This window comes from Chamaea fasciata, unplaced genomic scaffold, assembly GCF_029207755.1.
Source record: "Chamaea fasciata isolate MVZ Bird 193981 ecotype frontalis unplaced genomic scaffold, bChaFas1.0.hap1 SCAF_4, whole genome shotgun sequence".
Lineage (NCBI taxonomy): Eukaryota > Metazoa > Chordata > Aves > Passeriformes > Sylviidae > Chamaea > Chamaea fasciata.
Window position 1 is genome coordinate 1267880 of NW_027094089.1, and position 286405 is coordinate 1554284.

At 44.5% G+C, this 286405-nt stretch overlaps 4 protein-coding genes and 2 non-coding genes across 8 annotated transcripts; all 6 read left to right on the plus strand.

Annotated features, from left to right (window-relative positions):
- The first annotated feature begins 10589 nt into the window (after positions 1 to 10589).
- RPL17 (ribosomal protein L17) lies at positions 10590 to 14935 on the plus strand. Its single transcript, XM_066180698.1, has 7 exons — positions 10590 to 10614; positions 10958 to 11010; positions 11118 to 11158; positions 12365 to 12499; positions 13359 to 13457; positions 14185 to 14376; positions 14844 to 14935. The coding sequence occupies exons 2-7, from the start codon at positions 10971 to 10973 to the stop codon at positions 14889 to 14891; spliced, it is 555 nt and encodes a 184-aa protein (XP_066036795.1). The 5' UTR covers positions 10590 to 10614; positions 10958 to 10970; the 3' UTR covers positions 14892 to 14935.
- On the plus strand, positions 10811 to 10879 carry LOC136289083 (small nucleolar RNA SNORD58). Its single transcript, XR_010720707.1, has one exon. It is a non-coding gene; the product is annotated as a small nucleolar RNA SNORD58 (small nucleolar RNA).
- LOC136289077 (small nucleolar RNA SNORD58) lies at positions 14447 to 14519 on the plus strand. The gene has a single exon (XR_010720702.1). It is a non-coding gene; the product is annotated as a small nucleolar RNA SNORD58 (small nucleolar RNA).
- A 442-nt stretch (positions 14936 to 15377) lies between the features above and the next one.
- On the plus strand, positions 15378 to 19402 carry CUNH18orf32 (chromosome unknown C18orf32 homolog). Its single transcript, XM_066180699.1, has 4 exons — positions 15378 to 15419; positions 15982 to 16070; positions 17676 to 17900; positions 18560 to 19402. Exons 3-4 carry the CDS (start codon positions 17685 to 17687, stop codon positions 18632 to 18634), a joined length of 291 nt encoding a protein of 96 aa, XP_066036796.1. The 5' UTR covers positions 15378 to 15419; positions 15982 to 16070; positions 17676 to 17684; the 3' UTR covers positions 18635 to 19402.
- A 4506-nt stretch (positions 19403 to 23908) lies between these two features.
- Positions 23909 to 234705, plus strand: DYM (dymeclin). 3 transcript variants are annotated; one of them, XM_066180700.1, is made up of 18 exons: positions 23909 to 24006; positions 34971 to 35148; positions 44960 to 45012; positions 45669 to 45762; positions 47042 to 47178; positions 53374 to 53446; positions 53707 to 53811; positions 65201 to 65326; positions 67699 to 67841; positions 100966 to 101148; positions 104626 to 104804; positions 111056 to 111181; positions 118607 to 118720; positions 119987 to 120081; positions 168139 to 168241; positions 190520 to 190702; positions 200563 to 200676; positions 232146 to 234705. In XM_066180700.1, the coding sequence occupies exons 2-18, from the start codon at positions 35009 to 35011 to the stop codon at positions 232293 to 232295; spliced, it is 2118 nt and encodes a 705-aa protein (XP_066036797.1). In that variant the 5' UTR covers positions 23909 to 24006; positions 34971 to 35008; the 3' UTR covers positions 232296 to 234705. The 3 variants fall into 3 exon arrangements, with proteins under 3 accessions (XP_066036797.1, XP_066036800.1, XP_066036801.1); XM_066180703.1 differs by having other exon boundaries at positions 53707 to 53799; XM_066180704.1 differs by lacking the exon at positions 53707 to 53811 and having other exon boundaries at positions 232146 to 234704.
- Positions 234706 to 276031: 41326 nt separating this feature from the next.
- On the plus strand, positions 276032 to 283114 carry SMAD7 (SMAD family member 7). The gene is given in 4 exon segments (XM_066182244.1): positions 276032 to 276261; positions 276263 to 276627; positions 277550 to 277603; positions 282669 to 283114. Coding segments are annotated over 4 exon segments (1011 nt in total). The 5' UTR covers positions 276032 to 276115.
- Positions 283115 to 286405: the final 3291 nt, after the last annotated feature.

Sequence of the window (286405 nt, forward strand, 5' to 3'; positions counted from 1 at the left end):
ACCCTGCCAGCAGTCTGCAAACCTGCAATGGGCCTCCTGTCCCACATTAAATCCGCTGGCATCTGTTCCTGGGTTCTTATCAAACACATGCTCTGTTGGTGCAGTGTTTGGTCTGTAGCGCTCGCGGATACGGTGGGCCTTGAAGAATAAATCCCCGCATTCCTGAGAAATGCTAATTCTTGTGAACGTTGTCACACAGGGTTACAGTTTGTACCTGTCTCCAGGCATCGCCATCCACCGGGAGGTTTCCAGGAGGCTTTGATCCCTGCTGGCTGCCCCCTCCCCACGGCAGGACCCCAGTCCTGCCTCTGGACCACCCTTCACCACAGACAGAATTCTTCTTCCTTCTTCAAACTTCTGCCATTTTCCTGGACATGTATGAGCAACAGGAATGATTTTTATGATGGTTTTAATCTCTCTTCGCCCCTGCCCATGTCTTGCATGAGTGCCTGGGTTGCTGCGAGACCTTCAAGTGTTCTTGCCCTCCTTTAGCCCCAGCAGGGCTGCGCAGGAGCTCAGGCTGGAAGCCAGAGAGAGCTCTGTGTGCCCTGACGCCTGTGCACTGTGTCCAAGCAGACAAGTGGAATTCAGCTTGTCATTCCCAGCATGTCTCGTGCTCCATGAGACGGATCCAGGCTGCTCGGCCGCTTTGTGTCAGACAGAAGGCCCGGTGGTGTGTGGTGGGCATGCTCCATCCACTCCGCAGACAAGGATGCCTTTAGGTCTGTGCCGAAGAATTACGTGTATTTTCACTCTTCTTACGCTTTAACGCAAAATTCACAGTTTTACATCCAAGCTGGATGAATGCTGAGCGTGTCTGGGCTTGAACACGGACTTGGAGCCAAGACCATTGGCAGTGCAGAGGTGTTGTGGGTGGCCAGAGGGATATTTGCTTCTGCTCCTTTCTGAGCTCCTGTTCTGGTGGGATTGGAGAAACATCTCAGAAGTTTGTGTTTGCTTGGTCCTTCAGCTGGTGGACAGTGAGGCCTCAACAGAGCTTCTGCTTTAAGTCTCCTGCACCCAGCAAAGAAAAAATGCGAAAATAAGAGGAGCCTGGGACTGCTAGAGAGTCAAGAGAGGAGTTGGTAGGGCAGCTGTTTGCTTTAGGGATTGCTTTAGAGTGCATATCCTTATCCAAATGCTTTTTCTTCAGATCTGCAGGAAATGTTCGGCCCAAGTGTGGAGTGGATGTGGTAGGACCACCAGTGAGGTGAACCCAACGCTCATCTGGGCTGCAGTGCCAGCAGAGACTGTGACAACTGGCAGAGCAAGCAGTTGCTCTCCTGCCCACTGAGATGGGTCTGTTGGACTGGCCAGAGCTCTGGCTTTGGGATTATTTCTGGCAATTAGCAGGTAAAAAAAATCTTGGAGTTCAGCATTTTGGCAGAATAATGAGTAAGTTGACATCTCCTTCTTTTCTGAAAACTCTCCAGTATTATGCCCAAACCAGTTGTCTGGAGGCAGGTTGGAAAGGGCTTGGAGCAACCTCATCTAGTGGAAGGTGTCCCTGCTCATGGCAAGGGCTTTGGAAACAGATGGATCTCTAACCTACCCATTCTATCATTCTATTACTAATTTTCAACACTCCTAAATCCACTTTAAATCTGCCTCAGGCTTTAAAAACTGATCTTGTAATTCTGGATGGGCACCAAACCTATGAAACTCTGAGCACACCACTCCATTTCCAGTGTCTGCTGGAAAGAAAACAAGTTTTTTATTAAAATCAATTAATTCGTCGCTTACTTTAGCAAAGCCCTGTAAAAACATAGGTTAGTTCTCACCATTATTGTTAATTTGTATCCAAGCTTTATGATTGCAAATCTCGGTTAATTGTTTTGTTTTGTTTTGTTTTGTTTTGTTTTGTTTTGTTTTGTTTTGTTTTGTTTTGTTTTGTTTAGTTTTTTCCTGGGCGGTTATTGTGCCAGCTCACACAAGTTCTTCATCTATTTCTGGTCCTGATTGCTGATTCAGCTGGTGTTTCGGAGACCCTGTGGCAGTATTTCACTGTGATTCACACACTGAAGAGCAATCGTATTTTAAACCACAAACACAGACTTCACGCAGTAGCCTTTGTGTGAAGGAAAAGGGTGACAAACAGCTTGAGGACAGGAATAAGCTGCACAAGACGCGGCTGTGTATCATCAAGGCCAGCGTCATTTGTTCCCCCGCACCTTGTTCTTCCTTTGCCCTCCCCTTTGAATCATTTGTCTTCCCCAATCCATAAAGCGCAGAGATAGGATCTGCATGAGATAGGGGAAAGCCTCAAATCACGTTGGAAATACAGGGAGTCTCCTGCTTTTCTCAGAAGTCGGCTTTACTTACACCAACAGTATTTCTCATTTCTGTTTTAACCAGGTTACACATTTTACTTTGATAACTCATCCCTGAATCCATTCTTATCACTCAAGGTCTCAATGAAAAGGACACCTACCACATCTGTTTGCAGAGTCTGCAACGGGATGATGGGACGCTGATCCTCATCAGGTACTGTTTCACCTTCTGGCCATTTATTCCTAATTGCCTAACTTCTCCCATTTGTAGTGTTTATTGAGTGTGTGGAGCTTATTAGGAAGAGTCGAAGGCTCTGTAATTAATTAGGAAGAGTTTGAAGCATTTCTTAGTGCCTTGAACTTATGTTCCTCTCTGTTGTGTACAGATGCTGTTCACTTTCATCCAAGACTTACCAATCCAAGGCCAGATGTGCAGAAGGACTGCAGTGGTGGCATAGGGAAAAAAAAAAAACGGGCATCCCAGTAGAGGTCAGGGCTGCATTACCAGGAGTGTGACAGCCAGGTCAAGGTGAGGCATTCTGCCCCTCTGCCCCTGTGCTCAGGTGAGAGCCCACCTGCAGAGCTGCCCCAGCCCTGGCTCCAACAGCACAAGGACGTGGAGCTGCTGCAGCCAGTGCAGAGGAGGCCACGGAGATGCTGCCAGGGCTGGAGCCCCTCTGCTCTGGAGCCAGCCTGGGACACCTGGGGCTCTTCAGCTGCACAAGAGAAGGCTCCAGGGAGAGCTCCCAGCCCCTGCCAGGGCCTCAAGGGGCTCCAGGAGAGCTGCACAGGGACTGGGGACAAGGCCTGCAGGGACAGGACACAGGCAATGGCTTCCCAGTGCCAGAGGGCAGGGCCAGATGGGATCTGGGGAAGGAATTGGTGGGTGTGAGGGTGGGGAGGCCCTGGCACAGGGTGCCCAGAGCAGCTGTGGCTGCCCCTGGATCCCTGGCAGTGTCCAAGGCCAGGTTGGAGCAAGCTGGTCTACTGGAAGGTATCCCTGCCCACAGCAGGGGGTTGAAATTAGAAGATTTTTAAGATCCCTTCCAACCCAAATCATTCTGGAACTCTGTTCTATGATATCCTTTACAGAGCAAAGGTGGCATCTTCTTAGCAGAGGCCTCTGGGCCGGCAGGACAGGGGAGCAGTAGCAGCACAGGTCCCCAGTCTGGGATATGGGTGCAGGACCCATCCCACTAATCAGCTCCCTGAAGGGAACTCCCCTTGTGCCACTCCTTGTGTCTCTCCTCCCGTGCCTGTGCAGGATGCAGGTCCAGCACCTGAGTGAGTCACAGAGCAGCTGACGGTGAGGGCTGTGGGCGAGCTGGAGGTGTGCTGCCTCAGGGGGCCCCCTGCCACAGCCTTGCCCGGCAGTCCCTACCCATCATATGACCTTCCCAAGCGCTGCATGTGACTGGGCCATGCACGCTGGAAAAGACCAGGCAGAGCAGAGGGGAGAGGCTGGAGAGGGGGAGGGCGGCGCAGCTAGAGAGGATTAATAAGTTGGACAGATAGGGAAAGCCTTCAAACGGGGGGGGGGGGGGCTTGTGTCAGAGTTGTTGCAACAGCAAAGAGGGAAGTAGATGGATGACTGGAAGACAGGCATGGAGCAAGCTGGGAAGCAGGGATGACCTCAGAGGTGACATTTGGAACCAAAGTATTTCGCGTCCTGTGGAGAGGAATCAAAGTGGTTTGCGTCTTGTGGAGAGGAACACGCTGCAGTCGTCAGAGCTGGAGGGATCAGAAACCCAGGAAGAATCTCTGACCATAAGAATAGTAAGCAGTGACCACAAAAACCACGCACTGAGATGAAAAATGAAGATGCTGCAAAGATTGCTATGGACACAGAGTTTAGATGTTCAGGGTTGTTGCTTCTTGCTGTGCCCTGAACAGAAAGCTGTCCGTTGGCTGAAACTTTGGCACAGGTTGTGTTAATAGGCATCATCCAAGCTCATCTCCCAGCTCTGAGCAGAACTCTGCAAAGCCAGGTCCTGTCTGTAAGGACGGTCCTGTCCCACGTCCTTGCAAGCTTTGTCTGCCAGCAGGGAGGTGGAGAAGCCCCTGGAAGAGAAAAGTGAGTTTGGTTGTGGTGTTTCAGCTGGTCCAGAGGAGCAGGGCAGCTGCAAAAACAGCCGCCAGAGTTACAGAATCATGGAATCATTTAAGGGTGGAAAATATCTCTAAGGTGATTGACTCCAATGCCAGCCCAGCACAGCCACACTAATAATCACGACTGTAACAGAGGAGAGGAGGAGGAGGAGGAGGAGGATTCTTTGATCCATTTTGTTTAGGAGGTGCAGTGCAACAAAGGGAGTTGGAGGCTCTGTTTCACAGTACAGGGCACACTCAGCTTTAGAAATGTTGACAGGATTCACAGATCAAGAGAAGCTGAGGCTGGGAAGGGCCAGTGAAGGCTTCCCAGACCAACCCCCCCCCTCCCCGCAACTCAGGGCAGAGTCAGCCAGAGCTGATTGCCCAGGATATTGTCTCTGGCCCACCTGCTTCAGGGCTCAACCATTCTCTGTTGTTCCAACAGAATTCCCCATAGTTTAATTTGTGACTAAACTGTGGGCAATACCCCTGATATCCCTGATTCTGGGGATAATTTAGGTTTCATTAATCAAAAGCACATTTAAAGCACTACTTCTTGGCTATGAGTTAGACAGTTTAGGGCAAATACAACCCCAGGATGTAATTTATCCCAGAAAGTGTTTGTGATCAGGCACTTACATGATGCCTTTATTCATTCATCACAGAGATTGTCTCCACTCCTGGCCACTAAAGCGAGGAACGGGCAGTCATAGACCTCCAATCTGCGTAAATGCGTTTGCTGTCAAAAACTGCACTGAATAAACACAAACTTCAGCTACAAGGTTACTTAATCACACAGGAGGTTTGTTTTACCAGTGATTCCCTCCTAGCTGGGTGTGTAGGGGGTGGATGAACCCGTAGCTCTGGAAAATATGCCGAAAAAGGTTGAGCATTGAGACAACATCACTGATTGCTGTGTTTTTTCGTTTTTTTTTTCTTTTTGTTTTGACTATGATCCTGGCAGGCAGGTCACCAGCAGCGTGGGGAAGGTGCTGTGGCTGCTGCGTCACCTTCAGCGGTGGTGATGGTGAGGACTGATATTCAGCCCTCCTGACGCTCCCCAGCTCTTTCCTCACCCTTGCTCTGGGTACAGCACACAGACGACCAAAAATTATTTAAATAGGATGTGCAGGTACTCTCTCCTTGTAAAGAACTGCCTGGGTTTTAGGAGGACTCACTGGGAACCAAAAGCGTTTTGGTTGTTCACGTGTTTTAGATGATACACTTAGGATGAGTTATACATGGACATGTGTGGACAGATATATGCACATAAATATATGCATATAAATAACTTATATGCTTAAGGAGGGATCTTCTGGCTCCCTACGGAAGCATCTCTTCCTGAGAGTCACAGGGTGGAATACGTAACGTAATTGAGCTCTCCACGTGAGCAAGACAGAATTGCTGAAGCAGAGCAAATCTCTGAGGAAGGTCAGTCCATCTTCCGGAGGTGCATTTTCCCCTTTTCCATGGAGTGACAGGAGAAAGGGCAATGGCTTCCCACTGCCAGAGAGCAGGGATAGAGAGGATACTGAGAAGGAATTCTTCCCTGTGAGGGCGGGGAGGCCCTGGCACAGATTCCCAGGGAAGCTGTGGCTGCCCCTGGATCCCTGGCAGTGTCCAAGTCCAGGTTGGACAGGGCTTGGAGCAACCTGGGACAGTGGAAGGTGTCCTTGCCCATGGCAGTGGGTGGGACTGGATGATCTTCCAAGCCCCTTGCATCCCAAACTATTCCACGACTCTGATTCTATGATCTTGCTGCTGTGACTCACTGCCTGGGTCAGTAGATTGTTTTAAGATGCTTGTGGAGAGCCCTTTAGCTGGGGAACTTGCCTACCATGTGTCCAAGTGCCCCTGTTTTGCTGACTGTGGGAGGAAAAGGCAAACAGTGTGGGTGAGCTGTACCTCTGGGGGAGCCCTGCATCCAGGACGAGGAGGGCAGGAGACCATAGCCTGGTCAGCAGAGAGGGTTTCACACAAAGAAGGTGCAGGCAGCTGTCTGATGGTTGGAAAGCCTCGGTGTTTGCAGCATTCAAGCTGGTTTCAATTTAAAATGTCTTTGTCTTCAAGATTTTCTGCTTAAACATTAGGACAAGGAAACATTTGTGTGCAATTTCATGAATGACAGTTTAATATCCCCACATAACCCTTGGACTCCAAAAGCTGGGTCTCTAAGAGAAATGCCAAGATATCTCCAAAAAGATTTGAGGAGTTGGCTTCCATTCCTGTGCAAGGAACAGGCCAGGCCCTCTCCTGTAGAAGAGCAGATACGGGGTGTGTTTTAGCGAGCTGGAGTTAAGCTGGGTCAGCCAGCCCCGGTGTTTCTGTGTCACAGGGGGTTCAGCACAGCCCCTCCTGTGGCTGTTAGAAGACCCTCTGTCAGAAATTACTCCCCCAAGCCAGGTGTGTGCTTGAGTTCTTTATAAACCAGGCCTGGAAGGTGAACAGGAAGGTCCCCTGGTTGGAAATGAACTCCATGTGGTTTTAGAGCTGCCACAAAGACATAACCCCAGACAGTGAAAACTTAACTCGAGCCAGTCTTGGAGCTCACCTCTGCTCAGCAGGGGTGATGACTGTCAGGGACGGTTGGCACATTGTCACATTTGGCTCCCAGTAGCACTGATAAGGCTGCTTGTTTACCCACAGCTAAAGACACAAAAGCACTTATGTGAGGTAAGACTCCTGTACCTGAACACTCCCCACTGCCTGCTGGGCCTTTCCACTGCAGGACAAGGGGTGCAGCCCCATTCCAGCCCCAGGAGAACAGCCAGAGGAGAGAATCATGGGATCAATGAATGGCTGGGGTTGGAAGGGACCTTAGAGCTCATCCAGTTTCACCCCCTGCCATGGACAGGGACATCTTCCACTATCACAGGCTGCTCCAAGCCCCATCCAGCCTGGCCTTGGACGCTGCCAGGGATGCAGGGGCAGCCACAGCTGCTCTGGGCACCCTGTGCCAGGGCCTCCCCACCCTCACAGCCACCAATTCCTTCCCATCTATCCCTGCTCACTGCGTGGGGGAAGCCATTCCCTGTGTCCTGTCCCTCCACCCTTTGCCCCAAGTCTCTCTCCAGCTCTCCTGGAGCTCCTCCAGAAGGCTCTGCTTGGAGTCTTCTCTTGTCCAGGTGAACATGAGCCCCCAGCTCTCCCAGCCTGGCTGCAGAGCAGAGGAGATGGCAGAAAGCTCTGCTGCCGTTGTAATCAACCCTTCACAGGAGGACGTTCCCAGCAGCAGCCCCCAGAGCGCAAGGCAGAGGCTCTGCTCAGGCCCAAGCACAGCTGGGTGTTTGTTGTCCATACCTGCTGGGGATGGCAGCAGCGGAGTCTGAGGTAAAGTCCTCTGGATTTGAGCTCCCAGTACAATTAGCAGGCAGCTCCTTCCAACGCAGGAGTTTTCAAGAACACAGTTTTGAATTTACCTGCTTGAGTTTTCTGCTTAGGATCCAAAAGCTCCCTTGAAGTCAGCTCATACAACCCAAACATCCCAGGCAGGTGGTGCAGTGGGGGAACAACACGGTAGAATCCCAACCAGGGCACAAGCTCAGCTGCCTCAGTCCTGATCCCAGCACCAGGCACGTGCCGGGCTGCCCACAAGAGCTCTTGTCAAGCTTCCAGCAAAGCTGAAAACATGCAAGTCAGGGAATGGGCACGGCCCCGAGGCTGCCAGAGCTCCAGGAACGTTTGGACAATGCTCTCAGGGATGCACAGGCTGGGATTGTTGGGGTGCCTGTGTAGGGCCAACAGCTGGACTCCACGGCCCTGGTGAGCATTTTCCATCTCAGGATACTCTGTGATTCTGTGCTAACCTCCCACCACTCCAAACCCTGAGCAGCTGAGCAAAACAGTTCCACCTGTAGGGAAACAGAAAATACATTTATTTTGCGTTTGATTCATGAACACAGGTGATAATCCCCATCACGTGTCAAGTACTTGTGTTTCACACCTCCCCTCCAGCTTTCCTTGAATGTCTCCTTGCTTCTGTGCTCTGCTGCCAAGAGGCAGCCGTGTGTAAAAGGTGCTTCCCATGGAAAGACTGGGTTCCTGCCCCAGAAGAAGACAGAGGAAGGTGCAGAGGGAAGGGCAGGCAGGATGAAGAAGAGTTGCATTCAGGAGAGGGGATTCCTCTTCCTCTGCGGAAGTGTTTGAGGACCTCAGCATCAGCCAGTTCTAATTTATTGTACCCAGAAACTTAGGGCTATTTACTCTTCCCCACAGAAGTGGTGGGGCTGCCCCTGGATCCCTGGGAGTGTCCAAGGCCAGGCTGGATGGGGCTTGGAGCAACCTGGGACAGTGGAAGGTGTCCCTGCCATGGGCAGGGATAAAGATAAGAAATAAAGAGATGTGATAAAGAGAAGAAATAACATTTGCCCACACCCCGGTATTTGAGATCAGTGCTTGAAAGTTGCTTGGAGACTTTGCAGAGAGCTTCCCCAAAACCAAAGAAAAAGGCACATTTTAAGGCAGGTAAAAGGAGAGCAGCAGTAACAGCTAGACCTCTTACGGTTTTTAACCATGTAAATATTTGTGATAGCTCAAATATTTTCCTCTTCCCATCTGGGTGAAATCCTAGCTGCAGAGCTTTGGGGCTTTTTAGTCCTGAACAAGAGATCCAAAAACAACCTCCTGCTCATGGCATTTACATCGGCAGCAAGCTCTTCCTCTGCTTATTTCTAAACCCAGAGTTAAACCCAGACCCTCATGCTGGGGAGGTGCCTGCACACCAGATTACTGCCCTCTCAGGAGTGTGTCTCTTCTTTTTTTCCCCCGCATTCTGTCTTTTTCTTTTTTTCTCAATGAGACTTCTGCTGCAGCTGGGCACCACTTTCAGGAAACGTTTTGTTTTTATTGACTTGCTTCCCAAGCAGTTCTAGTCGCCAATGCCGCCTCAAACGGGAAAGAAAAATCTTTTATTTCAGTGAGTCAGTCTGTGATTATTTTATAATGGTGCAGAAAATGCCAGTTGAGGTTTATAAATATAAATTTGAACGAATCTCTTGGTGCTGGTCTCCTGGACAGCTCTGTGAGCAATGTGCTGCTCTATCCGCGTCCTGAGCTGCCATCTAATGGTGAACACGGCGGTGGGTGCTGGGAGGAGAGTTAGACGCGATTACCTCAAAGGTTTTTCCAAACGTAAGAATTTTATGCTCTCTCAGGTGGAGGATCGGGTTCTGCTCCCTCACAACGAGGGAGCAGAACAAGAGGAAACGGCCTCAGGGGAGGTTCAGGTTGAATATCAGGAGGAATTTCCTCATGGAAAGGACTTGGAAGGGGCTGCCCAGGGAGGTGTTGGAGTCTCCATCTCCAGAGGTGTCCAAGGAACGCTTGGACATGGCACTGAGTGCTCTGGGCTGGTGACAAGGTGGGGATGGGTCACAGGCTGCACTCGACGGTCTCGGAAGTCTTTTCCACCCCGAGTGACTGAATCACAGAACCACAGAATATCCTGAGTGGGAAAACACTCACAGGGACCACTGAGTCCAGCTCCTCACCAATCCCACCCTGGGCATCCCTGGTAGAGCTGTCCAAGCTCTCCTGGAGCTCTGGGGCCGTGCCCATTCCCTGGGGAGCCTGGGCAGTGCCTGAACCCTCTGGGGGAAGAACCTTTCCTGGTATCCCACCTAAACCTCCCTGGCACAGCTCCAGCTGTTCGCTGGGTGCTGTCAGTGGTCACCAGAGAGAAGAGATCAATGCCTGACCTTCCTCTTCCCTCACGGTAAAGTTTTAAACTGCGCCGACTCTCCCCTTCCTCCAGCAGCACAGGCCAAGCGCCCCCCGCGGCCCCTCATACAGCTCCCCCTCAAGGCCCTTCACCATTCCCGCAGCCATCCTTTTGGCGCTAACAGTTTCACATCTTTTATGGCAGCGACCAACACTGCCCACAGCGTTCAAGGCGAGGCCGCACCGGCGCGGGGCGGGGCAACCCCCTCCCTCGGGCGGCTGGTGGTGCCGTGCCAGACGCACGCCGATTTCCTCACTACAAGCACCTGCACCATGAGCTGAGGGTGAATACCGCGCTGTCTTCCCCCATAGCAGCATGAATACCGCGGCGTCTTCCCCCACAGCAGGATTTATTCACAGGGACAGCGAGGAAACGGCTCTATTCGCACCACGCCCTCACGGCGAGCCCCCGCCGCCATCTTGGGGGCGGAGCGGCCCCGCGGCCGTCCCTCCCCGCGCGAAATCTCGCGAGACGCGCGCGCGCGCTGGCGGCGCGCCCCGCCCTTTCCTCTTCCTCTTCGGCCGCCGCCCCGAGGTGAGGAGACATGGTCGGCCCGGTCCCCGCGCCATCCACCGCCATCCGCCCCCATCCCGCCCCATCCCCGCCGGCAGCGGCGTCCCGGGCACCGGGATGGCTGCGACAATGCCCCGTGTCCGCGGTATTCCCTGGGATGGCGCGCGGGAGGGCGGGCGCGGGTGCGGGGAAGGGACAGGCCTGAGAGATTTCGTGGCTGCGATGATGACTCTCTTAGGACACCTTTGGATGTAACTGTGAAAAGAACGCGTTATTTCTGAGCAGCTGCGGCGGTAAGGGGAGCAGTCCGGGTCCTGCGTGCCGGTGTTGGGAGGTTTAAAATGTTTTAATCGGTGTTTTTCAGTTGAGCTCTCAAGATGGTGCGCTACTCACTGGATCCGGAGAACCCCACGAAATGTGAGTTGCTGTTTTAGGAGAGTTCGTGTGGGAGTTCCGTGTTTTAGGAGTTTCATGGGACCAGTGAGGTTTTGACTTTAAAACGTGGTCTTTTTTCTTTCCTGCAGCATGCAAGTCGCGGGGATCTAACCTGCGTGTGCACTTCAAGGTAAGGGGTGTGAGGTTAGCAGGACTTGCAAGTTATTTTGCTGTTTTACGTGGGGGTTTTTTTGTTAGTTTTTGTTGTTATTTTTTAAAAGAGGCCCAGGCTGCTTTGGATTGAAACGGATTGTAGGGATAATCTCTTTTCACTGTGCCGTGTTTAGGGATTGAGCTCCCATCTAGCGTGGCCCTGGAAACTTCCAGGGATGCAGGGGCAGCCACAGCTGCTCTGGGCACCCTGTGCCAGGGCCTGCCCACCCTCACAGCCACCAATTCCTTCCCAATGTCCCGTCTTTCTTTTTAAGGAAGTGTCTTCTACTCTTCAGTCGTTAAAGGATTGCTGTTAGCTGCTCGGCAATGGTCTCCATCCACATAAAAATAAGAGTCTGGATTCTAAAATTGCACTTGTCTAATTCATGTAACAAAACACGGGAGCAAAACAGCTGGGGGGTGAATTTATCAGACATTAGGCTAGTGCTTAGTGTGAAATTTGTCTCGTTTCTCCTGCTCTCTTTGGTTGTGTGGCGTTTGGCACAAGGACCTCAGTGTAGACAAGGCTTAGGTGCAGAAAAGAATTCCAAGGTGTTATTGAATCACAAAACCGGAACTTAGCAGATCATTTACTGCTTAATATAATACAAAGTTTTCACTTTGGTTTATTTTTTAATGAATAGCTATAATTATAGCTAGAGCGGGCTTACAAAATTAGTAAATGCTGTTAAGAAGACTGGTTTTTTATCCTTAATTTTTATTTCTGATCCTTTTCTTATGATTCCTTTAGAGAAAATAACATTGTTAACAGTTGTCTCAGTGTTTCTTCCTCGACTGAGATGCTATATTTGACATTTTAGTAGGGATTTATCCATCCTTTGCTTTTTTTTTTTGATTACTGGCCAGAGAGGAGCTGTGAGAAGTACAAGTACTTACATTACAATTTTATTAAGAGTTACAAATTTCCTTGCTGGATTTAGCCACTAGGTTAAAAAAAAAAAAGGTGTGCTGGAACCACAAATTCAGCAGTGGTTAGGGTTAGAAAAATGGGTAATGAAGGAAAAAAAATATTTTTCTTTCTTTGATTTGGGTCTTCTATGGTGAGTGCTTTCTTTGCAGCAGAAAGAATTGTATCCTGGGAGGGGAGAGGAGTGGTTGTGCTGGTGCTGTCCCTTGGAAAGGTTTGATCAGGGGATCTTTTCTCTGTGCTCTTTGCTGGCAGAACACTCGAGAGACGGCGCAGGCCATCAAGGGCATGCACATCCGCAAGGCCACCAAGTACCTGAAGGATGTCACCCTGAAGAAGCAGTGTGTCCCCTTCCGGCGCTACAACGGCGGCGTCGGGCGCTGCGCCCAGGTGAGCCCCTGGAAACGTGGCCAAGGAGCCTCGGGATGGGGGTGCCAGGGACACAGAGGGGATGTGGGGATGATGTGGGCATCGCCTATCGCTGCTGGTGGTAAAACTGGCCTTGGAACACGGAATCATGGCGTGGTTTGGGGTGGCGGGGACCCCAGAGCTCATCTCACTCCGCTAACCTGGCATGGTCTTCCACCAGAGCAGGTTGCTCAAGAGGGAAAAAAAGAGGGGATATTCATTCCAGAAGATGCGTCTGCTTGTAGTGTCTGTGTTTAGTTGGCAGCATCAAGTCAAGGGAATAAATTTTGTTGGGATTGCTGCACGGCAGAATAGAATAGATTATAATCTGTAAAGTGTGAGGTCCTTAGCACGGGAAGGACAAAGATTTGTTGGAGCCAGTCCAGGGGAGGCCTCGGAGATGCTGCCAGCGCTGGAGCCCCTCTGCTCTGGAGCCAGCCTGGGACACCTGGGGCTCTTCAGCTGCACAAGAGAAGGCTCCAGGGAGAGCTCCCAGCCCCTGCCAGGGCCTCAAGGGGCTCCAGGAGAGCTGCACAGGGACTGGGGACAAGGCCTGCAGGGACAGGACACGGGCAATGGCTTCCCAGTGCCAGAGGGCAGGGCCAGATGGGATCTGGGGAAGGAATTGGTGGGTGTGAGGGTGGGGAGGCCCTGGCACAGGGTGCCCAGAGCAGCTGTGGCTGCCCCTGCATCCCTGGCAGTGGAATGTGTCCCTGCCCATGGCAGGGGTGGCACTGGATGGGCTTTAGGGTCTCCTCCAGCCCAGGCCGTTCTGTGATAATGGCAAGTTAAAGGTGTATAAAAGGTAAATTGGAGTCTGATTGCTGTCCTCTCTTTGCAGGCCAAGCAGTGGGGCTGGACACAGGGCCGCTGGCCCAAGAAGAGTGCAGAGTTCCTGCTGCACATGCTGAAGAATGCAGAGAGCAATGCTGAGCTCAAGGTGGGTGTTGCTGAGCAAAGAAGGGTGGTGCCGTGCTGTCAGCGCCCCTGGCCTGGGTGTCACTGACCTGGACAGCTACTTGCCACCTTTTTTGTCCAAAAAAATGAATTGTCTGGAGGCTTTGGTGGAGCTCCCTGTTTAAAGCAGGTTATGTGTGGTCTTAAGTTGAAATGGCAGCAACCATTTTTCACAGGGAAAAACTAAATTTAAATTTTTTTTCACACAAAAGGGCTGCTCAGATCTCTCAAAATCTGCAAAACTGAAATCTGCAGACTCTTGGTCAGTTGCTGTCTTCATTATAGTGCTGAATTTGGTAGCTTTGTTGGCAGCGTTGGAATAATTTGTGACACCTTTGAGTAACCATGAAATATCCATTAGACAATGAGCCATCAGCACAATTTTAAATTGTTTGTGAGGGGTGGCCTTTGTGATTTTAAATGGCACTGCCAAGCTCAGCCGTTCTGTTGGCAGATCCTTGGACACCCCTAAGCTCCATGGCATCGCTCAACTTGGCTGTGTCAGTGGGGAATCCTTGGAAAACCCTCAGTGCTATGGCACCACCAAGCCTGGGTGTGTTAGTGGTAAATCCTTGGAAAACCTTGAGCTCCGTGACACCACCAAGCGTGGCTGTTCCACTGCCCAGCAGTGGTGTCTGGGGCGATCCCTCACGTTTTTGCTGCCGAGATAAATTATTTAAAGCTGAAAACGGGATTTTCTCCCTTGGCAGGGTCTGGATGTGGACTCCCTGGTCATCGAGCACATCCAGGTGAACAAGGCTCCCAAGATGCGCCGGCGCACGTACCGGGCTCACGGCAGGATCAACCCCTACATGAGCTCCCCGTGCCACATCGAGATGATCCTCACCGAGAAGGAGCAGATCGTGCCCAAGCCAGAGGAGGAAGTTGCCCAGAAGAAAAAGGTAGAGTGTGTTGTTCATGTGTTACTCTGTCACTGTAACTCTGTCGGGAGAGATCCCGCAGACAGAGGGGTTGCTGTGATGACTATCTTAGGACACCTTTGGAATGCCCATGAAAAAAAAAAACCAAGTTCTTTCTGAGCAACCCCGCTTGTTAATTTTCAACAAAAGTGTTAAGTACTTGAAAACCCTAAGAACAGTTTTAATTCCACAGAGGTTTATCTTCATTCCCTCAAAGCAGCTACAGCATTCCCGGACTGTGTGTGAGCCCTGGGTGTGTGCAGTAAACTAAGTTGAATTTAAAGCCAGCAAGCAGTGTGCTGCTGGTAGGGATTCCTGTTCACCTGCAGGTGTGATGAGTGTATCATTTTGTGAGGGAATTCCAAACAGTTCTTAGCACTCCTAAAAGAGAACTTTGGGATGTTTTGGAAAGTCTCATTTCACCGTTTCCTTCTTTATTTGTTTCCCAGATATCTCAGAAGAAGCTGAAGAAGCAAAAGCTAATGGCTCGGGAGTAAATCTGCCTGGACAGATGTACATAAATAAAATTCTGAAATTTGGATTGCTTGTGTTTTGCTTCAAATTCTGACCTGGTGCTGGGTATTTCTCTGGGGCAGGGCCAGTGAATGTTACGGAGCCATAGAGAGGTTTGGCTGGGAAGGGATTTGGAAAGGCATCCAGCTCCAGTCCCTGCCATGGGCAGGGACACCTTCCACTATCCCAGGCTGCTCCAAGCCCCGTCCAACCTGGCCTTGGACACTGCCAGGGACGCAGGGGCAGCCACAGCTGCTCTGGGCACCCTGTGCCAGGGCCTCCCCACCTTCACAGCCACCAATTCCTTCCCAAGATCCGACCTTCAAGCCGGCCTGCGGGGTCCATCCCACAATTCCCCCCTGTCCCAAATCCGGGATATTCGGGAATCCTGTCCGTGTCCCTATTCTCGCGGCTGTGGGCGGGGCCTGGCGCGTCACGTGGTGTGCGCCGTCGCATGCCATTGGCCGGAAGCGCCGCCCCGGAAGCGCGGGGCCGTTCCGGTGCGGGCGCAGGTGGGTGCGGAGCGCCGGGAGCACCGGGAACAGGGAATAGTCCCTTCCCCGCATCCCACCTACCCTGGCACCCACATCCCGCCTCACCCTACCCCACACGGCCCGCGTGTGCCCGGCGGCGCCCGGGGCTGACGGGCTGCGCCGGCCCCAGCCGCCCTCGGAGAGCGGAACGGTAGCGCCTGACATTATCCGGCCTCCTCAGGCTGGCTCGTCCTTTATGGAAAACGGGGGAAACCCGGCGGTTTGGCGCTCGTAGCGGTTTTCGGCCGGCGGGGACGAAGGCGTGCCGTGCCGAGGATTGCCGGCCCCGCCGCGGGGCTGGCGGAGGGCGCAGCACCGCCCGTCACAGCGGACACCCGGCCCGGCACCGTCCCACCGCCTTCCCTTCCCTTCCCTTCCCTTCCCTTCCCTTCCCTTCCCTTCCCTTCCCTTCCCTTCCCTTCCCTTCCCTTCCCTTCCCTTCCCTTCCCTTCCCTTCCCTTCCCTTCCCTTCCCTTCCCTTCCCTTCCCTTCCCTTCCCTTCCCTTCCCTTCTTTATTGTTCTTTTCTCCCTGCTGACCAGGTGGCGGAGCATCGCCGAAGTCACCGAGGGGATTCCTCAGGGCGCTGTTCCACCCTGATCCCAGGGGATCGCTGGTGCATCGGGAGGAGGTACGGAGGGTGTTTTGGTCGGGAATCTCGACAGGAAGCGGCTGCAGAGGCAGCACAACGCGTGCTGTCTCCCTAGGAGGGAGCCTGGAGGGACAGGACACAGGGAATGGCAGGAAGATGGGATCTGGGGAAGGAATTGGTGGCTGTGAGGGTGGGGAGGCCCTGGCACAGGGTGCCCAGAGCAGCTGTGGCTGCCCCTGGATCCCTGGAAGTTTCCAAGGCCAGGTTGGATGGGGCTTGGAGCAGCCTGGGACAGTGGAAGGTGTCCCTGCCCATGGCAGGGGATAAAACGCAATTATTTTTAAGCTCTCTTCCTACCAAAATAATTCCGTAATTCTGTAATGATTCTACAGCCTGAGGTGTTCCCTCCAGCCACTTTATTCCGCTGCTGGATGAATCCACGTTTTGCTGGGAATTTAATATTTAGGAAGTTCTGGTGGAGACACTTATCTGAAATTTTTTTTTTTAATAATTGTAAAGAATTAACCCATTTTTGTTGTCTCGATATAAGATTCTTCTCAGACTTCAGAGGGTACATTTAAGCTGTATTTGAAGCAGCCAGAACAGAACCTGGAAGCAGTCAGCTGGGAACTGATACTCTGTTTTTCCACAGGGCTAAAAATCTTCGGGATAGCTAAAAAAAAAAAAAAAGGAAAAAAAAAGGCAAAACTGACCCCTAGTGATGTATGCACATCTGTTTCTCCATTCTCCATCTTGGAAAGCTTTTGTTTTGCTTCTTGCTGTGGGAACTGAGATGTCAGCAGCCTAGAGAGGGGGACTGTGAAGGGCAAAGTTTGTGGCAGCAGACTGTGTCTAATATATTGCTCGTCAGCACTGGCAGAGACAGGTCCAGCCCTAATTAACTGTTTCCTCTCCCAGCTGATCCTCTGTGCCTCCTTGCTTTCCTTTTCTGCCTTTTCCTTTTTTTTTTTTTTTTTCTTTTGGCATAGACTCCAAGGTGTGAATTTTGAAGACTTGTGGGGTTTTGGTGAGAGGGCATGGTTCATTTTCTCATAGTTATCTGTATGGGGTTGGTGTGGGATCAAGTGAGGGCAGGAGGAGGAAAGTAACCCATATTCTAATTCTCTCAAATCCTGACTGGAATTTTTTTTCCCCGTTTCCCACTGTCCCGCCCTTCAGTGGTAGCGACCCATTTGGATGGATTTGCTCTCTGCTGTCTAATTTCAAATAAAAATGGGTTGAGCAAAATAAAACCTTTGGGCTCTTAATAGAGCAGGAACTGGGCTAAACTTTGTGCGGTTTAAGTAAAAACTCTTGTTTCCTGAATTTGTTTTTCTTAGCTGCCCCTGTAGGACTGATGGATTAATAGCAAATCGGTTTGCATTTGTTTTGTTTCTTTTTTTTTTTTTTTTTTTTTTTGTTTAAAATGGCAAGAGCGTCCCCTTTGTTGGGGGCTTTATAACATTGGAACGCGCAGCCTTTTTGAAACTTTAGCAGCTGACCTATCATTAGAGAATAACCTGTGCTCGAATATCAAACGCGTTCTTTATTTACTGCGTAAATACTGTTTCCCCAGCGAACGCCGCCACCCTAAGCTGTTTGGTTTTTTCTTTTCCCCCCCTCACCATCTCCGTGCCAGAGCAGGAGGAGGCCATGGTGTGCATCCCCTGCATCGTGATCCCCGTCCTGCTGTGGGTCTACAAGAAGTTTGTGGAGCCCTACATCTACCCCGTGATTGCGCCCTTCATCAAGCGCGTCTGGCCCAAGAGGGCCGTGCAGGAGCCGCCAGACACCAGGCAGGGCACAGGGGACCTGCAGGGACCCGCAGCCACCAAGGGAGGCCAGGAGGATGGATCTGAGAGCCACAAAGTAAGGTTGATTCCCCCAGCTGAGCCGAATGAGCCACCCAGTGGCACCTCGGGGCAGCTGCCGGTAGCCGGGTGTTTACGGATGATCTTATTTACAGATATTTCGGTGGCTGTTTAATTAAAAACAACACTAACATGCCAGCTAGAAGGTTGCTTCAAGACACCTTCTGGTCTCGGAGGAGTGGGGGTTGTGCCCGTACCCTGAAACAGCTTAATTAATTAAATTTTTTGTAACAGCTGGCTGTTCTTTCAGAGGGGGGAAAAAAAAAAAAAAAAAAAAAACAAAAGGCGAAGTATTTGGTAAATTGCAACAGGTGTACGAAGCGGAGATTAAAAACAGCCCCTCTCTTCAGCCAGCTCTGCCACCCGTAATGGGGGAGGATGCTTAGTGCATATAAATTTATGCTTTTATTATTTATTGTCCGTCACGACACAAGGAGTTGTAAGTGTTGTCGTTGCCCTCATTCCTCCTTTCCCCCTGAGGCAGTAATAATTTGTAAATCTGCACAGACACCACCACTTTTGGTTCTTGCCCCGTATGTCTTCACAGATCTTTACTGGCCTTGCTTCTAAAAGCCATTTTTGTCACCAGCTGTTCCTGTTTTAGGTGTGAAGTTCTAATCTGACATCTCATTAATGAAAATGTGTTTTTATTTGCAGTCTGAAAGCAATGGCATTGCAAATGGAAGTGCTGCGAGAAGATCCATGGGAGTTTATGACAAGAAAACGGCTTAGAGGATTTAATTCCTAAAGGATTTTATTCCTTCATGTCCAGTATGAACTGCTGATATTCCTCTCACTTTGAGACTTTTTCCTTTGCACATTTTAGTGGAATAAAAAAAAATCATTGCTTGCAGAAGAGAGTCTCTTTTGCCACTAAAATGGCAACTGGCTTCTTTGTTTGTTTAAAATATTTGAAAGCTGAAGTTCTTGTACTTTTCTCGCTGGAACTACTTTGCATCTACCATCTGTTTGGTGTGGTTAGAGTTTAGGTTAAATAACTTAAGAATAAATCTGTCTGTGGAAGGTAATTGTATCTTAGCATCTTGATGTCACTAAGTGCTAGTGCAGTACTTGAGGCTTTCACCTTAAAGGCTTTATCTGTTCTTGGTGAGGAACTGTGGACTGCATTGTGACAGCAAAAGCTCATCATTTATCTATGAAGAATTTAGAATTTTCATGTCAAATCTACGGATGGGCTAAAGGAGTTACGCTACATACAAAATTTACTTAGCTTACTAAAAGCAGAAAGTCTTGATGTGATACTTTCCTTTAATTATTTTCCTTGAAATGTTATGCCTTTTTTTTTTTTTTCTTTTCCCTGAAGAGGAGCAGCAGAGGCATGATGCAAGACAATGTTGCTTTATGTTCTGTTGTAGTGATTTAAAATGGTGCAGTTCTGGCTTTAAAAAAAAAAAACCAAACCCAACGTCCAACTAAACCCTCTTCAACATGCTTGTGGAATTTTCATTGTAATAAACTAGGATTTTACTTAAAAAATAAGTCGCTTCATGCAATTATTACAAAGAGTCACAGAATTCTTAGTGTTCAGAGCTATAAACACTTCAAGTGGTGACAAAATCTTTGAAAACCTGGAGACAGGCCCCAGGCAGAAGGAGGTCCTAAAATAACTGGGTTTATGACAAAGTGAACTGGGCAAGCTTTGCCTCCTCCTGGGAAGACGGATTCTGCTGCTGACTTGCATCCCAACTGTGAAGGGTTTTAAATATCCCTGTGCTTAGTAAGGAATAAAAGTGTTAATCCCTGCTTTTTCCTGTCTGCCAAACCAGACAGCTCTTTAAAAGATTCAAAATGAAACCATTCTAGCAGTTTTGGATTGTCCTTCAGGATTTAATTTCCCTAAAATCCTCCCTCAGGCAGGCCTTAAAATGCACCTTTTTATACAGGCAGTCCCAGAGCTGTTACTGTGGTCCAGTCTTATTCTTGTGACTGTGACTTCTCTCACCAGTTAATTAATTACTCCGGTGTCTAATTCTGCCCAGTGCCGCTGGCGAGGTGCCTCATTTCCTGCCGGTGCCTGGTGTGGATTGATGTGCAGCGTTCACAGATGTGCCCCTGCAGCCGCAGACTCTGCAATGAGCTCGGGGCACAGACACCTCCGTGTGAGGCCTTGATCAATGTTGTTTGCTCCCCCTTAACGAGCGACTCTGTTCGGACCCGAGTTTGGAATTGCTGTGCAATCAGCCCTTATTTTTGGAACATAGCCCCCCATGGGACCAGTGCATCACAGCTTCCTCCTAGACCAGGGAATCCCAGGATCGTTTGGGTTGGAAAAGACCACGGAGTCCAACCTGTGACCACCTTGTCACCAGGCCAGAGCACTCAGTGCCACATCCAGTCATTCCTCAGACATCTCCAGGGATGGGGACTCCACCACCTCTGTGGGCTGCCCCTGCCAATTCCTGAGCACCCTTTCCATGGAGAAATTCCTGCTGGTGTCCAACCTGCCCCTCCCCTGGCCCAGCCTGAGGCCGTTCCCTCTCCTCCTGTCCCTGTTCCCTGGGAGCACAGCCCGACCCCCCCGGCTGTCCCCTCCTGTCAGGGAGCTGTGCAGAGCCACCAGGTCCCCCCTGAGCCTCCTTTTCTCCAGGCTCAGCCCCTTTCCCAGCTCCCTCAGCCTCTCCTGGGGCTCCAGCCCCTTCCCCAGCTCCCTTCCCTGCCCTGGACACGCTCCAGCCCCTCGGTGTCCTTCTTGTCATGAAGGGCCCAAAGCTGGACACAGGATTGGAGATACCTCAGCCATGCCCAGTCCAAGCTGCAGCTCTGCAGCTAAACAAGAATACGTGTTCTGACATCCTGAGCATTGCTGAAGAGATTGTCCTTTCCATGCTGTTTTAATATGCTTTTTATAAAAAAGCATCTCATAAATAGGCGGTAGTTTCAGAGTATATCCACCTCTGAACAGCTGTGGACACAACAAAAAGCAGAACAAAAGCTTTACTGAGGCTCCTTTAATCTGTAAATGTATTCAATTTATGAAATCTCCATAATTAATTTTTTTTAAAAAGTTATTTAGGGTATTATTACAGAAGAAAATGCATTGAACAATAAGATAGAAAATAAAGTGTGTAGTAAATTAGACTGCAGTCTGCACCAGGCTTCCAGCTGTGTGCCAGCACCGTATTTAAGCACCAGGCCTTCTGAAAAAAAACTGTGAAAACGAAAACAGGCAGATAATGCAAGTAAGATTACACATTTATGCTCTCTGGAATTGTGTTCCGCTGCTTTTATTAGCTTCAGTTAAACCCCAAAGTGAGCAATCTGCATCACAAAACTTTCTGTATGAGGCGCTTCACTGGAAGTCCTCTCAGGAGATTAGTGTTACAACTCTTCTGCCCCTATTCTTTTTTCAAGAATAGGTCAATAATCCTGTTGTGTTGTGAACAGTTAAATAAAAATCAAGTGAGAGCAAAGGCCCGAGTCTGGGCTGGAGTGAATGAGATCATCTGCTGGGATGCCAAAGAGTGCACAAAGCCTTCTTTAAGAAAAATAAGCAGGCAGAAATTAAAGGAAATCCTCATGTGAGGGACTAATATTGATCAAGCGAGTTGAATTTAACCGAGAAAACTACCTCGTGCTCGTTACTTGCTAAAAACAAGATGTAGAAAGGGTTTAGGCACCTGATGGTGGCACATGGACATCTACCAGAATTTCCTGGACCAAGAAGCAGCTTCATTTACACTGAAGACCTCTAGAAAATTTCAGAGTTGGCATCTTTAGGAGACCAAAGTACTGCAAATCTAGTCCTAAGCTCTTCAGCATTAAACCTGTCTGGCTTTATTTAAATACTATTGGCGAAAGATCAATAAATCAGTATTTGAAAAAACGTCATTCAAACGAACTAATTTCAAGTATTTTTTCTTAATGGGAAGGTCTTAATGGGATGCGGTACCTTCTGTGTGTTGGTTTGCACAAGTTGCTGGATGCCAAGAGGTTAATTGAAAAAGACATTGTAAAAAATTCAAGTATACACCAAAAATTCCTTAATAAAAACGAGCTAATTTTATGTTGCTGATAATTTTGACGGGCCTGATCCTGAAAGGAAAGGAAATTCTGGCGTGTTAAATTCCACACGATCAGCTGCTAAGCGTGTCTAAACTGAAAATAAAATGTCTGATCTAATGACAGTAACACATTATGCTGTTATTACCCAGATGTAGCAATCGTATCCCAGCTGAATTCTGGGGGCTCTTGGACGTGCTGCAGAGGTTCAGTCCTCAGAGTCATTCCTTCATAATTTCTGTACAATGGAGAACATTATTCAGAATATTATTGCTGAAAGAACAGTGGCTTCAAAGTTTGCAGGTAAAGGAAATTAAAAGAAATTTAATTTACACTTAGGTTAACTAAAATCTCCTTCAGTCAGAAATAATTCTGTTTCATCAAACTGCCTAAGACATGAAAGAAGGGATTATCTCCTTTGTGCAGTTTTCTGATTGTTAGAGCATGCTTGCTGAACCAAATCATGTTTTGGTTGTAACTGACTGCCAATTATTCCTGTGTTCAGTGAAACCTGGCCGCAGTAATTTAATTGAAAAGGTCTAGAAAGGCCACGCTTGCCAAGGCGATTCTTTCGCTTTAGAAAAGGTTTTAGGTTGTAGTGCTGTATCTTCCTTTCGCTTTTGTCTTATAATCATGGAATGTTTGCGTTGGATGGGGCTTTAAATGTCATCCTGTCACACCCTCTGCCAAGGGCAGGGACACACCATCCATGCTCCCTGGTTGCTCCAAGCCCTGCCCAACCCGGCCTCGAGATGACAACGAAAATTGACATGTTGTGAAGAGATGTGTTTACACACCCGCAGGCATAGCAACGCCTGGATTTGCCATGGGGATTGCCCTACGGAACCTGTTTTTATTTTGGCACACAGTGTTTTACGGCCAGCGCTGTGTGGACGCCAGGCCCAGCCCCACACCAGGATTGTGGCTGCAAGGTGGCAATGTTTGCTCAGGGTCACACCCCACCTGTGCTGTTTGCAGGCGTGCTGTTGGCATGCACGGCCCAGGGACGGGCAGGTGTAAGATCCCCGCCTGGGCATTTGCTGTCATGCACCACCTGGAATGTGGGAATAAACTCAGGGCTACATGGGGAAGGGTTTCCCTTTTAACGAGACAATGGGTCGCTTGGAACCTGATGTTGATGGCACAAGCCCCACTTTAGGTGTTACCCTTGGAGAAGCAATGATTTAAAGCAGCATGAGAGCAGGATGGGGCCTGGTAAATCCTCCAGCCCTCAGACATTCACTGTTGGTCCCATTGGCTGGGCTTACCTCATATCCCACTGAAAATGTGGGATGCAGAGTAGAGAATCAGAATGAATCACAGAATAATTCGGGCTGGAAGGGACCTTAAAGCTCATCTCCTTCCACCCCCTGCCACGGGCAGGGACAACTTCCACTGTCTCAGGCTGCTCCAAGACCTGTCCAGCCTGGCCTGGGACACTGCCAGGGATGCAGGGGCAGCCACAGCTGCTCTGGGCACCCTGTGCCAGGGCCTCCCCACCCTCACACCCACCAATTCCTTCCCCAGATCCCATCTTCCTGCCATTGCCCTGCAGGCCTTGTCCCCAGTCCCTGTGCAGCTCTCCTGGAGCCCCTTGAGGCCCTGGCAGGGGCTGGGAGCTCTCCCTGGAGCCTTCTCTTGTGCAGCTGAAGAGCCCCAGGTGTCCCAGGCTGGCTCCAGGGCAGAGGGGCTCCAGCCCTGGCAGCATCTCCGTGGCCTCCTCTGCACTGGCTGCAGCAGCTCCACGTCCTTGTGCTGTTGGAGCCAGGGCTGGGGCAGCTCTGCAGGTGGGCTCTCACCTGAGCACAGGGGCAGAGGGGCAGGATCCCCCTCCCCTGCTGCCCACGCTGGGGATCAGCCCCGGGCGCCGGGGGTGTCATGGCCGCCCCGCCCGTCAGGAACTACAACTCCCGTGGTGCCTCGCGCACCGCCCCGCGCGGGCCTCGCGCACGCGCAGCGGGGCCGCGCCGGCGACGTGGAGGCGGGCGGGGACCGTGAGGGGCCGTGAGGGGACCCGGGAGCGGCACCGGCCGAGGCACCCCGCCACCGACCCCGCCGCCGACCTCGGGCCCAGGGCACGGACGGTAAGCGTGGCCTCGGCGGTGCCTTCGAGGGGCACGGGCGACGGGTGGACGCGGCGGCCGGCGGCTCCGAAAGGGGCCCCCGAGATCCCCCGGTTGCCCCGACGTCACCGTCCCCTCGTGGCGCGGGCCTGTGTCGCGATAGATGGAGGGGTGCCTTGCGTCATTCGACACCGGCGTTGCGGAGTGTTGCCGGGGCACCAGCGCCCGCCGTGTCCCCACCCGGCCTGGGGCATCTCCAGGGATCCCTCACAGGGTTCCCGGGTTGAACCTGTGTCCCTTCGGGACCCGGGAATCGATCTCTCGCTGGGTTCCGTGGATGTCCTTGTGTCCCTTGGGCATCCAAAGAACCCTGCCAGGGTTCTCAGAATGTGCTTGTGTCCCTTTAGCCGGACCTTGAGTGCTCCGATCCCTCAGGGTCCGTGGGATGTCCCTGTGTCCCTTTAAATGCGCCCAGGACTGGAAAGCCAGAGTTTTATACCCGTATTTTGCTTATGTTCTCTAAATGATTGGCTAGATGATACATTGATTTGTTTTCCATCCTGTTCTTAAGAAGCAGAGGTTTCTCTGTTCCTCTGAAGCATCTCAGGTCTGCTGGGGCTCACTCTGCCTCCTCACTGCTACCACATTGTTTTCATACTTATGAATGACAGTATTTATCAAAAGTGAGGCATATTTTAGTTTAGAATTGAACTGATCTCTCACCCTAGTTGCCAGGCTTTGCATTGCCTCATACGCCTTCATGCCAACCAGTATTTGTTTATTTATTTGTTCTTTTTAATCTCCTGTGCTGGACGTGGGGAGTTCGCGGGGCCGTAATCTGATTTTCCCCCTCTCCTGTGCCGAGCGATAACGTGCTGGGCTGCAGTTCTAAACACTGTAGGTATTTTCTGGAGTCAGTGAGCTGTTGATGTTTCCATCAGGGATCACTTTGGGAGTGCAGGGGAGTGGGAAGAGGCTCCCGGGTGGTTGGGTCCAGTGTCCCAACGCGGGGTTGTGTAATTGACGCTGTGTCAATTCCCAACTGAAAAACGTTCACGGTGCTCCAGCTGGGTCGGCTAGAAAGTTGCCATTGCTCCTTAGGTTGCCAGGAGCTTGGGAAGGCCTCCTGCTGTCATTTCCATGGGCTGCTTTCTCTTCCCACTGCTGCTGCATCAGCAGAGACCCGTGGGCAGCCCGGGGAGTGAGTGATGGACCCAGCTCAGCACTGTCACCTGGCTGAAGCATCCCTCAGCTCCTCCTCGTACAGCCCCGTGCTGATGTTTCACTGGCAGAGCTTCCAATCCCTCGTATTTCCTGCTAAATCAGTGAAAGAAGTACTTACAGCAGATTACTGCTGAACTCAGGTGGAGCTGGTGCTTCCTTCCAGTGGTTTTGTCAGAGTGAGGGGGAGATTCTGAGATCGCAGAATCCCAGACTGGTTGGGATGGGAAAGGACCTTAAGGATCATCCTGTTCCAGCCCCCTGCCATGGGCAGGGACACCTTCCACTGTCCCAGGCTGCTCCAAGCCCCATCCAGCCTGGCCTTGGACACTGCCAGGGATCCAGGGGCAGCCACACTTCTTTGGGCACCCTCTGCCAGGGTCTCCCCACCCTCACAACCAGCAATTCCTTCCCAAGATCCAACCCAAACCTGCCCTCTGGCATTTCCTGACATGCTGTGTTTTTAAGATGTTTTTAACGTGCTGATGACTGACAAAAGTCACTGGAGGCAAGAAATCCTGTTTGGTGGCTGCTGAACTGATGCCACAGAAGATGATGGATGATTTTAACAGTGTTTTTCGAAGTGTATTCTCTAGAGTGGAAAGTCTGTTGCACCTTGAAGTAATCCCACACCCTGGAAAGTATAATTCAATTTGCAGTAGATCTTGGAGATAGGTGCTATAAATCATGATGTGTAATTTAATATAAAATTATTTCACATACAGAGCAGATTTGTCTTTCAGCATAACATGCTTTTTCATGCTGTGGTTAGATCTTCAGCTGTGAGAAACTCCAAAAGCAGAGACAAATAATCCTGTTGCAAAAAATGTGGTTAATACCCAAGCTGTGGAAGAGCACAGATACCAAAATAGTTATATAAGCTTTGAAATATAGCAAAACGTACCAGTATTGAAACAAATGCAGGCCTTTTGATGAACATCTGAGTATCTGTTTGAAGCTTAAATGGTGTTTGAATTATTTTTTTGAAACATTACTTTGGCCTTTGGACAAGTGTCACTTATGTCTGATAGTGACATAAGAAGGAAATATTTGTGTGTAACAATAATCTTAACATCCCTTTCATATAGAAGCTACTTGATTTATTCAATCAGGCTAGGTTTAGTCTGAGTTGTGTCATATCCAACCCAGCTCTCTATTTCAATTATGGTAGAAACAATAAATTGCCATAAATTGATTTTTTAGGCTGGTATACTGAGGTTTGTTTTTTTTTTTTAAACTAGAGGGAAGGGACAAAGTCATCAAAGCATACTCATACTGAACAAAATTTCCAGCACTATAATCGATCATAGATTATCAGGGGGTTGGTGTAAAACTGTTTTTGCAAACTGTTGCTATATTTGTGGTAATAAAAGTCTCTTTGGCCACTGGAAGAAGATAAGGTTAAACCAGCAGTGTTGGTTCTGATGTGCTGTTTGTTCCTAACCTGTGAAGGCAGGTCTCAGTATGGGTTGTGCATATTCTTGATTTGTCTTTTCTTTTCAGCCCCATAACCTTTTGATATTCTTGTTTAAAGTTCAGTTTGTTTTTCTCATTTTATAGTTCCAGCACACCTGTCCTGGCTGGCAGCAGGAATCTCGCTGGTGAGAGCAAACAAAACCTTTACAGAAATACCTACCCACTGCAGAGAGCGGAGATAGTATTTGAATTTTCACCTCTTGAAACTTTTGAAAAATGTGTTACTTAGCTGTAATAGTTTTCTAACAGGTGTAGAGCCTTTTACACTGAAATTACAAGGTGTGCTTGACCCAGCCTTCTTCCCTTCTGACAGTGTTTGCTAATTGGATTAAAGAATTTATTTCTGCATGTACTCCAAAAAACACTAGCTGTGTTTGAGTGCTGACCTTTTCTTGGGGTGTTGGAGAGTAAGAGTAAGGATAGAGGTACCTTTTTTCATGATTAAACTTCTTCATAATTGCCACTATACCACGTCTCCTCCCCTCTGTGACATGAAGGAGGTTTTTGTAAAACTGATGCTGTCATTCTGCTCCCAGGTTGGTGGCCTTGGTGCAGTACCTACTTCATAACTTACTACCTAGGAATTTCAACAGAAAAAAAATGATCTTTATAGTTTTTGTGGCTTTAAATTTTGGTAACTCTTGGTAAATTTTATCTGTGGAGAGGCTTTTGAGCCTTCAGGAAGATTTGGCCACAAGCATCACGCCCTGAAAGAACATAGTGGCTGAGGGGATAGAGGATAAAAAGCTTCATATAGATTGGTTGTGTCACTGCTGGGTGTGTGCTGATGGAAAAGCCAGTACATGTTGGGTGGAAAGATGACAATTTTGGGGTTTGGTTTGGCACGAACCTGTACTTGCTAATTTGTGTTCAGGGCCATCACATAACTTTTATTGTTTTTTTAGGGCACTCTGTAGCAGAAATTTCTGTTGTGAGGCCAAAGGTTGGAACGGCATTTTTGTGTAAATTATTTTTGATCTCTTGCAACTTTAGAGAAAAGCAGCTTGAGCAAGGTTGTTTTTGTCCTCCTGTGAGTCAGTACTTCCAGCTCAGGAACTGGAAGTTCAGGAACAGCTTCGAAAGCAACCTGTGGAGATGACTAGTATTTCACTTGAAGTAAGGTATTTTGAGATTAGTAAGTGGACATCTGCTTATCAAAATTATTGGATTTGGTGACCAGAAATTAGCAGAGTGGATCACCAGTGACCTGGAGGTTAGAGATTACAGAGCGTATGAAAATGTGTTAGTTTTCTGAGAAACACGATCAGTACATCTCAGTCTCATTTGTAGCATTTGGGTTTTCATTTTTCTGTCATCTCCTTTCAGAACACTTCATTAAAATGTGACAAACTCTGTAGGGTGAGCTGTCAAAGACAATAGCATCCCTTGGTGAGCAGTTTGGGGAAGCACCACAACATCCGGGCTCACTCACATCCAAATTCTTCTGCTTGAAATACTCTGCCTCACCATGAAGGTTTTGAAAAATCCCTCTCAGCTGTGGGCAGAACAACTGTCCCGTGGGTGGGATGCGCAGGAAGCAGACTGTGCTCTTCAGAATTAGGCTTTTATTGATGACTGACTCCCAGGAAAACGTTGTGGAAAATGAACTGGAGCAGAAAACACAGCATCGTCACTTGTTTTTTTTCAGCTGCTTGCCTTCCCCTTCCTTGCCTGCAGTAAATCTATCAAGATTAATCACTTCTGCTGTGTGCAGAGCTCTGCAGGCTTCCGTGGAACCTAGAGGGACCACGCTGATGTCACTGCACTGCTGCTCTGCTCAGGTTCTTGCTGTGGGAGGGGAAGGCACTAGTACAGAGCAGGAGAACCCAAAGAGATGCTGTGTTTGTTCATCCAGCTGAGTAAACAGTGAGCGAGCCAGATTATTTATGTTGAGAGCTACCTAAAGACCTTAAGATGGTTGGGGTTTTTTTTGGTATTGTTCTTGTTCTTAGGCACTGTGGGGACCACTTGATAATTCTGTGGCATTTCTTACTGCCGTCCGGAAGTGCTTCTGTCCCGATGTGCTGAGCTTCACAGGAAGACATTTTGGGACCTGGTGAACAGTCAGTGTGCTGGGCTTCTGCACGGATGGGTTAGAGGGTTGTATCATGGTCCCTGACAGTGCCATCAAACTCGGCAGTGTCTGAAGAATTGTGGGTGGAGGAGAAGCAGGGGATTATCTAGAAAGCTGTGAGAGATGGTATTGGCCCCCAGGCTGCAAAGATAGACCCTGTCACGGTCAACCAGGTTCTCTAAAAAAGCACCTATTTTGTGTTTTTCACAAAAGCAGCGTGCCTGTCTGCTACTTCCCACAGAACAGTGTTTTTTTTGTGGTTTTGGTGGGTTTTTTTTCTGGGGGTGAGGGGATTTGGTGTGTGTCTGAGCAGTTTCGGCTTGCAAAAGTAAAAGGAGTGGGTGAAGGGAACTGAAGAAAGGAGTGAAAGACATTTTTAGTGGCCAAAAAGGCAGTAGAAGAGGGGAGGAAAATTACAAATCAGTGTAAAGTAGAGTTAGCAGAAACAGTCTCTCCTGTGTAACTTGTTAACTTAAAAACAGTAGGAAACTTTTTTAATTGGTCGCGAAAGATGCGTTTATTCCATCCTGAAATCTCCCAGGCTGCTTGGTTGTGGCTAACTGGTGTATCAGAAAAGGTGAATTTTTAATGGTGGTTTGATAGTGTTTGAAGATTGCTAATCATTAAGTTATAGCTGGGATATTCTGACTCATTAACATGCTTTAAAAACAAAGACTATTTCAATGCACTTCTCTGATTTGAAATGGCAAAAATTCCTAAAGTCTGAGGATTGTAAAGATTTTTTTTTTCCCTGAAGGTCCCTTTTACTGGCACAAATTGTTATTGCCAGGTATTTCTGCATCATTAGTTTTGCTTAGCAAAATCTTACCAATTAAATTGGTAAAAGCAAAGTTCTTTCAGTTTTGTACCTCCTTGCATGAAGATTAGTGTGATCTCTGGGTGTAATCAAGTATTTGTGTAACTGCTTTTTGTCTTTGTAGAAAGGTGGAATCTCATTTCTTGGGTTTTATTTTTTTAAGCCTTTATAACAGCACCAAAACTTCCCCAAAACAGTTCCTCAGGCAGTGCAGGTGAATAAACACTTCATGTGCCTGGAAAGCTGCAGAGTTGCTCAGGGAAGTTGTGGCTGCCCTGTCTGTGGAAGTGTTCCAGGCCAGGTTGGATGGGGCTTGGAGCAAGCTGGGATAGTGGAAGGTATCCCTGCCCATGGAAGGGGGGAATGGGATGGCCTTAAGGGTCCCTTCCAACACAAACCATTCCATCAATCTATGGAATATTACTGTAACACGAGTGAGTAGTCAGAATTCAAATATGTTGTGTGGACAGTAAAATTCAAATATCGGAGCTGAGTAACAGATACTGTTTATCCAACTCCTGTCTTTTCTGTTGTATGGAGAATTATGTGTAAATATATTGAAGTAGTCTCATAGCTCTGTGGCAATCTTTGTGTTAGGGCTTTGTGGGATGCTTTAATGTCTCATGGGTGAAGGATGGTCTGAAACCTGCAGTTCTTGGATACAAACAGGAATCAGCCAAAAACCTCAGTGCAGTGTTTGGGTAATACTGAGTGAGCAGCATTGCATCTCATGTTCTCATCTTCGCAGTGATTGTGGCTGCTTTGCTTGGAAGGAAAACAAGGTCCATTTGCCTTAGTTCATAATGCTACGAACTATAAAGATAATCAGAGTCCTTCTATGCATAGAAATGAAATTTTTGTTAGGTTTTAAAATGTTTTCAGTGTTTTGTGAAACACCGAAAACCAGTATATATACTGGTTTTGTGAAATACTGAAAACCAGTATACTGAAAACCATTATACCAGTGTAATGTGGTTGTGTTAAAGGCTCAACCTAGTGACCAGATCTCAGGTGACATTGCAAAATCATGTGCATGACCATCTGAAATTCTTACACTTTAAAGCAGTGATTTTAAAAAAATCCCATGGCTGTATGTAATCTGTATTATTCAAGATGTCTGCAGACTCAGCCAAGATGATCATGGCAAGCATAGTTTTGGAAGGAGGCAGCTGGCTGTGCTGGACAGATAAAATTCCAGCATTAAGCCATTAAGTTGTGAGACCAGGAGGAGATATAACCCTGAAAGGAGCTTTAATTACTTGTCTAAAATTATTTAAGTAGAAGATATATAGAACATGACGAGTTTTTTCCCAAGTTCAACAGAGCACATCTGCACCTTGAGTTACACTTAGGAGCTCATACATGGCATCTGTGTACTGCTGAATGGCTTTCAACTTTCTTTCACAGGAAAAAATATTTTCTAGTAACCCTTGTTAATAATTAATACTAAAATCTTCTGGAAGAAGCAGCTGACTTGAGATTTACACCTATCCCTAGCAATTTGAGATTGGAATGAGTCCTGATGTGCTAAACAAGCTCCCTTATGTTGCTCCAAAGCCTCTACTGCTGCATCATGGAGCCGAGCTCTGGGACTAAACAGATGCTGGATTCAATAGAGAATGACACTTGCAGACCAGGCTGTGATTCTTTGGGAGTGTAATAATACTGAGTTAAACTAAATGAGTTGCTAGTAAGTTGTGTCTGTTTGGTATTTTGTTTGTTTGTTTGTTTGGTTGGTTTTTTTGGGTGGAGGGGGGGCTGGAAAATAAGTAGACTGTTTTTTTGTAAAATCTCATTTTAATGAGCCATGCATTTATCTATTTAGCGTATTTCAAGGAAAAGGAAATTAGATTTCATTGGTAATTTATTGCTAGAGTAAGGACTGACTTTCCTGGAGTGAAAGGGAATTTCCTGTGATTTGGAGTTTGTTGGGGCTGTCCCACTTCAGCATGTGAGGAGGCAGGAGCTGTTTGACCTTGTATTTTGCAGTTTCTTTGGGATCCCCTGGAGCAGCCTTTCTGTGCAGTGGGGGCTGTTATGAAATTCAAGTGTAGGAAAAATCATGGATAAATAAATAAATGTTTTAAATACTGCTTAAAGCATACTGTAGTAAGTACAACAAGTAAGTCCAAGTACTGTCATACCTTTTATATTATCTAATGACTTTAATGACTTGAACCTCTACTGTCTTAGCCAGCATACAGGCACAGAGGCAGTGCCTCTTAATCAAAACCAGTGTGGACATTTGGGTGGTTTACATGTTTTATTTGAGTGATCTTTTCAGCTAAAGGCAGCTGTTTCTAAAAGAAACATTTGATAGCATGTTTGAAAATGATTTAAGGTGGTGACTGCCATTTAATTTAATGTTATTTAGTTGCAGCTGTCTTGGAAATGTGTTTGAGATCATGACTAGCATGTAATCAGCTAAGTTAAAGCATTGGGGTTAATCTGTTACTGTTGTTGAAATGCCTGGAAATTGAATGTTGATTTTTCTTTTTTTAATTTTTTTTTTTTGTGTGTATTTAAATTATTTTTAGACGTTTTTCCTGTAGGATATTCATGAACTCTGAGGGAGATACATGTTTCCTGGGTCGCTCTGTGGCTGTAGTTCCTCAGAAGTGTCTTGGTTATGTAAAGCAGGGCCTGTGGTTCAGATTGTAGGAGCTGAAGGTGCTCGGGCTGCATCCTGAAGTCCCTGCAGAGCACTTCTCCAAGCTTTGGGATAACACGAGTTCCTGGTGGAAGGAGTTAGCTTTGTGTGTCTGGGTGTAATCATCTACGGGAAGGATCAGTAGAACTTGCTGAGATTTTTACTTCAGAGGGCTGTATTGAGTGTAAAGTACTTAAGAAAGGAAAGAAACCACCTGGGGTATAAGAGAGAGAAAAAAAGTTTGTTTGGTTGCTCCGAGATTTGTTGGCTCTTGAATGAGTGGAAGTCAAAGCTCACCAAACCCCCTTATCTGCAAACTATTATCAGGTATTTAAAGCTCAAGCTAGCAGGCGGATTATTTTGACAGGTCTGGATGGCTTGATACTTATTTCATTTAGAAAACAGTCAGGCAGTGCCTTGTTTTTCTGTGGCTTTGGGGAAGGTCTGTGGAGTGAAGCGTCTTCTCTGCAATTTGGAAGGAGCCAGCTGGGCGTCAGGGCTGGGGGGCTCACAGGGGCTCCATGACTTGTCATGCTCCTTGGGAGCGTGGCTGTGGCCGTGGAGCTGGGCACCTCCTTGGGCACTGTGATCTGACACTGGCTCTGAAAACAGACAATAAAACTGCGCTAAGACTTGATGTTAAAGCCCTCTTTGGTTTGGGTTTGGTCTTAATGGTGTTGAACCTGCTGGTGTGCCACAGGAAATCTGGGAAGCAGGCATGACTCCTTTTCAAGAATTTGCTTGAAACCTGTTCCAGCCGCTGTCGTGTTTCTGGGGAAGTGGCTTAAATGTAGGGGGGTTTTGGGAGCTGCAGCGAGTTGTAAGAGTAGCTTGTAGACAGAGAATATGGTGACTCCTCTTAGGAGAACAGATTTTTGGGCACTGTCTGCTCTGGCACGGGGAACTCAGGAGTTCCAGGTGAAGGTGGAGGGATTTGAAGGCAAGGCTCCAGCTGCTTCTTGGTTCTCTTCACCATTACTTGTTTGTCTTGGAGTGAGCAAGCTGGAAAATATGAGCAGAGAATGGGTGCTTGAAGCAGACAGACTAGACTTGTCTTTTCTCCAAGAAATAAAGGTTTAAGTGTAGGGCCTTTAAGTAATTTAAAGGCACAAGGATGGGACTTGAGTCAAAATACAGCTCCAGCGCCAGCAGCATCCTTGCTGGCTTTTGCAGTAGTTGAACACCTTGAACACATCAGGTTAGATGAGCTTGGAGCAGCCTGGTCCAGTGCAAGGTGTCCCTGCTTGTAGAGTCTCCTACAAATAAAATTTAAAAAATAATCACCTATTTCCTTTATTTTTGGAGGATTTTGCATTTTAAAGATCGCTTTATTACTTAATATATTTTACGTTCTGCTCTACGACTGTGCTGGCCCTTTGTTGTTTCTGACATATTTGGGTACTATGCAGTTGCTCTAAATCTCAAATATGAATTCTTCAGAGAACTTTCACTGTGGATGCTACTGTTTCAGCTTTTTGTTGCATCTGTTTGTTTTTTAGTAACCTTTCTTCATATTTACACAGTTCTTCATTAATATTAACTGCTATTAGAAGTCTTCTCTGGAAGTAATTGCTTGGGAGAGGCTGATGATTTTAAGAGTATCAGTAAAAGCATGATTCTTGTGTCCGATATCTTGTATCTGTTACTTCTCTCTGTATCTTTGTAGCAACCAAGGGAAAAGTTTCTGCTGGATAGTAGCTTACAAATTCTGATACAGCTATGCCTGTTCCTATGTCTTATGCCAACTCAGGAGTGCATATTTAGGTTACAGTATATGTTACACAACATTTTTGTCTTCACCTTGATGCATTTTTTTCATACAAACTTTTAAACCTATCAGTCGCAGTTATTTCATCCCAAAAGGTGGAAGTTTATTGAAGTTGATGCCCTGGAAAGTTGTGAGGTGCTTGGGATCATACCTGGCACACAGTCAGTAGCATTGTGGTGGTTCTTTTTTTTTTTTTTTTAAATTAAATTCTTTATGAAGATGAGAAGCAGCATGAAGATTTTAAAGTTTATCATTCTTGGCATGGATCAAGTACAACATACATAGTAAGAGGGTTTGGAGTGCCAGCTTCTGCAGTGTTCCATCAAAAAGCTGTTGTGTTTCTGATGAGTTCATTTTATGGCTTTTTCCCATTGAAGTAGTTGCCTGGAAGGAACCACGTTATTTTACAGAGGTCAGGAGATCCATGTATGGTCAGTAGTGCCTTCGCTGACTTGATAACAGCATGATAAGAGCTTTGCTGACTCTGGAAAAGCAGGAACATCAAAGGTGTAGATCATTGGTGGCACACATGAATTAGCTGCACCTTTACAGAAGTGGTAATTTTCCATCTGTGTATGTTCAGTTTGAAAACATATTTCTGAATAGTATGTCAGCTTGACGCCCCCATTAAAATTGTGAACTCTATGTAGTTTTCCCCACTGCTAGCAGCCCTGTTACTGATAAAGCTGTGCTGCAGTGTTCTTGCTGAGTATAATTTATTATATACCTAAAATACAAGTGAGATGAAGTAATAGCACAGGAACTTTTATCTTTCTTGACCAAAGATGTTACTGTCCAAAGTTTGTTGAAAGGAAATCTTTCTAATATATTCCTGTGTGCCTGATTCCTACATCTCAGTAATTTTTCAAGGTGGTGATCTAAAACTTTACTGGTGGCTAACTCAGAGTCTGCATATTCCTTATTTGTGCAAAAGACTTAAAAATGTTTCTTTCTCGTTCTTTTTTTTTTTTCTTCAAAGCAATGAAAATTTAGAAAGACATTTGCCAAATAAAGAAGATGGGAGCAAACAGCAGCAGCATCAGTGAGCTTCCAGAAAATGAATACTTGCAGAAACTGTCAGGATCAGAGCCCATCTCTGAGAATGACCCGTTCTGGAATCAGCTTCTGTCTTTCAGCTTCACCACTCCAACAAACAGGTAAGAGGGTGTTGTGGTGCTGGCTTTGGTAGTATGTTTATAGAAGTGACCGGTCTGAAGGCAAATGAGTGGTTATGTTAATTATTCCCGTTTTAGGTAGCAGAGGCAAAAATGCCTCTGTAAAATCAGCTGTTGTTTCTAAGTTTGGAAGCGTTTTCCACCACCTCTTCCATTCCTGTGGGTTTCTTTCTTCTTCATAATAGCTGTAATTGCTATTCATTCTCCTGGTAAAGATCGGAAATAGGGTCTGTAGTGTTGGGGGGAAACTTTTTTTCCTTGTTGTTTTAAGAAGCTTTCTTTTCCTTTGGTATAGCCTTTGGGTTGACTGGATTTGCTGAAGATTCCAACATTTGATGTTTCCTCTCAGTTTAGAGTGAATTGTACTTCTTGCATGATTTAATTGTAAGTTAGCTTTTGAGTTGCTTAGTCTGTATGGCTTTTTTTTTTTTTATCAGTCTCTTTTGCATGTTAAAAAAAAATTTGGTGTGTAATCTCCATAAAGATATTTTCTAAATACCTAAAATTCAAGCTTTGAATGCCTTTTCATTCCAGAAAGTGGTGTGGGTATAAATAAACCCAGTATTTTTTAGAGGATCCATAGCACATCTCTGGAAGTGTGGAATTTAGGTTCTTGTAACTTCTATTAACCCAACTCCATTGCTAAATTCCTTGGCCTGTGCGTGGGTTATCAGTCTTACAAGAAGAGTCTGATATTAATACCTTCAGGGCTCACTTGAAAACTATTTTTACGGTTTTCAGCATGAAACTGGTGCTTCTCTGTAAATGAAAGTTCAGGCAACTGGAATGGAGAGTGGTTGAGGTAAATAAGTGGGAGGCTTTTACTAGGTGCTATTTTTGTGAAGAGTGAGGAGGAGAAAGGAAGGAGGAGGAGGAAGAGTGAGGAGTATTTTGGCTTCTGCTTGGAGAGAATGGCCAGAGGTTAGGAAGGAGGGATGGTGTTGTGGAGGTAAAGCTGGTAAAGGGCAGTACAGAACTGGGAGTGTGCAAGCCAGAAGTTGTTGTTCCTCTGAGATCCCCGAAGACAAGAATTATTTGCAGCGTAGCCATGACTAATAAGATTGACAGTGTTCTAAGAACTTAGATAATACTCAAAACTGTTTGGGTTGTTTTAAGGGGGAATAATTACGTATGGAGCCCCACCAATTTATTTTGGTTCTTCTATTTTCCTTCGTTCCCCCATGAAAATTGAGGAGTTTTTCTTAGCTTGTTTTGCAGCTTTCTTATGCCTGTTTCACAGAATTCAGATCCAGTGCAGAGTAAATTTGCTAAAAAAAACACCCCCAAATCAACAAAGCAAAAACCTAACCAAACAAAAAAAACCTCAAGCAAGAAACATAATTAAAAAGACAAGCAGTCCGATAAAATGATCCAAACGCAGGTTGAAATCTTGAATTAGCTGAACACCAGATGGTGCTCTTGCCTGGGAGCTAGAGGAGAAATATTTTTAGAGGCATCTTTTCTGCGGCTCAGTGTTGGAAGGAAATAGAAATTTCCCATTTATTGCATCTACCTGAGACAACCACTGGCAAGTGAAATCGGAGGATGTTGGCTGCACAGCACCCTCAGCATTTGTCTCTATCAGATAACCTTGCCTGCAGGAATGGAACAATAGAGGTCAATGTCAATTTCTGAGATTGAAATCTTCCAAATTACCAAGTTAACTCTTCTTTTAATGAGGCTTAAGTGTCATTAGCAAGATGCTTGTTTGTGATTTGTGGAAAGGAGCCAGTTTTCACCTGTCATACAGGACAGAGTTTTGCAGTTTTTTTCTCTTTTTAAATTCACTTTTTCCTGTTGTCTGTTGCAAAACTAGTGGCTGTTTGCAAGTATTATTGGGGCCTGTGTAAGTGTTTTGTAATGGGTTTTTTTTGGAGGCAGTTGTTGATGCCTCAGGGTAAAAGATCTGTTTCCTGAAGTTTTTGCAGAGATGGGACTGATGTGATCCCCAGGGAGAAGAGGGCTGTCTCCTCTGAGTGCTGCTTTGGACATAATCCTGTTCTACATATGTCAGTGCCACAGGGGTGGAGGCACTGGAGAACATTAGAAGAGAAGGTGATAGAAAAACTCATGTTGGTAGGAAAAGCAATTATCCAAATTATCCAAGGAAAAACCAGCAAGGTGGGGAAGTGATGAGACTGGGGAAGATTTCCTCCTTTCAGCAACAGATGCCCAGCAAATTTACCTTGTTATCAGGTAGACTTGGCCGTAGCAAGGAAACAGTATCTTCAAGGAAGGCTTCCAAGGGAAATCTGAATCAGTGTGTGTAAGAAGGTTTGTGAAGTTTTTAGTGCTTTTCCATGTATGTTTTTTCTAGTTAGGAACTTGTGGCTAGTGCTTTGCCTTACAGAAGCTGTTCCAAGTTAGTCCAGGTGCTGTGGATCCCAGGTGCCAAACATCTCTCAAGGCAAGGCACAAAGACTGCTGTGGAACAGCAGTGCCTTGGCTTGAGAGATGGAGAATTACTGTCTTGCTGCTCTGAGATACATGAAGACATAGCACCACTTTCTGTGCTCTGCTGTCTTCATTTTCTTATGCTTTGTGTGTCTTGGCACTTTGTATTTCCTTACTTGTCCTCGTTATGCTTTTCTGTCTTGTTTGGTTGATCTCTTCCTCCTTTTATCCATGCCTCATCTTCATGGTTCTCTCTAGGGTTTTTTTCTGACCTCTACCTGACTGAATGTGTTAATGTCTCTTTTTCTGGTTCCATGTGAAATTGTTTAGCATTGCTCATTTCCTCAGCCATGTCTTCTTTACTGGGTTTTGTTTTTTCAGTCCTGTTGTCTTTTTGGTCTGTTTCTGTGAAGAACACAAGGTAGTTTGCTGTATGAAGCAAAGTTTGCCAATTACCCGTGCTGCCAACTGCAAGGTTGCTGCATCTCTGTCAGCAACACTGATGCAAGATGCTCTTGCCCTGTCACTATCTCTTCCAGTGTTTATTTTGTTCTTTTGTGGGTTTAATCAGGGACTAATCTATCTGGAAAACACAGCAGAAGTGTTTATTTTTTCAGCCAAGATAATTCCGTATGGTGATTCATAGCTTGGCACCACAAAACAATGCTGGTATGATGAGGGATTGATTTTTTAGGGCACAGCAGCCTGTTGAGCTAAAAGGTGGGATTGCTTAAACCCGCTGTGCCATCCAAAAATGAACAGGAGAGTGTGTGGTCAAAGCAGAGCTGCCTGCCAGGGTCTAATATTCTGCCTTTCTGGGCTGCTTGGTCTTCCTCTCATACTGCTGATTTTCCTAATAATTAGTCAATTATTGAGAGGAGATATCAGCTGTCAGTAGTCAGAAATGGGCTGATGGTGAATCCCTGCTCCATGCCTGTGGCTCCCGTGGCACACGTGAATAGTAACAGCCAGAGCCAGCCCGGGTATCTGGGAGGTAAAGAAAGCCACTGGGGCCTTTCACAATCTGGGAGGGGGAGCAGATAAGTGGTGCAGACATAAATGACAGTCAAAGGAACAGCTTCCAGCAGTTTAGGTTTAGGTTGCCTCATGCCTTTCACTGCAAAAGGTTTATTGAGATATCCTCTTCCATAAAGCAAATGTGCAGTAACGTGCTCAGCAGGTACTGTTGAAGTGCCTGCTGAGACATTTCTGGTTTCAGCCATTAGGAAGTGCTTGGTAGACTAATTTCACACTCCTGCATGTTCTTTTTTTTTTTTTCCCTTCATGGGTCCTTATTTGTTGCACAGAATGGATTTGTGGGAACTGAATTAAAATTGTATAGAATCTCTTAAATCTTCCACTTCTATACTTCAGGTGACTGACCTATCAATCCAATAGTGTTTGGATATTGGAAAAATTAAATACAGCTTTTCTGGATGGATTTTTTTAGTTCCTGTCAGGATTAAGAGCTATGAGGTTTGCTTTGGAGTGTTAGCTCTCAGTCTAGGCAGACTTTGTGTTTGTCTGGCTTTTTGATGATTTGCTACCAAGAATGCAACCTCCTCTTTAGTGGCGGTATTAGTTACAATTATTTTCTGATGGAAAACTTAAAGTTAACTAAAGCAGAACTTGCTGAAAATCATGTGCTTAGTATTTACTGTTCTGCTTTGTTCCTTCCCTAGAGTTATTAATGAGTTGCTGATTCAAGAATAATGTGCATGGGCCTTTAATGGAAAGGCATAAAAATGTGCAGCTTTTATGTTGCCTTAACATGGTACATTTTTTAAACAGTACAATAAATCATATGCTGCCTTACATTCTTTGATGTCTGTCCTCAAACTAGTCCGTTAAAATCAGCATTCCCACAGTATGAATTTAGTAAATGGGCTGGATCTTCTGTTTTGTGTTCAATGGAAAATAAAAACGGCCTTAATCCAAGGAAAAGAACTGTCAGGAAAGTGGCTTGATTTGGTTTTTCCCCCTCCTTTTTTAGAGGGGTACCTGTCTGCTTTGGTTTGGGTCTTTTTCTTACCATGCTAAGGACAGGTGTTGTGATGTGAGCATGTTTGTAATTGCAGCTTTTAGACAGAATGCTTTCTCTGGGGATGTGGAGATACTTTAACAGAAGCCACTGGAACTTTGAAACATACTGTGGTGCTGTTAAAAGAAAAGGGGGTAAAACCACCTTCTTCAGAGCTGGCTGCTGTCAGGAAACAACCTTCACCGTCTTAATAATTATGGTTTTGGTGAAGACTGATTGTTGTAAAGTAAGGCAGCTGAAGTCAACCATTTAAAAATAATCCTGTTTATAATGCCACTTTTTTATACACCTTTTCTTTTTTTCCCCATCCTCTTCTTTTTGGAAGTAATGTTTTTTACTATACATGCCAGATTAGCTGACTGCGGGATCCTGCTTTTTGGTCACAAGAAGCCTGAAATAAAAATCTGCAGTCAAAAAAAAGATGAAATTTTATTGACTTATAGACTATTCAATTTGCCATTCTTTCCCACCTTTACTGAAAAGAGGCTTTTTTACAGAAAACTGACTTCCTGATGAAGAAACTCTTTGGACTATCGTGAGTGCAAACACAAAGTGATTAAATCCCAACGAAGTAATGATTATCCTTGATTACTCTTTACTCTCACCACTGGTGTGTGAGAGCTGCAGTCACACAGATGCTGCCTGTGTGTATAGAATGGTTTTAGTGACAATTGGTATGCAAAATATTCAAATTACATGGTGTTAAGATGTTACAGAAAATAATCGCTGCCACTGTAAAACCTCTCCTGTTTGGATGCCTTCAAAATAAGCAAAGACAAGCCAGTTTTCTTTAAACATAGCTGTGCTGTCAAGGAAGCAAATTTCACTATTATTAATTTTAGTTTTGCTGAGGTCTGTGGACTTAGCCTCTGCATAAAAGAAAAGCAAATAAAATAATTTCTTTCTTTTATTGAGTACTTTGGAAATGCTGGCCATCAGATCACAGGATGAGGGAGGAACTCCTGCGAAGCCTGGAATTTTTTCCTAAAGTGTATGGGAAGCAAACGTGCACCTCACAAATTTGCTAGTATCCAAGTGAGCCAGTAAAGCCTATATAGTTAAGAATATTCTGCCTTGAATCTATTCTGTTTGCCCCGTATGTTCTCAGCCTGTTTGAATCCCCACATCAGGTGATACCTTTTGTTCATTTCTTGGAAAACTGAAGAACTGGTGCATATGTAAATATGTACTGCTCTCTGAGACTGAGGTGGTTCAGTGCAGGTTGTGCCAGTTGAAGTACATGTGCAAACTCACCCAGGTCACTGTGACCGTACTGTTACAGGTCTGTGGCTTGAGGCTGGTGTCACAGAAGGCCAGAACAGTTTGAGTTGGAAGGGATTTTAAAAATCATCCCATCCCACCCTCTGCCATGGGCAGGGACACCTTCCACTATCCCAGGTGGCTCCCAGCCCTGTCCAGCCTGGCCTTGGACACTTCCAGGGTTCCAGGGGCAGCCACAGCTGCTCTGGGCTCAGAGTTTGTCCCATATATGACCAGTTTCCACAGAGGTGTCTTGTCTGGGGCAGAACTTCCTGGATCTTACTGGAGTGCCTTTGTAGAGTTCCTCCCAGTGATGCTCAGCAGAGCCATCAAGCAGCAGGCAGAGTTGACTTTTCATACTTACTGCCTTTTTACTAGTAGCGGTAGATAATATGTTTTGTGTTGCAGATATACCAAATATTTCTCATAGAGCAGGGAATATTTTATACTCCGTCCTTAACAAATGTGTCCTTTACTTTTATGTGTTCTAACCCACATCCCCAAGTGCCACATCCACACGGCTTTTAAATCCCCCCAGGGATGGGGGCTTACCACTGCCCTGGGCAGCTGTGCCAGGGATTGACAGACCTTTAGGTAAAGAAATTTTCCCTAATATCCACCCTGAGGGTCCCTTGGCCCAGCCTGAGGCCGTTCCTCTCCTCCCATCCCTGTTCCCTGGGAGCACAGCCCGACCCCCCCCGGCTGTCCCCTCCTTTCAGGGAGTTGTGCAGAGCCACAGGGTCCCCCCTGAGCCTCCTTTTCTCCAGGCTCAGCCCCTTTCCCAGCTCCCTCAGCTGCTCCTCATTAGACTTGTGCTCCAGACATGTATTTGAGAGATATTTAACAACAGGTTGGTCCCTATTCCTCAGGTGAGGTTTTTCAGAGAGAATTGGAGCTTTTATTTCTGGTCAATTCAGTGAAGGAACTTCATTTTATCAGTCCTTGCTCTTGTTAGAGCTGAAATACAATTCAAGTACTTGCTAGCAGTGTTCTGTGTGGCTTAATGAGAGGACAGATGTTTCAGTGTTTTCATTCTTATATTCATTCATTAACCAGATGTCATTTCTACAGGGACTGTAGAGAAAACCCGGTGCCACAGTTGGTTGTACTGTTTCTTTTGTGCCACCTTGTGAATCTTGGCTCTGGCATCTTCTACACAAATCTTAATGTGATTTACCTTCTGTCTCTTCTCTGCACAAGAAAATACCCAGACATCTTTTCCCATGTCTCTCACTTCCCTTTCCTGCCCAATCAAAGGAAAGAAAGTCACTGCTAAGTTTGGCCCAAGGCACTTAGGAATGAACTGCTATTTTTTGTACCCCTCCACAATATTGTCTCCATGAATCCATCCTTGGGGATGTAACAGTATTGAGTATTTCACTGATGTGTGTCTATTGGGATGGTATTTCTGCTGTAATTCCCCCTCACAAGGTGTTTCTTTTGAGTGAACTGAAATTTTGCAGTGGCTGTTGCCTAGTCTTGAGTGTGGCAAAATTCGCTTTTGTGTTCTTGTTGTATGAATAAGAGGCAGTGGGCTGTAGTTAGTTTTTAAGTGCTAAACTTCTTATTAGTATGAAAAAGAATTACTCGAGTGTTAAAAGCTTTGCTGACGATCTGAAAGCCTTGCTTGCTTTGCCACTGGTTTTGATCCTGGCTACTTATAGAAATTGAACAACTCAGTGGAATTTTTTGAGGACTTTGTGTGGGTTTTAATAACTCAAAGAGAAGAAAAAGAAATCTGTAAGAATGCTGTACTTTGAAACCTAACCTTAGAAATTAGAGAGAAAATGAACCATAATTCAAAGCTGAATGTCTACATTTATGGTTTAAATCCTGGAGCAATTACAGTAACCACTCTGACTGTGTCCCCAGGATCTTTGGATAGTGGGAGGGTTCACGTTGTGTTAGATTATGATTTTTCAGTACCTGAGAACTCTCCACTGAGTTGTTGTCCATTGTAATATTTACCCTCCCTGCCTGCCAGGTCTTGGGAAGGAATAAATCCTGATGACAAGCAGCCAGCTGGGCAAATTTAGAAGTTTTTGTTTTTTTTTTAAAAAAGTATGGGGTCACACAGACCTAGAAAACTGTGTTGTCTGTAGTTGCTGGTGGCGTGTTCTTGCTCAATACCATTTGTTTTTAATTACTCTGCATGTTTGTAGTGCTGGAACAAGAGACCACCTTTGAGACCAAGCCTAATGTTTTTAAAGTATATATCAAAGTGTAAGTTTGTTCTTTCCGAATCTTGTGTTTCAAAGCAGTTTTTAAGAGAAGAATGAATGCTGGTAATTGATATCAGGACAAGCCAATCTCCTCGATCTAAAGTTGTCTTAGGATATTCAGCTGAAGGTGAAGAGCTGTCTCAGCTGTCAGCTCACTACACAGTAAATTAGTGTCATACATAAGAAAATTTGCAGGCATCTTAAAACTTAATTTGTTTGATGTCTCTATCTTGAATGGTTTCCTATTGAAGGGTTTTGAAATAATTCTTTTGACTGCTCTTTCTACAGTGTCTTCTAGTCCTCATGAGCTGGGGAACAGCTCAAACTCCACAGCTTCCGAGAGCATGGGTCCACAGGGTTTTCAGCTCTGGAGCTGGTTTAGCAACTTCCCACGCGGCACTGCTGATAATCTCAGGTTGATGCAATAGTGTGCTGTAAACTAGATTACCATGTAAATTTAAAAATACTTCGCTGGACTTCAAAAAGAGAGGAGGACTGTGTTATGACTGCAAGCATTGAACTGATTTTTTTTGACTGCCCTTTAATTTGTTGAACTTCAGAAGTCCCTGAAGGTCAGGCTATGTGTTCAGTCTGTGTAGAGGCTCTACCATCTCTTCCAAAACACTGAGCAGTAGTGCCTTCATGATATGACAAGAGGTGATAGCTTTAAGCTAGAGGAGTGTGGATTCAGACAAGATAGAAGGAAGAAATCTTAATGGTGAGACTGGTGGAACAGGGTGCCCTTTAATTATTAATATTTGTATTGCTCAGTGTGGCACTGAGCACAGTATCTGATGATTTGTCTTGTTTTCCCATCTGTTAAGGATGTTTTTGAGAGTCAGTTGCCCTGCACTGCTAGGTCAGAAGTATGAGTTTGATGCAGCTGGTGTGGTTTCAGTGGTTGCTGTCAGGTTTTGCTTTAGTGCTTTATTGTTCTTTTCAGATGATGTTTTTCTGAGGCGTATCACGAGGCAATTAATGAAGTTACAAATAATTTGCTGTATCTGATGTGATTGTTTGTAACATTAGTTAAAAGGAAAGAGCTGCTTAGCTTGAGGTTAAATGTCAGATTGAGGTTTCTTTTATTCATGTTTTTTAAAGTGCGTCATTTCATGTGAAATTTCGTGTTAAAAAAGTTCAAGTTCTTTCTGTCGGCTGCTGTTCTGTTTGTATTTTCAGTAACACCAAACTGAGCATGGCAGCACTGAAGCTGTGAAACCAGCAGTAATAAAATGCCCGTGGAATCACAGAATCATTTAGGTTGGAAAAGCCCACGAGGACCATGGAGTCCAACCACTCCCCAGCACTGCCCAGGCCACCACTGACTCATGTCCCCGACTCCCCCATCCACACAGCTTTTAAACCCCTCCAGGGATGGGGACTCACCACTGCCCTGGGCACCTCTGCCTGCCCTTTCCATGGAGGGATTTTCCTCAATATCCAACCTAAAACTCCCTTGGCACAGCTTGAGGCCGTTTTCTCTCATCCTGTCCCTTGTTCCCTGGGAGAAGACACTGACATAATTTCACTCTGATGAACAATTCGCTTTTGAATATTAGTTTCCTGTTTTATAGTTGCTGTACTTCAAAAGAACATTGCACTGCCGGATGTTAGGATGATGGAGCATTGGAATGAGTTGCTCAGAGAGTTTGTGGGGATACTCGAAAGCCATCTGGACATAGTCTGGGGCTGCTGGCCCTAGGAGGTCCTGCCTGAGCAGGGAGGTTGGACAAACTGACCTCAACAAGATAATGGATGGCTAAAATTAAGTGCTTCATAGAAAGATTTTATTATTGTTTTGGAATGAATTTTCACTTCAAGCACAGGAAACAAATTGCTTGTGTAACTATTTTTGTTTTCTTTTCCTCCTGCCTAGTGCTGATTTAAAGCTCTTGGAAGAAGCCACAATCTCAGTCTGCAAGTCTTTAGGTGAGTTGTTTTGCCATCTTTTTTTCCATGTACTTTACCAGAAAAATTGGGAAACAGCATCCCTGTGCACATTCATGCCTTTAGCATTCTATTTCTATATGTTGCCCTAGTCAGGTTAAAGCAGTGTAAAACGTGTGTTTATGTATATCCCAAACCATTATTTCCGTTGTTAACTGTTTCACAGAACTTGAAATGACTGCAAGGTTTAAAACAAATAATTCCATCTCTACTATGTCTTTTCCGCTTTGCCCTTTAAGCTTATCACTAAGGGGAAAGAATTGGAGGGTGAAAGGAAGGGATAATATAAATGTGATCAGTGGTATTGTGAGAAGGTAAAATGTAGTTGTGAAGACCTGCCCAGTTTTCTGACAGGAGACTGTTGTGCTGCAGACAAGTCTGGGAAAGGAGGCAGTATGAGTATCCCACGTTTGGGATATTGTAAGTGTAGGATTAATAGTATTTAGAGAACATTAATGGACTAGTAAACCATGTGCTGGAGAATCTTGAAAGAAGAATCCCTGTACAGAAAAACAAGACGTACTGTGCTTTATTTAGAAATATTTAATACATTGAATTTTTTTTTCTATATATTATTTGAACTAGATAGTGTCAGCTTATGCATGCTTTGTAATTTTATTTTATTTTTCCTCATCTAGTTGAGAAGAACCCTCGAACAGGAAACCTTGGATCACTGATTAAAGTCTTTCTTTCTAGAACCAAAGAGTTAAAAATTTCAGCAGAATGTCAGAAGTAAGTTCCCAGAAAGGAGCTGTGTGTGCCATTTAATTTTTTAAATGTTCCTTTTGTTGCTAGCTCTTGAATTTTTTTTTACTCTGCTAATTAACGTACTCACAAACTGTAGCATTCTCTTAAATTGTTGTTTGAAACAGAACAAATGTCTAATACTTTTCTAAACACAGAAATTAAGTGTAATAGGTAAGTAGATTACTGGGGAAAAATACATATTTGTGCATTAGATTAACACATTTTTATGTAGATGATGTGAGCTATGGGTACGACTGGGTTAGAGGTGTTTAAAAATTATCTGAACTTTTTAGCTGAACTTAATGTATGAGCCAGTATGCTATCTTGGAAATATTTTAAATATCTATAAATATGTAAATATGTATGAAAATACTGCTTTCAAGTTATATCATGCAGCTGCTGTTGTTTTTGTTTGCCCCTTTCAGCAGTAGGAGAGAACTCCAAGAGGTTACTTGTGCAGAGCTGTGGGGTTTTTTTTTTGCAGGAGGCTTTCTGTAGTTGTTCCCTCACACCCACAGATAAATGTCCCACTTTCATCAGATCTGGAGCTGGAATTCCTCCTTGTTCCCAGGACTGCCATCAAGTTTTTTGCTTGCATCAAAAATGCAAAGTTACTTGTGCCCAGGTAGCTGTTGCTGTTTTAATCCTAAGCTACCTTGACAGCACAGCTGTGGGCAATAGTTGACTCTGTGCTGTTGCATGGGCTCCCCAGCAGTTGCTTACTGGAACTCAAAAAAATTTTATGCTGCTGTATTCCCTTTCATTCAGAAGGCTTGGAAAATACTTGTGTGTGTTGCATAAGAAGATCCTGCTGTATGGTGCTCATGGAGTCCATAAATGCCTATGTCACCTGAAGGCTATTTGCTTGGGAAAAGGGCTAAGGTTCAGGGAGCCAGGGAGTTTTCAGGTTTGAACCTGCTGGAAATTTTCAGATGTCTCTGTGCCTTGAGTCCATAGGGTCTAGAGACCTCCAAAAGTTTCCTGGACTGTTTGGTGAGTTCTTCAAAGAGTTCTGTCTGCTGTGATGTTTTTAGTGGTGCAAATGTAGTTTAGGAATAAGGTTGTATTTTCTAAGCTACTTTTGAATACATTCCCCTTGTGTTTTCTGTAACATCAGCTGCAGACTCCCTGCTTAAACATTTTGGCTTTTCCTTGCTTCAGCTGTAGAACTTTGTCCACTCTGACATCTATTTTCTTGTGTTTTTTGATGCGTGTTTGCTGGTGAAGCATTACTGATTCTTGTTTTTTCCTGCTTCTTTTCTAGCCACCTCTTTATCTGGCAGGCTCACAATGCACTGTTCATTATTTGCTGTTTGCTGAAGGTATTCATCAGTCGAATGTCAGAGGAGGAGCTGCAACTTCATTTTACTTACGAAGAGAAAGCAGGACCAAGCTCATATGGTGGGTACACACAAGTGCTAGTGAAACAAGCATCCCATGAGAAACTCAAATCTCCTGATGTTTGTAGTTGTGGCGCGTAGGGACATGGCTTAGTGCTGGACTAGTGAGTTAGGTTAATGGTTGTACTTGGTCTTAAGAGTCTTTTCCCTCAGATGCTTTAGGGCCAAGTAATTCTATGAGTCTACGTTTTTTTTGACTCCGAATCCCAAACTTTGCTTCAAAACCAGAAATTAAGTATCGCAGAGTTCAGTTTAGCTTAATCTGGCTTTTTTTGAACAGTTGTTGAGATGTGGTGCTTTACACCTACCTTGGGCTTTAGTGATTTTCGTGCAGTTTGGAAGGTGGTAGTGGTCCCCTTCAGAGGAACAGAAGAGAATTGTGGTGAAGGTGACAACATATGACCATTTGAACATTGATATTGCAATTCAGTGCATCTTTTCACATATTTTTCATAAACCAACAGCAGCCACGGGGTGGAATTAATGCTATTTTTAGAGATCTAGTGAAGGAAAGTAACAGTCCTATGGTTAGAATTGTCCCCTTGAGAAAGCAACTGCTAAAACTTGATTTGGGGGCAATAGCTTATCCAAGAGTATAAGTACAAGTAACAGTCAGAGAATTTAGGCAGAATTACTAAAATGGGGTCATGTCCAGGAAATGGAGTCTGTATTACACGAGATGAGAGGTCCTCAAGGAAGAAGCTGTTGTCTTTGAATAAGAACAATACAAATGCATTCAAAATCCATTGCATTACGGCAAAAAGACAGTCTGAACACTGCAACAAGTCTTTGTGTAGCCCTGTATGAGGATGCTCTCACAAAGTACATGATGGATAATGCTGCCACATGAGCCTTGATTTCTTTGGCTTTGGTGTGAATTGTGGAATCAGTTGAGGAAAAGCCCTCTAAGATCATCACGTCAGATGGCTAACCCAGCACTGCCAAGTCTGAGTACTGTTCAGTGTGTAATTGCATGTTGTTTGTTGCATGAGGCCTAAAAAGTCTAAGAGTGGCAGGGCAGTGTGAGTGTATGGTGTGAGAACAACCCCGAGTGTCTGACTCTGGATTTCCTGCAACGAGGACACGTGTTGCGAACACCGAATGGTGCTTGCTCATCCAGCAGTGAAAACTGTTCATTAAAATCTGTTTAACTCCTTGGCGCCTGCCAGTGCTCTGGGGAAATCAGAATTGTGGTGCCAAAGGATTAAGTGCTGCATGTTGAAATGGTTTAATGTATTTAAACTGTGATGAGTGATCTCCAGGAGGGAAGTCAGCTCGTTGATGCATTGGAAAGGAATATCTGCTGGTGTGTAAGCTATCCCTGCAGACTGCCTGTGAGTTTATTCCTGGATTTAAAAAATGGCTCACCTCTTGCTTCACTGTACAACGTGCTGCAGTGGGATGGGTGGAAAAGCTGAGACTTGTGTCATCTGGAACCCCTGCAATCTTTATTCCTTGCTCTGGGAGCTCCTCACCGTGTGATATGGAAAGTGATTCTTGTCACCAGGGTAGACCCATGTTTATACCATGTCTAGTAGCACTTGACTGTAATTCACAGTGACATTTATTAGCAATAATTCTGTGCATATTGATGGCAAATGTACTTAGCAATTACCTCTGAGCAGATTGTTCATGGGATGTTGTTGATTAGGAAGGTAATTGTGTGTGGTCTGCTGGTGAGGCAGGAAATGAGCTGCTCCTCGGCTCCTCTTTGGGTTTCCAGTTTGAGATGGTTCTTGTGAACTTCCTCAGTGTGCTGAGGTTCATAACATGGTGAGGTTATGCGGCCATTGGGTTTGATTCCTAAAAATCTTACTTTTAAATATCTACAGAAGGTGGTAACAAGGCATATACTTTCCTATAGCTCTTATGCTTAGCTGTAGGAACGTGAAGTCATCAATCATGAATGAATTGTAATGAACTGTAGTTGTGTTAGGACCTATTGAAAGTGAGCAGAAGAAAATTAAGTGGGTTTTTTTTGTATTTTTATAATTATTTGTATTTTTATAATTAAGTTTCACTTTCTTGAATTGGAAAATAGAATATTCTACTTGGAAAGTAGATTGTTCCTGTTATTATTATATATTTATTATCATATTATTAATCTATTATTAAAATATTATCATTCCTATATTCCTCTTAATTTTACATAGATTTATTAGTACTTTTATGGAAATTTTCCTGTCTTTGATGAACATGCTTTTTAAAAATTAAGTTCTTAGCCATTACTGTTTTTCATTTACCAGAGTTTGGCATTATTTATAATTCTCCAGTTGAGAGCATGATAAAACGAGTCTTATAAAAGACATAATTGTATGAACTGTATGATGTAAATGAAATATCCATATTAAAAAAAGTTTTAATACAAAATCTCTGGATTTTGAAGTTTCTGTATTTCCTTACTGCCTGGTCAGTAATTATTGGAAAGAACAACACAAGCAACCTCTCTACCCTGTGGTCCGTTTTCATATGCTTTGTTCAGCCTCCTAGCCTTCTGAGAAAAGGCTATTGTTCTTTTCAGGATCGTCTCACAACTCCTTTGGAAATCACTCTGTAGTGGTGTTTGTTTCCCTGTGAGCATCACATTTTTATCCTTCTGGTGGGACAGTACCTTCTGGTGCCACGCTCTCTGATTTAGGTACAGCTCAGAGCACGTAACTGCAGTGTCGGCACGTCAGGATGCTCATACTGCAGTCAGGCACCACATCAGCACCTGCTCCAGGATATTTGGTGTGTCAGGGAGAAGTGTGTAATTGTAATCTATGAGAGTGCTGCGTATGGAGAATATCCCTGTCACTGCTCTGAAATATAAACTGTATATGACGTAGCCGTGATTTTTCAGGGAGCATTTTTTGTAGCTGCCTTATCTGGAAGAATTCTCCTCCCAGGTTTTGCAGTTCATATGCTTTCACTTTTTCTGAATGTCCAGTTTGTACATTTTACTGCTAGACTGTGCTTGAGGCTCAGAAGAAAGCTGTGCAGTTGTGCTTTGTGTCATAAAATGGGATTTTTTTTTTGAGGTTTGAACGCCTAATGAATAAATTGCCCTGGATTGAGTCCCTGCTAATAGCGCTGTTATTGATTTCCTTGAAGAGAAGGCCTACCATTAATAGAAATGTATTCTTTTTGAGAAGTTTCAGATGGTTCTTTAGCCCAAGAATTGCAGCCTTTGCTCTGCATCCATAACTGGAATTTCCTTATAATTTTGGAGAATATTGCAGAATTTTGATTGCAGGAAAATCCACAGAGAGACTAAACCCATATACTTTAAGATTCAGCTGAAAATTTCCTGATATCAATAAATCCCAGACAGGAGTCAGCATTTGCTCAGCTGAAGCTGGAGTTAGTCCCACTAACACAAACCATTCATCTTTCCACTGTCTGTGTCCCATAATTTCACATGAAGGAAATGAGGGAAGGCAATCAATTTATGTATTCATTATTATCACTCATAAGTACAAGTTGTAAGTTTTTGAGATTATTTAGAGCTGGAGATCAAACTACAAAACCTGTGAAAGCTCTAAGTCTGTTTTGCAAGGAATTATTTATTTCATTGCTTGTGTCCAGGTTCTGTATGAGCAGCAGGGCAGAAAAACAAGTAGCATCTAAGATGAGGATATACCTTGTTGTGCCTGAATATCTTACAGATACTGATATTAAGCACATCCACCAGGTCAGATCTTACCAATATAGTAGTTAGGGTCTTGGGAAGATGGAGCTGAACTCGTTTTAGAACTGCCAGGGCCTCCTGGCATCTCTACTTTCCTCTGCATTTTACCTGTGTAGCATGTGCTAATCCAGTGTCTGTACAGTGTCTGTAATGTGTGTAAGTGTGTAACTTTAAAAAAGTAAAAACAAACAAAAGATTATTAAAAAAATCAGAAATATATATATATATATATATATATCAACCAACAAACCCCACAAAAAGTCAAAATCCATCAAATTATTTGCAAAATAAAATAATCCACATTTGAGGACTTAAATGTAGCTGATGAAAAAAGGGTACTTCAACATAACCAGACATTTTAATACCAGTGTAACTGCAGTCACTTCTGCAGTGGAGTTTGGAAGATGCACCTTTGTTTCCTCTCCCTGATCTAATTTTATCTGGACAGGTTCACCCTGTACTCACTTTCCCCAAGGCTTTACAGGTCTTTGATCCAAGTATGTGATCTATTAATGTGAATGAATCTTGTGTGTATTGTCTTTATCCTGCTGTTGAAAGGGGCATTGTTTGTGAAAACACAGAGTGTTCCGTGTTTATGGCTCTCTCTCACGTTATAGATTTGGCTTGCATCCTCCTCATTGTCTTGGCAAGATGAAAATTAAACAAGAATGTGTGCGCCCCAATTGGGAAAAGGATACAATAATTACTGTAGCTGAATGACATTGATTACAGCAATTAAGCTTTTTTCTTAAAAATTTGTTTTAAATAGCATCTTTCATTCTCTGTGACTGTGCTAACCCAGTGTTTTCTCCCTTTATTTTGAGTATTGTCTGAGGGAAAAGCCTTCTTTCATGTTCAAATAACCTTATTCTCTGTTCAGATGAGTTGTGCATACAGTGTGGCAGAATAAAATGATGTTTTAAAAACCTCAGCTCACTTCACTTTTCTAACCTTTTTCTTCTCACTTTCTTCTCTTAGGAGAAAAATTAGATACCTGTTGGGAACTAGTAGCAGTATTTCTTTATAAGCATTTTCTAGGTTCAGGAAGCCGTAGGAAAATGTCACATTCAGGTTACTTTAAAATATATTATCTGTGCTCCATTATTGGCTGTGGTTTCTGTCCAGGGTTAAATACTCTGAGCAGTTCTAGGTTTTACTAACAGGAGCTGCATTGTGTTACTCATGGGGGATTCTATATAAAGGAAACCATGTTTCCGTGATAAAAAACTGATTTCCTTTAGAATGTGCAGTTCACTAGGTGACAATTTTTAATGTGTTTTTAATAAACTGATTGTGGAAAGAAATAATTTTGCTTTATAGTGAATATTCCCCCTGGTGTGCTTCTTAAAACTGAGTTCTGGATTCAAGAGCAAACTTGGGTTAGGCAGAGTAACACTGCTGTAACCTGACTATAAAGCTGTGTTTATGGCAGGACTTATTTATTTGAAAGTACAAAATAAACAGGCATTTGGGCAATTATTGTGCTGCAGTGCTGTAATGTGGGGGATCAGCTATGCCACTCTTAGGCCATTCAGCACTATGAAACCTTCCACTTCTTTATGTTGTTGTAGGTTTCTCATCAGAATTTTATTTTTGAAAGCAGAATAAATCCTGATGAGCCAAGAGGTTTATCTTCTGGAGTTTTTTAGTACTATGTGATAACTTGAAGTGGTGTAATACAAGCTTTTTTTCTCAGCGAGTCTTGGAAGTCTTTTGTTACGGTTACTTTTAAAAATTACTGATGCAAAATATTGCCAATTTTATTGCTTAGAATGGTTGCAAGTTTTTAAATAATTCTGGATCACTGCATGCATTTTATCCCATTGTATATGACTAGAGAATCATTTCTGTTCCCTTGAAATGCACCATCTTGTCATGAAATGTGTAAAACTTCCTCAATAAATAAATATGTATTCATGAAAAAATTGCATCTATATTACTCTAGAGCAGCAGTGACACGCTCTGTAGCTGCATTCTTTTGTCATTCTTTTATATTGTTGCTCAGTGTATATTAGACAGATGAAACTGTCTCTCATTATTCTTTGCTTGGGTTTAAGAAACAGGGTGGGAAAATATGTGAAGTGCAAGAATTTTGAGAGGGCATTTAACTGTTGACCAGTGAGAAGTCACCCATGATTAGTTCAGCTGTTAGTAATAACACTGTTTAATATGATCTTCTGTAAGTGGTAAAGGAAGGCTTGATGTGTTGAATATTAGCACATACCAACAGTATGTGCTAATACCAATTAGCAACAATACCAACATCTCATTTAATTTATGCAGTTCTTATTACTTGTTTTCTTTTTTTTTTCAATGTAAAAAAGAGAAGGCATCACCATTTTTGCTGTTAATAATCTCAAGTGCTTTCTATTTCTGGAAAAAAAAAATCCCATCTCCTTTAACAGCTAGAACTTCTAGTGTTTGTTCCTTAATTAAGGTATTGATCATCTGCATTTGTGTGTTTGAATCTTCACTTTGTTTTGGTATTTGAAAACCCAGAAATCCTTTGCTATGTTTCTTTTTTAGGAACAGAGTGTGAAGACCTCATAGAAGAGTTGCTGTGTTGCCTCATCCAGCTCATTGTTGAAATTCCCCTCTTGTAAGTAGGCTTTTTTATTTTCTTTTTTTTTTTTTTCTTAGTCTTCTTTTATAAACTGAGCATTTGAGAGAGTATGAAACTTGTAGTAATGGGTTTATAATGTTTAAATAGTTGCATTTGAATGTTCCATGTGATGGAGCAGTACAGATAATGATAAGCTGCTGCCAGTGCCAGCCCTGAATATTCTGTTGGAAGAAGTACATGATGAACATCTCACACCCAGTTCAAACCATCAACAGAAGTTATTCCGTTTGTTTCAGGTACCCCTGTCAGCACACAGACAGTAACTGGTGGAAATGGTTGTGCTCATGGTACAGGGGAAGGTACAGTGGAGGTGTCACTTCAGCTCTGGGGTATGCAGTAAGGTGAAAACTAAAGTTCTTCTGCAGTTCTCTGGGGGTTTAAATTGCAAAAATAAATCGTGTTATGCTGTTTAATACTGATTTCTAAAATTCCAGTGAATTGATGTCTGAAGAAGGGACGAGAGAAATGAATAAGTGGAATGTTTCTGTAGATCTCCAGATTTGTTTTTATGGCTTTTTTTTCATGCATCTGTTGTGTTTGAGAGATGATGATTCCACGTCTTGTTGGGATATGTGTCATAAAACGTGCTTCAGTGTTTCATGTTGGAGAGCATGCTTTGTTTTTTTTGGGGGGGAAAAAAAAAGTGTTCTTTCACTTTTGTGGAAGTGTTCTGACGGGTTTTGACTTTCTTCCGCATGATAAACTTTATTAAAGATAAAGTGAGCAGTGTCTTTAGGATTAAATTGCAGAGTAGTCTGTGTCTAAAATGTAGCACCCCAACTAAAGCACTGCGGCTTTGGAGGAGCTTCAGATTGTCTGCTACAGCGTAGTACAGAGCTCTGCTGTCTTGTAGCAGGGATTGTTCTTTTGGCTGGAAAGCTGACAAAGATGCAATGTTTTTTGAAACATTGCTGTCATTAAATGCAGCTCTGTCAACATTAATGCGAGGGATTTGTGTAGGTAGAGCATAATGAATTAGTGCTGTGATTCAGAGTGTCATTCCACAGAGCTTGTCAGGACTTCCTGGAACAGATACACGCTTTGTTTGGAGCAGATTAGAGGAAATACAAAGGGCCGAGAGAACTGTGATATACGGGCAAGTTCATAAATCCTGCAGGGTTTTGTTTTTCTTTCTTGGAAGTACCAGTCTGTGTGTGTAGTCCTGTATCCTTTATTCTGCCTTTCAGCAGAAGAAAATACGCCGGCATGATTGTTCCTCACCCCCTTCAACAGCTGAACCTGTCAGCATCTCTGTTTCTGTGTGAATGTGGTTCCTGAAAGTGGAGGCAGCTGCTGAAAGCACTTAGATTACTATAAAATAGAATGCTAAAATGGCTTATTTGAAAAATAAATTATAAAGCCTGTGCATAATTTAATAGTCAGCTATATCAAAAACTTATGTTTCATAAGAGAGAGATGTGGAAGATTCTTGTTTTGTGATTGTTGTGGGGTTTTTTTTGTCAGATAAGATTTTTTAGCTGAATTTCTCCTGAAACAGCATGTTGCTGATTGCTAATAAATACTAACACTCACCAAAACACATATTACTGTCTTGTTTATCATTAGAATATGTTTAACAATGTGATAGTGCCTTAACTAAGAATTTTCTTCCTATATGATTGAAAGGGAAATAGGTAGGAGAAAGAAGATATTGGAATATTTGTGTTCTCTAATACACAGTCCAACTGTGTTCTTCGTGAAAGTGTTACAAGGTACTACTTTATTATTAATTTTGTTCAAGAGAGTGATCAGGATTCATAGTTTTCATAGTGAGTTTACTTCTTGCTTACCTCCCTCTCCCTCAGGTCAGGTATCACTAGAGATTCTTCCCGTTTTGTTGCAAGGGAGCAGTCCATTTCTGTCTTTGGCTGGAATGACTTGAGAGCTCCAAGCCTAGCATGTGAATCTGGGGAAGGAATAGATTGAATGGAATGCATAAAATATTCAAACTTGTGAGTGTCAGGACTTAGGATCACCTGTGAGAGAAAAGACAGCTTTGGCAGCTTGCAGAGGCACTGTAACAGAGTGTCTGTCCGTAAAGATAGTGTTACAGGTGAATTTTTATTGTGACAGACCATTAAAATTTCCGTGCTGAGCTGTTCTTCAAAGCGTCTTTCAGAATAGCAAAGATTTTGTTAGGAGCAGTCAGTAGTCTTAACAGAGGATTGTGACAATTAGTGTGTCCCTTGGGTTCTGCGATGCGGTTTGGTGAAGGAGTGGACACAGCTGGCAGCTGCTGTCTGAATATATTGCTTGTCTGCACCCCAGTTAAAGCTTACATTTTTCTCCTTCACGGAAACTGTAACGTTATTTTTAAAGCATGGAAGGCCATCTCCCTGTTCAGAATGCAGGAACAACGGCACCTGTGCAGCTGTCTTGCATTCCTTCCTTTTGAACTTGTTCTGAATGTCTCGTCAGGTGTTTGGGATACATGTGTGTGGTATTTTGCAGGCAGGTACATAGTTGTTCCAGGCTGGTTGGAGAGCAGCCCTGAGGAGAAGGGTTTTGGTATATTCTGATTGTACCCTAGAAGGTGGGAGAGGCTGGACTTGTCCCAGCGATGTGCACTAGGACCCAGAAACCCCACACCCCCTGGGCTGATCGCCAGCGTGGGCAGCAGGGGAGGGGGATCCTGCCCCTCTGCCCCTGTGCTCAGGTGAGAGCCCACCTGCAGAGCTGCCCCAGCCCTGGCTCCAACAGCACAAGGACGTGGAGCTGCTGCAGCCAGTGCAGAGGAGGCCACGGAGATGCTGCCAGGGCTGGAGCCCCTCTGCTCTGGAGCCAGCCTGGGACACCTGGGGCTCTTCAGCTGCACAAGAGAAGGCTCCAGGGAGAGCTCCCAGCCCCTGCCAGGGCCTCAAGGGGCTCCAGGAGAGCTGCACAGGGACTGGGGACAAGGCCTGCAGGGACAGGACACGGGCAATGGCTTCCCAGTGCCAGAGGGCAGGGCCAGATGGGATCTGGGGAAGGAATTGGTGGGTGTGAGGGTGGGGAGGCCCTGGCACAGGGTGCCCAGAGCAGCTGTGGCTGCCCCTGCATCCCTGGGAGTGTCCCAGGCCAGGCTGGACATGGCTTGGAGCAACTTGGGACAGTGGAAGGTATCCCTGCCCATGGCAGGGGGTGGGAGTGAATGAGCTTGGTGGTCCCTTCCAACCCAAACCATCCTGGGATTCTAAATGTACGAAGTTTGGGCTTGGCAGGGACACTGAATTCATGAAGGCTCCAGTCCTTTTATGAGTATAGGCAGATGTCACTCACCTCTGAGCTTGCTCTAGGTATCAGTCTTGGCAGAATAAGCTCATTCCTGCCCACAAAACAACCTACAGCATGCTTGGAAATTGCAGGTGGACTGTATTTCTCAAAATTAATAAAGAAGGTCTGGGGTGTGGAAGAAGATAAATGTCAAATCTCTGTCCCTTATTATGAAATGTAACTTCTTTGTTGTTGTTGAGAAAAGCTGCAGAGTCTTTCTGGGAGGCAGAGCATTTCTGGAAGTGTCTCAGTTTTTTACAGGGATTTTAAGAAAATCTTTCTCAAAGTTAGTTTGTATTGGAAAAGGCAAATGTGCTTTAAGGCAGAAATAGGCTACAGTAGGGACTCTGGGACTCTGCAACATTGTGATACTTTCTGAGAGTTATTAAAAATATCTTGAAAAAAATACCTTTCTGAAAAACAGGCTGTGCTGCATTGTACAAAATGCCAAGGATAAAGGTTTCAGGTTTAATTTTATAGACAATACGGTTCTCAATAATTAGACTTGTGCAGTCCCTTATAACACTTGTGTTACCTTCTGTTGATGTTTGATTTATGATTCCCTTGGGTGTGCTATGGATACTCTGCTTTTTCTTTGGTTTTGCTAGTGTTAGCACTCCAGAGTGTACGCTAATGATTGGAACTGCATAGTCGGCAAAAAGATACAATGTTAGCATTTAATTGTATGACTTCTATGTAGAAACTATTGCTAACATTTTGTTGCAGGACGGAGCTCCCAAAGCTTTAAATTATAAAGGCTTCTCTCAGCAGCTTGTTAAGAGCTTGTATCCATAACTGAACATCTGGTTGTTATCAGTGCATTTTCACTTCATTAAAAACTATAAATGCATGTGGAGGAAAAATGAAATACTGTGATCTAGTTACATCACTCCTAAGTAGCACCCTGTGGTGCCAGTACAAGTTTGTTGATATTTCTATTACATTCCCTTATTTTCTCTAGTTATGGTTGTTTTAGGGTACAGTCTTAGTTGTTTGGAAATTTATATGTTGACAATGTTTTGACTAATTTAGGGATGCTCGCTGCATTTTATGGGAGCTTAAAAGTTAAATGTAGGAGGAAGAAAGGCAATACAATTGATTATAAAGCTCTACAGAATAACTGCAGTGTAGGAAGGTGCCGTGTACAGATGATGAGAAATGTTTAGGTTTTCTTTCTTGCCAGTTGTGAGCAGCAAAGAGATTAAGAAATGTTTTCTGTTCTAGCTCAGGAGTGCCATATTTTAATTATTTGTGTTACTTTCAAAAGAATAGGTCAGAATAGTGCTTTTTAAAGAGAGCCTATTGAAGGAATTTTTATCAAGATAGTAGTAGCTCCATTATTTGGAAAACATGTGACCTTTGCATTTTTGGCAACTTTGTCTTATCATCAAAGGCAAACATCCATCTGTTGCAACTGAGGTTGAAGGCAGTGAAAACATCCAAACTGAGAGAGACTTGTGTTGCTGCACTTTGAAGAGCCTCGAAGTTTAAGGCTATTGTGCTCTGTTTATGAGGGATTCATATAAAGGGAGTTTTATTTGCTGCTGTGCCTTGGGGTAGTGCAGCAAATAAAACATATTTATGTATTTGGAAGATTTTCTTAATCACTTGTGTCCTGATTTCTAGTGGTAGATATGTGGTGTCTTAGGTGTCTAAAGATCCTGAGTAGGGGAACCTTTATCTGTATCACATGCACTTACTCTGTTCTAGTTTAGTTTTTATTTTAGACTTAGATCAGTATTTCTCTACGACCTATCTGTTCACTAGGTGCACTTTAATTTGTAACAAACTTCCTCACCTCAAAGCACAGTATCAGAGGTCTGTGCAGTTTTTCATGCTATGTATCATATTCCTAATAATCTGCTTTCTGATTCGGTTTTCAACCCTGTTTTCACAAAAGATGGTGGGTGTTGAAAAACCTCTGGTTGCAGGTATCTGGGTCTCAACAGCAAAGACATAGACTGTGGAGCAGGCCTGCTTTTCACTTAGGCTGCATCACTGTAATGCAGAACATGGTTCCTGTGGTCTGGCTCTGTTTAGAACTCTCAGATGGTCTAATGTAGTTGTTTGACCATCTTCTCTTTCCTGGGGGTTGAAAGCTACACCTGGGTGTCTCTGCAGCTGTCCATTTTTATGGAAATTTGGACTGCTCTCTTGTGTTCTGTTGCTTGAAAAGTAATGTCTTTCAATTAGTTTTAGTGGGTATTGGTAACAGTCATATATCATTGGTAATATGAAAAATAAATAGAGAACAATACAGCTTCTCTGTGCAACATTTAGAAGTCCAGAATTTCTTCTAGTATTTTTAATCTGTGGAGGGAAAAAATAAATATAAGTGAGGTGAAAATATAGATAGTCACATAGTCTCAGGTGGTGTAGGAACAGGTCTGTGAAAAAAGGTTTTCGAGTCCAGGTGTCATGTTAATCCTTTAGGTACTGCGTTTAGAGTATTTCCATGTTGTTGATGCTGCCAGGGCTGGAGCCCCTCTGCTCTGGAGCCAGCCTGGGACACCTGGGGCTTTTCAGCTGCACAAGAGAAGGCTCCAGGGAGAGCTCCCAGCCTCTGCCAGGGCCTCAAGGGGCTCCAGGAGAGCTGCACAGGGACTGGGGACAAGGCCTGCAGGGACAGGACACGGGCAGTGGTTTCCCAGTGCCAGAGGGCAGGGCCAGATGGGATCTGGGGAAGGAATTGGTGGCTGTGAGGGTGGGGAGGCCCTGGCACAGGGTGCCCAGAGCAGCTGTGGCTGCCCCTGGATCCCTGGAAGTGTCCAGGACCAGGTTGAATGGGGCTTGAAGGTTTATTGGAAGGCGTCCCTGCCCATGGCGGAGTGTGGAATGAGATGATTTTTAAGGTCCCTTCCAACCAAAACCATTCTGGGATTTTTTGTTTTCTCATTCTGTTCTTCTCCCAGTTGAGAATACCCAGTGTGGGGGGATGCAGTACGAAATGTCAGAGATGCTTTCTACTTCCAGTCAGTGTTTGCTGAGTGCCCCCTTGGGACATCTCCCAAATGTTTGGAGTCAGCTGTAATGAGTGTAGAGCATTATCAGCTGCCACAGTGCATATGTGCCATCAGTGAGTGTAAAATTAGGAGTGTTTCCAAGAGGAAAGATTATGTTCTCTTTGAGTTGTTGTACTTGTATCCTGAGACTGATAGCCAGATATTGTACTTGCTTTTCAGTTTTCAAAAATGATCCTATTCTCTGTGGTGACTCCTCTTTCACCTTTCTGGTGGGCCCTCAGGAAGCAGGGAAATGAAACCTGGTTCCTGTATGATTTGAGACTTTTTGTATGAATCAGCCCTTTTGGCAACTCTCCTAAATTAGAAAATGGGTTACCTTTTAACCTTTTAATACTCGGAGTAGACAGCTCTGGCTGGGTGAAAGTTCAGGAAAATATTTGAACAGAGAGGGGGCTTGGTCTAGGGGTGGGAATTGAAATTTGAAGTTTAGTTTTGACTGTTCAGGCTGTTTGCTCTGAAGGTGTGAAATCATTTATGAGCTCTCAGCCTCTGTGTGCTGATAGAGAAATAGCTGCATTTCACTGAGTAATTAAAGTGTTTACAACAGCATGTGCCTTCAGAGTGTTAATTGGAGTTTGTAGCTGAGATTTTCCTCTATGGTGCCTCTGTACTTCACCTTGGTTCCTCTGTCACAGACCTCTCTCTCACAGGCAGGGAACAAAGCTGAATGATTGGGAGCACAGAAAGCACTTGTGAGTGGTGCTTGGCCTTGGAGAGAAGCCAGCAGCAGCAGGATGGTGACACATAGGTAGATTGTTGAAGTTCTTGGTAGGTGATGCTGATAGGAGGCAATCCACATGATTTTGAATGGATAAAGCAGATGCCAGGATACTGGGGAGCTGTGGTCTTAACAGGACCATAGTTCTTTTTTTGGGTGATTGCATCATTTGGAAACAGTATTTGGGCTAAGGTTGGACAGGGCTTGGAGCAACCTGGTCCTGTGAAAGGTGTTGCTGTCTGTGTCAGAGGGTGGAACTGGATGACCTTTAAGGTCCCTTCTGACATAAATCGGTCTCGGATTCAGTGATTCTAAGTTGCAAGTTTGCCACCAAAGTTAATAAATAAAATAAATCAACTAAAATATATGTTCTTGGTGGAAGACCAGAAGAGAAGTGATGTTCTCTCCAGTCCATATCCTGGAAGAATTAGGTACTGCATCAATTTCTTCTAAAGCAGTACTACTGTGTGTGTAAATGCAGTGCTCCTTTAAAGCAGCGCTGCATTTAGACACACAGCAGTACTGCTTTAGAAGAAATCGGTGCAGTTCCTAATTCTGACATAGCAGATTAAGATGGAACGTGGTCTGACTCAGTAGAATTTATTTCCTGGTGGTTGTGGACTCTCCATCCCTGGCAGTGTCCCAGGCCAGGCTGGATAGGGCTTGGAGCAACCTGGGATAGTGGAAGGTGTCCCTGCCCGTTTCAGGGAATGGGACTGGATGAGCTTCAAGGTGCCTCGCAGCCCAAACCATTCTGTGATTCCAATTTTTGTCTTTTGATTTACTGAGTTGTTATCTAATGATTACTGTAAATCATACAACTCCTTCGTTGTTTAATTTAAAAGTTTTTATTGAAATGATCTGGCATCTTTTGCTTTTGGAAGGAGTCCATTGATGTATCAGTTTTTCATTGAAATGCAGACAACAAACACGTGTTAAATACACACATTTGTTATGCTAGTATTGGGGAATCTTGCATTTTGGAGCTCCTCATTCTATGAAGAGTCCATAATTTAACATAATCTCAGATAGACATGGTGTGATGTGTCTTTTCTTCAGAGAGTACATGTTTATGCATAGGGTTTGCTGCCAGAAATCAGTTTTAGCTTGGGTGTCACATGGGAGAGGCTGGACCTGCTCCATCCGGTCCAAGGATGTCACTGCGGGCGAGGTGTGATGCCAGGAGGACAGCTGCCTGGGAGAAGAGGAGAGCCCAAATGCAGGGGAGAAATGATTGCCATGAATTCCAGACTTCAGTCTATCTCAGATTCTTTCCGTGTGAAATACGTGTGTTTTGAGAGACAGACCTGTAGTATCTGCCAGCAGGTCTACCTGATGTGGCAATGAATCTCCCTTTGGAAAGGAGAGGGAGGGAATAAGATGAAAAAATTGAGAATAACTGAAGAATTCCCAAAAGGGAAAATCCAAAAGAAGAGAACGACCTCTGCATGTTTTGGTACATAACTTTATGAAGTCCATTTACGCAGAACATGAGCTCTAATTGTGGATTTTTTATTTGGTTTGTAAGACACTTGAGAAGGAAAAAAATGCCACAGGACTCAAAACAACATGCAGCTATTCTGGCTTTCTGAAATAAGTAACTAAATAATTTTGACATGTAATTGATACATGAGTTCATTATTTCTAGTTTCCTTCTTATCTGCAGGCAAACAGTTTTCAGGGGAAGTTGGAGATCAGCATGAATTCCATATAAAGTCATTCTATATGACCAGTAGCTTTGAATAAAATAAAAAAAAAATCAAAACCAAGACTCCCTATTATATAGTCTCTCAGTATAAATAAACAATACGTTTTTTGAAGTTGAAGAGGTTCCTGGTTGTTCTTGTGATCCTTTAGAAATGCCCGAGTTTCAGAAAACCATACATTTGACCCTTGATGGAGAAAATAATTTTGCTCTGAAGCTTTATCCTTGTGCTGATAAATTAAGGGCGACTGAACCTGAGGGGTTACTCCAGGTATCAGGACCCTGCTTGTGTTTATGTCAGAGCAGATTTAATTTGAACAGATTCTGCAGGTTTGAGTGGAGTGTTTCTACAGTTAAATGTGCCCTGTCTGGGTTTTGAACTTAGAGAAAATGAGAATAACTCACTAAGTGGGACTGCTTGAATTTATCTTTTTTTTTTTTTTTTTCTATTAGATTTTTTGAAAGCGGGTTTTTTTTTTTTCTCATAAAATGTACTTAATACGGTACAGTAATCTCGTAGTTTATTTTTTTATGCTGATTCTTATCAAAACAGAAAATCATTTTGTAATGTTTCCTCGAATTTTCTATTCCACTTGTGTGGGTTATCATAAAAATAAATGGATGAATGATTGAAATAGAGAAAAAGTATAAAAAAATGTTTTAAAAGTACAAAAAATTTGTTACTTCTCTGAACAGTGACCCAGTGCTTGTTGTAGTATGTCATGAAGTTATTACCCTTTTGATTTATCACCCTGGGGAGACACTGTTCTTGTATCCTCAGCCTTTGTCATAATGATAAGTTTCTCAAAGTTTTTCTTACAATATCAAAAATGTATTTTCTCGAACCTTTGCTTTCATTTTGATAGAAAAACATTTCTTTGGGGTTTTTTTTGTTTTTTTTGCCGGTGGCTGAACCTTTGATAATTGATATGTGCATAAATGTCCTCTCTGCTTTGCTTGGGATGCGTGTGGGTGGCGGATTGCACAGCACCCCCGGTTTGGAGAGGGAGCAGGCACTGTTCCTAGTGCAGCCTCGCTCCTGGCTGAGATGAATTTGCAGTGGAACCAGATCAGAGCGTAACCTCTGGCCTGATCTAATTATCAGCATTTACACTGGCGAACTTCCTCGGGAGTGGGCAAAAAGTCAGGTAACTTGCAGAGAGTAAAAGTAATTCAAAAGGACGTCGTGATTCTCAGGAAAATGTTACTTAGGCAGCATGTCCTTTCCCAACCCACAAATTCAAATGTTTGGGATTCAAATACTCAAATGAGGCGAGAGAAAATAAAAAACCAGTGAATTTGCACAATCTTCACTTTTAAAAACATTTTTGTGTGAGAGGTGGTGCAGTTCTGTGGATTGTGATCCAGGAAATCGTGATTCCAGTTTGCACTTGGCTTTGTGTAAATAACTGCACCCTGCAGAAACTCTGGCCTGGAGCTGCTGCAGCAGACCTTGTCTATGCATAGCGACGCAGGAAATTCTTCTTTTCACACTTCACAGTAATGCATGTTGTTTACAGCATATCTGGCAGCACACTTGGGAATATTAAGCTATTTGATTGTTAAAAATTAGACTGATTTCTTCTAAATAAAATCCTGTGTATTTCAGTGAGGACCACACCAGCTCTGGCCCTGAGACTAGTGAAAATATAGTTTTTTGTGGGGTTAATTTGTTTTGCTTTGGGAGATTGCACTGTAGTTTTCAAGTCATTGTTTGAAAGAACATTTAGTTTAAAGCTTATATGTTTTCTAACTGTTGAGAATAAAATTTTTGCAAGGTGACGTAACAAAGAAAAATTTAGCCCCACTGATTAAACAACATCGATGCTGATTTGTTCTTTGGTGTTTTGATTTTTAAAAAATCCTAAATGGAGGTACTATTAAATATTTGCATTTGACAATAATAAACAGATTTTGAACTTCCGGTAGGTCCCAGGTCAGAAAACCTTGGTAATTGTTGGAGGGAAACCATTTTAACTTAGCAATACTGGGTTGTGAAGCATACTGTGGGAATTTAATAGTGACAGTGGAAGAAGCATTAAAAGGAGTTATGGTAATGATAACAATACTTGATAACAATATTTCAGATGGTGCTGTTGCACCAAATGAAGTACCTCCTTTTGTAGGACGTGAAAATGGTCTTTGGTTCAAAGTAAGAATAGCACTGGTTCTTATCCAAGTTAGTTCATTGTGTTTTTTAAAAGGTTTCTTGAAGTCTGCAATTTGTTACTGATTAAGGAGGCAAATGCCATTTTTCTCTCCCTTTTAAAACAAGATTTGTAACAAAGTCATTACAGGCAGAGGTGGGAACAGAAAGCACAAGATATTTTTAATAGTGTGCCCGTCATCTGTTCTGCTGTACAGCCATTCCTAATCATCCTGAGCTAAATGAACTTTGCTGAACTGTCTGGTGTCTGTATTTAAGGATTGCAGCTCATTCCTTGTGATTATCTGTAATACCGTGAAACTTCCTACTTCCCTGTCACCTCAAAAAACACCATTTAAAACTGAACAATGTATGTGGCATCCTGATACCCTGAGCGTTTTGTACACTTGAGCTGGCATTTGTATATTACGTTCCTCTCATAGGGATCCAATTTTCTTGGCAGATGGAGCTGTGTTGGGCTAGCTGGACATTTATTCTCTCACTTAGCATGATGGTTTTGCGACAATTTTGTTGAACAGTACAAAGGACACACTTCTGAGAGAGACTTATTATTTTTGGGGAGAAGTGTAGTCTATCAATTTCAACTTGAGTGCTGTGAGCAATACCTCTTTTTACATTGTTTTGTCCTTTGACATATGATAAAAGTGCTTTTTTCTAAATAAGAAATTTCTTATTTCTGAAAAAACAACCCATTTTTGGTACGAAATGATTCTGGGTTTCTGGAATTTGTTGTTTACATGTTCCCAGTTGAAACTCTCTGTGCTACACAGTGTATAGCTTCAGGTGTAGCTACCAGGTATTCTTGGAAACCAGCTTGTAAACAACCCAGTAGACTAATCTCTGTAATTTTCCCTCTATTCTGCAGAGACATTACATACAGCATTTCTTTGGAAGCCGTGACAACTCTGATCGTGTTCCTCTCCTGCCAATTATTCCACAAAGAGATTCTGCGAGAGAGCATCATTCACAGATACCTGATGCATGGTCGATGGTATGTCCTGCCCTGGGTGCTGCCTGAGGGCGAAGCAAACGCTGCTGGTTTCTTTGTGCCTGAAAACAGAAGGCAGCAAAAATGTTACTTTTGATAGAAAATTTGTCCTGCTCGAAAGAAAAGAGGACAGAAAAGCGAACATCTGTATAGGCTCCTGGAGGGATTTGGGTGGAAATCTCTCAGCCCAGACTTCAGTCAAACTAATTTGGAAATAATTTTTATATTTTGAGGGTAGTTTCATGGGCTTAAAACAGCATTTACTTTATGGGGTGGTTTCTTGATTCAGCAGTGAGCCTTGTAGCACTGCAGCCTAGGGAGCTCAGGTCCCTCAGAAATGCTAGAGCTTTCTTCCCATCCAGATAAGCAGCAGTCCTTGGAAAGAGGAAGACACGTGCTGTGCTGAGCTGAAGGGAGCACTTAGCTGTGGGTAAACTTGGTTGTGTGAGTAATACCACTTGTTCTGGCAAGCTGGTGGTTGTGTTCAACTGCTTTCAAGGTGGCTTACATGCATTTTAGTCAGGCTCCCATTCGTTCTCTTTCAACCTCAAGTTTCATGTGGGCAGATTTCTCATAAATGTATTTATTCTCTGGTTTCCTGAAGCTACTGCTAGGTGTAAGAGACTACTCTGACATGCAGGGAAAGGAGGGAGGCTCAGCTTGAAGCACAGGGCAAACTTCAGCCTGAAACAGCAGCAGGGTAGAGCCAGAACCTCAGGATGTGTGGCGTGTCTGGGTACTTCAGGAACAGAGGGTTTGGGGGAAAATGGGGAGTGTTTGGGGGAAGAGTTAGTATGTGTAAGAGGTCTGATTTGGGAGTAGGAGGTGCCTAGCCTCTGGAGAGAGACATGGGAATTTGGTGGCTGGGAATCGAGAGCAGTGTGAACAGTTGGAGGGGTACTGGTGTGACATCCCACCCTTAAGGAGAAGGAAGCACCCAGGATTTGTAGATGTTCATGATCAAAAGGAATGACAATAGTCAGAGGATCTGCCAAGTCTTGTTAGTAAATTACATACTTGGCATGGAAAACGATGTGTTTGTCCCTGATAACCCAGTGTAAGAACAGTGGGGTTTGGATAAAGGTGAGGGAGCTGTAAAGGGAGAAAGAGAGGGACACAGGGAGAGAGAGAGAATTGGATCAAAGAAGGGGAGAGAGAAAGGAAGGAAAAAAGAGATCAGCAGTCCTGGCTCCAGTGTCGATCCAGCTGATGGGATGTCCTGGGCTTTGTGGGGCACCTTCTAAGTCTTCCCCTCCCTGGAGAGAAGTTTCTCACTTTCCCTGCAAATCAGTTCTCATTCACAGTGGGTTCTTTCAGCCCTTTCTGGAAATGGTCTGGAGGCTTTGGGGTCTTGGGTGGGCTCGTTCCCCCCTGCAGTGTCTGGCCCTTCTCTGCCCCATCCCTGTGCCTGCGCTGAGCCGGGCTCTGCTTTTCTGCAGGAGCCACAGCCAGGAGGTTTGTCCCAGAAAATGCTGCCCTGCCTCCGTATGGCCCCTTCTCCAGCCACATCCTGGTCTTTCTCTTGTGTGTTTTTACCAACAGTCCTTGGTTGCTATCCCCAAAAATCCTTGGTTGGCCCAGCACCATGCAGCTGTCTGTGTTTGGGACGTGTGTATTAGCCCCTCACCTTTTGGACTTCTACATATGTTCAGAGGGTCCATTCTAATAGAGCTCCTGTCTTTTCAGCTCTAAATCAGATGGGAATGGGAGCCAGCTGTTTGCTTCTGTGGAAACGCTGCTCCGTTTTTGGAAATACTGTAACCTTTTTGTTAAACCCAACAAATTCTACAGGCATTTTTCATATTCGCTGATGAGAGGTTGGTTGTTTCATTGGTCTTTTCAAATTCATAAAATTATGGAATCCTTGAGGTATGAAAAGGTGTTTAAGATGGGTTCTGAGCTGCACACACAGACAAAAATACTGTGGGTGTGGAGACATGCTGTTGGTGCCTGTTCTGTGTTACCAGAGCATGGAGTAAAAGCTGAAAAAATACAGTGTTTCTTTCCATTGCATAAATATTTTTTCTAGTTGTGTCTTGAGGTAAGTGAAAACAGCGATTCTACAAACTAAATGGTTTATTTGAAATTAGTATTTAAGAAACAAGAACCAAAAGGCAGTTCTCATGATCCTGCTGTGGCAGATGCCACTGTAGACCCATGCTGAAGTCTGGGCAGCTTTGCATGGGCAAGACTTTGGTGTTCTTTCCCTTTCCAGTCTGGTCAGCGCTGGGACAGTTACTGACCGTCTTTAATGCCAAACACCAGCCTTTGCACCCTACCTGGACTTTGTTGTGCCAATTTTTGTGAGTTGAGAGTCAACTGAAGTTTTTCGTGGTTTTGTTTTTTTGTTTTTTTTTTTTTTTTTTCCTTTCCAGTCTCCCGTACACCAGCAGACTTGTGAAAACTTTGCTGTATAATTTTATTAGACAAGAGAGAAGCCCTCCTCCGGGGACCCACGTCTTTCAGCAGCAAACAGATGGAGGAGGACTGCTCTATGGAATTGCATCTGGGGTGGCAAGTGAGTCTGATTTTCTATAAATTGTACTTCAGACCATATGAAGTATCGCCTTCTGTGTGCCCTCTCTTGCAGACACACCTGTAGCCCATTTCTTTTTCAGCAACTGATACCAGTGTAAAAAAGCTGTCCCCGGGCCTGCATGGCCCATCTTGAGATGTGTTAGAATCTGAAGCAATTATACCTGCAGGACAGCAGATGGTGAAAGTATCACCTAGCCCCTGCTTTTTTTTTATTGACACATTAAAAAAACCCCAACCAACCAAGCAGTGCCCTATTTGATGAATCATATACTTCAAGTTACTTAAAATGTTGCAAGAAATAGTTTTATGTGCACATTTTATTCTTTACAATTACTTGGTGGATGTGGTGACCTGCTCTGTGGCTCTCCTTGAGCAAAAGGTTTGGCTAGGTGGTCCCAAGGGGTCCCTCCCAAGGAGAGTTCTTTGATGTAAAGGAGCAACCTAGATAGGAATTTTTGTAACATATTGTGCCTTCCCCAGTAAGTTAACTGATGCTTTTTCCTGATAAGGATGACTAGATTCTGACCTTTCCCGGGATGTTTACTGTAGAGAAATACTGCCTGAAGAATAGCAAAGACTTGGTGCCATTTGTTGTTCAGAAAAAGGTTTCTCATTTTTTTTATAGTATGTACTCTGTTTTGGTTGGTGGCTGCTCCCTTCCCCACGCCAGATGTGTTTTACTGGCATATAAAAATCCGTCCTAGAGGTTTTTTTTTCCTTTTCCACCAAACGAGAATAAAACATAATACAGTGCTAACAGCAAAGGTATATATAATATCCTTTCTCCCCGATAAACTAGAGAACACTTTGCAAGTCAGCTGCTGTTAAAACCGATACTATTTATTTAGCTCTTTTGTGAAATCAATTCACTGGCGGCCTCCTGGGGGAATATTAAAGTTCAGGCCGCAAGGGGTCTGCCAGGATTCTCTGTCGGAGGCAGTGGCCGCGTCTCTCCTCAGGGCGGCACTAAAAGCTCGCGGCTGCTGCGCTGGGCTCCGTCTGCTGCGGCTCCGGGCTACACCCTCCGCGGCCGCGCCTGCCTTGTGGCCCTCGCGTAAACCCAGCGCCGGGCGGTTTGCAAGTCGCTTACACACAATTAAATTGTTCCTTACTGTGTTTTATCCCGCTGTTCCGTCAGGTGTATTCCTTGCCTTTATTTCGGTTGCAAGGAGAAAGTTGCTCTTAACGTGTTTCGCTAAGGCAGTTTTGAGTTTCTGGTTTGTAGTTTTGAAGTTTTTACTGCGTATTTTGGCACGTGTTGTTACCTGAATAATTGCTGTTATTTGTGTTTTTTATTAGGTCAGATCTCTCCAGTGTCTTTCTGTTTCAGTGCTGCCACAGGCAAAACACTTCTTCCTCTCTCCTGGTTACTTGGCTGGTTTGTAAATCCATCCATATTGCCACCACTCCAGCCTCCTCCCTCTGTAACACTTCTCACATGAAGTCCCCCATGACTTTTTACTCGTTGTATATTAAGTTTCCATTTCTTAATGCAAACTCTTAAGATTTCAGCCTACATCTGTTCTTGTCTCTTCATACACTCCCACCTCCTTCACTCCTCTTGAACCATTCCCTTAGCAACTACCTTGGCGTACGCCTACGCTTGTTTTCTTGCCTCTTTCATGAGTACCTGAAGTGCCATCTCTTAGCCCGGCAAATTAAGTGTCTTCATTTAAAGCTTTAAGAAGAGGAGCCTTTTTAAGGAGCTTTTTAATTTCCTGCCTGGGAAAAGGGAAAAAAGAAGTACCACATCCTGTTAAAAACCAGAAATGTTTTTTCTATCCATGCCCAGACAGTTGGTTGAGATTTTTTTAAAATTGTTTGCCTATGTGCGGTGTTGGACTGTAGGTGATACGTGAACGTGGTTGGATTGTAGAGTAAATGGCATATTTGCCTGTCTTATCTCTGAATTAATTCCTATCAAATCAATACCTTGGTTCATGTAGCCTCAGGCACATGGGTAGAGTGCATCACAAATGGAGGCGCAGCAACATGAGTTGATAGTCTGTTAGGGAACAGAAGTGAATGTTGAGCAATGAACAGCTGGGGGAAACTTTGATGTGATTTCTGTATTGTATTACTTTTGTGTGTTTTGTAATCTTTATGTGATAGAGATTGAAAGAATAATGGAAAAATTCACTTCTGTGTTGCTCAGTGCCTTTTAAATACCATACAATGCTTAAAATAAGTTTACCGAAGTAGTCTAAATATAATCTACTTAGGATGAAAGGAGATAGGAGCCTGGTTTAAAGAAAAATATTTTATTGTGAAATTTTGAGTCCTAAAATAATTACTCTACTTGTTAATTATTTTACTTGGTACCACAGTCTACTACATGATCATGTATAATGTTATTCCTATTTTATAGTCACTTGCACTGCAGCAGGAGTTCAACAAACTCTTACAAGCACCGTATTTTAGATCCACCCTCCTTTTCCTTCCTTGTGATTCAGCCGGAGTGATAATTATACACAATATGAGCAGAATTTTACCCTTTCCCACAGTTAACCTTCTCCTGCTTCTCATCCTTCATAGCCTGTTGCTCTTCCTCTCATGAGCTTCCTTAACTCTCCTTAACTCTTAACTCTGAAACCACCAGCCGACATCCTTACACCAGTAACTTCTGGTTTTGGCCTCTGACTGGATCCATGTTACCTCCGTGCAAGGACCTTTTTCTATCCTGGATATAAAATACCTGGATTGGGTTGTCCTGCCAATTCTGTTATGCTCCAGTAATTAAAGAAACAATGGTGGTTTTGGAAGGAGGAGAAAAATAATGGTATTTATTTTTGTTACTTCATAAAGGAGATTTTTCTCTCCTGAGTCAACTTTGCTTTGTCTTTGTGGTCTTTCAGTAGGTGTGCAAAGTAATTGTAAAGTGCTGCTAGATCTGGGGCAGTGTTGTGAAGCATAAATGACATTAATATGCATGACAGTAGAGTTTAGATATTAGAAACTCATTTATTGGAAACCAGAAATTAATTATTCTTGGTTCACAAAGCACATTGAACCAACTTACCCTCAAACCCAAGTTTTTTTGTTGGCTCTAAGTTCCCTCTTCTTTTTTGTTGAGATTTATTAACTTTTGCCAATTCACAGTTTACAGTCAGCTAAGTTGAGACAACTTTTTGTGGACAAGCAATTTTTTTTTAATTAGTCATTTTATTGCTTGCGAAATAAAATCCTTGTTAGAGTGAGGAACTGCCAAGCAGATGATGTGCTAAGAGAGGGAAATGATAGTGCTACTCAAGACTATTGAAAAATAAGTAAATTTAAATGGTTTCCTTTGAAATAGTTGATCCAGTTTATACTTTGCTATTAAAAACAACTCCAGACACTAATGCATCTGGCAGAAGGAAGGAGTTACTGCAACAGTGGGATCTAATTGCCTTGGTTTGTGCTGTTAGGGTGTTTATAGATGTGAGGGGTACAATGCTGTATCTGTAAGGAACTAAAGCAGAGTCAGTAACCGGATTCAGCTTCATTAATCACCTAAGTCATCATCATAACTAGTCTGCCACACAAATGTACTGCTGTAGCATTAGTCGGAATTGCAGAATTCAGTGTGTAGTGGTCAGTGATGTCTTGTTTTCTCATGCCTGTATTCTTTGGTTGAGACTAGAGAAATATTCCTGGCCACTATTGACTTTATATCAGGCAAGTATATGCTTTATTCTGCATTATACTTCAGCATTAGGATATCTGAAGGTATCAGACCTCTGTTGTCCATCTGTGATTTATATACACTATAGCTTATTCTTTTTTTTTTTTTTTGGTGCTACTTTCTGGTTAATAGAAGCATTTACATGGTGATTTTTAACTTTACAAGAAAACTATTCATTAATATTTAGTTTTGTGTTAATATCTTTTTCCTCTTCATTTTTATGCGGCCTGATTGTAATATCTACATTAAAGTATATCAGAGTAGAGAGACACTAAAAGGTACTGTTATTACAAAAATGTGTCTGTTATTTCTTATGATTTCACCAACCTTTACTTCTGCTAACAAATGCTTCACTCTGCTTGCTTCTACCTTCCAGATCCTTTTCGTGATGTGTCACAGGTCTGGTGTCTATCTCTGGTGCTTAGTCAATGCTTAATTGCCTGTTCATGCCCACCACAATGGAAACGTACATTTGAGCTTTCTTTACCAGTTCTGTCTGTTCGTGTTCCTTCTTGCTTACAGTCTGTAAGTGTCATCCTCTTGACGCTGGGACTGTGATATTTTCCCCTGTCTGAATGCGAAGATTGAGGTAATTTCCAGATCTTTAATCTTTCACTTAGTTCCCCTGACGATGTGCCTGACACAGAGCAAAGTGTGCAGTTCAGGCACGGGTACTTTGAAAATAAATAGTTGAGTGTTCCTGGTTGTGTAGCTGTGGCAGGGGCAGTCTGCGAGAGCTGCACAGCAAAGTGGTGCCAGAGTGGCTTCATCCTGCCCAAAATCTGTGCTTGGGGGCTACAAAAACCACAGAAGCTGGTTTGAAATTGTGTTGCTGCTGCCTGAGCAGTGCCTCAGTGTTGCCAGTGAGAGTTTTCATGTTTTTATGAAAAAAACCCACCTTCTGCATTAATCACGTTAGTACAGAAATACATTGTGTCTGACAGGAATCTCTGCAGGCCAGAGATGGATTCAGTATCAAACTCTTAGCCACTTTCTTTGACGCAGGAGGTGTCATGTATGTTCTGTTTCTTGAAATCTAATTTATCTTTGTGTATTTCAATGATGTAAGAGTATAGAATGATTATACAGCAATAGCACTTCTGGTGGCATTTGGCCCCAGCTTGAATGACAGGGATCTGAAACCAGAACAATTGTAGTATAATTAAGAAATAATGATGCTCCAAGGGCTGGAGCCCTTCTGCTCTGCAGCTGGGGCTGTTCCCCTGGAGAAGAGAAGGCTCCAGGGAGAACTCCCAGCCCCTGCCAGGGCCTCAAGGGGCTCCAGGAGAGCTGCACAGGGACTGGGGACAAGGCCTGCAGGGACAGGACACGGGCAATGGCTTCCCAGTGCCAGAGGGCAGGGTTAGATCAGATATTGGGAAGGAATTCTTGGCACAGGATGCCCAGAGCAGCTGTGGCTGCCCCTGCATCCCTGGCAGTGTCCAAGGCCAGATTGGATGGGGCTTGGAGTAGCCTCGGGTAGCGGAAGGTGTCCCTGCCCATGGCAGGGGTTTGGAATGAGGTGGTTTTTAAGGTCTCATTTCAACAGAAACCATCCTGAGATTCCGTGAAATTCTTGATCAGTCCTGCTAGCTTCACCAACATTATTCTGATAGTAAACCACCATTAATCAGAAGTAGCTGCACAGGTATCATGGGCTTTGCTTTGTGAGCTCTGCTCTTTGCACGTACACCGATGGTAGTGACAGCAAAGCGTTCTTTCCCAGAACAGCAATTTGTGCTATCATTTCCTGGTCTTGATAATTCGTAGGAATCTTCCACTGACTTTGAAGAGATTCATCAGTATCTGCAGGGAGGTGTCAGATCATGGATCAGGCTCTTGTCTGTGGCACCCAGCAATGGCGCCAGGGGAAGTGATGCCCAAGAAGATCCACCTGGACATGAGGAAGAACTTTCCTGTGTCGTGACTGAGCACTGAGACAGACCAGAGAGAGTATGGAGCCTCCCTCACTGGGCATATTACAGTCCCATTTGGGCACAATCCTGTGCCATTGCTCTGGGATGACCCTGCTGCAGGAGGGAGCTGGGCCCAGATGATCCACTGTGGTCCCTTCCACCTGTGCCCATTCCAAGATTCTGTGGAACTACGTTTTCCTTCTTTCTTTTGAAGAGGCTGGTCCTCCTGGGGACCCCACTGCCACCATTCCACCCTTGTGACAGTGACAAAATTTTTCATACTTAACATTGTGGAGGCTTACGTGTTTTTAAAGTCTGTAAAGCCCCTTTTCTGTGATGTCTTCCTGATGCTGCCCAGGCTTGTGTTGTGCAGGGAGCTGTGCTGTAGCTCTCTTTAGCCTGTCAGCTGTTTGGAGCAGGGACCATCAGTGCACAGCACACCGAGGCTGTGGTTCATGACTAGAGCTTCTGATTTCTGTGGTCATACAAACCCTAATTGTAACCATATGCTTCAGCTTGTTTACTGGGAGTGCAGCAGCAAGTTTCACGAGGTGTGTTGGTGATTTATCTCCCTGACATTTATCCTGATATTCCAAAACCTGAGCGGCTTCAAATAACCCATTATAAAAGAGAAAAGAAAACCTATTGGCTCAAAATGATTTTTCTTTAATTCTTTAGGGGGAAAATTGCTTGTTAAAGGAAACCAAGAAGCAAGCTGATGTATTGTAACAAAGTTTTGAAAGTTGACGTTTTGCAAGGATTAGGGCTAGAAAAAAGGAATTTTATATGGCTGAAAAGAAGGTATTTCTTGCTTTGTTGAACTTCTTCTTAGCTCTAGAGAATTATGGAAATTGAAATTGACATAGACAATGTTTATAATTAGAAAATGTCAGTAATCAGATATGTAAAAACCAAACTTGAGCAGCAAAACCAGTCATATTTGACTTTTCCTTTAAGTCCTATAAATTTCAACTAGTGGATGGTAAGAAATCCATAATTTCTCACCTTATAATCCAGTGTCAACGAGAGTGTTCATTTCCTACCTAATCTTTATTTTAGCAATGAATGTGACAAGGCTTTAAAAAGTGCCAGTATTTTTTTGGTTCATTTTTGAGCACATTTCAAATGACAAAGATGCTTCACAATCCGTGCTAAGAAGCAGTCCAAAGTCTGTGAGTTAAGGGTTCAGTACTTTATTCTTGTAGGCTGCTGGACTTCTTGGACAGTGTTAACAGATACTGTGCTCAGGTGAGAGCCCACCTGCAGAGCTGCCCCAGCCCTGGCTCCAACAGCACAAGGACGTGGAGCTGCTGCAGCCAGTGCAGAGGAGGCCACGGAGATGCTGCCAGGGCTGGAGCCCCTCTGCTCTGGAGCCAGCCTGGGACACCTGGGGCTCTTCAGCTGCACAAGAGAAGGCTCCAGGGAGAGCTCCCAGCCCCTGCCAGGGCCTCAAGGGGCTCCAGGAGAGCTGCACAGGGACTGGGGACAAGGCCTGCAGGGACAGGACACGGGCAATGGCTTCCCAGTGCCAGAGGGCAGGGCCAGATGGGATCTGGGGAAGGAATTGGTGGGTGTGAGGGTGGGGAGGCCCTGGCACGGGGTGCCCAGAGCAGCTGTGGCTGCCCCTGCATCCCTGGCAGTGTCCAAGCCAGGCTGGATGGGGCTTGGAGCCACCTGGGATAGTGGAAGGTGTCCCTGCCCATGGCAGGGAGTTGGAACAGGATGGGCTTTAAGGTCCCTTCAACACAAACCATTCTAGGGTTTTATGATCTTGAACTTTTTGATGGTGCTCCTTCTGGATGGCAGATGCAGACTTTGTGTCTTTAATGACTGAAAAGATTCAGGTTTTTTTCAGTAATGTGGGATATTAAAATAACACCTGCAACTTACAACTCCCTATGGGCTTTATTCATAATTTTTAAAATACCTGTACTAAACTGCTCAGACCGTGGCATTTAGCTACACGATTTCTCATGAGAATGGTTGGATAGGTCAGGAAAAAGGGTGATCTGTTTGGTTCCAGATGCACTGATGCCGTGTTATCAAAGGTTTAAACTTGATGTCTGATAATTGACAGGTGCCCTGGACAGACTGGAAGGTGAATGGATAGGGGAAACTGAGTTGCATTTCAAGTCGGGATGAGGAACACTGATAAAGCACAACAAATTCTTTGGCTTTCTATTGTTCTTTCTTAAAAACTGTTTTTCAGGTCTGCTCATGGATTAAATCCATCCGAAGCTGCATTTGTTAATAAATTACACGTTACTGAATAACGCATTAACTGTTTCCCCTTCATTGTCCTGCCAGATGTCTGTGCCATGTTTTGGAGTGGGAGTATTCAGACATCAGATCACTCATTTTAACCATTGTCCATGTTCAGCAGAGCAGGGGAGTTACATTGCCTGGCGTGTGAAACTCCTTTTAATAGTTAAATTTTGTGGTTTTATTGATTGATCGTGTGTGTAAAGACTAAAGGAATGAAAAGGCAATGCTGTGCACTGCCTGTCTGGAGATATTGATTAGCTAGCTCCATTTTCTGCGTGTTCTCTTTTCTCCTGTAGGCTGCTGGATTACCACTTCTGTGAAGTTGTCTTGTTATTTTGCATTTTTCTTTAGGATTTTATATTAGTTTATTATTGATACATTACAGATAAAACAAGGGTAGAGGAAAGGGTTTCTGTAATTTCTGTTTAGTTCCCTGTTCCCTTTCGTCTTCAGCTTCCTTCTCCTTCCCTGAAATAAATGATGATAGATTATTTTTTTTAGTGCATCTGCAAGGAAAACCTGTATTTTAACCCATGCACCAAATAACTCCCGAAGTCTGGTAGACTTTTTGACATGTACAAGGTGAAAGAGAAGTTTATTCGTGTGATATATGTTCAGCTCGTAATAGGAGTGGCACATTTTATATGTGGAAGTTCTGTGTCATGATCAAATTAGTGCAAGTTCTGAAGCAGTTTTATTTGCCTTTCAGTATTTTTGTCAGGGGAGAAACCTTAGTTTGTGATTTCAGTCTGCTCAACTACAATGCTTAAATATAAAGAATAGTTTAGTTAAGGAGCCTGTGGGTGAAGTCTTTTTACCAGACAAGAATATTTCCTGCAGAAAGTGGTACCTGTCCTGCCGGTGCTAAGCACCTGTCCAGAAGAAGGTGGGTGATGAACTACCTCCATAAACAAGTCATTATTGCAAGTAGAAATTGTCATTCTGCCTTTTGAATGTGCATGGTGCAAAGGAATCCTGTGCTTTTAGATGACTGTGGTAGGTATTGCTGGATCTCTGAGGGAGATGAAGGAAAACAAAAGTGTGTTGTGAAAGAAAAACTTCGAACAGCAACAAAACTCAGAATCACATGAGCACTTGACTCTCTTTAGTCTGTAGTGAAAATATTTGTGTGCATTTCTGTGTATGTTTGCCATTCAATATTGTGCTCTTGCAGATCTGTACAGAAGCTTTGCTCCTTGACTCAGATCATAAAACTGTGCTCTTATTTTCCTAAGCAACCTTGTTTTAAATTCGGTTGTTTGCATTTTTTTATTGTGGTCAATATGCGAAGAATACACTGAATTTGCAGAATGTGAGACAAAAAATATTTTGAAGGATAAGAGAAGTCCCATCCCTGGCAGTGTTCAAGGCCAGGCTGGATGGGGCTTGCAGCAGCCTGGGACAGTGGAAGGTGTCCCTGCCCGTGGCAGGGGGCTGAAATGAGGGAAGCTTTTCCAACCCAAACTATTCTGTGATAACAGGAAATACTGTGAAAATCTTGGGTATAATTGATTTTGTAATTTTGAGGTACTACAGCCTTACTGGAGCCACACACCATCTGGATGTGGCTCAGGGTATGTTTTCCCTTGAGCCTTGTTGAGTTCTTAAGAGCGCAAACTTGCAGTATTGCCTATATGGACTGAAGTGTTTGACTCTGATTTTGAGGGTTGATTTCACAAATAATTTAATTTTGTCTGCCATAGTTTCTAATGAATAATTTTTGTTCAAGAGGGGAAAATGTTCCTCTACTTTTAAGCATAAAAAACTTGGAAGTCTTTCCATCTTTCTTTTATTTCTATGGATTATAGTTGTACTTCCTTGTTTTTGTAGACCCACGGAGGAGCTAAGCTCTGCACAGAATGATCTAAGATTTAATGAGGCCTTTGACTAAAATCTTTGTCTTAAACCAACAAAGACAAACCCTTAATGCGATTATACCATCGTTATTTTTTACCTAATGTTCTAGAAGGCCCAGTGGTAATTGAATGTGTTCTGCCAAACTGTAGTTTCCAACACAAGTATGAGATTTTTATATAACCTGATAAATGGCTATTTTTCCTTTTGAATAAGCCATCAAAAACTTTTTCCGTCTTTCTGCGAAAGACTTCCCAGCCAAAGCAGAGCAAAGCCAAACAGATCATGTGTTTAGCAGTGTATTAGTAGAAACTATTTTCACAGTTGCAGATTTAGGTTTTATTTCCTTGTCCTGAGGCCAGTTACTATTGTTGAGTAATTTGGTACTTTCGTGATTGAGGTTTAAGTTATTGGTATGTGGTAGTTGTAGCACTGAGCATGAACATTCATTTTTGTGACAGTTGGGCTTGTTTGTCAATTTTTCTCTTTTAAGTGAATGGCATTTTCCAGAGTGACTCACTTTGGGGAAAGAAAAATACTATTAACAAGAAAAGAATGTGGCACCTAGGAATAGACATCCTGGTTGAAAAGAATGGATTTCCATTATTGAAAAATAAATTTCTGCATTACATGGAAATTCAATTATTATCCTTGTAGGAAAGTGCGAATTTTTGCTTGCTTCTAAGTAATTAGATTTTTTTTTTTTTTGGATTTTGAATATACAAGAAGCTCAGAGCTGTGCTGCCAAGCTCTGTCAGTTGATGTCTGGGTGATGGTGTTTATTACAGGTGTGGGGACATGCTGCTTTTTTGCAGCCTGACTGGGTGAAGGGCTGGAGCAAGAGGGAAGAAATGTTACCAGCGCCATAGCTGGAATGCAACCTTACTCATTTTATCTTTCATCAAATATTGGAGTTTAATAAAACTAAGCATTTTAAAATTAGGTGCTGTGTAAAGTAATGGGGAGGACTAGATAGATGAGAGCCTGGAGAGGCAGGCACAGAAGCAAGTCTCTTATTGCCTGAGTGTCCCATATTGTCTCCTAGTCCTTTCCGTCTTCTGTTTCTGTCCAGTAAGACAAAGAATGGGGACGTTGTGGAGCTGGGAAGGTGGAGTAGCTGTAGGTAGGAGGGTGACTGACATCTCTAACTTGGCTGGCTGACAGGAAGGCTGTTGGTTACATGTGAATGGCTGTTGTGATGTAAACCCATTCCTGATGTGAATGTACATCCAAGAGTTAATGGTAAAAAACTTCCTTTGTTAGACTGTCGTTAGGGGCCTGCTTATGCCAAGTGGAGAGCGAGTTGGTCTGATAAGCTCTCACACATTATTTTTATTTAGCGTGGTAAGCAAATGCTTTCATTTGTCCTTTCTAGATCTCCAGATAGTATTTCTTCCAGTGTTTGTGCCAAGCACTGCTCTCTTTCCCCCTTAATTTTTGAGCATTTTGTGAGGCTTGAGGTAGACTATTACTGGTAGAAATGCCGCAGTACAATGGACAGATTTTCCTTGGCTGGGATCCAAACCCTGTATTCCTTTTGTGGATATTAATAATGACAGAGTTGAGACCTTGTCACTCTTGTGCTGAATTGGGTAGGTAATAAATTTAAAACTAGGTTTCATAAGAGAATTGTGGTCAGGAACAGGATAATATTTTATGTCTAAATGAAAAATTTCAGAATGAGTCTGACTCTGGAATAATTCCTTGTAATTGTAAAAGACTGAATTTCTTAGCATTCCAGCTAGTGTTTTGGATTTTTGTTCAGCAGTAGGAGACTCTGTAGCTGATAAATGCGTAGGCCTGTACTCTCAGCCTGAACTGAGAGTTTTTACTTTCCTGTTGGTCTTAATTCACACTAAATGTGTCAGGAGGGTGGCATGAGTGGGTCTTCAAGGTCCCTTCCAACCCAAGCCATTCTGTGATGTCTGTCATACAGCTAGGTTTGAACCTTTGGGGAAAGGTGGATTTATAGATTCATTTAAGCCTTTAGAGGAAACTAGTTTTCAGCAGATCTGAATTAGGGCTTAAATGAACTAGGACTTTGGAGGCAAGAAATAGCTCTTTCACAACTAGTTCCTACTGTACCACCCAAGTAATGTCTGCCTGAATGCATTGCTTTGTGTAGTGAGATTCAAAAAAGAAAAGTGGGGAGAAGGTTAGCCTGTAGAATAAGAGGGAAGTGAACAGTTTGTTGAGAACCATCTGCGTTGTTCTTTTTCTCCATGTTCTCAAGAAAGATCCTGTGTTGCAGTTATCAGGCTCGCAAACTTTTATTTTGCACTGGCAAAGCTCTTCAACACAAATTTTACTAGAGGCTGAATGTCTAAAGAGTCATTTTTTCTAAGTGCATAAGCTGGTCTTACATTACTCTCTGAATACTTCTGAAGGTTTTGTGTAAACGTATCAGGATCTGTACCATTCTTTGGGAAGAGAGCAAACCTCCAGGACTGCCATGAATCATAAAATCGCAGAATCACAGTGTAGTTTGTGTCGGAAGGGACCTTAAAGTGCCACCCCCTACCATGGGCAGGGACACCTTCTATTGTCCCAGGCTGCTCCAAGTCCCATCCAACCTGGCTTTGGGACACTCCCAGGGATGCAGGTGCAGCCACAGCTGCTCTGGGCACCCTGTGCTAGGGCCTCCCCACCCTCACAGCCACCAATTCCTTCATAAGTAAAGAATTATTTTGTAGATGATGATGGCAGATTGTGTGGTATAAAAGCGTTCATGTTCCTCTATGTGGCAAAGGATGTGTATTTATAGCTTTGCAGTGTGTGGTTCTGGGGTCTGGTTATGCACAGAGACGTTGTGTGCTTGTACAGAATCCCAGTAGCTTCAGAGGAAATCTCCAGATGAGACCCTAAACTTTCAACCTGTTCGTTTTAGCAGTGGTACAAAGCGCTCCAAGGAAAGAAGGGACACTTCCTGATCATGCTCTGAATTCAGGGATGGAGGAAACAGGAGCATTTAATTTTTCCTAGAATACTGGGTGAATTATGTTGGGTTTCAGTTTATGCTGAAAACAATCAGAAAACCACAGTTAGAAAAAGTGCATAGTTAAAATACTTAACCATTTGAAGGAGGGAGATGGTGCAGCATTGCAGATGCAAACCAGGTATGGAATGTGGTACAGCACACGCTGAGTACATTGATGTCTGGTGGGAGTGTTGAAATAAAATGTCCCCAGTCCTTTCAGATGAAAGAGCTAAAACCATAGGATGTCATTTTAGAATTTCTTTACCTCTGGTTATTTAAATAACACTGTGAAGAACATTTGTTTCTGTGGTCAGCAACAAACACTTGGATCTTTTGTGTTAAGTGATGTTTCACAGAAAAGTGTGGCAAGAGGAGCAAAACAAGCCAAAAAACCCCAGTTTTACTCAATAGAGAACTGAATTATTTTTGTAATATAATGTTTGGAACTACATTGGATTTCTGTAGTGCCAGGGCAAGCCAGATATGATGATATTAATGAGAAATTACCTAAAGAGGAAACTTACATTCTAGAACCTGTGAAGTTATAAAAGAACAACTGCTATAAAAACATGTCTGGAAAACAAAACAGTAATAGTCAACTTTAAAAATGTAATGAGTTTAACAATAAATTGTATAAAGGGTACTTGCTAGGATATATTAGTAAACTGTTTGTGATCTTGATGGTGGTGGCAGTCAGGCACAGCAGCTTGAATGCCTGTGACAGCTCTGATTGACAGAAGTTGACATCATACTTCTGAGACCTAGTGACTAGTCCAAAAATGATTTGTATAACTGCATGTATCTAACCAGAAACACCACCTGTACTGTGTAATGGAATAAAGATTCCTTTGGGTTGGAAAGGCTCTCCTTGGAGAAAAAGTAGTTGAAAATCTATTAAGTACACTGCTAAAAACACATGTATTCTCTTCATCCAGAAGATTTTCTCAGAAGCCTTATGTCCTAGTATGGAATATATGCTAAATTCTAGCAGGAGGGATTGTTCCCAAAATATCCATTCCAAACATCAGATCAGTGGAACAGCTGCCTACAAGTCTTATCACCTGCAATGTCCTGGAGGAAAAAGTAAAAGTAAAAATTCCCCTTCCTAGTAATTGGTTGATTGGCCTGTAGTCTCAAGGTTAGATAAATCGAAATTTCAAGTGTCTTGAACAGTGATTTTGGACTTCTTGATATTAGTATGTGGTTGAAGTTGTGGAGGCTCGTTGGCCCAAGAGACCCTTCAGGCGCTGGGAATGAAGCAAAGCCACTCCTTGTCCTGCTGATCGGAGCGCTGCTTTTCCACATCACAATATGGAGAGCTAGACATGGACGCGCAGCATTTTGTCTAAACGTGTCTGGCTGACTTCAGAGCTTTTCAGACACTAGTCCAGACTTACCACAAAGTTCTGTCTTCGCTGAGGAATCCAATTTGGTGGGAATTATGGATATTGGAAATATGGATATGGGAAGAGAAACAGAATGGCCGGTCTTCATGGTGAGCCACTCTCAGTGTTAATATGTGGCTGCCCTTCCTCCAGAAGTGTCCAAAACCAGGTTGGGTAGGGCTTGCAGCAATCTGGTCTAGTGGCAGATGTCCCTGCCCATGGCAGGAGTGGAACCAAAGGTCCCTTCCAGTTCAAACAATTCTGTGCTTCTATCTGTGTCTCCATACAGGAAAATAACTTCTTTTGTAAGTTTCCTCAATGATCCAGTCATTTAGTTCCAAGAAAAATGAGCAGCAGCAGATCTATGGTTGGACTTGACCTTAGAGATCTTTCCAACCGCAGAGATTTGATGGTCTGTGAAATCTGGAGTAGTTTTTGTAAATTAAAAAGCCCACCTGATGAAGCAGAATCCTTAAAAGAATAATGGCATGCCTAGGACTATACCAAGCAGACATAATTCCTTTCTTGACTAAATAGGGGAGTTCATTGCTATTAAGTCTGACCTTACTTGTAGTTCTTCATGAACTTTCCTGTTGCCAAATGTTTTGTGAAATGAATCAGACGACTGTGATGAGAAAGCTTTTGAGATGACTTCTAGTCAACCTCTTTAAATTGTCTTGTGACCAAGAAGTGAGAGGTGTCAAGGTGTTCTTCCATTGGCATTTCCAGAAGCAGCATTGGTCTTCCAAGGTTTCTCTCAAACTGCATCTGGAGCATCTGCTCCCAAAATCAAATGTAAGATCTTCACAAAAGTTCTAGTGGCAGGTCTCTGTTTCAGCCAATCTCAATAATAGTTTGGTGATCATCAAGTGGAGTTTGCCAACGTGCTTAAAGATAATCTGACTTCACTATGGAGAGATCTTCAGTAGTTTCAGGCTTTTTTCCCCTCCTCGACTTCCTCTCCTGTTTTTCAGTTCAGGGCTTTTGTGTGCTATCTTTTCTGTCAAAAGTTAAATTCAGGATTCATTGCACAGCATCACCTTCAAGGTAGTGTGTGTTGTTTCTTGGTGCAAGCAGCCTGGGAGATGGACAGAAGCTGTAGAGCCTCTGATTGTTGTCACTGTTGTTTTTGGACAGGATCACACGTAATCTAGGTTAGAGAACTGCATGTTATGTAAAGGCTTTATGCAATTGGAAGTGCAGCATTTTACATTTTTGCAATTAAGAGAGTTGTCCTGAAATAGTCTTAGCCTAGATGGAAAATGTGCTCATTAGCCACGTTCCTATTCTTGCCCAATGTTCTGTTTAATTTTTCTACAATCTTTTAACATGCTGTGGCTGCTGTCAGTGCATTTTTTTGTTATAATTGCTGTATTGGTTCAAACTGCTTATTAATGAAGATTTATATAAATTTTTCCTTTTCTGAGATATATTTGCCTTCCCTATCCTGGGTTCGAAAACACTCTGAAGCTTTGCAAAAGTTGTACTGTTTCCCAAACAAACAATTTTAAACTGCTGTAACAGTCACAAAACAAAGTCCTGGTGACAGCACTTGGTAGAGCCGAGTGGTTTAATTGCAGCATTAAAATGAACAAATGCAGGGAAAGCTATTGTGTGTGGCTGGTCTGGGTGTGTTTGCCATTTAGGCTGGTGCTGCTTTATGAATAGAAAATACATTATGTTTAATATGGTCTCTCATGGGACTATGGAAGTTCACTGTATCAGTGCATCAAGTGATACGAAGAAAATGAGTAGTTAACTGTAACTCGTTTCTTCTACAGTTTTTCTGTTCCCTTGGTGCACTCTGTTGACTTAAAGTTTTTTAGACCTGAAGGTAAACTTACTTTGAACAATCTATAGAGAATAAAATTTAATAATTACTTTCTAGAGTAGTCAACTAAAATGTTTTAAACATAATCCTACGTAGCTTGTCTAGTCAGGATAATGGTTTGTCATATAATATGTAGCTCCTTGGGAAATTTTTGTCCTTGCTAAATAGAAAACGTTTATCTTTGCCATTTGGCTTCTTATTATTTTCACTGGAAGAAGAAAAAATAACCTTATGAGCTTTTGCAGTTTGTGTATTGGAAAATAATGTGTTCTCAATCACTCTTACAGTGTTTCTCTTCCTGTCTTTTTAATAGCATCTTTTTTTCCCTTCTGTGTTTTGCACTCTCTCGCCCCACCACAGCCACCACCAGTCTGCTGAAACTCATGGCATGCTCAAATATTTGGAGTAATTTTTTAAGTCATTCCAGCATCCTATTGGTATGCCAAGAACTGGCATATTTGCAAATTGCAGAAGTCAGTTTTTAAGGGATAGAAGCTTTGTAGAAGTTAGCTTCGGCATGTATGTAGAGTTCTCCAGTTAATTAATTTTAAATTAGATTTTCACTGTGGTTTGGCACATACTTGAAACAAGCACAATGCAATTACTAAAGATGGAAAGTAAGTACTAAATAATCATTTCACCTTATGTACAAATCAATCCCTTTGTATTGTCACTTTTTCTGCCCTAGGAGGCATGCTTTGAAAAGAAGTAATGACTGTATAAATTAAAATGTATAGTTCTGTCTGGTTAATATGGGTATTGTGCTAGACAGAATTCTTCATGGAGCGTGGTGTCCGTAGTGGAGCCGTCATTGTGTCCTTCCACAAACGTAGGAAGGAACTTTATAATCTGACAGAATGCCAAATCCTTTCAACTAAAATTAAAAGGGGTCTATGATCCATGAATTGCAATCGTGTGTGTGGGGGGATGTGTTATCATTAAACTCTTGTGTCTGTGTGAGAGGTGTGGGAGGAAATAAAAGCTTGGAATGGAATATTTGATATATTGTGCGTTTTCTTTTTCCAGTTTGTTCTGAGTGTATTTTGGAGTTCTGCAATTCATGCTTTCCTCAAAGAAATTGATGTATTTCCTTGAAAGTACATTAATTAAGTGGTATATTAATTAAGTAGTATTAATTAAGCAGTATCTTATTTTGTCTTTTTTTTTGTTGTTGTTTTTCTTCTGGGGTTGTTTCAAATGATAATTGATAACTAGTTAACCATGTCCATGGACTCTGCTTGAATGTGTAAGGCACATTTACTCAAATTCATGCTGATTGTAGATGTTTGAGTTAGAACTGGAGCTTTTACTGCTATAACTGTATTGGAATATTCCTTAATGTGGAGTCAGGTGTTTCTGTAACTGCTGATGCATTTTTTAATTCCTTAAACTTGAGCAAGAGAAGTTTGGCTTACCTGTAGTTGTAGCTGTGGCGAGGATTCTTAGGTGTGAAACTTTCATGTGGTCCTGCCGTGGGTGCTGAATCTTGTGGGACAACGTAAAAACGTTACATTTCTTTAAAAATTCTGAATTTCCTCCTGAATCTTATCCTGATCCTTCATTTGAAGGCTGTTACTCCAAAGGCAGCCTCCTGTTGGGCCTGTGATGTCTGAAGCTTTAGGGGAAGGTTGGACCCAGGTGTTTGGGGTCAGAAGGAATGACAAAAGTCAGAGGGTCCACAAAAGTTTAGGAAGCTTTCGTATGAATTATGCGCTTGGCATGTGGCATGGAAATTGGTGTGTTAAACACATGGCAGTGGATTTTGGATAAAGGAGTAGAGTGAAGGGGAAGAGAAAGGGGGGTGGACTAAAAAGAGGAAAGAAAGAAGGGAAGGGGAAGGGGAAGGGGGTTTGTCCTAGAAAAGTATTGCATTTCCTCCATATGGCCCCTTCTGCAGCCACATCCTGGTCTTTCTCATGCCTGTTCTTACCAATAACCCTTGGCTGTTGTTCCCATCAACTGATCTTGGTTCTTGGCTGTCTCCACAGCCATCCAGCTGTTGGTGTTTGAGACATGCATGTAGCCCCTCACCTTCTGGGCTTCTGCAGAGCCTTCAGCTGCTGGAGGGGACATGTTGCATGGGAGGATACCACAGCAGTTGCGGCTTTCACTGGTCATGCATTAGATCTGTTGATGGGGTGTGCAGAAAGTGTTGGGAAATGCACCCAGAGTAGTTCATTTGCCAGAGCTTGACCTTCCCAGGGTGCTCCCTAAAGGCCTCCATGGCTTGTTGGCCTCTTTGAGGAGCTGTCAGATTGTTTGGAAAAGCTTTTACTGTTGATTTTTATACCTTTAGCAGGCTGTTCCTAAATTACATTTGGCTCAACTCAGTCTGGTTTAGCAGTGAACTTGCCAAGGCTTAAATACCTTTTTTTTTTCTTTTCCCCTCCAATTTGGAAAAGACTTAATCCTTTTACATTTAGTAGTCTTCTTTCTTTGCGGTTGAGTCATGGTGCTTTTTTTTGTCTGTTTGGGGTCTCTGACAGAGACATCCCCTCTAAACCCTCATGTGGTGACTTGAAGTTGTCTTCTTGCCACCTGGGAATTCATAAGCTGAACCTGTTTCCTTACCTGTTTCTTAATCTTTAGGGTAGGTGCTGTCCTGAAATTGCTAACTAGGAAAACGAATTCTGCTTTGAAAAGAAACTTGGAAACTGCGAGAATCCTCTGAATGTTTTATAGTTAAAGCACTTGAATTATGAATTGTGGACGAATCTGTGTGGGAGACTGGTGGGGATTTCTGTTTTCAGGAAAAAAAAAATCAGATCATAGAATTGTAGTATCCTGTAAGGGCTTGAATTGGAAGAGACCTTAAGAATAATTTTTTTCCACCCTCCTGCCACGGGCAGGGACACCTTCCACTAGACCAGGTTGATCAGAGATCCATCCAGCCTGGTCTTGGGCGCTTCCAAGGATGGGGCAGCCACATCATGACCTTGGAACAAAGACGTTTTTCTTGTCTGCAAGAGAAAGTAAAGTAGATATATGGGATGTTTCAGCAGAGCTTACTCTCTGCTGGAAGGTAAATCTGGATCAAATTAATTCTGCCAAGAATGAGAGGTGTTGTAGACACCACAGCATTTGACAGTTATTTGGTACTCACTAGTTCTGTGTGTGGATGTGTATATATATAATAGAAAAACTATAAAATACAAATAAAACAGACTCTACAGAAAAATATGAACATTCTTACATTTAATGATAGAAATAGAAACGGCTCACTGTACTGTATCTATATATTTGGTGTATTTACACAAAAATATACCATTTAGGTATCAAAATACCTAGAGATATAAAAATGAAATGTATAAATTACATATGAGAATAAATTGTTTGCTAAATCTAGAATTTATTACATCAATCTGATGTTTAGTTTGGAGTCATACTGTTTGCATGTGATAATTTGTAAGATTCCCACTTAAACAATTTCAGGTGGTTTTATAAGATGTATATACAGCATATGCAAATATGTAAATACATTACAGCAAATGTGTATGTAGAAAGGTAGATTATACAAAATATGAAAATATTCCTAGGAAAAAACCTGTTTTGACTTGCGTAATTTCAAGTTTGGCATCAGGTTTATCCATCTAATTCACTGCTGACTTCTACTTTCAGCCTCAGAAGTTTATATTTATTGAACTGCTTCTCTCAGCAATTGTCACTCTGAGAGGATCTGTCAAGGGAAGATCTGTCTTCTTATATATCTATATAATTATGTCTGTATAATTGGATATATTCTAAATATCTATATCATTAGCTAGTTGTATGTAAATACGCGATGAGTGTGTAATCAGTCCCAGTGTGTATATAATCTGCTCTGACTCTTCAGTGGGTCAGAGATCTCTTAGGAAATTGGGACATCAGCTCAGGAACAACGCACATTCAGGCCAAGGGCATCAGGATGTAAAGGCCCTTATTAAGTAGAAAATTCTCATTTTTATAGATAGGGGAAAAAGAGGAAATAACATGCTTGAAGCTTGGCTAAAATTACACAATCAGTTGACATTGCAGCTGGGAATAAAATTCCACTGTCCTGATCTTTATCCTCATGTTTTAATGGCTGGGCCTTGCTTCAAGGTTAATAAAACATGCTGTTTGCATCTGATAATGTGCGTAGGATTCCCACTTACCAGGCAATTTCAGGTGATTTTATAAGATGCAAATACAGCACATAGGTGTTTATCAGTGTTTAATCTTGCTAATTGTAATTGTTTTGCAAAAGCCCTGCTCAGAAGGCCCTGCTGTCAGCTGTGCCTAGCAATTTAGTGGCATTTGTGATTTTCCTTGAAGTTTACTGAGTATTTGTTGTGGGAATGTGGAGGAGAGAAGGCTCCAGGGAGAGCTCCCAGCCCCTGCCAGGGCCTCAAGGGGCTCCAGGAGAGCTGCACAGGGACTGGGGACAAGGCCTGCAGGGACAGGACACGGGCAATGGCTTCCCAGTGCCAGAGGGCAGGGCCAGATGGGATCTGGGGAAGGAATTGGTGGCTGTGAGGGTGGGGAGACCCTGGCCCAGGGTGCCCAGAGCAGCTGTGGCTGCCCCTGGATCCCTGGAAGTGTCCCAGGCCAGGCTGGACGGGGCTTGGAGCAGCCTGGGACAGTGGAAGTTATCCCTGCCCATGGCAGAGAGGGGTTTGGAATGAGATGATCTGGAAGGCCCCTTTCCACCCGGATCATTGTGTGATTCTGTGAACGTTTGGGATAGCAGAAGTGGTTTTTATGTAAATATTACAATATTCAAATTATCTACCCAAAACGGGGTAGCCTAAAAAGGGTGTCTCTGTGCAGGGGGTGGCTGCTGATGGTGGAGGCCTACAAAGCTTGTCCGCATCGTAGCTCCCACACAAGTGAGATCTACATGGGAATCTGGAGGTGGTGGTACCAGGTGTCACCCCTAAGGGCAGTTTGTGCTGCTCAAATTTACTTTTTTAACTCCTTGATTGGTCTCATACGGAATGGGAATTGCTTTGTATGTTTTATTAACTCATCTTACTCAGGCACAGGCATAGCCCTGTTGTAGATGATGGCAGAGAGGCAGGCATGGCTTGTCCTCACTATTTCCTAACTGCTCCCAGAGAGTAAACTTCTTTTCTCTTTATGGCTTGGCACTATTGCAAAATGCTTAGGAACCGGAAAAGCCCAGAGGAATCCCTTACCCTGTGGTAAAAACATTTTTGAGTACTGAGGATGAAATATTATGGAACTGGATGTGCATGCTAGAGAAAAAATAAAGTGACTCTAAATATATTTTTTTCATATAAATGCAAATCTTTATGTAATTCTTTCCATAAATTGGCAAAACACTATTCGGGGTGAAAACTTTCTCAATACTATATATGTAATTTTAGTCTTTAATAGTAAAATTGATGAGTGTTAGCACATGTTTCTCTGTAATTTCAATGTTAACTATCAGTTTTTGCTGGGAAAAAATATGCAGGCAGAGTCACTAATACTTAGTCAGCCTTTTTCTCCCCCCATAGTGTTCTGTTTTTGTAGGCAGTAAATTTGACACACCTAAACCTTTCCCTGCACCATCCCCTCCACTCTGGCCGTCAACCCAAAAGAGAGGGAATTCATTTGGTGTTGGATCCATGAGAGGGCTTCAGACAGCGTTCCCTGAGTCGTAGCCCTGTTTTGTTGGTGTGGCTCCAGCCGTGGTGTCTGGTGACAGGAACGTGTTCCCGTCTGATGCCGCTGGAGTTGATGTCAGTGCCGAGAGCGGAGCCAAAGGGCAGGTGCTGACATAAAACAGCTCGTCAGCCTTGGCAGGAGCTCACGCCCTGCTCTGAGAGGGAGCAGGGACACTGGGTTCTTTCAGCTGAGGAGGCATTTTCTGCTAGTCAAGATAATGAAAAGTTTTGCCTGTGGCACGCTTGTTCTGGGGGTAGGACTTCATTCCTCAGCACTGCTGCTTTCCTCAACGCTTCATCATTAAAACTGCCACTTTAATAATGTTCGTATGGCTGGAGCTGGTATTGATGCCTCTAGATAAGCTTGTAGAGCACTTTCTGTAGTGAAATCCAATTTTCAATTGCTCATAATTTTTTTTCAGACTTCAGTTGTTTGTCATGAAACTTTTCATGCTGAGTATCTTCCTTAGGCTCTTTTTTTTTTTTTTTAGATTTTTTTTTTTTTTTTTTTAATTTTTTGGCATGGCTTTAATTGAAAACAGTTCCTCTGTTTCTGAGAATGAGGTTAGGGAAAAATGTTACTTAACCAATGCTGAATTCTTACATCTGTTTTATTGAGGAGTTTTAGAGCCTTCATGCCTTGGAACAGGCTCTTGAGATTTGGGAAGCGGGGCTTAAGGGAGTGAAGCTGTGGATAGAGATGTGCCATTTACAATCCCTGTTAAAGCTTACTAAATCTGGCCAAGTTACAAGGTCCCAAAACTTGCCGTTTGCATACATTGAGCAGAAACTTGTTGAAAAACTGGCAGCAAAATTGTCTGAACGTTGGGTTTTCACGAAGTGTGTTCCACAGAGCGTCGTGCCAGTGAGTCTCAGGATGCAGCACCCCTCGTGAGGTCCCTGAGCCTGTTCCAGGATCCAGGGGGGATTTTCCCTGCTCCATGCAGCTGCTGGTGGACCAGCTTTCAAGCAAGAGAATTAACACTTAGAGTTTTCCTTGTCCTTGGAGGGGCAGGTAGTGTAGAGGAAGAAGTTATCTCACACAAACAAAATGTTACCTCTTAAAGGAAAAATCTGGACAAGCTGGGTTAAAAAGTGGTGTGCCCATTGCTCTGCGGAGAGGTGGCAGGCTCCAAGGAGTGTGAGCAGATCTTCTCAGGAATAAGGGTGGCAGCCAGAGCATTCCTAAGCTGTGTAACTCGGAGTTTTTCAGCTGTTTTATTGTTTTTGAATGCTCTCCTGAAGGCTGATAGATAAGCTGGCTGGAATTACTGCAGGTACTGCAGTGGTGAGGTGCTTCACAAGTTTGGAGGAGTGAAACTTAGGTCTAGGAGGAAAGCAGCAGGTCTGTGCTGACTTTGCTGTGCTGTCTGTTCCTTGTTCCTCTCATGCCTCAAGAAACAGGTGAATCGAGTGCTTGCAGTCACAAGAAGCCAACAAGAGCAGTGTGCTGAAGTCACTAACTGATACAAACATCTAACTGCTCTGGAAGAGTAATTTCTTGGATGCCTTGACCTGTCTAGCGACTTTACAGGTCCCTTCTTTCGTTGGTTGTCTGGATTTCTTCTTCCCCCTTCCCTACTATGTGTGTGAGAATGGAGTTCTCCGGAGGGTCTTACATCAAAAGCATTAGTTAATGTCAATACCCTGATTAGCACTATTTAAAAATAATGCTGCCAAGATGGTTGTTTTGTAACATGTTTCTGTGTTTGTTTCTGCCTCACGTTTTGCCTGATAGAATCGACAGTGCGTGTTACGGGAAGTTCCACAATTTCTTGCATTATGGACATTCACTGTGTTCCCTTGCATTCTGACGAGAACAGGAAAGTACCGGGATGGTACCCTGTGCAAAAGCCAGAGGAGTTTTCTATTAAAACCAAAAATAATTGCATAAGTAATTATTAAAAAATAAAAGCCTGAACAAAACCCCTCCTAACTTCTCAAAACCCCACCAAAATAACCGAAACCGAAAAAAGCCCCAAAATCCCACCATCCAACAACTCCTTTTTTATGTCTCTATGTGAACTTGTTGTTGGCCTGAAGTTTTCTGTTCCGAGGTTGATAGATGGTTGAGGCAGACAATTCCTCTAAAATTAAATCCAACATTGGGTGGATTTGCAGTTTTTCCCATATTTCTCATTAGTCTTCCTCTATCTCACTCTCTTCAAGCTTGCACTTGGTTTCCCGGGTTCCCAGTAGTCATAGTACTGTGGCGTTCTGCTCTTGTATAATACCATAAAACCTTTATTTATTTTTTCTTGATACTGTGGTCACATTTGCAGCTTCAGTTATACTGGGCAGTCTTCAGATGTGCAGCAGGAATATTGTTCCATCTCAGAAATTGTATCACTTGTGTCCAAAGGATTTGAAATAGTTCTTGCCAGCAACAGGCCAGGAGTTGGGCTAATAAAAATGTGACGATTCCTTGCTTAACACGTTCCTCTTCTTATATTTAATATATTTCTAAAAGTGAATTAGTGGTTTGTTAGAGTTATTCCCAGCCTTATTTGGTGTTTTGATTCAGAAGTATGTTATGTAATTTGCTTTACTTAATTCTTCAAGGTGTCTGTCTCTGGGTATGTCTACTACTCATACTCCAGTTACATATAATAAAAATGTCATCAGGGATTTCCAGCTAACAAAGCTATTCCGTGCTTCAGCATCTCTGGGCAAGTAGGAGAGGTAGGCCCCGTCTGGAAATGTTAAATTTATCATAGATTCATGGAATCATCAGGTCTGGGAAAGACCTTGAAGATCATCAAGTCCAATTTATAATAATATATATAGTTGCAGGTAATATGACTTCCCCAAGTTTACAGGTTTTGACTTTGTTTTTGAATGTTTTTATAGTTTTTCAGATTAAATACTTTTTTGTGGGTGTCTTTATACATTTCTGATTGCTCTGTGCTGTGAAAAGCTTTTATGAGGATGCAAGTCTGCAGCTGGGCTTCATGGTCTTGGGAGAAGATGATTGTCTCCTTATTTTCAAGTTCAAAACAAGAAAAAGAGTAATAATGCAATAGATAGGGTTTCTGCCTCGAGGAAAGCTTGATCATTTCAGATTTTACAGTCAAGATCTCCTGAGATGGAGGGAAGATGAATGGTTTAAAATTAAATAAACACCGTTTTTGCAGTGAAATGAGGGATATGCTTATTTATGAATCTATGCAATTTAGCGTTTGCAATATTTTTCAGTTCCATGACATTTGAAAGGTCGTGCAAAGTATTGGAGCTGGGATTAATTGCAGGAGGCAAACTGGAAAAGACTTTAAAAGAAAGGAAAGAAAAATGTGTGTATGTAATTTGGCTGGGCAACAAAGGAGACCTGACTATGCCTTTTATTTAAGGGCTGTAAACATTGTACTGGGGCAGAAATGTTTTATGGTATTACATAGAACCACTTAAAGGAGTAAGTAGATGAAGCTGAACAAAGTAATGTTTAGCTCAATATTAGGAAAAAAATCTTAACGTTGAGGTTTATTAGATTATGGAACACACTTCCCAAAGGATGTGGTTCAAGCGCCATTACTAGTCCCTTAAAATTAGACTGAATAGAATAACAAGCTGTACTGGAGGGAACACTGTTACATGGATTGGGGATGGACACAGTTACCTAATACATCTTTGCATTTCACTTGCTTCTATGATTCATTTCCTGAAAAACTGCTTCCAGAATGTGTTAATGACATCACAGCCCCGGGCACCTCAGACTCATCAGTGCTTCTCTAGCTTGGGATGGTTTATGTGGAGATTTCCTGGGCCGTCTTTTCCCCAGTGGCTCCTCCACCCCAGCCATTCCCTGTGGCTTTCCCGTCCTGCTGTAGCATTGGGAGCAGTGGGGACATCAAAAAGTCGAGTGCCTGGGATGTATTTGGAATGTGTGGGTACACAGAGACATGAGCTTGGCTGTTGCTGGAGAGGCTGTGAGCAGGAGTGGGGCAGGCAGGGAGCTGGTGTTGCAGAGCTTGGCTCCACAGAAACAGCTACCTTCTGCTGTTCTTGGCAGGGAGGATGAAATACTGGTCCCCTTTACAATAGTGTTATTAGGTGTGAAAACCCTCAAACAATTAAGTCATACTCAGTCATGTATTTCAATGAGCCAGTTGAAATCTATGAAATATGGGGCAGTTGTTCTGTTGCAGTGATTTGTTGAGAAGAAAATAACTTGGTTTTTAAATCACTTCTATAATTCTTTTTTAACGTTTAAAGAAGTAATCTAAAACATGCACTTAATCTTTCTATAGCATTTCAGTCACTTTCCTGTAGTATTTAGGAATTAAATACTTTAAATATAGTAGTAAAGCAGCTGAAATATAACAGCACCTGAAATAAAGCCATGGCAGTCATCTGTGTAAATTGTGTGACTTTGACCTTGCACTACCTCAGTGGTAGTTCAATGGGATTTTAAGCCTGAATACGCAGTTCCAAGTGATCACACGTTTAGTCTGATACACATCATGTGTAATTCCTGTATTCCAGACAAGAAATAGAGTCAAGATGGACTGGTACATAGCTGTAGTCTCAAAACGCTTCTAAATTTATTCTCTCCCACGCGTGAATTCTTGCTGCAGCCTGCTGATGACTTAGAGAGCAGCTAGCCTACCAGTATTTAAAATACAAATTTATTTTGCTAGACTGTGTGACATCCAGAAACTATTCATTTATAGCTGCTTGTAGAACTTCTCCTGTGTCTCAGGCTAGTTTGGGTTAATGCTGTTAGTCCAGTGCTGGACAATGAAAACCATGAAAAATACTGCTGAAAATTAAAAAGTGTTACTTTTGCCATTTGTATTACCATGCCAGGTGAAAAGTTGCAAAAGCCTATCATTTATGAGAACTTGTGTCAGTTGAAAAAGTTACTGCAATTAAAAAGTGACTGTGAACAAAAAGTTATTGTCGTATTTAGGACAGCCATTTCTGTGCTTCTGAGTTTTTACAGTTTCCCTCGTTAAAAAGTCTACAGTCACCAGACTGACTTTTTCAATCACAGGTTTTAGTTTGTGTGTGTGTCAGATGAGTTTAATGTTGCTTGAGAGTGGAATATTTAACATGCAGGTTCATAAACTGTGTAAAAATGATTCCATATTTCCTATACTTCATCTTTGCTGGTTTTTTTCTGTAACGAATCCTCTCAAATCTGCAGTGTGACTTCCCTAAACTTAATGTAGCTGCTGTTTTTATAGTCTTTTAAGCAAGTGTATCCTGGGTTCCTCACAATTTGCGATTTGTGTTCCTTAACTAAAGATCTGAGATGTTGAAGATGTGCTTTATAAAGTATAAAATGCCCCTGATACACCAGTTACCTCACTGATCCCCGTTGATGATTCCACGGACCTCTTTTTCCTCTCCCATTCATTATCACATAACATCCCCGTGGCAACTTGAGAAATTGCTTGCATGGAAAAGTAATCGTAGGAAAGTATTTATGTATTTTTAGCTTTCTTCTAACACAATGTAGCAGCTGGAAACAAGGACAAGAGCCAGCACAACATGAACTGCCAGCTCTCCATGGGCCACCAGAAAGTGTTCATCAGACCACAGTGTGAGAACTATTGAATTGACTTAAGAAATGTGACACACATAATAAGCGTTAAAAAAACAACACTCAAGTTCCCAGTGCTGCTGCTTGAGTGTAATAAGAATTAAACAGTAATTGTAATGTTTTTAAATAATACGTTATTTACTGGTTTTGGTGGAGGAACTACATGGTGGTATCAATTAGATGCAATGAAGATCGCTTTTGCTTTAATTCTTCATCATCTCTATTTAGTGATGTGTTAGATGCCATTGCAACATTGGACAATCTTCTGGATGCTAGAAGTTTCAGAAATAGGAAAGCAGAATGTGGAGCTAGGACTTGGATGTATGACTAACCATAAGTTAGATCTGTTCTGTTTTGGGCTTCTTTCGTTGTGGTCGAGTTTTCTTTCTGATATTTAACCCTGGCTTTGCCAACTTCTGTAGCCTCATCTATTTGTGTTCTTTCCATTTTTGCAACAAGGAAGCCGGATTGTTGTTTTGGAAATGTCAAAATGACAGGGGGAGGTCAAGAGACCTTTTGAAGACCTTCATGTCTACTAAAGTAAACTCTTATTTTATCCTATTTAGTCTCAAAAGCAGCCTGGGGCAGCACCTCAAGTTGGTGGCCTCGGCAAAATACTTTTAAAAGTAATAAAAAACTCACTGGGAGAATGCTAAGTATGTTTGGGAGGATGTGGGTAATGTGATGGGGAATGAGGGAAGGATCTGCCCTCTTACCCAGCTCCAGTGAGGAGAGACAGGACCATACTCAAAAAGGCTTTGCCAGTATTAATTGCAATTTAATGCCTATATTTAAAAACAATGAAGGATGTTCAAAGGAAAGGTTGAAGTTCAGTGATTGCTTTAATTGAATTTTGGAGCTACTATTAGATTAAAAAAACCCCAAACAATACTAATTTCCTAGAAAGAAACTTGGAAATAAGTAACTCCAATTTCCTCAGCATTAATTTAATGCTCTGTCCAGCGGGAGAAGTCAGGGAGTTTGTCTTCTGAGCCTTGACACTGGAGGTTGAAAGGTGAATAATGCATTTTGCAGAAGAATTACAACTAGTTTAATAACTAATCCAGGAGAGCTCAAAAATCAATTATAGCTCACAGTCGGTTGATCTGCTGGCTTAAAATATTGGTGGACAGTGTTCGAAGTTGGTGACTGTAAGTTGCGATGCTTTGTATGCATGTTATGAGTTTTTAGAGTATCTTCTGCACTCTTAGTTTCAAAATGTCTTTGAAGTCAAACTCTTAAAATTCTTCTTCTTCTTGTGAAACTACAAATAAGTGCGATTAAACTTTTTCAAAGTAGGTACAAACATGAACCTTATTTGTATCTCATTGTGTAACAGAGACCAGGCGTTAGGCTGAGATTTCTGCCGAGTTGTGTTTACATCCAACAGTCAGGTGAAAGAAAGTTCTATTTTGATGACTGCATCATAACTTCAGTTTGCCACTAAGTGTTGTTTCGCAGGCTGTCAAACTAGATTAAAGTCCTGGGTTTGTTTTCATGGCTGTAAACTGTGTTTCCAGCCATCTTACAGAAAAATCTCAGCTTTCTCTGTTGCAAAATAACATACTTTGCTCTTATGACCTGCTTTTCTTGTTCTGCCTTACGTAGAGTTGTATGAACAGGGGAAGAAAATCTGTCGTAACTAGTTTGGTGGAAGAGAAGGGCAAAAATGAATCTGTTAATTGGTTTTAAAGGTGAAAGCAGTCAGGTCCTTATTAAAGTATTTGAGCATTTCCCAGAAATAATTGGCAGAATTTTACAGTTCTCCAATTGACACAACTTGTAGCAATGTGGCTCCACGTGGGACTGAGTCGAGAAATAAAGTTGTATCAGTGAATCCCAGAGCTGGTCAGGCTGGGAGGGCCCACAGTGGGACATTTGACCCCACCTCCCTGCTCCATCCCAGAGCACAGGGCACAGAATTGTGTCCAGAGGGCTCTGGAATATCCCCGGTGAGGTCTCTGTTCAGGGCAGAAGTTGTGCCTCTTGTGCAGGGGGAATTCCTGGGCTCAGTCCCTGCCTGTTCCTCTGGTGCCGCTGCTGGACCTGGAGCAGAGCCTGGGCCCTGCTCTGACCCTCTCTGCACACGGGGACACACAGGGACACCCAGGGCTGAGGGCCTCTGTCAGCTGGGGCTCCTCTCAAGATGGAACAGCCCCATCCATGTCCCTCAGCCTTCCCTGGGCAGGGAGTTTGCTCCAGGCCCTTCAGTGTATGTGTCACTCCCCACTGGACCCGTTCCAGGAGCTCCATGTCCTTCTTTTACTGGGGAGCCCAAAGCTGGACACAGTTAGAAACGATGGACAAGTATTAGAGAAATGCAATTGAAAGTATTCTGCAGGAAACAGTAAACTGTATAAATGAAATAAGTGATCTAACTACCTAAATGTTTGTCTTGTTTTCAGCTTGGATAGAGTCGCAGTGCTGGGTAATGTTGATAGCACCCTGATGTTTTAGTTGTTGTTAATTCATGCTTACCCTGAACCAAGGATGTGTCACCTTCTCATAATTTAGGACGGAATTCCTGTCTGTGAGGGTGGTGAGGCACTGGCATTGGTTCCCCAGAGAAGCTGTGGCTGCCCCATCCCTGGAAATGTTTCAGACCAAGCTGGACTGGGCTTGTAGCAACCTGGGATAGTGGAAGGTGTCCCTGCCCATGGCAGGGATTGGAATGGGATGAGCTTCAAGGTTTCATAAAGCACAAGGGGCTGGGAGGGGACGAGCCAGGACAGCTGACCCAGCTGGTTGAAGGAATATCCCATATCCCGTCGTGCTGAGCAATAAAATTGGGAGTGTTGCCCAGAGGTGGATGGACACTGCTTCAGAGTCCGCAGCAGGTGGGGAGCAACTGCACTGTGCATCACTTCCTCTTTATATCCTTTTATTATCGTTATCATCCTCATTTTCCTTTCTTTTTCTGTTCCGTTGAATTGCCTTCATCTCAACCCACAAGTTTTGCGTTTTCTCTCAGTTCTGTTCCCCATCTCACCAGAGAGGAGGGAATGATAGGCTGTGTGGTGTTAAACCACAACAACGTTGAAGGGACTGTTTTAGGGTTGTGGATTAATGACTTCATCAGGCTTATAATTGGGACCAGAAAGGTAGTATTTGGTACTGTAGAGCCTTTTCAGGATTTTATAAATCTTCAGAAGCAGTTTGCCTCCTGATGCTGTTTCAGGTAATCTACCCTTCCCTCATTTTTGCAGTTTAGTGGTTTAGTTTTGAGAACCCTGGCTTACTTTTGCCACTTCCCAGAGAAGTAGAAATCTTTACACAAACATCTGGAATTTGTATTTCTCTTGTGATATATTAAAAAATGACAAGAGGATGAAAGTAAAATAATAAAAAAACCCCCTCAATGTGGAAGAAATCCAATCTATATGTTGAAGCATTTAGGCAAATTTCTCTTCATGCCTGTAATGATGCCAGGCAGAACTAGTACTGTTGCAGCTGTCTGTGGCTGTCCTGTTGGCTTTAACAGGAATTTTCATGGAATCATGGAATCCTAGAATGGTTTGGGTTGGAACGGATTTCAAAGCTCATCTCGTTCCGACCCCTGCCATGGGTGAGGAGGACACCTTCCACTATCCCAAGTTGCTCCAAGCCCTGTCGAACCTGGCCTTCATCCCTTTTAAACATGGAATTTTCTTCCTTTTATTCTGTTGTTTTTGTTTTTGTTTTCTTTTTTTCCTGTGATATTCTGAAGAACCAGAATCTGAAATATTATGCTGTCTACACTTCAGCAGTGTCTATTTTTCTATGTTTTCTGTTAGCTTCAGACCTGAAAAGAATATAGTAAGGAAAGCTTCTAAGGGAGTGCAGCATAAGTTACTTTGTTTTTCATGTTAAAGAAGTTAGATACAGTCTTGTAATTGTGAAATATACGTAAATATAAAATTAGGTTTAACGAAGTAGTATTTCAGATATCGTGAAGATACTGCTACATACAGCTAGAAACTTCCTGTCCTTCTGCGCTCCCAAGCTCTTTACCTCTTTAGCATTTTAATCTGATGTTTATGATCAGAAATAATATTTTCCTTTAAGTTGTTTTTAACTTGAGTGTGTTGGAAGCACCAGCCAATACTTAGCACCTAGTGTGACACTGCCCTTGCAACTGGAAGGAATGTTATGAACCTGTTACATGGGATTGGTTTTCTGGAGGACTTCCCAACACAGGAGAGAATTTCAGGAGGTTACTTGGGTCTCATATTAATGTGCGGGTTTCTCTCGGAGATACTGGCCTTGTTCTTCCTCCTGGTGGAAGATTCAGATTAATCACTGGTGTTCTGGCCATATCCCTCTTTTCCCAGCTGTTGAGGAAAGGCACAGTAATGGCAGATGGCAGCCACAGAGTGATGGGGTGGTAGAAAATTAAAAACAGGAACTACACTAAAGTTTAAGGAAGGAAATTTTGTGAATTTTAGTTTATTTAACGTGTGATGAGAAATGTACAGTTGTTTCAGGGTTTTTACAATAGTTTCTTCGCATGTTACCTCTGGTTAACTCATGTGAGCTTAAAAACTTCATGGTCGGCATCATTCATTCTGATAAGAGCAGTGGATGAAAAACGTGATGATAAAGGGTTATTAATGTAACATGAAATTTTTGCTAAGAATGTTGCAGTTATCGTAGTTTTTATTATAAGAAATCTCTCAAGCTGCTTAACACTGAGTGACATTAGTCCCCTTGCCCATGACAGGGCAGTAATTGCCCTGCAATTGTCCTAATGAGGAAGCATTGGCTTGTTACATAATCTGACTCTGTAATTACATTTGAAGAAAAATACTCACTGGATGGCTTGAAATTTTGAAAGGCTAAGAATACTTGAAATTCTTTCATTTGGTTATACTTCGATGTTTTGCATTCAAATGACTTACAGGTTTTTATCATTTACGCCTTGAATCTTGCAGACTAGAAGACTGGAAACTAAACTTTCTTAATTTTTCTGTTTTCTTTAAGAAGGTGTGTTGTAATTAATTTTTGATTTAGGCATCAATTAAAAGAGGAAATAACGATTTACCTTTTTCTGAGTAGAACTTAACTCTGTTTTTCCCATATAACTCAAAGCTTTGACCTGTTAAATGAATAATTTGATGAAATGCTTAGTCTCTGCCATAAAATTTCAAGATACACTCAAAAAATATTAACTGCTAGGCAGGCATTTGGGGATGAATCTAATACTGTGTGATGGGGAAGGGCTGCTTCTTATCCCCTTGGGATGAATGTATCAAGAGCCCAGATGTGATAAACATAGAGGTTTTGTCCTTTCCTCTGACTCTGTACTCCAATAATGCTGAGTCTGCAGCATCTCTATTTCAGTTTTGGTGCTTTTCTTAGTTTTTTTTTCAGTGCTGTAATACAGTCCCATGAGCAGTGGCAAGGGTATAAGGACTAATGGACTTGCTGGAGAGGGATGAGGGAAGTCCTTTACTCTCCCTCCGATTCTCCTTCTCCTCTAATCAGTATCTGGGCATGTAGCTGGTCGTCTGGTTTCACCAACACTGCTGTAATTAGGAACAGGAATTTCAGATGCAGTAGTTTAGTATTGGAGTTAATTCTGTTTAGTGCTGTAGGAGTGAAAATGACTCTGCATTTGAGGCCCAGTCGTCAAAATGCAAGCACTGTGATAATGACAGTTTTTTCAAGCAGCCTTTGGAGACATTACATTGGCTTTATACATTATGCCTTACTGCTGGAGCTGTACATGCACAATGTACAGTTGTGGAATCATAGAATGGTTTGGCTGGAACGACCTAAAAGACCAGTTCCACCCCCCCCCCCCACCATGGGCAGGGGCACCTTCCACTATCCCAGGGTGCTCCAAGCCCCATCCAGCCTGACTTTGGACGCTTCCAGGGATCCAGGGGCAGCCACAGCTGCTCTGGGCACCCTGTGCCAGGGCCCCACCGTCCTCACAGGGAAGGATTTTGTTCCAATATCTAATCTAAACCTACTCTATAAAATAACCTTGTGTATTAAAATATGATCAAATGTGTTATTTGTTGTTTTTTTTTTTTTTTTTTCTTTTTTTTCTCTGCAGCTGGCCTGTGGACAGTGTTCACGCTGGGTGGGGTGGGCAGCAAGGCGTCGGCGCAGCTGGAGCAGTGCTCCCCTCTGGCCAGCCAGAGCCTGCTGCTGCTGCTGGTCCTGGCCAACCTGACTGATGCTCCAGACAGCCCAAACCCCTACAGGCAAGCCATCATGTCCTTCAAGAACACACAAGGTTTGTGGCTGTCCTTACTTCTGGGCCTGGGCTGATGAGATGGAGTTTTAAGATGCTGTGAGTGCTTAGAGGTTCTGTTTCCAAGATTTGTCGTCTTTGCGGGACACCCATGGAAGAGCAGTAGTAACACTTTTTTGTCTCTGAATTTTGAGGTGGAGTTCCTCAGCTACTGTAACTTACTGGTGGGGACAGAGGGAATGGGATACTTTATCCTTCTGACTTGAGAAGTACTAGAAAGCTTCAAAATCCTGGTCCAGCTTACTTCCTGAGCTAGAAGTTCTTGAATGTTTCTACTGACCTTGATGATTCTGTGACTTTGTAATTTCATAAAATATGCATAAAACTAACCTATCAGTAGTTTGGTTATCCAAGAGTCTGCAGGAGTCTCCTAAAAATTTGTAGCACTTTATGTCCTGGAGTCATGGTCCTTAGACAAAAGGTAAATAATCAGATTGCTACCTGGGTTGGCTGACTGTATCCTTGTATTTCAAATGTAAGAAAAAAAAAAAGTTTAACATGAACACGTCCATGAGTTTCGTATGTTTGGGAGGTTTAAGGGTTGTGTTGGTGCTTGTCTGGATTTTTGAGAAGGCGGGTTCCAGTCTGTGTGTCAGTAACTGCAGGTGCCACGTGGCACTGACTCTCCAAGGGTCTTGTCTGGGACATGGGAATGCCCTAACATGACTTGTGCTGTCCAGATAGCTCGGCACGCAGCCTGTGCCTTGCATGGAATCACGGGATCATTTAGGTTGGAACAGCCCTCCAAGTCCAGCCATTCCCCAGCACTGCCAGTGCCACCCCAACCCTGTGTCCCCAAGTGCCACATCCACACGGCTTTTAAATCCCTGCAGGATGGGGACTCCACCATTTTCCATGTGTGCTTTATCCGTACTTAAATCTCTGAGTCTGAGCCATGTGGTTTTACCTTTCATTGGTTTTCTTCAGGTTGGCACCGTGCACAGAGCTCAGGAGCTGTGTGACAACCTGTGAAGCCACAGTAATATCCTGAGTTATGCCCTTTCTTCTGGGGAGTTTTTGTATTCCTTTATCCATTAAGTTTTAACCAGGTTGAGCTCTAAATTAATTCACCATTACCTAGGAAAATTTATTGGGTTGTGAAGGTGGAGGATTGTTCTCATAAGAAGAATTCTGAGTCCTAACATGCTTCTTTGATTTATTGGGTACCATTTACAGGTGGTTGAGATCAAATTCTTGATAAAGTTTTTGTTTTGTCCTGTCTTTAAACTGCAAGCTTCCTTTAATGTTGCATTTTGGTTGACTTTGTTTCATGCCGTCACTAGCCAGTAATGTATTTCAGTAAAGCGCATTATACATACATCATTGTAAAATTTTGAAAGAACTTATTTTGTGTCAAATGTAGCATGAAAAGCTGTATTTTCTCTACCGTGTGCATGTTGATAGAATGACTTATTGTTTCCCAGAAACTTGTTCCTACTAGCAATACTCATAATTGAGCTAAAATTTGATTTCTGTGAACATTTTAAGGCTCTTGTAAGAGGAAAGTAATGTGAAAAAAAGAGGCTGGTTGCTGTCATAATATATACTATAAAAGGAAAATTGGCATTTTTGTTAAAATAATTTCTATAATTTAATTGGGACAAAACTAGAAGAATTCAGGATAAGGGTGGTTTTTCCGCATGGTCTAGAATAGTTTAATTTTTCTGTTGACCAGTTTAATGTTCTGCAGAATATGCATATGCTGGTGCTGCTGGTAAGTTTCTTTAATTCTGTTTAGATTTTTATTTTACTGGATTTTTTAGTATCCTTTAATAAAACTGATAGTGAAATGCTGTAAATCCCAGTGGCACAGCTTAAACATCCACAGAAGTGAAGCTGCAAAGCCAAGGGGAGCTTCTCAGCTAATGACCTGTGGCACCAAGGACTGAATTGTTCCGATTTTGCTGTCTACATCCAGGTTTTCCCTCCTGAAGGGAAATTCCTGCCCAGAGCAGGGAGGTTTTTAACCCGCTGTTCCACAGTCGTGGTCAGTAGTTGAGGAAGGCCAGGTTGGAGTCTCTCCTGTGCCTGCAGGTGTGTGGCCGTTGGGCAGGCAGGGTTTCCTTCACTGTGGGGCTGCATCTCCAAGTGGTTCCCAACTCCTGCAGGCAGGAGTCCTGTTTGCTCCAGGGCCCCCTGCTGCCTCCAGCTCAATGGCTGGATCTGTCCCCCCTTGCCCTGGGCCAGGAGGAGTGGTGGCTCCCCGGCACGCTCTCTGCTGGGCCCCACAAAACCAGTGGCAGCCAGGGCTCCTGCAGGGCTCCTGCAGCAATTCCAAGCACTTTTTCCATCCAAAGTGGGTGGAAATGTTATTCAAAATACGTGACGACTGCCATGCTCTTCTGTGCTGAAAGCCACTTAGCAAACTTCAATAAGAAAACGGGCTTAAAATCATAGAACCACAGTGTGGTTTGGGTTGGAAGGGACCTTCAAGATCACCCAGTTTCAACTCTCCTGCCATGGGCATGGACACTTTCCACTATCCCGGATTGCTCCAAGGCCTATCCAACCGGGCTTTGGACTCTGCCAGGGATGGGGTAGTCCCAGCTTTTCTGGGCGACTTGAGCCAGGGCCTCATCACCTTCACAGGGAAGAATTTCTTCCTGATCTCTCATTTAAACACGTTCTCTTTCTGTTTAAAACCCTTCCCCCTTGTCCTATGGCCATTTGCCCATGTAAAAATTCTTCCACTCTCCATCTTCTTCAAAAGTTCCCTGGAAGTACTAGCCTTTTCTGTTTCCACGGGGAATTTCAAGACCTTAGAGATCTGTGCAGATGGACATTTTTATTGAAGCTAGTAAAGGTTCTGTGAGCAGAAATCTGTTTTATTTTCGCTTCCAGCCCTGGCACAGTGTGTATTGTGATTATGAGCAAACTGCTGTTGCTTTGAGGGATGTCAGACAATGTGATGTGATGTTTTACATAACCCACCGAATTCCCCACCGCACACCTCTAAAATCCTGACACCCATGTTTCACTGAGATATCACAGTAATCTTGACCTATGCACGCATCCACCCTTCATGCCAGGAAAGGGATGGATGGGAGACACTCTGCCTTAATGCCAGAGAACTAAGCCTGTAAGTTTGATGTGCAGGGTTTGGAAGTTAATTGTTGATATATTGGTTCTGGAGAAGACCTTGTGGCTGCCCTGCTTCCAGCAGCTCCTGGGAGCACATTCCTTGCTAGCAGTGGAAGCCATATGGAGGGACAGAATTGTTTTACGAAAAAAGGTGAATGTTTTGTGCAGGTACTGGGATCTTATTTAAGCTCGTATGGGAGGACAGCCTCAGCTTTTTGCCACAACCAAAGCTTTATGAGACTCTATTATGGTTCATGACCATTGGTGATAAGCGTCACGGGCGATTTTAGTTTCCTCCTTTCTGTGGTGTGATTTTTTACAATTAACAAATAATTGAATGATAAATGTTAAAAATTTTCTTTTATTTCCCTATTTCAGATAACACCGCTTTTTCGTCATCAAATCCACATGCTTTCCAGATCAATTTTAACAGTTTGTACACAGCTTTATGCGAGCAGCAGAAATCTGATCAAGCCACTCTTCTCTTGTACATGCTTCTGCATCAGAACAGCAACGTGCGGACCTACGTGTTGGCACGGACAGACATAGAAAACCTGGTGAGTCTTGCTCTGCCTCCTTCGTTCTCACCAGGAGGGATTGGCCCTGCAGCCTTGGGTGTCACCATCCTCCAGTGGCCTCTGTTGTGCCGTGGGAGCAGTAGGTTCTGGATCACTCATTCGCCAGTTCCAGCTCACTTACTCGTTTTTGTTATGTCATCTCAGGAGTGTGGTGCTAAACACGTCACTGCACTCAAGGGTGGTAAAGCTGGTAAAGCTACGAGACCATCTTGGATTCCCTCTTTCTCCATGCAGCCGTCAGAACCTGGGTCAAACCTGCCCACTTCTCAACATGGTGTAGAGAAACTGGTAGCAGATACCATTCCATTCATTATTTTATTTATCTCTCTTGGATATTCAGGCCAAAAACTTGCACGAGCCTGCTCCGCGCTTTCAGGAGTAGTAGTTAACAAAATGAGCTGTAACCGGACTAACATGCCAAATGTCTTACAGGGTTGACCTAAGACTGAAACTCCTCAAGGAGCAGCTCACAGATTTTATAGAAATACAACTGTAGTGCCTTTTTAGCCGCTTAAATAGGATTGTGGTTAATGGCCAATATAACAGACACCTGGTATGGTTTTTGTAGGTTATAAATTAGCTTGCGCTCCCCACTTTAGTAATGTCACAAACCACTTCAACAAATCTTACTTATTAAAAAGCATTCCTTTAATAAGATAATGGCTGTCTGGGGGAATTGGTAACAGAATAGAGGACCCTTTCCATTTTAATATTTGAAATCTTGCCAGGTAATTAGATCCCTTGCCTGTTTGATGGCAGATACGGAGTGAGTTTGGTTTCAGTCCAAGTTCTAGCAGATGTATTGCTAAAATCGGAGTTGATAGACGCCACTGTTGGCAAACTGGGGTGAGATGGTTGATGCTGAATTGATTCAAGCCTGAACTCCTGTGTCCACTGCAGATTATGTAGGCAAGGGCTGAGTCATTTTGCGAATTCTGTGAACAAATGGCCATGTATAATTTTTGGGGCTGCTAGTGTGTGATATGGCAAGTTAACAGCTGCTAACCATAACAATTTGTGGTATCTTTAGAATCACAGAATAGAATCCCAGAATGGTTTGGGTTGGAAGGGACCTTAAAGCCCATCTTGTTCCAACCCCTGCGTGTGCAGGGTTGCTTTCCACTATCCTGGGTTGCTCTAGACAAGTAAATATTAGGTGTGTGCTTTGTTTTATAATTATGGTGTCTGGTACACTGTAAAGCTTCCAGAGAAACAGTGTGGTGCATCTGTCAAAACAAGTCAAGATGCAGCTACTCAGGATCTCGGCAGCGCAGGATATTTTCATACATTATCACCTAAAAGAAAAAATAGTCAAAAAATCCCAGAAATTATCAGTAACTTTAAACACTTAATGGGAAAACCTGAAAAATTCAGCAAAGCATCACTTAAAAGTCAACAGTATGTTTTTGTGGGTATTTTAATTTCTTTTTCAGTACCAACGTTTGAAAATGCTCTTATTTTGCTCTTCGTGCTGCTTCTTTGTGATCACTACTGAGCAGTTACTGACATCTCTGTCCAATCCTCTTGTTTTTATTGAGCGAGTAGATAAGCATGAGCAGCAACTAACTGAGAAGAGCAGTTTGAAGTGCTCAGTAAGGTAGGCTGAGCCAGACTCAAAAAGAGTTGGGAGGGCTACTGGACAGAGAAATCATGACCTTCTAACTACAGTCCAGCGGTCAAAAAGGTTGAGTCTTGGACCTGAAAATGAAATCAAGGGACCTGAGAACTGGAGCTGGCTATCCTTTCATGTATGGCAAGAGTGGTGCTGATACACTGTGTACTTATTCCGGTGTTGTGCTTCCAGACTTCATAAAATATCAAAAAATGGATCAGTGTTGGGACACGTGGGAGGTTTTTTCGCTTTAAAATTAACAATAGCGCTGTGAGAGGCCTAAGAAGCTAACTCTAGGTGGTCAGAGAAGAGCTTGGGGAGCATAAGGGTGTCCGTGTGCCTTCATAAAGGGGAACCTTTGAAAAAAACAGGACTCTCTGCTTGCGGAGAGGGGTGGTGAGAACTAAAGCCTGGAGGCTGATTCCCACCATCCGGAGATGCAGGAGAAAAACAGTAAGGTCATTAATTCAGAGTCAAAATGATCTTTGAAAGAGGATGGAGGACCTCTTGGAGGCATGTGGTATAAATCAATGGCCTCTTTGTACAGAGGTGGTTGGATGAGTGAGGTATAAAGTATATAGGTGCTGTGTGAGAGATCACGTCCACAGGCAGCTCAGAGCTCATCCTAAACTTTCGGGGGTTTTGCAGGTTGTTCCTCTTTCACTGCACTCAGTGCATCCCATATGTTGTGTTTTCCCCTGTTTTAATTTGTCTCCCTTTCTGTGCCCAGGAAGCATCACCAGAAGGTGCTCTGTAACATTTCATAAGGATTTTTGAAATGTGTCTCTGCTCTTTTTCAACTTCGGTTTAACTTGCAAATTAAAACAGTTTGTTTTTCTTAGCTGGTATAGCAGATACTGTCTCAGCTCACTTCCTCATTTGTATGAATCTCCCTCTGCCAGTTATAGCTAAATACCTTCACCTTCTGTTGGGCTTTGTGTTTTATTATTGATAAAGAACCTTTTTTGCTCTTACTATAATTCTGCTTGGCAAAATGAATAGGATCTTTGTGTGTCCTTCATGACTTCATTTTTAAAAATAACTGCACTAAACATCTGATGCTAGAGATTCTTCTGTTAGAGAAGTTTACATCTAGTATTTGGCTGTCCTTCTCAAAGTGCTTGCAGGGATCCTCTAGAAAGGTGGGACAGGTGAAACAGAGGGCAGTTAGCACATTTTTTGATAAGCATAGTGTTCTGGTCTGTGGATGGGAGACTGTTGAGCCTTCTTCTGTTAGAAAGAGCAATAAGCACCAGTATTGCAAGTAAATATACCAGTGAGATTTCTGCGTGTAAGAAATGAGCTATTCGATGTGTTTGCTTTGGCTGCTGAGTTGAGATTTTGTTTCTGCTCAGCATGACTGGAATGAAATAACATGCATGATGATGCATTTATATCATCTGATGGTACGGCAGTATTTTTTCCCTGTAGTATAAATTCGTCTTAAGCAGGTTGCTCTGCCTGTATTTTGTTGATTACTAAAGACAATGTGTTTTTAAACTTCACTGGGGAAACCAACCCTGGACTGGATATAGCACCTGCAATTTTCACTGTCTCTTTTTACCTGCCACTTTTTGTTTTGGGGATTAAAAGTAACTTTTTAATGGTGGCTGTTTCGTGCCAGTTAAAAGCTGCTCCTGAGGAAGAACTGTTAGTAGTGGTGCAGTAGAGGTACTGTGATGGCTCTGAGGAAAGGGTCAGCAACAGAAAAGAGGTGGTGGCTGTCTTCTCAATATAGGGTAGGATAAAACCATTGTGTAACAAGATAGGTGTAGAAGTATGTATAAATAAATATATGTATGCAGCATAGAGGTGTAGAAATGTATTTTGGTTGAAAGTCTAGATAAATTTTAATATAACTAAAATATTAACTGAGAAGACTCTTTTCTTTTGGAAGAATCTATCTCTTTCAGAATCCTCCTCAGACTCCTCCCAGGCATCTCCTGCAGTTTCCATCTTTATTTGAGACATCTGAGGTCCCAGGCAGCGGCCTTGGACTCCTCCAGAGAAGTTACCTAAGAATGTTTTTGCTCTTTACATAGTAGATCTTGCTTCCCAGATTCACTTGAGACTTCTTCCAGGCATCTCCCAGGGTTCTTTGAATTCTTCTAGAGACCTGAGACCCAGGTTTCAGCCCTAGACTTCTCCAAGGAAACTACCTAAAGGTCTTCCTCTTTTGAAGAAAACTGGCTCCTCCAGGCTCCACCCAAGAGCAGGCACCTCCAATTTTACATTTTCATATGATTGGAGTCTTAATTGAATCTTATATTGTAACTTTTTAGTAGAAGTGGTGGCTTGTTAACTAGTGTTTGCTTTGAGAACAGTAATGCTTGTCCTTAAGGTATGTGTGCACCTCAGCTATCAATATGCAAAGGAAGAAGTGTTGTAAGGAGGAAGGATTATGAGAAGTGTACAGATTTATTCTGTTCCCTCCGGAAATGGCACATAACAGAGAATTAAGTTGCCATTTGTCCCCCTGGGTTTTGTCCAGTGGTGTAGATGGCGCAAAGCCTGAAAGAGGAGTGAAAAGGGAAATGTGCCGAAGGAGTGGAGGTTTCGGAAGCAGCAGAGGTTTGTTTGGGACAGGAGGACTGGATCATCATGGTCTGGAGTGCCAGACTGCTCTTCAGTAGCAAGTATGGAGCTTTAGGAACAGCACTTTCGCATTTTGGCTTGTAGGGGAGTGGCTGCAATGTCTCAATATGTGTTTTTAAATGTAGTTTGTAGCAACACACTTGTAGGACTTGGAGCACTTGAGGATATGAATGGACTTTTTCAGTTACAATTAGTATTAATGTGCATAGACAGAGGAGATATTTTAGGCTGCTCTGAAGAAATGTGTTTTGCCAGAGTGGTTTGTATGGTTTAACACAACCAGACTGAATCACAATTATCTTTAAAAGCCCCTTCCAACCCAAACCATTCTGTGCTTCCATCTGGGATCTGTCTAGAAAACTAAGAAGTTGTTCCAATGGTTACCTTCAGCAAGCCTTTTGTTGTTCTCCCTGCAAAGTCCAGTTTTAAAGGCAATTCTTCATTAGTTTTATGTTGCTTCCAGCTCTATCCAGCTTATTATAATAACTCTTGGCCCTGGAAATGACAGAGCTTTTACAGTGCAAAGCAGCATGCAGGTGTTGGAAACAATTTGAATGGTGGACTAAGGCAGTGATGTTTTTGTCACCCTTTCTCACCATCCAAGGAAAAGGACAATTTTTTTTTTTTTTGCCTCTATACTAATTAGAAGTTCTAGGGAAAACCTGGTCTTTACTCGAGGCTGACGTTTAGGAAAAACAAAGATGGTACTCTATTTTACACTGGGAAGAGAGGTTTCTGAAGAATACTTTGAAATGGCAAGGGAAGGATGTTTGCAATGTGTCATTTAAAAAAATATTTTAATTTTAGTATTTATTTAATATTAATAAAAATGTTGCTGTAAGCATATTCTCCCTCTGTTTCCGTTGTCATTTTGTCTCGACCCTGACTAAAGCATGTGTCAAAAGATTTTGTGGCCTGGAGCATTCAGATCAATCTCATTTCTTTCTAATAGAAACTGGTTTAGTATGTCCCAACCGTTTCAAGGATGGTTGATTGTAAGAGAACATTTTGGTAACTTCAGAGGCTTGTGAAGCACTGGTGTCCTGGCCGCTCACCAGAATAGATTTCACATGATTCATCCAGCTGCATTTGGCCTGTTTTGAAAAACAGCAAGTTTTTAGGTGTCTAGAAGCTTCTTGGAACTGAGGGCTTTCTCCAGTTGCTTTTTCCAGGGCTTTTTGTGATTTCAGCCTATTTCTGCAGCCCAGGGAAGCCACGTTGTACTGAGGCAGTAGAAAGCTAATTTTCATTTGGTAGAGGGACAGCGTTTGCATCTGGATTAACTTTAGACTAGCATTCAGGTATGCTTGCTGTTGCAATGAAATCTCATTTTCGTTATTATTGCAAGGCTTTGGCTTAAGCTGTTCCTGGTGGAAATGTTGCAAGACCTTGGGCTGAACTCTGATCATAATGACCAGTCAGTTCTCTTTGGCTGCATATTATCTAAAATTGGAAAAACAGGCCTCTTCTAGTCTTAACCCAACTCAAACTGTTTTTGTTTTTTTGTGTTTTTTTTTTTCTGGTATTATCTTCACACACCGAAATGGGATTTAACTTTCATGTCTCAAAATGCCTCTGTTTACCTCAGCTTCAGTGTCCTTGGCTAGGTGTGATGAGAAAAAGCTTTTCAGAGCAGACTTGTGGTAGCACAGATGGGTAGACACAACTGTTTTCCTGCTTGGACTGGTGAGAATCTTTTACAATCCTCTTTCCCTCATTGTGTAGAGAAGAGGACTGAGGCATTTGGAGATTATTGTAACTGGTATGGCTGGGAATCTCATTTATTAGGGATTGAAATTCCGTTTCTAACCACAAGAAAGCACTTGTTTAGACTCTCTTGTGAGACAAAATGAAGCAGATGAAAGGTGTTTGGACACTCTATCAGGGGTGGTGGTTCCAAGAGGGGGGAATTGCTATGAATTCTCAAGGGCAGGGTGATACGTCGGACCTTTAGAGCCTCCTCTGTTTAGTGTCTGAGGTATTTGAAGACTAAACTAATACCTACATTTTTCTTTCCCAAAAGGTTCTGCCAATTCTTGAAATTCTGTATCACGTTGAGGAAAGGAATTCACACCATGTTTACATGGCCCTTATCATTTTGCTGATCCTTACTGAGGATGATGGCTTCAACCGATCCATTCACGAGGTGGTGAGTTGCTGTTTTGGTAAATAATCCTTCAGCTCTAAAAATAATATAAATACTTACTTCTAACAAGTTACATTGGCAAATCTGTTCCCTCAGCAGAGGCTGTACGAGCTCATCCAAATTTGATGGCATATACATTTTCCTTTTGTAAGAAGAAGGAACCTGGAGACTGATTTCAGAACTTTTCCCAAGTGAAATGAACAAACGTGCTCCGTCCTGTAGAGAAACTGCTGCAAATATCTCTTTTTCTGTCTTGTTTGGTGTTCCCTGTTACAAATTAGCCTAGCAATATCTGGGCAGGCTGCCTCAGAGGTGCTGAATGTTTGCCATGGAAGTGAAGGGCCTAGAAGAGAGGAAAAAAAAACAGGAAACATTTTTTATTTCTCTTGAAAAACTTTGCTTAACTAGTTTGATGCAGCCTTTAGCTGGAGTTGTATTTTCCATACTAAATGTTACTTCCTTACTTGGCACTTCCTTTTCTGTCTCTCTGCTAGATTAATTTCTATTTTATGTTGTCCATATAACAGGATCCAAATTTTTGCTAGCTTTGATGGACCTTGACCATCTGTGCGGGAGAATACCTTGGACAATTATGTCCTAGTTTCCCAGCTTCTAAAACTATGATACTACATGAGATATTTGCACTGATTTAATTTAATTTTTTTTTGTCTGGCACACAGAAATTCTCTTTTTGGGGAAATTGTTATCTTTGTGAATTATTATCTTTGTGAAATTATTGAAATATAAAATGCTGAAAGTAAGTTTCAAGGCTCCTGAGCAGAACTCTCTCCCAGGTGAATTTCTCCTATTTTGGAGGAAGCTGGCACTTTTTGTCAGTGCCAAGCAGTAGAGACTTACAGTATTTTTTCTCTGAAATTTCAGATTATTTAGTATAGCTCTGTATGTAGAAAGCAGGAAGAGATGATTTAAATGCAGTTTCCTGGGAATGCCTTTTTTGGAAGCAGCTTTTAGGAGCACCTATAGTAAAACATGCAGATTACTGAGATACTTTCCTGAAGCTTTTTCCTGCCTTCAACTCTGTGTGCCTTGAACCTGTGCATGTGCACCAGAGGTGTACGTGTGTGATGTGTATTTTTGGGTTCCACGTCACTGAGTCATTTATCCTCTCTCATAAATTGGGCTTGTGGAGAGCTGGAATTCAGCAGACAAGGTGTCATTCCTGCCTCAGTCTCTTCCCCTGTCACTCTTCATTCATTTTAGAGGCTTTACACACGCTTTTTCAATAAATTCCTTACTGGACGAGTAGAAGTGGAAGATTTCCCTAAAACTCCTTAATGAGGATCCAGCTGTGGAATGAAAACATAAATCATGTTTCCTTGTCCGGTTTATCCTGCCTTTCAGCTAACCCTGCCAACAGAGTTGTAGTGCTTGCTTGCAATGTGGATATTGGTTTACTACTTCTGTCTTAATAAAAATACAAACCCCACCTTGTTCCTTTTACGCTGCACTGATCTTTTTTTCAGTCATGCCTTTGCATTTTCTTCACAATTTTTTTGATTTTACTTCAGATGTTCACTAACTGCCTCTTCCTTTTCCTCTGTAGTTGCATTTTCCTGCTCCACAGTGTCTGGTTCCATTTGTTAATGGTGCTGTGTGGCCAGAGTTTTGCTGGATTTGGTTCTTAATGGGATAATGAGAGGTGGCTGTGAGTTGCACGAGCCTGCACGCCTGTCTGTTTGAGCTTCTCCTACACATTCCTACAGATCCCAAGGAGGGAAATAAGCATAAGGGGAAAAAAATTCCAGAGTCATACTTACAAATCCATTCCCCTCACCCATGTCTTTAAATTAATTAAATAGATGTTTTCAGGTATGAATGAGCAAGTTACTGTTCAACAACTCTAGTATTACTAAAGTACAAAATTAGTCTCATACTTTCTTAAATATTGATTCCACATCTACTAAAGCCTGAGAGGGTATTACAGGTCTGCAAAATGATGGGAGTCAGAAAATCTCTGTAGGCCTTTCTGAAAAATGTAAGCATGCAGCATCAGTTTCATAAACCTCATGCATGCAAATACGTACCAAATTTCAGCTGTTAGAGCAGAATTTTTTTTTTCCTCCATCACTTTGGGTAAAAGATGAAGGAAAGAAGATGTGCTGTATTTTAGGTCAACTTGTTTTTCTCTCTGCTGTGTATCCTGTGTACTGTTCTTATAAGAACCATGACTGTAGAGTTCATTTATGTGCTGTTTTCCTTTGTGGCATTTAACCCACTTTTATTTATTGATTTTTAGGATTAATTTTAGTGAGCAATGTTTTATAAATCTGGTATTTATACCAACTGGTAAGGAGCTCAGGAAACCACAGAAACTCTTTTTGACTGCTGTAGGATGCAGAAGCATTTTTTTATTTAAAATGAATGTGGTCTTAACTGCCTGGAAAATATGATCAAAATCATAGGTCCTGTTCCTGCAGTTGGTTTAATGCAGTTGGGTCACTGTAACCACACAGAACTCAATTTCTTTCACTAATAATAAAAATAATTATAATAGCAGAGTAAACAAGTAAATGTAAGAATTCCCCAGAGGGACAAGTATTGGTGATCTTTTGTCTCTGATTTATGAAATTCTAAATGAAATTACATCAGACATCAAAATAACATGATACAGTATTTTATGTAGCAGTAACCTTTTTGTGCTACTGTAGCACTTTATGCTGTAGTAAATGGTGATAGACTGTAAATCATGATTTAACTGTGTTTATTTTTAGGTGTTAAAAAATATCTTACGAGCAAAGCTGTGGGAAACTGAGAATCTCACTGCTTGGTATATGTAGAATTGAGCTCCTGCTCTTTGCATCTGCAGTTTGTGCTCCCTGAGTTGGAACTATCCAAGAGCCTGGTATTCTAAAGAATGATTAATCAAAACATTTTAATTTCTTTTAAAATTATTCTTGCAAGACCACCCCAGGACTAAGCTTTTTCTTTTTTTATTTTATTTTTTTTCATTTTATAATGTTAACTGCAAACCAGTGAAATTGATCGGTGGGGGCACTGGTTCTAGGTAGATGTTTTTTGAAATTTGAGATATTTTCATGCTTCATGCCTTTGAAACCCAGAATGGATGGTGGTGGTTGCTGCTGTTGTTTTTGAAACAGCCATTTATTTCACTGCCTACCAGCTCAGGTTGCTTTCCTCAGTGTGAAGGAGAGGTAACAGGTTCTGGTATGCAACTTTATAACTGTGAATTTATCTTTCTTTTTTTTTTTTAGAGTAGTGTACTATTAGAAGGAATAGTTATCTCAGTTAACTGTCATTTTTCCCAGGCTGATGTTTTCAGAGTTTCAAGGAGAACCACTGAAGGTTTCTGGGGTGAGATTGCAGCATTGACACGTCTTTGTCCATGCTTACAGCTGTCAACATGTTACTTAATGAGCCCTGGTAACTTCATGTTTTGCATTAAGAATCTGAAATACGGCAGGTGGCCTTTGTGCCAGGGCTCTGCTGCTGATAATATGACTAAATGTGACCAAATTATCAGTCTCTGGGCACAGGGAGCAGTCTGTTTCCATCTGCGCAGCAGAGACGTAGCCGGAGGTGGCCTGACGTCTGTGGAAACTGAATATTCTCATTTTGCTGCTCCCAGAGCCATCTGGGCTGTGTGCATCCTCCCCTGCCCAGGGATCATGTTATCAGCTGAGATAGGCAGGGACGAGCTGCAGCTTGTGCAACTGCAGCTCCCCGTTCCCGTGGGACGGGGCTGTGCTCCCAGGGATGTTTCTGCTGCTGCTTGGCAGGGGTTGGAACCACACGGAACTGTTTGGCTTGGAAAAGCCCTGCAAGACTTTTCGAGCCCAGCCATTCCCCCTGTGCTGCCAAGGCCACCCATGTCCCCAAGTGCCACATCCACATGTGGAAGAAAATGTGTAAGAATGGGAGCCCTGATGTGACAGCAGTTGGGAGAAATTTGAAACAGGCTGGGACTGGCTGAATGTGGAACGTGGGATGGTGCAGTAGAGGAAAAGGGACAAGAGTTAAACAAGAAGTACGTAAGATTTTGGGATGCTGAGAAGAGAAATGAGTAAAGAGGCAGGATAGGAACAAAGTGACAAAAAGCTGAGCAAGGTGGAACAGGCTTCTTTTGATGAGAGACTGGGATGGGCAGGGTAGGACAAAGGCAAGTGGCTTCACTCTGACAGAAGGCAGGATTAGATGGGATTTTGGGAAGAAATTCTTCCCTGTGAAGATGATGAGGCCCTGGCACAGGGTCCCCAGAGCAGCTGTGGTGCCCCAACCCTGGAAGTGTCCACAGCCAGGTTGGGTGGGGCTTGGAGCCACCTGGGATAGGGGAAGGTGGGTTGAGCTTTAAAGTCCTTCTAACGCAAACCATTCCGTGGGTGGGGGGAGTGGAGTCAGGTAAAAGAGCAGAGAAGGAATGGGGTCTGGGGGGGCGAGGAGGTGGGAATAAGCTCCAAGGAGGGAAAACAGGAATGGTGATGGCCTCCATATACAACAAAACTCCATGGGGGGATGAGAAAGATGTGTCTGGAGATGTTGGAGGGCTCAAGGTGCTACTTGAGACTGCTTTACTTGTCCCAGTCCCATTCCTGTTGTCCCACCGGGACACCCTGTGGGAGGGAGCACGTGATGGAATCTGCTCTCAGTTCCAGCGTAGCGTGTCATGAACTTCCACTTTGGTCAGTGAAGTGCAGGGATGTGCCCCACAAAATAGTACCAGAGAGGGTGGGAGGAGGCATGGGGATTGTTTTATTTGTGGGAGGTGGTTGCTTTGCTATTTCACTCATAAATCAGGGACTACAAAAAGTGACTTATTAGAAATTTAATCAGTTAAGTTGATGGTTTTTTGGCCAGGATAAGTGTATTTTGTCTAAGAGGCAAAAAAAATAAAAAAACCCGACCCAAACTCTTGGGTATCGTTTCAGAGCAAATTGAGTGAAATAATTTCTCTTCAATAATCGTCAGGAAATATGTCCCTTTATGTACTATTGGTTTCAATTTACATTGTATGTCATGTCAAAACGTGGTATTTTATACTATCCGTTTTCATTGCTGTATTCTGTTTTTTAAAAAGTCTGTTAAATTTTCAATAAGCATTTAAAAGTCAGGAAATGAAATATAGAACCATGACTTATCCCTGCTATATTTATGTATTACTGAGAGTAACCATTATTTAATGATAATATACTGTATTCTTCAAATAACAATATGTTTTTCCTGTGGAAGGTTCCGGTGCTGTGCTTGAGATATTTGAGCTTGAGATATTTGTTAGAGTGGTTAATTTATTTCTTTGTATAAAATCTTCTCTTGAGAACAGGTATATTCACAGAGGCATAAATAAGCTGTTATTAAGAAATTACAATTAAGTCAACCAGGATGGATGTCTACACTTACTTTAGCATTTTGCATTTGTGAAGTAACCCATGAACTTGCTGTATCTTACCATATGTTTATGCTTAGCAGGCTTGGGATGATCAAGTTCTCCACTAGCACAGTATCTTCTTGCAGTGAAGTTTGTACGTGTGATTCATTAATTACTTGCACTAACAGCTTTTGAAATTTTCAGTTGCCTTTTTTTGTGAAAATATGTGCAGATTTTTCATTGTCTTTCAGGCATTTCCTGTTAATCATCTATGTTGTTCATCCCAACTAGTTGTCCTTGTTTACTGAAACTCCTTGGACGACTTGTTTTCATTTATATCATCATCACTTTGTCTTAAAATAGTATTAGTGACTTGTTATAACCAGAAATTATACTGGTGTCCGCATCCTCTCATCACCTGCTATTTGTGGAAACCTTTCTTGCAGTGATTTCACGTTTCCTACTCGTTCCTCAGCCTTGACCATTCTCCCCTTAAATACCTCTCAAGTCTTTCCGTCGTCCACCTGTTCTGATTTTTTAAATCCTTTTAGCAAAAGGGGTTTGTCATCAACCATGACACCTCAGCCTGTACCTGGGGGTGTTTTGCCACCTTTGCCATGAAAGTGTTTTTCCCATCTATAGGTTACAGTCACTGGCTTCATTTTAGCTTCCTTGTGGGAAATAGGAAGGTGCTGACAAAAGAGCCAGGTACTGTCCAGCATGTGATAATGGAGATGCCTTTAAGAAATTATTTTTAAATTTATTTCAAGGATCTGAATTTTTATTTTGTCTCTTCATGTATAATAAAAAAAAATTATATTTGCATCTGAAACCTTATCAGCTTTCCAATTAACATGAATCATAATAAGGATGCTATTTCAAATGTTTCTTGTACTGTGAAAGAGTTTCCAGAGGTGAAGACTCACAGAATGGTTTGGGTTGGAAGAGACCTCAGGGTTCATCTTGGAGTTCCACGCCCTGCCATGGACAGGGACACCTCTTCCAGGTTGCTCCAAGCCCATCTGACCTGGTCTTGGACAATTCCAGGGATCATGGGTTAGCTGTTCTGGGCACCCGGTGCCAGGGCCTTCCCACCCTCACAGCCAGCAATTCCTTCCCAATATCCCACCTATCCCTGCCCTCTGGCAGTGGGAAGCCATTCCCTGTGTCCTGTCCCTCTAGTTCCTCTCCAGCTCTCTTGCAGTCTCTCTTTGCAGTTACACAGAGCGATAGCTTGGTGTGCAGTTGTCCTTGTTAAACGTATTTATGTTTTGACCGAGAATAACCCTGAATTTATAGAGGATCCTTTCCATGTTTTTAGGACAGTTCCTGTTGAGTCATTTTTACCAGTCCTTCAAGGCAGGGTGTTGGGTACACGTGTTTCCTCCATGTAGGTTGGCTGACTAAAAGGAAAGAGTGGATTGATTCTCCTTCTGCAGTGAACTTGGAAATGGTGGTTAACTTCACCCACCCTGAGAGGGAAGGGGCAGTGAAAGATACAATGCTCTTAATCTAGCTGGTGATTTTCTCTGAATATTAGGGGGAGAGACTTCATACTTTTCAAGAGAAAGGCTCCAGTGTGAAGCAAACACACTGTTGATCTGCCCCCAGCCTTCAGTGTGTGTGCTCTTGCCCATCAGTCAGAGCTCCTGTGTGCTGCCTCTTGACCAGCCAGTGATGAGGGAAAATGCCAAGGCATCGGCAGAACTATTCAGGTGTCTTGGGTGTAAATGGAGAGTTTATAAAATGTAAAGGGTAAGATCAAAATAAGTATATGAGTGTGGTGGCACAGGGCATAGAAATTAGCTAACTGCCGAATGTAATCATCTTTCTACACTTGGTGTGTTTCCATATGACCTAAAGTTAATGAGATCTGTTAGGTGATGATGCTGCAGAAGTCTGACTTTTTTTTGTTGTTGTTGTTAATTTTGTTTTAATTATGCTTTGGAGTACAAAAATTAAATCGCGTTCGAGACTGGAAACTAATTTTCACGTCTTAAGGAATGTGAGATTCCAGACGGCTTCCTATGTTCTTATTCAGACCTAGGTGCTGACGAGCCTTGTTCTTTTATTTTTTTCTTTTGCAGATACTGAAAAATATCACTTGGTATGCTGAGCGTGTCCTAACAGAGATCTCACTTGGGAGTCTTCTGATACTGGTTGTGATAAGAACCATCCAGTACAACATGACACGGACAAGGGTAAGGTTTACGTGGAGCCCTTGTGAATTCCTAACCTCAGCAGCTTGAATTCAATTTCAAGCGAGGGGTGGGATTTTATTAATTCTGTTGCAACCAGTTGGCATCTGGTTTTGCAGGAGGGAAGAAAATAGATCAGCTGTCTTAGCTAAGTGTTTGTGAGCTTGTAATACAATTTCTGTGTTGTCTTCCGGTGCAGTGAGTATGGTTCTCTAAAGACCTTCATTCAGGTATCATGCTCATCTTCAGTTGAGAAGAAAGGGTTCCTTAGTTTCGTGAGAAGAAGCGATTCCTTGTAGGTTGCTTGCCTCTTTGAACGGCTTAAAAGTGGGAATTTCAGGCCTATTTATTGTTAGTTGTTTTAGGAAGTACGGCAGGGACTGGGCCAGGAGACTTCTTTGTGCTCGGGCAAAGCAAAACTGGTTTAACTTCAGAGCCTTATAGTCTTGATTGATTTTATGCATTTTTCAAGCATTTGTTGTTTTACCTTTTTTGCAAACACAAATATAGTATCATGCACTTCTGAATGTTTTCAACAATTAAAGGCACAGAATTTTTTACATTAAATATTAAGGGAATTTTAAACTGGGAAAATGAAGGATTTTACTTTTATGATAAAAAGAATTGGAAGGAACGAGAACAAATTTGGCATATATTTGTAGTATTTAGAATCTGTTACGTAAAAGAATATTTTAGACTTGAACAGGGAAATTAATCCCTTTTGGATTGGATAAGTGGACGAGTTTCATTCTGTGAGAACCCTTGACTTTGAAAGGGCCGTCAGAAAAATGCTTATCTGGTCAAATGGTTTCAGGGATGTGAAATGAGGACCAGTGCTCTGGAGTATGATATGGTTGTAGTTGTGGGATGTGTGAAAGAGTCAGTGGGGAGATGAGTTATGAAGTAGAAAGTTTTAGGATAAGACTACTAGATGGAGAGGGAGGAAGATAGAGAGGAGGAAAATGTCTCTGTAAATGTAAAACCTTTGATGCAATTGTAAATAAACATTGAAGGACAAATACAAACATGTCTATATATATATGTATGTATAGACTGTGAAATCTGTGTAGAATCACTTTTATAAGCCTTATATTCTAAGAAAACATGTTCAAACATCACCAAGTATATACAGTTTGCATTTCTGCCTGTGCTTTTAAAACAGCAGATATATTACTCAGCCCTTTGAGTGATTCCTGCAAGAGGTGTCAGTGTATATCCAACAAACAGTTCGATGTGTTGGTTTTTCATCTTCCCTCTCCTTTCTGACAGGACAAATACCTTCATACAAATTGTCTGGCAGCCTTAGCAAATATGTCGGCACAGTTCCGCTCGCTTCACCAGTATGCTGCTCAGAGGATCATCAGGTAAATATAAAGACTCTGCTGTAAAATCATCTTTACTGAAACTCAGGAGCAGAGAAACTTGGATTTCGTATGCTTTAGTAGTACAGAAACATTAATTTTGTGTGCCTTAGTAGATACCAATGAACTAAACAGCAGAAGTGATAACTGAGTAATTAAATAATCTCAGAATAAATCTTACTTGCTCTATATTTGAACTTGCTCTGAATGGACTGAAAAAATACTGGTTTCTCTGTCTGAGAAGCTTCTGCCTTTTGATCCTCTTAACAGAACAGCTCAATAGCTGCCTTCAAAACAGAAGGTTTTCAGGGATTTGTGTGAATTACAAATTCAGTCATGTATTCAGTTATTACAAAAATGCACTGAGTGGTGGTTCTCAAGTACTATACAGCATGGATTTTCAGCTTATTTCTTCCTGCATATTTGGCAAAAGGTCTATTCTTTAAATCAGACATAATTAAATGATCATTTTGTGACAATACCCTGCAAGTACGGGCAATAAAGCCTAGATCTATGCTTTTCAAATGATTAAGTTTATTATCCTATATAGTAGTCAATAGTCAGTATCTGCTCTGGTTCTAAAACAAGGCCATAACTTTGAAGAAGCAGATACTGAAGTTGGTCCTTCCTATTGTGTTTCTGTGCTCCAGAGCACATTGTAAAGGCAGGTAACCCTGCGCCAGGCATCCTTCTCTTCTTGGCAGCCAGCCTTGCTCCACGCTCCAAGGGAAACTGGGAAGGTCCTCTTTAATGTGATCCGGAATAAATTGTTACAGGGCTTGTCAGGTACAGACTGCGTGCCAAAAATAATAATTGTGTACCTGTACACTTTGTCAAGGACTGGGTTAACATGACATACAGCTTGTTCTTGAGGATTTAATTCTCCCCAAGACACTTCTCCTTTGAAAATGGTTGGTGGTAAAAGTAGGACAGGTTACCAGAATGAGTGCATTGTGTTGGTGCCTTTCACCTGCCTGATACTTGCCCTCTTTTCATACCCTTGGCAGAAGTAAAGAGGGTTCAGAGTTTGAAGTGGGGCTATTTTCCCCTTACTTGCCACAGACATTGTCTTAAATATTTGCTGTGCTCATTTTTCAAATCACAGACATGAAGTCTGAGTTTTCCAAGCATTTGAAATGAATGTTCTGAAATCTGAGGTCCTGGTACCGTGTGAGCTACACTTCTCTGACTCTCAAAAACTTGGTCTGGTTCTTACTGTGATACTTTCATTTGCCACTTCAGAGCTTGTTCCTAGAATCCTGGGTCCTGATTTTGTTCTGTTTTATCCTACATCTCTTTCTGCAGCCCAAAGTAAGATGTGTTCCTCTGGTTATATTTGGGGCAGGAAGCAGTTATCTTGTTAGTGTCAAGACCCAAGAATTTCTCCTTCACTCATTTCATGCAACATTTTATCAGGATCCTCTTAAGGTTTGGGAGCCTTATTCCTCATGTCTCTTGGCCTTCATAGCTACAACGTGACTTTAACATTGCTGCTTGATTTTTAGCTGTGATATTCTCATTGGAGGCAGACAGACTTATGCTGCTGCTTGACACTGACGTGTGTGGAAAGAAGGCAAAGGGGTGAATAGCAGAAAACAGGGAAAGGAAATTCTGTCAGAGTGGAAGATCATCCAGTCCAGCTGTTGGAGCCCCCATTCCTGGAGGTGTTTAAAATCCGTGTGGCACTTGGGGACATGGGTCAGTGGTGGCCTTGGGCAGTGCTGGGGGAATGGTTGGACTCGATGGTCTTCAAGAGCTTTTCCAACCTAAATGGTTCTATAATTCTATTTTATGATCCTATAAATTAGTCTGAGACCTCGCTGCATTTGGGGAATTGTAGATATGTTAGTCTGGTGGGACAGCAGAGAGAAGGATGCTGACTATCCCTGTTGGGTGCCAGCAGGGTTGGAGCTGTATTGTTCCGCCTGGAAGTGTCGTAAGGGTTGGTAGAGAGAGTGGTCATACTCATCAACTGAAGAAGCAAAAAATGGGTAATAAGATCTGTGTTATGGATACTATGACATCCTTACATAGTCCAAAGGTATTCCATGCGGTTGCTTTTGAGCTTCTGTCTTGTTGTAGCCAGGCACTCCATATTATTTTAAGTGGAAATTGTAATGAAGGAGGTGACTCTAGACTTGAAACAGAACCAGCAAAACAAGAAGAGTATTAGGGAAAGAGGATCTTATTCTGGAGTTAGAAAACTGTACATCTGGACAATAGGCAAAAATGACCACCAAGACTGGAATTTAATTTGTCGCTGTGATCATGATTGCTTGTAAATCGAAAGACGCTACTTTAAAAATGTATTAAAATCTGTTGTAAAGTGTCCTGTGGGACTAGGACATGGGCAGGCTGGAAGGAAGAGCCAGTTCCAGGAGCAGCCTTTCTCCTATTAGACTTTACTGCATTTACTTCTCAGGAACTTTACAGCCCTGGGTTCCTTGGCTGGTTTAATCACAATCGAGGAAGTACTTTAACCTGATTGCCTCTCAAAGTGCACTAGATCTGCTATGAAGTTTGAGTTACCAAGAAAAGCAGTAAAAATACACGTATTTCTAAAGGGGCTGGTGTGTGAGTCTTGTATGGTCCTTCGTTTTTCTACCTTAGGAAGTCTGTTATCCGCAATTATTAAATTTAGCCAGCAGTGATGGACCCAGCTTTGTTCCATGATGCCAAAGCAGAGTATGTATATTTGTACTCCTATTCTGCTTTACAGTCAGAGTGCAAGCATCTTAACGAGAAAGTGTTTTCTGCGAAGGAAAAACAAAATAGTACTTTATATTACACGAAGTATTTCAGGGTATAGGTTTCTAAATTAAGTAGCTCTGAAACACTTACAATCTGCTTAGCAATACAACTGAATAGACAGTCATAATTTAAACCTCACCAGATGCTCTAATGACTCCTTCCTTAATGTGAGAATTAATTCCATTTCCATGCAGGCTTTTTCCTAATCCTATTCTGAGCAGAGACAGCCAATTGTTTTAAATTCTGAAGACTATTTTCTGTGAAAGAATGAGCTGGGAATATTCAATGTAGTGCACTTAAGAGCTCAGTAAAATACAACTTCATAATGCTGGGTAATTTGTATCACGTTCCAGCAAAGCATGAAAATTGTCAGATTTGTGTAAATCTATCACAAGCAGCTGCTGGAAGTTAAAAATAGAAGTAATAAATGTTTCCTAGTAAGATCCAGGGTTCACTTAGTGTTGGCTGTCCTCTGTTGTAGATTGCCCTGGCTTTGAAATCCTTGCCTTCTCTGATCCCTCTATGGGCCATTCATTGAAGAGTTGGACTCAGTGATCCTTGTGGGTCCCTTCCAGCTCAGAATATTCTGTGATTCTGAGATTCTCTGTGCACTGCTACCACGGGTTTGTGTTTAATTGCTCAGAGTTCTTTTAATCAGCAGATTGCTGAGGGTGGTGCTGCTCTGCACTGTGGGGTGCTGCTGTTTGCAGTATCTTAAAATTATGTTTAAATGTACCTGCATAGTAGTGCAGGTATACAGTTTGTCAGTTAACACTGCAAGTCAGTTGGTATCAATTCCTTTAACCTATTTGGAAACAGCTTGCATTCCTGACACCTGGCTTTTCTGCAGCTCACCTGACTGCTGTAGTATATGGAACCCTTGGAGGGTCTTCCTTGTATCAGTTGTGTTCTGGCATCTCCTCTTCATGTCGTTCTAATAAAATTTGTGACAGGAAGAGGAATGATCACTTCAGGCAGATGCTTTTCCTATAGCTTCATGTGTTGGAATGTTTGCAGTTTCCTAAGCAGGCATATGCCACTAGAGGTTGCCATGCACCTCACCGATTAGATGTGGGCTTGTAACATTAAATTACTTCATGGGGCTATAAACACCATCCATTTTCCTTTTTTTTTTTTGCGTTACCACCACAGTCGCTCATGTGCAGGGCTGTGTGAGGCACTAAGAACTCTGCTGGCTGCACTTTTGTTAATTTCTTTGGTAGTCACAGAGGTTCCAGTGAGATTCGGGGAATGACATGAGGAAAGAGGTTCGTGTCAGTTCTCCTGATGCTGGTAGGAGTCAAGTGGAATTAGAGAAGAATGTGTGCTTTAAAGGGGTGCAGGTCAAACACCTGAGTAGCTTTGCACGCTGTGGGATGCAGTAGGTCGTACTTGAGCGTCATCACAGCCCTGCTGTACCTGCTTGGAGAGCAAAGCTGGAGACCTGCGTTCCAGCTAAAAACGTTTTTATCTTTTTTAAAGTAAGTTGTGGGTAGTGTCCTTAAATACCAATGCTTGTAAAATCCGACTGCATTGCTGTAGTTCCTCACATCTGAGAGGAGGATGAAGCCCTGAATTCCCTTTTTACTCTTCAGAAAAGTCTTCATCTTTTTGTAGGGTTGATTATGTTTCTTAAGCTACTGTGAAAATTGCTGTCCTTGATGATGTGTGCTGCTGTATTTGAGAAGTTTCAGCTCCCCAAACAAGCCATTTATTTGCTTTATGGTTTTCTGTGTTAGTAATTTAATTTCTTTGGTATGGTTTCCTCTTACAGAAGTCTGATGGGATTTTCCTGAGTAAAAATGTTTATGACTGTTGTTTAGGAAAAAGAGTACAGGATGTTACTTTAAACTGTGCTTTTAAAGCCCCATTTATGCTGAACTAAAAATTGACTTTAGGTTGTAATGTGTGAGTTTCTACAGGAACGTTGTATTGCTACTGCAGTGTATTTCATACGATCCCAGAATAGTTGCCGTGGGAATGGGCCCTAAGGCCCATCTCATTCCAATTTCCACTCTGTGGACAGGGACGCCTTCCACTAGACTGGGTTGCTCGAAACCTTGTCCAATATTTTCCTTAAAGTAATTGTAAATAATTTTTTTCCTTATACCCAATACAACCCTGCCCTCTGGCACTGGGAAGCCATTGCCTGTGTCCTGTCCCTGCAGGCCTTGTCCCCAGTCCCTGTGCAGCTCTCCTGGAGCCCCTTGAGGCCCTGGCAGGGGCTGGGAGCTCTCCCTGGAGCCTTCTCTTGTGCAGCTGAAGAGCCCCAGGTGTCCCAGGCTGGCTCCAGAGCAGAGGGGCTCCAGCCCTGGCAGCATCTCCGTGGCCTCCTCTGCACTGCCTGCAGCAGCTCCACGTCCCTGTGCTGTTGGAGCCAGGGCTGGGGCAGCTCTGCAGGTGGGCTCTCACCTGAGCACAGGGGCAGAGGGGCAGGATCCCCCTCCCCTGCTGCCCACGCTGGGGATCAGCCCAGGGCACGGGGGGTTCAGGCTGGGGCAGGTCCAGCTCTCACCCGCAGCACCCCCAGCTCCTTCTCCCAGGGCTGCTCTTGTTCAGTTCTCTGCTCAGAAAAATTTGTGTGAATCGCTGTGTTTCAACAAAGAAGAAAAATGCTTATAGAGCAGCAAGACCTGTGTGATCTGACCTGTGTCTTAGAGGCCACACTGAACTGAAAAATCTGAAATTGTTAGTGTGTGTATGTGATGAAATTAAAATTTACCAATTGCTTAATTATATAATTTAGCAGTGCCAATAATGAGATGTAATTACTGGTTCAAAATTCCCTAGGCTGCTCACATAGGAAGATAAACAAATTTGTCTCCCACACAACTTTAGACTCTGTGAGCATTCTGTTTTTCTGCCTTTTTTCTTTGATGTCTGCAGTATTTTTGGGAAACTCTTTAGCAGAGAGCTTTCTTTTTCATTGGAGAATAGCAATGGGATAGTTGGAGCAAAGAACTAGGGAGATGGAGTTCTTAAAGTCAAAAGCGCTTCTTAAGGGGAAAACTTTGAAGCATAATCCCGGTTGCATGAATGCTTCAAACTTGTTTGCTTTGTAATTTAATTCTCATTTGGAAATGTGGGTATAGAACAGAAGTGCTTCTTCTCATACAGGAGTTGTGATTTTTAAATTATAAGATTTGAGCTAAGTTGGCGTTTCAGACTTCAACTGAGATGTCTAAATTGAGCAAATAGAATTAGATGAATAGCGGATGCAGTAATTTTGTTAAGCTCATCATTCCGGCATCTTTCTTACAGCAGGATAATGGTTAAATGGGGTTAAATTAGAGCAGTTTTTCAGCTAAAAAACTTCCTAAAATTGTTCCAGATTTATAAGTCGAAGCCCTTTGACACCAGGAAACCTTATTTTGAAAAGCTCTTTAATTTCAGGAATGTCATCTTTCAGTAATCAAAAAGCAAGGTAACACTAGTAAGATGTTCAGCGATTGATTTATAACCTATACATTGATTAACACACAACATGAAAACTGGTTCCACCCTCCTTTATTTCTTCTCCTTTGGTACTCCTGGAACGGTGTTTATGTTGCTTGGAGCTGCACAGCTCTGGGGGTGGTTTGGAACACACAGGTTTGCATCACACCACGCACACCGGGAGCCTGGGCTTGGGTAGCCTGTAATGGCACTGCAGGAACGATCAATAGACGGCGTTTTTACAATCAGGGTTCAAATCTTCATCTCTTAATTGGGCCATTAAATTAAATCTCAGTTTACTGATCTCTTAATCATAGCAGAGAAGTGTTCACAATGGCAGGCCCCAGAGAAAAGAGACTGCTCCTGCTCCCACGGCAGCAGACATTGAGAGACTTCACAGGTTAAATTATAGCATAATAAACGATGAAGCTTCTTGGAATTAGTGCCCTGTGGCCAGAGCTGTTACATACTGAACCCTCTAAGCATCAGCTTTGTACTGCTCTATAGTGAACCCTCTGAGCATCAGCTTTCCCATTCCTTTTTTTAACAAAAAGAAAAGAAGAAAGGAAGGAATTGAGAGTAATGAACAGTTTCACTAAAGCAGTGAAATCTGCCTCTGCAAATAACGTGAGGGGAATAGTCAAAAATCCTTGGTTTCTGATAGTGAAACTCAGGTACCTCCAGTCTGAGCTGCCCAAGAATAAAAGATAATTTTTTGTCCTCTTTGGAATCACGTATGGGTTGTGCTGAAAAGAAATTATTTCAATGATAGTTACCACAACAGAATGACTATTTTCTAAATTTTCTGAATGTGATTTTTAACATATGTTAATTAGGCTTATGTTAATTTCACTGCCAGTGCAGCAAGCCCCACAGCCCTACTCTCCAATTCCGTGCTTTGGGGAAACCTGTTGATAGAAGTGGTGGCTTTTAGTCATTCCTATCCCTGATTATTTTCATGCAGACATCATGTCACTGAGGTGAACAGGCAAAGAGCATCTTTCTATGGTTGTGGCTTCAGGTTATTTATCTGCAGCTTGACCAGTTTGTTTAATTTTCTGTGTTTGCTTTAAAGCTGTAGCTGATGACCTCTTCATCCCAACACACTTACTTTGCCATACAATACTTGGACTGGTGAATTTGTTACTTTGAAAAATCTACATTGATTTTTCTCTCCATCCTTCACTTGGGTAGTTTTTACCATGTGCTGTAAGATACAAGTTCTAGCAATAAATCCTCTTCAGAATGGAAGGCTGCAGAACTGACTGGTTGACTTTGCCTCAAACGTAAGAATTAAAATCCTCAAAGACAATTTAGTGCTTCTTAACTTTGAAATAGTTTGTAACATTTTTGTTCAGAAAAGGAAGCACTTATTGTCTAGCTTGGATATAAGATGGCTTCCCAGTGCCAGAGGGCAGGAAGAGATGGGATATTGGGAAGGAATTGGTGGCTGTGAGGGTGGGGAGGCCCTGGCACAGGGTGCCCAGAGCAGCTGTGGCTGCACCTGCATCCCTGACAGTGTCCAAGGCCAGGCTGGACAGGGCTTGGATCAACCTGAGATAGTGGAAGGTGTCCCTGCCCATGGCAAGGGGTGGAATGATATGATCTTGAAAGTCCCTTACAACGCAAGCCATTCTATGATTCTGTGATAAAATTATATTCTGTTTATGAGCAACTGCTTTATAATGGGATTTTTTTGACCCCTATGCAGTGCAGCAGAAGTGGTAATCCCATTGTTATTAGGCATTCCAAGCAGAGTTAAAACTAATGTCTTCTCAGATAAAGGGGTATTCATGATGTTCTCATGCTCAGGCTGTGTTTGAAAGAGAACACTGTGGAAAAGGAAGATCAAGCAACTTCAAGCCCCTGGGCCCAAGCTTTGCTTTTCACCTGTGGGCTGGCAGTAGCCAAGGTTATGTGCACAGTGGGACACCTGGAGACACTGAGTCACCTGGTGAAACCTTAGGCACCTTTGCCTTCTCCTCCTTGAGTTGTGCACAGACATAGGCTCCCTACTTCGTGTGCAGTGCTTTTTATACCCCTCATTCTCTGCTCTGTCACTGTTACTCCTCAAGCCTACAGAGGGTCTCGAATCCCTGGGGTGCCTTTTATTGGGAGACAGAAGCGATTTATAAAGATCTCAATAGCGTTAAATAAAAGAAACATATGCTGGCCTTATTAGTAGCTTGTTGACCTAGATTAGCTGTGGGGAAGCTTATAAGCTGATCAGCCATTCCAGAATTGGGAGGTGTCATTGCAATTAGTAGGAAAAGCTGTGACAAAAGGGAAGACAACAATGATTCTGACTAGGGAAAAGAGAATATTAGTAGCAAATGGGCTCTTTCTGGCATGACTTAGGGATGTAAATAGAATTAAGTTAGTTTTTAAGAGGAAAGAAGCATCCTTTGTTACTAAGAATTGAGTGTAGTTGTGGTCAAATGTACTGAAATGCTGCTTTAGCTATGTCAACAGCAAGAGGAGTACCCCATGTGTGCTCGCCTGTTTTTGCCTGTGGGTAACATATGGAGGTGAGGTTTTAGGCCGATATCAGCTGTTTCCAACATGGAAATATCGTTGAACTTGGTTTAAGCCTGGTTGAACCTGCTGGGGATTCTGAGTGGGCATCTGAAAGGACAGTAATACCCTCGTCCCCCATCTGGCGTGAGCAGTCGAGTGCCCCACGTGCCATTGGAAGCATTTGCAGCCCAGGACCCCCAGCTCAGGGGTCGTGGGGGCTCCCCAGATGGACAGATTGGATCAGTGTGAGCCGTGGAGGGCTGCTGGGGAAGCAGTTGCTTCTCTCTGTGTCAGGGTCTTCTCACATGGAGCAGAGCAGTTAAACTATCTTATCTTCTACTCTGCAGTTAATGGCCACAGGACTCCTTAAAAATGACAGTTTGATTGCTGATTTGGCTTAAAGAGATATTTAGTATCAAAACATGCACCACTCTGAAAGCTTAACTTTATACAAAGGTAGTTCGCTCTTTCATGGATTGCTTTTTGTGTCTCTGCTGACTTGTGGGCAGCAACCAGCAGGGTCATTTTGTCATTTTGGGGGGGCAAGACACCACTACAACTCATTTGTCTTCCTCCGTCCAGAAAATCGTGTGGTGTTTCAGAGTCTTACAAACTGCAAGTCGCTGCCTGGCAGGATGTGTGATTCAAACCAGCATAGAACTGAGGTGTTTTGAAGCCTTGATCCCTGTTTCAGGGCGTGCAGAGCACCACACGTGTCACACAGAGCTGGAGTTAGGAGGGAGAAGGCCCCATTGTGACATCTTTAATTTTTTTTAATTATTAATTTTCTTTAATTATTATGAATGGCCCCTTCATTGTTACCGTGCCACACAAGCTCTTTGGAAACAGCATAACTTGATATAGTGCTCAAATTGGGGAATTAAACTTTTCTTTTTTGGTGGAGCCTGGAAACTGTTCATCTTGTGAATCTCTTCTGATAGAGGTAAAGAAATACCTGAGGAAACCTGTAGAAAAATAGCTATTTTTGTGATAGACGTTTAGTGTTGTTTTGCAGATGAATTTGCAGAGTAGACTGAGGTTGTTGTGAGTTGTGTCACTTAAATTTTCTGCGTGTTTAATGGCTACAGGAAGCAAAAATGAGAAAGCAAGTAGGATTATTCCAGTTCTGCTAATGCAATTTTGATTTCTTTCAGCTGGAAAAAATGTTAAGGCCACTGAAGTGTTTGCTGGGTTGTGTCCCACGATATTATTTTGGATTTGGATGTCTAATATGGGGGTCATAGAACGGTGTGGGTTGGAAAGGAACTTAGAGATACCTAGATATGATCCTTGTAGCTTTTGTATTATAAAAAGACTGTTTTAGGCCAATAAGTTGTCCTGCATGGGATTTTTCTGGGATTTAAAAAAAACCAAGGGAATTCTGATAGTCTTTTAGAAACTATTACTTGCCATTCTAGTAGAATCCTAGAAACTGCAGTCTTGTCTTCTCAGTTTGTTTTGAATGGAACATATTTATGGGACAGTGTTCCTTAACAGAAATAGAGGTGACTCAAGATAAAGACTTGCTTGAACCTGTAATTTATCCCCAGTGGCAGGGTATTTGGCTCATTAACACTTTATTCTGATACAACATGTACTCTTTCCTTTTTAGAAATTTTCTCTTTGGAAAAAACTCTGCACTGTGATCTAACAAAATGAATAATGAACTTTTAAGGGTTTATCTGACAAACTGAAATAGTTCTAAGTAAACAAAACTATGGAACAAAAGTGTAGCCAAAAATATTGCATTATTTATATTTTTTTTTCCTTGTCAGGCTGCTTCTTATTTCACATTTTAACTGAAGTCATTATATACGTCTAGCATTTTTCCAGCTCTGCTCTGCAGTGAACTAATGTCCCTCTCCACTTGTGTGAAGTCGGGAGAGGTAAGAGTGGCTGCAGGGAGGGAAGCAGGGCTGTGTAATACCCAACTGACCTGTGTCAGTGCCCTCCAAATGCCTCCTGGAAACTTCCCACTCCACCACACATGGAGAGAGGGGAAATTTTCAGTTCATTCGGACCCCACACTTCAGTGAGGATTTTCAAATAGGCTTTTCTAATGGATTTTGGGAATAGAAAATAACAGTTTATGAAATTTCTGAGTCTCTTAAGTACTCAGACTGAGGTATTTCCTACCTCCATGTGTTTTCACTGGCATTTTGGTGGCTCTCAAAGAATATTGCACATTGAGTCATCTGACATTTGTAAATGGAGGGTGAAACTATAGGTACAGGCAAAAGAATCAGGATTTAACAACTTTAATGTGCATCAGGTCTTTGTAACCATCGAATGACTCAGCCTGTTTAATGGTAATGGCCTTCAGCGAGTTTAGGAAATAACAGGCTTTTAGGTAAAGTAAGTGCACTTAGTTTTGTAATGAATAAACAAATCTGCCATGAAGCTGTGTAGAGGCATGCTCCTGTCACTCATTAGGTGTGTGCTGGTGTCTGTCTCCAAGTACCCCAGTTAGCAGGGGCTGGGTTGGAGGGATGGATGGGTGGATGGATGGAGGGATGGATGGATGGATGGAGGGATGGATGGAGGGAGGGATGGATGGATGGATAGATGGATGGATGGGTGGATGGATGGATGGATGGAGGGAGGGAGGGATGGGTGGATGGATGGATGGGTGGGTGGATGGATGGAGGGAGGGAGGGATGGATGGATGGAGGGATGGAGGGAGGGAGGGATGGGTGAATGGATGGATGGATGGATGGATGGGTGGATGGATGGATGATGGATGGTGGGTGGGGCAGTGGGTCTCAGACACCTCTGCCCTTGTGTGCCGGCCCCTCTCTTGCCGCTGTCTCCTGGCGCAGGATTTTCCGGGTTCAGGCAGACGGAGATGCAAATGCCTGTGTTAATGAGGGTGTTGTAGCATCCCTGTAATCCCGTGCAGAGCCTGTGAATTATCACAAGTGTCTAGCCAAAGGATAAAAGCACAGGAGGTTTCCAAAACAACATTCCCATAGTACCATCTCTTAAGCTGCTGGGGATATGTGCCTTCCAAGTAACCAGCGCATCTGGGTGATTGAAGCCTTCGCCTTTGTCTGAAACATCAGAACTGAATAGACACTTCCTCTGAGCTCTTCTATATCTTTTTGCTTATGGGTTATCAGTTATTTCTGTCTGCTTTTAATACATAAATCCTTTTGTTCTTTCTGATAGAACTTCATCTGTACAGAAGTAGTTTTTGTAGAAGAATCTCATATATTTCTCATTTTGTTTTCAGTCTATCAGACATCTCCAGAACTTGTTTGGCTTTCATTTCCTTGCCCTCCTTCACTATAAATACTTTCATGCATGAAGATAATACTCCTCTCATAAGCCTGTCGTGTACATTTGGCCAGTGCTGTGACAGAGGGTTGCTTCAGGGCATGGGAACTTACATCTGTGACACATTATCACAAATAATCGCTTCTTAAGCATTTAAATAATTTTCATCCTTTTCTGTGTTGTTATGGCACCTTTAACCCCATGGTGACCCCTTGCCGCCAAACTGCTGTTTTGCAGTAATGTAATTTAAAATCCTGTCATCACTTTATGATGTAAGATATAAATTTAGGGATACTTGTATCTGAAAAGAAGGCCTGCAGGAATTAAGTATTTTTAGAAATCTGTGAGAATGTTGCTTGGAAGAGGACATTAGGTGGGGATCGGGGAGGAAGGAAAGTGCCAGCAGTGGAAAAGGATCAAGTCAGGATTACTTGAGAACTGATGTATCCATGTCCACAGGACCTGGTAAAACACATCCAAGAGTGCCATGCATGTTGACTCATGCTTGTGCAAGACCACTGTGTTGAATCGCTTCTGGAAAACTGCGTCCAGGTTTTGGGCCACTTGACATAGCAGAGGGGCTGCCAGAGTGGAGGGAGTTCCTTGGAGGGTCTCATGGTGGCTGGGTACAGGTATGCTACATGTGCATGAGAAGGCTGCTAAGGAGATGGATCCAGGCTTTTTATACAGAAAAAAAAAGCAGGAAGATGGGGGAGAATGATCAGGAGGTTCCAGGCTGAGTGAAGAATGCGATTTTTCACGGTCGTGGCAGAATTGGCACAGCCGCACAGGGAAGTTGTAGAGTCTCTCTCCCTGGAGACTTCTGCGACTCAACCAGATGAACCCCTGCTCAGGTGTGGATGCAGTTTTAACCCTGCTTTGAGCAGAAGGTTGGACTAGAGACCCCCTAAAGTCTCTTTCATCTTAATTATGACTCCGATGTAAGAATAATAATTCAAAAATTACTTGAACTGTATGAAAACGAGGAATTTCTTAAGCAGTTTAACTGTGCTAACACCACAGTGGCAGAAACTCACCCCAAAGAATCCCAGAACATCTTTCCATGAACATGGGCACGTTCATCTTTCAAAACATTCTTGGTACTGAAAAACAGATAGAGTTCTGCTGTGGTTCATCAGTACCATAGTTTGTCGTGTCATTGGTGGCAGTCTGCTAAAGAGCAATGAAAGTTCAACCCAAAACTCTATTTTTGCATGAGGTATATGATGTCTTTTACTGTTGCAAGAATCACAGAATCCTAGACTGGCCCATGGTAGGAAGGGGTCTTAAAAATCATCTCATTCCAACCCTCCTGCCGTGGGCAGGGGCACCTTCCACTGAACCAGGTTGCTCCAAGCCCTGTCCAACCTGGCCTTGAGATAGGCAGAGAGATGTTCTGCCTTTCAGCTCTTTATGCCTTATGAAATAACATTAATTGGTGGTGTTTCAGGCGGAACAGAAATCAGTTCTCATGGAGTGGATGATCTAATAAGTTGTTGTTATCGTATGTTTGGTGTTTGAGTACAGAATGTATTTTGGTTGGGTTTGTCTTTGGGAACAGAGGAGTGGTGACTAATAGGACTTCCTAGAACACAAGTTATCAAACATGAACAGTAATAAAACGTTCACTGCGTGTCGTGACGTTCTGCCCACGTGTACAGAGGTAGTTTGGTGTGTTGACTAACATGTACTAGTTTAATTAGCTTATACTTTCATTTATTTTTCTTTTAAAGACTTTCGTATTGGCTTTCCTGTAGAGTTCTGTTGTAGCATAACTGCCTTTTGAAAATACAGTGATTAAGTCTTCAAGCTCAGGGGAAGATGTTATTTGCCGTGCATTTTTCAAATTCTGCCGCAGAAACAATATGACCTAAATATTTAATCAGGCTTAGTAGAATTGGCTTTTTTTATTGCTGCAGATTAATCTAGTTTCTCTGAGCTAATACACATGGCATGTATGTCTTCAAGACCTTTCTTTTTCTCAATAATGTTAAAGATTTATGGCTCTCATAAAATCTGGCATGCGCCAAGAGGAAGATTATGAATTACAATTACTTGAACATTAACACTGGGAATTTTTCTTTTGAATCCTGTATATGCTGTTTCAGCCTAGGTTGTATTTGTAGAGGGGTTAGTGAACACTGGTTTTATACCACTGTGCTATACCCTGCCCAATTTGCTTTCTTTGTGTGTTGTTAAGATGTTGGCCTGGTGCTGTTTATATTTTTGCCTTTGATATATTTATTTTAAAATAACAGTTTGTTTCACTAGAGAAAATATCGGCTTTCTAGTTTAAGCAAATAAGGTTGTAAGTGGCTTTGCATGTTTTCCTTAGTTCTGTTGTCTTGATCAAGTCTTAAATTTTAGATGAAGAAATGAATGTAAACGTATAATGAATTTCCGCAGTTCTTATTTTCAAACTCTTATTTTTTGCTAGGTGTTTAGTCTGTGGCTGTAGCCTCATGTACACTTCTTGAATTAATGTGGAGTTTGAGTTAAATATTGGAAGCGGTATGATCACCTAAACCAAAGTGATTGCAGTGGCCAATTAGGATGTTGAAATCTTCGAAGAAACTTCGGAAGAATCTTTAGCAAAGTCTTATTTATTTGTTGGTTTTGACTATCTGCTGGTTTCACACAAGGGCTTCCAGATGATCAGGGGGATGAGTAAGCTGCAGGAAGCTGTGACATCCTTCTGTGCCCTGGCATTCCCGGAGGGAAAACCGCATCCTGGCGTGCATCAAACACAGCAAAACCAGTTGGTCAGTGGAGGTGGTTGTCCCACTTTGCTCAGCGTCGTTGCAGTGTCATTCCAGGCACTGTGTGCAGTTCTGGGCACACCATCTGAGAACGATGTGAAGGTCCTTGGATGCATCTGGAAAAAGGGCTGGAAGGAATGTGAGGAGCAGCTGAAGAGTTTGGCTGGCCTAATTTGGAGAGAAGGAGCCTGAGGCACAACCACACTGTTCCCTGCAGCAGCTTCCTGAGGAAGGGAGCCACCTCTTCTCCCCGGGATTTAGTGATAGGGTGTATGGGAACGGTTCAAAACTGCCCAGGGGAGGTTCAGACTGGACAGTAGGAAGCATTTCTTTGCCAAGAGGGTGGTTATACCCTGGAACAGCCTTCCTAGAGAGATGGTCCATTATAGAGTCCCAGAACAGTTTGGGTTGGAAGGGACCTTTAGTCTTATGTCATTTCAACCCCCTGCCATAGGCAGGGACACCTTCCACTATCCCATATTGATCCAAGCCCCATCCTTGGACACTTCCAGGGATCCAGGGGCAGCCACAGCTGCTCTGGGCACCCTGTGGCAGTGCATTAGCATGCTTTAATTTGGTCATCCCTGAACTGGTCAGGCAGATGGGCTAGAAAGTCATTGTAGATCTCTTCCTACTGAAAATATTCTATTCACTTGGAAACCTCCGCCTTCCCTCTGGCCCTCCACATCAAACTCCCATAGACCTTAAAGTGTGTCTTTAATACTCTCGTTTAGCTTGTGTCATCAGAATACCTTTACTGATTGGGGTAAAAAAATGGAAAGAAAACTTTTCTTTGCGTTCATCGAAACTGCACTTAATTGCAAGTAAATGTAGATATACTGGGTTAATTTTATATATGTGTAGGAATTGAATGTTTCCCCTACATGTTCCTGAGTGGGGCAGTGAACAGTAAGTACAGTAAGAGGTCTCTGCCTTCGTTTTAACTACTTCTGGTTCAGACAAATTTAAAAAGCTCTCAGGCAAAGGACCAGAGCTCCAGGATTGCAGAAGATTGGGATAAATGGGTGAGAGTATTTTCAGAGCAGTCAGTCGAAGGCATTCACCTCTTGATGAGAACAGGCTGGAGGGTGGCAGAGGAAAGGACAGCTTAGAAGTTGAGGAGGGTTAAAAGCAGGACCAATTATAATTATCTCTTTGAGAAAATGCACTTTTTAAAAATTTTTTTTCTAGAAGGTTGATAGGGCTGACTAATGTGGTTTGTTTGGGTTTTTTTTTCCTTTTTTCTTTTTCCTTTTCTCTTTTTTTCATTTGCCAGCCAATACTGCAGCTTCCTCCCTGCCCTCTCAATTTATACCAGCTCCAAGATTAGACAGTGCCAGGATCAGGGAAGGAATCACTAATGGATGCCAGAAACAAGAGCAGAAAAAATTCTGGAGTGGCAGGTAGTTTACAGGCCTTTTCACAGATGTCATATTCTCTGTGCTGTCTCTTAGAGTATCGAATTACTTGAGATACATTTTCATTCCAAAATTCACATTATTGATTGTTAGCTAGTGAACATTTTTTATGGTGGTTTTGGTGTTTCGTTCAAGTTTTGTCTCTTTCAATTCTCCACCCTCAGTGTGTAGCAGAGAAAGTGAAAGACAAGAAACCTATGAAAATACCCGTGGATTTAAATCCTTGGAGCCTTCTAAATGCTACTTTCTGTCTTTATAAAGATGGGATTTGGTGCTTTGCCATGATGCCTGTCAGTTTTGAGCATCTTCTCTTGTCTTAAAGGTGTTGTTGGGTTTCTATGTTTATGTTTCCATCCAGCTGATACTCTGTAATCACAGGTGGCCCCAGCTGATCCAGTATGAGAGCTGGGGGACTACTGGACAGAAAGGATCTTGATACTTTAGTCTCCAAAATACTGTTGCTGACCTCTGTTGCTTTGGATTTGAAAGTTTTGGGTTCTGTGGCTTTCATGGCTGTTAAAGACAAAGAGTGTTAATAACTTGAAGCTTTAATGGAGCGTATGGAATTTTTTTCATAAATTTAAACAACTATTGAATGTCACTAGGTATTTTTGTGTAGTGAGAAGGCAGGAGAGAAGTTCTATTATTTTCATTACCGTAAATAAAGAGAGTGATACCTTAGTGTTACGTACGAATTGTGGCTTTTTTTTTTTTTGATTGGGATAGCTCAAGTTCACCCTAATTTCCCTGACAGAGCTATGTAACGAGGCACGCCACCTTTTAGGTTTTAGAAATGGCACAGTCATATTGTTGTATCAGAATTCAAAATGTTGATCAGATGACTTTTTATACCAGGGGATTGGAGTCTTTTGAAGTGAGATTTTAGTACAGTGTGAGCGACAGTTTTGTCATCCAGGTAAACAGGATACCTGAATGGCACACACACACTCACCCCATAAATCAAATAGGATTGTCTTTATTTTTTGCAGAAGTACTTTTTCAAAAATTACAGTACTAATTGTGGCTGAAGATCACCTTTTGCTATAAACTAAAAGAAATGTGCCCCATGAAACATGCGCAAAAATTTCAGTAACATGTAAAAGTTGATGTAGCTGGAAGCCTCATTTCTGTTGGATCAAATAAGCTTATTTCAAACTCACTAGTAGTCAGTGAAAATTGATGTCAATGTCTCTTAATATACATGGCCTTAAGGGAACTCTGTTTTTAAGCCTTGATTTTATTCTGATTTACTTTAGAGGATTTAATAACAGAAATTCTTAGTCTTCAATATGATATAAGTTCTGCTGGTCGAAGTGGCTGTGAACAGCCATGGAGTTATGGGATTGCGTTGCTCTTGGTGTGGGTTTAACATCGAACTTCTCCGTAGACAAAATCAGCTTTGAAAATGGGAATGGCCTATGGAGGGCAGTGCTGCTGGCACCGTGTCACCCTGTGTGTGTCTCCAGAACATCTGTGTGATGGTCTGGGGAAACCTCTCCTCCTCCAGTGCATGCTGTGGCCTCAGCCCGTCAGTTAAGCCTAAATACAGTGATGGTGATTATGGGATCAAGTCTTGTTCTTCCCATCCATGGAGAATGTTGACAGCGGTCAAAGACAATTGCTGTCACTTTCCCTGTGGAGCCAGCCTGGGACACCTGGGGCTCTTCAGCTGCACAAGAGAAGGCTCCAGGGAGAGCTCCCAGCCCCTGCCAGGGCCTCAAGGGGCTCCAGGAGAGCTGCACAGGGACTGGGGACAAGGCCTGCAGGGACAGGACACGGGCAATGGCTTCCCAGTGCCAGAGGGCAGGGCCAGATGGGATCTGGGGAAGGAATTGGTGGCTGTGAGGGTGGGGAGGCCCTGGCACAGGGTGCCCAGAGCAGCTGTGGCTGCCCCTGCATCCCTGGCAGTGTCCCAGGCCAGGCTGGATGGGGCTTGGATTAACCTGGGACAGTGGAAGGTGTCCCTGTCCATGGCAGTGTGGGGGAATGAGATGAGCTTTATGGTTCCTTCCAGCCAAAACCGTCCTGGGATTCTATAATGGAAGACCTGTTCAGTTTCTTGATAATCTAACAAGACTGAATGGCTGGACGGAGTTTTCTAGTAAGAGGCATGGTTAAATACAGTAAACGGTAATGGTGGACTTAGAACCATTTAAATCATCTAAGCATCATCATTCTAAATTATACTCTTTATTCTGGTTTTGGACAAAAACATGTAGCCTCTCTGGGTAGCTGGAAGGGCAGGCTTGTGGGTTGAGGTTTTTCATTAGTATGGGATCCTGTAAATCCTTTATCTTCTCCATCCTTGGCCTGTGGAGTGAGTAGAATGGCTCACAACTTGCTGTGGTCAGGAACACAGAAGAGGCATGAAAGCTTAGGAAATTGTGTCCTTGAGCCTTCTTCATCTCCTGAAAATGATCATATCTGCAAATGAAGTGCCAGAAGGGATTTTGTGTTCTTAAACTTCCAGAGCAAAGACAGGACTGATTTAACCCAGTAGTGAGTGTTGTTTAAAGCAGGGCAGAGAGAAGTGTTGGTTTTGATATAGTCTTGGGCTTAGAGCCCCACTGATTGCACCAATTAGCGATTGGTGGCACTCCTTTTTGACCTGGTTCTTGCCCAAGGTACACAAATGATTTTGTCTCGGGGAAGAGTGTTTCAGCCACATGTGACTATGTCAGGTAGGAATTTAGAGAGATACTAGCCTGTGGAATGCAGGTGGTTGGGTGTACAACCCCTGGGCCAATTTTGCACCTATGAGGCCATGAAACAATGGGGGTTTTCGATTTGGTGAGAATGGTGGAGCCTAGAGTTCAGTTGCTGTTGGTTCTTGCCAAAGTCAGTAAAAGAGACTTGGTTTCATTAATCTCCATGGGAAACTTTCCCAGTTTAGCACTCCGTGGGTATGTCTGTCCTGGAGAAAGCCATGTCCCCTGGCTGCAAACGAGGACAGCAGAGCCTGGTAGCACCACCATGAGCTGACATTTTTATCTCTCAGTATATTAGGCTGGTCAAACTGGACAACTTAGAATCACAGAATCATTAATGTTGGAAAAGATCTCCAGGATTACCAAGTCCATCTGTAAGATCACTGAGTCACATCATCGCACTTGGCACATCCTGGGCTACACACCATTGTGCCGTGAAGTATTTTCCCTACAAACCCTGTAATAAAAGGTGGTTGAGGTTATATTTTCTACGTGCCTCTAAGCTTTCCAGTGATGCAGTTTGTTGCAGGTGAACTACGCTAATGAATTTATTTTCCTTTCCATTACGAGTGGGAGGATATCCTGTGCATGGGCAAAGCCAATACGTCTCTTACTCAGGTGTATTCAGGGTTGCTTAATATCAATTTTAAATGTTTATTGCTTGCTCTATAGTTACTTCATAGAAGTGACTGTAGTTCTTCGTGGAAAAGCTGGCCAGGTCTTAATTGAGTAACTGATGTGATTAAGCATCACATTGAACAACTAGAATTAAATACAGGAATGCTCTACCACTGAAATCCCAGGCTGCAAGAGCAGTTCACACCGAGCAGTAATTCTGTGTGATTTTTTTTCTCCCCTTTAAGTCAACTGTCAGTTTTTGTGAAAGGTGGTTAAATTTTGTGGACATCCTTAGGTTTTTATTAAAGGTAATTTTTGTAAACCAGGGACCAGTCTCCTGCAGTTATAATTTTTGGGCATCTTGAGAAAGAGAGATAAAACTTCTTACGCTGATACTGAGAAAAAAGAAAGGGGGGGGGAGGAGGGAGAGAAATGACAAACACACCCTAAAGAAGCCCAAACTCTTGTGTCTAATGCGTGAGACTTGGCAAATTCCCCGTGCAGCAGTGACAGAACCAGCGTGTGGGCACGGGGGCAAACAGATCCCTCTGTTTCTTGAAACTGTTGTTTTATGTCAAACCGCTCCGTTGCTTTCTTGGCATCTTCCATTGACTCTTGGCACAAAAGCCAGGGATGTTAAACCATGACTTAGCTTTCTTAAAGGAAAACACCTCTTTTTTCTGTTTTGTCTCCCTCTACCCTTGTCTTTCAGTTATACCTGCCGCCACTTGCGGAGATATGTGTATGTCTTGGACAAACTGTATTTCCCCCACTCCCACTGCTCTACGCTGCAGCATTGCTTCTCGACCCTCAGTGACAATGGAGAGGAACTCTTGTCTTTAACTTGTTCTCACATTCTCAGATCCTATGCTTCCAGGTTATTAACCTCTGCTCTCCATTTACTGCATGCTGCATGCCCTGTGACTGATCTGTGCATGTTTTCAGTTAACTGATGAATAATTTTTATTTCTAAGGGGATGGTTTGTGTCTTTATGGCATCCTTGATGTATATTCTGAAAAGTGTGTTTGAAACGGGGGGTCTAGCAATGGTTTGGGTTTATCTTTTTAAATTTAGAATACAAATTCTTTAGCGTTTGGAAGCTTAGAGGCTTTTTATGTTTAAGTATTTTAATCCATTTCCAAAGCCTTGGCATAAGAACGTGGCCTGTGATTCACAAAACTTCCATTGGAGTTGCATAATTTGTTTGGAATTGGTGCAGGGATTTAAGTTTTCTTACATGCAAGTGTCTAATACTTCCTTGACACCCATTGTTTTATTTGTAATGTTGTCTATATAATTTGCTTTTCAAGAATAGAAATGATAGTGCTATTGCCTCAAGTTCAGGAAGTTTTCATGGCAGTTAATCACGGGATTGTTTGTGCTGGAAAAGCCCTCCAAGATCATCGAGTCCAACCATTTCCCAGCTCTGCCCAGGCCACCACTGCCCCATGCCCCCAAGTCCTACGTCCACATGGCTTCTAAATCCCTCCAGGGATGGGGACTCCACCCTGGGCAGCTCTGCCAGTGCAATTTTTCGCAATATCCAACCTAAACCTCCCCTGACACAAGTTGAGTCCATTTCCTCTTCTGTTGGCTGTTGCTTGGGACAATTAGGAAAGATCTCTCTTTTTTTTGTATGCCTGATCACTTTGAATTATACAGAATAAGAATGATGAGAATCCCTCAGCCCCAAATCCTTGTTTGTGATAGAGAATTATAGATGCTTTACAGAAACTGTAAAAAGGGTGAATTTAAAAGTGAGTCCCACTTGCCATATCCAAAGGATTTCTCTTAGCTGTTTACTCCAAGTAAAAATTCAAGTTTTACTATTTCATTGTTGATTCTGTGGGTAATTAAATATATTAACCTAGGTCCTAGAAGCTTTGGGAAAACAAGGAAAAAATTGCGTGACAAAATTGATCAGAACATGGAAAGCATCCAGAGTGGAAATGCAGCTTCCCAGCAAAGCCAGCATACAATAGCAAGAGACCACACAGTAAACATAAGTAAAACCAGCTTGATTGTCAAGGGAGGAAAATACGGCATGCAAGCTGAAATAGCTCTTTTTGTACAAAAGAAAAAAATTTATAGTAGTACATAATGATGGAGAATTACTCTGAAGATCTCAACAGGAGATGAAAATCTAGCTGTCCCAGGGGCATTCTCCAGATTAATTTGGAACAGGGATATGGTATTAAAGTAGTCAAAAGCCTGAGATTTCAAAGGCTTATTTAAAAATGAATACTAATAATAAGTGCAGTCTACACTACAATCTTCTTTAAGACGTAATGTTTTACATGTAGGAATGATATCCTGAAAATGTGAAAGAAATGGTGTAATTCTCCCAGCTTGTTTCCGTGAAATTTTGGTAATTCTGTACAGCAACAGCACTACACATTAAGATGACAAAATCGTCCTTGGGAGACTAAGTGCTTCTCCGTGGATATTGCATCTTTCAGGTGTTCTGTGGATGAAAATAAGCACTGATAGCGCTGTATGTGTTTTCATGTACCAAGCTTGTGAAGGTTTTAGAGCAGAAATATTCATCTAGTTACCACCCATACCAAAACCGATGGAGAAGTTTTTTACTGGTATCACTTTCTGAAATGGGGCTTATGCGCCGGTTGAGATATATTAGAGTACATCAGTCTGGGAGATTGTAAAATCTCGGATTTTCACTGCAGGTTATTTTTTTCTGAGGCTGGAGGAGAACAGAGGATTTGAAATGGAAATTGCTGCTGTAAAAATGTAGAGGTAGCAGGTTTTTTATGGCTAATTCACTATTGTTGTTTTGATATTGGATGATTAGAGAGGTTGTCTAAATCTGTAAGTAGCATTGAATACAGCAGCATAATTGAGGTGTCAAAAGTTTTTTGTGTGAATCCATGCATCCATCCTGTATTAAGTACTACAGTGTTTTATTGTGTGATCAGCCTGTTTAGAGAAGACATAGAATTTATAAATTACTAAAGGCAGAGGATAATTAATTATGGTGATTTATAAATCACCAACCCCCCATGCAGTATTCCTGGCAAAGAATATAAAATTTAGCCCTGAGCAGCAGGTCTCTAATGATGCTCTGATACCCACAGATGGTGTTGCCTGTCTTTGTACTTATCAAAGAATTACAGTTTTCATTACTATTTTGGTAGATTTTATGTGCAAATGTATTAATGTTTGGATTAAACATGTTCAAAAGCAATGTGGGCAGCAGGGGAGGGGGGATCCTGCCCCTCTGCCCCTGTGCTCAGGTGAGAGCCCACCTGCAGAGCTGCCCCAGCCCTGGCTCCAACAGCACAAGGTCGTGGAGCTGCTGCAGCCAGTGCAGAGGAGGCCACGGAGATGCTGCCAGGGCTGGAGCCCCTCTGCTCTGGAGCCAGCCTGGGACACCTGGGGCTCTTCAGCTGCACAAGAGAAGGCTCCAGGGAGAGCTCCCAGCCCCTGCCAGGGCCTCAAGGGGCTCCAGGAGAGCTGCACAGGGACTGGGGACAAGGCCTGCAGGGACAGGACACGGGCAATGGCTTCCCAGTGCCAGAGGGCAGGGCCAGATGGGATCTGGGGAAGGAATTGCTGCTGTAAGGATGAGGGCTGTGGCTGCCCTTGGATCCCTGGAAGCGTTTCCAGGCCAGGCTGGACAGGGCTTGGAGCAGCCTGGGACAGTGGAAGGTGTCCCTGCCCATGGCAGTGGCGTGGTAATGGATGGTCCTTCAGGTCCCTTCCAACCCAAACCTTTCTGTGTTTCAGAGGTTTTCAGCGTACCCTGGACGTGTGTAAGAACCTGGCGGTGACGTGTCACACACCCCACACTTACTGGACAGCCAGCAGTGGTTAAAGCAGGGAGGAGGGAACGCAACACAGCACATATTTTGTTATCCCACAGGGAGCAAGCCCACAGCACTAGTTTTGCAGGCAGCTTTCACTGGGATTTAGTGCCAGTGTTGCTTTCAGTCTCTTGCAAACTCTAGAATCATAGTGGATACAATACTCGTTTTATTATGCGCAGCATTAGCATAGCGTAAATATTGAGCCTGGGTTTGTAATATGAAATTCCTAATGTCTAATAATTCTGTTGTGACTGTGCGATGTATTTTTTATTGCAGCAACTGTGCTTTGTGATGTGAGATATGTTTGCCACTTTTACTGTTTCCTTTTGCATTTCATATTCATCGTGTGATGTTTTGATGCTCGTGTGTGTTCCCATTTTGTTTTAAACTTTTTTGGGTTGCAGTCAAGCTCAGGAAAATTGCTTTTGAAGGCAGACTGGCTTAGTGCACATACTAGCAAAGAGGCAGCTAACAAGCAATGATTAGTTCTGGGATGCTGAACAAATTATGGGCAGTTTTAGTTTCATAGCAAGCTTCACACTGTGTGTGAAAGCAGGAAATACAGTTTTGCTGAACCTTGTAAATTGGGTAAATGTTTCTTAAAGTAGCAGAGGTAAATTTTATTATGGAATAATTTAAATTAAGGTTTTTTTCCCCAGGTAAAAATGACCAAGAAATACGATATCAAATTTACATTCAGTTTCCCTTTTTTTTTTAATCCATTATTAGTTAATGCTGGGTTTGTTTAAACAGCGAAATGTAACTGATAAGATTATAATGCTCCCTCTCAGAAGTGTTCTGGCACATTGTCTGAAGCGTATGGAGAATGAGCTCTGCAGCCGTCCTTCTCCCATGCCATCAGAGTCAATGGAATTATGCAATTACATTAATTTAAGAATGTATCACCTTAGTGGGATCAGGGCCTTGGAGGTTAGCTTTGAGAAATGCTGCTAATTGACTAGAAATGGTTCTGTTGCTGCAGCCTGGTGCTGAAGTGCTCCTTAAAGCCAACTTGAATTTATTGCCCAGTTTCCAGTTTCTTTTTCCTTGGTGTGTGAGCTGTGCTGGGGCATAGGGGCTGGATCCCAGTCCCGTGTCCTGGTATGGATTACTGACCTGGTAATGCAGGAAGGGTGTTTAGGTTTCATTCTCAAAAACAGCTAAAACATATGCAACTCTGACATATTTTCTCTGAAGGGAAGGTGGGGAAGAACATGAGACAATCGTGTATTATTGAACCTTAAATGGCTTTTGCATGGATTAATGCCATGTGGAGATAAGCAGCAATTCGTATTCTTTCAAATGGGGCTTGACAAATGGGAATTCTTTTTCTCTGATAACCCTGAGCATTTGTCGCCGTTGAGTTTTTAGGCAGTTAGTTATAAAACTCACCCTAAGTTAGTGCAAGTGAAGTAGTCAATACATCAGCCTTGCCTAGAGTCATTAAATGCTTTGGGTTGGAAGGGACACCAAAGCTCATCCCATTCCACCCCCTTCCAGAGACCAGGGACACCATCCACTATCCCAGATTGCTCCAAGCTCTGTCCAACCTGGCCTGGAACACTTCCAGGGATAGGACAAACATTGGTCCTTACTTCACTGTGAGCTTAACCTGTCAGGGCTTTTTATAAATGGTCCCACATTTGTCATAGGATTAAAAGTAGAGTAATGGAGATGGCAGGATCTGGATCTGTCACTGGCAAGAACCAGCTCCACTTCATTTATCACTAAAGCAAACTATTTTTGGAATGGTAGATAGCATAGCTTAAAATATTTTTCCCTAAAGAAAAATTTAGTTCTCCAATACATGTAAAAAAATTGGTAGATTTAGGCACTTTTCAAAAATAAACAAACTTGGGTTTTCTTTTTTTTTTTTTTTGACAATACTGAGTAAAAACATTCTGGTTTTTTGCAGGATATTTAAAAAAGATTCTGCACTTTGCTTCCAAAGCTGGCATTTGAGCAATGACCTTCTTCCTTCTCTTTTTCTTTTCTGTTCTCCCAAACACCATTCAGTGATCTCTGCTCAGCATCCTGCCAAGCTGGGGATGGATGGGAACTGGATTGGTACCATTCAGGGATGCAGTGTCATTGCATTATCAGAGAGTGTCATTATAGGTGGGCTGGGAAATTTTTCTTGTTATTGAAACATATGGCATAATTTCTCCAGCCTTCAATGCCAGAGTTGGAAATGGTACATTTTTGTGACAATGAACAATTATTTTTTTTTTTTTGTCCTAATGCTGTGCCACTGATAAATCTAACTGCTGCCATTAACGGTGTTAAACCTGAGGTCTCAAAGCTTGTCTTTTTCCTACTGGGTTTAATATGCATAGTTTTACTTTTTATTTTCAATGCCTGTCCAGTGCTATGAGTTGCTGTAATAGTCAAGCAATAGTCATTGAGTTCAGTGGTTATGGTATATTTTAAAATTCAGTCTTAGGCAGACCATGGAACAGCGGACAGAATTTAATTAAGTCACTTAAGTAAATAGAACCAAGAACAAGTGAAAATTGACAAAGGAAAAAAGACAATCAAACTGAATTAATATTTCTTCGAGGGTTCAGGCTGGTTTGTTAATACCCATACGCTGAGATTTCTCTAGAGGGGCCTGTAAATTTCTATGGAAAGTCTGTTCTCTGAGCTTCCATGCAAGATGGTTTGTGGGGCTCAGTTCCTGACCTGGGGGCACAGCTCAGGAGATAAGGCTTTTTTTTTGGCTGCTGCATTGGTGTGGATCATTTCCCCCGAATCTGGCTCATTCAATCATTTTGGGGGGAAAAGTAGAATTTTTTTTTAAAAAAAAAAGGTCAGAGGTCTGTTGAATGAATATAATTTAATATTTTATTGCTTTGTGATTGTGATTTTTAGTCAGCTGCTCATAATTTTATTGAAGGCTTGGAGTTGTTTATTATGGAAGGATCACTTTGCACTCAACATTGAGTGACTTGGCAGAGCGAAATTGTTTATAAATAATTCTTTTACAGATTATTTATCTTTGTACTCCACAGCATAGTGATTAAAAAAACCAGTGAGATATAAAATCAATGCTGTGGGTATTCATTGGGTGAAGAACTGCCTGGCTTGCAGGTCTCAAATACAGTTTAACTGGATGCTTATGAAGTGGGTGCTTGTCTAGTGGAAACCCCTCTGCATTGATTTGTTAAGTTCTGCCCTATTTAAAATTAAGTATTAAAAATAGTTTTTAGGGAAGGAGTGATCAGGGAAGGGGAGAGATTGCTGATATAAAAATGTAATTGTCTAAGCTTGATGAAAGCAAGGTATGTTTTCATAAAGCTGGTGGAGTTCCACGCACATAGATCATCCTGCAAGATAAAAGGTCCAGGTTGACTTTGAAAGAAATCAGAAGAACTCTGGCATTTTTATGAGTTTACTCCTTAAATTATTTGGAAGATTAAGGGTAAATAAATCCTTCAATAAGGGGGCTCTTTAATAAGGTATGTCAGGGGAGGTTTAGGTTGGATCTCCGGGAAAGGCTCTTCCCCCAGGGGGTTCAGGCACTGCCCAGGCTCCCCAGGGAATGGGCATGGCCCCAGAGCTCCAGGAGAGCTTGGACAGCTCTGCCAGGGATGCCCAGGGTGGGATTGTTGGGGTGTCTGTGCAGGGACAGGAGCTGGGCTGGATGGTCCTGGTACGTCCCTTCCAGCTCAGGATATTCTGTGATTCGATGCAAAAGTACAATGCACTCCAGTAGCTGGAAAGCAAACCCAGCTGAGACTGATCCATCTTTTTTAACATGGTGTATGAGTCACTGGAATAGTTTAACAAGGCCTCTGGATTTCCCTAGATTGGAATTTTTAAATGAGATTGGATGTTCTACTAAAAGATATGTCCAAGTCCAGCCAAAGCTATTGGACTTGAAGGAGGAAGTAGCTGTGGGAATTCCTATGGCTTGTGTCAGATGAGTGGATCAAAGTGGTTTCTTTTGGCATTAAAAAAAATGGAAGTTACAGGCAGATTGCCATGCAGGATTTTGTTCATTTGTTTGCCTTACAGATTGCTTTAAAAGGCTGCATTTTGATTTGGAATCTTCCCATTAAAAATGATATCTTCTCAGGTTCCCCAGGTGATTTGACCCAAATAGTACAAAACGGCACAGGTTGCCAAAACTCTACATTCTCATGTACAAAGAATGAAATTGAAAGGGGGGAAACTACAAGAGTGATGTTCTTTCTCTATAATAATCCTTATTCCTCCCACCCTGGTAAAAAAAAATCTATCACAGGCATGTTCTAGACGCATTCTACCACATTAGCATGTGAAGCTAAAACACATCTCTATCAGTTGGAATTACTTTTAATTGGATGCTTATGAGCCCACATTCCCGTGAGATGAAACTGGAACAAAATTACTTTCACACGTTTCCATTGTAGCAGTATGTTCAGAGTCCGGGGGTTTTGCATTCCTACGTAACGTCTGGCATTTCAGCAGCATTGGGAGGGTGTCTTATTCTTTGGTAAGTATGTAAATAAGCTATTGTTTTGGGAGTAAAAGGAGAAGAACGCCAAAACTTGCCTGAAGAGTTTAGGAGAATGCTAACAAAATGCGTGTCAGTCTGAATACACTGAAAGAGCTTATAGCTGAAAGGAGAAAGAATTTATGCTCATCTCAGCTGGTTTTATCCTTAGACTAAAAAACCTTGCTGAGATCCGGCCCCTCTGTAATTTCTGCTAACTTTCCTGGTTGCACCTCTCCAGCAGCTTCCTTAAGTCACTGCCACTGGCAGCAGGGAGTGCCCTCCAGCTGTTCTTGGCTTTCTCCATCTAGGTGAAGCACTCGTGTCTGTTTTGATTTCCCAAACAGCATTGCATGAACTTTGACTAGTGAAAGCAGCTTAGTAAAATGTTTGATTATTGCCTAAATATAGAAAATTACTCAGTTAGAAAATAACAAGCGTACGTTACTGATACAAAGTGTCTTCCAGTTTGTCAAATTAAAGAAAATATTGACTGCAGCTAGAGTTGTCACAGTTGATAATTTTGATTAAGACATTCCAGTCAGAATGCCTGGAGCGTCAGAATGTATATGTATTTTTCCCCTTTTAAGTAGAAGTAACTACATCCTGATACCAGTTGAGAATTAAATGCTTAAACCGCATACATGGGTCTCCTGAGAGAGATCTGGGTGTCTACCCAGAACTGGGCAGGTGCCCTCGGCACTAAAATATTTCAAAGAACTTTGCAAACCTTGAGTAACAAATGATTCACAAGAAGAACAGTGCAGCAATCATCTTTGTAGGTGTCTCCTGGAGACAGAGATGGATGAGCTTAAGGGATTCAAATCATGCATATGAACAGTGGTGATGAAGGAAATTTTAAATTTTGATCAAGGACTCTGAAGAGCAGAAGCAGCAAGAGATTAATCTTGTTAATGTAGAGGACAAGAGGTTTAAAATTTTATGCTTTTAAGGTCAGATGCAACTTGTCCCACTTGATAAAATATATAAAATTTTAGTTCAGCAGTTGTTTTTAATCAATAACCCCAAGAATCAACCGTCCAGTTAAAAATGAGAGAACCTCACTACGTAGCCATAGGTTCATAGGAGGCTTTCACTTGAAACGTAATTTGGTTAGTGGCATGTTGTGCGTAAGAAGGATATCTGCGTGGTCTGCTGGTGTGGGGCTGGTATGTTAGTTTGGAAGTGATGAGTCCAGGAGATAAACCTTACGTCGTGAAACCCAGGGTTTATTCCAGTAATCCCAAATTGTCTCAAAGCAGATGTTGTGATGCATGCTGCAGAGATGTTCTGCACAGGAACCATACGGCAGACCTGCTTGGTGGATATACCTGAGAGTTTCTATTCTTCTAATTAACTGCAACTCTGGATAGCGTGAGTTTGGAAAGTTTGATTTGATTTAAAGAGAAATACTTTTAAAATATTTGATTAATAACATAAATGATTAGAAGCATGATCCTCGTGGTTCTTCTTCTGAAGTAGTTTTGGGTGGTCTCCCAGCTGTCCAGCTGTTGAATCTAAATCAGTGATTCTCCGCCAAAGAGGCAGGTGCCACCAGTGAGGGGTCATAAGCACTTTACTACAGAAGCAGAGCCCCCGAGCTGTTGGGTCCTGCAGACCTGGCCTGGATCCCCACATGGCTGGAACAGGATGAGGAGGAAAGAAGCTGAATGGAGAGAATAGGGATCATTGCTGACCTGCGTGTTGAAGGTGTAACGCCTGAAAAATTGGGAACGGGCATCCAGATCCATTCATCCTGACCTAAATGTCCCAAACCATTCCAGATTTGCAGAATTAATAACACTGTAAGAACAACTCCTCCTGTTCTTTTCATTTCCGGCTTCTATTGAGAACATCTGAAAACAAGAACTGTTATGTCTTCTCACATTCTGGTATCGCCCTTCCTCACCACAGCCTATTTGACCAAGAAATGCAGAGAGAGGCTTGAGGGGAAGATTTAGTCAGCTCTTTATTCCAGTCCTCCAAAGGATTGATTTAAGTTGTGTAAGGAGTTTTTGGATCCCCACTCTGCAGCAGGATGTAGGGGGTGAGAGCCGTGAGCTATTCTTCAGTGGTTTTGTTCTTTCGTGTTTGTAAGCTGAATTTATGAGAAAACATTGATGAGAATGCTCCCACTGCAGCAGCCACAGATCAGAAAAAGCAGTGGGAGAGGAAAATAGGAACAACCACAACTGGTTTCCAAAGATGACTAATCCTGCAGCCCCAGTGTAACCTCCAGGACAGTGATTAGCATTTGGCTCCTCTTCTGCTGGAAAAGTTTTCTGGGGCGTTAGCCTAGCTGAAAACTGGTTCAATACATGTAACTAATGAAAGATTTTAAAGTTCCCGTTTAATGTTTCTGCCCTGTGCACTTGGTTACCTTAAATACTTCTAGGTGCATAATGTGCAGTATTACATTTTGCCTGTATTCTGTAGTAGTTACCAGATTATTCTATAAATGGGAAAGATCTAGTTTTATAGATCAGATGTGGTAAAGTACCTCTAATGGACCTGTCAGCAGTAGTGTGATAGGGTTTTTGACTTCCAGTTGGTGAAAATTCAGTGATTACGCCTCAGTTTTGCAGATGACTTTTAAGGGAATTCAACATAGATGTTTTTCCTTTTCACCAGACTGAAAAAGATGCAAGTTCTTGCTTTCAGTGTGACATTCACTCGGCAAAAATTAAAAATTGGTGATTATAAAAAACTCCCAACCTAATAAATAAAATCAGATCTTTCCGAAGCTGCATTCTTGTAATTAATCAGCAAGCGATCCTCTTGCTACTGCAGGATTTTACCCTGAAGCATGTTTTCTGTATTTCTTAAAGTGCTTTGTAGTGCAGTTGTGGCTTTACGTGTTTCTACATTGACTTGGTATTCATTCTTAGCAGGCAGTTTTCCTTGCATTTTGTTGTTTATTGAGTTGTGCTCGGTGTTTGTGCTCAGTGATTTCAGGGAATCATCGAAGTGCCTGGTTAGGAAGCATCTTCGGGGATTGTCATGCCCAAGGGCAGGGTCACCAAGAGCTGTATGCCCAAGGCTACATCCAGTTGATGTTTAGTATCTCCAAGGATGGTGACTCCACAAGCTTTCTGAGTAACTTGTGGTTTTTCTCATACGGTTAAATGCTATTTCCTGTATTTCAGTTTGTGCCCGTTTCCTTTTGTCGTTTCTCTGGGCACCAGTGTGTCTGGCTTCATCATCTCTAGGCCTTCCCACCATAATCACAGAATCACAGAATCATCTAGATTGGAAAAGACCTTTGAGATCATCAAGTCCTACCTATGACCTAACACCGCCGCGTCATCTGTCAGATACTTGTACGTTCTGAGACCCTCATGAGCCTTTCCTTCCCCAGGCTAATCAAAGATCTCTGGGCTTCTCTTTGCTTGTCAGACACTCCAGTCCCTTCATCATCTTTATGGGGCTTTGCTGGACCTGCTGCAGCAGGTGCACGTCCCTGCTGCGAGGAGCCTGGTGCTCCGGGTGAGGCTTCCCAGTGCGGAGCAGAGAGGAGGGATCACCTTTCCAGTGGGCTGGTGATGCTCTGCCTCATGCGGTGCCCGGGGCTTTCTTTGCTGTGAGGGTCAGTCACTGGTGTACCTTCAATTCCATGTTCCCCAGGAACCTGAGGGCCCTTGCTGCAAAGCTGCTTTGTGTCTTCTCAACCCTCAACACCCAGGGTCTGAATCAGCCCTTCATAGCTTGTTCACAAGGTTTCTCCTGGTGGGTTTATGCAGCCTGTCCCTGTCCCTCTAGCGACACAACCATCGTGTGCATCAGCTTCTCCTCCCGGTTCCGTATCACCTGCAAACTTGCCAAGGCTGCAGCCTGCCCCACCAGCTGGGGTATCAGTGATGTTAGAGAACATTTGTCCCAGAATCCCAGAATGGTAGGAAGTGATCTTTAAAATCCATCTCATTCCACCCCCTGTCATGGGCAGGGACACCTTCCACTGTCCCAGGCTGCTCCAAGCCCCATCCAGCCTGGCCTTGGACGCTGCCAGGGATGCAGGGGCAGCCACAGCTGCTCTGGGCACCCTGTGCCAGGGCCTCCCCACCCTCACAGCCACCAATTCCTTCCCCAGATCCCATCTGGCCCTGCCCTCTGGCACTGGGAAGCCATTGCCCGTGTCCTGTCCCTGCAGGCCTTGTCCCCAGTCCCTGTGCAGCTCTCCTGGAGCCCCTTGAGGCCCTGGCAGGGGCTGGGAGCTCTCCCTGGAGCCTTCTCTTGTGCAGCTGAAGAGCCCCAGGTGTCCCAGGCTGGCTCCAGAGCAGAGGGGCTCCAGCCCTGGCAGCATCTCCGTGGCCTCCTCCATGTGTGGAATCAACACATGGGGTGTACCAGTTACGGTTGGGCTCCAGCTGGACTTCGTGCTGCTGACTGTAGCTCTCTGACCCCTTGAGGTTAGCCAGGTTTCTGTCCACCTCCCCGTCCATTTATCTAGTCTCTACTTCATCACTGTGTTACAGCTTGGCTTAATTGTAAAATACCATGGTTATCTTGATTTTATCTTTGAGAGTCTTTATACTGTCCGTGTAGTTGTCCACATTTACAAACTGCTTCAGTATCCGGGATGGATTTGGCCTTCCATTAAGATTTCAGATTACACCACCAGGGTTGGGAAAACTCATCTGTGGTCTGTGCCAGCACTGCTGAGTCACCTCCAGTGCTGGGGACAGCTCTGGGCCCCTCAGGACAAGAGACACCGAGGGGCTGGAGCGTGTCCAGGGCAGGGAAGGGAGCTGGGGAAGGGGCTGGAGCCCCAGGAGAGGCTGAGGGAGCTGGGAAAGGGGCTGAGCCTGGAGAAAAGGAGGCTCAGGGGGGACCTGGTGGCTCTGCACAGCTCCCTGACAGGAGGGGACAGCCGGGGGGGTCGGGCTCTGCTCCCAGGGAACAGGGACAGGAGGAGAGGGAACGGCCTCAGGCTGGGCCAGGGGAGGAGCAGGTTGGACATCAGCAGGAATTTCCCGTGGAAAAGGTGGCCAGGAATTGGAAGTCTGCCCAGGGAGATTGGGAACCCACCTCTCCATCCCTGGAGGTGTCCCAGGAAAGCCTGGACATTTCACTGAGTGCTCTGGGCTGGTGGCAAGGTGGGGATTGGTCACAGGTTGGACTCTGTGATCTCGGAGGTTTTTTTCCCAACCTGAATTATTCTGTGGTTCTTTGGTTCTGTCACCTGTGTGAATTGAAGTTCAGAACAATGTTGGTACGTGCCTAGAGTGTGTCTCTTCTGAATATCCCATTGAAATGCAATTTATATTTGATCCTGTGGCCTAGCATTTGTTTCCCAAGTGGAGGTGTAATTTTCATCTCAACCCATGATGGTTGTACTTGGTTTTTGTGCAGTATAGAATATGAAATTTGTTAGTGTTTGCTTTATCCTCATGAAGTCTGTTCCTGGAAGTATTGTCATAACTTTGAGAAAAACAGAGAATGACCTGGAACATCACGGAAATGTGTCTTTTTAAAAAGTACATTTTGGGGAGGGCAGTGTTTCGGAATTCAGGAGGATTTTTGGATTGATAGAGGCAGAAAGAATTACACAGCAGAACAAGATTTATAAAACTGAGTGGGAGGTAAAGCACAGCCTCTTTCTCTGTGGGAAGGAGGTTAATTTCCAAATAAATTAAAGACAATGTAAATTTAATTACTGTGCAGCTTGGAGGACTGGGACTTAAAAGCTATCATGTTAGTTTTTAAGATGGAAAAATATTACACAACTGCAAGAATGCTGAAATAAATCATTAAATCGAGTCTGTGTTAGCTGTCCCACCAATCCTGAGACTTGGGGATGTCTGAAGGCAATAAAATTATCTCTCTTCAGAATGATAGGTTCAGTAGTGGGTAAGGTAATTTCAGATGAGAGTGTATGTGGGAAATAATGACATTTTTCCTACTGAAAAGTAATGAACAATAGCTTTTAAGCTTTACCTAAATAAAATCTGCTTTTTCTTCATAAGGGCTATTCACACCTATGTAACATTTCTAGATTTCATTGGTACTGTCTGTAACACCTTTTTCACTGAAGAGTAAAATCAAAAACATTGGCAGGCAGACCAGAGTGGAGAAACAGGACTGCATCTCAGCTCTGTCAAGGTTGGGTTGTGAAACTTGGGTAAGATGTGACTTTTGCTAGATATGGAAAGTATTTTTATAAAAGATGAGGGGACGGTCCAAGCCGTGGATCCTTCACGGTGCTGACAAGTCTTTTCCTGCTGTGAGCTACAGTGATTTTGATCACACATGTTTGTTTGGGAGAACAGTGGTGGTGATGGAGACAAAAGCTGGGAGAATTCGGTGCTCCAAACATTTTTCCTTCCTTAAAGGCTTCCAGATTATCTGTTCCAAGATTGTCATCTTCCTGCAATGATGAGTAGTTCAGAGCATTTCAAGCTGCCTGTAGTGTATTTCTAAATGCTTTTGTACATTCTGGAGACCATGGTATATTCTTGACACCTGTATGCTGTTCCCTGGAGTTGTGTTTTAGCCTTCATAGGTCCTTGCTCTACATTTAATGGAATAATTTAGGCTGGAAAATCCCTCTAAAAACGTCAAGTCCAACCATTCCCACAGCACTGCCAAGGTCACCACTAACCCATGTCCCAAAGTTTCACATTCTTTTAATCACAGACCTTTTAAATCCTCCCAGCGATGCTTCACAGTGTTTCCCCCACTTTTTTTTTTTTTTTTATTTGTTTGTTGTGTGTTTTGTTTCTGTATTTTGAAATTTTGTTTGGTTTGTTTTGTTTTGTTTTTTTTCTTATGAGCTCTAGAACAAGGGGGAGAAAATCACTGAATACTGTGAATTAGGGAGGTCAACTTTACTGTTCGTACTAAAGATCCATGGAAAATGAAGGAGGTGAAAGGCCCTGGCATTATCTCTCAGGCATACATAGGAAAGGACATGGGTGTTGTGCAGAGGCTGAAGCTACCAAGAAGAGAGAAATAAAATAAAGAGAAATGTTAAATAACAAAAGTTAAGAAAATGCCGTGGGCCGATTTCCCAGGATGTTGGCACAGCATTTACACTGAACTGGGCAAGGGCAGGCTGGGGCTTCCTAAAGCCAAGTTAACCTCCGTGTAGGTCATTAACTGTAGCTTTTTCCATAGTGAATTGCTCTCTTATGAAATGCTTCATTATCCCTTGTTTTGTTCAGCATTCACTGCCGTTGGATTCTGACTGGATATTAACATCCCTTACAAAAAATTTAATAGTCTTGATAAATGTTTTCTTTCAGTGATGCAGTATTTTTCAGGATGAAAGTACCTATCTTTAATTTCCCATCTATTTTAACCTCAATTTTCCTTTGAAAAGTGGTTTATTTATGACAAGGCTACCTTTTGCAGGTTTGTTTCTAAGAACAGAAATTCACAGAAGTGCAACAAAGGGGATGATGTTGACATTGCACTGAAGGATGTAAACAGTTTTTATTTGAGATACTTACTTTTCAAGTACTGTGTTGTTACAGGATGGGTTTAGTAATAGATATTAAACTTAATCTTTGTCCTGTATTGAAAAACACTTCATATATTTCATTATTTGACATTGTCCCGTGTTTTTATTGCATTTTTTCCTTTTTTCTAGTACTAGGATACCTTCATATGCTTCTAAAAACGTTTAAACATTTCATCTCTTTGAAAGTATATGTATCTGTACATCAGTGCTGTTTGCAGAGAAGTATTTCCAACAAAACCTCTCTGGGAGGAGGTTGAGGGTGTTTTATGTAGGTGCATACACTCGGTCGTAGGATCCCAGAGTGGTTTGGGTTGGAAGGGATCTTAAACCTCCTTCACCCCCCTGTCATGGGCAGTTATTCACTGTCCCAGGTTGCTCCAAGCCCTGTCCAGCCTGGCCTGGGACACTGCCAGGGATGCAGGGGCAGCCACAGCTGCTCTGGGCACCCTGTGCCAGGGCCTCCCCACCCTCACAGCCACCAATTCCTTCCCCAGATCCCATCTGGCCCTGCCCTCTGGCACTGGGAAGCCATTGCCCATGTCCTGTCCCTGCAGGCCTTGTCCCCAGTCCCTGTGCAGCTCTCCTGGAGCCCCTTGAGGCCCTGGCAGGGGCTGGGAGCTCTCCCTGGAGCCTTCTCTTGTGCAGCTGAAGAGCCCCAGGTGTCCCAGGCTGGCTCCAGAGCAGAGGGGCTCCAGCCCTGGCAGCATCTCCGTGGCCTCCTCTGCACTGGCTGCAGCAGCTCCACGTCCTTGTGCTGTTGGAGCCAGGGCTGGGGCAGCTCTGCAGGTGGGCTCTCACCTGAGCACAGGGGCAGAGGGGCAGGATCCCCCTCCCCTGCTGCCCACGCTGGGGATCAGCCCAGGGCACGGGGGGTTCAGGCTGGGGCAGGTCCAGCTCTCACCCGCAGCACCCCCAGCTCCTTCTCCCAGGGCTGCTCCCTCTGCTCATCCCCAGCCTGGATTCACCCCGGGGGTTGCCCTGGCCCTGGTGCAGCTCCAGCACTTGGCCTGGTTAAACCTCTGGAGGTTTTCTTGAGCCACTGCTCGAGCCTGTCTGGATAATGTGATACCAGATATTGTAGTGTCAATTTTGGGTTCATCATCAAGTACCATACATGAAGTCCTCTTCTCTATTCCTTCCAAGGTATGTCATGCCTGACATGATTTATTCAGAAAGAAATGTGTGAGCAGAATTTGAAAATTTAAATTATGTGTGTACTGGTTTGAATACACATGCCTTGGAAATTGCAGTTTGTATACCAAGACTGAACATCCTGTGTGAAATTCCTGGTGAAGGTGTAGGGGGAGTGATCAAAACTCAGCTCCGACATCGGCTTTATCGTAGTGCTGCTCAAACTATGTATTTTTTTATGTCTGAAAATTCAGTAAAATGAGGTATTTGAACCAAAATCACTAACATGACATGGATGGTGGCAGTCTGTTGAAGGAGGTGATAATACACCAAATATATTATGCTTTATGCACTTTTTACATTAAAAATTCACTTCATCAAGAAATTGGACTCAAAGTTCAGGAAATAATAGATTAAGGTTTTATGAGAAGTTTCAGTTCACCATCTTTGTTTCAAAAGTGAAACGCAATCTTTAATTAAGTGATTGTTCATTGTGCTTTGTTCTGAATGTAGGGTTATTCACTGGTTGGGTTTTTTTTTTTTACATTGGCTTTATTCTTGGTGTGGCCTCAGGCACACTGAACACAAGCCATCTAACTTTATCCAGAAGACCAAAAAGGCTCGTTTCCTTAATAATTGTTCTTTTTAGAGTCTGTGAAACTCATAAAAGTTCTCAGTGGTTCACGAATGTTCACAGTGAAAATGCAAATTACTTATAGATATGGATTTGGGGAAAAAATATTGCTACCCACTATGAACAGTTATGGAAGTTATCCACAGATATAAATGTGTTATCTTTCAAATTTTTTTTTCCTTCATGGGGCACTGGAAGTTTAGAAATGGCCTCACTGTTATGCAAAAGAGAGTCCTTGCGTCCAAAATCGTGCTTGGGAGAACATCTTAGCTGTGTCAGCTATGTCAGGTTTGAACTTTCGGTCATTTCTGCAGTGTCCTTAGCAATTGGACTTTATTGTAAAGTTGGACTTGATCGGTCCAACTGATTTTCTTTATATCTTAAAAAAAAGAAATTGTTTCCAGTTTGTTAATATTTTAGGGGGTTTTATGTCAGTAGGGTAACCAAACAAACTTAAGTGTTGAGGGAGGGACAGCTAGAGGCTTTCCATGCCCACTAGCAGGATCACTCTGAAGGGAGAAAGATGTGATCAGGAAGGACACCTGGCCAAAGAGAAAGTCAGTCCATGAGGAAAAGAGTAAACTCCTTCCTGCAGAGCAAGCACATCGAAGAGACCTTTGGGACAGGGACTGAAAGAAAGGGGGGAAAGGAGACAAAGGCATAAGACAAAAATAGTATTCTCTGTCTGCAGCAAATGATTGGTCTTCCTAGGGACATCTTTCTTGTTCTGCTTTGACACTGAAACCCAAGTTTTATGAAGTCAGGTCAAAGCCTGGAGAAGAGAAGGCTCCAGGGAGAGCTCCCAGCCCCTGCCAGGGCCTCAAGGGGCTCCAGGAGAGCTGCACAGGGACTGGGGACAAGGCCTGCAGGGACAGGACACGGGCAATGGCTTCCCAGTGCCAGAGGGCAGGGCCAGATGGGATCTGGGGAAGGAATTGGTGGCTGTGAGGGTGGGGAGGCCCTGGCACAGGGTGCCCAGAGCAGCTGTGGCTGCCCCTGCATCCCTGGCAGTGTCCCAGGCCAGGCTGGACGGGGCTTGGAGCAGCCTGGGACAGTGGAAGGTGTCCCTGCCCATGACAGGGGGTGGAACAGGATGGGCTTTAAGGTTCTTCCAACCCAAACATTCTATGACTCTGTGATACTATTTCCAAGTTTCAGAGGAGGTTGCAATGAACAATTAATTCATTGTAACCATGCCAGGGCACTGAGAAGCCAAACTCTTGCCAAGCCCACGGGGCTGCAGAAGGACGGGGTGGTGCCAGAGGTGAGCGCTGTGAGGGCTCCGGGTACTGAACCAGGGTTCCAGACTCATGTTCTGCTTAAATCTTGGAAGGAAGAGGTCTGTTAGCTGCACACATACCCTCTGACCTTCTGCCTGCAGAATGAGTCTGTTACCTCCTGAAGTGAACCCAGGTTTTTTCCTGTCAGAATGAGTTCAGAGGGCGCAGCAGTTCTCTTTCCAAGTGTAGCATGCACCCAAATACAAATGTACTTCACAGCCAGTGTGTTTGAGCAAAGCTGTGCCAAATCCAAGCTGCTCAAAGGACAGGGATTTGGACCTTAGGTTACAACAGCAGTGTCTTTCTAATTTTCATGTTGTTATTTCTTTGTTAGGGGTTTTGGGTGAGAGTTTTGCTCAGGATGCTTTCTCCAGCAATTTTCTCTGGTTCTCACCCACAGAGTTTTGCCCTCGTTCAAGGCAAATGTCATCTCTCAGCAGTTATGAGACACTTACCCTGTTGAATTAAGAGCAAGTAGATTAAATGAAAATACCGTGGGCTCTGCCCATTTGATATTCTTATAAAATAGTAACAGGACAAACACAGGGATCATTGAAAGGAATTACATGCCTACCTTGAGACACCTAAGACAGGTTTGAGGATTTTAAGCTCAGAAAAAAAACCTTGTATTTAACCTGAACTTTGCAAACATCTTCTGTTTGTACTGGACTGCCCTCATTTTTCTCCCTTAGCTTTCAACCTTTCAGAATTTAGTTTCCCACTTGCCACTCTCCTGGAAAGTACAGGAGAGAGATGGTGCTCTGCAAAGCACCGCCCTGTCAAGTCAAAATCATCATGTTCTGTAGGATTTGCGTGCAGGCATTCAATCCGTGGTGGATCACAGTCTGCTTATTGAGTTTCTACTTCAATTCAACCTAGAGTTAGGTCCTAGCCCGCCTCTGCCCTGTAAGTGGAATTACAAGGATGTTATTTGGCATTCCAGACAAAAAGGGGAATAAAATGAACTGTACCAAGCTACAGGGGAAGGAATTTACTGCTTTCTGTTCCTTCTGCTTCTCTAGTGATAGGAGCATCCATTTCCCAACATTGGCTGGAAAGTGGCCATGAGATGCCGAACAATTTATGCCTTCAGTTGAAAAATTCATTTCCTAGTCTCTGGAAATTAGTCTCTTGGCTTATTTTGTAAATATTTACTTCTGTCTTGCCACATCAAATTCCTTTCTTCCATGTTGTTTCTAGCGTCATTGTCTTTCTAACTCCATTTTAGCAGGAAATCCTGTTCGTTAATGCAAAGCTTAATTGTTCTAAGTTGTTTCTGATTTTGCTTACATACCTACACGGGTATGGTGACTTCTTGTTTTTCTGCTTAATATAACAATATTCTGAATAATAATAATGTTGTCCTCTGTGAGGCAGAGTATGATATGGCTTTATAGCACATGACTTACAGATCTCTGCACATATGTAAGCAGTGGCAGATAAAAGGGTACTCTTTAAAATTAATGAGATGTTTTGTCATGAAGATATCTTGAAGTATATAATTTATTAGGATCAAGTTTAGGATTGTAGAATTAAGAGTGGCCTTTTATGTTTGCTGTTTAACAGGGAGATGGGATAGAAATGATTTTCTTACCCAGGCTGCATTGAAACCGTTCGTGATGCTAGAGATCAGCTCAGGAGAATTACTTTTTACATGGGCAGATACTGACAAGAAAGCTTTAAACAGACTGAGGGCAGGTTCAGATTGAATATTAGGCAGAAATTCTTTATTTAGAAGGGAGGGTGAGGCCGGAGGAGCTGCCCCTGGATCCCTGGCAGTGTCCCAGGCCAGGCTGGATGGGGCTTGGAGCAACCTGGGATAGTGGAAGGTGTCCCTGCCCACGGCAGGGGGTGAGGCTGGAGGAGCTTTAAGCTCAGTTTCAACTCAAATCACTCAGAGGTTCTATACTTTGGGATTTGCCCTGAAATAGCTGCCAGCTGCAGCACACAGCTGTTTCCAAGGGGACACAAACTTTTATTTTTAAGAAGACACAAGATAAGAAAAGCAGTGAAAGGTCTGATCAGTGTCCAGCAAAATTGGAGCAATACACCCCTCATGTGAACGTTGTGCTCTCTGGGAGTTCTTTCCATTCCCTGATCGCTTGAACGCTCTTTGTCCATCAGTGTGGCCACTGCAAACCATGTTATTTACATCCGTGATGTTTGCGGAGTCTGCACACTGTCAGTCTCTCGATTTCACATCATCTCCACAAGCCAGATGGACCTAATAGTAAATATAGCAAATCTTTATTCAGCAGAATTTAGTCATGCTTCACTTTACAAGACTAGAAAGAAAGATATAAAGTATGTTCTTACTTTCTGTTTGTTCTGTTATTTAATATTTTAATTGCTTAGGTTCTCTTTCCTGAGATCCTAAATGTCTCCCAGGCTTTGGAGTTGGGCTCAAATAAATAAGAGCAGTGCCCCTCAATGGAGTAAATTGCCCTGCAAAGGCCTTGGAGTTCTCCATGGCTATTGTCTCTCTTTATTTCTATTTATGTGCCATTGTAGCTTGGATAATTCAAATGCAGAATGCCTCAAGGGCTCTTTAGTAGACATGAGCACAAGGGACTTAGGGATTTTTCTCTGCATTTATTTGTATTAAATGGATTTCTCCCAGTGCTGGGTTCCTTAAGTGCTCGCAGAGCACTTCTCCATCGCCCACAGACAGGCACTTGCTTACAACCTGTGCCCCATACAGGTCTGTGGGACAATGCATTTATTGTATTTCAAGTGGAACAGCACAGTGCATTTGTTTTGTTCTGATGTCTGGTATGACCCTTCACAAACCTTTATTCAACCAGATGGGCATTTCTGCTTGGAGACGTCTGTGCAGGCACATATCCATGTCTAGTGTTCTTGTGCCACAGCGCACGCTTTTTTTTTTTGCTGTAGTCCTTTTAAAAAATAGGTCAGACCCAAGAAGTGTTCCTTACATACAGAAATCAAGGTATGGTTTTAACTTTAGATATCAGATTTTGAAAATATTTTTACAGCTTTTTTTTTTTTTTTGTAATATGATTGTGGCATTGTAAAATCATTTTGTTTAAAATAAGTATTTTTTTGTGTAGCAAGGTTTTAGTGTTTAGGGCTTTATATTTGAGTCTTTAAAATAGAGAACAATAGTACATTTGGCATGTATATAGGAGGAGAGAGAAAAAACAGCACAGAGTATGGCTGAATTGTTTGAGAACGTTCATCCTCAAATTTTTTGATCCATGGAACTTTTTTTTTCCATGACCAGATAGTGATTTGTGCTCGGGTACTGTTCAGTTTGTTTGCAGCTCTTCTGAACTAGGAGAGTGAGCAGAAAAAATTCAGAACATCTGAATTTCCAAATTTCAAATAAAATCTGTGCAGAGGCACTTTAGTCCTCAAGTAGTTCTTTACTCAGCACATACAGAATATTTCTAGATATTCAGATAAATTGAAATTCACCTTTAGGAGCTCAGTAGTGATTTGAATTGTGAGAAATCCAGTCCAATCCTTAACCCTTCTTGCTGTCATATAACTCGATATGACTTTCCTCTGCTAATGTCATCAGTTCGTTTCTATCAGTTACCAATTTTTTTCAGTCTTCCATCTCTTTATTTTTATCACACCATCCAGTCTAAACTCGTCTCATACCCTAGGTATTGAGATTGTCTTCTTTCCTCCCAGGTTTCCTTCTCTGTCTGCCATTGCTTTGACAGTGTGAACAGGAATTTATTGCACCTTGAGCCTGGCTTCAACCTCCTTTGTAAGAGAGGTCTGTGTCCATGTAATGACAGTTAAGTTTCTATTTCAATAACTCTTTTTTTATTCTGGTATCTTGTGGAATCTTCTGTAAGCCAGCTTCCTTTCTCCATTTGCATATTTTTGACGTTTTGGCCAAATCACTCTTTCACCTTTTCTCAAATCCATTGAATAAATGAGTTTTCAAGCAATTCATAGAGAAGTACATTTTCTGGTTTAGAGCCTTTACGTTTTCATACAATTGTTTCAAAATCTTTCATGCAGGATTCCAGGGGAAGTTGCTGCAGAGGACAACTTTACTGTAAATAAAATTACAGGGTTGTTTTGGTTGGAAAGGACATCTAAGTTTGTATCTAACCCTGCCCCCAGCACTGCCCCGTGTCCCCAAGCACCACATCCAAATGAATTTTAAGGGCCTCCAGGGATGGGGACTCCACCACTGCTCTGGGCAGCTGTGCCAGGGCTGGAAAACCCCTTCCATGAAGAAACTTTTTTAATATCCAAATTAAACCTCCTGGCACAACCTGAGTCATTTTCTACTTCTTCTTTCACTTGTTATCTGGAATAAGAGACCGACACCCACTTTGCTCCAGCTGCTTCCCCAGCTCTGTTCTCTTCTCTGGACATGCGCCAGCCCCTCAATGTCTTTCTTGTCATGAAGGGCCATATTTTTTGTTAAAACCAAAGACAGGTACTCTTCTAGCAGCTTTGCTGCATTATAGGCAGCTGTTGGCTGTCTGCTCGTCCTTAGTTGCTGCTCCCAGGGTGAAGTCCTTCATTCTTAGTGAGAAGCTTGGATTGTCTCTTGCTGCGTTAAGTCTCAGCAAATTTATTTTGTGTCCAACTCCTTGAAAGGTAAAGAAAAATTTAATTAAAATGCCTTTTCGCTTTGTTTATCAGTCCTGTAATGACTGTGCCATTTGCAAAGTTTAACTGTAGTATTTTGTAGAATCACTGAATTTCTTATGTTGGAAGGGACCCACCGGGACCATCCAGCCCAGCTCCTGTCCCTGCACAGACACCCCAACAATCCCACCCTGGGCATCCCTGGCAGCGCTGTCCAAGCTCTCCTGGAGCTCTGGGGCCGTGCCCATTCCCTGGGGAGCCTGGGCAGTGCCTGAACCCTCTGGGGGAAGAGCCTTTCCCTGAGATCCAACCTAAACCTCCCTGGTGCAACTTCAGGCCTTTGGCATTTCTTTACTCTTGATATATACTAATATATACTAATATAAGTCACTTTATATATTCTGTCTGTATATTGAAAGTATTTTGCTAGCTAGATCAAGTGTTTCATAGCTTTTGTTATTTAGATGGGCCAAGAATGTGTTCCTTTTTGGCCCTATTAAGAATATTTTCCAGGCTGTTGGGATGTCTTACGTTCAGTTCATATAATGCATCCCATATTACTTTTTTATTATTCAACTGTCTTAATAAAAAAAAAAATTTCCACTTTGTGGAACAAAGTCATATAAATGATGTGTAGAAGCCTGTTAAAACAGAGGTGCTATTGTGCTTTATTTTACTTCCAGTCTCATTGAAAGACCATCAACAAGGTATATTTTTCAGTGCTGGTGATATCCTCCTTGGAATGAGTTTCACAATCACTGTTCCAGTATTATGCACAGGACAAACTGGCATGTCATAATTTTAGGAGCATCCTATTTACTTCCTTAAAATAAAGTACACTGCTACCTTTCCTTCTCATTGTCCAAAGCTTTCAGAAAAGGGTTTGGCAAATTCTAACTTTGGATTTCCTTTCCACTTTTAATTTTAATTTCTGCATCTTTTTTCCCAATTTTTTCATTATAAAAGCTGCATTTTATACTTTTTTAATGTGAAAAGTGTACTTTGTGAACTGTTTCAAACTGATGCAAATTTGACTTTTTGGAGCACCTGATAAATGAGTCTCCTTATTGGCTTTTCTTTTTTTTTTCTTTTGGGATCTACAGGCTTTGTAGAGTTGACTTTTTGAAAGTATTGAGTTCATATATGGCTGGTTTGCATTTTACTGTGTGTGCAAATAGCGCTTAATCTATTCACTAGGAGTAGCAACCATTACTATTTAGTCCATATTAATTTTTTATTTATTGAAGTTCAGCCCTGAGTTAAATTAGAAACTGCTGTGTAAAGGGAGGTAAGAAACCAATGCTGGTTTTAATTCCTTAAAAACAAACAACCAAAGGACCTTGAGATTGTTGTTCAGCCTTGAGTCTTCCTTGTTGGCTGAGCTCATCCCTGCTGCTGTTTGATGACCTGTAGCAGATCACATTATCTTAGAACGTTGTGGGTTGCAAAGACCTTAAAGATCACCCTGTTTGTGGTCAGGGACACCTTCCACTGTCCCAGGTTGCCCCAAGCCCTGTCCAGCCAGGCCTTGGACACTGCCAGGGACATGGAGACTTCCAGCTGCACACAGCTTCTCTGGGCACCCCGTGTCAGGGACTCACCTCCTCGCAGGCAGGAATTTCTCCTGATAATGCCAGCTGATGACTCCTAATCTTCCTAACAGATGCCAGCCGTTACTTCATCTTGCTCTTGTTCCGGCTTACCGTTTTGCTTGCCAAAGTACTTCTGTGAGGGAAAGATGAGTTGGGGGTACCAAGATGTTTTCATCGTTCTGAACATAGCTTTTTGTTGTTATGAGAAGTCCATAATGGGCGAGAGTGAAGGGCTGTCGAGCTCTGTAGCCTGCCTGACAGTTGGTGGAGAAGAGTGGATGAAAGAGGACAAATATTCCAGTAGAAAAATCCATATTCTTGTCAGCCTGTGCACGCTGCCCTCAGTGACCACGTAATGCATGTATTTTTCTGTTTGATCTCTACTTCTAGTTGGGCAAAAGTAGGTGTGTGGTAAAGACACATGAGGGAAATTTGGGAGACAGTCTCAGCTCCCACTTCTGGACCTTGTACCTTGTTGTCGAGAGAGGGACAACCTTGTTGTAAAGCATTTTTGCTTTTTTTAAAATTGCATTATTCATGCCTTGGAAGTCAAAATCAAAACCTTACAGACACCGGAGACATGACTGCTGCGAAATCAAGCAGCTCCTTTAGAATGCTGCATTTGTTGGTGATGAAAGGTATTTATGAGCTAAACTTCATACAAATGCCTTTTGAGGGTTGTAACTAACTCTGTGCTCACAGAGACTTTAAAAATTAGTCTGATACTTATCAAGGTGGTTTTCAGAGCTGCAGACAGAGGCATAATAATAAGTAAATTACTTGGAATTGAAGTTTTGCACCAATTCAGGAGGCAACAGTACTTTCTAGGAAGATTCTAATACATTAGTTAATCACAATATCTGGCCTTGACTTTTTTTCTCCTGTGTTTAGCTGTAGTGTTTTTGTGGAGCTCTTTGAGTCTGCAGTTCCATGCATTTTTATTATGAAAAATTTGGTATGAAAAATCCTGCTGTGTATCCTGCCTTTGTGCTTATCTAAGGAATGGTCCTTGGAGAAGGATAACTGATGAATGGAGGAGGGAATTGTGTTGAGGTTTATTAACCTGGATATCTGTGTTACGGGCAGTGGTCCCACAAAGAATTGTCCCAGCATGGTGTGAAGGACGTGAGTTTGTGGCTGGAAAGGAGAACTTTGCAAGGGGAAAGACAACAAAAGCCTCTGCACTGCTGCTTTGGAAATAGAAATCAGCCACCAAGATATTGCTTATGCCATAAACTCTACTTATAGTACACTTAATTATTAAAAATACCAAAACCAAACTTAAGAGATATATAAAGAAATAATTTTCCTTTCTGCTTTTCCCCAGTTCTCTACATTTCTGTGGGAATAAATAAATTTACTTTTTGCTATTCTGGTTCCTTGCAGAGTACCACTGTATGTTCATTTTCCTCTTCACATGCACTGAACACATGCACTTTCCAAAATCTTGATCCCGCTTCTTTGTTTATATTTACATTTCCTTTACAGCCAAAATGCTTTATGTGTTTTGGAGAAGAATCTATTAGTTGGAAATCCTCTTTATTCCGAAATCTTCCTCTTTGTGAAATTATCTGTATCTTCTGGAGCAGACACCAGATTTAACTTGGTTTTGCTGCACCCCACCATAAGCATCTCCAGCTTGGTTTTAACTGATTATTTTGTCTCCACAGCACTAGATGGTGCTGATGACAGTATCTCTGAAATCTGAGTCTTCAAAGATACCCACGGTTGCAGAAATAGTGCTGCTGTTTCCTACCAAGGACCAGCTTGCAGATCCAGTTATTGATCTGAGCAAAAATTTCAGTCTGTGGATGCAGTAACAGAAAACGGGAAGGGGGAGAATGCGGAAAGCTACCAATATGTCTTAATTTCTGTGTTGCTTCTTCCCCTTTTAACATGGAATGTTCTAGCGGTTTCGACTAACAGCTGTGAGTTGCTGTAACTAATTCCTCATGACTGTGAGGAGTGTTGGAAAAGCCTTTTCCTGAGGCTCTTGACTGGCAGTGGGGTGAGAAGGAATCTGGTCCTCCAAAGAATCCACTCCTATCATCTGTGAAGGATATAATATCAATGATACATTACAAGTTAAAACAATTGAGGGGACTTCTCCCGGTGCTGATCGTCGTTTCATGAGGTAGAAGAGCCTTGCAAGCGCACGCCTTCAAACACTGATCCAGTTCCAAGAAATGGAGGATGTCCAGAATATAATACTGAGGCGGATTTTGCCACTTGTACGTGAATTGTTTTCACGGCATCACAGAATGTTTTGGGTTGGAAGGGACCTTAAAGCTCATCCCATTCCACCCCCTGCCATGGGCAGGGACACCTTCCACTATCCCCAGGTTGTCCAATCTGCCCTGGGACACTTCCAGGGATCCAGGGGCAGCCACAGCTGCTCTGGGCACCCTGTGCCAGGGCCTCCCCTATAACCCTTGTGGTGTGTGTGGGTCAAGCTGCCCTTTCCCCCTCTAAAACACACATAGTCATCCTAGGAAAACCTGATAGGAGTCCTGTAATCCTCCAAAAAGAAGTAAAGTCCAAATTATATTTTCAAACACAGAAAACCTAAAAACGTCTAACAGCTAACGAGAGCAAATGGCCTCAGGTTGCTCCAGAGTAGGTTTAGAATGGATATTAGGGAAAAATTCTCCGTGGAAGGGGTTGTTCTTCCACAGGCTGCCCAGGGCAGTGGTGCAGTCCCCATCCCTGGAGGGATGTCGAAGCTGTGTGGACGTGGCACCTGGGGACAGGGGTCAGCGGTGGCCTGGGTTGTGCTGGGGACAGGGTTGGACTCGATGGTCCTAGAAGCTCTTCCAAGATGGGGATGGGTTTATCTGTGAATTGACAGCCGTGTTTGAGCTATCCAGGGCTTTAGAGGAGTATCTCACTCCTTGCTGCTACTGAGAATTAGCTGGTGGCCTTTGCCTGCTGCTGCTGCTTCCACCATTGTCCTTGTAAATCAGGTTACACCATCCTCTGTGAGTGTCACTGGCCCGCTTTTTTTTCCAGAATGCAAGAAAAATGTGTTTATTTCTCTGTATGTGTATGGACCTCTGATTTAACAGATTATTTATAAAGCTAAGGTAATCCTTTTTTCATTGACTTAGGCTAAAATAAATTTGAAAATAATATATACTAGTAAAATGCAATAACTTGGCCTCAAAATACCCAAAGCTTTTGTCATATACTCAGATTTCTCCTGGCTAAGCAACAGGTTATTAGAATGGATTATATATGAGATATTTAGGTGTATATTACAGTGTATTGCATGAGGTGCTGCACTTAAAAATTGCATTCTAGTGAACACAAACTATTTATGAACTAAAATTGCATGTATGCCATTCCTTCTGTGACAGTTTGACTTTTATGAATTTAATCATGAGCATAAAATGTTCTTCAGGTCATATATCGTATAGAATATTTCTGATTCAAACTCTGCTGTTACTTACCCTGACGTTAAATAAATAAATAAATAGTACAACTGTTGTGCATTGCATTCTAAAAATTTTGTGTCTGTAATAGGATTTCTTTCCTTACTGAACAATCTTAACTGTTTCATGACATTGTTCTGAAGTTATTTTAATTTTTTCCCCCCACAGTCTATTTTCCCTGCTGTCTAAAAAACACAACAAAGTGCTGGAGCAAGCCACGCAGTCCTTGAGAGGTTCCCTGGGTTCAAACGACTCTCCACTTCCTGATTATGTGAGTATCAAAATGGATGTTGTAATGGGTGCTTCAAAATTCAAGTCTTGCATCCCTAAATCTGCAAAGAATTCTCAGAGTGTGGCAGCTGAGCAACCACCGACATCAAAATACAGGAACCTGTATGAATGATGTCATGTCTGAAACGTCTCTGAAAAACAAGAATTACACTTGGAAATGGCAGAACAAAACCACAGCTATGCAGAGGGAAGAGACTTACTGTCAGCTCGTGCTTTTCAGGCCATTTGTAATTCAGGATATTTAAATCACTCAGTTGAAAACTGTGGCAGTTTTAAGAACTGGGCTTTAGCATCCGCAGAATCTTAAAATGCCTGAAAACGATTGAAAACAATTCCCAGTGAGCCTCTGGCGGAGAACTGGAGTCATGGGGCAAATTAGTATGTTCTGAATACGTGGATACTTGCAGTTCCCTTCAGTTTGCTGAGCCAATGCCCACAAGTAGGCAACAATTTTGTATTTAATTGCACAGCTTGTTGGGAAATCTTTGCTTTGGGTGGAAGAAGGAGACGTCTTGAGAGGACTTGAATAATATCTTTGTGCAGCTGAAGTATCTTTGGTCTGTACTCATTTGAACCCTCGCTGCAGTATTGTGTGGAGGAGAGAAAATCAGTTGCTCAGGATTTTTGAGGATGAAAATGTATCAACTGTTTTATTTTCGTGGCTGATGTATGATCCAGAGTGTGCCTGCCTGAGACTTTACATATCCTCTTACTCTAGCATTAAATATAAAAATACCTAAAAAAGATAATTTGGTATAATAGTTTAATGACTTAAATAGGGAAACAACATGTCTGTAAAACACACTGGCATGTGATAACGTACATATGAAGATACATATTTGAGGTTGTGTAGGAACAGAATGATTGAAAAATCTTTGGACTTCTTTTAAACTTGCTGGATGTATGCTGCAGTTAAGGAAAGGCCCAGGGAAGGGCTTTCAGTACGAAGTTGTCCCCTTACATGCACAGGCAGCTGAACAATGCAGCTGATAGAGCTGGGAAAGCTCCCTGGAATACAGCCAAGAGGCTTAGATACTCCAGTGACTTTTTTCTCTTTTTACTGTTGCTATGATGGAAGAAGGAAAAGAGAGCACTTGGAAAGATTGGTGTAGGGGTGAGTAAAATAAGTTCATGGCCCGTATTTTGAAACAGTAAGTTAAACTATTAAGCATGGCTTGCAGTTCCTTTCTTTTTCCTCTCCAAATTGCTCGTGTTACAGCTCAGTCAGAAACATAGGCAGTTGACTAAAAAGAGTTGAGGCCAGATTTCATCACTTCAGCATATTCTACTTCTGAAAGCCTGTGTTTGTGTTGAGTGTAAGAACAAGGAGGAGTGTAGGAGCTGAGGGGACTGGAATGTCTGAAGTCCTGATGTGTGTCCCACCTCTGTATCCCAGCCTGGAGCAAAGGAAAGGCGTGATTCTAATATTGTCTGCTCTGCACAGGTTTCTTCATTAAGAGGTGGAGGTTTGCCTAATAAGCAGTTCTCTTTGCAGGTTCTGTTCAGACCAAATATGTATTTTAAAAATGCAATTCTCACCATTTTTTCATTCCCTTTAATTTAGAAATTATTCATTTTCTTACTGTGCTCTGTAATCCAAAGGGGAATGTGAATGGAACCCAAGTCCAAGGGTTAAATCATACATGAATTTATTCTAGGTGCTGCTTAAGATACTGTCCTAAATTCTGGGCGTTCGAACAGTAGTACTCTTTATATTCTAGTAAGTTTTTGACCCAGTAGACAGTCCCTAAGCTTATACTCACTGATGGTGGTAGGAATATACTGAGTTCTGCCTTTACTGTGTTTCTTAATGTTCTTTTTGTGAGTATCTGCTGCAGTCTGCCATCAGATCTGTGATGTACCAGCAGAGCTGGGAACTGGAGTAAAGAACTGACCCCATTGGCCTTGATAGATACTGTTCTTGCTTTTCTGGTTTTTCTGTTTTTAAAAGAGGAAAGAGCAAGTTGTTTCATTTTTTGAGGCTGGACTGGTGTCCAGGTCCCTTCCCAATAAACTCTTGTCGGTGTGATGGGATTCAGGAGCAGGATGGAGAAGGCAGCAGGACAGAGTCAACCACGCCCTGTCATTATTTCCTCAAAGACACTGTCCTCTGTTAGACTAATTCTCATGCAGAGTAGTTTACTTGTTGTTTCATAAGCCATAATATTATTCATTGCTCTTGTAGCAGCGTCGATGTGTTTTGAAATACTACACTTTGATCCAGCTGGAAATGGGAAGAGTCCACTTAGGTTTACCTTTCTTGCTTTCTTCCATTCAATGAAAGCATATTTTCCAGTGTTTTTAGCAAGTAAGAAAACTGGTAATAACATAATTGAGAATTTTGCTTCTTTCAGTTCAGATCAAGACATATTACTTAAGTAAACGTATCAATATTTTTTTTTTTTGGTCTTCTGATTACAGCCTAATGTGATTTATCAAATCAGAGGTACTTAACAGCATAACTAGTGGCATGCTAACTTCTCTTGGGAAGTAGCACATCAGATGTGTTGTTGGAGCTGCCATCTACCCCAAAAATTTCTTTTTAAGGAACTCATAGTATTCTTTATGATTTTTGAGTGCTTCTCCTGCTTGTTAAACTACAGCTGATAACAAGAGGTTCTCATTAACTCTTTCCAGGGAAAGAGTGGATGGAGAAGAGAGTAAATTATGATTTTTGGCAAGTTTATGTCATTTTCTTGCTGATGAAAGGAAAAAAAAAACCAGTTTCCTTAATGCAAAAATTGAGGAAATTAAAAATCAAATGTAGGTGTAGTATTCGATTCAAGTAGTTCAGCAGACATCATCACTTGAGTCTTACCTCCTAAATTTGGGATTTAAAACGAAAATTGTTCTAGCCAGATAAAGCTTAAATGTGTTAGGAAAAATTCTAAAAATAATCCCACTTAGTGGCAATATATTCAGTTTTTTAATACATAGCATTGTCATTTAAGCAGCACTTCAGCGGTGGGTGAAATTTGGGATAGAAACCTTGTAGTGTAACATCGAACTTTTCATATTAATAGATACGTTGATCAATATGTGGAGAGCTTTAATCCTCTGTCCAAAATCTGTTGAGTTTTGGGGTTATTTAGTATGGAAATAAAAGTATGTTGGCAATTCAAGGGGAAAAATGTAAAAACCACAAATGTAGTGAGCTCTGTGTGTGCATGTATATGTATAAAAATGTATGTTTTAGTATAAAATTATATATAAAAAGCCCGCAGTAGCAAAGCCTGGCGGTACTGTGAGAGTTCCCAATCAGAGCTGACTTTTCCTGACTCCTTCCCAATCCAGTAAATTTACCCACTGTGCAAAGCTGGCTCTCATGGAGGGCTGGAATTCTGCAAATGTTGATGAGTTTTTCTCTCATCTTGATAACCAGAATTAAACTTTGCATCTGGATGACGAGATTTCTGTATTATTTTCTTTTCCCCCTCAGTTTGTGCTCCATAATGGGCTAAATGAATTCTAATATTTAGATTCTTCTTTGATTTTTCCCTGATTTATATGGTAAATAGAAAGCAGCTGTCTGTTTAACCATCTAACTCTTGAAACTCCTAGGCCCCTCAAGCGTCATCTGGAAGTAATGTAGCTTGTAAAACAAAGCTAAGAAGAAAAAGCAATGTTTGTTTTATGTGGGATGAATGACTTCAGTTGGGGTCCCTCTAATTTGGCCATTATGGGGGTTATTAAAAACCAGTATTACAAAAGTGGTTTCAACAAAAAAGAAATTGGGGGGGGGTGGGGGGTGGGAGCTTATATCTTGTTATTACATTTGATTACATTCAAAGCTCCAAGTACTTCATAAATAGTCCTTCGTTTGAGTTCCCCCAAGAGAGAACCAGCCCAGTCTCCCCCCTGCACATCAATGGATGAAAAAAGGTTCCCCTACGTCATTTACTTCCTAAGAAGAAATTGTCTGTTATAATTAAGAGCTTTTTTTGTTAAGAGCCGTGTTTATCTTAGAAACTTGAAATTGCTGAAGAGTAGGTAAAATCAGGTCCACGGACTGCAGTATTTGCTGTCTTTTAAATATAATGAAACAGATCTTAAATATGTTAATGTTCTGGATTCAGTTACGTGCAGAGAAGTTAATTTTTAATCCAATATGTAGCAGGCAAGAATTTCATTCACTATTGATGTGAACAATTTGACCTTTGAATAAATATTGCGGTGTTTCGGGGGTTAGAACGAGATGATCTCTGAGCCTTTCCAGCCTAAATCATTCTAGGATTACACGATTCTATGAATTATAGGGCCATTTGGAGTGGACAAGACCTCTTGGTTCACCGGGTCCTGAAATGTGTGCTTGCATATCTAATATGATATCACGTGTCCTGCAGCTCTATCTGATTTTTTAAAATTATCTGAAGAACAGTTTAATGCAGAGCTCTTCCATCACATAGAAGTGTTCTTCTATAAACGTGTGTTATCACGAAGAAATGGGAAGTCTTCCCCACAATCATATGATGACTCCAGTAATGATGCAGAAATTAAATTAAGCCTACTTCCAAATAAACTGGTCTGCCATAATAGAGTTAGTGTGATGCAATTAATGTTGTTCAGCTGGTAGTCAGTGGTAACTGCTAAGAACGCACAAAATATGTAGAACTGGATACGCTGTTGGCAGAATGAGAAGCTTTTGCCAAATTAAATCAAGGCTTCTGACTGAGATGTGTCCTTATTTGTCAAATACTGGGGTGAGGAAAAAAGCTAAGGTAGTTTTGTTTTGTTGTTTTGTTGGGGTTTTTTTTTGTCATAATCTTTCTTTAAAATTCCGAAACCACCTACTTAGCACCCAAAGCACTGCCTCGTCTCTTCAGTGGTTTTTTTTTTTGTCTCTTTTTTTCTTTCATTTCAAAATGTCACCAAGAAACCCAGTAAGTTTTTTTTTCTTAGTGCCTTAGCCTCGCATCATTAATGGTCTAAAAAACTTCATTTTTGTGTGTGAATTTTTAGATTCTCGTGTTGTCTGGAGGAATAAACTTAAGATGTGATTATACAAGAAATTTTTTATTAGGGTGTTGTTTACTGAAAGCATATGGTGAAGCAGTGTAGTACTGGGTGGGTTTTGTATGGTATGTGGATTCTAGCTGTTTGAGTTGCACTTAATAGGAGAGTCACCTTGTTTTGCCCTATAATACCTTCTTTTTCATTACTCTGACTTGATGGCTGATGAAGTAACATATTCAATATCAGGTTATTCTTGGGTTTGCCTGTCTCCCGTATTGAGCAGAGGGCCTATAAATACTTTTTCTAAATATTAGTCATACCCTCCTCCAGTTGAATTATATTTTATAGAATATTACTCCTACCTAATCCCCCTATTTTTATATCACAAAAAATAGCTATTTCAGAATAGACTGAAATAACCAACCTAACCCAAATCCTAAAGCAAGCTTTTCTATTGAGTAATAGCTGAATTCTGCAGTTCTGCCTGAATTCGTAATCAGTTCTTTCCTTTAAATTAATTGAAACTTTAATGAGAAAATGCTGCATAAATTATCCTTAAACAGAAGAACTATCCTGAAGTTCTATGAAAAAGCTGTGGGTGAAGTTCAGTCTGTTTAAACTTCTGTATATTACTATGAAGTACTAATAGTTATTTGCAGCTGGTTTTTGCATTATTGTGTCTTTACAAACGCGTTGCTCGTGGTTGAAAGATTTGTAGACAAATACATTGAAGAACATCAAGATGATGTTCTTCAAAAAGTGGTGATCTTTCATCACCCAGGACTTCTACAGAAGTCTTATTGGTGTCTGGTATTTGTGTTACATAGGTGGTGTTAAGCCTTATTTCACTTTAAAATTCTCATTATTTTGGAAAATAAGGATGAAAATTCATTTGTTTGAAAGAACATTTACTGTGGTAGTAGCATCTTATGAACATCTGATTGAAAATGTTTCATTATTCAGGTTTATGAGGCAGGAGAACAAATAAGTAACAGAAATTCTGACATTAGCAGCGCAAGCACCTGCTAAAGTAATTTCAAAATTCCTTGTTTTGCTTGTTAGAAACATTTGAAGTAAACCAAACATGAACATGATTTTTTACTTACTCTTTAATAGTTCTAGAGCTTTAGGACATTGTCATTACTTTGCAGTAGAGGGTATAAATTAAGGCATTTTTTCAAATTCTGTACTCAAAACCCATGTTGTTTGAGAAGACTGCTTAAACAAGTGTCCTTAGAAGAGAAGACGATTAAACTCAAGAAGTTTTAAGGGCTTGTCTTATAAATGGATGAGATCTTGGGGTTCGTTTGCACCTCCCTAAGTTAAACAGGAGAATTTTGTATGCTGATTTTTCTCCTGCACATCTAATTGGGTTGCATCTGAGAAAACTGTCAGCCTGGGAGCGGTGGGATTTTAGAAAGGTCTTAGGTGTAGCTGTAGGTAGAAAATGTTATGCATTTTTAAGATAAAGCCCTCATAAGCCTCTCTATGAAACTGTTTGTTACTGCCGTGTAAGCCAACATTTGTTTTATTCACACTAATGGTAAGTATTGAAGTGTTTGGGTGAAAAAGGAACACTACTGATCCCCAGAGCACCCTCTGTGCTGATTTGGTCATTAGATGCTTTTCCTGCTGCCTTTTTCATATGAGTGGGCTGTTCAGGGTTTCTCAGAAACCAATTATTCACCTGGATGGTTCGTCTCGGTCAGACGTCCACAGACAAACAGAACAACCTAATGCAGTAGCTCTCCAAAGAGTAGGATTTATTTTTATAACAGCAATCTATTTCAACAATGCATTAAAACAATTTTCTGGTGTTCCTAACGCCGGGTTTTGATTGAAAAATGTAACGCTTAAAAACCATAAGTATGTGACCATATGTTATAAACATCCCAGTAATTGTTTTTTTTTTAAACATGCAGCCATATAAAGTAGAGGAAATGGATGAGGAAGAAAGTATGTACCAAACCTTTTAGGCTGTTTGGTACTAAATACCTAACTGGAATTGGAATTTCTGTGTGCTGCTTTTTCTCTATGAGATATTGGCTGAACATGTTGTACCTTCCATTTCCAGTTTCTCCTCTTCATATTTTACAGGGACATTTACAGGCAAACCGGTGAGGGTTTTGTACATTTTTGGTTGTTGTTTAAAAAAAAAAAGTCATCCATTTCTATCAAAGGGTACTAAGAAGTTATTAAAAGAGTAAACAAAGATCTTTAGGTTCCTTCATTGCAGATATCTGTGACTTGGCACTGGAAAGACAAAGAGAACAACAGAAATTAGGGTAAACCAAGACCCAGTGATTTTGAGAAACATGCAGTAAGAGGAAGACGGTGTGCTTCACGTTGGATAAAATAATGGAAGAAGTTATTCACCTGTGCAGATGCAGCTCAAATTTGTCTGAACTGAAACATCCACACCTCAAATGCTGTGTCCAGTTCTGGGCCCCTCAGGACAAGGACACCGAGGGGCTGGAGCGTGTCCAGGGCAGGGAAGGGAGCTGGGGAAGGGGCTGGAGCCCCAGGAGAGGCTGAGGGAGCTGGGAAAGGGGCTGAGCCTGGAGAAAAGGAGGCTCAGGGGGGACCTGGTGGCTCTGCACAGCTCCCTGACAGGAGGGGACAGCCGGGGGGGTCGGGCTCTGCTCCCAGGGAACAGGGACGGGAGGAGAGGGAACGGCCTCAGGCTGGGCCAGGGGAGGCTCAGGTTGGATATTGGGCAAAACTCCTCCATGGAAAGGGCTTGTCCAGCCCCGGCACAGCTGCCCAGGGCAGGGGTGAGTCCCCATCCCTGGAAGGGTTTAAAACTCGTGTGGATGTGGCCATTGGGGACATGGGTCATTGGTGGCCTGGGCAGTGCCACATTTATTCCAGGCTGTGTCCACGTTACTGAAGCAAGTAAATCTCATCAATTTACAGTTTTTCTTCTTGGAGAGGTCTTGTCCCCCTGAGCAGCATTTCACAGTGTCATGCTGAGGGCAATTCTCCCACTGATGGCTGTTGTTAATATTACCTGTAATGTTACGCAACTGCTGCTGATTGGCAGTGTGGGTGGCCAGGAGACTGAATGATGGGATGGAGGAATGGAGAGTATTTTAAAGGGAATGAGTCAACCATATTAAAAAGGCAGTCTTCGTACGAAGTGAATAAGAAAAAGGTTTGGAGAAGAAAAATTATTAATATAGAGAGAAATTCAAAACCAAAACTGGGTTTTGAGAAAGGGTTGGCTCCTCTCTGCGTCTCATATGAAGTATCACATGGGGCAAAATGAGCCACTTACTGAAAACTGATTTCCTCATCACCTGGCCTGAAAACAGCATTAAAGAAATGTAGAAGGTAGAATTTACATTTTGTTTATCGCCATTGACAGGAGCGGATTCTTGTTCTCTGTGAAATATCTTTCTGAAAAACCTCGCAGAAAATCCAGAGAATGTATTTAGAAGAAACAGAAATTTATAAGAGTCTGTTACTCATTTTTATTGAATTGTATAGACGCCCTAATGTTTTTCACAGGTGTAATTGAAAAGATAAACTTTTAATTCCCTTTCATGTAATCGGCTGTTTCTCCTAATTTTCTCATTTCTTTGTTGATTAGGAACTAAATGAATTAGTGGAATAAAATTGAATATTTCATATACTAAATCAGCTTTTATAAATAGGAATTCTTCCACAGACTTGGTTAATTATAGAAACAATAACCCAGAGTTTGGACAAAAAGTAGCAATTCTTAACAATCTCTGAGTTCGAGGCAGAGAGCTAGGGGTGTTCAGCCCGGGGAAGAGAAGGCTCTGGGGAGACAAGCCTCTAACACATTGCCATTGTTTAATCCTCCTGTATTTGTTATCCCCAGCACTTTTGGAAGATGTCTGATTGCCTTCACTTCTCTGAAACAAAGTTGAGACACATAAGATACCTTTTTTTTTTTTTCCTTTTTTTTTTTTTCCTTTTTTTCCAGTTGCCCTTCAGATATGTAACTGGAATGTGGTGGAGCTCTTCCAGAGCTGCTCTTGTTCATATTCAGGCTGGAGCCCGAGCTGTGTGAGCTGTGGCTCCCTACTGAATGACAAATTCTCCAAAGACACTGTGTTCCGATGCATTTTTTGGTTGCTGTCAAGCTGGTACGGTGTGTACAGAGCCTGCTCCACTCCAGCATTTGTGTGTGTGCTAACCCAAACCCTTGACCTCAAAGATAATGTCGGCTAGTAACAAAAAACAGCCATCCTGTTCCAGAGAAAACAAGATGTATTGTAACATTGCAGGTTCAATTTGCCTTATTCACTGCAATAGGACTAATTATCTGAAGTGTGTCTGTTCTCCCCAGATAAACTGAGGAGAAAATGGATGTTGCAGTTCCCAAAAGCAGGTGTCTCATCTACTCACCAGCAGATAATTTGTAGCACTCGCAGAGAAATCAGATGCTCGCTCAGTGCAGCCGACAAAAAAAGGTTATCTGAAAAAATAATGACAAGTTTTCCCATTCCAACACTAATCTTCTTTGATTTTGATAAATTGAGTCAATAGGAAGAGTCATGTTGCATTCCCATGGGAAAAAAAAATGCCTCATGGAATTTTTCTGATACATAAAATTATTCTTCTGCCATAAATTAGCCATCTTAACATGTGGTAGGTTAATTAAAGTTTATTAGAAAACTCACTGTAAATTACAGGTAACCAGTTATAACCATAAGCAGGATTTTGGTGAGGAAGAGTTGAGGGACTCTGGGATGGATGTACAACATATCCAGGTGTTTCACTGTCTTTCAGCAGTAATCTCTCATCCTGTCCCTGTCTGTCGCTGCTGTGCTTTATGAAGCAGGCAACAAGAAATTAACTTTGGTCCCAAAATAGACAAGACTTCATAAATACTCCAGGAAATTTTATTTAGTTGTATAATTCAGCTTTTACATATTTCTATCAAAGAGCATTTTGCCTCAAAATTTGAGAAAATACCATCTGTTGCTCATAGTTCATTTTGGAACAAGTGCCTGTGTACGTAGACTTCTGCAGTTATTTTCTGTGAGTTTTGGGTTTTCCACATCTCAGTTAAAGGTTCATTTTTTGGCATTCAGGCTGCAGCTGCTCCCTGCTTCCAGAACATTCAGCAGAGCAGTGGTCAGCAGCTTCTGTGTTTATCAGAACTGATGCAGTGTCTTTGTGTCCAAGTGTCTTTCAAAAATAAGATGGAATGTAGTGAAAAGAGATTTAATCTAGAAGTTATCCCATTTATTTGGTTGTTTTGCTGTCAGCTCTCAGAAGGCTGTTTCTCATCTCCTTACAATTTCCATTTTATTCAGCTTGGGAGAGCAGTTCTTGAAATTTTGTCATAGAGGCTTTTTGGGCCCAGGTTAATAGAATTAATGATACTTTTACTGGCAGGTAAGATAAGAGGAAAACAAAACCACTTTCTTATATTTTCTAATATTTTAGAAGAACTTATCTCCTTTATACTGAAATAACTTCAAAGCTCCATAATGTGATTTTTCTGATAGGCTTCACACATCTTTGTTAAGCTATTCCCTTTAATTTTCAAAATATTTAACACCGCTGAAAGAATGAATACAGTATGTGTGCTGAGTGGTGTCATAAAGAATTACTTCTTTAACCATGCTGCTATCTTTTAATGTATCATAAGAAATAAAAGCATTTTCCATGGTTTATCTTCAGCTCTGGTATAAGATAATGGCTGTAAAGCAGTTTATTCCTGCTCACAGCAGTTTGGGAATTTCCTACCATAACCCCTTGTCAACTCTCTGCTCTCTGGAACCTGACATTTTTTATCATGCGCTGCTGCTATTTAATCCTGAACCATTATAAAAACTTCATGTGTGCACGCTGTAACCTCCTATATGAACAGTAACAGGTTTAATCAACCTTTTTTGTAATTACTGTTTTTAAACAGGCCTAATATTGTCATGAGGCGGTCAAGAGGGGTTTTTCTCTGTTTTGTGGTGGTTTTCCGTTGTTGTGTTACCCATCTCAGTTTCTGTTTGCAGTGATTTTTGGCGTTTGAGCAGAGCAGGAGTCTTGCTCTGTGGAAGCAGGGGCAGGGTGTGGCCTTAGCAGTAGCACCATTCCCTTGCCTCCTTGGCATTCCCCAAATCGTAGTGGGGGATTCGTCTGCTCTGCCAGCCCCTTCTGTCTTTCTTACGCTGCTCACAGAAATTTCAATAGCGATTTTCACCCCAAGGGTTGCAGAATCTTTTGGCTGCTGGGTAGAGAGGAGCCCTGACTTTTCCCACTGACATCCTGTGCGTCATCAGGACCGGAAAATCTTCTGCTTGGATAGTATGGGAATTATGGAAACTCCGTTCAGTCTTTGTTTGTATTGAGGATTTGGATTATACAGTCTTGTGTGTGAAGCTTTTTCTCTTAGATAGGGTCAGAATTATTCAGATTGGTACTTTTCAGTGCGAGAGAACAGTTGTTCCAAGGCATTGATAGTTTGCTGTGTCATAACAGTGATGCTGAACCACAGGACCTGACTGGTGAGGAACCAGATGAGAACTTATGAATTCAGCTTCTGTGAAGTTGACTGCCTTAGTCAGTGTATATTCAGTTTGTTTTGATACCTTCTCAATTAAAATTGCTTAGACGCTGAAGGTGGGTTTGCAAAGCCGTAGAAATGTAGCATCATTTGCTTTGAAAAAGCCCTCTCGAGTCTGGCTTGGAAAAGTCATAGAGCCCAACCATTCCCCCCGCACTGCGGAGGCTATCACTAACCCATGTCCCCAAGTGCCACGTCCACGTGGCTTTTAAATCCCTCCAGGGGTGGGGACTTCACTCTGGGCAGCTGTGCCAGGGCTGGACAAGCCCTTTCCATGGAGGAATTTTGCCCAAAATCCAACCTGACCCTCCCCTGGCCCAGCCTGAGGCCGTTCCCTCTCCTCCTGTCCCTGTTCCCTGGGAGCACAGCCCGACCCTCCCGGCTGTCCCCTCCTGTCAGGGAGCTGTGCAGAGCCACCAGGTCCCCCCTGAGCCTCCTTTTCTCCAGGCTCAGCCCCTTTCCCAGCTCCCTCAGCCTCTCCTGGGGCTCCAGCCCCTTCCCCAGCTCCCTTCCCTGCCCTGGACACGCTCCAGCCCCTCGGTGTCTCTCTTGTCCTGAGGGGCCCAGACCTGACTGCAGGATTGGTGTAATCTGTAATTACTGCGTGATTTTCTCAAGTGACAGCAGGTGGTTCACAGGAAATACCCTAATTGTTGTATATAGACTTTTTGCAAAGAGTGACACAATTGGTACTGCTCAGCATAATATCAGTGATGAAGGAAATATTTGGTAATATAGTCAGAGATGATGCTGGGGTGATAGGGTACTGGTGGATAAATTGCATTCCTGCGACTGCAGTGTATTGTGTGTAGCAAAGTTTGGGAGGTGTGAAGGAAAAACATGAAGAAAACTGTTTGGTTTAAACTGCTAATTGGTGTTTTTTTTGTGGCCATTTGCAAGATGTAATGTTTTGCCATCTTATTCTTCATGATAAAAATATGCGTTTCTGTACTTCAGTAAACATCACATAGGATAAAAAGAATAAGAGCCCATTCCAAAGAAGCATTAAAATAAGTAAAGGTGCTTAAATCTGGAGTTAACTATGAACTGAAACACAAAAATTGATATCTGTGTAGCAACTGTATCTTCCTACAAAATTGTTGAGTTGATTCCTTTTTGGAGAACCACTTACTTACTTCCGAGGAGGGTCATCAGAAATCATCTCTGAGATATACCTGAGGATTTGCACATTTCATTAGGTACTATTTACATTGCTGTTAACAACTACTGTCAGGTTTAATGCATAAATTACAAACTTTGTCTTGTGTAAGACCTGGGTTGCTCATGATGGGAGCCTACAAGAAAGCGGAAGGGGACTTCTTAGAAGAGAATGGAGGGGCAGGACACAGGGAATGGCTTCCCAGTGCCAGAGGGCAGGAACAGATGGGATCTGGGGAAGGAATTGGTGGCTGTGAGGGTGGGGAGGCCCTGGCACAGGGTGCCCAGAGCAGCTGTGGCTGCCCCTGCATCCCTGGCAGTGTCCAAGGCCAGGCTGGATGGGGCTTGGATTAACCTGGGATAGTGGAAGGTGTCCCTGCTCATGGCAGGGCGGGTGGAACAAGGTGGTCTCTCTCCCTTCCAACCCAAACCATCCTGTGATGGTTATCATTCCACGATAATTATCAAAGTTTCAGTTCTTGTAGCACTTATTGCTGTGCAACTTCTCCAAACAGTTTTGCTGGTGACATTTTCTAGCTAAGCAGATTGTGCAGGGCCGGAATCAGAAACTTTTTCACTTGAGGTATGTCTTTAAAGTCCTTGAACTCTCCTCGAGGTAGATTGGTTCTCTTAATTAAAGCCTGTATCATGATGATCTATTTACCTTTGTATGGTGGAGTTGGGGTTGCGTACGGGACTTGTTCTTTCTTGTTCTACCAGTCAAACTAAACAAAATCTTCCCATACCTCCAGGGAATACTGCTTAGTTTCATGGAGAAACAGAGAAATCTTCATCTCCTTACAGCAAGAAAACAGCAAGAAAACGTCATTAGTATTTCAAGCACAATATGACTAGATGGAAATTCACAGTTTTAATTTTCTTAGTAGAAATGTGGTCATCTTCTAGTAGCGTTTGCTTCCCAGGTTTTGTGGGATCTTGGACAACGATTTGGTTCAGTTTTGCTAAATACTGTTTGCATTTTGTTGTCAGTGTTGCGTGTGGTTTGGAAATACTGTCTTGGGAGCGTTTGAGCTCCCAGCTGGTGAGTGTCAGATACCTTGGACATTGTGGTGGATCCCCCTATGCTGGGGATTCTTGGTGGGCTTAGACCAGCCTCTGAAGCTTGACCTTGAGTAGATGTCTTCCAGAGTAATTTACTTTTTCTAAGCTAGTTGGGGTGAAAATCAGTTTGTTTGATTTGATTCGTGGGGAGGCTTGGACCAACCTGGTGTAGTAGAAGGTTTCCCTGCCAATAAACCTTTCAAACCAAACTATTTTGGGATTCTGTGATTCTGGGAATTGCAAAATCCTCGGTAAACAGATAAAAAGGACCCAGGACTATGAGAGTGAGGTATCACTAAGTATCAGTAGAGCACTGAGGGAATCTGAGCAATTTTATAGTAATTTTTTATTGATTCTGGGGCCTGACTTTGAAGGAGGTGAAGGATAAGTTAGAATACTTTGAAGTGAAGAGCTTTAGGATTGGAATTTCAAAGACAGGAAGGGCGTAGATGGAAGAAGAGATGAAGGTGAAGGAGTGACCAGGAGATGAGCTCTAGGTCAGCTGGATAATAAACACAATATGGTGAAGTCGTCTAAGGAGTACCAGTGAAGCATCTGCACCTTCCCTGGGTTATGTTCATGTCCTCAGAAACGGCTCATTATTTCCTGGGCCAGTACAAGCTGGGAAAACAGAATTTTGGGGCATGAGAGCAGCTGGGCTTGCTGCCTTGGGCAGGTGTCCTGTGTTGTGTTTTCTGTGCTCCTGGGCCTTTCCCTCTGGGACGGGACACACTATGGCATTTCCTCTGGTATAGCCTTGTCGTGGCCTGTGGTGGGTGTTGGCACTGGGATAGGGGCTGGAAATGCCATGTTCCTCATGGAAATGTGTTCCTGCATGGGCTGGCTCAGCGTGGCTGGAAACCTGCACTCTCAGCTTGCCAGTCACTCGGGAGGGCAGAGGAGGAGTGTCGGGATGGACAGTTTATTTAGCAAAGTGTCTGGCAACAAACTTTGCGCTGGTGTGACAGCTCTGCTGTCATTTCTGAGCGGTGATCAGAGATGCCAGGGTTAATTCTTGAGGTTATGGTCACAATAGGCCCTGCATTTTTTCACGTGATACCTACTTTACCAAAAGTTGTCTGAGCTTGACATAGAACAGCCATAGAGCATTGCCAGTAAAAGAGATAAAGATAAGGTTCTGGTCACCAAAAGCTTGGCTTTGAAGTTGCTTTGCTCACTGAGGGTAAGAACAGCTTTCTTGTGAGCTTCCTTCATTCCTCTCCGTTCTTCCACTCCTTTGGCAGAGTGAGTTTATTTTGTTGAAGGTTTTATTTTCTGCTGAAAGTGCAGGAAATTCAGACAGCTCTCTTGGAAGCTCCCCAAAGCTAATACAAACAAGATACATATGCTTCTCTTAAACTAACTAAAAATAAAGTAAATTATTTGAAAATATTTAACTATAGATATTCCCCTATAAAGACAAAAGGGAAATTTACATCACTACAATTGTGGATGCTGATAAATTATGTTATCAAGGTGTAATTCTCTGGAGTGTCTACTGTCTATTCCTCACAAAAGACTGAGGAGTACCACCCTGAAATCTGGAATAGCTGCATTGCAGACAGAAGTAGTAACTACTGAATGTCCAAAAGCATAATTCATTGAAGTGTTCTTTAGCGTGTACAAAGCCAGATGAAAAAAAAAATGTGATGTAAGATCAACTGAAACTGTCTGTTCAACTGTACTTTATGTGGCTGCAACTTATGGATCTGGAACAGTTTACCAAATTTTTCCTGCCGGTTTCTCCCTAGTAAAAAAAAAAAAAAAAATTGCAGAACTTGTCTGTTTGGGGTTAATTTGGCATTCTTAGTCCTTTTGATATCTGTTAATTGTGAAGGGTATGTATGCTTTTTTTTTTCTTCCATTGCTGACAAAATTGCCTTTATAGTCATATCTGCGTCACGAAGGAAGTAGTTGTTTATGACTATAATTTTTTATAATTTATGTTCGCAAATTGTTGAATCTCACTGAAAATATTACAGATGAAGAGCTACAGTGAGTCATCATGGACAGGGGCTCAGCATGGGGAGCAGCCGTAATTACAGTTGCCTGTGCAACCTCCACCCTCACCTTTTCTCTGTTCCTGCATCTGTACGGGGCCTTCAGCCTCACCTCTGAAGATGATGGGTGGTCTCACATTGTGGATGCAGCAACACAAACGTGGTGCAGCCCTCCCTGACATTGCAGTACCTAAAGAGGCTCCAAGAGAGCTGGAGGGGGACTGGGGACAAGGCATGGAGTGGGAATGGCTTCCCAGTGCCAGGGCCAGATGAGATATTGGGAAGGAATTGTTCCCTGTGAGGGTGGGGAGGCCCTGGTACAGGGTGCCCAGAGCAGCTGTGGCTGCCCCTGCATCCCTGGCAGTGTCCAAGGCCAAGCTGGATGGGGACTGGAACAACCTGGGATAGTGGAAGGTGTCCCTGCCCATGGCAGGGGGTGGCACAGGATGAGCTTTAAGGTCCCTTCCCACCCAAACCATCCCGGGATTTTCTGAGTTGGAAAGAGAGGCGAAGGGAACTGATGTCCTTAAGGGGTCACTCAGAACTAGCAAAGAGAGTGGTGAGTCCAGGGTGGTTTTCCTTCTGTGAATTGTGGAGTTCCTGGGAAGGAAATTATTACATCATGTCCAGCTATTTCAAGGAGCTGCTTCACAGCTTTTGCACACTGTGTGCACTCCGGGCTCCGCTGGAGAGGGACCAGCAGTGTTGGTCAGAATGAGCTAAAGCCACCAAGCTTTGACACAAAGCAACTTGCACTTTTAAAAATTCAAATGTCAAAGCATTTTATTACTGGCAGCAGGCTCCCAGTCACTAAAAGCCATTCATTGTCATAAGCAGTTAAGATTAGAATTGTGTTTGGACATGTTTTTTTTTTGTCAGCCTGCATTTCCATCAAGTGTTTCTTTTGCAATTATATGTGACATTTCCACTTCATTTAGTCAGGTTTCTTTGAATTAAGGCTTCAGCACAGTGTGTTGTCCTGTTGTTTTCTTTTACCCTATTTACATTGTGCAGTTGTAGCATACTCCCTTACCAATTCCTGCTCAGGTTTTGCTTTTTTTAGGCAGATAAGCTTCTTCCTGCTTATTGTGCTAACTATATAATTAGCAGTTATTTAGCTGAAAGTATAATTTAGCTGGAAAATTGCTGTGATGTGAATGCACAGTGAGAAATGTGGGGGTGTTTTAGTATACACAAGTGACCTGGGTGTCTGTACCTACTGTCATATGGTGCATAACACCATTCATATGGACCTTGCCATAAAGAAAAAGTTGCTCGGTTAGATCTCCAATTTTTAAAAGAGTTAGAAAGTAGACCTCTTTAGGCTTACAATTATTCATTGCCTTGGCTTGAGGTTTATTGTACATCCACATAAAAGGGAGGAGAACCAAATCATTGCATTTAAGTGAATTTCAGCTTACAATAAAAAAAATACATAGTCGTGTCCGTCATACATAGTATGAAGTATGTAATTATCATGTGGACATGATATAAGACTTAAGTTTGTTCACTGGTGCTTCTTAGAATCATGGAATAGAATCCCTGGATGGTTCGAGTTGGAAGGAACCCTAGAGCTGATCTTGTCCCACCCCTGCCATGGGCAGGAACACCTTCCACTATCCCAGGGTCCCTGTCCGACCTGGTCTTGGACACTTCCATGGAGGGAGCAACCACAGCTTCTCTGAGAAACCTGGGCCAGCTGAGTCTGCAGCATATCTTCCCAGATAATGATAATGATAATTATCATTATCTTCCCAGATAATGATAACGATCAAAAATGCAAAATATCATTAAGAAATCTGTCACCATCTGTGCTGTTCAATACCTTGGGTACCAGTCTGGACCAAGGCAGTGCTTGACTTCCAGCCTGGACTCAGGACTGAAGGTCAAAAATTGGGCTAATCAAGAAGCTAATCTCACCGTGGAAGAGAAACTCATGCCCACCTTTGCTTATTGATGCCATTTCATAGCATCACTAGTCACCAAAATTCTGATTTTTCAACCAGAAAAATTTTCCATGTAAACTAACTTTGGAGGAAAGAAAACAGAAAGCTGAATAATTTGGTCTCTGTTTATATCAGACTGTACGAACCACAAGGGATGGTTATGCAACGTCAAGCTGAATTACACAAGACGTGCCTCCCTTTATCTCCTCAGAACTGGTAACATTTGGAGGGTGGAGATTTGCATTCATTCATGATAGAACTTTTTAAATCAGTTTTTTTTATAGTCACAATAATTAAAATAAATTCAGTATCAAATTGAATTAAAAGGGTGAGCACTGAGAATGTTCCATTGTGAGAACCAGGAGACGGGGCACCATAAATTAAATGGGTTTTTGGTGACACTGAGTTTTTGCATCCTCTGCTGACAGTGATTTTTTGTTTTTTGGTTTTTTTTTTTTTTTTTTTTTTTTGATGGGTAAATATGTCTGTAAGGAACTGAACTGTGAGCAGATGCCTGGGGTTTTGTGGTTAAGCTGCTTGACTTCTCCTGATATTTAAAAGCCATATACTTTTCAAATGGTTTTACACATCAGGATGTAAGTATTGAGTTCTGTGGAAGTGTTTGCCCAGGAGGGGATACCATGCTAATTATTAATTGTATTGCAGTAAAGAAAGAAACAATCTTCCAGGATGGTCAGATCCAGGAACATCCAACTCTGCCCATCGTTTTCCTTAGCTTTGAACTTTTGTGTGTTCCTTCATAGTGTTTATCAAACTCAAATTGTTTTCCCCCAGATAATGTTCTCATTCATCGTGTTTTCCCCTGCATCCTCTCAGCTTATTTCCATTCTCTTTTCTCTGGCATGATTACTTGTTTTTTCCTCTTAACAAAGGACTACCCAGACACGTATCTGGCTGTTATTTAGGTGTCACTGCCTTGTTTATCCCTCATGCATCTAGAACATGACCAAACTTTTAAGTCTTCCTGCCTTAAAAGTTAGAATCTTTGCAAAAATGCACCACATTTAATTTCTCTTCTGAGAAGGAACGTGAGGTAACTACCTAGAATTACCCACAGTAAAGTGAGGGCTGTGCCTACATTCCCGTCCCCTTTGCAGGCATGATTTCAGTCTCACGCTGTTGGTACCAAGTTTTTAGCTGCCACTTTCCTTTTTACTGATGGTTATAATTATTTCAATTGGAATAAACCAAAAAAAGAAAAAAAAAAATAGGTGAGGGAGGACTGATACACGTCGATGTTGACAAAAGCATTGTCTGAGCCCTGTTTTGTAAAGGAATATTGTGGTAATTTTAAATGTGAGTGCCACACTGTATTTGTCAGTTTTAAGCAACAGGAAACTTCTAACTCCTCCCCTTTAAATGTACTGTTCAATAGATTGAAGCATGTCTACGTTTCACAAATCAATATTTGACTTTACTTTTCATATAACAGCTAATCCAGTAAAAAAAAAAAGGTTTTAAAAAGCTGCTGAGGATGGTGTGTTAGTCCTTGCCTTGGCCACACACATTCAGCATTTCAGCTGTGTTCAGCTGCTCTGAAAGTAATACACAGGGTGATAAACTGCAACAACAAAATGTTAGTGTAACTTTATTTATACCTGCCTTGATACCATGTCTGCATGCAGTGGGGCTGTAGTTTGATACTGATGATACAAAGCAACAAAACCACATGGCATTTTATCAGCATTTCTCCACTATCTCATCCAAATGCTGACCTTGGATTTATGCATGTTTTTTCCTTTGTTTTGAAAACTTTTAAACCCTTAGGAATGATTCAATCTCTAATTATAGGAGCAGACAGTTTCTCCTGATACGTGTGTGCAGTACAGGGATTCAGTGCCACTTCTCTGTCTTTTACGGAGATCGGTCTTCTTATGAATTCTTTTTTGTGTAGTCAGTTGTGAGTAAAAATCTTCACTGTATCTCCTGTTTTTCTTCATGGGGGTCCCAGATTTTGCACCTGCAATGTGGTAGCTGAAGTACAGATGGTCGATTCTGTCCATCGGCTCTTAAAAACGTTAAATTTAATTACTGTGCAATAACCTCTGAACCTTTTCATTGTTTGAAGCTGACCACTAGCAGAGTCTCCAACCTATTACAAGGTGGTTAGCAAGGCTTTCTGTTTCAATTAGCTGTATGCCTGCAGTTTAAGCTGAACACTTTTTATTGAAAAGACATTTAGTGTTTGAAAAGTAGTTGAGTGGTTTGTTACCTTTCTGGTAACTGGATAGATCTCGCTTCAGAATCGTAATATTTCTGTGAAAGTCAGGTAGTCTCTACTTTAGAATAGTGTCTTGGTCACTAACTCACTCTGTTGCACTGGGGGCAGAAGTATGCCAGTGCTCAGCTCTTAAAAATACACCATAATACAGAATATTCTGCAGTAAATCTGAGTTGATAGGCAAGCACCATTCCCCAGGTGAGTTAGGTCTGGATTTTTCTTCAGATTCCAGCTGAAGCAGTTATTTCTATTTTTGTCTAATATTTTTCATTACATACCCTTCACAACACCTACCTGGGATGCTGTTTCATAGCACAATAACTAGGTAACTAGGCAGAGGAGCAACCTGCATTTTGAAAATAGAGATTATTTCTGTCATAGAAGGCTGTGTTCCCATTGACAGCAATCAACTCTGTGAGGGTTCCTGCCATCATTGTTAGCTGCACTACAATGCTAATTTAGGTGGCAAAGTCATTAAAAAATAGGATATACTCACATTCAGAAAAAAAAAAAAACCTGTTACCTTCACTGTCAGGCATCATTGCTAAAGAAGGAATTTTACTGGATTGCATGCACGAGATATTCCTCTTCAAACAAGAGCTCCAACAAGCTTCCACTTAAATCTGCCTTGTACGTGTAGAAGACAAGTGTTGGGGATTACCAGACTGAGGTGTGGGAGTAATGATGGGATCTCATTTCTCCATGGTCCTCAGTGTCACAAAAGAAATGGAGGAGCAGGTTAGGGAAATTGTGCTGCCTCCTGCAGGGCCTCATCTAGGACAGGGATTTGGGACATGGGATGGAGAGATGGGACAAGGGGGAATGGCTTCCCTGTGCCAGAGGGCAGAGATAGGTGGGATTCTGGGAATGAATTGCTGGCTGTGAGGGTGGGGAGGCCCTGGGACAGGGTGCCCAGAGCAGCTGTGGCTGCCCCTGGATCCCTGGCAGTGTCCCAGGCCAGGCTGGACGGGGCTTGGAGCAGCCTGGGACAGTGGAAGGTGTCCCTGCCCATGGCAGGAGTGGCACTGGGTGAGCTTTAAGGTCCCTTCGAACCCAAGCCACTCTGAGGTTCTGTGATCTACACTTATAGGAAGAAATGTACCTTGCTTTACATTGGAAGCAGCCAGAGCAAAGTGGTAGCAAGGAATTTTGCTCTTTATGAGTCTAAAGCAGATAATGAAAACTCCTGTGTTCTCTTCTGCCTTGGTGAGAGCATACATCTGCCACGTGACAATTTGTACAGTGCTGCTTAACAGTAGAAAATAACTGTGCGCACATTGAATGACAGGCCAACAAAATGCTGTTGTAAGTGCTGCCTTTTTATGAAGAACTTAAGTGCCTTGTGATAACTCAGAAAATGAACTTCGTGGGCAGTCAGCAAAAGGAAGTGTCGGTGGTTTCATTGTTCATACCCAGCAGAAAATCTCAAGCTGGTTTAGTATGGTTCACGTTTTTGCCAGACCTATGAAGTCTCACAGTCCAGTGTTTGATGTGATGGAGACAACCTAAATGATACAAACAAGGTAGAAGTGCTCCTTTTTTTTACCCTATTCCAAGGTAGGACAGACAGCTCTGCAGTTGGAATAACCGTATTGGAGGTATCCTGGTGTGGGGCTCAAGGAGGGAAATCCAGACAGCTGGCAGGAGTTCACATGCCAGCTTGTTCAGCTTAGGAAGTTTGAGTTGTCAAATGCACTGACAAAATGAAAAGCTCTACAAGTTTATATTGCTGTGAAGGCTTAGTGCACTACAAAAGGAGATTCCTGTTTTCATTTATTACAAGTGTTCTTCAATGCCAAGAAAATAATCTTAAGAAATAGTCAAAGGGGAGAAGTCTGGTAACAGTGACAGATATTCAAGGTGCAGTGATGTTCAGTGCAGTCGGTTTTCCTTCTCCTGCCTTTGCTTTTCTCTTTCATCCACTGTTTTTTTATTACTCTGTTATTTTTTCTCTCTTTTCCCTATCCCTCCTTCCTGCACAGGGGCTCAACAGAAAATATAATAAATTAATTATATGCTGAAGTGCTTTTACTTAGAATAGGAAGGGTTGAAAAGATTGTGTTCACTTAACCCTTATGAATCTGGCTGATTACAATACGGTAATGTTTTATGTCATGGCTCCTGTTGGGAGAATCAAGCTGTGAGGCTGAGTACCAGAATGATGCATTTCAGTTAAAATTTTGGTGATTGCTGGGGAAAAGGGATTCCTTTCCAGACACATGGATGCCAGATTTGCTCACCGTAGAGACATTGCCAACTAATAGCTTTATTAGTAATAATCACCTGCGCACTGCCTTTATTGCTCAATCTTTTACAATGGGAAAGGGCACACTGACCTTTTACTCCTTTCCTCAAGGCGCAAGACCTGAATGTGATTGAGGAGGTGATCCGAATGATGCTGGAGATCATCAACTCCTGCCTGACCAACTCCCTCCATCACAACCCCAACCTGGTGTACGCTCTGCTCTACAAGCGGGATCTGTTCGAGCAGTTCCGGACTCACCCCTCCTTCCAGGACATCATGCAAAATATAGACCTGGTGAGTGGGACGTGGCTTCAAAGACGGTTACACTTGGTTATGTGATCTCTTTTTGCTCTTGAGGAGTGAAAAATATTCATCACCGCTTCTCAGTTGGTTTTAAAATGTTGAATTTTTCTTGACTGTTTCCTGGGCCTGCACTGTGGTGACTTCCGGGCAGCGCAGAAACTGGGAGTGGTTTGGGTTAGAAGGTTTATTTAACGATCCTTTCCACACACCTTTGACTCAGGAGAATCAGAGGGCTTTTGAGATGCCTCTGGTAAAGAATTCCCAAGCTGTGACGCATCTTTCACCCCCTAAAGGGAGGACAATGTCGGCTTCTCTTGACTGCCCCTTGTTAGAAACCTGCCTTTCTGGGGAACAAAAGCTAATTTTCATCATCAAAAGATCCTTTTTCTTTTCTCTTACTCCTATCACCAGCCTATTAATGATATTATAGGGAATTACTTTTAAGTAAGTAAAGAGCAGGCATTCAGTTATTCCCTGTCTCTATCTAAATGTGTGTTGTTTTCACCTGCCAAGTGTTTTCTTCACAGCAACCTTCCCCTTGTGTAAGGAAACATTTTAGAAGAAAATAGCTGTGGGTAAGAAGCTGTTGCCAGTGTGACTCTCCCTGGAGTATGACTTTGGGAAACAGTTGTTAATTGTTTCTGCATCTGATAGTAGTTTTAATGTTCATGTGGAGAGCCTGAGCTTCTGCTAGAAAAACTTGAACCATTACAAATGTTTCTCTGTCTTCCAGTCAATATTTGCAGAGCTGAGCAATGTTTGAAGCCACACTATAACCACTGGGTGCAAAATATTGGAAAGGAGGACTGAGCAGGGTGCTAAGTCTCTGGATGCAGTGAATAACATATTATTGTGTCTAACAATTTGCAGAGTTTCTGGTTTGATTTGCTTTTGATTGCAGGAGATTTCCAGACACATGCCCATAAAGGAAAGTAATTGTAACTGTTGAACTGAAATCCTGCTCAGTACCTATTCCTTCCTCTTCTGCTCTCTCTTCACGTTTTCTGGTCGTGCAAGAGTTTGGTGAGTGGAGGACTTGCAGCTCAAAACTCTCTAAACTTTCAGCAGCTGCAGACTACAGGCAGCAGTGATTAGAGCAAGATGTCTTAAAGTTGTATAAAGAGGATATGGTGCACTGAAGATAACGGTTGTCTACATTCCTGGCTGAGATAGGGACCTTCTCTGGTTACTTGCCCACATCCAGGATTACTGGTGGTGGCCAGATTCTTCTGCTTGAAGACCTGTGCCTCCCACAGACAGCAGCACGTCCTTTCCTTTGTAACAGTTAAATGTAGGTTTTCCTCAACAATTTAAACAATTCCTCCCCAAAACTATTTAATATTGGGTTACAGCATAATGCCAGTTACATTCAGAAACTATTTAAAGCTTTCCAAGGGAGCATGTTGAATTTTTAAATAGCTCCTTTGTTAGAGAAGCGAGGACGTCAAAAAAAGAATTTTTTAATTTTTTTTTTTTTTTTAAATGTACCTGTCACCATCTGGCAAGTGGTAAGAGCTGTCAGGCTTGTAGATCTGAATAAAAGATGAGATTCATCTGACTCCTTGTCTACCCTGTCACGTCCTGCACTTCATACACAGTTTTGGCAGCACCATACAGAACAAGTCTTTGTCTTGTGTGCTACAGCCAGAATGTTCTAACTGGTCTTGCTGTCCCTTGAAACAGTGGCAAGTTGTGTTAGTTTTCCTGTACACATTGCAGGGAACTTGTCTAGGAACCATGTGGGCAGCATCTGAAAAGAACCAAACGAGTTTCTGTCTCCAAGAACTTAGCAGACTTTCCTCTGCAGTGGTGGAGCTGGGTGCTCCATCCTCACAGCTGTATGGGACACTGTGGATGTCTGAAATGTAGCTGTGCTCTAAAAGGAGCCAGAAAAAAAAAAGAAATCTTAAAGATCAAGCTCAGTAAATTTCTGAACTGGATGTTGCTGAAAGCTGGGAGGATGTACTCATGGGAAGGATCTCCCTATTCTTGACCTGCTCTTATATTCGTATTTTAGCATCCATCCCAGCCTGCTTTCAGATACAATAGTATCTGAAATACTGAAATAGAGCTGGGCAGGCTTTTCAAGTGACCAAGGCTGGTTGTTCAGGAGAGGATGGATCCACCAACTTCCTGTGTATTGAGGAGCTGTGTCGGCTTTCAGGCTGTTGTGATCAATGAAATTTTGTGGCCCAGATTGCGACTTTTGGTAGTGCCAAGAGTGGTGAAGAGAAATTAACTTTCTGAAGCTCCCCAGGTATGTCTGCAGGGGGCTCTGCTACATCCTGACTCCATCTCTTGGTACTTTCTCTGATCATAAACAGCAAAGCATGAATGGGTTATCTGCACCCATGCTGCCGTGGAACCAGGAGTGTAATTTTTGACAATGTCATTTAGTGACAGGACAAGGGGCAGTGGCTTCCCACTGCCAAAGGGCAGGGTTAGATGGGATATTGGGAAGGAATTCTTGGCTGGGAGAGTGGCCAGGTGAGGCACTGGCGCAGGGTGCACACATAAGCTGTGCCTGCCCCATCCCTGGAAGTGTTCCAGGCCAGGTTGCATGGGGCATGCAGCAACCTGGTCTAGTGGAAGCTGCGTTGGGATTGGACTAGATGGCCTTCGAAGGTCCCTTCCAAACCATTCTGGAATTCTGTGATTCCAATCATCTAGATAGCTCTAGAGATTCGCGGGAGCAGTAGCTGCCTGTTACACACTGTGTCACTCTGGCATCCCTCTGCTCCAGCAGATTCTGCCCACTAGTTGATGAAAGACTCTCCGACTGTAAACTGTAGTCCAGATTTGTATTTCATGGTGAAATACTAACAGACAGTGTGATAATGTTTAATGCTGCAGAAATCAGACCAAAACACAGAGCATATAAAGTCCGTAATGAGTTTTGGACACCAGAACAGTTGCCACTTTGCCTTGTCAACAATGTATAAGATAGATATGACATATAAAGACTTAAATGCTTATTATTTTTGCTCCGTTGGATGTAATGTACTCATCAACCGAAAGGAAGCATGGAAGAGGTGAAAAGGCTAAAAATTTGATGAAGAATTAATTGGAGAATGTACTGGGGATGTAATAACGAGTAGTCGATGGTGCAAATCGAAAAAGGCATCTGCTGCAATTCTGTGTGCATACAAAGAATAACCCAGAGGTGTCCTCTAAGCCTAATCATGCTGGTGACATCTTACCTGGATTACTCTGGGTTTAGGTTGAAAAAGACTTCCAAGACCACGGAGTCCACCCATTCCCCAGCACTGCCCAGGCCACCAGTGACCCATGTCCCCTAGTGCCACATCCACACGGCTTTTAAACTCTTCCACAGACTCCACGACTGCCCTGGGCAGCTGTGCCAGGGCTGGACAGCCCTTTCCATGGAGGAGTTTTGCCCAATATCCAACCTGCCCCTCCCCTGGCCCAGCCTGAGGCCGTTCCCTCCCCTCCTGTCCCTGTTCCCTGGGAGCAGAGCCCGACCCCCCCGGCTGTCCCCTCCTGTCAGGGAGCTGTGCAGAGCCACCAGGTCCCCCCTGAGCCTCCTTTTCTCCAGGCTCAGCCCCTTTCCCAGCTCCCTCAGCCTCTCCTGGGGCTCCAGCCCCTTCCCCAGCTCCCTTCCCTGCCCTGGACACGCTCCAACCCCTCGGTGTCTCTCCTGTCCTGAGGGGTCCAGAGCTGTCCCCAGCACTGGAGGTGCCTCAGCAGTGCCAGCCCAGGGGACAGGCCCTGCCCTGGGGCTGTGTCACACCACGGCTGGGACAGCCCAGGGGTCACTGCCCACCTGGGCACCCCTGGGCTCACGCTCAGCTGGCACAATGAAAGAAATTCCAGGTAGAAATAAGAGCTGTGGAAAGCAGAACCTCTGAAGGTGCTGATTTGCCAAAGGAAGGGTTAAGTGATGTGGTATTTTTCAAATAAAATGTTGCTGTGAAGGGAAATGGAGTAATCTCTTTCACATACTTGTGGGTTCTCCGGTCATAAAGAAAGACTTTTCCAAGGTTAGGAATAACGAAGCACTGTGGTAGGTTTTCCGGGCCCTCTGGATAGCAGAGGTTTGGCAGCATGGCACTGGGGCAGAGGACAGAGCAGCACAGGTAGGTGTGGGGATGCAGCCCCACCAGAGCTCAGACCAGAGCAGGAATTGCCCAGGTTTCCTTCAGTACAGACCTGGCCACAGTAACTCCGGGCTGTTCCTCTGGATTTGGACCATTCCGTTTACTCTGGTGATACTCATCATTGAGGCAAAAATAGGTGAATGTATAAGGGTCATCAGTGTATCAACCGCTTTTTATTGGAAACTACTTATTTGCCTCTGTATTTTAAAAAATAATCTAAAAATCACCACTGCCAGCTGATTGGGAAGATATGGGAACCTTTAATGCCGTACAGAAGAAACTGAAGTCAAAATACCTTCTGCTTCCTATTACTTCACTTTTCATTTTGGAAAGCCATTTTAGTAGGAGATAGTGCATCTTGTTTAGCTAAAACAGGATATTCTTCTTCTGAATTGTGAACAAAGAGGAATGCTATGGTTCCCCTTCTGGCCTTGTGCAGAAATATTTCAGCTGGGAGCCGTCTATATGCCTCCACTTCAGAGGTGGTCCATAATTTGGTCAGGCACCTCAGATATGTCAGGAATTTGGTGGAGACTCTTCGCTTATCATTCCTCAAGATGTGTTTGGTTCATGGCCACGGTGAGAACTCCTTGGCTTTCACTGCTCTCATATTTCCTACAAGCGAGCAACTGATACCAGGTGGTGGAGCAGGCCTAACTAGGAGCTGCTAGAATTTTTGTTTGCAAAATAGTCAGATAGACATCAGGAGATTGGGAGCAATGGCTTAGTGATGCAAAGGACTCAATGGATGCAATTTCCTACAAGGAATTTAATTCTTCAAAGACATTTCCCTGCCAGGTTTTAAAATCAATCAAGTTGGCTTTGCTCTGGCACAGCAACCCCTTTTCTAAGACCTTCTGGACTTAGGAACTAAGTTTTTATGGCTTTCCTTAGAATGTCCTTAGAAAAACCTTGATCCTGCTGATTACCAGAGCCCAGCTAAATACTCTAAGCATTTGGGGCTTTGGTGAGTTTGAGTTGGGGTTTTTTTGGTTGTTGTTTGGTTTTTTTTGAGGGGGAGGTCTTTTTGCCTGTTTTTTTCCTCCTCATTCCAACACCCTAGGAGTGAAGACCAGAATACCTGGAAAAGCTCGTGTGTCCTTGAACACGCTCCTTATTTCGTTCATTCATTCCGAAAAATACAGTACTTCAAGTTTGCTGATTAACCTCTTGTGTTTCTCCTGCTATTGAATCACCTGAAGCTGTTTCACACCTTCTTAAATCAGTGAGGGTTGGCTTTGCCTCCCGTTTGCTCCAGGTATGACTACTGGATACCAAATGTAGCTGTGATTTATGTTTCCCTACGGAAGCTACTTAGTTGAAGTGCTAATCCTGCGGTACTTTACAGCAAGAGGTTTGTTTTCTTCTTTTCTTCTCCATTCAGTGTGCCATCAATACACCATAGTACTCTTCCAGTGGTGAACGTGGCTGGAAATAAAATACTCAAAGTGTTCATTTCAATCACTTTCAAAGTGAAACAAAATTGACAAAAGCAGGTTCAAAACTTACTCATTTTGTGCCAAGTGATTTATTTTTTCTTCTGCCTTGCAGAACTGACCTTTGCATTTGCAGGCAGAGGAGGCAGCAACGTGTTGTACTGTTATTTTTAGCTGGAGGAGAAGGAGAGGAGCTGTCATGTTCATTAGGCAGCTGCACTGCCTGGGCTGCTGCAGGCCTCATGGCACTTCAGCATCTGCTGACAGAATCCAAGTGGAGAAAACATCTTGCCCTTGATAGCTCTGCTGTTGGCATGCTGTAAAGGGAAATATTTTGTTACTTCAGCCTTGGAGCCCAATTGAAAACAATTGTTGGGTGAAATAACAGACACTGTGTTTGTTCCCTCACAATCTTGAAAATAATCTCCAAAACCTAAAATATTGCCTTTAAATGAAAAATGTTTCTAAATCATTCTAATCTTGTAGTACTTTTAATCTCTGGCAATACCTCGTAAGTTTACTGTCTAGAAAAACAAAGGAGAAGAAAGTATGAATTTCTCATGGAAAATTGATCTCTAGGAAGAAATTCTCACTGTGGGGATGAGGAGGCCTTAGCACAGGTTTCCCAGAGCAGCTGTGGCTGTCCCTGCGTCCCTGGCAGTGTCCAAGGCCAGGCTGGCTGGGGCTGGGAGCCACCTGGGATAGTGGAAGTTGTCCCTGCCCGTGGCAGGGCTGGCACTGGATGAGCTTTGAGGTTCCTTCCCAACCAAACCATTCCACGAGTCTATGATTAAAACCAGTTTTGGAAATCAATACTAAAAAAAAAAAACCAAAAACCTATCACTCTATTTTTGTACAGAAGTATTAATGGTATTTTAATACAAACCCTGGCAAGTCCTGAGCTGGAGGTGGCCAAGCCAGGTCCCCTGTGCCCATCGTACCACACGTCTGGGTACCTTACACAGCCAGGATTAGACCCTGCACAGGGCAAGGCTCTCCATACACCCACCGTTTCATCTGGACAGGGATCAGATATTCCTGGTGGGGGGTTGTATAATCCTGGATTAGATGTGCCTTTTAGTCTCTGTTAGTATTGAAGCCAGACTGGAGAGAGAGCTCTTAGGATGGGTTATGTTCCTTCATGGGGAGGCCTTCCAGTGCTCCGCCTGACTAGGAAAAGAGTAATTCACAGCAGCTTGTGGAGTTTCTCCTTGCTCTTCCTTTTAAGCAGTCTTTGCAGTTGTTTTCTATTATAATTAAGGAGAAAATTAATTTTCAGAGTTTCAGGAAGAGACCATCTCTCAGACTTGTTTATTTGCACTAAGATCTGGGGTTTTTCTATTCATAAAGTCATATGCTCAGTTGGTTTTAAAACATCCTAAAACCTGAAACTCATTTAATACTTTCCACCCAGTTTATTTTTTTCTGGTTCATTTTACTTTCAATGGGGCAAGGAGTGGAAATCTGTTAATTTTCATTTTTAAATTCACCTCTGTTACTTAAGTGTAGAAGATAATTAAAGCTCTTTCAAAGAAAAAGGCTACTGTTCCTTAATATGATGTTGAACTTTTATACTTTTATATCTGACTAGATTAGTAGGAAAAGAGTTAGACCCTCTGCTACAGAGGTTGGAGCTTGGGCATGAGGGATGTAATACTGGGTGCTTTTTGGTTTTATTCCTGATCTGGAGCTAATAAGAAAACGCCTTCTTTAGGATCTCCTCTGTATAATTCATCTTCTTTTATTTTTGCTTTTCTGTTTTCTTACTTCATTGGGATGCTAATGGGTACCTCACTGGGATATTGTGCTCTCAGGGTCCATACTTCATTTCTATATTGTTTGAAGTAGTAAGGCAAATAACTCCTGGAGATAAAAACCATTATTAAAGTAGATATTTTTAATTTTAGTCATCAACTACACATCAAAAATAGCCATTCTGAGTTCTCTAAAATGCTGACATAGCCTGAAAATACTGGAAGCCTGTCTTGCTTTTGTTCTCTTGAAATATAACCCAAAGAAGATTAGTACCTTTACCACAAAAACATAAGTCTTTTAAAAACATGTTAAGATTGAAGGGTTTGACTTCCCAAAATAGGAAACGTCAGAATTGAGGGAGTATCTGTGAGCTTCATTCAGTTTTTTTTACATGTTTGGATTATGATGGTACTTTATCCTTTTGGTTAAAAGCTAAATATTAAGTTTTGCTTTTGTTGTGGTTTAGCAGAACTTGAGCTAACAAGGCAGTGCCGCTGGGATAGATTCTCTGCAGGAGCCTGCCCTTGGCGAGGATGGGTTTCACCAGTGATTACTGACAACAGAGGAGTGTTGAAATGCAGGAAGATGGTTTTTTCTTTCAAAGTCTGTGGGCAACTTGCTTGTTCCTCTGCGAGCTGTGTATCCTCCACCAGCAATTTGTCCCAAACTCTCTGCCAAAACCATGTCAGCCTCACTCAGAGGTCCTCACGCTCTTTGCACAAGCTGCTTCTTGCTGTTTTACTCTGTTGTTTCTGGTTCCTCCCTCCACCTCCTTTGCTTATGAACTCAGCACACCTTCCTAGTCCTGGTTTTTTTCCTAAGGATCAGAGATCACAGTGCTCCACCAGGTCCTTATCTCTAAGAATGCGAAAGCCTACCTGCAGCATCTGCCAGAGGCAGTGAAATTCTCCCTTTCCGCTCAAGTATGGAGGTAATCATAGGCACAGCACAGATGATTAAACCTGAATTTTCTCTTGATTGATTGCTGTACTTCTGTTGTTAAAAACAAAATAAAACAGGCAAAAAAACCCCCAAAAAAACCCAACTGAGCCAAACACCAGAATCCCATGACAATCCCAAAAAACAACTTCCAGCAGCTTTTAGTCTGCCTCTGTCTCATTCACTTGGTGCAAGAGTTTCTAGAGATCCCAGCAAATCTTCCAGCTCAAAACAAGGGCTGGGCTTTCTGTGGGGGAAGTCGCAAACAGGAACAACAAATTTGAATCTCACAGTAATCAAGCCATCAGCTGTCTTTGTTTTATGAACAGCAGCTGAGCTGGGAGGCATAATTAGGGTAATGGTTTCTGGCTCCAGCTGTGTCTCACTACAGAACAAAGAGAGCTCAGCAGAGATTTTGTAGTGTAATACACTTTTCCCCCCTTCTACTTGGGAGAATTGTCAGAGATTACTCGATGGACTGGGACTGTGATTCGGATACAAGTGAACATCAGTATTTTTCCACAGAGTGTGTCGAAAGCTCACAGGATTTTGCAGAACCAACCACCAGCGTTATGCTTGCCTCCTGCCCAGGGCTGGCCAGGTGCTCTGGTGTAGACGGGCTCTCCCAAGTGCCTCTTGTGGTACTTCCAGAGAGTTCTAAGTAGGTGTTGAAATTTTCCCCCAGACTCTTTTTTCCCGTTTTGAGTCTGGGATCCCCTGTGTGACTAAGGAGTTTCCCTGGGGTAAGGGATGGGGTTTGCAAAGTGTGTTCTTTTCGGATGAAAGGAGCTGTAGAAATGGAGGTTTTCTGATGTCCCACGTGGATAACTGCCGGTGGGATGTCTGCTTCTGATGTGACCTACTGAGCTTGGAGAGAGATAAAAGTTGAAGCCTGACCTAACTGAGTTGTAGCTAACAAGGACCAGCTGGGTCACAGAAAAGGGGCTGGGAAGGGAAATACGGGGAAAATCAGCTTGGCTTCACCAGGGGGATGTCTGGAAGATGAGAGGGAATTTGCAGGATTCCTTGGGCCTAAAATCCGGGATGTGGAAGGTGTGTGCAGCACTTGGGCTGGATACTGGGCGGAAGAGGAGCTTTATGGACCTCCTTCTCACCATCCGCTTGCTGTGGCTTTGAGTGCTACACAACTCCCAGGAAATGTAGTCGCTCATATTGGGATACTTAACAGTTGTCTTCAAGCCTTTTGTCCGGAAGTCAGTGCAACTGTAATGATTTTACTTTAATGCTTTACAATGAAAGTAAATTTCCAGCTCAAATCATAGGAAGACTGGAAGAGCTCATAGAACTGACAGAAAGAGGTACAGGCATATGTCAGTGCACAGTACTTGAAAATGTAAATTCATTAATTCAGCTGTGTTATATTGTAAAATCATCTGTCTGTTAAAAACGACTGCAGGAGGATGCTGAGAGTTGTGCTAACTTGACATTAACAAAGTCTCCCTGGCTGTGACACAGACAATAACGTGATTATTCTTTTAGAAGCGCAGATACAGCGGTGCCAAAAAAGATGATGACAGCTTTGTGTATAAATTGATCCAAAGATCTCTTCTATTTATTTATGTGCTGTGATGTTTCATTCCAGGTGATCAGCTTTTTCAGCTCCCGATTAGAGCAAGCTGGAGCTGAGCTGTCAGTGGAGCGAGTTCTGGAAATCATCAAGCAAGGAGCTGTTGCTTTGCCCAAAGACAGGCTAAGAGTAAGTGCTCAAGACCTCGTCACTTAAAGTATACTGTTCCTATCAATTACACATATATGCCCTTTATATCTGTAACTTCAAGAAATCATCTCTCCTCTCAGTAGTGACTGATAAGTGATTGCACTGTCGATTGCCATATGTGTATGTTTTCATTTAATTTCATAATTTCTGCTGAGTGTTTGGGTGAGTTTTTGTGATTAGTTATTAAATTGAAGTGTGTGGAGGAATTAAAATTTGCTGAAGCTAAGGTTTTCCTCATCATATCCTGAAGATGCAGGCTCCTCTCTCCATCTGTTGTTTAGTTATGCTGGAACCAAACGTTGATAATTCTCTCTTTTGATTAATTGCTTTTTCTGCCTCTAGTGTTCTGCACCTCTGTCCAGGTCTATATTAAGTGCTATAAAGATAAATTTGGGGGGCTTTAGGTAAGAATTTCCCAACCTAGTGGAAATCAGTTCAGGACCTGTAAGTCTGGTCAACATGATGATGAGCTTTCTGTGTAATCCTGAGCAGTCCCTTCCATTCCTTTCTGAGAACCTCTCAAGTCTCTTGAGGGATTTACCAACTTGACAGGTTTTGTGAGGCTAAAATCCATTAATGGCTGTGTGATGTTTAAATACTGCGAGAAAGAAATCTGTGTAAGTGGGTAAGTAAGCAAACAGGAGCTCTGTGTGTTTTTTAAACACGATGAATCTTGTTTCTCTGTTATGCCAAGTGTATTTTAAATACTGTCTGTTTTCTGCAGAACTGTTTTTGTTGCTGCTCTGTGATAAGAGAGTGAGAGCACCATTTCTTTTGTGGTAACTTTAGTAAAATATCCTCAGATAAGGCACACTGAGTCCATGCGGCCACTGGCGACGGCTGGTAATTTATTTATATGCTGGTAATTTTAAAACACCCAGTGGGAATTTTCTAGCTGGCTGCATATACTAATGTCTTTCCTGCAGTTCCCTGTGTCCCTGAGATGGCACATCTTCAGTCACTCAGGCTGAATTCCTTCAGGAGAGGTTGGTCTAGAGTCCGAGTCCTGAGCCGCCGTACAGGAATATCCTGAGTAACACAAGAGCAGTTATTGGATCCAAATCCAGCCCTTCAGGTTGTCCTTTCTGTTTGGTGATGCTGTGAATACAGAGGAACACTGGAACTTTGGCTGTTTCTATGACAACTTGTTCTTAAGTGCAGATAATTAAAAGCTCTTACGTTGAGGCTACAGTGATTCCTTCTTGACACAGAGCCATCACCAGCTAAAATTCACTGCTTAGAAAAAAGAGCGAAGGTTTTCTCAGTTACTGAGTGTGCCACATCGACTGGCATGTCAGGCCGCTGTTTTCAGAAATGCTGTTTCTGGAGTGAAATCCCATCAAGTTTCAATTTTCTGCACTAACGGTATACAGTTTTCAAAATTATATATTCATATTGCCACTTAAAGCAACAAACCAGCAGTTTTTTGGCATGTGCCAAGCTCTGTATGTCCTCACCAAACAGTCAAGTACTTCCAGTTTTAAGGGTGCTTAGTGTTGCTTGGAGCACTTCCCTTTCCTCTGGAGCACTTGAGTTTTGGGACAGACTTACAAAGGGAATACAGCCAGCCTGACACGTCAGTCTTCTATACTGACCACTTACACCTACTGGGTTTTGTCTTTTGGTTTTTCTTTGGTTCCCTTTCTTTTTTCTTTTTTTTTCCCCTTCTTTTTTTTCTTTTCTTTTTTTTTTTTTTTCTTTTTCAATACTTTTGCTGAGCAGCAATTTGGCCAGAGCAGGTTACTTTTCCATGTAGAAAAGGTGACATTGACTTTGGGGTGGGGTGTTTGTGTATATATATATATATATAGGTATGTATTAGATATATATGTATGCATTGTCATGCATCGATTTGTACATGCAAATAACATCCTTCCTTTGCACAGACAGTGATGAGGAGCAGCACGTTTCCCTGCTATAGAAACGGTCTTGTGAGTCTTTGTGCCCTCTGTCCTTGTGCCTCTCTCCTGGGAGTCTCCCAGTTCCTCAGGTCTTCCCACTTCAGTCTCTGAGGTTTTCAGGGGAAGCTGTTCTAAAGCTCGACAAACTCATATTAAGATCAGACTGAAGATATAGTTACACAATAACTCTGGCAACTCTGAGGCATTTCAGCAGCTAAATAAAGGAGAAAGCTTTAATCCTTATGTCTTTAATGACACTCTCTGGGCAAGTCTGGATGGGTGGGAGCAGCCCTACCCACGCTGGCTTTGATGGCACCTTTCAGGGAGCTGTGCAGAGCCACCCGGTCCCCCCTGAGCCTCCTTTTCTCCAGGCTCAGCCCCTTTCCCAGCTCCCTCAGCCTCTCCTGGGGCTCCAGCCCCTTCCCCGGCTCCCTTCCCTGCCCTGGACACGCTCCAGCCCCTCGGTGTCTCTCTTGTCTTGAGGGGCCCAGAGCTGTCCCCAAGACCAGGGTCAGCTTGTGTTCAGCCACTTTGGACAATGTCTGGAGGAACTGTGAATCTATTACATCTGCGTTGACACAACTTACACGTAATTCCAACGTGCAAAGATGTGGAGCTCAATCCCAAGAATATATGTACATATATATGTATATGTATATACATGTGTTATATATAAGCTTTGCAGTTAATTGCTAACTAATTTTCAAGCCATCCTTGCCTTTTGCCACAGTATACTGAAGTGCTGTAAAGTACAAGAGACCCTGCAGAGATGTTATTCCTGCCTCCTAGAAATAACCATCTTCAGCTGAAGCACTCTGGGGGAGGCAGTTGAAGCAGGGATATGATTTGGAAAATGAGGGCTGAGGCAGAGCTTTTACTCACTCACTTCCCTGCAGCTCAGACAATGATGTTTTTTTTCTGGCATGTGAGTACCTAATGTATGCACGGATGTTTTCAAGTGAATGTTTTCAAGTTGCTTATCTTGGCCTTCGTCTAGGAAGTGAGCATTCAAGAGGTGCTACATGTATTCAGGTTCTGAGTCTGTTGCTTAGCCCATAGTTCAAACATGAATCAACGTCGACTAAAAATAACAGCACTTAGAGCCGTGATCCTCATCTGCATAATGGAGCTTATCAGTTTGGGAGCACACCCCGGTGCTCCTGCTCCCTTCCACTGTGGGAAGCAACACGGGATGCAAAGTGAGCATGTGTGGTAGCAGTAGGTCATGGATAAATATATACATGTGTGTGTGTGTCTGTGTTAGGAAAGATATCCTGCATTTTCTTAGCAAATAATTATTGGGAAATGGGAGATCTAACTCAGATTTTCCTTCCAGTCCTGGAGCAGTCTGACTGGAGACAAACAATATAATTAACATTATTTTAAGCATATGCTTTTAGCTGTGTACTGTGGAAGGCCAAGAAAGTCCAAGCTGAGCAATTAGCCTTTTAGAAGACTTCTGCACAAACAGGGAGAGATAAAGGGCAGGTGCTGAAATCAAGAGCTGGTTATTTCTCCCTCAGTCTGTGGGAGGAGATAAATGAAGTTAATATGCCCAGGATGGAGGCAGAAGCCATGGCGTGGAGATAGAGCTGTCTCCTTCGCAGACGAGCAGCCCACAATCCAGGCTCCCTGCTATATTGCAGAAGGTTATTAAAGGCAATTTAGAGATCATAGTGATAGGTGAAAATTAGCCTCATTCTTTCTTTCTTTCTTTCTCTTTATTTTTTTTTTTTTTTTAAGTTCTCAGGCTGCCTTCCTTGCCTTTGGTGAACTATCTGTACTTTCAGGATTAGGAGAGTGAGAGAAGCGGGACCGTGTCTGGAGCCTGTGACTTATCTCAGGATTTCAAGGGGAGTTAGCCAGCAGATAACAACTCTTCTGCAATAAGTGGGAAAACTTGTTTCAAATGCCAGCTAGTGACTGGAAGCTGACATTTGGTTTCATAAAATGATCACACTTGGGAGGCCACATTTAATGCTTTATAAAAGAAAAGTTCCCATTACCTAAGCCACTTAAGATGGTGATTTGTTTTTCATGAGCATTTTCAGATCTGCTTGTGTTTTTCCCCTACTCCTTTTCTCCCCGTGTCAATTAGTATTTTTTCATCAGTGTGCACTCTGTCAGATGTTCTTTGTGTGCTATGCAGACGTGCCATTATGCCATCAACTCTCACGTTTTTGATATGGTACAAAATTTAATATTTATTGAAGTGCATTTGAGTTCGATGGGCATTAAAATTTCACAGAATATGTAAAAGGAGCAGAGGTAAAAGCCTTCAGTCTCTTGACAGAACAAGTTTCGCTTTAGGTGTTAAAAGCACTTCTCATAGGTTTCCCCTTTTATTAACAGTGTACTTCCAACTCCATCAGCTTCCATTTGTTTCACTGAAAAAAGCTGCTAATCACTGAGGCACCGCAGCACGGGGGAAAAGTAAAATTGTCATCATGGTGATGGCAGATACTGCCTGGGAGGTGGACCAGGGGAGCTGGATGTCCCTGGCACATCACCCTTGGAAAGCAGCAGCACCCCCAGAAGTTCAGCTGCAAAAAATGTCGTAAAAATATTATGATTGTTGACTGAGGTGGCAGTGAATTCAACAGGGGTTGTCAAGCACAGGTGCTTTGGTAGAATCACAGAATCATTTAGGTTGGAAAAACCTTCCAAGACCGAGTCCCACCATTTCCCCAGCACTGCCCAGGTCACCACTAACCTATGTCCCCAAGTGTCGCATCCACATGGCTTTTAAGTCCTTGAGGGGATGGGGACTGTCCTCAGCAACCAGGGATTGACAGAGCTTTATGTGAAGAAATTTTCCCTAATATCCAACCTGCCCCTCCCCTGGCCCAGCCTGAGGCCGTTCCCTCTCCTCCTGTCCCTGTTCCCTGGGAGCAGAGCCCGACCCCCCCGGCTGTCCCCTCCTGTCAGGGAGCTGTGCAGAGCCACCAGGTCCCCCCTGAGCCTCCTTTTCTCCAGGCTCAGCCCCTTTCCCAGCTCCCTCAGCCTCTCCTGGGGCTCCAGCCCCTTCCCCAGCTCCCTCAGCTGCTCCTCATCAGACTTGTGCTCATGGGAAATCAGAAACCAGGAATGGCCATAAAAGAAAGCCCCCAAATACGAATATGCATATGAAGTCCCCCAAACCAAAGAAGCCTAAACGATTTCTTGTCTTGGGTACTGAGCTCTCTTTGTAAGAATTTTCCTGCTTCTACAGACGCTCCTCCCAGGGAGGAGACATCATCTGTTGAGCAGTCAGTGGTGCCATCACACCTGCAGAGGGGCAGGACAGGGGCAGCCCTGCATTGCCCCCCAGGTGGCAAAGGAAATCCGTATATATGCACCCAGTTGACCCAAGGAAACCATCCATTGCCCTATCTATTAGAATTGCTCCTGATTACAATTTTTTTTTCTTTTTCCTCCACAGTCCTGCTGTCCTTAGTCTTGAGTGGTTTTTATTTGGCCACAGCAAGATACTGGGTTCAGGATCCAGACCAATGGTCTTTAATAATACAAATTAAACCTTGGGGCAGGTCTGTAATTGCTTTAAAAGCTATGTACGGCTTTCTTGTGTTTGTTTTACTGCTGTAACACTTTTGCTGCTGTGAAATTTTTGTTGGAATGGTGCACAGATTAACTCTGTGTGACACCATAAAGGGGTAGGGACAGAGGAGTTACAGAGACCAGCAACTCCTTTACAGAGCTCCAGGGCACAGCACTAAGCAAGAGAGACAGAAAACTTCCTTAAAAAATAAATTCATCCAATTCTTCCTGATATTTATCTTTTTCTTTTTCTTTTTTTTTTTTTTTCTGGCTCAAAGGTCAAAGTTCTTATTACAGTGGAAGCTGATTGTGTCTAATACATCCTTAGGTCTGACGCTAGGCAGGCGTCTACAACACAGACTTCCTCTTGCTGACCCTCAGCTGCTGTTAACCCTTACCCTGAAGAAGATCAGATTAGTGACAGAAGTATAAGAAAGTTTTAAACAGAGTGCTTTTTGGGCTTTTCCAGAGCACTGACCATATGCTAAGAATAAGAGTATTTATGGATTGTATATTTCCTTCTGACAATTTATACCCTCAATTAAGATGTCAGACTTCCCTGCTTCCGTGAGCTGACCTGTAAGTGATAGACAATAACTCACGTTTCTTTTGGGGGCATTTGTTTTAGAGGTCAGCTTCTCAGAGACCTCGAGCAGAGAAGAATATACTCTGCGTCCCTTGAGAAATATTATTTTGGGTAATCAAAATTCCAGGGGGAAAAAGTGATCTTGAAAGTTTTGATGGGCTTTGTGGTCAGAAAATAACTTATCATTGTGAAACTGTGAGCAGTCGAAGACATGTCTGCACTCAGCTGACTCTGGCTAATCTTACAGTGGGATTATAAACCTGTCTGTCTGTCTGAGCCAGGGCAAACCCTTATGCAGGTGCTTTTCAATTAATGTAAGCCTCGCTACTTAAATTGGTGAGAATGAGTTGAAACTAAACTGAATGACACCACTCTATAATAAGTATGTCCAAGCAGGAGTTTCTATCATTTAAATCTGTTTAATTAAATGGTGCAAACTTGTGTGTAGGCAAGATCTGAAGTATGTGAAAAATACCATGGAAAAACTGTGATTATTATAGTGCTTGAAGTTAGATACTTGCTGACATAATGCATTGTATGGGAACTCTTGGCTTTGTAGTTTGAAACCTTACAGGAAGGAAAATAACGGCATCATCCCAGAAGGGAACAAAACCTTTGGGGGTTTAGCTCAGAAATAAATACCACCCTCACTCTGAAGCATTAATATGATAATCCACAGAAATGTGACTTTAGGAGGAAGTAGGGCTCAGTAGCTAGTTAGAATACATAGCGTGTTAACAAAAACATTTGCTTATGTGCCTGGTTGCTTTAACACTGGAAAAGCCAATGGCCAAAGTAAATTCACTTTGCCACCTGTGGATTCCAAGTCGTAGAATCACAGAGTCGTTGAGGTAGGAAAAGCCCTCTAAAATGAATTCCCCCAAGGTGGCCAAGGCCACTACTAACTCGTGTCCCCGAGTGCCACATCAACATGGCTTTTGAACGCTTAAGTCTTCAAAAGTCTTTGAAATGTGATGACTCCTGTTGTCCCGTGGTTAAAAGTGGATTTTAGCAGTCTTTAGAGAGCCTTGTTTGTAGCCATGTGTAATGCAAATGCAGCTGATGAATTGGATTGAATACTAACAACACTTCATTTTCAGAAGCATCCTTCAGGTAAAATGGAAGGAATCAGTTAACTTAGAGACTGTTAGGAAAGAGAAACAAATTCTACTGCCGTCCTTAGCAATGTATATAGTTTGACTTGAAACTTGCTATGCACAGACACCAAGTTCTTATTGCTGAACTCAAGTTGTTTGAAATGTTGGCATAGGCTGGCAGTATTGGTGAGTCATTTATCAAGCATACTTATCTATTTTTCAAAGTTTGGTTAAATATTTTTTTTTTTATGACAAAAAAAAAGAAACTAACAAGAACTTTTCACACAGTTACCCATTCCCATAAGTGTTTGCATGGATTTTGACTGTCATGCGTGTCGAGGTTTGGGTTTCTTTGGTGTGGTGTAAGGCCATTCCTTTTGCATACAAGGTCTTAGTTACAGCTGAGTGTTTTATCTGCTTGAGTGTTGCCAGGCCTCGCAGCAGTGGTGTGCACTGTGGCACTCACAACCTCTCCCTGGCACTCCCAAGGAGAGTTCACTCACGCTGTAACCGACACCATATTTACACGTTACTCTTAAGGCTGTTTGAAAAGGGGATGTGCTTTCCACCTTTCCTTGTGTTACAAGTGTGAAAATTACACAGTATCACATTCTTTAAATTATTTTTGTAGCATTATGGGAAAAAAAAAATACACACCAAAAACCACCTCTCAGATGGTTCCAGGAAACTAAATTTTTCAAATGTGAATGCTTCTGAGAACCCAAACAAGTTAGGTTTGCTTTTACACAGCAGCTGTCAGTCAGTTTTGGGATTAAAACCAGCTTTTTAACTCGAGTTTACTTCAGTGGTTATAAATTCTTTCATGGGGGCGGAGAAAAATAAACAGTAATTTTTGGCATTGTTGACTAGAACAAGAAAAAAAACCCAGCTATTTTATTTTGCTTGTCTGCCTGGCACACAGTTAAAAACATATTAATGCTTTTCTGACACCTCCCTATTGAAGAGTAATATAAACATCACTGCAGCATCAACATAGGGAAAAAAAAGCATTAGCAAACTTTGGAATCTCTGATCTTTAAACTGTTTCTCATGTAATATCAGTTTCTTATTGTAAAGCACCCAAAAATCCCTTTGAACAGAAAATAGTAATCATGCTTTCAACTTGGACCACTTTTATAAAGCTTTTCTCCAGAGATGAAGAATAAACTGAGAACTTCAGTCTTGTTTTCTTCCTAGTCACTGAAGCATTCATTTCCATGGGGAAAATCCCGCTTCCACTGGAAAGCTTTGCTGATGGTCCCAGCATTCTCAAGGTTGCCAGGCTGTATCTTCGTGCTTAGGAGATGGTACCAGGCATGATGCAAGCAGGACACCAGACAGGCCCCCAGGCTCTGTGTGTCTCATGGTGGGGATTGTGTGGTTCACAGTGACTCCTGCTAGCTAGGAGGAAAGAGGGACTGTGCTTCATGTTCCCCTGCCCTCTCCCTGATTTCCCAGGCTGCAGAAAGTGGAGCCATGGTCGGCATCCTGGTGGGGATCTCATGTTCATGAGAGCCGTGTTTCTGCCTGTGCTCTGTGTGAGCAGAGCAGCAAAACTGGGTCTGTGAGCTCGTGACCTTCAGCCTCCTCAGCTGGAGAGGATTGAGAGGAGCAGCTCAAGGAGCAATGGGATGGAGGCAGAGCTTTGTTAGCAGGTGCACAGTCAGCTTGAAGAAGCTGGGAGTGACTCAGGTTACCCACATCAAATCCATCAGCTTTTGCTCACTCTCGTCTTGAATAGTTTGCATTTTGTCACCCTTCTTGGTGAAGAATTTCTCTAACACAGGTTACAACTCAAATAAGACGTCTGAACCCCTTCAATGTACTTTGACTGTTTGTTTTAAGTTTAGGTTAGATATTGGGATGAAATTCTTGGCTGTGAGGGTGGGGAGGCCCTGGCACAGGGTGCCCAGAGCAGCTGTGGCTGCCCCTGCATCCCTGGCAGTGTCCAAGGCCAGGTTGGATGGGGCTTGGAGCAGCCTGGGACAGTGGAAGATGTCCCTTCCCACGGCAGTGGGTTGAAACAGGATGATCTTTAAGATGCCTTGCAACTCAAACCATTCTGCAATTCTATGATAGAAATACTAATCCTTTGGTGCTGGGGTTTGGCTTGTGTCAACCAGCCTGTGGCACTCCATACCTGCAGTGTTATCCTCCTCTTCAGTGCCACATCCTGAAGAGAGCAGGAAGAAGATGTTTTCTTGCTGCAGTGTTCTTGCTTGTTATGCAATTCCGTTCCTGGAGTCATCACATTATTTGGTGGAAGCATAACAGCAGCCCAAAAAGGATCAAGGACGCTTTGAAGGCGGCAGAGTTGTGAATATCAAAATCCTCCAAAGAGTAGCAGATCTTTTTTGTATCTCCTTCAGGTTTTCCCACCGCTTTTCTCATTTGAGGTTTAAAGCATGCATTAATTAACGTGAGTTAAAGTCAGGGAAGGAGCGGCAGGAAAGGGGAGTTTGTTTGGTCTACGTGCGGGTGTTATGTCTGAAACAGCACTCTGGTGTTCCTCTAAGGCCACGTACCTTGTTTGCAAACCTGTGCAGATAGAGAATGTAGAGATAGAGAATGTTCTTTTATGCTGTTGGCTTGTATTTGTCACAGCCCTGAGCAGAAAGCACCCAAGATCCCAGCGAAGGAATGAGTAGTGATGCTGTGATAAAGGACAGACTCAACCAAGTCTCTGGCATTTTCTTTGGGAGCAAGAAAGAATTTATCCTGGGATTTCTAAAGAACTGGAACATGCAGTGAAACTGGGTTCGGACACACTGAGAAAATGCGTAGTATTTCTTTAGCTTCCACCTTCCTATTTATTATTTTGTTTTTCAGTGATTGGATATTGTGCATCCCAGTAAACTCCAAACCCACAGCACTTTCTCCCTGTCACCAAGACATCTGGTTGTGCTGGGGGAGCTAATCAATTGCAGGCATCCTTGCTATTATAAGCCTGCAAGCCACTTGAAAACTTACCCAGGATTTTGGTAATGAAGGGCCTGATGTTATTATTTGAGCTTTTTCTTTTTTTTTTTTTCCCTTTTAACTTCCCTTCAGGGGTCATCGGACTGGCAGTATTTTTTTTTTTTTTACAAGCTCAAATTTTAGACTTTTGAAAGTTCAATTCTGTGTGCGTCAAGCCACTTGAATTTCCTGTGAAGATGTTGGAGTTGTGAATTGATTTGAAATTATATGAAAGTGAGCAAACATCCAGGTTTAACTCTGTCTGAAAAGTTGGTATTTCAATAGATCAGAAAATCAGGGCTGATCTTGGGTTGAGGCACATTTGTCATTTTGCTGTCATTTTGCTGGCATTTACTGTTAACATTCAGTAAGGCTATTAGTCACATTTATGAAGATAATTTTAAAAAAATAATTTGTAGCTCAAAACGAAGAACGGTTTAGAACTTGGGAGTGACGTTCAGCTCTCGAGGCGACGCACCCTATAGCTCCAATTGAAAGCCCCTCCTTCAGAGCCTCACTGGTGCCAAAATCTAACCAATAATGAATGATTTATCATTCTGTATTTGGCTTTTTCCTGTTGGAAGGGTGGGGACGAGATCCTCAACTCCAGAATACCGAGTCACTCCTAGCACTTGGCTCTGAAACACATAAACAGTGCGGACTGTTACAAGTCCCATCCCAACGCCCGTGTTACATGTGTTCTCAGAGTTCCTAGAGCCTGATGTCAGGCGTGTGCTGGGGCTGGTGTATTCTCTGATTTTTTGGGGGTCTCACGTGTAGCGACCGTGCCGCGGCCCGGGCTGGCGGTGCAGTCTGGCAGCACCGGCGTTGCGCTGGTGCCGCTCGGCTGGGCGGCGATAAGCAAAGAGACAGTCTGGCTCCTTCCAGGAGCCTCTCGGTCATGTCTGAGCGCTCAGCAGTTCCCAAAGCCTCTGGCTGACTTTCCCCTGCGGACCGTTCATTTATCAGGAAATGGAATTGGTTACAGGATTTCGCGCGCTGCCAAACCTCACTGACGAAATCGGCCCGTTCCTGCTCTCAGAAGTAGGAAGAATGTGTTAACTCTTTGTGCCTGATGCCTGTTTTTAGTGCTTTTGCTGAAAAAAAGCCAGGTTCCTTCCTACTTGTAAAGGTTTCTGGAAATTGCTGACACACTCTCACCCTTTATGAATATACTACTAGAGCAGGATAATTTTGCCTATTACATTTAGCCCTCTGCATCACAGTTACCACTGTCTTTATAAATATTATTTTAGGGCAATTGAATTATGTTAATGGGAGATTTGCCTACTGAATTCAGTGTATTCTTGCTTCAAAAAATGTCTTCTGAATTAGAGGAGTGAAAATCAAGATTTATTAAAAACATAAACAATGCTTTGTTGTTTAAGGGAGGCTTTAAAGCCCAAGTTATACACATAACTTATACACAACTTGTAGGAGCTCAACCAGAATTGAATAGAAATATGTCTTTAATTATGTATATAGGATGACAACAAAAAACCCAAGTGCAGTTCTTTCTGAGTGTGTTCCTGGTTTTGCATATAGTTACAAGCACAGCTGTGTAATGGCAAGGTAAACACCACCACTCTTTTTAGATGCTATTTGGAGGTCATTGTCTTTCATTATGGATCAAGTTTTCAGCACACTTTAAAAAACAAACGTGCTTTTAAAAATGTAAATGCATGGGGGTTTTTTTGTGACTCGCCAGACTCCAGGCTGCTCTGAAGTTTGCAAGGCAGAGCTGGTTGTCAATCGCAGAACCGTCTGGGTTGGGAAAGCCCTCTAAGACCATCAAGTCCAGCTGTTCCCCCAGCACTGCCAAGGCCACCAGTGACCCCATCTCCCCAAGTGCCACATCCACATATGTCTTAAACCACTTCAGGGATGGGGGCTCCACCACTGCCCTAGGCAGCTGTGCCAGGCTGGTCAACCCTCTCAGTCAAAAAGTTTCCTAATACTCAGCCTAATAATGAGCAAATTCTCAATTGTGCAAGTTGCATTGAGAAACAAAGAGCCATTTTGGTTTTCTTAATTTATTTATATTGATAGGAGACACTCCTGGGGGTTTTTCATTTCTCCAGTGGTCAACTTCTGTCTCCTAAGACGCCCTGATTTTGTCCCTAATCAGCTGAGCTCACTCCTTTTGCAGTACTGTTTCTGTGTCGCACACTGTGTCCGTGTGTTTAGGAGGGGATGGAGAAATGACCATTTGCAGGTTGTCTGCTGGTGGATGCAGGTGTCTGTTCCTGTACCGCTTGAATCGTATCAGTTGGTGCAACGATGTCTCTTGTAACACGTCAGTCTGTTTTAATGCAATCAATAGTCGTAACCTCCCATGTATGAAATTACAAAGCCCAGAGGTAAAGCACAGCGCACATATGGTAATTATTATGTCTGGAAGTGGTTGCTGCATTAATTGATAGCAGCACCAAGTAATGCAGCCTCACTCAATTTCATTGCTTCTTATACAAAAATCTTGTAAACAGAATTTTTGCAGTCTGATATGGTAGAGTGTTTTTTCTCCTTTTTTATTATGAGCAAATCACTGTGGAAGTATTTAGAGCTCTCTTAGCTCATTTAGCTTCGTGGCAGTTTGGGATCCTTTGTTCCATAAACAAAAAGTGGCTGAAAACAGCTCGTCCACAACCTGTGAAAGCACCGTGTGAGCCTCATCTGCTGCTCTCAGAGACGTAGTTGGTGTTGCAGGATCCTCCTGGGGCTGGTGCCAGGGAGGGACCGTGCTCATGGCCTGCATCCTGCGAGCCTGAGCCACTGCAGGGGGGGAAAAGTGGGTGATTTGGCCTCATTACTGACATAACTGAGGCTTGTAAAATTCAGATGTTTTCCAAGCTGTGTCTGCAGCTCAAGTTAACGTAAAAATATTACAGATTTAGCGTTTCTTGCTTTTAAAAAAATAGTGGTTTAGTAGTATAAATATAATTTTCCATTTTAAAGTAGTGTGTCATAAATACTCCTGAGGATCCCAGAATGTTGGTCATTTCCACTGTGAACCAGGAAAGCCACGATGGCTAAGGGCTGTGCATGCTTGGAGATCCCTCATTCTGTCAGTGAGAGGCTGATGGTGATCACTGCCATCAGAGGGACAGCAACACTCAAACCTGCTTGCATTATGTGTTGAAAAATGAGTGAAGTTGTCATGATCCCAAAAAGACCTTTACTGTCATCTGGGGAAACTCCAAATAGTTTAGAACCAAACCAGTGGCTTGGGTTGAAAGGGCTCAAAGCCCATCCAGTTCCACCCCCTGCCATGGGCAGGGACACCTTCCACTGTCCCAGGTTTCTCCAAGCACCATCCAACCTGGCCTTGGATACTTCCAGGGATCCGGGGGCAGCCACAGCTTCTCTGGAGAATCTGAGCCAGAGCCTCACCTATCTTCAATTATCTTGAATACATACAAGATAAAGGACTGGCTGAAAATTTTGGTGTAATAGGTAGTAAAACTGAATCATATAAATGCAAATGTAATGTAGGAAAGCTTTACATGTAGGGTTCTCAGAAGCACTGGCAAGGGCTTCACTGGCATCAGAGTTATGGTGACAGCTGTAGTTTTCAAATCAAATATATTTTCTGGTTTTATTCTCCCCTTTACGTCTTCCTTGTAGTTAGGTTACAGTACTCTAGGAAAGATGCATCGTATTCATACAGAAGGCTTGTTTATCTTACTGAAATCCAGGGAAGCACATTTCATTCCAGGATGAAGGAATGCATCAGAGGTGGGTATTGCACAAGAATCCAAGGTAGCCTGGGAGGGTGGTGCTTGGTTGAGTGACTGGAGTACAGTGATTCTGCCGTTCAGGAATGAGACGCATTGGCCAAGATGAGGATGAAGGGTGGGCTAGCACAGGACACTCCTATTCCCAAGCTGCTGTCTGCATGGATACTAATATTTACATGGAGGCTTAATGTCTGTCCCCTCCACCCCTGAAGATTATTCCAGTTACCTTCTGGAAGCTGTGCTCTGGATTCAGTCACTTCATTCCCAAGTCGTTGCTTTCTTTGCAAAGCTCAACAATTGCACTGGGATGAAATCACCTTATCCTGGGGTTGCCATAGCTGCTTCCAAAGAGCTGTTCCATAATACTGTTATGCAGGTCAGTTTCCTGCAGAAGGCTGGGCAATGTTTTGGCTGCCCCAAACCAGTTTTTTAAAAAAAAAAAAAGTTTAAACAAAAATGTGCAGACAACGAGGACCTACCTGCCCAGCCAGCACTACCACGGACTAAGTAACAGTAACAATTGAATTGTATAAATGCAAATGTAACAACATTAATACACTGATATCTGCTGTGATTCTGAGACTTAATTCTTCAAACTGGTAAAAATGGAAAGGGGAAAACGCACCAGTTCTAGCAGCAGGTTGGTCCAGCAGTGCAGGAGTTTGCTGTTTCTCTCCCATGGTTGTCTTCGCCTTGCCATCACTTGAATTCCCTTCACTGCTCTGCAGGGCTGTAACTGCAGTCACAGCCCTGTACCCACCTGAGCTGAATAATGCCTCAGCCTTGGCTGTGGCACTCTGTGGGTTGTAATTAACTAGATCCCATTAAGGCAGCAGATGAAAATTCATGCAGTTACATGCAAAAGCCTTAGAAGATGAAATAGTGTCTTGTAGCAAGAGGTGTTAAAGGAGGTTTTGTTCCTTCTTTTTTTTTTTTTTTGCTCAAGACAAGGGTGAAAGTTTTAAACTAAAAGAACGTAGATTCAGAGTAAGGTGTAAGGAAGAAACTTTTTTGTGATGAGGGTGGTAAAATACTGGTACACGTTACCCAGGGAGGTGAAGGATGCTCCATCCCTGAAAGTGTCAAAGGCCAAGTTGGACAGAGCTTGGAGCAGCCTGGGCTAGTGGAAGGTATCCCTGCCCATGGCAGGGGGTGGAACCGGATGAGCTTTGAAAGTTCCTCCCACACCTTTCTGGGGTTCAATGACTCTATGAAATAATTATGTAATTCTTTATGCTACCTGTAGAGAGCAGAAAAATATTTCTGGACGGGACACAAGGGAAGTCTACTGCAAAGATGTTCTCCTTCCTGGAATCAGAAGAATCTGGTTGTGCTCTACTGCTGACACAGTCAGGATGAGGGACTCTTTCAGCATCTTCGTCTCACATCCAGTGAAAGGTGCAGCAGCTGGTTCTCAGCCATGAGGACACACTTGGGCTGGGATGAGCAGAAACCGTTGCTATTAGGAATGAAGTTTTGGAGGAGAATAAGGTAACTGGTGACGTTTTCTATCTGTCATCAGTGATGAGGAATGTGTACCATCCTGTTGCTGTCCACATGGCAGAGCATCCTTGCACAAGGCAGTAAATGGTGAGGGGCTGATGTTAGGCGCTCTGCAAGCTTTGTGGAGGGGAAGGGGCTGGAGATGAGATAAAAACTCCAGTCACTAAAGGGAGCGTGGATTGCCAAAAGAGATCAGTTAAATATTTCTTTTTGCACAGCTGAAGTCTGGCCTTTCATTACAATGTGAGATAGCCAGAGAGGGTAGCAATAAGCTCTGATTTTTCCATGTGAGCTCTTGAGACACTGCATTGCCTGTCTGTGCATCTATTTTAACTAAGGTGTGCAATTTAAAAATAAAGAAGTAATCCCGAAATTTAAGTTTTCGGTGGCACTTAGAAAGATAGGGTAATTTGCACTGGAAGAAGAATGTTTAGACTAGATATTAGGGAGGAATTCTTGACTGTGAGGGTGGTGAGGGCCTGACACAAGGTTTCCCAGAGCAGCTGTGGCTGCCCCTGGATCCCTGGCAGTGTCCCAGGCAGGTTGGATGGGGCTTGGAGCAGCCTGGGATAGTGGAAGGTGTCCCATAGCAGGGGGGTGGAATGGGATGAACTTAAAGGCCCCTTCAAATCCAAACCGTTCTATGATTCTCTGATTCTCTTACTTTATATGAAGGAGGGAAGGAAGGGCACAAGTGAGAGACTTTGAGCAGAAGAATTTGAACTTTACAGATTCAAACATGAAACAGTCTGTCTTTGCGTATCTGGTGTTTGACACCAGATACCTTAGATTGACTGATTTCATTGGTTTAAGGAAGCTGCTACAAGAAAGGGATACAAAGTACAAGGCAGAAAGCAAGCTCTGGAGAAACAGGAGGATGGGAAAGCAGTGTGAGAGTTTCCAAGTCGCTCCCCATGGCAACAGAGCTTTGACCTGGGTAAACAAGTCTCTGCACGTGTACGTTTTTCAAAGCTACTTCTATGCTGCTCACTGCTGGCCTGCCACATCATTTGAACTCTGTTAACCTTCAAAGATGATCCCATTTTTTCTGAAGGAGAGCACAGAGGAGCTTCCCTGCCCAAAGCTGCAGAGCTTTGGCTCTGCAGGAGATTGGCAAGAGCCCCACGCTCACGAGCAGCCCAAAACTCCCTGTCCAACACATCTTACAGGAGGGCTCCCAGCCAGAGCCCAGCCCCTGCTCGCTTCAGAGCTGTACAATTGCTCAAGCTAAATAACATTCCCCAAGTTTCCCTCCCTAGAAAGCCTCCCTATACTTTTACTACGTTTTTTGCTGTGACTAAATCTGCTTCACATGTGTTGTGCAGCCTCCCCTCGCTCCACTGCATATGTTGTGAGTCCAATGAAAAGTCCGCTGCCAAAGGCACTGCATTTGCATGACGTGTTGTTTCCAAGTATCTCGCAACTTTGGTCAAAATAAAGTAAAATTACACTGAAATGCCCTGACCCCTTTCCTCCCGTGCTCAGTTGAAAGCTATTTCCAACCCATGCGTTCCTTTTCTACTGCAAACTTTCAGTGTAGGCAGAGTACCTAAAAAGTATAAATAGTTGTATTTAAAATTAATTTGTTTATTTCTTTGATTAATAAAGTCCCACGTTATCCCCTCTCCATCGATAAAACAAAGTATTAACCGCTTTTTAAATAAGATGTAAAATAATGTGTCAGAGGCCAACAACTTCATCCCAAAAGGTGCAAAATTAAATGAGTTATGACAACTAAATACAAGATAAAGGGAGGAAAAATCATGTAACTTCTAATTATGCTGATCCAATTGCTCTTCTGCTTTTAAGGTTTAGCTGTCTTTTCTGAATTAGTCTTTTGAATTAAGTTTGCATAACATGTGGCAGATTGAGAGAAACAGTCCTCAGAAAATTTTTTGCCCTGGATGACAGATGAACTAGATAATGGAGTATAATCTCTTCCATTTTCATGATTTTGACACATTTTCACTTCTGTGTGTATGTTTAAATCAAGGAATCAAAATAAGTTTTGAGTACAGAATATAAATCCCAGACAAAATTACAGCTTTCATTGCAATGTTGGGTTAAATGTAAACAGCAGGAATGTTACAGATATCTTCTAATTAAATGCATAAATCAGAGGAATGTCTTGAATGTTTACAGCAACTGCACCAAGAAGTGAGAATGAGGAAGAGATGTACTTTGTCAGCTGATGGCTTTGTCCCCTGCATTCCGGTACAGTTTAATTTTGTCACAACCTTTGGTACAAGTTGCAAAGCATCTCTCCAGCTGATTTGCAGGATCTTTGTTCCTGCTGTGGATGATTAGAGATGGAAATAGCTTTCTCCTGGCCAAGCAGGGGTTTTCTCATGTCTCTCATCATCACTTCTGAGGACTCTGGTGTTAGGATTTGGAGAGCAGCTGGTTTAGACCACCTTGCCTTTTTTGTAGCTGTAGATGTGCTGGAGTCTCAGATGATGCTATTGAATCTTAAATCCATGTGGACTTAGGGTAGGTTTGTGATAAGGATGTGTGCTAAACCCGCAATCTGTTGAGCCTCACAAACAAAGGCTGATTTTTCTTGACTGTGTCCTCCTGTTGACTCTTGCACCTTAACGAACTCTACTGTGCTCCGTTCTGCCCAGGTTTTCTCCTTGCCCTATAAGCTGGAAATCCCTCTTAGACCACTGAGTCCAACCATTCCCCAGCATGGCCAAGGCCACCACCGTCCCATGTCCCCCCAGGTGCCACATCCACACAGCTTTTAAACTCCTCCAGGGAATGGGGCAGCCACAGCTGCTCTGGGCAACCTGTGCCAGGGCCCCACCGCCCTCACAGCCAAAAATTTCTTCCTACTATCCCATTTAACCCTGCCCTCTGGCAGTTTAAAGCTGCTGCTCTGACGTTTAAACTCTGGGGAGAGTAACTTGTGGCTCGTGAGCTGGGGCTTGAGGACAGACAGTGTAGGAGTGGGGTGAGAATTTCCCATCTTGACAATGGTGTGGCAGCAGCATCCAGGCTCCGCGAGGAAGATTTCCTTTCCTTCACTGCAGTATGTGAACTATCAAAAACCACAGTGAAGATTGTTTTTATAGATGGGAAACCAGAGGTTGGATGGTTCTGGACACTTCACTGAGGGAAGGTCCCTCGAGTCTATGGGAGACTGGCAACTCCAAAACATAGAAGGAAATTTTGTGTCTGTGCAGGGGAGAGCACAGGCCTTAAACTTACATGTTGTCCTTGATGTGAGGCCCACGAGATCCAAGTGGTGCCTGTAGTTCTGGGCACAAAGTAAGGCTGCAAAGCTTATATTGGAATTCCTGATGCTTATCTGCTCCACCGGGACTTGCCAAGCTCCATCCTCCTGAACTAGGACCAGCAAAAGCCTGATTGTTGTCTCCAGGGTAAACAATGCGGGCCTGAATGGACAGGGAGGAAGGGGACAGATATGTTCAATAACAAAGGAACATAATGGCATTTATGAAAGAATTCCCCAGCCTGAGGTGGGGAGTTCTCTAGAAATGTTTGATTCATGTCCTAAAGACAGTCCTTACCAGAATAAGTCTTAGTAAGTGAAGCGTCAGTGAAGGCAAACAAATCTGGAAATGCTGCATCTAAAACACAGCGAAACAGAAAACACAAGTAATTTTCATTCATTATTGAAACAGCAACTCACTTGGGGCCCTTTTTCAGATTGAGGTGATTGTTTGCATTAGGAAAAAAAATGCAGTTTCACTCTAGGAGGGTGCTCTTTTTTTAACAGGTGGCTGCAGGATGATACCAAGCATACAGATCGCTTTTGTTTGCAGTCAGCTCCTGACTCCCTGTGCTCAGACTGTCAAGGAGATTGCTCTGTTGGCCAGGTTCAAGATTTGTAAAGATGTTTTCATACCTTGAAGGAATCCTTGTCCTGCTCATACTTACCTTTCTCCTTTCTACACACTGCTTGCCTCCATCATTGATCAAGGCATGTTTTCAGTACCTAATTCAAACTTGCTATCACAACCTTCATGACTATACTGGAATATAGAATAAAATATAGTGCAGAATGAGAAACCTAAAAATCCATTTCAGAAAAGGCATCCTGGTTATTTGTAGAGGTCAACTTAACACCACCCCTCTCCCCTGATCTTGGTTGGTCTTCACGGGACTCCTGGCATTAGGGCAATTTTTTTAAATGAAGCTGCAAAGTCCACATTCACAAAGTAACTGTGTAGATGTAAACATTGGCAGCAGCTCCTTGGCTGGCACTCCTGGCAGAGATAAGGCTACATTCTGGCACTGCGTGCTATGGCTGGAAAGGTTTTACTATCACTTGACATTTCACTCCTCAAGACAAATAAATGGGATTTCCTGCATGCAGCGGGGCAGCGCTGCTCATCTCGCAGCGCAGTCTGCCTGTTTGCAGAGGCTTGAAATACTTAAGAAGGGAGTATGTCCACTGGGCTGTACATTTTCCAGTTTGGGGAGATTAGGGAGCCAAAGGTCTGCCGCCTCAATAGGCTGTTATTCAGCACGTCCTGAGCTTCAGGCAGATAAGGGTCTACTTCCTAGGCTGCCCTGATCTGAGAGTTAACAGTTGGTGACAGCGAGTCTGTCTCTGTTCTTAAGTCATTGTTATAATTTTTTTGTAATATTTACAGGCCTGGCTCTCCCAGATTAAAAAGTACAAAATCAAAAGGAGGTCTTCCTCCGCGGGCGCTGGGGGTGGAGGAGGATGTTTGGGCTTGGCATGCGGCCCCACCGCCGCGCGGGGTGGGAGGGACCGGGGCAGGATGTCGGCCTCAGCTCGGTGGCTGCTGTGAGGGAAAACTCAAACCTTGTCTAACGACCTTCCAGGAGCCCTCCACACCGGGAAAACGTGCCGCAAATGCCAGCCCCCCAGGATGCAAATCGAAGGCGTTAAGCTCAGCTGGGAGAAGGGACCTTGTCTCTCTGGTTGATGCATGAAGCCAAGGCCTAGGCAGTGCATCAACCCTTGTGCAGCGATAACGGAGAGGAGCGTGGTCCCAGTTGTCCAAAGGAATGTTCTTTTTGGCTTGGTGGGATGTTTTGGAGGCAGCGTTGAACCAGCGTGTAGTGAAAGCATGTCTGGGACCTCATCACTGGAAAAGTATGCAAACTGAATCACTGTGCTCTTCTCCTGCCACCTTTTGTGTTGGGGGAATGTGTTCTACGCAAATAAAAGAGAAAATGAAACAACTGTGACGTGGTAGTAACTCTAGATTGGGGTGAAGGAAACAGGCAGATGAAAACAGCATTTTGACCTCTCAGTCCTCTGTGGTTCTGCTGGATTATCCCAAGGCTCTCTTAGAGCAGAGGAAGGTCATATTATAGTTTGCTAAAGGAAAAATCCTAAAACTGTGAAATTACTGGGGTTTATACTGTCATTGTGCTTCAGTCCCTTCCCAGCTCAGATGCTGAAGAGCAGAGAGGTGAGTGCTGGAAACTCCATGGATGGGTCACAGTCTCCATCAGCAAGCAGTGTAGGTCCAAGTCAGGTGACAAAATCTCCAGCTCCTTCTCCAGGGTGGGGGAAGAAAAATCTAACTCTAGGCATGACAGTTCCCATGGGGGGGAAAAAAAAAAAAAAAACCACAAAAAAAAGAGCGAGAAAAGGGTAATATTTATATATTACTGGGTGAGGATATGTATATTGTCCATGCAGGGTTCCTGAGGTGCATCCTTCTGGCGTCAAGGCAGACTTGCCAGAGTGATCAAGGCTCCAGTGCTTTACCAAAACATGAAAGTGTGGGTCATGTTCTTAAAGTTCAGTAGTTTCTTTCATTGTCACATGCGTATCCATCACCTTCTGCTCGTTTCGTGTTGCTGTTTGGGTGGCACGCACCATGGCAAGAGTTTCCTTCGCACAACAGTTGGATCTTTGGTGGGAGTAGAAGTCGGGCAGCAGGGAGAGGTTTGTCTGGGGTTTGTTTCAGGACGGTGGGATGGTGCCTAGCCTAGGTGGGGCAGCCATCCGTGATGTTATCTGGAGCACAAAGCATTTCCATGATAAACAACATTCCTTGTATTTTAGACTAGTCTGCTATCAAAGTCAAAACAACTGCTCTGGCTTAAACAGTGGCACTCGCCGCTTGAAGTGTAAAATATATAATTGGCTGTAAGATTTGTCTAGGGCAGATTCTCCATGTCTTTCAATACATTGCTACACATGTTAGTGCACATTTATTTTTTCAACAGGGTTCTTTTTTCCAAAGCTTCCGTAGTTCGTGCACTTCATAGGCCCTTTTAAATCCTTTCCAGTGAGTTTTTCCTTATTGTTAAAAAAAAGTTTAATAAATTATATCAATTAGACTAAAAGAGTGCAACTCACTTCTTGGAAAATGATTAGCAGATGGTTGTCTCTGACATGAAAAGTGAAATATTGTTGGGCATTTGTAGTATTTGGCCTTGTTTTTTAAAAAGGCTGATGAAGGGAATATAGATTGTAATTTTTATCCAGAAGTTGAAGCGGACTGTGTCCAAATACACAACTTAATTCTTCTCTACTGTCTTCAACTTTAAATATCTCCAAGAAGAGACTTTGCCATTCCCACTCCTGTCTCACCCTCCTTTGAGTTCTTCCACATTGTTGCAAATAATCAAATTACCTGGGAATAATTATTTTGGTCTTTGGCAAGCCCTGAACCGTAAAAAGCCTTTTTTGTTTCATACAGGGGTTTCCCCACTGACCAGGTGGTACTGGAGCTCTGAGAGCACCATGAGCTTTTTCTGGGGGGAGCAAGCATGTCAGGATCTCACGGATTACAGAACCACAAAATCATTTGGGTTGGAAAAGTCCTCTAAGACCATCACATCCAACTATTCCCCCGGCGCTGCCAAAGCCACCGCTGATCCATGTCCCCAAGAGCCACATCCACAGAGCTTTTAAATCTCTCCAGGGATAGTTATCTTCTTCAGATCTGGGTGACTGCAGAAGTGATCTTCCCCTGCCTTCTCTTGCTTCCTAGGCTTTATAAATACATTTTCTGTCTTCTGCAGAGTGATCCAAACAGCTTTTGCCCAATTGGAGACCTTCAAAGAGCTGCTCCTCATGAGATGTTCCCAACTGATTTATTGCTTCCAATTTCTTAAACTTCACCTTTTGCACACTTGAAAAGTGGCAGAATTCATAGAATCACTGAATGTTCTCAACTGGAAGGGACCTTAAAGCTCAACTTGTTCCAAACCCCCTGCCATGGGCAGGGACACCTTCCAGGTTGCTCAAATCTCACTCGTAAAATTCTGGAAAGAAAAAAATTCAGCCTTGAATCAGCTTTGTTTGGCAAGTGAATGGTATTTTGAGGTTTGGAAAGTCTGCATGAGGTGCAGGGTTTAATTGTGAGACTTTGGAAATTTATGTGTTTCTAAGCCCTTCTTTGAGGGTACTGCTAGAGCATCATGGTCTTGTCTGTGAGTTGAGGCATCCAAAATCTAATTCTAATCTTGTAACCTTTTATTAGCAGGGCTACAAGTCTTCTATGTAAATGTGTCAGCGAATTAGTGATTTCTAAACTAATTCGGTTTTGACAAAAATGGTTGCTGAAAACATACTGTTTTTCATGGTTGTGTAAAGCCTTGCACATTAATCTAGAGAAGGGTGGCTCGCAAGCTGAAGCACAGGAAGCTAGGGCTTAAACTCATTTGCATCTTCCTTACCAGTGGTAAAAATAGGGACTACTGTTATGAAATGTGCTTTTTCTGCAAATCCCATGGTAGGAAAGGCTTGTATGTCCGCTTCATACCCATAAAAGTTTTGCGAGTTGATAGACTCATCTCCATTTGTGCGTTGGTGCCCTTTAATGCCACTGAGAAATGGGTTCAGGGATTATTCTGTTTTTCAGATTTTAATTCCCTAAATTCAAAAGCACACAAAGGATTTTTACTTATTTATCTGAGTGGTCAGTGTGTGTACATAACAAGTGTTGGAGCGAGGTCAGGACCAGAAATGTTTCTGTCAGTTGGGTCAGTAGCTTTGTTCATTCCATGTGCTTAACTCTCTTTCTTGGTTAGGTTATTTTCAGTGTAAAAAATATCCTTTGTTTGAATTGCTGTCATTTTGAGGTTGTTCATGCTTAAGCCCTGAAGTGGATGAAAGTTCTATTTTTTGTTGATGGTACCTCATTTACACATCCTGCCTTCATTCTCATGCTTCAAGTGTCATTACATACATCAGTCTCTTTTCTTTTTATTTGGTGAAGCCAAAATGTATTGTATTTTCTGCAGTGTTGCAAATTTCCTTGTAGTGTTCCTGTTGTTTTCTGCCTCCATGGTCTGACAAGAAGTCTGGCTCCTGGCTGCTGAGCAGTCCTCTTGGAAATGTTCTGGAAAGATCTGTGTCCATCCAGACAACATGGCACGGAGAACAATGCTGACAGGGCAGGCAAATTCTAATTAGATCTGTAAATCCTTGAACTGTGTAAATGTATGAATGTATAGTGCATAAAAAAATGTGTAGAGATTAATGGTACTTAACAGTGTGCGATGCGCAGGTTTGGTTCGGTCTTTCATCTTGGTAATCTCTTCCTCCAGTTCCAAAATTTCTCCAGGCAGACACAGGATCTCTGAAGCTGAGCAGGCATCCCTTTTTTTCTCAAACTATGGGATTAAGGGATTTTCACAGAATCCTAGAATAGTTTGGGTTGGAAGGAAGCTTACAGCTCATTGCATTCCAATCCCTTGCCATGGGCAGGGACACCTTCCACTGTCCCAGGCTGCTCCAAGCCCTGTCCAGCCTGGCCTTGGACACTTCCAGGGATGCAGGGGCAGCCACAGCTGCTCTGGGCACCCTGTGCCAGGGCCTGCCCACCCTCACAGCCACCAATTCCTTCCCCAGATCCCATCTGGCCCTGCCCTCTGGCACTGGGAAGCCATTGCCCGTGTCCTGTCCCTGCAGGCCTTGTCCCCAGTCCCTGTGCAGCTCTCCTGGAGCCCCTTGAGGCCCTGGCAGGGGCTGGGAGCTCTCCCTGGAGCCTTCTCTTGTGCAGCTGAACACCCCTAGCTCTCCCAGCCTGTCTTTATGGCTGCTGACCAGTGGTCCAGTTTATTTTCTGTACTGTCTAGAAGTAGCCCAGAGTCCAGGTGTTTGTGATGTGGACCCAACAGATCCTGAAATGAGTACTTGGCCTTGCTCTAAAGTCAGATATATACATTTGTACAGTGCTTTTGGAATCTGTACAGATTAACAGCCTGGTATGGAGACAAAAATGGCACAGTTTGGGGCTATTGGCAATTATCAGCAATATTCCTTTCCTGGAAGGAAAAGAAGCAAGTGTATATGTGTTTGCATCTCTGAATTTCCAGGACTTTAAAGCTCTCATTGTTTGTCATTCTATCCCAGACAGAAAAGCGGTGTTCTTGTTATGGTACCCTGCAAAGTTTTGTGCCCTGGCAGGTGTGCCACAAATATTTAACTCATTTAAATCGTCGTGTTTTTACCAATAATTATCTAGGCAGAGTTGTTTGATTGATTTTTACAAAAATGGCCTGGCTTCTCAGTACTCTATAAAAGAATTAGTAATTGCTGAACTCTGACCAGGGGCACGTCTGCACCTCTGGCAGTAGTTCACATCTGACACTGAAAATTCACTGCTGAGCATTTATTTTCCTGCAGCTGTGGTGGTACCAAACCTTTGCTGAAAGTGATCTGAAAACAGAAATCACATATCAATGAAACTTGCTGAAACAGTTCTCTCTCTGTAGAGGAGCTCCCCTACCCTTCTGGACCTGGAAGATTGTGACCCTCTAGAATGCGGGTTACCTGTCTTACGGAATTTTACTCCCTGGGAACAATGTTGTTCTCTACTACAGCTTGTGTAGTTGCTTAAACTTCCACAGTTCTATTATTATAAATAATACTATATTTAATATATATTTATTAAATAATATGTAATATACTTATTATTTTTAGCTTGTGCACAGATGGTTTTGAACCTCTTACTAGCCCGAGTTTTCTATTTCTTTTTCAACCTCCCTGCCATGCTCTGAGCCCCCGTTTTCTTCACTGTCTTTCCGTTTGCACCTATTCCTTAGGCAGATCTCTGAACAAGATGTGTGGCTCACACTCAGTCTAGCACATTTCCTGTTTGCTTCCTTCATCTCGCCACCATCATCCTCTATGCTGTGAGCCCGAGGAGAAGAAAAAGATGGTATCAGGCAGGTGTGGTGTGGCCCATACAGACACTTCACTAAAGCCACACAGACTTTCTGTCTGAAATCAAAGAGAAGCACTGCAGACACGAACAGAACCTGAGAAAGATGAAACGGCCTTGCCGCCCCACAAGAATTAAGTAATTGCAAAAATTCAATCTGTCAGTACCTCAGAGCAAGCACTGAGACATTTTCTTCCCCGAACTGCGGTCTGTTAAAGAACTCAAGTCCTTAGATTTAAATAAAACCCAAATATATCAATGTTTCCGTATGTACCTGTGTGTTATCCATACCATGAGCGTACCAGGCGTGATTGTTGAGTTGCTTTCAACATCCTTGGCCCCTAATTTGACTTAGATTGGTATTTTGGGGACCAGATTTCCAAGTGGCGTTGAGGACTTGGCCAGCACGTACAGGTGTCACTCCTCTGCCCAAAATCCTCACAGATTGGTGTGTTAGGTACAAGGCAGGTTTTAGGGGCAATTCTTGCGGGATTGCCCATTCATTAGACAGTAGACGTTCATTTTAGACCCTAAAATAGAGGCTTGGTACAGTGCTGAACCTGAGCCCTCTTTTTTTCCCTTGCCATTTGATGTATTTTGCTAATGAGGTCCAATCATACAGATGCTCTGCAGGCCATATTGCTATATTTAGCTGAAACAATATGAAACACATAATTTGCCATCAAGTCATTAGGTTACCAAACAGGATTCATGCTAAGCCTTTCAAACACAGAGAAATCCCATTTTCAGAAAGACTTTGAAGCTTTGGATTGATGTAAAGTTCACATGAATTTGACTCTCAAATGTGTTCAGACTCCTTTGAAAACAGCACTTCTCTGCTCAAAGAGTCACCTGCTTTTGAAAATACTGACTCGTGCTTGATTGCTGTTTCAGAAAACAGAGTTTCTAACCAGAACTCGAGGAAAAGAGGGTTCTCCAGTTTTTTTATTAATCCAGCTCTCTAATTTCTTTATTTTCCACTGTGACTGCCCCGTATCTTTGATGAATGCTGCTTTTCATCCAGCAGAACATCTAGATCAGGCAAGAAGCAAAGACACTGCTCTTAAAGCAGCTCCACCTGCCCTTGCCTGCATTACCTTAGTGGAGATCGTCCACTGACATAACACTGTAGCCTGAGAGCAGCGCTGAGGGTTCATTTGGAGGGAAGGGGATGTTTTATTTAATGTATGGCTCAAGCCTTGTGGCTCAGGTGCCACTGCGCTGCCTGGAGCAGGGCCAGGTGTGGCTCGCTGGCCTTGATGTTCCCTTCCTCAGCGTTAACTGAAAGAAACCTGAGCGAAACCAAACCGAAAAACAACAAAACAAAAAACCCAAACAACTACAACAAAAAAAAATCCAACTCCCCGATGTTGTTGAACTTCTGTGGTGGGGGAGTTACTGCAGTTCAGTTCTGTGTCTGTTCATCGGACTTCCCGTGGTTTTTCATCGAATCATGTGATTGACAATGCAGACAGTCTGCAAAGTTATCGGTCTGTCTCGTTTGTACCCTCGTCCCAACCACTAAATCTGACTTCTGCTTTGTCTGGCAGAAGAAAACAAGATAGGGTGATGTGGTGGGGTGATTCACCGGAGCTGATAAGTGGTGTCTGTATTTAAGCTGCGCCGTTCAAACCGTAATGTTACCTCTGTCTCTCGCGTTTTCAAGGACTTTCTCAGGCTGGTTTATTTTAAGCTAACTGGGGTTGTCTGTCCCTGTAAGAGGTGGAAAGAAATGCAAATAACAGCTCCAACCGACCTGTTTATGTCAAGGAGTTCAGTAACTTAAATAGTGAACGTTGTTGTATATCGGGTCAGAAAAGGGTTTGGGTTGGGAGAGACCTTAAAGCTCTTCTCATTCTACACCCTGCCATGGGCAGGAACACCTTCCACTGTCCCAGGCTGCTCCAAGCCCTGTCCAGCCTGGCCTGGGACACTGCCAGGGATGCAGGGGCAGCCACAGCCCTCATCCTTACAGCAGCAATTCCTTCCCCAGATCCCATCTGGCCCTGCCCTCTGGCACTGGGAAGCCATTGCCCGTGTCCTGTCCCTGCAGGCCTTGTCCCCAGTCCCTGTGCAGCTCTCCTGGAGCCCCTTGAGGCCCTGGCAGGGGCTGGGAGCTCTCCCTGGAGCCTTCTCTTGTGCAGCTGGACAGCCCCAGCTCTCTGCTTCAAGAGCAGAGGGGCTCCATCTTCCAACGCCATCCATCCAAACAACACGGGGCAGTGAAGGAAAAAAAGAGGGGTGATTCATCCCATGCCAAGGCTTTTCCTCTGTCATTAAGATTGCCATTTAAGATGCCTTAGCACAGTCTCTTTCTAAGTGGTGTTAAAATCAGGTTCATTGGAGTGTCACCAGCTAGAGTGCCAGTGTCTTTCAAGTTGGACACAGCAGCAGCAAGGCAGAAGAAAATAGATTTGTTCGCTGCAGGTTTGATGTGCCACTTTGGGGATTTTGTTAACCATGGTAAAGCCCTCATCAGTGCTGGCTGGGTTATTGCTGGCAGTGCCCTGTGACCCATGTGGCCTGGTTGCTTTACAGTGTCATCTCCTGTGTGTCTGCAGCACACAGCCAGGACCTGATCCCTCATTTGAAGCAGGACATACAAGAGGCAAATGGCACAAATATGAATTTAAACCTTCCTTGGACTGTCACTGGAAAATCTTGAAAGGCTTTTTGAAAACCTTAAATTTTTTTGGCACTGATCAAGCTTTTTACATGGCGTTTAAATCCTGCTGTTACAAATAGTTACAAAGTCACTCTCATAAAGAATAAACTTTTGATTTTGTGTGTTAACAAATTTTGTTTTCTGTTAGTGAAACAGTGCGGGTAGTTTTTTTTCTCAACAGTGGATGGCTGCCATGGTTAATCCTGCAAGTTACATCATAGAATCATTGAGGTTGGAAAAGCCCTCTAAGATCACTGAGTTCAAACATTAACTCAGCAGCACTGTGCTCACTACTAATCCATATTCCCAAGTGCTACATCCACACCCCAAAGATGCTGGTGCAGTTCTCTCCACGCTGGGCCTCTAAGATTTCTCATTTTAAATGAATGAGAAAACATGGCCTGCACACAGCTGTGGGTCATTGCAGTCGTCTGAAGAATGTTGGTTTGAATTGTTGGCCTGGAATTCTAATTTTTCATGTCTCATCAGCAATGCATTGCCTGTGGTTCAGGTGGACCATCAAAAATCCGTAACTCCTGCCGTTACCTACGTTTTTTTTGTATAGACTCACTCAAAACTGTGTGTTTGTAGTGGCAGTGTGTGTTACTGCTCTCCTTAAAAATCTCCTTCTCCTTATCTGCATTTCCAAGATACTCCCACAGGCTGTTCACAGCACATGTTGAGTGTCAGAGTCCAGGCTGACTGCAGTGAGTTACGGCCTTTAATCTGAAATTGATTATTAAATTGCTCCAGTACGATCACAATAAATGGCAGCATCGATCGGCCTGAAGAGGGGATGAATAATAAAATCGATGCATGGCTTATTGCCTGAAAATATGAACGCTACCTGAGCCCTTTTATGCTGCCCTTCCAGCTGAGAGATAATGGGATAGGAAGACGTGAGCATCTCAGATGCAGCTGTCGGAATTTCTGATGTTATTTTGCCTACTGTTTCAAGGCTGGAGATGTTTGTTAGGCTGCACGAGAGCCTGAGAATGGTCCCAGGCTACTGCCACGAATGTTTGCAAAGCCAGTGGCTACACCTGTGGCCTGACGGTGGGAAAAAAAAAAAAGTTGTCTGTGTTTAATTCAACTCAAACTAGCATCTTTAATCACTTTCCCTGCCACTTCCCTCCCAGAAGGGCTACCATGGGCTGCATCCCTGGTGTGCAGCCACCCCTGGGGTGAAGAGTGGCAGCTGTGTAAGACTTTCCTCTTGCTGGAAGTGTTGCCATGGTGTAATTTAATTCATTCTGCTGATGCAGTGCTGAACAGAACGTGCTCCTGGCTACACTGACCACAAGCCAGGAAGTTTTGGAAGGAAGTGGGGAAGATTACACTGAGGATAAGCAGAGTAGAATGTCAGGGTTGTTTTGTTGTTTCTTTTTTTTTTTAAATAAATACTAATGGAAATATACATGAGGGCTTGGTTGGGGGGTTGCAGAGGGGGAAGACAGGGACAGCTTGCGAACTTGGAGCTGAGTTGGAATGAAAGGAGGATCACACAAGGCTGATGAGAAAAGAAAGGTTGGGTGAGTACAAAAGAGAAGAGTATGCTGAAGAGAGAGGATAAGGATGCAGTGGAAGGGATCTGGCATGGCAGTAGGCTGGGAGATTGGAAGTGGGAGCTGGGGATGAATATGGGTGTAAGGTACCTAAGAGTAGAAAAACCAAAGTGGTGCAGAAGATTAGGCAGGCTGGTCAAAACAGACTTGGAGAAGAGAGGTTGTAGAGAGGTGGTAGAAGCGGTTGAGGTGCACAAAATGGCTGTGGGAGAGTTCTCTACCACAAACTGCGTGTCTGACACAGGAAATTAAACTTGCTGATGTACCTTTTATATTCTGGGCTTTGAACTCCACAGAAGCTGGATGCAGAAGAGCCTTTAACAACCTTGCCTTTTAGCTGCCTCAGTTCTTTGAGCCGAGATAGCGCAGAATCTTTTAGGTTGGAAAAGGCCTCCAAGATCTCGGAGTCCAGCTGTTCTCCCAGCACTGCCAAGGCCACCACTAACCCATGTCCCCAGGTGCCACATCCGCGTTTTCTACAACTTCTCTACAAGTTTCCGTGTTTTCTGACCCCAAGAATACAAATAACAGGGGAGCACAGAAGTTAAATACCTGACCCTGAAAACCAAGTGTCCAGGAAATGCCCCCTCAAAGGAGACTGATCCAGCCAGAATTCTTGTAACCTTAAGGCAAGGAAACAGGACACTGAGCTCAAGAAATAGGATAGGGAATCCCTTCATTATTAATGGGCAAAGAGGCTCCTTAGCCATTGCTGTGCTTGTTCTGATCATGTCACACGGTAGAGTTTATTCTTAGTCTTAGCCACAGCCTTATAAATAATAAAGTGGGTCATGTTTTATCTTACCCCAGTGATCATTGTAATGCGGCTTTTGCCTGAGACTGTGCCAAGCTCAGACACAGGCAGCATTTAGGAGTGGATAAGGTGAAGAGCACCGTCCAAAACTAGACTCAGCTCTTTCCAAAATACGCACTTATCAAGAGTGAACCTGGTGGGTTTGCAGCGTGCACTGCTTTAGGAGGGGAAAAAAGGGAAAAACGGGAACTTGAGGTTGCAGCTTGTCTGTCTCTTCTCTCTGGTGACCACTGACAGCACCCAGGGAACAGCTGGAGCTGCGCCAGGAAGGTTTAGGTTGGATCTCAGGGAAAGGCTCTTCCCCCAGAGGGTTCAGGCACTGCCCAGGCTCCCCAGGGAATGGGCACGACCCCAGAGCTCCAGGAGAGCTTGGACAGCGCTGCCAGGGATGCCCAGGGTGGGATTGTTGGGGTGTCTGTGCAGGGACAGGAGCTGGGCTGGATGATCCCGGTGGGTCCCTTGCAACTTGGGATATTCTGTGATTCTGTGATGCCACAAACTATTTATTCTTTGAGCCTTTTCAGAGGATTCTCCTGTTAAGGAGCCAAGTACAATTAATTGCAAAATGTTCTTTAAGGAAAAACGTAATAAATAGTTCCGTACACGCACAAGCAAGAAGGCCTTTGAGGGGCTGCTGAAAATGAGTTTTCCTTAAGACCTTTGTGTTTTTTAAAGGATTCACGTGTGGAGTCTGTTAACAAGCAAACGGATTGTGACCAACAGTAAAAGGCTTAAACACAATATGCTAATGTAGCATTTGATTCAAAGGAGAAATTATAAATGATCTCTTTATCCTATAAATATTTTCCTTGGGTTCTAATGGTTTAGTTCCTTCCATTTTTTTTTTTTTATTTTTTTTTTTCACCAAACCTCTTTCTTCAGTGTTTATGTGGGCCGCGTGTTTGCAAGCAGACATGCAAACCTTCCCTCACTGGACTCTGGCTTCTTGTTGCAGAAGTTCCCCGAGCTGAAGTTCAAGTACGTGGAGGAGGAGCAGCCTGAGGAGTTCTTCATCCCCTACGTGTGGTCCCTGGTGTACAACTCTGCCGTGGCCCTGTACTGGAACCCCCGTGACATCCAGCTCTTCACCATGGACTCGGGCTGAGGGACACGGGCCAGGCCAGCCCCGCTCCGTCTGACAGCAACTGAACCTCTGCACCCCTTCCAACCTGTCCCCCTCCAGCTGTCCCCTCCCAGAGCCAGTGCCCAGCCCGGCCTCACGCTGGGACAGACTGGTGTGGGGCACTGATGGCTTGTAGGCAACCTTGTGTTTATAGTCCATAACCTAGAGCTTGTTTGATGAAAATGAGGCCTTACACATGGGGTATGATGTTACTACCAACCGCAGACCTGATCGTCCTAACTTAACGGGCTAAATGAGATTGCAGGCTTTGATTTGGAAGCAGAGTTTGTATTTTTGGCTCTTTCAAGCGGGCAGCTCCCTTGGGTCAAGCTTTTTATGGTCTCTTGGATGCTGCCGTGGGTTGCTCGTTACCTAATCCTGTGTTTTCACTCACAGCCCTTTGTTTCCGTGGCACTGTCAAGGCTGCAGCCATTAAATCGCTGTCTACACTGTCATCCGAGGGAACTAAGCAAGCAGCATCTCTAATCAGGTTAGCTCCCAGGTAGATTCAAAACACTTGATTTAGATGTTTGTGGGAGGATTTTCAATAGCAAGTCTCCTGTTGTTGTTGTTGTTTGACTGGCAAATACTCTCCAGAGGGCAAGAAACACCTGCTTTCGGAGTCAGGTCCCTTACAGACTTGTTTTTCTGTGCTCATGTGCAAAATTGTTCCTGGAAATCGAACGTGTAAGGAAAGGGAGGGAAAAAAAAAAAATCCAAAGAAAATAATTGCAAGATTGTAAAATAGACCGTTGTCCTGTAAACCTGTGCGTAATGGTGACAGTGTGTTTTGGGGATCCTTAACAAAGCTCTGTGTTGAAAACCTCCTGTTGGCTTTTAAAGTTTTATGGCAGAAATATAAATTTATCTGAATGTAGAATACCACTCTCTTTTTTTTGTTGTTGTTGTTGTTTTCAAGTGCCCTTTCCTGATATACCTGTTTCAGCAGTGGGAGAAGCAAAAAAAGTGGTGTGATTTTGAAAGGAATCTCATATTTTTCGAAGTGGGGATCATATTTTGGGGATGCCTGTTGCACACGCGTGCGCCCACTCTCCTCGTCCCATGTGCTGCTGTGTGGGGGGGGACTGTCACCAGTGCATTGCATGCCAAAAACTTCAGTTTCGAGGAATTAGTTCCTGAAGATGCGTGGCTACCCTCTGTATTCACTGCCTGCTCCAGCATGTTCTGTTTGTTGACCTGAGGAGCCGGGTGCGTTTGCTTTCAGAAAGTCCTTTGAATGGCTTTAAATAGAATTTCTTGCACCATTTCGTCCCTCTGAAGGATGTGCTAAGATTGTACTTTCCTTTTATATGCTTATTTAGAGACAGAAGTCCGTTTGAGTCCTACACAAATGGAAATGCTGGCTTATTTAGAAAAAAAAAAAAAAAAAAAAAAAAAAAAAGGCTTTCCAAAATTATTTAAATATAGCTGCAAAGGGATATATACAGCCCATGAGCATTTAGGACTTTGAAATGGCAGAAGTTTTTGAGAAAAGTCAATGGTATTTCTGGAGATGCAGTGTTTTCTTAGGCAAATAAGATAAATTAATTAACCATGACTGAGCTGCACATAAGTTGATCTGTATTTTGGATTTATTCTGTTTTGTTTTGGTCTTTGAGCAAACGTCAAAAGGGGATAACTATTCTTGGTTACTGTAGTGATTTGTAATTTTGTCTTTATTAAAAGACTAAGAGTGTTTGTGAGTCAACAGGGCTGCCCGGATTTGGAAAGGTCAGTCTGAAGATGCACTTTTGAACCGTGGATTCTGAAGCTGCTGGGCTGGCTCAGTGTTCATCTGTTTCAAACACCCCGGGGTGAGCAGAACCAGAGGGGCCCTGCCAGGGCAGACGCTGCTCAGCCGGGTGTCAGACTGCAGAAAACCTGATTTGTCTGTGAAAGGGCTTTTTTTGCAGGAGAGAGGCACACAGAGCAGCAGTCTGATGGAATAGGTCGAACAGCTGCTGAACCAACATTGGTGTCGCACAGAAAATTCTCTTCTCACCGTCCTCCCGTTGTGGTGACGCTGAGGTGCAGAGGGTTTGTTCTGATGGCGTAATTTCCTTGTGTGTTTCATGAAATGCCCTGCCCCGGGGTCCCGGCTGGTTTGGCACAGTTGGAGTTACCACCTGAAGCCAAAACAGCAGAGCCAGACCAAGATTTAGGCAGAATTCCATGCTGGCCCCATTGGCTCTCCCGAGAGCTGGAGCGTGACGTGGGCCCGGCAGTGTCCTGACATCTGCAGTCTGGTACGGTCACAAATACTCTGTTTTTCCTTCACCTTAGGAATCCTTTTCATTTCTTTGTGTGAAAGATTTATTATGCGTAATTACAAAAATAAAAAAAATAAAGATAAAACAGTAAATACGGGGTGGTGTGTTTTATGTCACGGGTCTTGACGTGTTCACCAGCCCCAACCTGATCGAGGATTTATAATGTCCTCCGTGACGTGCAGTTAAGAAGAACGTAATTTTATTTATTGCTTATTAAAGCAAATCGGTGTCCGAGTCAGTGTCTGGTAGAAGAAGGAACGTGTGATGCTGCAGTGTCACGTGGAGTGTCACCTCTTGCCAGCTCAGCTTTAATGATTGCAGTGGCCATGGCCCGGAGGGGCACTGGGAATGTGCGGTCAAGGGGGGGAAGCAGAGGAGGCACAGGGTTCTCCACACAAGACCAGACCTGATGTGTTGCTGCACCCTCAGCTTCTCATTCCTGTCCATTTCAGCTGATGGTGTCTCTGGATTTGGAGTGCGGGATGAGTGTTGCACCAGGACCTTCTCCTGGCCGCGCTCACATTTGGGGCGACCTTACTGTGGCCTTCCAGTACCTGAAGGTACTGACAGGAGAGCTGGAGAGAGACTTTGGAAAGGGGCCTGGAGGGACAGGACACAGGCAATGGCTTCCCAGTGCCAGAGGGCAGGGCCAGATGGGATCTGGGGAAGGAATTGGTGGCTGTGAGGGTGGGAAGGCCCTGGCACAGGGTGCCCAGAGCAGCTGTGGCTGCCCCTGCATCCCTGGCAGTGTCCAAGGCCAGGCTGGATGGGGCTTGGAGCAACCTGGGATAGTGGAAGGTGTCCCTGCCCATGGCAGGGGGTGGAATGAGAAGAGCTTTAAGGTCCTTTCCAATATTCTTGCCCTGAGTGCTGATCACTGGTGTCACCACCTGCCTGAGCTCCCTGAGCAGCTGGAGAGGGAAATCCATTGCTTCAGGGCTGGGAAGGAGGAGAGGGCAAGTCTCTCAGAGGAGCATCCCTTCCAGGAGACCAAACAGGTAGGAAACCCATCTGCTGTGTAAGTTGTTGGCGAGGTGGGAGTTGTGGAGCCTCATGCCTGTGTCCCTGGTGAGACAGAAATCCTCCTCCCTCAGGCGACAGAGTGAAACTCTGATCTTGCTGTGAAAGTGAGATGGGGTGGGGGGGTTGGAAGACGCATTGGGCATCATTCACTGTGACAAAAGCAGTCCAAAAACCTGCCAGATTTCTTGGCATTTCTTGACCCTAATAGCCTAAAACCAGAGAGTATTGGCAAACTACGGGGGGAAAAGAAAAACAAACCCCAAGCTGTTTTGTACGTGCCACTAGATTGTTGATCTACCAGTTAAACAGGAAAGAAAGAAGCAAACAACTCCCCTCCCTTCTTTGGAACCTCTAAAGGTTTCGTACAACCTTTTCTACTGGTTTTATCGTTGCATATGTTGTCTAATTCGGCCAAGTAAAGGTCAAATCTCATATTTAGTCAGCCCCAGGCTCTCTTGTAATTGATTGGGCTTGGTCTGCAAAAGCTCCACCTTCTGTGCTGGAAGAGCAGGAGTTTTCTATATGATTGCACTTCCTAGAATCACCTGACCACTGCAAATCCTTTCCCCTTTCTACCCATTCCTCCTTTGGCCACCTTAGCTAAAAATTTGTCCCGCTGGTACTGGCAACTCTGTAAAATTCAGCATTCCCGGCTTCTTTTGTGTTTGATTCATTGCTAATTTCGGGATTTGGGGGAGTTACTATTACCGTATTTACTGTCTGTTACTGCTAACAACTAGCAGTGTTTGAGGCAGCAGCTGCACATCTGAGAGCCTCGTCCTGAGCCCCTGGGTTCCGAAGCCTCAGCTCTGGACACGTCCTGGCAGAAGCTGATGGTGGCTGTGAGCTCTCCGTGGGGTGCAGGTGTCCCTAGAGGTGTCCCTGACCATCAGGGCGGGATGTCCTGGATGCCACAAGGTTGGCTGTGGGGCTTAGGCTGGACGGGGCTGGGAATTGTTCTCTGGGCTTGGCCAGAAGGCTGATTTTATACTCGGGAGTTACTCATGGGTGGTGCCTCTGCACAGGTCAATCATGATGTGTGTGGAGGGCTTCGGGGAAGGATCACAGGGCTGGGAGTTCCCCTGTTCTTTCCACTTTCAGGGAAAGAGTCTGTTGGCAGGACATCCCCGGGCTGCTGTGACATCACCAGGGCAGTGCTCCGGGCCATCCTCCTGCCCGAGACGTCAGCACAAGTCACCAGCGGCGCTCACTGCCTGATAACAGCTCTGCCAGCTGAAGATAATGGCATTTCACAGACAAAAGGGCAGCTCTTGCAACCTCCCCTGACCCCAGCAGCAGAGCCGTGCTTCCTGCTGTGACTTTGGGAACAGCCACTCGTAAGGAGCGGGGCAGGGAGGTGCTGTGGGCAGTGGAGATGATAGTTTAAAGTAATCACAGAATGTTTGGGTTGGAAGGGACTTTAAACATCCCAGGGCTGCAGCCCCTCTGCTCTGGAGCCAGCCTGGGACACCTGGGGCTCTTCAGCTGCACAAGAGAAGGCTCCAGGGAGAGCTCCCAGCCCCTGCCAGGGCCTCAAGGGGCTCCAGGAGAGCTGCACAGGGACTGGGGACAAGGCCTGCAGGGACAGGACACGGGCAATGGCTTCCCAGTGCCAGAGGGCAGAGATGGATGGGATTTTGGGAAGGGATTGGTGGCTGTGAGGGTGGGCAGGCCCTGGCACAGGGTGCCCACAGAAATTGATGGGGCCACGGAAATGGCTGCGGAGTTGTGTGGGCTTACTCAAAAGCAGCAACCCATGAGCTACATCCCTCCTTTGCAAGCCCCTGTCTACGGATTTTTGGCATCCCTTCGCTGGGAATACCGGGGGTGTCCCTGGAGTAACAACGCTGCAGAAATGCTTTGCATTTTGAGGGCAGTTTTCCCCGAACTGTGAGGTTCCAGCTGAGATTACAGCTCGTAATCATTCAGTCATTGATGCTGGGTTATTGCTGGGTGGGTGCATTTCGGATGTGAGGGCTGCGCTGCCTGCCTGCAAATGAATTACTCCAAGGAGCCGTGTTTGGTGTTGGAGGCTCTGCTACCGCCCGTGGACTGTGACAGCACTTACATGCACTCAGATAAATGAAAATGTCACTATCAGTGAATCCCTCCAGATCACGACTCCAATACACCGTGGAGCTGCCAAACCGGGACAGTTTGAATGAGAGATTTAAAGAGGAGAGATGATTTTTCTTCTTTCTTTCTTTTTTAACGCTGCTGAAGCGCACGGCATAATCCTTCATCATCACTTTAAAAACTGTCTTAAAATTAATCCAAAATGAATATGTCTTGGCAGACGTGATGAAATGTTCAGCTGTACATAATGTTTTTGCCAGATGTCTTGGCAAACTAAATGGCAGACTTCAGTCTTCCTCGCAGTCACTTTGTGCTGCTGAAAGCCCTGAATGTGATGGCACCCGGGGAAAATTGAGGATCCGGAGAGGAGCAGTGACAAAGTAGGTGACGTCCCAGTGATGCTACCCTGGCTCCTCCTCCTATTTATGAAACGGCAAAAAAAAAAAAAAAAAAAAAAAAAAAAAAAAAAAAAAAAAAGCTTCTCAAAGAGCAAAACAGCTTATTAAAAACTGGCAATTTAAACTAGGAACAGCTGTCGTCGGCCTGCTGATTCTATTTTTGTCCCTGGAGCCGTGTTCAGGGTCCTTCCCTCTCCCGGCGCAGCTCCTGCATCCAGTCTGCAGTGCCCCCCCTCCATGAATCCTGCTGGGTGTGAGGCTTGGGGTGCAGGGGTCCGAGGGTGCTCAGCCCCACCAGAGCTGTCTGTCCCTGTTTAAGGACTGTGTCAGCTTGAGAATAACGGGAATAAACCACTTGGGCAAAACAGTGTCTGGAGATCCAAAGCCTCTTACAAAACAGGTGCTTGAAGACCTGAAAATGTGGGGCTTTTCCTAAAACGGCCTTGTGTGCTGTTTTGTTGGTCAGGCTGTTCCTAGATGGTGGCAGGGGGAAAGCCATCATTCCTTGATGTGGAATATTCAGTATTTTGTATTTCCTGGGCTCAGCTCCGGAATAAACATTCTGCTTAGTGCCTTGTGTCCTGTCCGTGTCTCTGCACGGTGAGCAGTGGAGCAGAGACAACCAACGGAGCTGTTCTCAGCCTGAAATGAAGCTCTTTGTGATGGCTCCAGGAAAAATCCCTCACCTTCCCACCCCCCCAAGAAGGCAGTCTTGCAAGTTTCTCCCAACTGAAACACGAAGTGAAAATTAAATTTAAATTATGTTCTTTCTCCTAAATCAAATCTCACAGGCGCCAATTGCCCTTTAAAAGGTCAAGCTTTTAGCCCACAAAATTGTAATCGATACTTTATTGACCTAAACAGCAGCCATAAACTACAGGCTGCCTTCGTCTCCTTGCTTGGCTTCTCCTCCTTCCTGGTAGAGCACACTTGGGCCAGGAAAGTGGCCCTGGTGAAGGTGGGATGGAGAGGGCTCGTAAAACCCCACATCCACAGCAGGGCTGGAGAAATGTGAGCATCACCAGCACCCACAGGGCAGGATTGTCCTTCCTTCCTTCCTTCCTTCCTTCCTTCCTTCCTTCCTTCCTTCCTTCCTTCCTTCCTTCCTTCCTTCCTTCCTTCCTTCCTTCCTTCCTTCCTTCCTTCCTTCCTTCCTTCCTTCCTTCCTTCCTTCCTTCCTTCCTTCCTTCCTTCCTTCCTTCCTTCCTTCCTCCCTTCCTCCCTTCCTCCCTTCCTCCCTCCCCCCCTCCCTCCCTCCCTCCCTCCCTCCCTCCCTCCCTCCCTCCCTCCCTCCCTCCCTCCCTCCCTCCTTCCCCAGATGTCCATCCCTAACACAGACCCAGAAGATGTTTTCCAGCAGCACTTCTTCCCCTCCCACCACGCTGCGTTTCCCTGTTCAGTCAGGGACATTCACCCACACCAGAGCCACACCAGCGAGTGACCACGGGTGCCACATCCAGGTCACTGTGGCCACCAGGACCAAGAGTGGCCTTGGGAGGGTGGAGGTGATGCTCTCCAGGACAGGAAATGAGCCGGGCCCGTGTCTCCCCGCAGCAGGGAAGGAGTAAGAGGCAGGAGCGTGGGTATGGATGGGCTGATGGCACGTTTGAGGGCACCAGCCTCCCCACCAGAGACTCTTCTTGACCGGTTTGGGCAGAAGCGACAGGGCAATACCCTCCTGCTTGTTGTCACTGACTCTGTGCAGCCAAGTCAAAGCCCAGTGAGTAGCTGGAGGAGCAGTGCTGGAGAATAAGCCGGAAGCCAGGGTCTGGACTCAAGGAGTGATTAATTAGGAGGAAAGTTCACTGATTGGGAAGCGGCTGAGCCTAGACAGGCAGTTTGGGTGTGTATGTACGTGTATAGTGAGCATGTGTGTGTATGCAGTGCACATACATAAAGACAGGGTATTTACGTATACACGTGTCAGAATGGTACACCATTGTTATTGATGATTGATTTTATGATATATTATCTATTAAATGCCCCCCTTTCTGATGCACCACCCTGTCCTAGGAGGGGCCATGAGTGAGAGCTCAGCCCTGGCTGGGTTTGGCTCTGTGCCCTGCAGAGCACTGCCAAGGGGAAATGGACAAGTAGCGGCCGCAGGTGGCACCTCAGCTGTGTTTGGGGCAGGGCTTTGAGGTGACACCAGGCTTTTGCAGGCGTTGGGGTGTGCAGGGAGGATGGGGACAGCACATCCCAAGTCAGGAGCTGCTGGTGCCAGATTCACCTGCTCCGTTACCTGGCGCAGCGCGTGTTTATGTTGCGGCTACCAGCATGAAGGGAGGGCAGATCGGCTGTGTTTGTGCAGCTGGCAACCTCGCCGCTGTGACATTTCCATCTGCCCCACTGTTGTATAACCCCCTGCTCCTGATGAAAGTCAAGAGCCAGGGAGAAATCCCTTCCTTCCCCGACCCTCACGCCGGAGCAGCTCAACCCCAGCCTTGGGTATCAAGGTTTCCCTGCAGCGTAGGCCTGAAATCCCATTTTGCCCCGTGGCCTTGGGCTGCTCTGCAGCCAGCAGACACCCAAAGCCTTGTCTGCGCTGGTGTGCTTCAGCGTCACATCTGGCTGTGAAAACCTTCAAGGGCCGACACTCCTCTTCAGGTCAAAACAATCCAGGAGCCACTCCTGGGAAGCCAATCTTTCACCTCTCTGGTGTGCAGCAGCAGCCAACAGCAAGAGCAGCAGCTGCCCGTGCTGTGGCAGACCCTTACCCCACCTCCTCCCTCAGAAAAGGTACAGAAGGATGGAGAGCATCCCTGAAATCTTCCAAATCTCTACCTGGCTGGTGGATCCAGGGCTTTTTCCTTCAGTCCGGAGCCCAGATGTGGGGTTCATGAGGTTGGGAATAGTGGCCTGCTACACCGTCTCCCCAGTCAGTGTCCCCAGCCCCGCGATGGACCCTGGGGGACCAGAAGGTGTCCATTGAATCCTCTCCATTTAAGAGACTCGGAAGAGGATTTGCCGCCTTGCAGTCCCGGTTTAAGGCCAGGTGGAGAGAGGCGAGGCTCAGGAAGGCTGGAGGGAGGCTGGGGTTTATTATGCAAAAGATGCCTTTGCAGCACTGCCCTTCCAAGTTTTAGGAGTGTCTCTGCCTAGTAGCTCTCTCCAACCTCGACAGCAACGCTTGGGATGGCAGCTTGGTGGGGGTGCGTGTGGGAAATGACGAAAGACAGGGAGGTGAAGAAACTTGCACTGAACACTCTGTTGGCTCTCGGCCTGAGACGCCGGGCCTGCCCAAGGCCTTGCCAAGATCGTTTTCTCTGGGAGGATACGCTGATGATGACAGCCAGGTATTTCTTTGATGCAATCCTGTGTACTGCCGGGGAAAGTACGTAAAGTCCCGTTTCCCCGAACACCGCGGGGCCGCGTCGGCTGCCACAGCCTGGAGCCCAAGCCCCAGCCTGCCTGGAGCCACCCCTGCACACCCCGGGTGCCTTTCTGCACCCTCACCTCGCGCTGCGTCCCCCCACATCCCTTCCCTGAACTTCCCTGGCACTCTGCTGGCTCGCTCTTTGCTTTCTCGTCCCTCCGACATACTTAAAACACGCACGCACCCCCTTTTGTGCAACACCCCCCCCCACACACACACACCAAAAGGGACCCTGGCAGGACGAGCAGTCTCTCCTCCATCCTTCACAGAAATTCCCAGGGGAATTTCTCACTTTTGAGGGAAGTGATTTCGTGCAATTTCTCCAGCAGTTCGAGGCCCGCATGAGAGTTTTTCCTGTCCTGCCTTTCGCCAGCCGAGGGTGAGGAGAATGCCTTCCTTGCCTGAGCACCGAGGCAGCGTCGCAAACTGGCCAACCTGATGCTCATCTTCAGCAGAACAGGCCCTCAGATAAAAATGAGGGCTGACAGTGCCGCAGCTGCAGCCTCTGGGAGGAGAGGAGCCGCTCTGCAAGGTGCCTGGGTCCTGCCTGGTGGAAAGGAATGTGGGTTCCCTGTTGCTGCCTCTGTCCCCAGAGAGCGGCCACACAGGCTGTCCGGCCCACACTGACCCTGGCTGTGGAGCAGAACAGGTCAGGGGTGGCCTCTGGGGTCAGCCAGCACTTGTGACAGAAAAAAACGGTTTCCCAAATGCCGATGGATCCCTGGAAGTGTCCAAGGCCAGGCTGGAAGGGGCTTGGCACGCCTTGGGATAGTGGAAGGTGTCCCTGGCCATGGCAGGGGGTGGGACTGGATGAGGTTTAAGGTCTCTCCCAACTCAAACCACTCTGGTGTTCCGTGGTTCTATGAAAAAAACCTTCCTCAGGGTGGAGAGGAAAACCCACGGAGAGGTCTGCAGACCACCCAGAGGCTGACCGGAGCTGGGAGGAGCAGGAGTCTCCAAAGCCGTGCCTGGATATTGCTCTGGATGGATGGTCAGAGGGAGACAGGGACCAACAACGGCAGCAGCGCAATGGAGGAGAAAAAGGAGTTTGTTTAGGGGGAAAAGTACTGAATTTGGGGGTCTCCCCAGGATGAATTTGTGCATGGGCTGCCGGACACAGCGAGGAACCCAGGGGCCCGCTCAGGGCATGGAGTGGCCCAGGTTTCCACCACGCTTCTCCCATGACTTGTTTTTCCTGGGAAAACGAATCCTTCTTTTGCAGCATTCATGAGAGTGGCCCACGCAGGGAGCAACCTAAGGAGGGAATGGCCCTTTTTTGGCCGCTGTGCCCGGGACAGAATGTCTCAGAACATAACGAATGAAACACAAATGTGTGAGCGGCGCTGACGCCGCCTCCAGTTACCCCGTCAGCACCCTGGCCTGAGCTGGGGGCCACTACCAGCACAGCCACAGGGGCAGCAGCACAGTGGAGACAGAGACCTCCCCTCCTGCCCGCCAGACCCCTGTGGCTCCTCCATGGGCAGCCCACCAGACACTGAGGGCAGGGAACGCGCCGCCGGAGAGAGCAGAACATCTGGACTGCTGTTCAGTAAACACGACGCAGGCAAGCCATGCCCCTCCAGATAATCTCTTGTTCAAAGTGAAAGCTCGCCACAGAAATTTGGAAAAGGAGGTGGAAGGAGCGGGGCAGGACTCCTATTATGCTTGGAAACTATTTAAATATGTCAATATTAAGGGAGCGTAATTACCGCTCAAGCAATTCCAGCAAACAAGTCGGTAAGAGTGCCTGCTTTACGGGAAGCGCATTTCCTCTTGGCAGTCTCCTGGCTGGGGATTATTGAGTGTGCAGCTCTCCCTCCATCCACTCCACTGGGCAACCAGCACCTCCCAGCCAGGCAGGGCCACGGAGCCGTGGGCTGGGGTGCTGTGGCGTGAGGGACCATGAGGGTCAACCTAGACCCCTTGCAGGTGGTGCCTTAACCCCTGGCAAGGCCTGAGGACACCGAGCAGCCCCGTGGTGCTGGGCAGCACCACCCCGTGCTGTCCTTGGGGTGGGTGGTGACCATCATTTCCGTGGTCAAGGTCACCACCAGCAGCAGCCCGGTGCTGCTCTGCTTCCCAGAGCATCCGCCTGGATCTCCCATTGCAGCCACGCAATGTGGGAAGAGTCAGAGGAAGGAGAGGGCTGCGGTTCAGGGGCTGGGCTCTGTGCTCAGACCTCCTGAGTCAGCTCCCGGCGTCCCCACCCGTGTCCCCGTCGTGTCAGACAAGTCACTTCACCTCGGCGACGCCGGCTCCGGCCTCAAAACCCTTCTGTGGTCCAGCTCTGGGGCAACGTAGGGTCACCCTCTGGCTTGGGGAAGTTACTCAGGGCCTTTGACTCCTGGTTTGAAAACACTGAACCCAAAAGTCAGGTTCCTTGGGACGTTAGTCATTCACTGAAGAAACAACAGCTTCCCAAAGCTGCTGGGAACCTTCCCAGAGCCGCTGGGAGGAACGACCTCCCCCTCCTGCCGGAGGTGCTCGTGGGGGCATATGATCCAGAGAGACACTGAAACTGCATCATTCCCATCCACAATGGGAATTATCTCACGGGAAAGCTGCCCTGTGGAGTGGCCACCCTGCAGCTGCTCCCTCTGGGATCACACACAGGTGCTGCTCACCCCTCAGCTGCCCAATGCCATTTACACAACGACCCGCTAAGGACACAAAAACTCTCAATCTTCAGCTAAAGAGGTGCAATTAACCTGCATCGCTCATTAGAGAGGGCCATTAGAGATTTTACACGGAATGTATAACCCTCATTACTGAATCTGCATGTTTTCCGTCATCTCTGTCCGCTGCGCCAGCCCTTTCATCCGCACGTCGCAGATGGTGAGCCGAGATCTCGGGAGTTTGGAATGAGAGGAGCTTTAAGTTCCCTTTCAACCCAAACTACTCTGGGATTCTGTGATTTTGCCACCCCTTTGACTAGTTTTGAATTGCACTGACTCAGCACAGCCCAGGATGTTCTTTACAAGCCCGATGTGAAGTGTGTGAGTGCTCATTATTGTCCATAACACATGGACCACGGTATGAACCCTTTTAGATTCGCTAAAAGCACTTGAATATTTTTAATTAATTCTTTTTCTTTTTTTTTTCTTTTTTTTTTTAATTTTTTTTTAAAATACCCATCCAATTTGAGCCCTAATCCCATCTCACGGCTGTAGAGGAGCTACAACAAAAGATTAGCTTATGTTTAATGTCTGTTTAGTGCCTGAAAGGCATCTTGGAAATGTAAAATGACACGGAAATGCTGAATAATCATATTTTGTTGTCAACACTCCCCTTGAGCAATGCCCTTAAGCCTAACAAATGTCTGCTGCAAGCAAAGCAAATGTCCTCTCATTATTTTTGAACGATCCCACTCCCTGCCTGGAAGTTTGGAGCACCACGGTGATACCTGGCCGGCTGGGGACATTATTTTCTCTGGGGTTTTGGGTGTCCCCATAATTTCCCATCGAAAAACTCAAATTTCTGTAGCTCAACCGCTGCCTGCAGTAGCTTGGAGGAGCCCAGAAGGTGAGGGAATAATGTGCATGTCCCAGACACAGAAAGATGCATGGCTGTGGAGCCAAGGGCTGTTGGGAATAACAGCCAAGGGCTGGTGGTGAGGAGCACCAGGATGTGGCTGGAGAAGGGGCCATGTGGAGGAAGGGCAGCATTTTCTGGGACAAACCTCATTCTGGCTCCCGGGGCAAAGCACAACCCGTCTCAGTGCAGGAATGAGGTCAGAAAATGGCTGTGGACTCCAGCAAACCTTTGGCGCCGTCTCCCACATCATTTTGGAAAAGCTGCAGCCCACGGCTTGGACAGGTGCAGCCTTAGCTGGGCTCAGGAGAGGCTGGTGGCCAGGCCCAGGGAACGGTGGGGAAAGGGGCCACGTCCAGCTGGGGCTGGGCACTGATGGGCTTCCCCAGGGATCAGGACTGCGGTCACCCCAACCCCCTGCAGCTCCAGGCTGGGGTGGAGGGGCTGGAATTTTGGGAAAGGCCCCGAGGATGCTGGCAGCAGCAGCTGGACATGAGCCCAGGGGTGCCCAGGTGGGCAGTGACCCCTGGGCTGTCCCAGCCGTGGTGTGACACAGCCCCAGGGCAGGGCCTGTCCCCTGGGCTGGCTCTGCTGAGGCACCTCCAGTGCTGGGGACAGCTCTGGGCCCCTCAGGACAAGAGACACCGAGGGGCTGGAGCGTGTCCAGGGCAGGGAAGGGAGCTGGGGAAGGGGCTGGAGCCCCAGGAGAGGCTGAGGGAGCTGGGAAAGGGGCTGAGCCTGGAGAAAAGGAGGCTCAGGGGGGACCTGGTGGCTCTGCACAGCTCCCTGACAGGAGGGGACAGCCGGGGGGGTCGGGCTCTGCTCCCAGGGAACAGGGACAGGAGGAGAGGGAACGGCCTCAGGCTGGGCCAGGGGAGGCTCAGGGTGGATTTTGGGCAAAATTCCTCCATGAAAAGGGTGGTCAGGCTGTGGAAGGGGCTGCCCAGGGAGGTTTGGATTCCCCATCCCTGGAGGTGTCCAAGGAATGAGTGAACGTGGCACTGAGAGCTCTGGGATGGTGACACGGTGGGGATTGGTCACAGGTCGGCCTCGATGGTCTTGGATGTCTTTTCCAACCCCGTGGATCCTGTGAATCTGTGACTGTGGAGGGGACAAGGCCACCCAAGATGTCTGAAGCCTCTAAACCGTCTCCAGAAAGGCCCGAAAGATCTGGCTGTGCACGAGAACTGATTTGAACAAGAAGTGGGAAACTTCTCTCCAGGTGAGGACAACTCCCTGGATGGCACTCCCAGGACCCTGGGCATCCCACCAGCTGGATGGAACAGTGCTGGAGCCAGTACTGGGGATTCCTCTTTCTCCCTTTCTCCCTTCCTTTCTCTCTTCCCTTTCACCCTGCCCCGTTATCCAAATCCCACTGCCGTGTGCTCACACTGGGGTATCAGGGACTAACACACGGATTTCCGTGACACGTGTGTAGCTCACTAATAAAACTCTGTGAGATTATCAGCGACTTCTGTCATTCCTCTGATCACGAGCACCTGCAAATCCTGGGTGCTCCCTTCTCCTTAGGGGTGGGATTCCAAGAAGTTGCTGCCACACAAGGTCCAGCCCCCAATATCCCAGCAGAAAGGTGATGGACAGGATTCCCCCGCTCACATCTTCCAGGGGGGAAACCCAAGCTGTGGTGCTTCATTTTCCCATGTTTCGCCCCCTCATGAAGTGTGTGACTCTAAATTCTTGCCGAAAAGCCGCCACTGGGACAACAAACACTATTTAAAGTTTTGTATTTTGGTGGGGGCAGGCCCATCTCTGCACTCGGAAGGCGCCACGCTCATTTCTTTTGTTGACACCCTCAGACCACACCAATCCATCCCAAAGCTATTCTCCCTGGAGCCCAGCCTGGGGATCCCGTGGACGGCTCCCCACTTGTGCCAGGCTCCTGCTCTCTCTTACGGGGCCAGGCACTGCGGTGTGTGTGTGGGGTGAGGTGGGGGAGTCTCAGTAACGCACTCTGGGATCCAGTTGTTGGAGAAAAACCCAAAAAAAGTCCTTCGGGAAGGCAGCAGAGGAAGGTTCTTTCCCCGGCCTGCTGTGCTGCTGTAGGGTGACAGTGAGGATGGGTCCTCGCAGCCACCTCGGTGCTGGGACCCCATTAACTGAAACTCAGCGCAGGAAAGACAAGGAGCTGCTGCAGCCAGTGCAGAGGAGGCCACGGAGATGCTGCCAGGGCTGGAGCCCCTCTGCTCTGGAGCCAGCCTGGGACACCTGGGGCTCTTCAGCTGCACAAGAGAAGGCTCCAGGGAGAGCTCCCAGCCCCTGCCAGGGCCTCAAGGGGCTCCAGGAGAGCTGCACAGGGACTGGGGACAAGGCCTGCAGGGACAGGACACGGGCAATGGCTTCCCAGTGCCAGAGGGCAGGGCCAGATGGGATCTGGGGAAGGAATTGCTGCTGTAAGGATGAGGGCTGTGGCTGCCCCTGCATCCCTGGCAGTGTCCAAGGCCAGGCTGGACGGGGCTTGGAGCAGCCTGGGACAGTGGAAGGTGTCCCTGCCCATGGCAGGGGGTGGAACAGATGATCTTTTAGGTCCCTTCCAACCCAAACCACCCTGTGTTTCAAGCCCTGAGTTCCTCTGGCAGCATGGAAGGTTCCAGACGCAGAGAAGAGCTGCCCAGCGAAACGAAGACAAATATTGTGGTGCTGGTGATGGTGCCTGGGCACGGAGCTTGTTCCAAGGTGGGGTGGCAGGAGAGATGCTGATGTTCTACAGCACAGCCCAGACTATTCTGATCTGACCCCCTTTGCTCATCGAAGCGTTGTGACGTTGCCTGGTCACTGCAGAGGAGGCGGAGGAGGCAGGAAAGCGCAGCCACAGCTGCCCCAGCAGCTCATCCTGGGCTGTCTCAGGGCCCTCTGCATCCACAGCAGGTGCAGGGGTGTGGAGAGTGGTGCCATGACATCCTTGTCAGCTGAGGGGATGGCCCTGGCTGTGAGTGTCCAAGGCCCTGCTGTAATTTAAGCTGTGGGCAATCACTTCAGCCCGGGGGTTTAATTATTAGATAAAATCAGGAGGGACAAACCCCAGCCAAACCATGCACCTTTTTTGCCCTGCAGGATTATATCATCTATTGTATCACCGTGCCACCCTGCGAAGAGAGGCTGGTCCATCCTCTTTGCTCCACCTTCCTCACTCCTGGGGACACAGAAAAATTTGTGTTGCTTTGCCTGGCTGACAGCACCTGCAGCTGCTTCCTTGCCCTTTCCTTGTGGGACATGAGGCTCAGGAAGGAACTTGGGATGAACTTACCAGGGGGAGGCAGTTGTGATTGGTGGCTGAAACTGAGTTCCTAAAATTGAAGGGGCGTTAGGAAGAGCCCAGCCAAAACCTAATGTGGAATGAAATACAGGAGCTGGAAGCCTGAATCCTTCGAGATCAACGAATCCTTCGAGGCTGATGATGAAAACGCTGTTCTCTTCAGTAGGGCCAGAGGACAAAGACAAACCCAGCTGTGTTACAAGGAGAAATTGCTCTCCCAAAGCATCAGGTCACTCAAAAGAGTGATCCCTGGCTGTGATCCCGACAGTATTGCACTTGGAGAGAGGACTGAGGCAATTGCACGGAGCAAGCCTTATAACTCACGTCTGGTTTATTTGTTTGATGAAAAATTTTCAAGGAACGAATGAGAAGTTCTTATTTTTTTCTGCTGCATAAAAGTTGGAGAAAGTTATTTCTCTCCCCTATAATTAACCTTGGGGAGGAACTTTTGCCACTGTCATTCCACCCCAGCTGTCACTGAGAAGGATGGATTGGAAGATGTAGAAGGGAAAATAAGGAGATTTAAAAATAATCTAGATTCCATTTCTCTGTCAGATGTAATTTAAAGAGAGCCTAGCTGTCCACATCTCGTTGCCTGCAGACAAAACAAGGTGCAACGTAGATCCCTCCAGAAGCACTTGAGGTGATTAAAAGAAAGGCCTTCACAGAACATATTCCCTTGAACAAACACCAGCCTCATTCCCAACTTTTGCCCCAGGCGCCCCACCACAGGGATCTCTGCATCTCCCAAAATGAATTTTATGTGGGGGGGGGAAAAAAAAAAAAAAAGAAACAAACCCACAACCTGTGGGTGCAAAACACCAAGGAGAGCAGATCGTCCTCTTAGGCAGCACACGGTTTCCAGGGAGACGTGCAGCCAGCCTGGTTTTCATGGAAATGTTAAATATCCAGCTCCTAACAGCCTGAGACACCCCTGGCCTGAAAAGACCTGCAGAGGCAGAGCATCCTGCTTGTGCCATGTTTTCACAGGGATGCGGGCCTGGCTTTTAACCACAGTGTCCTAGTGGAGATTAAACAGCTCCACAAACAGCTGCTCTGTGGTGATATCAAGTGGGGACTGGATGAATTTGTCAATTTAGTCGGAACTGGGGAAGTTTCTGCTAATGCACTCGAGCAACAAGGGTGCACAGATGGCAACTGAAATGCTTAGGGAACTTCTTAAGAAAAAAATCCAGCTGAGCCTTATAAACAAATGTCCTTTGTAAAACCAGCATCTGAGGAGTGAGGGAGAGAGACTCTGTCTGAACCACTTTAATTAAAACATTAATTTTTTTTTTTTTCTTTTGCCATCAGGGACCTGCCTGAAGCGCGAGATGTTTAAATTATCAGTATGGTTGCCGCGACCACATGGCTGTAGGGAGTGAAAAAGGGAAGGCAAGATTTGCACGCAGCCCATCAGCGCTTGTTAAGGAAAGGGCAAAAATTGGAAGAGAAAAGAAAAGAAAAGAAAAAAAAAAAAGGAAAAATAAAAGAAAACCAGCTTTATACAATCCTTTCCTGCTCGTTTTAGTGCGGGCAGGGGTGTTTTGTGCAGGCAAGCACCTTGTATGCATTCGCAGAGGCCTTTGAAGCTGCCCAAACACAAACCATCAGGCTGGCGGAGCTTGCCTCGCCTGACACGCACACGGGCGAGGGCAGGGGAAGGCAGCAGCTTAGCTGATGGCTTTGAACTCATGCATGTACTCTCCAATTATTCAAACGGCCTGGCCAGATAAACATCAGCACCCAGGGATGCACGGTAATATTCACCAGAACAAATGTTCCAGGTTTGCGGCCCATAACTTATTCAAACCAGTTGGTGGGGAGGGAGCGGGGCTGCTGAACTCGTGTCGCCTTCGAACCCGAAGCTCTGGGGAAGGGACTGGGCTGACCCCATCCACGTGCCCACGAGCTCTGGGGGGATCCTGCCCCTCTGCCCCTGTGCTCAGGTGAGACCACACCTGCAGAGCTGCCCCAGCCCAGCACAGGAACGACCTGGAGCCGCTGGAGAGAAGCGTCAGGATGGTCAGAGGGATGGAGCAGCTCTGGTATCAGGGAAGGCTGGGAGAATTGGGAAAGTTCAGCCTGCAGTGGGAGAGCTCTGAGGTGGCCTCACTGTGGCCTTCCAGAGCCTGAGGGAGCCACCAAAAACATGGAGAGAGATGATTTACAAGGGCCTGGAGTGCGAGGACAAGGGGAATGGCTTCACACTGCCAGAGAGCAGGTTTAGAGTAGATAATGGGGAGAAATCATTCCTTGTGCAGGTGGGGAGGCCCTGGCACAGGTTTTTCTGTGGTTGCACCAGCCCTGGAAGTGTCCCCGCCCAGGTTGGACGGGGCTTGGAGCAGCCTGGGGTAGTGGAAGGTGTCCCTGCACATGGCAGGGGGTGGAACTGGACGGGCTTTAAGGTCTCTTCCAGCACAAACCACTCCATGATTCCACGATACACGGGCAAGGAAAACTGCTGGGTTTAAGTGGTGTAGTGTTAGAAAGGCCTTCAAGGGTGCTGCAGCAGCAGAGGAGCTGCCCTCCTGCAAGATCTTGTTAACCAGGGACAAGGGGTTTGCATTTTGCAGGGGACTGGAGCAGGCTGCATCCTCGGCGAGATTCCATCCCCGCTCCCTTTCCTAGGGCGAGCCATTCCATTGCCACCTGGAGCCCGTGTTTCAAAACCAGGGCCCCATTAGTGCTGGGACGATGCTGCTGTGCCTCCTGTCACCTTGGACAGGTCCCTCCCTGGCCTGGGGACAGGTCTGAGGACAGCCAGGCCCTCCAGGGGGTTCTGCAGTTCTTGCTGCCCACAGCAGGCTTTGAGGCCAAAGGAGTTCCTGAGGCATTACTGGTGGGTAAATGCTAATTAAATGTAACTCACGTTCTGGTGTGCGCCTCAGCAGGACACCCAGACACCATCTCCACGCCCAGCCCGTGCCATCAGGTGGAATTAGCAATTTTCCCACTGGGAGTTGATGCCCGGCGAGGGTGCCCTGGGGCAGGGGTGAAGGGCACACACTCCAGGGTGATGTCCAGGGGCCCAGGCTCAGCCGAGCCCCACAATAAACCGCTAAACCACCTCCTCTTGTCCCCTGACGGCCGAGTCAGACGTGGTGCGCAATTCCTGGAGGGAGGAGAAGGGGGAAAGGTGGGCTCTGCAGAGCACCAGGAGGGAGAGTTTGCTGCGGGTCACCAGAGTTACGTTTTTCTTTGTGCACCAATTTTACTGACCTCTGCAAACCCAACCAGCGAGGAAAGAACAGGAACACACTGAAATCACGGAACCGTGGGATGGCTTGGGTTGGGAGGGACCTTCAAAGGAGCACAGGCACCTCCAGCACGCTGAGGGGCACTCCAAAAAATGATTTTGCTGCACTTTGAAATGATGGAAGCCAATGGCAGGGATGCGTACTGACTTTTCTGAAGGCCACGTGACATATATCGTGCAGGGACTGGGGCCAGTGGTTTGAATTTTCGTGAGTTAAGGGGCCTGTGTCCTCACTGCCTAACCACAGCCAGCCATGTGAGGACTAGAGGGATGTCCTTGTCTTCTTTGGCACAATAAAATCATTCACATGCTGGAAGATGGGGGAGTTCTGCCTTGGCGATGAAAATTAGTGTGTGTGCTGTGCCAGTCAACCGCCCCTCAAAACCAAGCCCTGCCATGTGCTTTATTCCCTGGCACTCAATCCAAAAATAAAAGTATTCCCCGTTTCTTTTTTGAATCAGGACAGAAAATGCTGCCGTGTCAGGGGCAGTCAGAAAAGGACTCCAGGTTCTCAGCAGCCACAGGAGTAATGCACTGGGCCTTCCTGCAAGCTTGCTACTTCAGTTGGAGGCATTTCATGGGATAGGTGGAGACTTCTTTTAAGAAAAAACAAAACAAAACAAAACAAAAACCCCAAAAAACCAAAACCCCCCCCCAAAACAACAACAACAAAAAACAACCAACCCCCCCACAAAAAAAAAAACAAAACAAAAAAACCCAAAAAACCCCAACCCCCCCCAAACCCCCCCCCCCCCCAAAAAATACCCAAAAAAAGAAAACAACAAACAAACAAACAAACCCAAAATTGTCCCAAACCAGGGCTTCCTGAGGCCCACAGAGCAGAGACCACTCACACCAGTGGGAGCTGGGGCTCTGCAAGCACCAGAGAACAGCTCAGAACACAAGTAACTGAGAGCAAAACTTCTCAGAAATCCATTAAAGGGAAGGCTGGTGCCAAATCAATAAAGGCTGCACGACGGATTAGGTGATGTATGGAACAGGAAGGAGTGAATCGTGTGCTCACCTTTCCTGCACTCACTTTTGGCACATCCCACCTGCCCCCCGTGGACTGGAAGGAGATCAGGTGGATTTGTGGGTACACAAAATGTTACCCCAAAGAACAGGACTCAGTTCTTTTTTCTTCAGTTGGACATAGCCACAAATAGATTACTTCTGTTTCTTTACATGTCGAGCTGACGCAGAAGCTAATTTATTTAATATTTAGTGCAAATTTAGTGACAACAGTCAGCGTTCCAATTCCATGGCAATTCTAACCTGTCATTTACAGATTATCCAGCATGACCCAGATATCAAGATCCTACTCTCGCTCTGAAGTCACGAGTCTTATACCTGGGAAAGGCTTTGCAGGTTTCAGGAACACACAGTGCTTGGCCTGATCTTATTTGCCAGCCATTCCTAGAAAAGAAGAAGCTGTATATAATATTTTGCTGTCTAATTATGAGGTCCATTTTGGTGGTCTGCCTGCTGCCCTCATGCACTGATGCTTGTGTTGTGGTAAAAGCTGAAAAGTGCCTTTACAGCGCATTGTCTGGAAAAGCCACTCAGGGCTGAAGGACACTCTGAAGACAGAGGTGTCCTCCTCCTCAGGCCACCAGTCCCCATTTTCTCCTTATCTGTGGCTCCCATGCAGTCCCTCTCCTTATTCTGGATTTTCCTTAGATCCTGAGAAGCCACCCCCCAGCTTTTGTCTTAGGGAGGAGGGTCTAAGCACGTGGGTGTATCACATAACCATGGAATCATAGAATTGTCTGGGTGCAAAAGGAATCCAAAGCTCATCCCACCCCACCGTCTGCCACGGGCAGGGACACCTTCCACTATCCCAGGCTGCTCCAAGCCCCGTCCAGCCTGGCCTGGGACACTGCCAGGGATGCAGGGGTAAACACAGCTGCTCTGGGCACCCTGTGCCAGGGCCTCCCCACCCTCACACCCACCAATTCCTTCCCAAAATCCCATCTTCCTGCCATTCCCTGTGTCCTGTCCCTGCAGGCCTTGTCCCCAGTCCCTGTGCAGCTCTCCTGGAGCCCCTTGAGGCCCTGGCAGCGGCTGGGAGCTCTCCCTGGAGCCTTCTCTGGCTGGCTCCAGAGCAGAGGGGCTCCATCCCTATTGCCAAGGCCTGCATGTGTTGGGAATTTTTCTACCGGAGTGCATCGGGCCCAATTCCCAGCTGCGTTTCACAGGGAGCTGCCATGATCCAAAGACATCCAGGGGCCTCACACATCTACTAGGACAGGTTTCCAGGAAAACAAGCGAACTCCAGAGGTGCGGCAATGGAAACAATAACCCAGTTCTGGATCTGGCAAAAGGAAAAGGGTTTATGTCCGGGAACAGGGCGGAGGCTCGAGGGGCTGATGCCACCCCGCAGGGAGCCAGGGCTGCCATCGCCGGCAGAGGATGGGGATTGTTTGCTCTGGTGGCTTTCCAAAGTCATTCCCATGACTCGGAGGCGGGAGGGATTCCAGAGAAGCGTTGGAGATGCTCATCCAGACCTTGTTTTGAAACGTGGCTCAGCAAAGTGCTTCCCTGTTTCACACGGGACGGCTGCTCAGTGCACGGCAGGGGAAAGCGATGGAGGCAGAGCAGAGGCCGTCAGGCACCTGGGGACACCAAAGGCCAGCAGGATTTTCCAGCATCCTCCACCAGGTGCTGGAAGGAAACGTAGGAAAAGCCTTTGGGGCGCGGTGTGACCCGATTAAAACAAAAAATTAAACAAATCGCTAATTAACTATGCTATTGAAGGTCCATCCCCTTCTCTGGAGGAATGATCAGCATTAGGATGGATGCTTGCTAATAAATCAGGAGGGCTTTGTTCATCTGCCAGCTCCCCCACTGCCTGGCTGGGTGGTCTTCCTGCAAGTTAAATCTCTTTAACCTCAGCATCTCTATCTGCGAGACGGGTAGGAGAAATATGTATTTCCTACATATTCCCTTCTCCCCTTTAAGGCCAAAACTCCAAAAGAAATGTAAAACAATTAAGGAATCTGAGGTGTTGGTGCTACTTTTTTTTTTTTTTTTTTTTTGCACAACAAAAGCCAAAACTCCTGGGTGAGGAATCCTTTTAGCCTTTGTCACCACAGAGATTTTTTTTTTTTTTTTTTTTTTTTTAAATATAGAGGGGATCCAAGAGGGGAGGTGGGCAAAAAATTCCAGGTCCTGAATGGGACCCCTTCTAAAGGGGAGGATTTGGGCAGAACTCTCCCATCAGCAGACTGGTAATCTCCTGCCTAGACAGGATGTCAGGGACTGTCTGGAAACATCTCATCCTACCTTGGGTATGGCAGGCACAGGAACACCATGACCTGCAGTGGACAGCCAGGCTTCAGGGTGCTGATTAAACCCACTCAAGTTTCCCAGCGCTCACTAAGCCAGGGCTCACTCCATCTCATTATTGTATAGTTTCACCTGATCTTGGGTTTTAGCTAATTGCTTTTTTACCTTGGATTACCTGGACGAGGCTTTTATGTAACAGTTCTCGCCGAGATGAAAAACATGAGGGAACAGAACGTGGGCCCTGCAGGTCAGTACTCAGGTGGCTCTGACAAGAGTGTGGTCAAGAACACTGTACAAAATGGCAAATTTGAACATCCAAATTTGAACACCCAGCAGAGTCAAACATCTTTGACTCTGCTGAGTCAAAGATCTGTGGCTCAGACTACAGAGGAAACCATTTGTTTTCCAAAGTAGCCAGCCTGGACATAATTTTGCCACCTTGCACCTTTATATTCTCCTGCTCCCCTCTTACTGTGCTCTGGGGAAAATGTCCAGACTGCATTTTGGTGCGTTCTATCATCAGTCCCACAGTTTCCCAGTGCAAACTGCAAGGTGTTAGCAAACAGTGGGAACAGCAAAAAATGCTTCGTTGCTATTGTGAAAACGTAGGTATAATGTATCCATTTGCCGAACTACAGAAAATTCCTTTCCTCCTGCAGCTGAGTGCTGGCAAAATCGGTCACTTAATTCTGAAAGAATTAATTTCCCTCACAGAAAGTAACAGCAATTACTTCAATGTCATGGCAACACACGCCAGCACTCTGTGTGAGATGTCTCTCACCATCCCCTCACTGCAGTCTTCCCTTGGAAGAATCAAAAGAAAGGAACAACAACAACAGCAGCATCATTTTGGCAGCAGTTTAGCACTGAGGTGTCCTGGGGAAGTGTTACCCATGGTACCAGCTCTGCTGGATTTGGGGGAGCATCTCCATTGAGCATCATTTCGAGCACCCTTGGGGCAGCTGCCTCTGCTCTGCCCAGCCCGGGACTGCTGTGGGCAGGAGGCTGACAGCACCTCCCTGTCTGCTGCTGAAATCCTCCCCAGAGCATGCAGGGGAGCTTATCAGACAAGCAGGAACACACAGGAGCAATGTTTTGTGCCCCTCAGCAGCCACCCCGTAAGATTCAGGGCTTCAAGGGGCTCTGCTGGGTGGTGCAGGGATGACCACTGTGGGCGCGGGGGCCCAGGCTTTCGGCTTGCCGTGTGAGAGAAAATGCAAATTGTCTTCCTCTCCAAGCTGATGGGAATAAAATCCTTGCAGGATCACGCTGAGTCTCTCTAGGATCCGCAGCTCACCCTCCCAAAAATCAGCTCTCTTGCCTTCGGCCAGGGCTCAGTCAAACGTATGGGTGGAGCACGGGCGGATTCCCAATGATATCATGGAAGGATGTGGGTTTGCCTGCAAATTCCTGTGTCTTCTCCTGAGCTAATTTCACTCTTTGTTTACTCTTATCAGGCCTGCTGCAGCCAAGAATTAATTAGCAGCACTGCCTTAGTACATTGGGGTCCTACCAGTTCAAGTCATTGTATGCACACAAAGCCAAGAAGATTTGCACAGTCTAAAACCTTTTTTTTTTTTTTAAAAAGGAAGTCACTACTAAGCAATATTACTGGTTGAAAAATCAGCTAATTATACCAGCAAAAACAAACACCGAAGGAGAGACCAACTCTCCAGTTTCGCCATACATAGAGCAAGCAGTGCTAGTGGTTTGGGAGAAGATGCCTTCGTAAGGACTTTGACATTTTGTTTTGGTTGCTGAAGAGCTTTCTGTCTGGCTGCCCTCCACCAAGCCAGGTGCCAGGACAGGTCAGGCCAGAGAGCCTCACTTAATGCATTGCCTGGGGCTGTGTATTTTTGCTTTTGTTCTGGTTTTTGTACTTTTTCTTCATTTTTTTCTTTATTTTCCTTTATTTTTTCCTTTTCTTTTGTTTTTGTTTTTTTGTTGTTGCTGTTGTTGTTGTTTTTTTGATTTGTTTTTCCAGAAGGATAAAAAAAAGAGTCCAAACAGAGTGATGCCTTGTCACTTTGTCACACAGCACTGATTCAGTTACTCGAAGCGACACACACAGAGGTTATTTGCTTCGTCTAGTTACTAAAGTAAATAAATCGCGTGTAGATTAAGTGCTGGGTGATGAAGGCAACATTGTACAATACCCCCCGGCAGGCGCTTGCATTTCCGAGATAAGATACACGGCCCTAAAAGGCTGATGAACTACAGACTTTCGCATGGAACTACTACTACTACCACTACTAAAAATATCACCCAGCCAGGCTTGCTAAAACAAACATTCACACGCACAGATATTCCCCGTGCTTCGATGTGCAAACCAGCGGGTGGTGGAGAACTGCTGGAAAAAGCTGTGCCAGGGGGTGCTGTCCCTGCAGGGCTCCTGCCGGGGGCTCTTTGGCATCATTCCAAACTATCGACAGGAGCTGGGACACGCCGGGGAGTGGGAGCAAATCCGGGCTGCTCACCCCAAAACAAACAACAACACAAATAAAGGGCCACGGAGATGCTGCCAGGGCTGGAGCCCCTCTGCTCTGGAGCCAGCCTGGGACACCTGGGGCTCTTCAGCTGCACAAGAGAAGGCTCCAGGGAGAGCTCCCAGCCCCTGCCAGGGCCTCAAGGGGCTCCAGGAGAGCTGCACAGGGACTGGGGACAAGGCCTGCAGGGACAGGACACGGGCAATGGCTTCCCAGTGCCAGAGGGCAGGGATGGATGCGGCTGTGGCTGCCCCTGCATCCCTGGGAGTGTCCAAGGCCAGGCTGGATGGGGCTTGGAGCAACCTGGGACAGTGGAAAGTGTCCCTGCCTGTGGCAGGGGGTAGAACAGGATGAGCTTTAAGTTCCAACCGAAACCACTCCGTGATTTTGCACAGCTTTTCTTTTTTTTGTTAAATTTTGTTTTAGGCAGAAGAAAAGCTTTAGTAAATATTTTCACATCATAATTTTCATGCGGCGAGAGCATCAGACCAAGATAATAGGAAGTCTCATTTCCTCTTGGGAAACCAAATGAGAAATGAGGCTTGGAAAGAAGCTCGTGAAGTCACCCCGCTCCCTGGGGGGCAGGAAACATGGTTTCCCTTTTCTTCAGGGGATAGTGTGCTAGGAAGATCTCCTGGAATAAAAACCCCCCACCAGTGAGCTCCCACCTCCATGAATTTCTCCTTGAGACAAAGGCCATGCTCCATGTATTGTCGGTAGCCCTGTTGAGCCATAAAGATGTTTCTGGACTACAAAAGGCATTCGTCTGTTTTTTCCGAGGTGTGGGAAGATGGGACATTTGGTAGTCCTTTTCCAGACAAAACTAACTCCAGAATCCAAAACATTTTGTTGTGGGACACCAGAAGCCAGTCAAGTAACTAATTCAAGTGCTCTGTGTGGTAATTTGAGTTCCAGGCTGCTTAGGCTGGAAAGAGACCTTAGTGTCATCACTGCCGTGGCCTAGGACACTTTCCCCTAGACCAGGTCGCTCAAAGCCCTGTTTCTGCTCAGTCAAAACTACGGATATTGTTTCATCTGAGTATTTTGCAACACTTTAACTCTGTTTTTTCCGACTATCTTGGCCTTGAGACGAAACAGCGCAGCCCCTGGAGCCCTAGATAAAGAGCTCTAAGCGCTTACACAGGAAGGGCTCATCAGGTGGCTCTGAATGAAAGACACACCAAAATCATGTGCTGGGGCTCAGTACATACAAATCTCTGAATAAAGATAAGCCAGCCTAACCATCTGGATTCGTATGTCATACAATAGTACATGCAATTTGGGTTTTGCTCTTAAATCCTCCTGTCCCCAAAAAAGAAAACGAAGTTAACTGCAAACATGGTTGTTTAGGGTTTTTTTTCCTACTGGGAAAAAAAAAAAAAAGCCATCTAAATTGGAAAGTCTTTGAGCAAGCTGTTCCTTTTCTATTCCAAATCTTAAACCAAATAGAACCATCAATGCCCCCCCCCCCAAAAAAAAGCTAACAATTGAATTCTGCCACGGAAATGCAAGGAGACAGGCCAGACTTCAATACTAGGTATTTATTTTCTTGTATTAAGTGTTCCTAGTAGACAAGTGAAAGAAAATATCTCAATTTTTGCCTTTCACAATGTCACTTCTAAGAATCATTTTTTCAGTTCCAGGAAAGATCAATCACATTATTGCTGGCAGTAAGTAGCACTCCCACAAGCTGTTAAATTCTTTACCTGCAGACGAGTGGCTCTTGAATAGCTAAAAAACCCTGTTTCCTGCCTTTTGAAGATATGAAAGAGACTCAAAAGGATTATGAAATCACTGTAGCAGATAACCTTCAGAGAGCAGCATCATCAAAAGGCAAGGATAAACAACAAAATTCATCCAGCGTCTAACTGTGTAACGTCAGTAAGTTCCAACTGGAGAAGAGTGGCCTTCAGCAAAGCCAGGGTCTACAAGGAGTTTTCTTGGCGAGTGTAAGGAAAGGATATATCGTGACTGACAGCAGTAGTACACACATTAACATATATATATGTGTGGGTGCGTGTGTCTTTAACAGCACACCACACTTCAGAGGAAAGAAACCGCAGATCTGGGGTGAAAATTAACACGAATGCCAGCACGATACAGAAGAGTATTTCTCAATTTAAAATAAGGATATCCTGCAGCCTAGACTGAGAGTCTGGGGCCAAAAAATGCTGGGGTCACCCCAGCTCCTGGGGTCACCCTGTCCAGATAAAACAAGCTTGCCCACAAGGAAGTGCAGAAAGGGTCAGTTTGTTGCGCATATCCTGCAATAACGTATGACCACCTGAAAACATTTTGGATTGGCTTCTCTTTTATTAACATCCTTAAGTCCAGGCATGAGGAGTGCACTGGGACTGAAATTGGGCTGCCCCTCTTCCTTCCCTGGACTTTCTCCCCAGGATCTCTCCCCGTTGCTGCTCAGTTTCCTCACAGCAGGCCCATGTTTACTCATCCTCCAGCGAAGTCACCATGAGAAAAACAAGGTGTTTGTGGCATTGCACAGAGTAAACCCAAATAACCAGGCGTTATCTTTAACCGTGTTCAATCTTCAAAGTTGTTCTAGCCACCACAAAAGCTGGAAGTACTTTCAAGCTCTCCCTGATATCAGTAAAAATTAAGGATGCTCTACCTCCCACAGGAGCAAGTTGTGTTTCCAGGTACATTTGAAGTACTTTAGGTTGTTTTGACGTCTCATTTTAAATAATCTCACTGGACACTTGTTTTGACTGTGTATACTAGGTTTGCACGGCTTTTCTCAAAGTACGGGACTACAGAGAGAGCACTAGGTAACCCAGTCCCCTGTTTCTACCTTCATCTCACCCACAACACTTTGAAAATTCACAAGAAAACCACAGCTGGTGTTATTTATGATCCATCAGTGTTGGCACCCTCACAATTCCTGGAGGATTTCTTCCTCCTCAGGAGGCAGCAGTTCCTGCCCCATGGATGGCTCGGCACACATCTGGGTGGGCATGACAACAGAGGGCCATGGACCAAAACCTTGGAGGTGGAAAGGAGATAGTCGGCTGGTCAGACTTGCGGTTTGGCTGGCAGGGGTAATGAGTATCAGCAAAAGTATCCTCCCAGTGGTGAGAACTTTGATTTCCAACACAGACAGATGCTCCTGCACTTCTAGCTCGTGCCACTTGGGAGAGGGGGTTTTTGAACGACACAGGAGGAAGGGTTCGGAAGGCAGTATGTATTTCCTGAGCAAGGAGTGTCTGGTTTCCATGCACTGCCAACTCCTCTGATCATAGACAACACCAATTTCTGCCCTAACCAGCCTCACCTGGAAGGTTAAATCTGCTGAAAAGGTATAAATTAAGAACTACTCACCTTGGAGCCAGACTTGATAAATGTTTGCCCCAATGACCAAACCAAAAAAAAAGGACAGATCGGACAAGCGCTCCATGAGCAGAGCTGCTCAGGACAGTGAAATACACGATGGCAAACAGTAAATTTTCATGTGTCCTTTGATCACAGCCCAGATGCTGCTCTGCCTGTGTCATCCACGCCACTCCGTGACCCTGCTCTGGATGTGCAAAGCTAAGCAAAGGACGGCCTGTGCTTGAGTTTCCAGAGGATGAACCACGCACCAGCAGGTAACAGCAAGCCAAAAATTTGAGATTAACATTCTGATGGCTCATATTTTGTCCGTCGCCACTGACAGAGGACTTGTAGAAAGACGTCTCACCTGCAGTGACAAATGAACCCATGCGCTGAAGCTAACAGTTTCCCTCGAATTGCTCTCATTATTCTATACCTTAGACTGCCAACGCTGTATGTACATCTTCTTTGGAGCCAAACCCACCAGAAGGCCTGGATTCTATATTATATCACAGAGTGGCAGGATGAGATAATGATCCGTGTCCCCTCTACATGCCATTTTCCACAAGGCCTAGAAGGGATCATCATACTTTATTTTACGATCAACGGGTCATTCATCTATATCTGCTTTGAAGCCACGATAGACTTTTTGCCAATCTCTAATAGAAACTAAATAAACACAGCCAAACAGAGTCATCTATCTGTGCGGTGAGTAATTGTGAGGGGTTCCTCTTTAAATAGATGCTTAAGTAAATATAGAAATATCATTTTACAAATGCTGGCTCAAGGAGACGTGTTGGGGAACTACAAAGAAGGGACATCTCACTTAGGTACACATAGGAGTGCAAGCGTGGTCCTAATGCCATTATCAAGCAGGTGCCAAAATAATTTAATTTGGCTTTTATTGCCCCCTGTGTGTGTTCTTCAGTGTACCGTACCCCGTGATGGAAAAGTGCCTTTCTATTTCCAAAGCCTCATTCACAAAAATGACTTTTTTACTGAATATTTTCCTTCCAGCGGGCCACACTTTATTTCCCAGGGAGGCTGTTGGGGGGGCTATTTCATATATAAGAGTCTGTGCTAGGGTTATGATGCATATGATGACGGGCTGTAATGCAGATGTATGATCTTTCTCGACCCTCTCTCTGTCTCTCCCTCTGTCTGTGTTTATTAATGACCCTGCAGCTCTGAGCCCGAAGCACTGGGTGTTCTGGCTGACGCAAGTTATTTTTCTCTCAAGGGCAATCCTCCCTCTCGTGTCCTTGGGGCACAGTATTCACCCTCACCTCTACACCTGCCGTGTCAGGCTGTGCCGTGGGTCCAGAGGTGTGGGTTTCTCGGTGCCATATGGAGCTCCCTGCTACCTGCAGCACAGTAATCTAAATATTAAGGATGCGTTGGTTCGGAAAGTTCAGCTCCGGGTGAGCAGTGCTCGGTTAGCTGCGGGAAGAGGGAAGTAGAAATCGGGAAGAGGAAGTAATGGGGAACCATAAAGGGTTTCAAACGCTTTTGTAATCGTCTGCAGATCAGACACGGGGCTGGTGACTGCCACTGGTGCCTGCCAGCACAAAGCCACAATGGCTCACCCGGCCACCTGAGTGGGACTGACAGATTTATCTCCAGACAAATGATGGGGACGGTGGTAGAGAGGGAGCAGGCAGACATGAAAGACAGTGGGGCACAGGAAATTGCTTCCAGGCAGGAAACGTGGCCTCCCCAGTCTGTAAAAAGAAGGAAACATTTCTCTTAGGGTTTCTGGAGTTTGAAGCATTGACTGTCATTGTATTTCTGCTGTTCTTCTTCACCTCCCTTCCACAGCTCAGTCCCTTCAGCATCTACAACTCACAGCCTCCTCTATTCCTATCAATAAACCTCGTGAAGCAGAAATGAAGAAAAGCACAGACCTTTTGCAATACCTCTGCCACTGGAAAAAAAAAAACCACACAAAAAAAACCCCCAAAAACAAAACAAACAAACAAACCCCAAAAAATCCCCCAAAAACCCAACAACAACAAAAATAAAAAACGATAAAGAGTTGTCAGGAGACAAACAGTCAGGATTCCCAGGACTTGCACCCACAAAGAGGGAGATGGCAATGGGACACAGGTCTCTGCAAGAGGACTTCCCGATTTCTTCAGCTGCCAGGGGCTCAGAGCTTGGAAGGATTATGTGCTGAAATGGCACATCATTCTTTGTGTTCTATCACATGGGGCCGTGCACTCACTTTTTGAGTGAAATGGCAGCTTTGTGACTGCCTGCAGACACTCGGTGGCAGCTGTGGCCAGAAATATGGGCTGGGCACAACCCAGACTGTGGGCAGCAGGGGAGGGGGATCCTGCCCCTCTGCCCCTGTGCTCAGGTGAGAGCCCACCTGCAGAGCTGCCCCAGCCCTGGCTCCAACAGCACAAGGACGTGGAGCTGCTGCAGCCAGTGCAGAGGAGGCCACGGAGATGCTGCCAGGGCTGGAGCCCCTCTGCTCTGGAGCCAGCCTGGGACACCTGGGGCTCTTCAGCTGCACAAGAGAAGGCTCCAGGGAGAGCTCCCAGCCCCTGCCAGGGCCTCAAGGGGCTCCAGGAGAGCTGCACAGGGACTGGGGACAAGGCCTGCAGGGACAGGACACAGGCAATGGCTTCCCAGTGCCAGAGGGCAGGGATGGGTGGGATCTTGGGAAGGAGTTGCTGGCTATGAGGGTGGTCAGACGCTTTCTGGCACAGGGTGCCCAGAGCAGCTGTGGCTGCCCCTGGATCCCTGGCAGTGTCCAAGGCCAGGCTGGACAGGGCTTGGAGCAACCTGGTCTGGTGGAAGATGTCCCAACCCACAGCAGGGGGTGGAATGTGATAATTTTCAAGGTCCATGGCAGGGGGTGGAATGGGATGATCTTCAAGGTCCTTTCCAACCCAAACCATTCTGACTCCACGAAAACAGCTGCTCCCAGCTGGGCAGTGGCACCATCTCCCCTGTGCAGCTGCAGACCTCCCAGGACGCACTCATTTGTTGGGTCCCAAAGCTGCAATCCCCAAAACAAACCTGTCTGAGCTGCAGTGCATCCCTCACCCCTGCCCTACCCCATGTCCCATCTGGACCACCCAGTTCCCTGGGCATCTCCTGGGATGGCATGAGCAGGCTTCCCACATGGGTGTATCACCCACACTGCAATGGGTGTCCGGGAGAAGGAATTGTGCCCTGAAGGGGTTTTTCTCCTCTCAGACTCCCTCAGGAGATACTAAAAAAACCCCAAATTAGACCAGAAATCTAGCTTTCTACTGTCAGAATATATGTGATGTGAAAGCCATCTAAGGCACGGTCCAGCCAGGCAAGTGCCAATAGTGAAATAAAAGTTTTCAATCAGTGTCAAATGGTGTATGAGGCATTGAGTCCTTCCCTATCCAGGCTGGTGAGCAGAGATGAAGTGCCTTGGCAGATGCTGGAACAGAAATCCCCACTGCCCTCAGGGGCATGTATAATGGCATGGGATTTCTGTACATTACAGCATTCCTTTAACACCAAGTCATCTAATGACAGACTTTCTTCTCTTTTTTTTTGGGGGGTAGGGAGATAGAAATTAGGTTTGTTACACGGTTTCCTCCCTCTTAGCTGTTTCTCGGTTTAGTTTTTCAGATAGAGCATGGATTATGTGTTAACCGTGAATTTAAACTAAATAAATAAATAAATAAATAAAATTAGTTCTGCCTCGCAGTAGGTGCCCTTTGGAGCCTGGGAGGGGAGTAACTGCACCTCCTGACTGCCAGTAGCTGATCTACCCTGGGGTAATAACACGGAGAGATAATAACCTGTTAGTAAGCACAGTCATGGCTGGGTAAACTGAGGAACAGGGCTGGCCCAGGTGAAAGAGAGTGTCGTGGGGCAGAGCGGGCACAGGATGTGGCAGCGTGGAGGTGGCAGCGGGTGGGGCTGCCAAGGGTGAAGGGTGGCAGGAGAAGGAGGAGGATGACGAGGAAGAGGAAGAAGCAGCAGGGAATCCCCAGTGCCAGGGTTCTCCCCGAGGTTGAGACTGGCATGGTCAGAGCAGGGCAGCACCACAGGCTGAGGAGTTGTCACTGTGTGTTCTGTAATGTCCCCTGGGCTGGCTCTGCTGAGGCGCCTCCAGTGCTGGGGACAGCTTTGGGCCCCTCAGGACAGGAGAGACACCGAGGGGCTGGAGCGTGTCCAGGGCAGGGAAGGGAGCTGGGGAAGGGGCTGGAGCCCCAGGAGAGGCTGAGGGAGCTGGGCAAGGGGCTGAGCCTGGAGAAAAGGAGGCTCAGGGGGGACCGGGTGGCTCTGCACAACTCCCTGACAGGAGGGGACAGCCGGGGGGGTCGGGCTGTGCTCCCAGGGAACAGGGACAGGAGGAGAGGGAACACCAGGCTGGGCCAGGGGAGGCTCAGGTTGGATATTGGGCAAAATTCCTCCATGGAAAGGTTTGTCCAGCCCTGGCACAGCTGTCCAGGGCAGTGGTGGCTTCTTCATCCCTGGGGGGATTTAAAAGTTGTATGGATGTGGCACTTGGGGACAGGGGATAGCAGTGGCCTGGGCAGTGCTGGGGCAATAGTTGGTCTCAGTGATCTTGGAGGGCTTTTGCAACCTAAACAATTCTGTGATTTTTATACATATTGCCACGTATTTCCCTTTGCTCAGCTGCAAGATGCTCCGGAGCTGAGGCATGGCTCACATCCTTTATCCCAGGGGTGCATCCCAGCCAGTGCCGTGTGAGAGCCCTGATGGGGACCGAGGGTGTGAGTTGCAGCAGGACTCTGTAGGCAAGGATGTACCACTTAAAATAGTTCAGATGTACAGAAAATGAATCCTTTCTTCTGAGACTCTGAGTAGTTTTGTGTTCCCGGTAAGTCACAGCAATTAAGGGAGCTTTCTGGCTTTACTAATCTAATTTACCACATTTTTCTGTAATGAATATGTTGCAGAATATTTTAACTAGTCCGGACTAAGGGCACTTTCAGAGCAGTACCAATTTACCTGACCTGCTGTTGTGCAGACAGATGTGAGACAGAGGGAGGTGATGCACTGAGACTCAAGCTAGGGCTCGCCAGAGGGACGGGGACAATGTGTCATGATGTTTCTAGCTGTGACCCAAGAAGCCGAGACCTTGCTGTCTGTCCTTTTTATCATAGGAAGTGTCCAAGGTCAGGTTGGATGGGGCTTGGAGAAACCTGATCTAGTGGAAGGTGTCCCTGCCCATGGCAAGGGGGTGGGACTGGATGGGCTTTAAAATCCCTTCCAACCCCAACCATCCCAGGATCCTGTGATCTTCCCAACGGACCGAGTGCTGTTGGAGCAGTCCTGAGAGCTCTGCAGTCCCACTGACAGACGCCCTTTGGAGGTGAGGCTTCTCTTTGCAGGAGTCAGTAAGATCTTGAGAAACCCGAGCTGCTGACTCTCTAGCACATCAACATGAACAGAGAGGGTAATAGTAGTAATAATAATAATACTTAGCACCTAAGGACAAAAGCTGTCGGGGGGTGTGAATGGGATGGTTCTTGCGAAGCTCTGTTTATGGTGCCTGTGATATCAGAAAGTCTGGCAGGAGATATGCTGCTCGGATTTCTTAAGGGCTTTAGGAGGTGGTAATTGTCTCACTTTTGCTTTAAACGCCGTGTTAATTATCGTTTTAAACAATGGCTATAAAGTCATCCTTTAATTCTTTGCGAAGTGCTCTTCCCTGTCTCTGTGATTTGGGAGGTAGGTGAGTGCTGGAAAGCATTGGGACCAGGTCACAGTTAACTCCCCCCACTAGGACCAGCAAGCAAAAACCTTTTTAATTTTTGCTGATTGTAATTGATACACTTCAATATCTAAGATCTTTCCCTGAACTTGAAGGAACAGTTAGCATAGGATCCATTACAGTGAACTTTTCCTCTTTGCTGTAAATCGGTTTTCTCCTCTATTCCATATGTGGCGTTGGGTGGTTTGACTTTGTGTCACTAAATTATGTCAGCGAACCCCCAAAAATCATAAAATGAAAAAAAAAAAAAAAAAGTGTGTCTCCAATACACTTTGGATATTTCAGACCTAAACTTACTTCTATGTCTTAGAAAAAAACCTCAAATATTAACACATATGGGAGATGGTGAGCCATGCTCTTCAGTCTCTAGAAGAGCCAAAGGTATCTCAGTCAGTACAGCTGGTTTTTTACCTCCTCACAGAATATGTAATTTTTCCTCTTAAATGAAGAGAACAAGTCTGGGCCTCCTTTGGATTAATCATTGCTATCAGATGGCGTGCCTTCTTCCCTCCAGATAAAATGAATGTGCAGGTTTGGGTAATGTGCTTTTGAAAATCCAATCTTTAAATTACACTTTACTTCTAATACTTTTTTTTTTCTTTTTCTTTTTTTTTTTTTTTTTTTTCCCTTCACTTAATGCAATTTGGGTTGTGAAATCAGGGAAGTCAGTTCCTGTCCTATCCTATATTTCTTGTTTACCTGAAACTCCCTTACTTGAGGCTGAAAGAAATTTTCTCATCCTGAAGGTAGTGACTATCAGACAGAGTTTCAGTTTTATTTTAGTGTTAGCCACTCTCCCATTCTCAAGCAATTTCCATCACTTGGAAATCTCACAGAAAAAAAAAAAATCAATTCCCAGCAGGTTCCATTTCCTGGAACTAATCCATGTGCAAGACTGTAATGAAAGCATTTCTGTTGGGTTTAATATTTGTAAAAAGTTATTAAAGAATCCCAACCCTACACTTAGACAAATGAGGACTTCTCAATTATCTGTTTTAATACAGTGGCTCTACTAATTAATAAATTATCAGGTATGAAGAGCTATTCCTGCTGTCTAGACTACCCACCTGAGTAACTTGGGGCAGAAAGGCTCCCTGCACCCTCACAGGTTTAAACCAGCTGGAGCTCATCTGCTGAATACCACCAAAACCTCATTTCACAATTATTATTGACAAAACTTCCACCACAACCAGTGGTTAATTACTCCACCTGGATCATTACCGTTGAAAAACGATGCTTCACTTCTCAATTGTGTCCTCCCAGCACAGCATCTACCTTTTCTTTTTTTATTTCGCCCATGCAGGTATTTTGTGACTAAGGCATTGCAGATAAAAGACATTACTTCCCTCAGCTGTCCTGATTTTGAAGCATCTTTTAATTATTTGCATGCATCTTCTCCCTTCTCTCTCACACAACTCAAAAAGGCATATAATATGTAAGACCAAAATATTGTAATCTAGACCTGTAATGCTCCTAGAGAGCAGGAATATAAAGAAGAATTCAGCAATTTTGCTATTTTGAGTATTTGTATCGGATTTGAGGAAGGGAAATCCAAACTGTGCTCCTTGAAGCAGACTGTTGTGCAGCGTAACTGCGATACTCCACATGTAAAAGGTCAGGGCTTCATAAAGTCCTTGACTGCAGATGTCTGATAGTTGGATTATTTTTTTATGTCAAGCTGTAGGTCAGAAAGAGGAACACTGACGCTGAACAACTCACCACAAACATGGGGATTTTCTTTTTACAACGGGCCAGACCCTGTCCCTGACTGGACAAAATTCCCATTAGCGTCACAGGGACTTTTGCTTGGTAAAGCCCTTGAAAAGCATAGGCTGCTGTACTGCCATCTGTGAGGACATGACTAATGTTTGAGGGAGAGAAATCAGCTCCACAGTGCATCTGGCCAGGCCACTGCAATAAATACAGAGAGACACATAAATGATGGTAAGGTTACGACCTATCCCATTAAAAAGGAAGGAACTCCAAAATTACACCCCTACCTGCCAGCAATAGGAAACACAGAAGCTGAAGTTTTTTTCCTCTTGCTTTGCTTGCTGCTCTCCCATCCCTTTTACAACCGTTTCCTTCTGCCAAAATGGGTTTGGGGTGGTTTTGTTTGATTTTAGCGAGGGCGTTGTGGGCTCCTCCCGCTGGTAAACTGATCTGCAGGCAGTGGCACCTCAGCCTCCTCTCCTGGGTAAGAGGAAGGGCACATCCCTGCCTTGTGGCTGCGTCTGAGTAGCCCATCTCTCAGGAGCTGATAAATTCCCTTAAAGCCAGAATTCAAGGATTGGCTTGATAACATTAGGACTAAAATGTTGCTTTTAAGTGATGGACACCCCACCCTTCCCCAGGGCTCCCGGGCACTGGTGTTGCAATATGGTATGTGGGTCCAGGAGGCAGTGGATCACCACCTGGGATGCACCCTGAGGTCCTAGAATTGTGGAAGCACAGAGTAGTTCGGGTTGGAAGGGATCTTAAAGATCCTCTGGTTCCAATCTCCCTGCCACGGGCAGGTCTGCAAGGCAGGTGTGGCTGAAACCAGAAAGTCTTGGTCTCCTCTGAGGTGTCAGGAGGGGGAATCACAGGGTAACAAATACCCCTATTTCTCCTGCCAGCCCCAGCTCTTTCCACACACCCCATTGTCTGATCCAGAGATCCCCATAGGTAACTACAAACAAAACATTGCAGTTCATGCAAATGTACCTAGTTGAAACAAAGAGGACTTTGATCTACGCTACTGTAACTGAAATACTGAAAGAGGGACACCAGCTATACTGTCCACATGTGCTTATCTTTTAAACTGTTCCAGCAGAGCCACTTTGCTGTTACAGAAAGAAAAAAAAAAAATCACTTTTTGAGAGCTTACACACCAAAACAAATCTGAAAACTTTTATTACTAATTTGGACACCTGAAGCGCAGAAATACAGGTACAACACAGCTGAAGAGTTGCAACTGAGGTGGTGCAATAGCAACACATATTTTATGTTAACATTGAGTCAGAGTCTGCTAGATCCTAAGGAGCTAGGTGCAAGCAAGTGCCAAAGGCACTGGGATCTCTGGGCTGGACTACTGGAGGAAGAAGCCAGCCTTTTTCTCAGCATAGCACGTCCCAGCTAAAGAGATTTTCAAGCTTTCCTTTATCTGTAAAATCAAATATTGCAGCTGTCTCCGTTCTTCCCTTTTACATCCTCCCTCCTCCAACAGCCCTGTGTCTCCTCTGCCTGGCCTGTGGCTCCCAAATGACACCGTGTTCTCCTGCCCAGCTCCACCATCATCCCCTCTCAGACTGTCTGACCTAAATCCCTCTCACCTCCTGGTCATAAATCCCACTGGTGACATTCATCAGGAGCTGGTCTGACCCTTGGCCCCACTGGTGACACAGCACTGCTGCCATGGGTTATTTGAGAGGCAGAGGTGTGGCAGCTCTGTGGACACTGAGAGTGTCAGTGAGTGACCACCAGAGAGGCCCTGGAGGGCAGGCACTGCTCCTGTGGCCCACCTTGGCATGCCATGGGCATGGGACACCGGATCCTTTTTGCCAGCAGCATTTTTCCTCTGGCAGCAGCCCACGCTCACTCTTCCTTTCCCTGCAGCACACTGGGTCCCGATCCCAGGATGGATGTAGTTACACCAGCATCCTTCATTGCAAACAGCAAATTCTCCTGCTAAAATTAGGGAGACATACAGTTTTAATATGCACTTTATACGTACACTTTCCTTTACGTTGGCGTAAAGAGTGCCCTGTGTTTAACCCATTTCTAACTACCAAACCTAAACACTACAGCGGCTGCGTGATCAACTCGTAACGCTAACAAAATTTCAGCCAGCAGAGCACACAGTCAGAGTCAGGCATGTGTGAGTGCCCTGATGAATGAAAATATTCCCATGTCGGGATGAGCCCCCCAGGGACAGCACTGGTGCCTGTCACAGCCACTGGTGGACATTTGATTTGGATGGCCCAACCCCCAGGGCTGGAGAGAGGAAAGGTTTTACCCATGGCTGGTAAGCAGAGGCAAGGATACATCTCATCTCAACAGGCCTTTCTCTCACTTTTCTCACAGAGTGGTGTGGGCTGGAAGGGACCTTAAAATTCACCTCATTCCAACCTTTTCTTTCACGGGCAGGGACACCTTCCACTATCCCAGGTGGCTCCAAGCCCTGTCCAGCCTGGCCTTGGACACTGCCAGGGATCCAGGGGCAGCCACAGCTGCTCTGGGAAACCTGTGCCAGAGAGGGTCTGACCACCCTCACAGCCAGCAACTCCTTCCCAAGATCCCACCCATCCCTGCCCTCTGGCACTGGGAAGCCATTGCCCGTGTCCTGTCCCTGCAGGCCTTGTCCCCAGTCCCTGTGCAGCTCTCCTGGAGCCCCTTGAGGCCCTGGCAGGGGCTGGGAGCTCTCCCTGGAGCCTTCTCTTGTGCAGCTGAAGAGCCCCAGGTGTCCCAGGCTGGCTCCAGAGCAGAGGGGCTCCAGCCCTGGCAGCATCTCCGTGGCCTCTGGATTCACTCCAGGAAGCCCGTGTCTCTCTGCTGTCAGTCCCCAGAGGTGGGTGCAGTGAATTTCCCCTCGCACCCACTTTTACTGAGTCCTTTTCCAGCCCTGGAGTGGCCACCAGGAGCACCAGCACGGAGATGGTGATTTTAGCTCTCAGGGCTGTGTGACAGGAGTGAGCATGAGATCCTTGTCTCCCCGTGCTGCTCACCTCACAGGAGGGTTGCCTGAAGAACGCTCTTCTTTGCAGACCTTGGGAGTCATAGCTTGAATCTGCTCTCTTGACATGAGCCGCTGGAGTGGAAGGAGGCTGGTTACAGCCAAAACGGCTTCATAACCCAGACTTTGAACATTGCTTGAGAGCTCTGCTCTCAAAATAATGCATAAAAATAGAAGCGGGGCCACAAGCTTAGCTATTCCTAATGTGCACAAAAGGATGGGAGAGTGCCAGGAGCCAGCCTGCGCTGCCTCTGCCCTGCCTTCAGCCGGGCTTGTTCTCTCCTACCTCCCCTGACTGCCTTTTCACTGCTGTGAAAAGGAGAGACATACCCCCAAAAGAGCAAAGTGTGTTTGTTATTGACCCTCCCCTGGAAAGTGTATGAAGAGGGATCAGCTCTGTTTGTTTGTACCCGGTAATGATGTCAGGAAAAGGGTTTCCTTTTTTTTTTTTTTTTCTTTCTTTCTTTCTTTCTTTTTTTTTTTTTTTCCCTTTTTTTTTTCTTTTTCTTTTTCTTTTTCCCAAGTCTGGTTTTATCCCCTTTGTTGGAAGTGCCTTTGGTGAGTCTCACACCCTGGTGCTGTTAGCAAAACAATTAGGTTAACAGTGCCTTGGCTCCAACTGTCTGTCAAAGGCTGAATTGCAATGCAAATTAACTCGGCTTCAGCTCTTCAAAGCCAGCTGGGTTCAGGAAAGGTCCCCAGAAACCCCCGTGAGAATGGAGCTCTGGGGCTGAGGAGGGTGGGCTCGGCGGGATTTTACATCCAGGACCTAATGTGTTTGGCAGGAGGGATGCAATACGCTGTGCAAACACATTATACAAATGCAATACATCGGATAAATCCCTTCAATACTCCAAAGGGGCTTAGAAGAGAGACGAGGAGAGACTTTTTAGCAGGGCCTGAAGTGACAGGTCAAGGGGTGATGGTTTTAAACTAAATTAGGGGAGATCCAGGCTACGTAGAAGGAAAAAATCCTTGGCTGCGATGGTGGGGAGGCCCTGGCAAAGGTTTTCCAGGGCAGCTGTGGCTTCCCTTGGGTCTCTGGAAGTGTCCAAGGCCAGGTAGGACAGGGCTGGAGCAACCTGGTCTGGTGGAAGGTGTCCCAGCCCTGACAGATGAGGTGGAACGAAGTGAGCTTTAAGGTCCCTCCCAGTCTAAACAATTCTTGAACTCTATGACTCGAACATATTTTATTTCTCCTCAGGGGATTAACAGTGCCCTTCATGCATTTCAGGACAGGTTTCTAGCCCAGGGTGACATTTGAGAAATACATCCAGAGCAGGGCAGGCTGTGGTTATCACCCTGCTTCCCAAGTGTCCCCTCAGCCCAGGTCCCGTTCCCATACTTACCAGCTTCATTATGCTTATTTCTGTATTTTCCATATGGGCACATACATATGGTCTGTTCAAACAAGTTTGCAGGGTTAATTGGAAGGCAGTTCTTTATCAGTCATTTAATATTTAGCACTTCTGGGGCAATTTTCACCTGCAGAGATCACACAACCAGGCAAGTGCTGATGGCCCAGCTGTACCTATGGGAAACCACAGGTGCCAAAGCCCAGGTGCCTACCCACAGGGAAAGGCAGGTGCCCAAGCTCCGCCGGAGAACCTATGGCAGGGCCAAAAAATTATATTAACTCCTGGATCCCGTTCCTGTCCTCCACCTCTTCACAGCACACACCACACTGTGCCTTTTGTCACTTCCTTCGTGACACTAAAATAATCGTAGCTGTCAGTGCCGAGGCAAGCGGAGCTACAAAGGGGGAAATAAAGAAAAAGGAGATTTTAATCTCATTTACAACAGCCTGGCAAGTTTTGAAAAATTAAAAAGTATAACGTATGGATTAATGGACATTTCTGTCTTTCGCCAGAAAATACTGGAATGAGAAGGAACTCTCCTTTCCCCCCCCCCCCTCCTGATTTACCATATGCATAAAAAGAGATTGAGGTTCCCTGAGGAAGTGAGGAAATCAGACCCAGTGCATGTGAGGTCGCTCTGGAAGCCGTAGGACAAGATGTTGAACTAAAAAAATTACCCAAATTCCATTTCTCAGGGTGCAGAAGGCATAATTTTAAAAGCAATGGGACTTTTTTGCATGTGCAGAACCAAGTGCTGATACTGTTCTAATGTGGCCCCTGCTATCACCCAAAGGCTGCAGGGCTGTGCTCTGGGTTCCCCTCATGCCTTTAATTATTTAGAGGTGAAGCAAGGAGTCAATTGCCTTCTTCAGACTCCAGCTTTATAATGAGGCTTCCTAAATTATTCTTTCTGATGCCTGCAAATAACCTTCTTCCCTTCCCCGGCATTTTTCCAACTATTTATCTGGATTTTGAGCAGATTTTGTACCTGGCTAGGTATAGTCCGGTTAACATTTAATAAAGCCTGCCCCCAAATCTAGCCACTTTGTGACTAATTTAGATCCAGATTCTGCAAGTGCCGGGCCTGTTTGTAGCATCCCTGACTCGCTCAGGTGAATAAATGAATGAGTGCGCACTTAAATTATCCCTGCCCTCCTACCTACCCCAAATTCAGGGATCCAGGGATCCATGCACCTCAGGGATGTTAGTTTTATGTGTGCCCTATCTGGTGTCACGTTTAGTTGGGTGCATTCGTTTCGGATTTTGGCTTTGGCTTTGGATTTGAACAGGGCTTGCTTATAGCAGCCATGATTTAAGAGTCCCGGCTCTTACTTCCGACACGATAACTGCCTCAGAGAGTGACCTTAAAGCAACTCATCCGCCCGCAGCTATTCTGTGAAAAAGGAGCTGCTCCTCCGTGGGAGTGCGTGCAGGACGGGGACCCCTGGGGATTTCTGCTGCCCTGCCAAGCCTGGCGCTAGGAAGTCTGGCCGGACTTCCCAGCTCGGCCGCAGAGCGCACCAAGGCTGGACGAGAGCGCAGCCTCTTGGTGGCTCGGTTTTCCTCACCCTCCCGCAGGTCCAGAATTGGAAAGGGGGAATCTGTGGAGCGCCCAGGGTGCCAGGGGTTGTTACCGCCGGTAGTGCCCGTAACGAGAGTACGGGAGTGCTGCTGCATGCCCGTCATTTCTGCTTCGTGTTTGGAATCGGAGCGTACCGAGCCTCCGTGAGGTATTTTCCTGTCCTTTGGTGACAGGTGCTGTAAGAGCACAAATTATTATTATTATCATTATCATTATTATTATTATCATGACTGTTACTGCTTTTTTGTGATGTGCCCTGGCTCGAAACCCATATCCGTACCAATTTTTGAACGCTTACTCTGATTTGGTTTAATGTTCCGATATTCACAGCGAGCAGCGGCACACCCCAGCCCCGGGAGCTCCCCACCCGCTGCCCCGCGGGGTGCGGGGCGGGGGGGACACCCCGGTCTCCCCGCACCCCCCACCCAGGAGCAGGTACGAAGGGGAGGCATGGGGAGGGGGGCCCCGGCAGTGGAGTGGGGGGAGGGAGAGAGGGTGGTGCTGCCGAGGGGACACACGGACCCACAACCTCTCCGCAACCCGAGCCGCCTCTTGCGCAAGGCGGTTGGAGACAAATATAATATATAGATATTTTTTTTTTTTTTTTCCCCCGGAGCGACACGGTGTCTAGACGCCCACGTGACGGGGCCGGGGCCGGGCCCGGGCCGGGCCGCTGCGCACTGCGAAGCCGCCGCCGGTGCGGGGGGGCCGGGGGAGGGCGCAGGCACCGCGCCGGCTCCGCTCCCGCCGCGCCCCGCGCCGCCGCCGCCGCCGCTCCCCCCGCACGCACCCGGGGGAAGGCGGAGGTGCGGGGAGGGCGGCTGACTGCGGAGAGGGGGGCGGAGGGAGGGAGGGAGGGAGGGAGGGGGGAAAGGGGAGGGAAAAAAAATAAAAAAAAAAAGAAACCCCACCAGGAAAGGAGGAGGAGAAGTAGGAGGAGGAGGAGGAGGGGAAGGAAGGCAGGAAGGAGGAGTGAAGAGCAAAAAAAAGGCACCGCGGCAGAGGCGCCGGCAGCAGGGAGAGGGTCGGCGGCCGGCGGGCACCCGCGCACCCATGTAAGCTCCGCCGGGAGCGGCGGGCCCGGCTCGGCCCGGCGCGGCTGCTGGGGAAGGCAGGAAGGAAGGGACATAGCCCCACTTTTCTCTCCCCCCCCCCCCCCCTTTTTTTTTTTTTTTCTTTATTTCCTTTCTTTCTCTTCGTAGCAGCCGGATCAAGACTCCGTGTGGATTAAACCTTTGGAAAGAAGGAGGGGAAAAAAATAAAAGCCCACCCCGAAACCCCCACATCAGGACGACCTGGGCTTTTAAAAAGGGATACAACACTCTGGATGCGCTCGTTCTCCTCTTTTGTGACAGATGCTTAAACCGACGTCCAAACCTTAGGGTTGGTGTTTTGAGATTTTTCTCTTTTTTAATTTTTTTAATATTTTTTTCTTTTTTACCCTTTTTAATAGACGCCTTTTTGGCTCGCTCTTTTTTTTTTTTTTCCCTTTTCTGGTTTTTTTTTTTTTTTTTTTGCCTGCTGGCTCTGCCCTGCGCCGCATCCCTGCCGCCGCGCCCGCTCCCCGGCGTGGCGGGTTGATGGGCGCCGCGGCCCCGGGGCGGCCGAGGCTCCCCCGCGGCTCGGGCCGCGCTCCGCACCCGCGCACGGCGGCGCGGCGCCGGCAGCCCCCGCCCGTCTGCCCCCGCCACGGGCGCCGCCGGCTCTAGGCGGGGATTTTTTTCCTTTTTCTTCGCTTTTTTGGGCAAAGCCGGAGCGAGCGGCGACTCTCTGCCTTCCCTCCTTCCCTTCCCCCCGCCTTTATTTTTCCCCCTTTTTCTCCTCTTCGTTTTTTTCCTCGCGGTTTTGATCTTTTTCTTTTCCGCCCGATTTTTCTGCAAATTTTCTCGCGGCGGGCGGAGGAGGCGCGGCCGGCGCATCCCCCCGCGGGAGGCGGCGGGACCCGCGGCCCCAGCGCGGAGACTGGCGCATGCCACAGCCCGCCTCGGCTCCGCTGCCCCCCGCCGCTGCCCCCCGCCGCCGCCGCATCCCGCCTGCCGGCCCCTTCATGCTCGGCGGACGACATGCCCGTTTTGTAGCCGGGGGCCCCTCCTCTCGTCCCGCATGTTCAGGACCAAACGCTCGGTGCTCGTCCGGCGGCTCTGGCGGAGCCGCGCGCCCGGCGGCGAGGAGGAGGAGGAGGCGGCGGCGGGCGAGCCCGGCGCGGCGGCGGCGGTGGCCGAGCCCCGGGCGCACTTGGGCGGGGGGGCGCGGGTGCTGCCCGGGCAAGGCGGGCCGCGGCGGGCGGGCGGCGGCGGGCGCGGAGGCGGAACTGAAGGCGCTGACCCACGCCGTGCTGAAGCGGCTGAAGGAGCGGCAGCTGGAGGGGCTGCTGCACGCCGTGGAGTCCCGCGGCGGGGCGCGGACCCCCTGCCTGCTGCTGCCCGCCAAGGCCGACTCGCGGCTGGGACAGCACTGGTACCCGCTGCCCGTGCTGCTCTGCAAGGTGTTCCGCTGGCCCGACCTCCGCCACTGCTCCGAAGTGAAGCGGTTATGTTGCTGTGAATCCTACGGCAAGGCTCACTCCGAGCTCGTCTGCTGCAACCCGCACCACCTCAGCCGGCTCTGCGAGCTAGGTACGGCGCCGGGGGGATGGCGGGGGGATAGCGGGGGTCGCGGGGGCTGGGGGGGTTAGAGGCGTGCAGGGCTTGGGGGGATGTGGGAATACAGGGGAATGGCAGGCACGCAAAGTTGCAGGGCGTTCAGGGGTGCAGGGGCTGGGTGTAAGAGATGGAGGGGGTGCAGCGGTGCGGGGGCTGAAGGTGTGCAGGAGATGGACGGACACAGGGATGCGGGGAATGGAGGGCATGGGGTGCAGGGGATGGAGAGGATGCAGGGTTGCAGGGGCCAGAGGGGATCCGGGGGCTGGAGGTGTGCAGGGGATGCAAGGGATGCGTGTGTGGAGGGAATGCAGCGATACGTGGATGGCAGCCTCACTCACCTCCCGGCCCGCAAAACTTTTCCCCCCCCCCCCCTCCTTTCTGGAGGGGAAAAAAAAGAAAACCAAACCAAAACAAAACCAAGCCACAACAAACAACAGAACCCAGAACACGCACAAGAACTTTCCATTGCCGTGGTTTTATGTATTTCCTTTAGTACTTGGGGAGGGGGCGACGCCCCCACCTCCGGGACCCCCTCCCTCCCCGGGGGCCCCGGCGCTGCCTCCCCGCCGTCCCCGCGCGGTGCCGGGGGATTAAGGGCCGGGCGGCCCCGGCGCTGCCGCGGCTCCGCCGAGCCAAGGAGGCCCCGATCAGACAGCCCGAGCGGCAGATAGCAGGGAGACTGGCGCCAGACGGCCCCTTTTGTTTATCTGACAGCTAAATATCAAGGCAATCACCGCCTCGCTGCCCTGCCTCCAACCCCCAGAGCTAAGACAAACAGTTTTGCTAAAAGAATGCCACTGTTATCATAAGTTCCTATCTTTTTTCTTTCTTTCTTTTTTTTTTTTTTCTTTCTCATGGCTCTGCCTTTATTTTCTCTGTACTTCTCTAATTCCAGAGTCTCCCCCTCCACCCTACTCCAGATATCCAATGGATTTTCTCAAACCAACTGGTAAGTGGACTTCTTTCAATGCAAGTGTAAGAGATAAAAAATGGCAAAACAGCCCCTTTATCAGGGAAAACAGTCTCCCGGCTTTGTCATGCATTTTGCTTTTGGGTTGCTTGTGTGCTTCTGTGCCTCCTGCTATGCCTGTAAGAATTAACGTGTATTTTATCTAAGCCACCTTGTGCACGAAGTAGGATTTTAAAACTCTGGCAGGAAACTTCAGAAGGGATTGCAATGCAGCACAGGCCTGTGCTGCTTGAGTCAGCCAGGAAAACCATAGGCTCTAGGTGGAAATGGCAGTGTTTCTGCACCCCTGGGTGAATTTTTAGGGATTTAGGTTGGGATCCAGCATCCCCCTGATGCCTGGGAATCCCTTGAGAGGGGGACTGGTTGGTTAGGAATCTCTCTTTAAGTTTTATGGGAGCCTATTTCTGCCTCATTAGGCTGAAAAAAAAAAAAAAAGCGGGGGAAGAGTTTGAAAAGTTACTTTTAAAAGCTTTTTTAAATTTAACTTTGTTAGCCCCGCTGTGCATGCCTGTTGCTTGTAATTGAATGTCAGGGTGCCAGGGGAGAAGCCCATTTGAGGCTGGCACCAGCTCTTTTGCGGTTGTCTGCATAAACTCTTGGTTGGCAGCGAGCTCGCCGCGTGTGAGATAAATGAGGCTGGGAGAAGGAGGAGAGGTGGGGAGAGTCGGAAACACGAGGAGCCCGGGAGGGAGCCCGGCTCCTGGCTTCCTGAGGATTAGTGGCTCTGGAGTGGGCTGGAGCGCGGTGGTCTCTGCGGTCGCGTCCCGCGGTGGTGACAGGCAAGGGAGGCAAAGTTAGATAGACAGATATTCCTGAAGACCAGGGTCAGATTGGTTTGGTTGGGGTTTTTTGGCCAAAAAGAACAGTGTCTGTAAAATTACCTCCCTTCAGGGTCTCAGGCTGCTCTGGTGCAGTGTTGGAGTTTCATCCTGCCAGCTGCTCCCTTGGAGGCTGGACTGTTGTTTTCCCCTTCTGCAAACTCTTTGGGAACGCTAATAAGGCTTGCTTTTTTTTTTTTTTTTTTTTTTTTTTTTTTTTTTTTTTTTTTTTTTTTTTTGCCTTGCGGAAATAAACAAAGCTGTTTAACAAACAATTGGGTTGCAAATCATGAGCTATCTTTCCTTGGTGTGGAAAAAACAGAAGATAAGGGCTCATGAATGAGAGAGGGACATTGGGAGTAGGTTCAGCATCCCGAGCGTGTGGTGGGAGGCAGAAGGGTTGTTCTGTAATACGCTCAGAGGGTCTGGTGGGTCATGGAGTTTAATCGGTTTCACAAAATTTTGACTGCATCCCTGGAGTGCTCCCCCAAAAGTTCCTATTTCTGCCTGTATGGCTTTTCTCTGCCATACTCATACTTCATACTCTTCGTACTCATTGATGATCCTGGCGTGGGATGCAAAGGGATTCGGAGCTGCGGGAGAGAAGGGTTAAAGCTTGGTTTTGGTTTCCTCTAAAGATGTTAGGATAAAATCTATTAGCAGGATTTAAACATCCAATCTGCCTCTGCCAGGATCTCATTTTCAGTTAGCCGAATGATATATTTATTCATTAGCAAGTGTTGACATAAGGTAGCAAAATGTGTGTAAACAGAAAAGCCGCAGAACATGAATGTGCCATTTCGAAAGGAAAAGTCATTCCTATCGGCCAATAGGAAGTGATTAACACTGCCCATCGGAAACACAGAAACAACTGGGTTACTCACCAAAAAGTCCTCCTTTTTTTTCCTTTTTGAAAGAAAAATCCTCTTGGCAGCTGAGCTCTGACTAGCGGGGCTGTGACAGGCACCAGCGGAGCCTGGAAGTCTGTGGTGGCAGGTGGGTTTTGCAAGCTCAGGGTTTCTCAGCATTTCCTCTGCAGGGGGGACTGAGAGTTTCCCGTCAGTGCCATCTCCTGTGGCAGTTCCCCAGCTGCATGTTGAGAACTGTGGGAAGGTGTGAAGATTTTTTACCTGGCTGATGCCCATCAGCCATCTTCTCACCTGGGGAAGAGTCCCTGTCTTTAGGCTCTGCCAGTGGAGCTGTGAATCCAGCAGGAAACTTCTGCTTTTCCATCAAGCATGATAGTGGTGGTAAAAGTTTTAAGTGTTTAGTGCTGTGTCTTGTAAGTGCTTCATATGGAGAGACAGGCAGATAATAAACCTGGACTGGTGTGGGTTCTGGCAGAGGTTGCCAGATCGGAGAATCAAAAACCAGTTTGTGGTGGAAGGGACCCTAAAGAGCATCTAGTCCAACCCTCCTGCCATGAGCAGGAACATCTTCAGGTTTGCTCCATGTCCCATCCAGCCTGACCTTGGACGTTTCTGTGGTGGGGGATCTACCGTCTCTCTGTGCAACCTGTGCCAGTGCCTCACCACTGCCATCATTAAGCATTTCTCTCTTCAATATTGTCTAAATCTCGCTTCTCTTTTTGCTTAAAACTCTGAATCGATGGGCATTAAATTGGTTTTTCTGGAGGTGATGGAGGCTGAGACAGGCTGCATCGCAGGCTGGAGGAAAGCAGGGAGCTGGGGATCTGCTGCAGGCAATGAAATGCCACATCGGGCTGTGTTGGTAGGATAGATACGGTATTTGTTGTGGAACAGAAAGATCTGCCCTTGATGGCTGAGTTACCTGAGGGAAGGCTGTGGGTCAGCCTGGCTTGCTCATTCGTAGAATCCCAGAATGGTTTGGGTTGGAACCACCTTAAAATTCGTCTCACTCCAACCCCTTGCCTTGGGCAGGGACATCTTCCACTGGACCAGGTTGCTCCAAGCCACCTCCAGGCTGGTCTTGGACACCTCCAGGGATGGGGAAGAGTTTTATCAAGGAGAGGACTTGATAAAAGGACTTTCCCTCTTCCTCACACGGGGCATCGTCAGGGATGGATGATGGAGGTGTGTGGGCACTCAGCATTCCTGATTGTCCCTGCTGGAGCTGCCACTTGCAGCTCTGCTGAAAGTGGGGTGGGCAGTAGCACCCTCAAATCATTCAGGCAGGTTTTTGGCTCAGCTTTGAGTGGGACAGGGGGCTGCAAGTGGCTTTATTGTGCTCCTGCGTGATGGGACTTGGTGGTGCTGATGGTACGGGAGTGCAGGGAGCTCCCTGAGATGTCGCTGCGGGGCCGAATGCCCTCCTGCGGTGTCAGCTTTCAGGGGAGCTGGAGGTTTGGCAGCTCCCAGGAGCTATTTGACACCTTGCAAGGTTGGGCTGGTGGCCACAAGGAATAATTGTGTGTCTCCGCAATGGTTTCGTGCCGTGGGAAGGCAGAGCTGGGAGGAGATTGATGTGCACCAGGAGAAACGTCTGCTCCTGCCGACCTCTCTGGTGCTGGAGGTAAAGGGAGCCTCAGTGCCCAGTGCTAACAAGAGCCCTGGACACCTCTGTGGGCAGCAGGGAGAGTGCAATAATGAATCCAGCCACACACAGGGCAGAGACCCTATGAGGATTCTCAGCCCACGCCTGGCTCCCGTGGTTGGTCCAGAGTTGAGCCTTGCCAGCTCTGCATTCTGGAAAGGCTTCATGGATGAGGGGAACTGTCTTTTGGGTGATGGGGCACGGGAAGGGAGCTGAGGGAGAAGTGTGGAAGCGCATCCCCCTGCCCTCATTGCTAGGGTTATGTATTTGAAGTTCTGTCCTGCCTGATGTGGTAACAGAACCTGGTCACATATGATCTCTACAGCAAGGTGGCATGGAAAGGACCAGTTATGTTCCTTATCCACAGGAACTCCTCAGGGAACTGTAGCTGCAGGCACAGGGAGCCCAGGGCAGGGCACAGTGGTTGGTCCAGCCTGTGTTCGGAAAGCATCTGTAGCTCAAGCAGTTGAAGCCATCACAGGGCTTCAAATTCCAGGGATTCCTGGCAGGGGAATCTTCTGTCTGGACTAGAAAGGGTTAAAAAAAAGAGTTAAACCCCTCTATTTCTTTAAAGCATAGAAAGCACGACAAGGCATTTAGAGAGTGTATCATATACAGTATTTCACAAGTAAGTCTATTTCCTGTCTCCCCTATTGTTTTCAGTTTGATTAAGTATATCCTGTTAAACTGTATATTCCTGTTAGGGCTTTTACTTTACTCTGATAAAATGAGGTTATGCAGACAGGAATTTCTTATTCACTGGTATTCCAGGGGTGGGATCTGGCAGAATTGCTTTATCATTAGGGAGAAAATCATCTTGGCTCTCCTGGTGGTGGCCCTTGCTTTGGGATGCAGATGTGAGCGAAATGAGGGCATAGAGAGGCCACGTTTGGTGAAACCCAAAATCCCTGAGGACCAGAAGTTCGCATGAACTTCACAGGTCTTCTCAGGCTTGTTCTTCAGCTTGTGGTCCCCCATGGTAGCGACCAAAAAGCTGGAGTCGGCATGTAGGACCAGGAGGTCGGTGTTGGCTTCTGGAAGAGCAGGCTTAGGAAAAGGGAGGTCCAAACCTTGATCTCCAACACCTGCATGCATCAGGAGAAACCTCTAATGCAGCAGCCAGTCTTACCCTGCCCTTCGGTGGTGCACGGAGGAGCAGGTCCAGTTGCCCAGGAGGTGGCAATAAGGTCTGCCAGCAGCTGGTGGTGACAAAAACTGAGCAGGGCACCACAAACTCAGCCCGTTCACTGTGAAAGGGCAGCAATGAGACGTTTCCCTTTCGGTTCCCATTTCGGTGGGTTACAGGTTTTGACTAAATCGGGTGTATAAAGCCACGACTTAAGCATTTTTGGAAGCTTGCTTGCATCAGAACGGCGACAACCTTGATCTCCTTAGCCGGTGACTTGTCCAGAGAGGTGGCAGCCAGCCTGTAATTTCTGCCAGTCTATAATCAGCGCTGGCTGGTGATGAAGCACAGCCTTGACTGAGACAACGAGTTAGGGTGGATGCTTCTTGATGAACTACCGTCTCTGCACGGACAATTAGTAATCGCTTCCTGCTAAGCCCTTTGGAATGTGTGTTCTGCTTGGGGCGATGCTGGGAGCCTGAAAAGAACCACCTATATACTGACTTTTCTTTTTTCTCTCTCTTTTTTTTTTTTTTTTTTTTTTCTTTTTTTTTTTTTCTTTTTTTTTCTTTTTCCTCTGCTCCAGCAGATTGTCCAGACTCTGTGCCTTCCTCCACTGAAACAGGGGGAACTAATTGTCTAGCCCCTGGGGGGCTCTCAGGTAAGACATTTCTTGTTGCCCTTGATCTTGGCTGTGGGTTGTGTTTGGCTGAGGGTCCTGACAAAAGGCGAAGTGATGCTGGAGGAGTTTTGGGAATGCACATCACTGAGAAGGGTGTGCTTGGAGGGGAAGCTGGGTTTTGTTTCAGTAGCAGCTGTGTACTTCTCGTGCAGGGGATGTGTTGGAATCTCAGACAAGATTCTCCATCCCTGAATGTCTGTATTTCCTTTGACTTCCAGCCTTATGCTCCATTCATTTTTGGGCTAAGGCAGGAGGAGGCCAAAGGTCTGAGGCAGAGCAAGGCTGAACAATGTTGGTTGGCCATTCATTCTGGTGTGTGGGTTATGGGAGCAGGTGCAGTCATGCCTTAAAAAAAGATTTGGTGTCAAATCCTTGACTTGGTGTTGGGGGCATCTCTTGTCCCTGGGATGAGAGCCCTGCTCAGGTTTTGCTCTTGGTGAGGTCACCAGCATCCCCCATCTGATGCACAAGGCTCGTGGTGCCTGGGGAGGAGAGGTGGCCTGTTTTTGTATAGAGGATGTTGCAGAGAGAGCTGATGATGTGTTTTTTTAATCCCTTCCTGATAAATCCAATGATTTCCATAGTTTTCCTATTTGCCATCTCCTTCAGCCTCCAGTTGCTCTTACAGGATGGAGGCTTGTGGGGTGGTTTCTCCACCCCTCCTGGAGTTTGCATAGGCACATAGAGTGGTTTGGAAGGGACCTTTGAAGGTCATTTAGTCCAACTCCCAACGCCATTTCCAAGGTGTGATGTCTCCGGCACCTCATCTCCCACCCCAGACTGGCCACCTCAGTGTCTCTACCAGGATTAAAGTGTCTGAAACCATGTACCTGCAGGTACAGGCTGATGTTTGAAGGCGCTTGCCTTTGTGGGGATGTCTCCTTGATTTATGATTTATTCATCACCCTGAAACTGGAAATCGGAATTAGGTCGTCCGCGGCTGCACGCGCGCTCGCATCTGCCCCTGCCTCTCTCCAGGAATTGCGTTTGGTGTGGATGTGATGTCTTTAAGTGAGCCTTGTTTGTTTTTCTTTGGGTGTAATATATACCCTGTCTGTTATTTGAGAGGGGAGCATATTGTTTGTTCAAAGGCCCTAATGAGAATTAATCAAACGAAGAGGGAGAGGGAACAGGAAAACTTGTTGCTGGTTGGGATTTTTATTTTTTTTTCTTAAGGCTGAAGGATTTGCGTTTTTTTTTTAATTTTTTTTTTTTTTTTTACCATTGGAGCCTATAGCTTCAGGGAATTAAAAAAAAAAAAGGGACTGTAGGAAGAAAAAAGACAAGAAGCAAAACAACACAATAAGGATGTTGTTAGATCTTTTTTCCTTTTCTTTTTTTTTTTTTTCTTTTTTCCTCCTGAAATACACCCATTGCAGAGGGGAGGAGAGAGTTCAGTTCCACAGGATACCACATGAAATAAGCAGAGGAAGTACTCGCTTTTAAAAGGGGGCTTTCTGTAAGGTTCAGCCTATTGATAACATCTCGTCTGGCAGCTCTGCTCCCGAAGGGAAGGCAGGAGGTGGGGGCTTGGGCTGCAGGAAATAACATGGCTCGTTCCTGGTGCCTCCCAAAGGGCCGCGGGAAGGGGACCCCTAGCTCCTTAATTGAGCTTCTTCCCCAAATGAAAGCACATTTCTACCTGAAAGTACATTTTTAACTCATTTTATTCTATTGTTATTATTTCACTGGATTTTTTTTTTTTTTTAACCTCCCTTATCAAAGGTTCCCCCCCTCCCCAAGCCTGGAAACAGAACCTTTTTACGATCATTAACCGCTCTTTTTTTCCTCCCCAAATGTAATTGTAGCCATTTAGTTTAATGAGGAGCTGATAGGAGAGTTGACTCTTGAAGGGATATGGTTAGCTACCCAAGCCCTGAATGCCTCCACATGAAAGAGCATTTGTTTTGAATTTGCTCTGATTTACTGGCATCTCCCTTCCGCGCGCAGAAGTGCAGCGCTGAAAATTCCCAACTGGAGAGACCCAGTCAAGAAAGGAAAATAAACGCACTTTGGAACAATCCTCCAAAGCTCACTTTCTCCTCCTTTTTTTTCTCCTACCCCCTCCTGCATATTTTAGTTAGCAGAAGAGTGTGTTTGAAGAGGGCTTTAATGGGATATTGGCAGCGTACGCGGCCAGCGCTTTGGCTTGGTCTTATCTGTGTTTGGGCAGGTAGGGACAGGTGAAACTGGGTGGAGAATCCAACATCCCTCATCCCATCCAGACCTATGTGTGTTGGATTTGCAGCTCCTTAATGAAAGGATGGTTTGAGAAAAGGGGGGGGGAAAAAATGTAATTATTTCGGTAATTTGGAAACTGGAGCGGGTGTGTGAGGAAAAAGACATCGCAGGTGTTTGTTGCTGGTGGTGGGATCCTGCAGCGCTGCAGCCTTTGGTCGTTTGCGACGTGTGGTGGATGCTGGTGTAGCAGCAGGGTCAGAAGACCTGCTCTGATGTCTTAAAAAGCAAGATTTGGCAAGCAAGATCACTCTCAGCACTGAGCATTTGGGAATGAGGCCAGCCTGGGGCTCACAGCCACTCCGTCAGGGGAGTGCACGGAGGGGTTGAGAGGATGGTGGCAAGGGGAGCGTTGGCGGGGCTCAAAGCGAGCGTCCCTGCAGCTCTCCGTGAGGAGCCTTTGACGAGGAGGAGTCTCAGATCAGCCACTGCTGGGGTCTGTCTCTTACTGGGGCTGCAGGCAGTTGCATTGATGGATACCAGAGGCTCTGGAGGATGTGTGGCGGGGGGAGCGGCGCGGCCAGGGGGTGTACGGGGAGTGTTTCCCCCCTCGCCAATAGCTGCTCCGAGCTGCTCTTCCCCTCCCTCCCTCTTCTTTCTGTTCTCCTTCGTGACCCAGGAATGCAATCCTGGGTAGTCCATCACACCATGCTGGTGTCCTCTTCTCATCCCACCTCTGCTCTGTCTTCCCCAGTCATCCCATTCTCTGGCTGATGTAGCCCTTGCTTCCCCCAAGGCGCTGGCTCTTGCTTCTGTATTCTTGGCTTTATTTATTTTCTTATATCATCTTTATTTTTGTCGGTGGTCAGCCTGTGGGTAGGTCAGGACTCCTCGCTCACGTTTTCTCCCACTGACATGGCTGTGCTCAGGTATTACTAGCCATATCCTTTCTGTCCTCAGTGTGGTTAAAGAGCAAAAATATCCCGTTGGAGATAAAAATAATTCCCGTAAATAGGAGACAGAGGGTGGTTTTCCTGTATTTTGAGCTGACTTGTTCTCAGCAGTTGTGTTTGGTTGTGACTCCTTTCAAACAAGCAGAGCCATGCTTGGAGAGCCTGGAGGTGGCTGGCCCGTGGTTTGGTGGCCTCAGATTGGTGGGAGCCAAATCCCTGTATGACCCATGGAGAAGCTCTGCTCCAAGGGTAGAAGTGAGCTGGTGGTGTTTGGTGCTGTTGGTGCTTGGTCTCCGTGGGATGTGATCCACCAGCCCTGGACATCTCTATCCTGACCCATGTGTGGTGTGGGGCTGGTGGCTCTTGCCTGGTGAAAGGTTGTGGTGTCCACGGTGGGTCAGGAGGTGGCTCTCCAGTGGGACAGGTGATTAGTGCTGGATCTGCTGGCAAAGCAGAGCTCTCAAGCGGTCCAGAGCTTGTCCTCAGAGAGGGAGAGCGAGTTGAGCCGGC

Excerpts from the sequence above, each read along its gene's own strand:
- RPL17 (XM_066180698.1), top strand. The coding sequence starts at position 10,971 with ATGGTGCGCTACTCACTGGATCCGGAGAACCCCACGAAAT. Across the intron at positions 11,011-11,117 it reads TCCGGAGAACCCCACGAAAT|CATGCAAGTCGCGGGGATCT; the intron begins GTGAGTTGCTGT and ends TCTTTCCTGCAG. Across the intron at positions 13,458-14,184 it reads AGAGCAATGCTGAGCTCAAG|GGTCTGGATGTGGACTCCCT; the intron begins GTGGGTGTTGCT and ends CTCCCTTGGCAG.
- CUNH18orf32 (XM_066180699.1), top strand. The coding sequence starts at position 17,685 with ATGGTGTGCATCCCCTGCATCGTGATCCCCGTCCTGCTGTGGGTCTAC. Across the intron at positions 17,901-18,559 it reads ATGGATCTGAGAGCCACAAA|TCTGAAAGCAATGGCATTGC; the intron begins GTAAGGTTGATT and ends TTTTATTTGCAG.
- DYM (XM_066180700.1), top strand. The coding sequence starts at position 35,009 with ATGGGAGCAAACAGCAGCAGCATCAGTGAGCTTCCAGAAAATGAATAC. Across the intron at positions 104,805-111,055 it reads GGACAGACATAGAAAACCTG|GTTCTGCCAATTCTTGAAAT; the intron begins GTGAGTCTTGCT and ends CTTTCCCAAAAG. Across the intron at positions 190,703-200,562 it reads TCATGCAAAATATAGACCTG|GTGATCAGCTTTTTCAGCTC; the intron begins GTGAGTGGGACG and ends GTTTCATTCCAG.